The following is a 274,037-nucleotide window of genomic DNA, read 5'->3' on the forward strand; positions in this document are numbered from 1 at the left end:
GTTCGGTTTGTTTTTAGTTAGGAAGGAGGAGGAAGGAAAACAAGGGGTGGTGTGATAGAAGTTCATCAAACTTACCAGCTTTCATTAAAGCCAGGCATGATGTGGAGAAATACAGAAACATTTTAAATAACTAAGTTTGCATTTGCCTCTCACTACATTAGGAACAGGGATCATCCAATGAAGCTGAGGGGTGGGAGGTTCAAAACAGACAAAACAACGTGTCCTTATTTACACAGCTCATCACTCACCTCTGAAATTTGCTGCTATAAGATGTGGTGATGGCCACAGACTTAGAGGTGCTTTTTAAAAAAAGGAATTAGACAGATTTATAGAGGATAAAGCTCTCCATAGCAATTAGTCTTGATGATGGATGTATGCCACCTCTAGGATCGGACACATTGCTGGGAAAGATCAGCAGGAGAGGACTATTCTGCTTGTAGGCTTCCCAAGCCATCGCACTGGCCACTCTAGAAAACAGGGTGCTGGACTGGACAGGACTTTGGTCAAACCTTCTATTCTTAGGTCATCGTTTTGCATCTCTATGGGTTTTGCAGATGGCCACATACATTATGCAGATCCAGATTCTGAAACAAAAATGCAATTAAACATCTGTTAGGAATTTCCTAATCCTATTGGATACAAATTTGGGACTGGGGAAGAGGTCGGTGGCTGCTTTCTCTTGAATTCTGCTCTATGTAGCCTTGAAAATGGGGGGGGGGAGCAGTGAGTTAAAACACACCCAATTTTGGCTTCATGTGCTGTTTCACTGAGCTGAAACAACAAAGAGCAACTATAAAATAGTCTGATGTGTACCAATAGAGTAAGCACTATTGCTTCATAATGTTACTTAGCTGGCTAGATTAACACACACACACACACACAGAGAGAGAGAGAGAGAGAGAGAGAAAGTATGCCAAAAACAAAAAGTTGCTGCTATTCACAGTTCAACTCAATCCAACATGCTCTCTTCCAACATAGAATCATAGAATTGCAGAGTTGATGGAATATGCAGAGAGGGCGAAATTTACAGCAAGATCAAAAGAGAAGGACACCAAAGACTTTACAAAAGATTGGAATGTATTTATTTTATATATACAGAAATATTGTAAAGAACTAGACTCACTAGCAGGTTTTGAGTAAATCCTTACAATTAACAAAATAGAATATGGTAGATGTTGAAAAATGATGTGGAAATAAGTAAGTAGAATATGGGATTTAAATGGTTTGATATAAAAGATTTTGGAAGAAAATAGAGTTTTTAGGTAAAGAAGAATGATATTAAGATTAGATTAGAATATGCAGAATGAGAAAATATTAGAAAGAACCAGAAGGGGGGAGTTGAGGGAAGTCTATGGGTGGTTGGAAAGGGGATGTATGCTTACTTTCTTGTGTGATTTATGTTTATGGATTATGCTGATTAAATTGTAAAATTCAATTAAAAAAATCTTTTTTTAAAAAAAGGATTGCAGAATTGGAAGGGGCCAAGAGGATCATCAATAATAATAATAATAATAATAATAATAATAATAATAATAGTAAATTTTATTTATACTCTGCCCTCCCCAGCCAAGACCGGGCTCAGGGCGGCTAACACCAGATATAAAACAATTGATTGAAATACAACTTAAAAACAAGATTAAAATACAACATTAAAATGTAGCCTCATTTCAGCAGAAACTCAAAAACTTTTTGGGGGATGAAAACGTCAAGTCTTCACCAAGGCTAACTATCCAGACTGGTCCTACATGGGCCAGAAAAAAGCCAGGGAAGTCCCCAAGTAGGAGTTCCATCATAGAAGGAAAAAGGAAAAAAGAAAGAGGGGTTCTAGTCCAACCCCCTGCAATGCAGGAATCTTTTGCCCAAGATGGGGCTCAAACCCACGAACCTGAGATGAAGGGTCTCATGCTGTACAGGCTGAGCTATCCTTCCAAGATAGTGTGTTCTCCCTCCCTTCCTCCCATCCAGTTTTCCTTCCTTCCCTCTCAGCCAGCAATCCATGCCCTCTCATTCTGATCAGTCCTCATCGGGCTGTTTCTTGTGTCCCTCCCTTTTGAGGTCCCCCCCCCCCGTGAATATTTCTTTATACTTCTGCAAGCATCAGGGTTCCCCCAAGTCCACTGACGCCTCCTTCTTGGGCTGTTGGGTGGTTTTATTTATGCTACATAGGCACTCACAGCTGAACATTGGGAATAGAGTGGACATGTGGGAATTGCAACACATTTCAGTGTTCCTTTCCAGGGTTACATCCAGCCAGGCCCACTTCAGTGATACTCCACCACTTTCCCCCTTCCCTGGTTTTCTGTATTTTCCACTCTGTTTTTTTAAGGGGTTGCCCCCTGCCCCAGCCTATTTTTACAGAGGTGTGTTGTTGTTGTTTTGTAGTTCTATAAATGTTTGGATTCTCGAAGCTACCGGTACCTTGCTCTTGTTTGTGGATGGCACTGTTTTGTGATTTGGGCACTACGTAACAATCAGCACTCAAAGAACACGTTCACAATTCCTGTATTCATGTATGTGCACACACATATACATACACATATAGATGCATTGCCATAGGCACAAAATTCAGTGGATTTGTTGCGTTCGTACGCCTTGAAAATGGATAGTCCATAAATTGGTTCAACATGAAGCATTTTCCAATTTGCAATGGCCCTTTTCATTCCCATACTGGGTGGTCCCAACCAGCATCTCATGATGCAGAGGCAGTGTTTGTAAAAGAAAGACCCAGGAAGGAAGGCATTTTTCACTATAACCTTGTACATGATTTGTAATCAATGACATTTTCCTTCCAGCAAGAGCAGCAGATCCAAATTCTGAAACGGCTTTAACTGGTTAAGGGGGGAAAACAAAGAGTTCTTAATTTTTGAAGGAGAACCCTTCAAGGCGAGCCTCTGTGCTCTTGCTAAGGAAAGCCAGCCTTTTTTTTTCTATGGTTCTGTGTTTGAAATGAAGCTGAAAACTGCACTTCATAGCTGATACCGAGGTGATACTCTGCACTATTTGCTATCTGGCCATAGGTTTGGTTCACATAAGATTATTCATCATTTAGGAGCATAGGAAACAGTCTTACGCTGAAGCCAAACCACTGGTCCATGTAGCTCATTATCTACTATGATGGACAGTGGCTCTCCGGGAATTCAGGCAGAGGGGGTGTCTTTCCTCCACCCCCTGGAGATGATAATAAAATACTGTAATACATCAAACATTAAAAGCTCCCCTAAAGAGGGCTGCCTTCAGATGTCTTCTAAAAGTCTGGTAGTTGTTCTCTTTGACATTGGCTGAAAAAGCAAATAATATCTTGGAGGTGGGAACAGGCCATTGTTACAGACACCATATCACAGACAGAACTTCCATATCTGCCCTCTTTGGGGGTCCAGGCTCACATCACTGTACAGTAATTCACTTGATGCAATGCAGCAAGACAACACACATTCATTCTGCTCCCTGCATGGACCCAGCCCAGTGCTATCAGACCCTCCAAGTGTCCCTTTTTTTCCAGGGAAAGCCCAGAATTTACAGAAGCCACCCCAGTTTTTGATCTGATCCTGGAATGTCCCCCTTTCCTTAGGATGTTCCTATTTTCATTGGAGAAATATTGGAGGGTATGGAGTTATGTGGGCCCTGAGCCAAGGAGATAAAGCACTATACAACCTTTAGAAGACATTTGAAGGTAGCCCTGTATAGGGAAGTTTTTCAATGTTTAATGTTTTATTATGTTTTTATATATGTTGGAAGCCACCCAGAGTGGCTGGGGCAACCCAATAAGTTGGGCAAGGTATAAAAAATAAAATTATTATTATGGAATTGGACGTCCTTGTTTTCATTGGAGAAGTGTTGGCGGGTATGTTCGTTGAGGTCATGTCTGCAGCGCAGTAGCCTGCTAAGCACATTTAAGCTGGAATTCAGAGCTTTCATGGTTCCAGCTCACAGGGACATCGTCCAAACCTTCAGAAACTACCTACCCACAGCCATGAACCCGATGCAAGGAGAGCATTGGGGAGAGGCTTCTGCAGGGCAAAAGTCATGCACAGAGCAACCATGCACATAACCGCACACTCCAGCCTCATCTCTCTGAATTCCTCGCTGTTTCTACTGTGCAAGACAAGCAGCCGTATAACTAAAGGTGCATCAGCCTGCAGTAGGCTGTAGGAGAACTCCACTGCCGGTCTACATTTTGACGGAGCATAAGGCAATCCATTGTTAGCGGTTGGCAAATGAAGTATCAAATGCAGGCAGGACCTGCACATTTTAGAGCCCTTGTTTCATGCACCATGGGAGGTATACGTATTGAATGCCGTAAAAGCCCGAGGGCCTGTAGCAATTGATCCAGAGTTCTGTCTTTGCCCAGTTTTCCATTTCCATTTTCCGCTCACATTTTCCTTCATTCCAGCTTTTATTGCTAGTAAATCTTCAGGAGCAGGGGTCAATATGCACATCAGCATTTCAGATGCTTATTTTCTCTCTGTGTGTGCATGTCTGTGTAATCCTGTGTTTCGTTTTGCCGTGTTTCCTTCTCCAGCCATCTGGTTCCATCTTTTGCTTTATAGTTTCATTGTATTCTCTAATTTCCCTATTTATTGTATTCTTTCCATTAACACTAGCTAGCTTGCAGACTGTGGCTGCTTCAAGGTACTAACCGGCCAGTTCTTTCTAGCACTTCTCATTCATTGCCCACTCCCTCACAGCTTACTCTTTAGAAGGCAGGAAACATTGGGAAAAGTCATTCTGTGATCAAACATAATAGGGAAGTGAACATATCTAGCAGCTGGATGAGAGAATCTGAACTTGTTATGCAAAAAGAGTAATGCAAAGCGACATGGGTGGCAGAATCGAAACTGTTTATTAGGTCACATGATGGTTAGGAGTATGCAAGAAAAGCAGAGAAATAATCAGAACTTTGGAATGAATGTTAGGGTCTCTCCAAACATCATTTTCTTAGGTGATCATCTAAGATATTTTAAGGGAACATATAAAAATGTAAAATGCAATTTTTGCAAGCAAGTGTGTCAAACACATGCATGCATAAGGGAGATAAGGTCCCACCCACCATCCATTTAAAAAGGGCTTTTTTTAGCTGGAACTTGCTGGAACTCAGTTCCAGCACCTCTCAAGGTGGGAACCATGGCCATTATAAGAGAAGAAAGGAGGCATTGATGAGAGTTCCAGCACCTCTTTTTCTAAATAGCACTTCATTTAAAGCATTCTTAAACCATGGCTCTCCCTCCCCCCACAAAAACCCCTTGCAGAGCTATAGTTCCCTTAATAAACTACAGTTCCCAGGATTCTTTGGGGAAAACCATGACTGTTAAAATGGTAAAATACTGCTTTGAAAGTATGTTGTGGATGTGAGGCTATGACTTCCTGGCAAGTGTGCACTTCTGCACAGTGTTGGCCCAGGACATTTTGCTGCCTGAGGCAAAGGACAAGATGGAGCAGCTCCTCATTCCACATACAGCAGCTCACTGGACCAGCAGTTGAATCTGACTTTAACATCACAGGATAGCATATTCCACTGCACTTGGGGCAGCTGGCTAGTTTAGGCTGTGCCAGACAAACCATGCTGCACACACAGCTCTGTTTGCTCCATGCCCCTCAGCATCATCTGCCACCTGAGGCAACCACCTCACTCTACCTAATGGTAGGACCAGTCCTGATTCCATGGCAAAACCAGGTTCCTCCTATGCAATGAGTGAACTGGCCCTTAGACTATGGTGCATTAGTTATTTTAATGACTATTTATGAACTGTTTCTGCAGTCCTGTTAGGATGGCTATGGTATTTAATTTCTTGTTTAATATTAGACTCTCCTGACCACCATCATCAGCACATACAACTGAATAAAACTTCTAGGGTTCCTACTCTGCACTACCAGCCAATCCTTGGCTTTACTCCTGACTTGTTGATGTTTCGTTCCGGTTTCATCTTAACTTCAACTACTTGGCTCTGGGAAGTTAAATTCTGACTGTGCATTTCTTGGCTTCTTGCTGCCAAAAACCACGAGGTGACAGAATTCCAGCTGAAAAGGCAAAGCCATGTGGGCACAGGCAAGAACTCTTCTTTTCAAAGACAACAGTGGGGGGAGTAATTGAACCCCAGAATCTAGTCTCTTCGATCACCGCCCATATATTTTTTTGCACTTCCCATAACTGAAATCCATCAGTTCATCTGCTGCTTCCAGTTAACACCCACTCCATTCCAACATCTCACATGATTCCCTGTATATATGGTGCAATACACACACACAAAATTTGAAATCCTACTGTGTTGGAGAGGCATACACAATTAAAAGGCTTAGATCATGATCTCTAGTGATGTAAGATGTGTAAACGGAAACTGCTTTTTTTGGGGGGGGGAAGCCTTCTTCCTAAAATGTATAAATGTCAAGCACATGAACTTTTGACACACACACACACACACACCCTGCAAAAGGCCATTGTAAATCACAGAAGCAAAACTTCCAGTAAATGCCTGCAATTAGCCTAGTTTCCACTGTTTGCCTAACGCAATCTGACGTCTAAGCATTCCATCCCTTGGTTACTGGATGTGACCTTTCTTCTTCTTGCTATTTGTGTCGGGAAAGGGAAAGTAATTGTGTATATGTCTACATATCTTCAGATTTAAAATATCTTGAGGTGATACATCATCAATACCTACCTAACCTGAGGCTATGACTGGCTTAGTACAATACCCAGCCGTGGGAGGGCTTAGCCAGGCAGACTGGAAGGAATTAGTCAATTACTAAGTTGCACATTTTGCCATAAACCTGGAAGCATGGATTCTAAATGTATTCCAAAACTATTCCCTGACAGCTTTTCTAAAATGACCAGCTTCCAAGGTTACTCTTAATCATGCTGAATCTCGCCCTCCCTTTCTTTTTCTGAAAGCGAGTCCTTAGGATTAAATTTATTAACACACTACAGAAGTTTAATTTCTTAACATAAATTGGAATGATCAGAATTGCTTGTTACTGCAAGAAGTAAGATGCTAACACCAGTGTTGCTGTATTCATCTCTATAGTAAAACTGTCTTTACTAGATTTTTTTGATTTTTTTTTTTAAAAAAAACAGCAATCTGGATTCACTTGAAATATGTCACAAACCACTTCTGTGATAATCAACACTAATTAGGACTAACTCAGAGACATATTTTTTCACTGCCCATGGAAGGAAGGTCCACCCAAAATGACCAAAAACATGCCTACTGTGGGTTTCAAAAAGTTTTGGAAATGAGCCAATGCTACATTATAACCCATGGGTAGGCAAACTAAGACCCGGAGGCTGGAGCTGTCCCAATTGCCTTCTAAATCCGGCCCACGGATGGTCCAGGAATCAGCATGTTTTTACATGAGTAGAAAGTGTCCTTTTATTTAAAATGCATCTCAGAGTTATTTGTGGGACCTGCCTGGTGTTTTTACATGAGTAGAGTGTGTCCTTTTATTTAAAATGCACCTCTGAGTTATTTGTGGGGCATAGGAATTTGTTCATTTTTTTCTTCAAAATATAGTCCGTCCCCTCACAAGTTCTGAGGGACAGTGGACAGGCCCCCTGCTGAAAAAGTTTGCTGACCCCTGTAACCATATGCCTCATTATGAGTCGGAAACTGACCAATGCAGTTCCACACAGTTTTAGAGACTTCTCAGTACCCTTCTTGCCTATTTGACCACCATAGAATAGTCATGACATGCTGTCTAGTTACAGTAATGTCCCTTTGGTCATTTTGGGAGTGACCATAATTGTTGGCTGGAATAGTTTCAGCACCTACGTGACCTTGCAGGTCTATAAAGAGCAATGAGGTGGGCTCCCAAATGGAGGCTCATCACTGCACAGGAAAGAGCTCAGGACTCTAGACCAAGTCATATTCAGTATCCATGTCACAAAGTGCTTTTGTTAGGTATGACCCCCTGTTAACAGGAAAGCCCAGTGCAAATCCTAGACAAGACTGTATTTCTTTATTTTTCTAATAGAGAAATCTATGAATGCAGTTTCATTAGGTCACTAGATGCCAAGGAATAAGAGATGATAGGCATTACTGAGTTAAAATCTCAGATCACTGACCTTGCAAACCCACCCCAAAGGCCAAACTTGCAAAGCAGGTATGCATGAAGCATACACACAAATCCCATTTCTTGAAAAGGGATTTGACTACATACCTCTTGCCCACTGTTAGGAGAACTTATTCTCAGAATCTTAAACATTTCTACCCCCTTCCAAGAGACCAAAAGGAAGAAGAAGATGCCTATCTCCTCTGCCGCAGCAAAAAATCTTGGTACTTCAGCTTTACTTTGTTTACAAGTGAATACAACCGTCCCTCCCCTTTTAAAAATTCCAGAGTCGGAGTCTATGTGTTTTTAGAGCAGAATCGAGACTTTGCATCAAGTTTTATTGCTGTGCCTCTTTGAGATTGTGCAGAGAGTAGTGTGTAAAAGGAGTTCCAAGAACCATCCTGTTAAATGGGAGGCTGAATAAATGGTGAATGCAATATTTCAACTGCCCAAGCATCAGCTTGACATCATTACCTGATTAGAAAATTTAAACTGATGTGGAGCTGAACTGAATTGAATGTAAGATTGGAAAAATGAGAAACTGAAATTGGCCCGTTCGCCCCTTCCATGCCTCCACTAGCAATGACCGATGACACTTTAAAGCCTCCAAGATTGAAAAATGTAAAGTAAACTGATGTAGCAGAATGTTATAGGAACTTACTTCGCTTACTTGTGCCCATCTCTTTTACCTGTCTTATTCTACTGAGCAACTCTAGAACAGATTTCAAGCCATTGCTGAATGATCAATGGCTGTGACTGTGGCGATCACACACAGGGCCCCCAGACATTTGACGGTCTTTTGACCCTGTGCCGCCACTGTGATTGCTTTTTCCACTGCCACCACCACGTATCTCATGGGGACACACGGAGTCCAGTCAGTTGTTAACATAAACAAATAATCAAGTTTATTTTTAAATGCAGGAACAAGCTTATGGTTTCAGTTAATTTTTCCCTTGTCAGTTTCTTATTCTTAGTTCCTAACAACTCCAAACTGATTATTCCAACTATCTATCTGACTCCACCTAACAATTCCTCTCACTCTCTCACAATACAACTCTACCAACCCACACCTAAACCTCCCTCTTCCTTCTTCAACTCCCAAACTTCAACCCCCAACTCCCAAACCTCAACTTCAACTCCGAAACCTCAACTCAACTGACTTTCAAAACCTCCCACTCTAACTTTTATTCCCCTCTTGCATTCTCACCGGCCAATCACATCACGCCTATTTTAACCCTTTCCTTATGACCCATCCTAGGAGGCAAACACCACAGTGACTTATGCCTATCTTTCTCTGTTCTTTCCCCTTAGTTGTAAACATCTCCCTTTCTTCCCTGACTTTTCTTCTTGGTCCTTTTGCTTTCAAGTGCAACTATTTGGCCAAGTTTGCAGCAGATTACGTGCGCAGCTACAGTTTTGCTCATGGCAGCTGCATATAAATAGCCCTTCTCCTCGCTGGCGAAAAACAATGACAGGACTGGTATCCTGCAAGCTATAATTTGCTACTTTCTGGAAATCGTGGGACACTTGTTAATTACAAGATGATGCTCAGGCAGGCAAACACTTCAGCCAAATTTAATCCCAGCATAGTTCAGTTTGGTTGTATTATTATTGGCGAAAACTCTGATAGAAGGTGTAGATGAGTGCAGAATTATAAGAGAAGGCCAAGTACTCACTCTTTGTATATATGATGCAAGAAGAACCATCAACCTAGTGACTTTTGAAGCAAAGGTCCATGCAATATAAATGCTATAGGCAGGATGGGAGCTTATGAACTCTCCTTCCTTGGAGGTTTTTAAGCAGAGGTTGGATGGCCATCTGACATGGATGCTTCAGCTGAGATCCCTGCATTGTGGGAGGTTGGACTAGATGACACTTGGAGTCCCTTCCAACTCTACAGTGCTATGATTCTGTGACTGGACCAAAGGCATTATGCTATCTCAAGAGGCTGCAAAGCACAACCTGAGATGCACACCCCAAGATTACTTGCAACTTTGGGGTCATATTGGAGTATAAATGCATGTCCTTCTGGTAATTTCTTCAACTTGGGGCATTAGCACTTCTCTTGATTCAGGGGGTTGAATTCAAAGGTGCGTTTTAGTGTTGAGCATAGCTGCCTTCCAAAGGCGCGTTTTAAGCATTTTCACTCACTGAAGAGCTGTGTTACACCTCATGCTACAGCTTATCTACCCTTACCTTTTGTCCGATTCTTTCCAGCTGCAGGTCCACATTTAACAGCTCAACCAGAGCAAACGTCCAGTTGGGTTTTCTGCAGATTGCCATTTGTGCTGATCAAGCTGTAAAAGTATGGGTTTACACGACGAAAGCTCTGGAGCAAAACAACCCAAAAAAACCAGGCAGGGGTGCTCGCATACAGAGCTTTAAAAAGTGGGTCGTGCCTGGGGGAAGCAGAGGAAAGGTAAGGGTGGATAAGTCCAAAGTAAAACTCCTAACGTGGTCTTCTGCTTGTGGAAGCAGAAGCACGAAAACTGTTCTGTGGATCCAGCCCAGAGTCTGTGGATCCAGCCCAGGAGCTGTGTGGATTGACATGGACTATGGGCAGAAGTAGCCTCCAATATCCTCTTCCTCTAGAGGCCTTTCTACTAAGGTCCGGATTTTCTGGCTGAAAACAGAACATTTGAATTGAATGCATTCAAGACTTTGGGCACAGGAAGTATTTCTACATTGACCCAAAGAACATTTCTGTGCTCTTGAACTGCTTCTATCCATTTTTTCAATGGAGTTTGTCAAATGGAACTTTGCCATCCTGGATTGTGACCTTTATAGTTTTGTGTACATAGGCATTCAGCAGTTCAGCTGCTGCTCTCTGGCCCTGCTTTTGGGCTTCCCAGAAGAGACACCTGTTTAACCACTGTGAGAGCAGAAGGCTAGACTAGATGGTCCTTTGACCTGATCCAGAAAGGCCCATCTTACGTTCCTTTCATGCCCTGTAAATTTCCATTAAAAAGTGAAGGATTCATGCAGCGTGCATCCTCCATCTAAGAATGAAAGGATCTATACTAATCTACTAGGCCATTGCCCTCGCCTCTTAGAAAACATTAGCTGGACCAGAAACAACCTGATCACCACCGGCTCTTCACTCTGAAAAGGAGCTACTTCATCTTGTCATGGATTAGCACGCAGAGGCTTGGGCTTTTTCCTGCGACCGCAGGGGGAAATGAGGGGCAGGCAAGCATCTCTAGCTTTCCCTGAATGTTGGACCACCCAGTTGGAGGAAGGGTTTGGGATTCCAGACATTCAGAAAGGGGGCGTTGCCAAGGTTGAGCCAAAAGCAGCTGTCGAGTCAGAGCCAGGAGATGCATCAAGGGTTGAAGCCAACGGGGGCCAAGCCAGGGAACAAGGCATATGCAGGAAAGACAGCCATTGTCTTTGCAAAACCCCAGTCTAAACAGCAACCCTTTATAGCCCTTTCTGCTGGAGGTGAAAACAAGGTTCTTAATTTGCGCCAATGGATGAGAGGGTGGTGACCGAACAAGATCCAAGAGGTTGGAATCTGTTTGGAAATATGTATTTGAAAAACATCAGCAGAAGATCAAGGAATGCATTTCAGCTTAGGGGAGATTTGAGAATACTACCAAAGAGAAATCAACAGCATGTGCAAATCTTGGGGAAGGAGGAAATAAGGAACGATATCTGCAAATAATGATTATGTGAAGAAACAAAATTGAGTATGAATATGCAACTCTATTCAGAAGAACTATGTGCAGCTTAACTTTTACAGTTAATATGGGATGCAAAACTAATAACATTTTAACTATTATGCAACTCTACTTTTATTGCCCCCTAAAACTTCCACCAGTCCAAACTAGTTAAAAGCTGTGCTATATTCCAGCCTTATAGTAAGTTATCTTAAATATTAAGAAAAGGGTAAAGAAATAATACGATTGCTACCAATCTGAGCAGGAATTTTTAAAATAAAAGTTTCTGTGGATTCAGCAAGGAGCTGAGGGATGAACATTTGCATGGGATCCAGAGGAATCAAGATGAAGAGGAGAAAGGTTGGAGAAATAAAATGCTGAAGCATAAACCTCACCTAGGAACAAGCAAAAATCAAAATCTGTTCAAAGTTGTTCATTGATCAAAGCCTCAGTCCCAAATGCTTAAATGAGAATGGCTATGAAAGCAACCGCAAAACTGAAGAAGGGACATGTTCTAAGCAAAAAATAATAATCTTCTATTAAAGAGAAACCAAATGAATCCAAACGGCTCAGAACAAGCAAAAATCCATTAGAAAAACATTAAGCTAAGCGCAGGGGGGGGGGGGAGAAAGAGATCAGTTCTAACATTGAGTTCAATCTCTTTTTTAATCCCAGTGACATCCCAAATTTTCTTAATTTTCTTGTTCTCTCACTAAAAATTCAGTTCTGTATTGGTAAATGACAGGTTTCGGGACAAACACTCCAGAAACAGTTTTCTTTTCTTTTTTTAGGGGTTGATATGACATGATCCCAAGCCTTATTGGGGCAAAGGGAGACTCATGAAGGTCACACGGCTCTGCTAGTGTCATGGAGTAACACATCTTGAACATTCTTCACACAAGTGCATTGTCTTAGCTGGGCTAAAGCCTTGTCAACATTTCCAAATCTCACATATTTGTTCTCTCAAAACAGGCATTCAGGCATTCAGGCCTCCTTCAGCCATGAGCCAGAGTTTCTTGGCTTCTAAGGTGATAACCTTCACCATGTATATTTGCCTCGGGAAATGAGGTTAGTAGCAAAATGCAGCCAGAAGTTTGGTTTGGTGGGCAGAGTAACTCCACTGCCTGGGTAGAGGTGCTCCATACAATAGCCCTGGTGAATCACTACTGAGGGCAAATATGCCCAGGGTTATGAGGTCCTAGCCTTGGGTACTCCTGACAAATGGCTTCCATGTGGTCACCCAATACACTCAAGTGAAACACTGTAAGCCTGGGAGTCTTGATAAACTGAAGGTTCACGTACAAATGTTTTAAATAAAAAGAATAAACAAATGAACTGGCTCTTTGATTTACTGCAAATCAAGCCGCATTTCTGTTTTATGTCCTTTCTGGTTAAGTACTGACTTTTCAAGGAACTGATCATCCATGTCTTAGGAACATAGGAAGCTGCCTTATATTGAGTCAGACCATTGGTCCATGTAGTTCACTGTTGTCCACACTGACTGGTAAAAAGGCTATTGAGGATTTCAGGCAGGGGTTTCTCCCATCTCCACCTGGATATGCTGAGAATTGGACCTTGGACCTTCTGCATCAAAGGCTGATGGTCTACAACTGAGCTATGGCTTTCATGACCAAAGCTGGCATTTGGCATCCAAATTTTACTTGGCAACCTGACGGGCACGCCACCATTCTTATTATCCTATGTGTGCTATCCACACAAAGTCACTGAAGTGGGGTTAAAAAAAAACAACCCACTTTGCATTAGTAGGTGTCCAGTCATATATTTAAAGCTATACATTTCTGTGAAATAGCGATTCCCTGGGAAGCCAGCAAAAGTCAGAGTAGTTGCTTGCCATGAGCTAAATTGGGATTGAGCCGTCTATGTCTGACTCTGGACCCCATGACATTAATTTGTTCCACTGGCTTGATTCTGCAAAGGCTGATGAGTTCCCCATGTTGTACAAAGTAGTTTACCATCTTCCAAAGTGTTAAAATTGTTTATAGAACACATCTGCTGCCCTGTATCATGTAATCACTGAGCATTGTGTTTATAAACCGCTACACATAGAACAGGTTATAAAACTTCTCAAAACTCAGAAGAGCATGAAATTTATAATAAAAAAGCCATATTTTTCGCCACATGTTAGGTGCCCTTTCCCTCCCCCACTGTCGGTGCCTATATATAATTACGTCAAAGTCCATCACCTACCAGTGGCGAAAATTTCCCCAAACTCTTCGTTCTCCAAAGCCATGAAAATCCCAAATGCAACTTGGCAAAGGAAGTAAGAGGCCTGGGTGGGGTGTTGGTTCTTAAACAATCAGGCCCATGAGAGAGACACATGTTATCGTTAAGATCCATGTGGCACATCTCCTGAGGAAGTTCCTTTGAAATTAGCGGACGTTGACTCAAGAACATCTCAGCATGGCTCATGACAATAGCTGGAAAAGGTACGTGTGGGTGGGAAGGTTTTGGCTCGCAAAGCCAAGCATTTGATTTAATCCACTCGGCGCTCTCCAAGCCCATCATAAGACAGCTAGCCCTCACACACTGCAGAGCATCCTTTCCAACTGCTACCTCCTATTGGCACCCCCTTCCATGACCTCTCTGCGGTCTGTTCACCACCTGTTCCCCACTGCGCCAAGCACTCTGTGGAAATAACATCTTTCCATGTCCTTGGAATGAGAGGCATCCTCTGGCACGCAGTCTGGCCGTCATTCTAAAAGTCCTTTAGGAGAGCACTGATTACGACATTCTTATTATTCCCTGACATTGGTACAAAACAGTTTAGACACATTTAGGCTCCACGTGATCCCTCCTGACTCTTGTGTATCCAGTGAAAAGTCAACCACATCATGAGATTAGCCAACCAGAATCTTTCTTCTCAAATTTGGGGAGCCGGGGTGTGGTTTGTTTTCCTCCTATGACTAATCCATCCTTTGCCTATTTACTCTGATGAATCACACCGGTGCATCATTCTGTGGCTATTAGGGTAATTAACACCCCACGTTCGGGTGCACTGGACAATCTGGAATGTAAGCCAGCACAAGCTTCCACTGCTATGGAGAATCCTTGTACACTCCTTTTTTATCCTTCGATAAGGTTGCAATCCTGCACCCACTTACCTGGAAGTACGGTAACTCCACTGAACCTAGTGTTCTGCGTTGGGATGCCTAGGCTCGCTTGGTCAGTCAGAAAGCATTGCATACGCTTTCCAAAATAAGAAAGATGCCGTCTCAGGTTTGCTAAGTCCTGGCAAAGGGTGCAGAACACATTGCCCCTGCACACTCAGTGCTGGACGAGCATCTGGGCACTCGGGCCTACATACTTAGGGGTTTTCATCAGTGGTGGATGATAAGCCTGTAACAGCAGTGGACTTCTCCCAGATGACTCAGCACGATGAGAGGTCACTGTGTATCTTTTTGGAACTAGGAATTCCACCCACCAGAGATAATAATCCTGGAAGATCATTTAATGGTGCTTAATAAATTATTGTTTACATGGGCCACAATCCCATACCAAATTAGGTGCATATGGGCCAAACTACACATTAAGTTAAGTGCACAGTTTGGCCTTGAACTTTTATTTTTAAGATAGCAGCTGGAAGAGCAGCAGTGAAGGTGGGCTTTAAATTTCCCTCCCATGCCACAGTCCCAAGAAAAACTACCCCTCCCTTCCAAAGCTGCCATGTATATTGAGAAGGAAGTTGCCATTGACACCACTTTTTCCAATACTCCTCTATGCAGCCCTTCTTGATGTAGGTTTAGAAATGGAGGGAGGGAGTTGGTTTCGGTTCATTTTTCAATCAAACTCACCTAAATTGCATCTGTCAAACCAATATGTGAATCAAAAAAAGCACCAGGGTTTGGGTTTTTAATTCTCTATAGCTTTGAGTGGGTGGGGTATTTTAATTTATATATATATTTTTTAAAAAAAATAGAATAATCTTTTAGCATTTTATCGATGCTTTTGTACTGATTTTAATGTATTGGTTTGTTCGTTTATCTATTGTAAGCTGCTTTGAGCTACTTTGGTGAAAAAGCAACCAATAAATTTAACTAAATAATACTCTGACTGTTGTATCCAATAAAATTGTCCTGTTTGCACAAGGACCTCCCACTTGCACAATGGAACTTCCTCTGCCTCTCCTCTTCTCATGCACCCTCCATCCCCACCCCAATGAAAACTTGTTCCAGAGAGTTAGGAATACCCCCAGAGCAGCAGCCAGAGGAGAAACAGAGTTCTGTAGTGCGAGCAGATGTCCTTGCCCTCATGGGATGACTGGTTGAATATAACACTGGATTTTGTGATGCAGTCTACCAACCCCCCAAAAATGCATATTAAAAATGTTTATATTGAGGTTGGTGTGCACAAAAAAGTCTTTATTGTCAAAAGTAGCATGCAGAGATACATTATACTGGGGAAATGACTTGCCAGAATGTGTCTATTGGGACTGTTTCAAGACAAATTTTTAAAAAATGTAGTATAAACACCAAGAATTGGGAAACATTGGCCTGCAAGCACTCCAACTGGAGAACAGCCTTTACCGAAGCTGTCACGGGCTTTGAAGACACTCGAACTCAGGACGCAAGGGAGAAACGTACTAAGAGGAAGGCATGCTTGGCAAATCCACACCGTGATCAACTCCCACCCAGAAACCAATGTCCCCACTGTGGAAGGACATGTGGATCCAGAATTGGCCTCCACAGTCACTTACGGACTCATTGTTAAAGCCGTGTTTATGGAAGACAATCTTACTCGGCTACAAGTGATCACCAAAGGAGGAGAAGAAGAAGATTAGGAGAAAGGTGAATTCAAGTGTATACAGAGTTTTCTGAAGATTTTCACAAACTAATTTTTGTGAATTCAGAATTGGGGCAAATTGAAGCCGAGACTGAGAGGAAAAGAGAGGAACGGATAGAAACTAAAATTGATAGATTCTTCCATCCCTACTTTGGCTGCAGTCCCATACACATTTAAGGGGGTGAACGTCCCAGTTGAACTCAGTGGGACTGACTTCTGAGTAGATATGTATGGGTTGTGCTTTCAGAAAGGTTCAGGTTTCTTATTCTTGATTTATATAACAGATTTTCTTTGGTCAGTATTGCACTAGATGCTGGGATAGAGAAGAAAGACAATGGCGGTGGTCCACAAGGAGTGTAGTCTAGTGGGAATCTCACACCATTTTTCTTTGAGGATATAACTCCCGTGGTATATTAAAAACAACTTTTGAAACTCAATTGAATTTCAAAAGTCATTTGCCACATGATGTTGGAAGCTGTTGCTGCTGTTTGAGAAACTCAAGTTCAAGTTCCCTTGGGTCCATAGAACTGGTTTCACAGTTCTTTGGATCCTGGCCAATGTGGATGAATTAAAACTAGGGCTGATCCAATGCTTAAATCTTTCACAATGGACTGACCCAATTTTACATTCATGAGCAGCTGCCAGGCAATTATTCTGTCTTCCGGACTGAATTACACTTGGGATCCATAAACAGAATGTCAAAGATCTGCGTCCCAAAGGATGCAAGAAGAAAGAAAAATATTTACCCCTATCATTTACCTTTGCTTTCCTTCCGCATTCCTTATAGGAACAGCATATTTCGCAAGGCCTGTCACAGACTTGATATTTGGTATATTTGATTGTTAAAAAGAAAATAATAACCCTCTGTGTTGACTATAGCAAAGGCTTATCTTATGGATTTCCAGGTTGAAATCAATCATAATTGAAAACACACTGATGGATATACTTATTTTTATGGGTTCAGGGGTCATATATTCATATGTAGGTAAAAGAAAAAGTAAAGGACTCCTGGACTGTTAAGTCCAGTCAAAGGCGACTATGGGTTTGCAGCACTCATCTCGCTTTCAGGCTGAGCCTTTGTCCACAGACAGCTTTCTGGGTCATGTGGCCAGCATGACTAAACTGCTTCTGGCACAAAGGAACACCATGATGCAAGCCAGAGTGCACAGAAAGGCTGTTTACCTTCCCACCGCAGCAGTACCTATTTATCTACTTGCACTGGTGTGCTTTCAAACTATTAGGTTGGCAGGAGCTGGGACGAAGCAATGGGAGCTCACTCCATTGCAGGGATTTGAACCGCCAACCTTCTGATTGGCAAGCCCAAGAGGCTCAGTGTTTTAGACCACAGCACCACCCAGGTCCCACGTAGTACAGTACCTGGATCATTTGTACTCAGCTTCAGGAATCCAGCAGATGCGAGAGAACAGCAACATTTATTCCAGCTACAATGTTGCCTAGAACAGCCTCCCCCAACCTGGTGTCTTCCAGATGTTTAGGGCCACAGCTCCCATCATCTCTGACCATTTAGCCACACTGATTAGAACTGATGAAAGCTGTGGTCCAAAACATCTGGAAATAACCAAGTCGTGGAAGGCCAGTATTATGTGATATCAACAAATTATCAGAAAACAATGAAACAAAATCGTTTTGTGAAAATATTCTATGGCACACTCATTCTGAGGCAATTAAAATTTCATCTACTCAGTCACTGGGAGTTGAAAAAGACAATACAATAAAAATGGTTTTGTTGCTATCTTGCTTGTTATACGACGCAGCCACCTGGGGCACCTCTGTATTGGATATAATCCAAAATAGGTTCTTACATGAAGTCCTCAGGGTCCCACATTTTTCACATCTTAAATCCAGTTCTCCACATATCCTCCACGATTTGCAATTTATTTGTTTGCTTGCTTAAAAAAAATCCTCATGAAAATTAATCTGCATTTTAGTGAGAATGTCTCCTAATAGACACAGTTAAGGATGTCATTTTGCCTAGCATGTGCATGGATGGTGGCTAATGTTTTGAAGTTGAATCCTGACAAGACAGAAGTACTGTTTTTGGGGGACAGGAGGCGGGCTGGTGTGGAGGACTCCCTGGTCCTGAATAGGGTAACTGTGCCCCTGAAGGACCAGGTGCGCAGCCTGGAAGTCATTTTGGACTCACAGCTGTCCATGGAGGCACAGGTCAATTCTGTATCCAGGGCAGCTGTCTACCAACTCCACCTGGTACGCAGGCTGAGACCCTACCTGCCCACGGACTGTCTCGCCAGAGTGGTGCATGCTCTGGTTATCTCCCGCTTGGACTACTGCAATGCGCTCTACGTGGGGCTACCTTTGAAGGTGACTCGGAAACTACAACTAATCCAGAATGTGGCAGCTAGACTGGTGACTGGGGGCAGCCGCCAAGACCACATAACACCGGTCTTGAAAGACCTACATTGGCTCCCAGTACGTTTCCGAGCACAATTCAAAGTGTTGGTGTTGACCTTTAAAGCCCTAAACGGCCTCGGCCCAGTATACCTGAAGGAGCGTCTCCACCCCCATCGTTCTGCCCGGACACTGAGGTCCAGCTCCGAGGGCCTCCTGGCGGTTCCCTCATTGCGAGAAGCAAAGCTACAGGGAACCAGGCAGAGGGCCTTCTCGGTAGTGGCGCCCGCCCTGTGGAACGCCCTCCCAGCAGATGTCAAAGTGATAAATAACTACCTGACATTTAGAAGACATCTTAAGGCAGCCCTGTTCAGGGAAGTTTTTAATCTGTGATATTTTACTGTATTTTTTGTTTCTATGGAAGCCGCCCAGAGTGGCTGGGGAAACCCAGCCAGATGGGCGGGGTACAAATAATAAATTATTATTATTATTATTATTATTATTATTATTATTATTATTATTATTTGCAAACCAGTTTTCTCTAATATATGTTACTTTCACTAATACATGCCTTTTTGTGCACAATTTACCTTAGTATATGCATTTGCTAGGCTGGTGGAACTGCATTGCCCAGTTTAGAGAAGTGTGAATTTGGAAGGGTGCCTGTGTGTTGTTCTGCATATTGTTTCCGAAAATATGAATTTGGAAAGTTCACATTTAAGGAGCCAGTGCCATGGTGTCAACATTGCCTGCTTGTTGCCCGCCTGGCCTGGCTTGGCCTGACCGTCTGGCAAAGGGGAAAAGGACACACATGGCTTTTTCGCCGCACTTTTGCAGCATCTCTGCTGAACGAATGTATGAACTGGAGCACAGAGACATATCTGCCTCTGAGAACATTTTTAGCTCTCAGGGCTCAAAAGGAAGTTTGAGTCAGAGGCTATGAATCACAGCCCATTAAAAAGCCTCCCTTGGCTAACTGGGCACATCACTCTCTGTCCCACTAGCTAAGACACTCCATTGCTATGGAACAGATTACATCAGTATCTGGGCTGCTGGCATGGATTTTTAAGAATTGGGTTATGTTGCCTTTTACCAGCCTTGCCCCCTCTCGGCCCCTGCTCTGCTTCATTGAGGTAATGATGGATCAGTGTATTCCCAGTCCGTGTCAATTCCACATGTGCTCATTCATAAGTTTGTTCCAGACCTTTCCACATGAGTCTGCAATTTAAAAGAAAAACCATTTTTTAAATACATATGTAATTTTTTTAATCAGAAAGCATGCATTAAGATAGATATTCTTTTTCAACATGCATGTTGCAAAATGCATTTTTATCTTACCAAATCCAATTTTACAATATTTTAGTGGCGGTTGCTGCTGAGAACAAAATCTGGACAAGTGTAAAACCTGCAGGATCAGGGCCTGCCCAACCTGATCAGAGGTGCGGTTCAGTCAGGTCATGCCAGAATTCTGAGATGCTGAATTGCTCAGTGACCAGCTATCATGTTCCAGAACATAGGAAGCCCAGAGATCTTTCCTAGGCACTTCTGAAGGCTCAGAGAAGCAGTAACACAAACCTATCTGGACAGGTGCAAAGCAGTTGTTCAAAGAATCCATCCACCATGCAAGAAGCAGAATCCAGAGGCAAGCCAAAGTCAAAACCAGGAGGTCAGTCTGCAGAAGCACTAAACAACATTGTTGGCAGATTCTACCTATAAAAAGATCCTGTGCCTTTAAGAGTTGCAAAGAAGGGATCGTTATTCGGGCATCAAATTACTACGTGGTCAGAAATGGATTCTGGCAGAATTTCCCCTCTGTGCAACTCTTAGAGCAGTGGAGGGCCACATTCTCTCTTTGCCACTCCTTTTGGGGACACATTCAACAGTGGCCATGGCCACACAAACAACCCTCTTTGCCAAAGCAACAGTTAGCAATAAACAAAGCATCTGAACAGGGAACAGAGGAGGCACAAAGTGCTTTGCTACTGTGAGACTTCTTGGAAGACCTATGCAACTAATGCCACTTCTTCTTTTAAGACATGCTTCCTCCTTCTTCGGAGCATGCAGCAATCTTTACTGAGGTGCTTAGAGAGTTGGGGATAAAGATTCTTAAGCACTCTGGAAGTGCTCCAGCAAAGATTCTCATTGTGCTCCTTAGCAGAGGAAGCTGTGACCTCTATTCAGTATGCTTGGGGGTTTCCCTCCACCCCCACTCCAGTGACAATGCAACCACTGATAGACTGGGATGAGGCTGGCAGGACAATCAGGAAGGCTTGGTACATCAGTTCATGCCCATTGTCTGCCAGTTGCCCAAACCTGTTTTAGAGACACAGGACCTCTCTGAGGAGATCAACCTGGCACCCCAATGCAGAGATTTGGTGATATAAGAAATAAAGAAACACAAAACGACAATCTTGCAACAGCCTGGCATATTATTTGTAACTGGTGTCACTCTTTAACTCCGATGCTCAGCTGAAGGCACCTGTGAAGTACTTGGATTTGCAGGCCCGGCCCTACCATTAAACAGAGTGAAGCTGCTTTGACAGACAGCTGATCTGAGGTGACATGAAAGGGCAGCAAATTGCTCATTATTCTTGGTTCAAGGTAAAAATATAAATATAAAGGAGAATTCTTGGATGCCAAGATCCAAGTTTGGGGCAAATACACTTTGGTGAGAGATTAAAAATCACAAAATAGGCAGCAAAGTAAAGTGTGGAAATATAGGATGTTAGACCTTTAAAATATGCCCTTGTGAGTTCCTTAACTTCCCTCTTCCCCTAGCATAGAAAAAGACTACATGCTTGATGAGTGAAAAATGGTTTATTTACAAATTCTCCAGAGGTCAGTTTCATGTGCTTTTCCATACAGCATTCAGAAAAAGTTGCACAGGCAGTTCCTAAATTATTGGTATAGGAACTCAAGGATGGCTGATGAGAACCATGTGGTTTGAGCTGGAGCAACCATCTCAGAACCTCTTCACATGCTGAGCTTCTCAGGTAGACTGAGGTACAACAATAGGCTTGATTCCCTTCCTCTCAAGGTGAGGGTGAGGAACCTATGCTAAGCCTGGCAGGACAGCTTACTCTATGATCTTAACCCCTTCATGTGTTAATTAGACGTAAGCAAGCTGATTTTATGAGACTGGTTATCCCACAGTTGTTTTGATTTATTATTGTTGCATTTTTACTCTCAGGGAAAATGACTTGTGGGGGGGAGGGGTTGTCTCAGGTGCCAAAATAATTTAGACATTTGTTGCTCTACCTCAAGCAGAAAAAATGTTTGGGGCTGATCTGTTTGGCCTCCTGCTTACAGGGAGCACCAAAAACAAAGGACTCTGGTTTTAGCCTTGCTGGCATTGATACTGCCCCAGAGACAGGAGACAAGCTCTGAAAAACAGCACAAATAGCTACTACACTTTCCAAGCTGAGATAATTCAGATCAATCAGTTTGACGAGGCCATAGAATCAAGCCATGAATCTCACACTGTTAGATCAAAGCCTTGAGCTGACAACTCCTTTTGGTAGCAGGATCAAGCTGCTTGGGACATGATGAATCAGCCCGCCTTAAAGCAAAACAAACAAGCAAAGGAACTATTCTTCACGGCTTCTATTGGCCACATGTCCTTATTAATTTCAGTGTAATGATATTTGCATGCCACAGCATTTGGGCACAGAAGACGTTATAAACAAGAGAAACAATAAATGTATGAAACTGGCCCCCAAAAAGAGACAATTATAAACAGCCCCCTCCCTATATTACCTCAGCACATCATAGGAAAAATCCCAGTGCTGCATAATCCAACAAATATTTCACTCCAACGACATGCCTTGCATCATGCGCCAAAAGGTCGGTCAGCCTGCATTCTAGTGAGCTACCAATAGAATTTGGGTGGTCTTTGCAAGAACACAGGCCAGAGTCCTGGGCGTTCTGGTCCCCTGTGTTGCCTTCTGGAGAGATTGCCTGTGCAACCCATGAACCCCATGGTCCAAGTTCTGCCTTTGCAGGCAGGCAGACCCTTGGCTATGCACAGTTCCAGATTCAGAGACTGAGAAACCAGTGAGGCACAAAAGGGGAGCTGCTTGTGTTTACGACGTGCATCTCACAAAGCAGACTCTGCTGCCTACAAAAGTTCATGCCACGGGAAGTCGTGGAAGAAGAGAAAAGGGGTGTGGTTTTCTGAAAAACTTGATGGCAAGCTTATCCACACGGATTTTTGTCTAATTCCCATCTCACATCATCACCACAATGAGAAATGAGGTGTCCCACCCCCACCCCAATTCCAGTCCACTAAAAATAATGTGCACATCATTAAGCACATTATTATACATATAATATCTCAGAGATATTCACGCAACTTGTAGGCATGCAGGAAAGCATTCCTAGTAAATTAGTAATAGGGATGATTTGGGTTCCTAGATGTTAATGTCAGATTCTGAAACCACTTCCAGGTTTCACTTCCAAGAGAACAGAAGGCAAGAAGGCTCGCATTCTAACTCAGAATGGTTACATTTCCCTCCAAAAACTCCTGTTCCAGGACCCACACCTAATCAAAAGAAAGTGAATAATATTGGAACCATAAATGTCAGATGTTAAAGTATTTGGATCCATATTATAGAAAAGGATTCTGGTGAAAATTCCTTTCTTCCTGCAGGGCAGCAGCTCCTTTGGGAACAAGCAGACAACTGACCACCCTATAAATGAAAATAGCAGGTTGGAAATAATTCAAATATCTCACCATCATCTCCCTTCTTTCCCAAAAGCAGTGATAAGCTGGCTGAAACCCAAATATTTTCCCACTTTTAATTGTCCACTTTTAACTGCCCATGGGATCCTCATCTCTGCTTTAAATAAAAATGTTTTTAGGCATATGCTCATAGAAGCAGGTCAAATGCAAACAGGGTCAACCTGCAATAGACAGGCACCCTAGATGAGCACCTAAGAACACAAGAAGAGCCCCCTGAACCAGGCTGGTCGCCCATCTTCTCCAGATGCCCATGGAAAGCCCACAAGCAGGACCAGAGCAGAAGAGCCCTCTCCCCTCCTGTGGAGGTAGAACATATCCCTCAGGGTTAGTAGCCATTGATAATAATAATAATAATAATAATAATAATAATAATAATAATAATAATTTATTTGTACCCCGCCCATCTGGCTGGGTTTCCCCAGCCACTCTGGGTGGCTTCCACAAAGACCAAAAATACACTACTATGTCATACATTTAAAACTTCCCTGAACAGGGCTGCCTTAAGATGTCTTCTGAATGTCAGGTAGTTGTTTATCTCTTTGACATCTGATGGGAGGGCGTTCCACAGGGCGGGTGCCACTACCGAGAAGGCCCTCTGCCTGGTTCCCTGTAGCTTTGCTTCTCACAATGAGGAAACCGTCAGAAGGCCCTCAGCGCTGGACCTCATCTTCCGGGCAGAACGATGGGGGTGGAAACGCTCCTTCAGGTATACTTACTGCCTTACTGTTATGTACTGAGTTGAATAGGATCCAGAATGCAGCAGTCTGATTGGTCCATGGGAGCCACCCAATCCAACTCCAGGTGTAAGTGAATCCACAACCTGATTGGCCTACAGGAGAATCCCGGAATTAGCCAATCACGTGGGGCCCATTGTGTAAATAATGTATATAAAGCAGACATTTCGGGGGAACTGGCATTCCTCATTACTATGAGCTGAACAAAGAGCATGAAATCCACACTCGACTCCAAGTATATTTCACTTACCCTGCATGAATTTGTCTAATCCTCTTTCAAAGCCTTCCATGCTGGTTGCCATTACTGTCGCTTGTGCAAGTAAATCCCACAGTTTAATTATGTGGTGCATGGAGAAGCACTTTTTTGCATGTGTTTCAACGTTCAGTTTAATTGGATGTCTCTGAGTTCTAGTGTTACAAGAGAGGGAGAAAAAGTTATCTCTGTTCAATTTCTCCACACCTTGCATAATTGTACATACAGTGGTACCTCGGTCTACGAACTTAATCCTTTCCGTAAATCCATTCTTAAACTGAAACCATTCTTAAACCAAGGTGTGCTTTCCCTAATGAGGCTTCCCACTGCTGATGCCCTTCCACCGTTTGGCTTCCATTCTTAGACCGAGGTAAAGTTCACTAACAGGAACATTACTTCCGGTTTTGTGGAGTTCGTAACCCGAATAGTTTGTTAACAGGGCTGTTCTTAAACCGAGGTACCACTGTACTTCTATCACGTGGCCTCTGCTTTTTTTAAATAATATTTTTATTAAGATTTTCCATAACTTTCCAAAAAGAAAAAGAAAAATACAAAAAAGAATAAAGAAAAACAGTTAAAAACAATTCAATTTTTCATAACATATCTTGCATTTGCTTGTTTCCCGGACCTCCCCACACCTCCCCTCCTTGTATTCCAATTCAATTTATTTATTCAGCAAATCCTTTCCCTCTTTACTTTATCCTTATCTTGATCTTAATATATTATACCTTTAAATTTTCACCTGTTAACATTCCGTTTTTGCATATTCCTTCGTACCGTTGTTACTAAAAACCCCTTAACCTCAATCCAACATCATTCTAACATCCATTAATTTTATAATATTTCTGTAAGTAGTCTTTAAATTTCTTCCAATCTTCTTCCACTGACTCTTCTCCCTGGTTTCGGATTCTGCCGGTCATTTCCGCCAATTCCATATAGTCCATCACCTTCATCTGCCATTCTTCCAAAGTGGGTAGTTCTTGTGTCTTCCAACACTTCGCGATGAGTATTCTTGCTGCTGTTGTAGCCACGTGGCCTCTGACTTGTCTTTTCTTTGAACTAAAAAGCCCCAGATGTTGTCATAAGGGAGTTGCTCCAGCCCCTTGATCACCTTGGTTGCCCTATTCCAAACCTTTTCCAACTCTACAACATCCTTTTTTGTGGTGAAGAAACTCTGTAGCTGCTTTCCCCGGCCCCCTCTCCTATCAATCACTTCACTTCTTTGATACTATCTGTTTTGGTTTCCCACCTGCCTTCAAAGTCTGCTTCATTCTGGCCAATTTACACTGCCCCAGGTAGCAACCATTTTAGGTGAGTTCAATAGGTGTGTACCTGTGACCATGTGCATCACACTGAAAATGTCACAAAAACATCACCAAAAGGGGTGAACTGGGCAGGGGAGGGTATTTGCAGGCTTTTTCAATGGCTTTTCAAATATACGTGATTTCACTAAAATGCGCAATGCCTTGGAACATAACTATTGCATAAATGGGAGTTGCCTGTTCAACGGTTCCCAACAGCCTCAGATGTGTCCATTGACCACGCTGGCCCTGATAGTAGATGTACATTTCTCCTGGCTTTCAGAAAGGGGGCACAGTGCATTCCTTTGAGCTTATAGCATCTCAGAATACATGCGTAAATTGTTTCCCTCTCATCACTATGTTCCTGAGCATAGAAAACTGACACCAGAGATTTCTTAACCTTCTCGGTGTCATCCCATGATGCTTTCTGAATCCTGCGTTGGTTGGTTCTCATCACAGGACTGTACCACATCAAACAGAGCATGTGCAAACCAGCTCTTCGGATCTAATATTTTGCTTGTTAAATTTTGTTTACATTGTGGTCAACCGAGCTTTGGTCTCTGAGTGGATATTGGCTGGTTGTGAATATTCTGACATATGTGTTCAAATAAGCGCTCAAAACAAGAGTGCTCAAAAGCCAACTCAGTGGTCTGAAATCCATTGAAAATGTCATCGCGCTTGCTGCATTATATTAAACTGCTTGGGTAAAACAGCTATTATGACCACTAACTACGTTACTTGTCCTAATCCACACACTAAAATGTGTTGGGAAGCACTGTTGCTTTAGAAAATTCATGATGCCTTAGATACTTGCCTTAATTGGGAGTCATAGCTCAGTGGTAGAGCACATGTTTCAAACGATCAATCCCCTGGGACCTTATATCTTCAAGGTTGTGATGGAACTCTGCCTCTGTGATGGAACTCTGGAAGGCTTCTGACAGATACAGTGAAGTCTAAACTCAGGTAGATGCCTCAGCGATCTCACTCAGCTTTGTATATTCATATACGTTTGGCAAATCTGCCTGCACCCTCCAGATGTTTTCTACTACAACTCTCATCAGCCCCAGCCAGGATGGTCAATGGGATGATGGGAGTTTTAGCCCATAGCAATGTAGTCCTCTTGTACATTGTACAAATGAATGGCAGTTGTAGTCCTTTAGAAAGCACCACGTTAGCTACCCCTATGTAGGGCATTATGGGACAGGCTTTTGGGAACTGCCTCATGTGATGATCATAGAGTCCAGATGAGTTCGTATGTGGAGAAGCAGTCCATGAGATACTGCGATCCTGAGCCATTTAAGGCTTTATGGGTCAAAACTAGCACTGTGAATTGGGCCCTGAAACTAACTGGCAGCCACTGCAATCAGGCCAGGATCAGAGTAATATGCTCCAACTTGCCCCAGTGATCAGCCTGGCCACCAAATTCTGCACGAGCTGCAGTTTCTGAAACGGCTTCAGAGGCAGCCCTGCCTATAACACTTTGCAATCATCTATTGTATACAGTATATAAACAGTAGTACCATCAGCAAACATGATGCCTTACATAGTCATTCAGGCAAAAGTCAGCAGGTCTCTTCTCCCAGGAGCTCACGGTCTTAAGAAAAGACAATGGAAGGGGGTGGGGGACTAGGCAGGCAATGAGAAGCAAAGAGCAGGGAGAAATGAATGTGGGCAAATCTAGCTTTGTGAACTCAAAATCCAGTAATGTGGAAAACAGCCCTCGGTTGAAGTCTTCTGAAAACACCTGGCTTGTGGCATTGCATGCAATAATACCGAAGGCTTAGATATCCAGAACCAGTTCGCATTTTCTAGCGTGTTTCTGCATAAGCATTTCAGCACTCTCCAATCACTCTCGCTACAACATAAAACTAACCCCAGAAAGATGTAGCATGAAGGCAAGAGGAATACAAACCAAAGAATGCTAAGACCAAATAATGCTCTTTCCCTCGTGCCAGAATGTTGGTGATAAACTGATGGATGTTGTTGTTAGCCTCCGCTGTCTGTACTTTTCATGGGAAAATCCATACTTTGTTCATGCTGCGAGACGACCTTCAATATGGAAATCATTAGGCCAATTGAATTTGGAATTTAGAAATTGGAAGGAGAAGCAATAAATTGAATAGGCTATTTGACAATGAGATTAATACTTGAAACCCCCAAACAGTTTTGATTTGCTTCCCTGTCTAACGCTCATATAACAAATGAAAACAGGACTTGGAACATCTCATATCTGTGACATCCTTTTGTTTTTATTCCTTCAGTCTAGGGTGGGTTTTTTTCCAGATTTCTGGGGAGGGCAGAGGTGGACTGGATTCCACATCCAAACAGTTAACAAACATTAACCTCCTCTGTAAAAGAGTGGTTTTGAATGTCTTCAACTGGTCAGGTAGAAACACTCTCCTTTTGTATATATCATTGTATACAGTTTGCTCAGAACACGAGCATAGTTGTTGTTTTTTTAAGCACTAGCTTTTTCCAAAGCACTAGCTGCAGAAGAGGATTGCAGTAGGGGAAGGAATGTTTAAATATCCTTTACATGTCTGCTCTGATCCCATTAATTATCAGCCCACATACCCTCAGCTGATGCTATCAGGTGCGGCTTGGCCCTAAGACTAGATCCACTCCACCCATTTAAATAGCATTCAAAGACCATGGCTTCCCCCAAAGAACCCTGGGAACTATAGTTTACACTTCACAGAGCTACAATTCCCAGGAATCCTGAACAAACAGTAGTCCCCAGGATTCTTTGGAAGAGGCCGTGTGTTTTGAATGTACATTGGATTTGCTTTAAATGGATGGTGTGGGTCTGCCCTGGGGGGGGGGGTGGCAATACACTGGTCCATCTGTGGCTGTTAGTGCTAAATGGACCTGCCATATTCAAAGGCAGTATACCTCTGAAACTAGATGAAGTGGATAAACAAAACAAAGAGGCTTTGGCCTCTCTGAGCTGTTTTTGCCTTCCAAGAGGCATCTGGCTGGACCCTGGTTGGGAACACGGTGCTCAATTAGATGGATCCTTGGTTCTCTCCAGCAAAGCAATTATTATATTTTCATCCTTTCATGTGCTTTAAGAAATGCGTTGACTGGCGTGTTGCATCATACAAAACATAAGCTTTAGATGGGTGTGTGCATCTACGAGAGAATTCTGCATTCAACCCCCAAAAAGTTACAGTGTTGTTGTTGTTGTTGTTGGGCTTTGAGGGTTTTTTTTTTTAACAAAAGAAACACTTCTGCAGAGAGAAGTTTTTAACCAAGCAGTAAAGGAACTGGGGTCTGTTTGTCGTTACCGAGCTGTTGTGCTTTCTGTTTAGTAGGTCAACAAACTGTCGGCCGATTAATTTGTGTCTGGGCCTATCACGCAAAGCCTGTTGTTTCACAGACGGTTTCAATCAGCACAGCCAAACCAGTAAAACAGGACATCCTGGTCAGAATTACTTTCTCAACCTCGTCTTGAACTGTTGCTTTTCCAATCAGTCTTGGCAGGTTTCATTAGAAGCCCGTAACCAGAGCGTGCGTGTTCAACCAGACACAACTCTTTCTCAGACTAGGAAATGGCTTACCTTCTGGCACAGCGTTTGATGAAAATCCCCCCCAGTATGGAACTCAGAAAGGGACTCCAGTCATTTGCAGCCTAATCCATCCTTCCTGCCCACCTGCCTGTTGGGGTCTCTGAGTGTTTCCCAGGGGGGTCTTGGTGGTCTAGAACAGCAGAGGGCAAAAGGCAGATCTATTGGGTAGGTCTCTGGGTGATCTGAAGCAGAACCAATTGAAAGCTGGGGTGTGGAGGCGTAACTCAGAGTGTGTGCATGAGCTTAGTTGGGTTCTGGGTTATCCAACCGGCAGACTAAGCATGTGCTTAGGGCACCACCCCAAAAAAGGAGACTGTTTTTGGAATTAATTTTACATTTGATATTTTGGGGAAAAAAATGATATTTTGGTAGACTTACATGCTACATGCTCTTTCTCCATTTTTTAAAAATTTATTTTTTTGTTCTTCTATTACTGACCCCCACCTAAGCTAGGGGGCATCCTACTAACATGCTTTGTTGAGTCAGCTTTGATAAACGTATCCTGAATTTTAATTACATGTACATTTTGTATCATATATGCATGTGTGTGTGTTGTTAAGTATAATTGGTTTAATTTACACTGAAATGGGAATGGGTAAATATTTATTGGTGGAAGGTTTAACTTGGGGAGATTTCGTTGAAGTTAATGAACAGCAAGAAGGGCTCTCTCTGAGCTGTCACTAGTTGATAATTAATTGTTGTTCTCTAGCAACTAGCTAGCACGTGAGTGTTTTAACCTTAGATCAGGTGACAAAGGTATTTGGTTGCAAATCGCCATTTTGAAAGGAGCTGCCGTTCTCTCTCAAACTCTGTGGAGTAAGGATGAAAATGAAGCTTTCCAGGAAAACAGCTCCAGGCAAAATGGATGCTGAAGGAGAGAGACCTTTTCTTATAGGTCTGTTTGTATTATTTCATATTTTCTAAAATGCTGAGCCTGTGCTGGACAGCACAAGCTATTTTATGGATATCTTTGATGTACATTTGATGTTTTCTGTTTTAAAAAAAGTCCTGCAAGTAAAATTTTGAGCAATAACTTACGGATCTGGACAATGCATTATTCCAAAAGGAACAGTCTTTTGCGCATTCAGTCGCTTCAAACTGCGCAATATTAATATCTGCAATATGTGTGTGTAACGGTTTAGCATCGTTTTTTATTTTAAATTACTTGTGGGGAACACCATAGTCTTCTCATCACCAAGGTCCTGGTTGCGGCTGGTTCAGGTACTCAGAACAAATGCCAGTATAGCGCACTGGTTGGTGGCTCTTAAAGCTCCAGCACAAACAAGTTGAGTGGCAGCTGGTGTCCATAGGGGCTGGTGAGGCAGAAGACAGGGAAACCAGTAGGAAGTGGAGCCAGAGTCAATGACAAGCAGAGCCTATCCACCCCGCAGCTGAGTTCTTCAAGGGTCACACTGAGGCAAAGGAAGAAGAAGCTGGCAGACAATGTCACCCCTTGAACTGGGTGTTAAATAAGGAGGCAGACAGGTGGGGGCTGGTTGAGGGCAGCCTGAGGTTGGTAAGGCAGTAGCCCCCTGTGCACTTCTCTGGTAGAGCCTGCGAGCCTAAAGCCTGTCTACCTCTGCTCTGGACTGAATCATAGAATCATAGAATCATAGAGTTGGAAGAGACCACAAGGGCCATCGAGTCCAACCCCCTGCCAAGCAGGAAACACCATCAGAGCACTCCTGACATATGGTTGTCAAGCCTCTGCTTAAAGACCTCCAAAGAAGGAGACTCCACCACACTCCTTGGCAGCAAATTCCACTGTCAAACAGCTTTTACTGTCAGGAAGTTCTTCCTAATGTTTAGGTGGAATCTTCTTTCTTGTAGTTTGGATCCATTGCTCCGTGTCCGCTTCTCTGGAGCAGCAGAAAACAACCTTTCTCCCTCCTCTATGTGACATCCTTTTATATATTTGAACATGGCTATCATATCACCCCTTAACCTCCTCTTCTCCAGGCTAAACATGCCCAGCTCCCTTAGCCATTCCTCATAAGGCATCGTTTCCAGGCCTTTGACCATTTGGGTTGCCCTCCTCTGGACACGTTCCAGTTTGTCAGTGTCCTTCTTGAACTGTGGTGCCCAGAACTGGACACAGTACTCCAGGTGAGGTCTGACCAGAGCAGAATACAGTGGCACTATTACTTCCCTTGATCTAGATGCTATACTCCTAGTATAGCATCTGAGGCTCAACAAAGGGCAACCCAAGTCATTTGCTCCCTGAGCCAGAGCAGTGCATGCCACACACATCCCTGCCAAAGTGTGTGGGCCAGTCAAGCTTTTTCGGCACCTAAGGCAGAAAATTTCACAAGTGCCTCCCCTCCTTCCTAGCAGTGAAAGTCAAAGTAATTAAACAATAAAGTCATACAGGACACTCCAACTCATCTGCCAGAGGGTGCAGGCCTAGATTAAGGATCTTGCCAGGGATCTGTGTAAAAACCCAGTTAGTTAGCTAATTATATTACCAGCACTTGTATGAAACCTGAATTCAACAAACCAAGTTGTTTCATTAAGACAAAGCACTTGTAGGATTTAGAGATAAATATTTTTTGAGTTCTATGTGGGCTCATATACCAGTCTGCTCTATGCAAGCTGCAGGAAGAGCAACACTGTCTTTAACTGGAAGTAGCTCCCATCAAACTCAATGGGGCTTACTTCTGAATGGACATATACAGGAAAACTGATACTGCATTTTTGATGGCTCCTTCTGTATTACAGTGGTACCTCAGGTTACAAACACCTCGGGTTACAAACTCTGCTAACCCAGAAGTAGTACCTTGGGTTAAGAACTTTGCCACAGGATGAGAACAGAAATTGGGCGGTGGTGGTGCAGCAGCAGCAGCGAGAGACCCCATTAGCTAAAGTGGTACCTCAGGTTAAGAACAGTTTCAGGTTAAGAACGGACCTCTGGAACAAATTAAGTTCGTAACCAGAGGTACCACTGTAGTCTGATTCGGAGCCAAACAGAGAGGGATTGTGTAATACAAGCATTGGCAGCAAGGTAAACAGCAAGCTAGATTACATAAGCATAAGAAGTGACCAAACATCTAAATGTTGGATCTTTTATTTCTCTGAATTTTCTCTGAGAAGGACTGGTACAGTGGTACCTTGGGTTACATACGCTTCAGGTTACATATGCTTCAGGTTACAGACTCCGCTAACCCAGAAATAGTGCTTCAGGTTAAGAACTTTGCTTCAGGATGAGAACAGAAATCATGCTCCGGCGGCGCAACGGCAGCTGGAGGCCCCATTAGCTAAAGTGGTGCTTCAGGTTAAGAACAGTTTCAGGTTAAGAACGGACCTCCGGAATGAATTAAGTACTTAACCTGAGGTACCACTGTATTCCCATATGGGAACAGTCAATATCTATTTTGTCTGCTCTGTTACGTTTTGTTTCTACTTCCATTTTTGCTTCACAGAGTTGGAGTAAGAGTTTGTCTGTTATATAAATTTGTGTGGCCTATAGCGGGCCAGGGAGGCAGGCCGAGGATCTAAATTGGGATGCTGATTTCAGTCATACCTCATTGGACTGTGTTGTGTGTGTACACAGTGAAAAGCTGCTGTTTGAGAAACATGTGCCCTTTGGGCAGATGGAACCAGTTGTACATTTCTTTGGATCCTGGGCTTTATTTCTTTTTTCCCTTTTTTTCTTTCTCTTTTTTGAGTGACCTCCTTTGGCCTATCCTTCATTGCAGTAAGCACTGCCAGATGCCAATTACCTCTGTACTCCTATTGTTCATTTCACCTTTTTCTTATTTTTCCCTTACACTTCCCATTTCATAATTGAATTTGTAGCTTCACCCATTGTTGCCATTTAGTGTGACAACTGGCCTCCATCCCCTTCGCTTACTGCCTGCACTTTCCTGATAAAAGGACGGTAAGCTTTAGTTGCTCTTGTTGTTTTAATTGTTTGTTATTATTTTGTTGTAGTGGAACATGGTGAAGATTAGTAAGCCAGAAATCTGACAGACGGCATCTTAGCAAAGCCTTAGTAATCTCATCCAAGTGCAGCAGAAGTTTTAAACAACGATGATCATTGTAATAAAACGAAAGGCCAGTAAAGCTTATTTTCTGAAAATGTCTTACAAAGGCATTTTACACAGACAGAAGAGTTCAGCATGTTAAATTGCTGGTATTAGCGTACCTTCTCACATTTCTATGATAAAACAAAAGTCGCCATTTTTGTTCTGTTAGCTGAGAATGTTTTCTCTCCCACTTTCACGATACTCAGAGTTAACAACTCCCATGCATAAGTCCTGGGACTAGGTTTGGTGAATCCAACTCTTTTTTTAAGGAAAAGTTTCTATTATGGGGTACCTGCCCCTGGTAGTTCATTATCCCTCCTCTCCCCCCCCCCCTTTTCTTTGTTTTCCTTTGGGCAATGCATCATTTTTCAGTGTGTATAGCTAGAATAATAAATATTATGATGATTTATTAAACTTTTTGGTCGCCTTTTCTTTCTTTTTTTTACAAAAGTAACTCAAAGCCACTTAACAACAATAAATAAACAGCACCCACATTAAAAGCAGCATAAAACAAGACAGAGAAAAATCTAGAGCCGATTTATGTCTCTAAAAGGCAGGACTGAAAACATCCCACCCACTGAGGGAGGCCACAGATAATACGTCCTGGCAAAGGAGAGATGGTTTTGCCTGGTGCCTAAAGATAAGTAATGATGGTGCCAGGTGAGCCTCCCCAGGGAGAGCACTCCACAAGCAGGGAGACAATGCCGAAAACACCCATTATTATGTTGCCACCTTTTAGGTGCCCCGTGGTGGGGGAACATGGAGAAAGGCTTCAGATTACAACTGCAGTGTCTGGGCCTGTTCATAAACCAAGCATGCCGGGGGGGGGGGGTGAGAAGGGCCTTCCCCAAAGCTTTCAAACCCCAGATTCCTTATCTCCTTTCAGCAACAGAGCTCACTGTCTAACTGTAGCACCCTGCTTGTGGTTAACGCTTAGCTGGAATGAAATATTCAACGCAGCAATAGAGAAATTAAAATATTAATTTATTTGTCAGACAAATAAATGATTGGCACAGTGGTATATTTACCAAAAGCTCTGCACACCCCAGCCCTGGTGGCCAGCACTTATATTCCCTCAGCCCAGCCTCCTTACTCCTCCTTTGGCTGCCTCTGTCCAATCAGCCTGGTTGAAATTCCTATTGGCTGTTTGCTAGAACCAATCATAAAAGATACACCCATTTCCTATTACCTTTTATGGGAGACAAAGAGAAATATTTCCTTCTATCACATATCTTACATTTGCCTTGACAAGGCATCTTAATTATCAGATCACCCTATGCCCTTTGCTCTTCTGCTCTTTGCTCTTCTGCCCTTGACAACAGGGGCAGATGGCTAAAACAGATGGCTCATGGTTTTAAATTTTGTCATATAAACAGAGGTCTTGGGTTCACCTTCTCACACACCATCAATGAAATAAGAATCTAACATAAGAATCTAACATTTCTTACTTTCTAGATTTTGCATAATTACACTAAAGTCAATACATTTCATATATATAACACATAGATTTTTAGAAGAAAAAGAACTTAATAAAAAAAAGTTTCTAAAGCAACCCCTTCAATTTACACCCCCCCGCCAGCTGTTGTTGCTATTAGCTCTTTGCCCCTTTAACCTTCTCAGGATATCTTAAACCTTGGGAAGATATGGCTGAGTCTGAGTAATTACCAACTCTAATTAATGTTTTTGCAGCTTGGATTGTATTCTGTAATTTGTATGACCTTTGTTCCCAGCTTTTGCTCCTTTTTACAACTTTGAAGTACTGCAACAAATCAATGAGGGGCCCTGTTCAGAAAAATAAACATCTGCCAAGGCTAAACCTCTGCCAAGGCACTCAGCAGCTTTTATTGCCTAGCCTGGAGCAAGCATCTGAAGCAGGCATCTACAGATATATTTTTAAGCTTATTTAAAATACAGATCTTTGATCAGATGCCTCATAACCTCACTTGGTAACTCTCTCAGCCTAACTTAGCTAGCAAGGCTCTTGAAAAGATAAAATACATTGGTACCTCAGGTTAAGAACTTAATTTGTTCCGGAGGTCTGCTCTTAACCTGAAACTGTTCTTAACCTGAAGCACCACTTTAGCTAATGGGGCCTCCCGCTGCCGCCGTGCCGCCGGAGGACGATTTCTGTTCTCATCCTGAAGCAAAGTTCTTAACCCGAGGTACTGCTTCTGGGTTAGTGGAGTCTGTAACCTGAAGCATATGTAACCTGAAGCGTATGTAACCTGAGGTACCACTGTAAAGGGACCCATAAGATCTAAACATAGGGAAGCGTTAACCACACTGCTCTGGTAGAGATTGAGTCAATTCTGGATTCCTGATAGATCAGGCAGAAATCTCAGAGTCAGTCAAGTGGCTTATATAATCTTAATAATTTCTTGCATCTATATTGAGACACAGATGTGGCTTAATATCATTGCAACTCTGGGAGGGAGGGAATAAGTGGAGGAGCCCTCTGATTAACCTCCTGTCAGAATTGATATATGGAAGGGTGCTATTATTTTAGTTAGCTTGAACAATAAGATGACCTCCTGCATCCAGCCTAATCTTGCTTTGAAATTAATTAGCTTATCAAGTTTCTTGGTTTCAGAAGAATGAAGATTGCCTAAATCTAGCTGGCTTCCCTAATTAGTTTAATGCACATAAACAAAGAATGATGTGTGTGACCAAGTGCTCATATTTATTATCTAATTATAAATAGGAACAGAGCTTCAGAGTTTGGACTCCTTCAGCCTAAGACGTATTGGCACCCAAAAGAATCGGCCTCTGTGTTTGTTTGTTCTGGTTAAGGAATTATTTGGTGCTCGCTTCTAATAATCATAGCAGCCAACTCTTCCCTTGGCCAGGAAAGGGAGCGTAGGGAGATGGGCCAATTATTCTTCTACTCCATCAACAGGGTAGAGCAAGCCTAGAGTAAAGAAGGAGTAGGGAGAACAAGAGTAACCAAGTAGACACGCCAAGTTGTAACAAAAGAGTAGTGTTTCTTTCGCCCAAAGAGCCTATATATTCAAAGCCCCAGACATTTGGTCTATGTGGAGAGCACCCTTTCTCTCATGACTGGAATAAGCATCAGCTCTTTTAATACAACATACCGACAATGCATGAACACAGGTGGGTGAGAAAGTGGGATCCTTGCAGATGCATTCTGTGGGTTGTGTGAACTGTACAATATATAAGAACATAAGAAGAGCCTGCTAGATTAGGCCAGTAACCTATCTAGTTCTGTATCATGTTCTCTCAGTAGCCACTCAGATGTCTATATACACTCTGCCCACAAGCTTTTCATAAGGTTGCCAGTTATGCAGAACATAAAGTCTATGAGGTTTTATCTCTCTGCTCTTCCACCTTACAGCTCCTATATAGCACCACACAATAAAACTTATCTTATTTACCACTGTTAATTCATTCATCCATGTATTCATATATTAGATTTATATTCTGCTCTTCCTCCCAAAGGAGTCCAGGGCAGCCAACTCACAATTAAAAACATATAGAGTGGTACCTCAGGTTAAGTACTTAATTCATTCCAGAGGTCCGTACTTAACCTGAAACTGTTCTTAACCTGAAGCACCACTTTAGCTAATGGGGCCTCCTGCTGCCACTGCGCCGCCGGAGCACGATTTCTGTTCTCATCCTGAAGCAAAGTTCTTAACCTGAAACACTATTTCTGGGTTAGCAGAGTCTGTAACCTGAAGCGTATGTAACCCAAGGTACCACTGTATATATGTTATTTTTAAAAACTCAAATCTTTAAAGCAATTCCAATACAGATGTAGACTGGGAAAGATCCCTACTTAAAGGGCTTTTTGGAAGAAATGGTGCCTGTCTAATATTTAATGGGAGTAGGTGCCACAACACTAATATTTGCGGAGCACAGCAATCAGTTGGGTAAATAATTCATCCATCTTGATGGATTCTCGAGTACCTCGCTGGTATTGGCCTGGGATACAGATTTGCTCAAGGGTGAGAACATACGATGGTGTGTAGAAGGACAAGCCAAGCAGCAAACTGGCCTTGAGTAGAACATTTTAGAATGGGGAGGGAACCACTGCTCAGTCATAAAGCCAGAGGTTCCCAGGTTCAGTCCTTGGCATTTTCTACATGAAGTTTTTCCAGGTTTCGCTCTTGTTCTCAGGGATTTCCCCCCCCCCCTTGGTTTTCGTTTGCTGTTTTGTTTTCGTTTGATCATTGCTTGGAGAAACATTCACATCCTAAAAGAGGCCTATATGGGAAAAAGAGAAGCCAAGCCAGATCTAGACTGACTAACTGTGTTCTGGGTCCTAACGAACCACGAGAGCTAAGAGAGACAGGTTTTTAAGAATTGCTTGTAGAATTCATGATGAAGTGCCGTATTTTTCGCTCAATAAGACGCACCAGACCACAAGACGCACCTAGTTTTTGGAGGAGGAAAACAAGAAAAAAAAATATTCTGAATCTCAGAAGCCAGAACAGCAAGAGGGATCACTGCACAGTGAAAGCAGCAATCCCTCTTGCTGTTCTGGCTTCTGGGATAGCTGCACAGCCTGCATTCACTCCACAAGATGCACACACATTTCCCCTTACTTTTTAGGAGGAAAAAAGTGAGTCATAGAGCAAAAAATACGGTATTTTACATTGCCCAAACTCTTCTAAATACAAAACGCATTCTCTCTCTCTCTTTCTCTCTCTTTCTCTCTCTCTTTCTCTGTGTATGTGTTTGTGTGTTTCAAGTGATCTTTTATAAAGTGGAAAATAGTCATCCCATCTAAATTTTAGCCCCCAAAAATGAGGGAGGAGGGAATACACTGCGCCAGACCCAGAGCTTTGATGAATGCACAAGTGATGTCATATTGAGTCCCAGGACAATTAAAAGTGAGAATAGAGGAGTTGATCGGCCACAGAGATTTGGGGAAGAAGGAGAATTTATGATTATGAGCTGTTTACTCCAACAAGATGCTTGATGCCAACAGCATTCATTTTTCTCTCATAACTATTGCTAGAAGCACACAACTCTATTTATTCCAACAACTGTGTTTATGCAGAATCGTGGCTGTAGCATTTGTATTATTTTCCATTGACTATGAAATATAAAAATAGCCTCGTATTAGCCCTCTATCCTCCACCAAGCAGTGGCAAGATTCAATCAGGCTCTTAATAGTGGGGATATGGAAGAAGTCCACTATCAAAGCAAGGTTCTGAGGTCTGGTTCATAGATGATAACCCTATAACATCTCTAGATGTTAAGGAGCTGTGGCTTGTTTGGACAGAAGCAAGGCTATGGCATAAAATCAGTTCCAGGTTCCAGTCCTGCTTAGCCATTGCATGGATGTGTTGTCCCCTGTTCCAAACACCAGAAGCAAAAAAGCACCCCCAAGCTTGGATGCTACATATATTCGGAACTATCTCATATTTAGGGCTTGATAAGTTCCACACATATATTGTCTCCCTGCTTATTTAACTTATATGCAGAATTCTTCATGCGAAAGGCTGGGCTGGATGAATCCCAAGCTGGAATTAAGATCGCCGGAAGAAATATCAACAACCTCAGATATGCAGATGACACAACCTTGATGGCAGAAAGTGAGGAGGAATTAAAGAACCTTTTAATGAGGGTGAAAGAGGAGAGTGAAAAATATGATCTGAAGCTCGACATAAAAAAACGAAGATCATGGCCACTGGGCCCATCACCTCCTGGCAAATTGAAGGGGAAGAAATGGAGGCAGTGAGAAATTTTACTTTCTTGGGCTCCATGATCACTGCAGATGGTGACAGCAGTCACGAAATTAAAAGACGCCTGCTCCTTGGGAGAAAGGCGATGGCAAACCTAGACAGCATCTTAAAAAACAGAGACATCACCTTGCCAACAAAGGTCCATATAGTTAAAGCCATGGTTTTCCCAGTAGTGATGTATGGAAGTGAGAGCTGGACCATAAAGAAGGCTGATTGCCGAAGAATTGATGCTTTTGAATTATGGTGCTGGAGGAGACTCTTGAGAGTCCCATGGACTGCAAGAAGATCAAACCTCTCCATTCTTAAGGAAATCAGCCCTGAGTGCTCACTGGAAGGACAGATCGTGAAGCTGAGGCTCCAATACTTTGGCCACCTCATGAGAAAAGAAGATTCCCTGGAAAAGACCCTGATGTTGGGAAAGATGGAAGGCACAAGGAGAAGGGGACAACAAAGGACGAGATGGTTGGACAGTGTTCTCGAAGCTACAAACACGAGTCTGACCAAACTGCGGGAAGCAGTGGAAGACAGGAGTGCCTGGCGTGCTCTGGTCCATGGGGTCACGAAGAGTCAGACATGACTAAACAACTAAACAACAACAACAACAGTATGTTCCACACACAGGGTTGGATGAATCTTTCAATTTCAGGTTCTCTCCGTTTCTCATTTTTCCACAATTCCACAACAGTTTACATTAAAAAATAATAATAATAATGCCTTTGAAAATTTATCAACATTTTAGTGCATGTTTCTCATAATATACACGTTTGTTTGCAGTCTTGCCTCCATATACAAATTTTTGCAAATCAGAATATAATATGTACACTTTCCCCTATTCCCCTAATGCATGTGTTTTTATACCCATTGCTTGGCTAGAGAACCGCATTGCAAAATTCAGAAAAGTGCGAATTTCAGAGGATGGGTGACTTTGAGTTCCCATATTTTTCAGGAAGTGAATTAGGTCAGTAGGTTCTCCTTTAAGTGTGACCTAAGCTGATCAGTGCCATGAAGAGCTTGAGCCAGGGGGTAGCGAACATGTCTCATCAACCAGCATGAGTCAGAGATGGTAAGAGATTTAGTCTACAACATTTGGAGGCCACCGTGTTGGCTACCACTGGCTTAAAGGCTTGCACTGCTGGAAAGTGTAGTGATCACCATCATCAAACCTTTATTGGCATCATATAGAAACATTCAGAATACATTCAGAATAAATAGGCCAGTGTGATCTCATTGCCATTTCAACAGTACAGTCATTTGCAAAAGGGAAGAAGAGACAAGCAATCTATTTCATTTCTGTGGGTCTCCAGCAAGGGCAAGATCCTGTAGCATACTTTGGCAACAAAAAATCAAATAGAGGAACTTAGCTACTTTCTTAGTGATCAACTGGTCTCTCCCCTGTAATAAGAAGCATGCAACCTCTGTCTCTGGTTTCCATGTTGGAATACATAGATAGTCTAGAAATTGTTGGCAGAGATCATCATACATTTTACATTTAAGGGCCATGTGAGCTAGAGTTTCCACCAGGTGGGCATCGCATGGACAGGGAAAGTGTAGTGCCAAACAACTGCAGACCTGTTGGCAGACCAACTCTGCATTAAAAGATGACATAACGGCTGGCAACATTAACCCTGCCATGTAGAAATCCCTAGCAGATGACCGCAGTGCCTGGAGACGGTCAGGTTGTGTATCCATAGCTGTGACCAGAGGAGGAATGACCACTGGGAAGAAAGAAAAAATGTGCATCTGTAACAGCAAAATCATACAACTTTATCTACCCCAGCTGCAATAAAACATGTCTCTCCCATATTGATCTCTACAGCCGCAGAAGGTGCTGTAACTCTCCAATGGTGCACTGTGTGTGTGTGTGTGTGTGTGTGTGTGTGTGTGTCCTGCCTGTCACCAGAAGGTTCCAATGCAGCTAGCAATAAAAATGCCAGTGGAGCAGTAAAACAATAAAACGTTTTTATTGAAATCAAAAGCAACAGTAGAAACTGCAAAACAATGCTGACAGCAATAAAACACAAAACCCCTTAAAAGTTTCGAAGAATAATTTTCTCTCTCTCTTTTCTGAGTGAAGCACTTTGTCATACCACACAATATGGCGATGGCCACCAACTGAGACAGTTTGAAAAGGGGACTGCCAAAATTCATGGAGAAGTCTCCTATGCTGCCTTCAGGATCAGAAGCCATCTGCCACTAAACACCAGCTTCTGGGTCGCAGCATTGGAAGAGGGCTTTTGCCTTCAGTCAGATCCATACCATACATAAAAAAGCCCTGTTGTACCACTTTTCTATACCCAACAGAGGCTAAGAACATAAGAAGGGCCTGCTGGGTCGAGCCAGAGGCCCATCTAATTCAGTATCCTGTTCCCACAGTGGCCAAGCAGATAATAATAATAATAATAATAATAATAATAATAATAATAATAATAATAAATTTTGATTTATACCCCGCCCTTCCCAGTTCACAAACCAGGCTCAGGGCGGCTAACAACAAATTTAATTATAAAAGCAGCATAAAATACAGTATAAAAACATGAATAACAATAAAATTCAAAAATCAGTTTAGAGGAAATAAGCATTAGATAATCCCCAGGGCTAACTAGTTGAATTGGTCCTACTTGGGCCAGTGAGGAGGCCAGGGGAGAATTAGCTGTGGGGTTTCAGAGCGGGTAATCTTCATAAAAGGGGAGGGAAGGGAAATAAAATATCAGGCTGAATTCAAATTAAAGTCCAGGCGGAATAGCTCTGTCTTATAGGCCTGACTGAAGGAGGTTAAATCCTGAAGGGCCCTAGTCTCATGGGAGAGAGCATTCCACCAGGTCGGAGCCATCACTGAAAAGGCCCTGGCCCTGGTGGAGGACAGTCTGACTTCCTTACGGCCCAGGACCTCTAAACTATGATTGTTCATGGACCTTGAGGTCTACTGCGGGGCATACCAGGAGAGGCAGTCCCATAGGTACGAGAGCCCTAAGCCACAAAGGGCTTTAAAGGTCAAGACCAGCACCTTGAACCTGACCCTATACTCCATAGATGCCTATGGGAAGGCCACGTGCAGGGATCTGAGTGCAACACTACTCTCTTCTCCTGCAGTTTCCAGCAACTGGCATTCAGAAGCATACTGCCTCTACAGCTGGTAGAAACAAATGCATGAGGGTCCACAGCCAATGATAGCCCTCTCCTCCATGAATTAGTCCAATCCTCTTTTAAAGCCTTCCAGTTTGGTGGCCATGACTGCCTCCCGTGGGAAGGAGGGTTCCAAGGTTCCAAACTATGTGTTGTGTGAATAAGTACTTGCTTTCGTCTATCCTGAATTTTCAGCTTTATTGGATGTTCCTAAGTTCCACCATATTGCCAATGTCCGCCCCGGCACAGGGCATTTGTTCCATGCTCCTGGTTATTTTAGTTGTCCTTTTATGACCTTCTTCCAAAAACCTCCTTTCCTAATGATCCCTAGCATGGAATTTGTTGTATAAAAAAGCAACTAAAAAGGGGGGGTGGATGTGTGGGGTGCCCCACGTGCAAACATGGAGCCCACCATTGTGGCGGGGTTGGCTTTTATACCTGTACCCACATCACTGTATTGGTGCAATGCCATCCACTTGCAAGGTCATGGGGGTTTCTTTTTGAAAGACAAGTGAAGCAAACCCTCTTCTGACCTACCAGTGAAAAAGATGAAATGGTCCTGTGGCCATCACAGCCCTTGATAAAGAGGTGGGCAGTATCATCCCTGTACAAACTGGGCAGGGGTGGGGTGCCTAATAGCATTACAGTGGTACCTCGGGTTAAGTACTTAATTCATTCCGGAGGTCCGTCCTTAACCTGAAACTGTTCTTAACCTGAAGCACCACTTTAACTAATGGGGCCTCCCGCTGCTGCCGCGCCGCCAGAGCACAATTTCTGTTCTCATCCTGAAGCAAAGTTCTTAACCTGAAGCACTATTTCTGGGTTAGCGGAGTCTGTAACCTGAAGCATGTGTAACCTGAAGCGTATGTAACCTGAGGTACCACTGTATAAACTATGGCCACGCTGACAGGCATCGATCATCTCTTAACCTCTCAGTTAACCTTGCACTGGGCCCTATTGGTTTTATTGTCCGAAGAGTTTCCACATATTGATGCGAGTTCTGCAGATAATTTCGAATTGGAAAATGATTTGCATCCGTTAATTTTCAGTTAAGCATGCTCATTTTACTGGCATGTAGTAAACAAAACTCAAAACACTGACACTGCCAAGCTTGCCTAATATTTTATTTGAAGCTGGCATCCGCTCATCATTCCTAATAAATTTATGCAATGGATTATTTTTTCCCCTATGGAAAAACAGAGCAGTAGAAAATTTTCTCCCCTCACCTCACTGTTTCCACACCATCTCTCCACCAACTTTTCAGACCAGACCGTCAACAGACCTGGAACCTGCGCTTTTATGCCATTCTTTTTGTATTCAGTGGCTCAGCTCCAAACATAAAACCTTACCCAGGCAGTTTTCACCTGAGTGAATGAACAGAATGTATAGGGTGAGACCTGTGGAAGCCAAATGCCAAAACACAAAAAGAAGGCCACCCCCAGAGCACTCTGGTTTCCTACCCACTGAATGCTGGACCACTTGGAAAAATTCCAGCTGAGTGCCTGCAGCTAAAACAATTCATTCTCCTCTGGACCCAGAAGACAATGCAATGGCCACAGATGAGAATCCTGGTTGGTATCTGCAAATATCTGGGACTTAAGTCAGAACGAGAACAATCTGCACTGTGTAACTGAATGCATATTGCACAATGCAATACTATCCTAAACAGACAACCATGGTGCACACTGCTAAGTCAGCCGCGCTTGTTTCCAAATTGTAGAGTGCCATGGCCAGTTATGGATATCTGTCAACACTCATTGATCACATTAGGACTCAGATCTGCTTAAGCCATGGCAATAGCCACCCCAGTCCGGAATGAATGAAGAACCAAAACATTCAGGTAGTGATCCTTTGTTACCGTCCAGAACAAAAATTGGGTTACAGAAGACTTAATGCCTAAATAAAAAAAATCTGAACCCTTGGCTGCTGGGCATTGAAGTCTCTCAATGCTCCAACTGTGCATACCTCCCAACATGAATATGCCCTGTTTAAAATAAAAATAAACCATTCCACTGTAACCAGACCTTCCTAGAAATGAATATCCACACCTGCAAGAGCCTGATCAAACTTGTCTCGGCAAGAGTGTGCTAGCATCTCACAGATCCTGAGGGCCCCCCGCCTAAAAGACCAAGAGGAGTCCACTGTCCAAGGCAGGGCCACATCACAGGGAGAATAGCATAGCCTACTAAATTGCCCCAAGAACATAAATTAGCCGGCGTATGTTCTGCACACCATTGAGCCCTGAAATAAACCCCAAAAGCTGTACCCTCAGTCTGGGTGGCTAAATGGCAGTGAGGGCAGATCCCTTACCAATGGCACGGTACATGCTTTAACAATGTAACAACATCATATGGCACCAGACTGTTCTTTGGCCTGAATTATGTCCACTAAGTGCAGCTGCAAGTCGTGTGTGTGTGTGTGTGTGTGTGTGTGTGTAAAAATCCACATGAGGGAATGACCGGCACTCTTATCTGTTATATGAAGCAACAAACGAAGACTGGGAGCTACCAGAGGGATAAAGGAAGAGGCAGCAGAATAGAGGTGATGGACTGGAAAAAGCCAATAAGCAGCGAAAAGCATTGCCAAGGCAGGAATTAAGGCCAGGAGCAAGAGGTCGAGAATTCAGGATTTAAAGAGTGAAAGTTTCAGTCAAGGAGCTTAAGTGACTACAAGGAGGCTGATGGCTGTTGTTGCATAACAGTGACTAGGAACGTCTCTGATGATTTCAGCCAATCGGGTAGCAGGTCACTCTGGGCCAATCATGAGCCTTTTTGCATGGACCGCTGAGTTTCACCATCACAGAACTGGCACGCACCCTTTACCAGCTCCAACTATGTCCTGGTAGCTGTACTAAGTGTCCTGCCATGATTGTCATTGCAACCAGCTGTCCTTAATCGCTTGATGCCAAGAGCACTGAATTGAAATCTATTGCCTCGGTGGATCTAATCATGTAACGGTACTAATGCATGCCTTCTTAACTCTATTGTCAGCAAGACACTGCAAATCATTTGCATGGGCAGCTGGGAGTTCTGTTGAAGGCAGTGAGGTGGGACTTTTCAGCCCAAAAACCTTTGCAAATCAAAAAATGACTCTCACGTGAATGAAGAGCCAAATTTGGATGCGTCGCCTTGGCGAATTCCGCAGCTGATTCACAAGTTATTTAATTGACTCTAATGCTTTCTGCCTTCTTTTCATTTAACTTGTTTACTTCGTTGTCAGCAGAGCAAAACCAAAATATCCAGAAATTGCACCATTGTGAGTCAATCCATTTTTTAAAAAACCCCAAAAACCATGTCCTTCAGCATGTGACCCATTGACATCCAGTTACAAATTGTAAGTTTGCAAATAGTTGGAAGCCTACGTGCTTTGAGAGCAGGAACTGTGGCATTTTCCGAAGGAACACAAGGGAATTCATTTCTCTTTCTCTATCCACTTTTTAAAAAAAATTAAGAATGGAAGGAGGGCATTAATTTTGGGTTGCCAAGGGAATTGCATCACGAGATGTCTATTTTCTGTTTGATTGACTTCTGTACTGTGTGTGTACAGCCTGTGGTTTGTGGATGGATAAATGATATAAATTAAAGAAAAGGAAGATGAGTAATTGAATTTAGAGTGTGAGGAGCGTTGGAGCAGCGGAGAGCTTATTTACAAAGTTAAGTAATACAAATTATACCCAAACCCCACAATGTGTAGCTTCAAAGGTCCACAGCCCCGGCCACCAGAAATGTTAGCAACCATTGTGTCAAAGCGGTGGAGATAAAAAAATATATATAAACAAACACACAAGTCAAATGAGGAAATAAAGAAAATCCCTGAAGCTAAATAAATCAGCCTAACATTGCGCCCTAGACAGGAGGAGTCCATGGCTGTGATCCAGACCTGTGATACACGAGCTTGCAATAGCTTATATATGCTGGAGTTTTTCAAACGATTTCCCACTCAGTGGCTTAAAAAAAGAAATTGGAAGGGTTTTTTAAAAAATAAAATAACCAGATGGAGGGGCTTCAGCAGAGACTGGTGGTGAAAGTGAAAGTAGAACTCTAAAGCAGGTTTATTCCTACTGTCAACAATCCTCCTCTAGGATTAAGAATTAAGAGTTTTCTTAATTTATTTAAGAAAATTAACGAGGGTACAGATGTGCATCTGCTAATTTATATGCATAGATGCAAATTTAGAAATAGAATCCGTGCCAGTCCAACCCCCTCCAATGCAGGATTTTTTTGCCCACAGTGGGGCTCAAACCCATGACCGACTGAGCTATCCCAGCTGCTAAATAGTTACTATATTTTAAATAGAAGCCATTGTACTGTGGAAGACTGTGACCAGTGACCTATTCCTGTGTTGATGGACAACTTCATGGTCTTCCCTGCTATCCCTTATGAGGGTTCTTTATCTTCCAACTGGACTTGGACCAGACAGCTCTTGAAACAGAAGACTGCTTCCGGTACAGGAACATAGGAAACCACCTTGGACTCCAACTCCCATCAGTCCCAGCCAGCATGGGCAATGGCCAGGCAGGATGGGAATTGCAGTGCAATGACATCTGAAGAGCCACTTGCTTCCCCAGATCAAAGTACCACAGGTGGGTTTGGGAACTGGTATCACTGGACTGCGGGACGCGGGTGGTGCTGTGGGTTAAACCACAGAGCCTAGGACTTGCCGATCAGAAGGTCAGCAGTTCAAATCCCTGTGACGGGGTGAACTCCCGTTTCTTGGTCCCTGCTCCTGCCCACCTAGCAGTTCAAAAGCACGTTAAAATGCAAGTAGATAAATAGGTACTGCTCCAGCGGGAAAGTAAACGCCGTTTCCGTGTGCTGCTCTGGTTCGCCAGAAGCAACTTAGTCATGCTGGCCACATGAGGGAGCTGTACACCGGCTCCCTTGGCCAATAAAGCGAGATGAGCGCCGCAACCCCAGAGTCGGTCATGACTGGACCTAATGGTCGGGGTCGCTTTACCTTTACCTATCACTGGACTGCATCCCTGGGTTGTGACAGTCCCTTAGAAAAGGTGACTCATGAGTTGGAGGTTGGTATGGGTGCTGCCAATAAAATGGAACAGCAGCAGTGAACAAGGAAGAGATTTGGGGGGCTCAAGTGGAGGAGCTGGCAATTATTCGCGAATTTAGGCTGGGATAAACCTTTCCCCTGGGTGTTCTCCAGTGTCAGTAAGCAATGCTGGCCCCAATCCAGAGCAAATGTGGGGGAGCGAGGAGCTTGTCCACCGTTCGTTATTCCTCATTGGAAGACTGCCGTTATTTCTGTGCTTTTAAGCTGCTGCTGTTATTAATTATTTTTTGGAAGTTTTTAAAAAAAATAAATGTTTTTAATTTTTAGTTGTTTGTTGTAAATTGCATTGAGGCAGAACAGCGATTCATGCATGTAAAAAAGAAGAAAAGAAAATATTCCCTTTCTCTCTCTGTGTGTGTGTGTGTGTGTGTGTGAGAGAGAGAGAGAGAGAGAGAGAGAGAGAGAGAGAGAGAGCATTTACATCACAGCATCATCAGGAAATATGGAGGCTGAAATTTGCCTGCAAGGAGCAAATGTATGCAGCTGAACAGAGCACAAAGCAAATAGCAGGGACCAGAGGAAGAGGTTCATTAATGCAGTGGCGTAGCGTGGGGGGTGCAGGGGGGGCGGCCGCACCGGGCGCAACATCGGGGGGAGGCACTCGCACTCGCAGCTCTCTGCCCCTACCTGGCTCACTCACTCTCTCTCACTGCAGTGCTGGCTGTGCGAATCCGATCCGAGCCGCCGGGTCGCCGCCCACTGTGGAGGGGAGGGTGCCAGGCGTGCGGTGCAGTGCGGAGAGAGAGAGAGGGACTATCTGGGGAGGGACAGTGCAGCGGGGGGGGCGCAAATTACTTGCCTTGCCCCAGGTGCTGACAACCCACGCTACGCCACTGCATTAATGGGCCTCAAAGGCTGCTTTGGAGTACCCTGGTGAAAAATTCAGCCCAGTAGAGCAATGAACTAAAGAGAGCTGTTGAGTTGGTAAGCAGACTGGTTGTCAAGCTGGCCAGCAGAGAGAGGCAAGAAGAGACTGTACACAGTGACATGTTGTGAATCGTCAACACACCAAGATGGGATAGTGCCTGCCAGCCTTCCTGCTTTCAGCACCACTCATGAAAAAACCAACTTGGCGAACGGGTCCTTGATCACATCAGCCTCTGTCGCACAGTTTACACATGGATGCATATTTTTGCCTTTCCTCCAAGGAGCTGTATGTTTATAATTGAATATATAAGGCCTGTCCTACAAAAGATAATGTGCTGGTCCTGGGGGCTAACCGAGAGGTGAGGTCCAAGTCCAGTCCGAGGTCGATGGTGCAGTATGGAGGCTGTCCGTCCAAGCTGTAACTGGGTCCAGGGCAGGGAGTCGGGTAGGGTAAGGAACTCTGGCAGAAGAGCAGGACAGGGTGCAGGCAGGAACAGGCTAGCAACAACATTGCTCCCGCAACCTGGGACTGGGGCTGACTGGCTTTTATCTGCCCCGAGGCATAGGGCGGCCCTGGTCCACAGGTGACTTGCCTCGCCTGGCCTGGAGGTGAGCACTCCTCCTGCAGGAACTTACTTCCCTCCTCCTCTCTGCCCTGAGCCCCTGCAGCTCAGGAGAGGCTGGAGGGTTACCGGACCCAGAGGCAACCTCCTCTTCCCCTGATGGGGCTGAGAGTGGAGCACCTGCAGACAATCCTCCATCACCTCAGGAGCCAGAGTAGACTCAGCTGGTGCCTGCACCTGAGGATCCAGCACAGGTGAGGACCCTTCAGGCTCAGGCCCCAGCCCCGGCTCAGCTGGTTCTGGAGGCAGGGACTCCTGTGCAGGCTGGGATTCTTCAGGTTCAGCCTCTGTGTCCAAATCCCAGGCCATCACAGACAAAACCCTTTCTCTAATAATACACAATGATGCACTGGTTTCGTTCAGTTCACCCAGTAAGGAGTTATCAGGTTCCTTTTCTCTGTGAACTCCCATTGGCATAACGTAAATGACTTTGATAACATCCCTCACTTATACAATATTTGGCAGGTACACATATCGACCCAATCTGATGTTACTCGCAGCCCTGAGGGCCACTCCTTTTTGTGTGCACGTGTCAGGCATAAGTCAGCAATAAAACAACAAAGCACCCAATGCCAGTGAAGTTAATTCTTTATTCAAAGAAACCAAACAGCTCAGCCCTAGTGGTCACAGCAACCCTTCCTAGTAGGTCTTGCTCCAATGAAGGAGTTGCAAGCATTAAAGGTCCCTGCCTTCCCGGTTCCTTTCCAAGCAATCTGATGCTCCATCATCTTGTCTCTCTTTGCTCTGCCCTCTTCATTTCTCTCTGTGTTCTGGGAGTCCAGTGGGGAGGAGAGCTGGTCACAGCAGGAGGGGAAGACTCCCTGGCTTCTTCAGCAGCCTGCCTCATCTCTGTTTCCTGGCCTCCCTCCTCTTCTGCCCCTGATTCTGACATGCCCTCTGCCACAGCCTCTTCTTGCTCACTAAACACTGTTGCTTCTTCAGCTTCTAACACCTCCTCCTCAATCCACCCCCTCTTCTCATGCGCTGTTGTCCCACCACCAATCCCATAGTTCTGAGTCTTCTTCCCCTGCCCTGGGGGTTCCTTTGGGGGTTCCCCAGCTGGTGCCTCCCACCACTTCTCTTTATCCAGCCAGTTCATGACAGCATGGAAGCAGTGAAGGCTCATCTATTAGGTCAGGGAGGACACAATCTCACTAGCATCCGTCTGCTCTCAATGAACCCAATCTGCCTGTCCTCCCTGTCAGCTTTCTCTGCTTCAGTCTCAGTGTTACCCTTCTGAAAATCAGCAAGGAGGAGGATGGGGACAAAACTATATTTAGTTGGCTCTGTCTGTCACTGGCTGTAGCTCCACCTACTGTTGGCCTCTCTGCCTTCCATTCTGACAGTCCCAATGGGCGCTGCATAGAACCAGGTCTAAAGGATGCTCTGCCCATCGATGACTGCATCCCTTGCTTTTCACGGAATCGGGGCTGCAGAGGTCTATCTTCTCATCTGCAGCAGATTCCTCTTAGAATTTGTGAGGCTTCACATTTTTATGTCTCCCAAAGTTCATCAACAGTGTAGTAATAATAACGAAAACCAAACAAGAAACACATGTGATGCTGCATTTGAAGTTAATTAAGGCTGTGGTTTATTTCTGCATAAACCACATTTGTAACTTATTGAAAAACAACATAGTTTATTTTAAAATATGCATTACATCACAAGCAAAGTGATTGTAGTATTACCAAAGTAGAGGAATTCAGGTCTGTATTGGAACAGCCTTTGCTCATTAAAAAAAAGGGGGGGACAACTATGAAAATCTTATATATCTGCATTAAGTAGGAGCTGAAATACAATTAGAAAAAAACAAAGGAAGTTTATCCTCTCTAATTCACTTACGAGGGCCAAATATATTAAATATTGAAATGCAAAGTTTGTTATGTAAATGCGAGGAAGATGATTCCATGAATAAACATTAACGAAAAATACAGTGCTAATGTCTCTTGCAGTGCACAGCACTCATCTCAACAATCTGGAAAAGGAGACAGGAGGTCCATTGTGGGGACAATTTACAGAATGAAGAAATGCACATAGAAATCTCTTTGCCGAGAGAACATAGAACAAGTTTCCTGCCATTTGAAGCAGGAAGGAATTGCAACCCTAACTCTTTCAGAATGGGAGTAATTTTCATTACCTGTTGACTCACTGATGACTTCCTATTGACTCATTAATAACTTCCTAGAAGTAGCCAGCATAAAGAAAAGCTTGGGCTTTGAGGAGAGGGGAGTTACAGTCCAGGCAATGTGAGACAAAATGCCCAGAGGACTTCAGACGCACAGTAGGTTTTTCCTTTCTTTCTTTTTTTTAATTAAAAATTGAAAGCAGATTTGAGTCTGCATGAGTCACTGTTCTGAGCATATCTCCTGATTAGAAAGAGACAAGCCTGGCGGCAGTGACTCATGCATAGAGCAATGGGCAGCCTCCTCTGAGGATCACCTGTCCTTTCTGTGTCTCTCCACCAGGATCACTGAAAAGGCTCTCAGAAGACTCTGATTGGAAGGAGAGCCCCTAGAACAGCATATCATAAGAAAATGCAAAGGGAGCTCTGAGCTCACAGGAGCCTATAATTTTTTTTTGTTTTTCACTTTTTGCAGCACCCCAGAAGATTCCTGACAGCACACTAGAGGTTTCCAGCAACAGTGTGGGAATCCCTGGCTTAGATTAGCACATCTTAATACACATGCAGGGAGTGACAGGCGGAGCCATACACAGCAGCAGAGGTAGTGCTACTAGCAGGGTCCCACTGCTGCTTTCTAGTCACAGACTTCCTTTGTGCCTTACTTGCATGAAAACAAGATGAGAGGCAAGTAAATAGGCAGTGGCAGCAATGGGACATGCTCAGATAAGGGTGGAGGGGGATGCTTTGGTTTGCATTTTTACTTCAAATCTTTTTAATTCGCCCATCCTGGAACAATACGTGAACCGAAACATGGCTTTGTTGTTGTTGTCGTTTAGTCGTGTCCGACTCTTCGTGACCCCATGGACCAGAGCACGCCAGGCACTCATGTCTTCCACTGCCTCCCGCAGTTTGATCAAACTCATGCTGGTAGCTTCAAGAACACCATCCAACCATCTCATCCTCTGTCGTCCCCTTCTCCTTGTGCCCTCGATCTTTCCCAACATCAGGGTCTTTTCATAGAATCATAGAATAGAATCATAGAATCATAGAGTTGGAAGAGACCACAAGGGCCATCGAGTCCAACCCCCTGCCAAGCAGGAAACACCATCAGAGCACTCCTGACATATGGTTGTCAAGCCTCTGCTTAAAGACCTCCAAAGAAGGAGACTCCACCACACTCCTTGGCAGCAAATTCCACTGTCGAACAGCTCTTACTGTCAGGAAGTTCTTCCTAATGTTTAGGTGGAATCTTCTTTCTTGTAGTTTGGATCCATTGCTCCGTGTCCGCTTCTCTGGAGCAGCAGAAAACAACCTTTCTCCCTCTTCTATGTGACATCCTTTTATATATTTGAACATGGCTATCATATCCCCCCTTAACCTCCTCTTCTCCAGGCTAAACATGCCCAGCTCCCTTAGCCGTTCCTCATAAGGCATCGTTTCCAGGCCTTTGACCATTTTGGTTGCCCTCCTCTGGACACGTTCCAGTTTGTCAGTGTCCTTCTTGTACTGTGGTGCCCAGAACTGGACACAGTACTCCAGGTGAGGTCTGACCAGAGCAGAATACAGTGGCACTATAACTTCCCTTGATCTAGATGCTATACTCCTATTGATGCAGCCCAGAATTGCATTGGCTTTTTTAGCTGCCGCGTCACACTGTTGGCTCATGTCAAGTTTGTGGTCAACCAAGACTCCTAGATCCTTTTCACATGTACTGCTCTCAAGCCAGGTGTCACCCATCTTGTATTTGTGCCTCTCATTTTTTTTGCCCAAGTGCAATACTTTACATTTCTCCCTGTTAAAATTCATCTTGTTTGTTTTGGCCCAGTTCTCTAATCTGTCAAGGTCGTTTTGAAGTGTGATCCTGTCCTCTGGGGTGTTAGCCACCCCTCCCAGTTTGGTGTCATCTGCAAATTTGATCAGGATGCCCTTGAGTCCATCATCCAAGTCGTTGATAAAGATGTTGAATAAGACCGGGCCCAAGACAGAACCCTGTGGCACCCCACTAGTCACTCTTCTCCAGGATGAAGAGGAACCATTGATGAGCACCCTTTGGGTCCGGTCAGTCAGCCAGTTACAAATCCACTGAGTGGTAGCATAGTCAAGACCGCATTTTACCAGCTTCTTTACAAGAATATCATGGGGCACCTTGTCAAATGCCTTGCTGAAATCAAGGTAGGCTACATCCACTGCGTTCCCTTCATCTACCAGGCTTGTAATTCTGTCAAAAAACGAGATCAGGTTAGTCTGACATGACTTATTTTTCAGAAATCCATGCTGGCTATTGATGATCACAGCATTCCTTTCTAGGTGCTCACAGATTGTTTGCTTGATGATCTGCTCCAGAATCTTCCCTGGTATTGATGTCAGACTGACTGGGCGATAATTATTTGGGTCCTCTCTTTTCCTCCCTTTTTCCTCCCTTTTCCAGGGAGTCTTCTCTTCTCATGAGGTGGCCAAAGTATTGGAGCCTCAGCTTCACGATCTGTCCTTCCAGTGAGCACTCAGAGCTGATTTCCTTAAGAATGGAGAGATTTGATCTTCTTGCAGTCCATGGGACTCTCAAGAGTCTCCTCCAGCACCATAATTCAAAAGCATCAATTCTTCGGCGATCAGCCTTCTTTATGGTCTTTGAAATTTTCACTTTTCTGAATTGTGCAATGCCATTTTCCTGTCAACTACAGTTATGTGTACAAAAATGTGTCTATTAGGAGAAAGTGTGCCTAAAACCCATACATTAGTAAAACTATGCATATATTGGTGGAAATACACATATATATGTACATATATTGTTGGAAATATGCATATATTGGTGAAAATAGCACAGAAATGTGCATTATAATAGGGGAATCTGCTTGCAAAACTGTGAATGTCTGGAGAAATTTTGTACTGGTGAAGTGGAATCATGGAAAACTGAACTTAAGATTGAATAACTAAGAAACTGAGAGAAAGCAAAATAGGCAGACTTGCCTCTCCATACAACCACAGCATCACCTTGTTCAGGGGCCTCCCAAAAACGTGAACCATAGCCGCCCCTGCTCAAGCCATGGGATTCCATTGGCCCTTGGCTAGACAATGAATAAACAACCTGAAGTTGTTATTCTCGCTGTTTTGCCACCAGGATTAGCATTAGATGGATGCCATTGCGTGGCCTCAGAAATGGCCCTAACTACCTCTCCAAATATTGTGGACACTCTGTCCGCTTTCTTAATTTGGACCTGTAAGTGTTGCGTGAAATACGTCCATTAACCTTGGCTTCCCCAGCCTGGGAATCCAAGGCGATCTTCTGTCTTTGATTAGCGAGAAGTACATCTGGAAGTTCAGTTTACACTACGCAACCTTCCCTCGGCTGCATATCTGACTCTGTCATCTGGACCGTATAGTGTTAGTGTCAACAACAGCAATAAACAATACAAATGCAGTGAACATAAACATTTCAGAAACCGTAAGTACAACCATCATTCAGAGCTTTGCCCAACAAATGACTAACATTTTCAGCATTCTAGCCCCCTGGATTACTAATTCAAAAGGAGTTCCAGAAAAGAAATGGGGTGGGAAGAAGGGCAAATATGTCCAAATTCTGAACAGTGAAATGAAAGAGAATGTATGAGGAATAAAAATGGACACAGCAGCAAATGACTTCAGGAATTGGCTGAAGGTGCAGTTTTAGGGCATTGCAGTTATTTGTGATCGCACTGTCCCTCTGCTTTTCTTCACCTTAGTTGCTGTGGCTGTTATTTAAAAGAATCCCGCTTCAGATCTCTTTAGCTCTTCATCTACCTAACTTTTGAAGTCCTGGATGACCTTGCCCCCACGCTGTCATTCTACCCTTATTTCTGGTCATATCTGACCATTTCTCCCAATCTACTTTCCTGGGCTGTCTCGAAACCCCTTCCTCCTTTATTTATCTCCCTTACTGCCCCTTTGGCCTGGAATATCTGGCTCATATATTTCCATACCCTGCTTTCCTTATTCTTTCCTCGGCTGAAACAAAGCCTAATTATCTGTGGCTGAAATGAAGCCCAATAATATGTAACCCATAAGCAACAAAGCAAAGCCCTGCTGAACCGAAACAAAAGCCTATCTAGTCCAGCATTCTCTTCTCGCAGCAGCCAAGCAGATGCCCACAGGAAGCTCCCAAGCAGGACATGAGCTCAGTAACAGCCTCCTGCTTGTGTTCAGTTGCCCAGGTTCTGCCCTTTACACCCACAAGAACATAGAAGCTAACAAGTCAGACCATTGGTCTATCCATCTCAGTACAGTCTACACACAGTCTGACAGTGCTCTCCAAGGTCCCATACCTTCCTGGAGATGCCAAGGATTCAACTTGGGACCTTCTGCATGGAAAACAGATGCTCTGTCATTAAACTATGTCCCCCATTTCTTTTCCGTGCCTCACCCTTTCCTCTTTTTCCTTTGTCTCCTCTCCATCCCTGTCAAAATATATACCATAGGACCTCTCTTTTTGGTTCTCCCTTGATCTCTTCAGATCTCCACACAGCTGCACCATGTGGTGAGCTAATGACCTATGGGTTGATGCATCTGCCTGGCCAACTTAGTATTCTGGGGTCCTGAACTGTTCCCAGATACCCACACTGAGCACCAGATCCTGTTGGACAGAAGATTCTAAAGATAACGTAGACAATTTCTGAGAATTTCTTTTCCTTCACCCACACACACCAGGTGGGGGGCCAGAACACTGTGCAGACTTCCCCACCACCACCACCAAATATTCTCCATTTTTTGCTGATGGCCATCATTTTCCTGATACTAGATCTGGGGCACGGTGGAGGATTCAAAATGGTAGTCAAGCTGCCAACATACTTGACAGTTTGGCCTAGGATTGGCTTTCAGACTCATCCAACAGGGCTCTTATTGCATGTGCAAAATTAGCAAGCTGAGCAGAACATTTTCAGATAATCTTCCTGTTATCCTGGTTATGTTCATGCAGAGGAACTTGGGTCACACAAACAAACATCCAACGCATATCAAGATTTAAAATACACATCGCAAATGTTTGATCACTGCTCCTCTGACAAGGGCAAGTGTTTTGGTTCATTCCATCCTAGGCATTTACTTATAATTTAAAAATCAATCTGTTTTGATCACCAAGATGCACGCTATTAAATTATATCACATGGCTCAAAAATATGAAATGTTCTCCTTTATTTCCTTGACATCATTTTACGATAGACAGGAACCATTAAATTTTTCTTTCTTCAGATCCAAACCTCTGGCTTCAACCTCCTTATGGAAGGTCAATTAAGGTTCCTTCCATCCCATGGATGTTTGCTACACAAATAGCAGGTTTGCGCTCCTTACAACCTCAATCAGTTTTTCCTTCGTTAATGGCAGAGGAAACTTTAGCAAATGTAGTACACATTTTGCTTGCATTGGGGTTTTTTGTTTGGGCGGGTGCTTGTTAGGAGCAGTAACATATTGGATGAGATGGCAGCAGAGATAACCAAAGGCAACAGCGCTAGGAGAAGGTAAGCGAGACAGGTTAGTCCCATTTAAACGGACTTGGGTTATAAACCTGAAGGAACATTAAGAGTGTAAATATTTTGTTTACCAGAATTTTCTTTACATTCCCTGCTGAAGCTTACTACAGTAAACCTTGACTTTAGTCCAAGATGTGTTGCAAAGATTACCCCTTCTTGTTTATTCAGGACAAAATCATTAGGAAACCGCCTTAGCCACACTGACTGGAAATAGCTGTCCATTAGCATTTAAGATGACCTGAGGTTGTGTGTTGTGGGTTTCTGCCAGGAAACTGTTGTCCTATTATGGCAAGATACTTTAACAGGGATATAAAGAGCTGGCTTCTACTATGTCAGTCCATTGGCCCACCAATGCTGTCTATTCCAACCTGAGACCTTATTCTTGCCAAGCAATGTGCTCTATCACTGGGCTAGGGCCTCACTTGATGATTGGTTAAGATAGCCCATATCCAATACTCTCAGAAATATATGGTCAGCAAGCCAAGATGCCTATTGTTCCAATCCACAACTCAGCTATTCTGGGATATGTCTACTGAAGTCAACAAGCGCTGATTCTCGAACACTCCTGTTTAACATGAGCCAGAATAACAACCAGGAAACAACATACTGGAGACAAACTAAACCTACAGCTTCATTCACCAAGCCAGTGAGTGAAGAAAATCTGTGGGGCCTAGAACTTTCTCTAGGCCACACAAAAGTATCATTTTGTTGGAAAGAAATATTGCCCTATCTTCATTTAGGTTTCAGAACAGACATTTGGGGATCAATATATTTTTAGGACACAGGAGGAGGAGGAGGAGGAGAAGGAGAAGAAGAAGAAGAAGAAGAAGAAGAAGAAGAAGAAGAAGAAGAAGAAGAAGAAGAAGAAATTGATTTTGTTCAGTCTTCCCCGACCTGCTACCCTTCAGCTGTTTGGGACTACAATTCCCTTCAGCCTACAGCCAGGATGGCCATTGAAATCCAAAACATCCTGAAGGCACCAGGTTGGGGGTTGGGGAAGGCCAGTTTTGGCCATTTCGGATTTATTACAAGTTACTTTATTTGCCAAACAGCTAATACTACTTCAAACATGCAGGAGATAGAAGCAGAGAGACAGGCAGATATCTGTAAGCAGCTGACAAAACAGAAGGATAAAATTATTTTGTTAAGTATTTTGGATGTTGCCTTGGGCAGAGAGGTGACAGCCAACTAAAATTCCAGTAGAGGCAATAAGAGCCAACCAAGGTGAGAATTCTTAGAATGCTGAAGGATGGACAAAGTTCCCAGAAGAAATTGTGGGGACGATCATTGTGATAGCCTGGAAGATCCAAGTATTATATTAACACATTCCGAAGCCAAAGACTGTTTCTGTGAGAGTGTCCCTGCAAGCTGGTTGCTTTGTACGTCACCCAGAGAACTTCTGTTAATAGGAGCTGCTGAGATGTTGTAAATAAATACTGTGAAAACAACTATCATTAATTTTGCCCAATCTGAATCTGGGATTGAACAAAATTCAAATTAGTGCTGAGGAGAAGGTTTCATCAGCACAAGAGTTATGTCAGCACAACACAATGTTCTCCTCCTCTTGTCCCCTGCATCTCTTCTGGGTTTACTCCTAAACAGCAAATTTGTAGGTCCAGCTGCAAGGATCTTCTGGCAGTTCCCTCACTGCGAAAAGTGAAGTTACAGGGAACCAGACAGAGGGCCTTCTCAGCAGTGTCACCCACCCTGTAGAATGCCCTCCCATCAGATGTCAAACAGACAAACGACTATTTAACTTATAAAATTCATCTGAAGGCACCGGGAAGTTTTTTTAAAATTATTTTTGATGTTTTATTGTGTTTTTATATCTGTTGGAAGCCGCCTAGAGCAGCTGGAGCAACCCAGTCAGGTAGGTAGGGTATAAATAATAAAATAATAATTATTGATATTTCTTAAGGGCTTGAAAAGCCTGCTTGGCAGAGTGTGTGTGGAGAAATAGCAGTTTCTGCCAGGCTTGGAGAAGAAGGAACAGCCTGGGGGAAGTGCTCAGAGTTTCTGCCCGAGTTAATTTGCCTCATAGGATATCAGAGGAGCTATTCCTGGTACCTGCCAGCAAGGGAATACTGGTCTCCATCATGTTCCAACTGCTCAGCTCCACTTTCCTTGTCTCAGAGGACACCAGGGGACTCTGCTGCATAGTTCATGGAGATGGAAGGTAGCATCAAGGAAGACCAGGGATGAAGGCAGAAAATGTCATCTGAATAATTCTGGCCCAATAGGAACACCATATTATTTATGTCACCAAAGACTAGCAACTGACATTCTGAGGCATTCTGCCTCTGATACTGAAGGAACAAATGGAGAAGATGCCCCATTAGATACCTAACGTGCACTTTCCCAGACAATATTCAAACCAAAACACAGCTATCCTTTGAAATTTACACTTTCTCTGAATTTTGTGGTGTGGCTTTCCAACAGAAAAAAATAATAATGTGGAAAGTGCATATATTAGTGAAAATAGCATGAAAATGCAGTGTTTCAGAGAAAACAGCTTACAAATATATATATGGAAAAATTCACACTAAAATGCTGACCAATTTTTATGAGGTGTTTTCTTTTCAAATTGCAAACTGATACAGAATGTGGTGAACTGAATTTGTGATTGGAAGAATAAGTTTTTAAAAAGATTAAATTGACAGATTCATCCACTCCTAATGCCAACATTAGTGGGCACTGATAACCTTAACGCATTTGTCTAATCACCTTTTATTCTTTGGGCTTTTCCATTAGTGTCAAATTCCACACTCTTTGATATCAATATTCAACGGAAGAAAGTTGGTTAACTTTCCAGCGTAACACAATTTCTTGCTGTGCTGCCACCACTGAGAGGATGGTCAGATCAATGGTGATGTAAAATGTCCTTATTCTGGCCATCAAAAATGTCTAACATCATCAGCAATGCTTCAAGAGTCACCTGCTGTTTTGTCCCTCCACCCAGTGCTTCCCTCCCCCCATAAGAGCACGCCAGAATACAGATGACATCAATTTTTTTAGTCCCGGTAGGGAATTCCAGGGCTGGAGATGCCATGTAATTTAGACAAGCCTACCCAGATGTTTTGAAAGTTTGTAGGAGTTTTCATTTGTTTTAGCCTATCTATTGCAGTTATAACTTTCTGTATGTTTTAAATAACAGTTGTGGTTTTTTCCCAGTGATAATTTCATTGTTTTATCTTTTCCGTTAACAGCTTTGGGTTTATGAAATTTTTGAAATAAATAAAATAAGTAGCACTTCTTGTGGCCAGCATTCACTAGACCTCTCTCACACTCATACATGGGGAGAGCAGTTGCCATGGCAATATGCTGAGGCCTTTTGAAGGCTGGCTGGCCGTATTAGCCCTCTGAGGACCCTCTAAGGCCTTTTGAAGGCTGGCTGGCCTTATTAGCCCTCTGAGGACCCTCATTTCAAGGACCATAGGCCTATTCTGGAATTGCTGCTTCCTGCAACACTGAGGTGGTGAAGGCTGCATTGGAGCGCTGTCCTCTAAACATGAGTCAGAGAAGGTCACATCCTCTAACCAGTATAGTCCAGAAGAGGGGAGGAAGGTCATCACCTCATATGATGCTCCTTTTCTTCTTGAGGCTGCCTGTGACCCGGATGGAGGATCATGGCCAGAGAAGATGACACAACACCCTGAATAGCTTGGGTGCGGCTGTAACTTCAATGAGCACATAGCAGTCCCCTCAACCCCTTTTGCTTACTCACATTGCAGTTTTCCCTTTGCTTTCAGGACAAGTTTAGCATTATCAGAGTCATCACCTAGCAATTATTCATTATAGGCCAAAATGTTCTCATAAAATACTACTAAAACATCTGCTAGTTAATTCCTGTTAAGAAACTGCATTTTTTCCCCCCAAACCACACTCCTTGCTGCGACAGACTCAGGGGTAAAAGAAGGGAAACTGCAAGAGAAACGTCATGAAGAATGGAGCAGATTTATAAACCCCTAAATGTTTTGGCTAGGCCATCATGGGGAAATGTCTTCAGATGATCATCTCAGCACTACAGATGAGGGAATTATATTTTCAAAGCTGGATTGGGGAAAGGGTTGTTTCTCATGACACATGGGACAAAAAAAGGAAATGTAGCCCAATTTGATAGGAGCAAGAGATTAACTCTTAAGGATGCTGTGTTTAATTGAGTCGTGTTGGTGTTGTTACTATTTTTAAAAAGCAACATTTCATTGCGTAAAAAGGTAATTTCACCTGATCTCTGCAATGAACCCCACAATTTATAAATAATTCCATGTACGTAACTTTTTCACCATTCATAAAACTTGCCCGAAAGCTGCTCTGTGCTGTTGCTTCTATAGCTAGTTGGCAGATTGTGAAAGAGGAATAGCTAGAATCAAACCCATGTTTGGTGTAGCAATAATCTCTGGGAGCTACAGGACAGTGGTGGCTGGAGCCAGAGGAAAACTGTGGATGGCGACACAGGCAAAAAAGTGGGCAGAGCAACAGATGTGACCATTCCCTTTCTACAGCATGCTATATTCCACCCATCCAAATGTCAGTCTCTGTCTGTCTGTCTGTCCGTCTCTCTCTCTCCTAGACAAAGCATCAGAGGATGTGGGTGAGGGGGTAAGGACTGCATAGCATAGTGGAAGCAAACGATTCAGGCAGCTGGGAACAGGAACTGTCTTTATTTGCTGGCGGGACTTTCCTGCGGCTCTTTGTGGCTCGCGGGGCAAGCCTGTAGGGAACGCCCAGAGAGACATTTGGTGTTGCTGGTCCCATGCTATGGAACACTCTTCCCACAAAGATTTGGCATGCTGCTAACTTTCAGGCATCTGTTGAAGACCTTTCTATGCCGAGAGACATAATTTTCCTAAGACAAGCCAGTCATTTTAGCAATTATTGCATATTTTTATGGCATTTTATATTCTCTATTGTATTTGAATACATTGCTGCACACTATCCCAGTATTTTACATGAGTGGGTAGTTTATAAATATTTTTCATAAATAAATATATAAAAATAAAGGGGTATTGGAGAGACCTTGAAACCGCACAATTGTATGGTGACATGGGAGTCACGCCCAGTTAAGTTGTCCCATTAGTGCAAGGACTTCTGCCTGCACAATGGGACACCCTCTCCCTGCACCCCTCACCCAAATCTGTTCCAGAGAATTGGGGAAAGACCCAGCACCAATTAGGGGGGCATAGAGGGTACACTGGGAGAGAAGAGAGGACTCAGCTATACAGGTGCAAATAAAAAGTTGCAAGTGTGTTTTAAGTGCAATATACAATGTGACACTAGAGGGTGATGGTGAGCCTTATGGAAAATTCAGTGTTTATTTTAAAATAAATCATTTTCAAAACTTTTTTTATATGTGTGTAGATTCCACGTGTGTTGTTGTTGTTGTTGTTGTTGTTGCCCTAACAGGATGACTTTGTTGGATGCAGCCAATGAGCATTTGCCACACCCCGAGAAAGTGTTTTGTTTGGCTGCATTGATTAAATTTATTTATTCATTCATTCATAAACTGAACCTTTGGCCAAAAATGAATTTCAGGGCTGTATGCACAGAAATGTAACATCCATAACAGAATGTTAAAACAACATAAAACGTGAAACACAATACAATACAACAGAGAAGAATGAAATTATTCAACTACCTGAACTGAACTGTAATGTTCCAGTTAGTGAACTTTACCTCGGTGTCCGAATGGAAGCCGAACGGTGGAAGGGCACCGGCAGCGGGAGGCCTCATTAGGGAAAACACGCCTCAGTTTAAGAACGACTTTGGTTTAAGAACGGACTTCTGGAACAGATTAAGTTCGTAACCCGAGGTACCACTGTATTTGACTTTTAGGATACATCTGAAGGCAGCCCTGTACAGGGATATTTTTAATGTTTGATGTTTGATTATGTTTTTATATCTGTTGGAAGCTGCTCAGAGTGGCTGGGGCAACCCACTCAGATGGGCAGAGTACAAATAATAAAATTATTATTAATTATTGTTGTTGTTGTTGTTGTTGTTGTTATTACTACTACTACTACTACTACTACTACTATCATCATCTCACCAGCCATGCAGCTGACAACTGCTTGACATTCTGCCTATTTCTCAGTCCCAGACCAACAGAACAAGCAGCGGCGTTACTGATTCCCTGGTGGTCCATGTGGACGTCTGATGAGTCACAAATTGAGGAGGCCTGAGCTAGGAAGCTCCCCTACTCACAAGGCCACTGACATCTTTCACCCATCGCTGTGCCTTTGATGCCGGCGTAATCTCGTTAAAATGGAAATATATTAAGGCAGTCCAAACAATTAATTGATCCAAGAAAGATTGTTTCACGTTTTGTGTAAATCACAGCTCAAAATTCATTTGAGGAGCGCGGCCATATTGTAGACTAAACAGAGCTTGGCGTGGGCCGAGGGGCTAGGGGTGGGTGTTAAAAGTTGATCGGCACTACACATGGTCAGTAATCCTCCACAGAAATGTTAACTCAATTTGTCAGTATTATCTTTATGTCAACAGTAATGCTTAAATATTTACAATAGGCATAGTACTCCGAGGGGTTAGTAATGCAAGATAAATTGGAGAAATGCTAACAAAATGGATGGTACTAATAGAAGCCCTTGGCACTCAATGCACTACATTTCTCTTTTCTTTTCTTTTCTTTTTTTGACGCAAAGGAGATTGCCTGAAGTTGGACTTTATTCTGTTATCATATTTTGCTCGCTGACCCAAAGGTTGCTATTAATACCATGCAGGATTTCAGGGGATCCTACGGGGTTACCTTCTGTAATTGCACATCGAGTCTATTTGTGGCACATCCTGAGATTGTTTGCTGCTTTCACTTTGATGAAACGTTACACAAAAGACAGGTTGCGGTCACCTCTCCACCCCCATCCCCCTGCTCAGATTCTATCATCGTTCCTACTGGTTCTCTTATGTTACTGCTTAGAGGTACTTTAGCAAGGTATATAGAGGTAAGCACTGCAATTAGCTCCAGCACAGTGTGCAGCAGGGGTTCTCAAACGGTGGCTTGTGGACCAACAGTGGTCTGTGGGGTTCATTCAGATGTTCAATGGCCTGTTTGTGGGTTTGTGGTTGAAGATGGTAGTCTATTGCATTAAATATTTGTATTGATTTTCATTGCATTTTCATTGCTTCTTTTATTCTTGCATTGCAAGGGGGGCCTTCAAACTCTATACAGTGGTACCTCGGGTTACATACGCTTCAGGTTACAGACTCCGCTAACCCAGAAATAGTACCTCGGGTTAAGAACTTTGTTTCAGGATGAGAATAGAAATCATGCTCCGCCCGCACGGCAGCAGCAGGAGGCCCCATTAGCTAAAGTGGTGCTTCAGGTTAAGAACAGTTTCAGGTTAAGAACAGACCTCCAGAACAAATTAAGTACTTAACCCGAGGTACCACTGTAATTCTATTATTCTTGTAAATTGCATTTTATGATGCTGCAATTTGAATTCTATGGAATGAAAATTGTAATGCAATAACATGACCATTTTGTGTGGGGGTTGCATTCCTGCCCCCCCCCCTCGGTTGATGGAGCATGGTTAAGCCCACTCTGCCCTGCTTCACCACCATTCCACCCCATTCCGCCCCTGTTCCTGCCCCATTATGCCATCCTCCAGGTCCCAAAAGACCCACGCCTCATGTAACATGCCAACTGGACAAGTACAAAATTGTTGCCGCCTATATAAGAAACAAAAAAAGCAATAAAAATGTGATTAAAAACCATAAAGTATCTAGCATAGGCAGCATATTGCTACAATGGGCAAAACAAAAAAAGGAGAAATCATGAAGTAGACCACCAAGAACCTCAGCAATTTTCAAGAAGTCCACAGAAAGAAAAAAGGTTGGGAGCCACTGGCTTACAGTTGTTTAAGTATATAGTCGCATGGCAAGCTGATATATGCAAGTGCATGCGCAATAAGATCACTGCACTTATCTATATTATGCCTGATTTTGTTCCTTTGAGAAGGGCTTGACTGGAGATAACTGATTTGAATATTCTCTGTGGCTGTTCTGTTGTCCAGACCTGCCTATCCAGGGCCCAGGAATGTATTTTACCAAACAATACCCTAAAGAGTAACACACATATATATATGCCCTTATTAAGGAATATTAAAAGGCAAAGGACCCCTGACAGTTAAGTCCAGTCATTTTATATATGACTTTCCCAGTGACTGATTATGATTTTTTTGTTATTATGAATTGCGAACACATAAATACATCAAGTATACATAAATAAAACTAAAAAGAAAAATAGAGAATGTAAAAAGAAAGAAGAAACAGAAAAAAGAATTAAAAATAGAAAGATAGATAACAAATTTCAAAAAAGAAAAATATAAATATTTTCATATCATCTTCTACATAGGGAGTTCAAGCCTTTTTAAACAGCTTCGGCTTGGCTCCTTATTTCATATCTCTTGACTTCCTGCTATAGATGAACATACTTGTAAATCATTTTTTTCCAGATAACTGTATTCAAATGGTAAATCTTGGAGAGACAGTCAGACTGATTAAGATTTGGCAGCTGGGGCCACAGGAAGTGACTTCCAGGGCCGGATCCTGCACTCCCAACCTGTGTGCTTGTAGCTGCACTGAAACTTATTACAGGATCACAGATCTTGCTATGTCTGTGAACTGGGCCCAAGACTCATCTATTTGACAGGACCTTTGTTCAGTTTGAAGGATATCTCTCAGACACTGGAAGTCCGTCATGCACGTGGAGCTACCTTTCACAAGGACTTCCCCGCTCACTGCAGTGGAGAGGATAGCTCTGCGAGCGTAAGGAGACATGTCCAAGTAACTTCCATTGAAGTGAATGGGGACACCCAACAGTTGTGGGGGATCACTGGGGCAACTATCAGCACCTAAATGAGGAGGCTGCCATTTTTAATTAAAAAAAATGACTACATGAGTCTAGAGTAGGATAGAGCATAAACCCAGAGAAATACATACAGCACATAGTCTATGTATATAGACAGTACATTGGTTTCTTCTTCTTCTTGGATGTCCATAGGGCTATGCAACTGTTTGGCTTAGCGTGTGTGTGCGCGCGCGCACACACTTGTGTGTGTCCCTGAATGTTCTTTATGTGCTGAAAAGAACTCTAAACTTAGTTGGGTCTATTTCCTTCTTTTTTTGTTTGGGGGGAAAAATTAGATATGTTCCACTACCTTCATTTTCCCCCACTTTCATCTTCCAGGGAGAATGTGCTTTGTTAGTTCATTAAGGAACCCAGCTGGGATTTGAAAGTTTCTTTGAAGGAAGCACAGAAGCAATGTTTGGAAAAGGTATGAAATCCCATCTTGTCTTTGAGCTGTCACTCACGCTTTGAGTCTTTTGCCCCACATTCTATTAGTCATTCTTGCACTGGACCTGTGATATCCGATTCCTTTTTCTGTGGTTCCCATCCTTTGTCTCCCACTCTATTCTCTTTACAATAACACTATTCAGATAAGGTATGTCTTTGAATTGTCAACTACTACTTTTTCCCCTCCCCAGCCCTTGTAAGGATACCCTTAGTAGTTTGGAGCATACAAAGCCGAGGTCCTTTTTACTGAAATATTACGGATCACTTTCAAAAACGGCACAGCAGAGCATTAGCTGGGAGATTTGTGTGGGTTTCCCCACCCCCACCCCTTCTTCTTCATAGTTTACCTTGCAAATGATGGAAACCCTTCTTTGATAAACAAAAGAATGAATAGAGCACAGCAACAGATATAGTTGTTGTATGCTCCTTGTGGATTATGGCACTGAAGAGAAAAATGTAGGAGGCTTAGGCTCAGATAAGGCACCTTTCAAATGCCTTTGGTGGCTCATTGCTCATAAATTTGTTCAATGCCAGAAAGTTTAAAGATTTCTAAAGAGAAAGTATCAGAAGCAGCTTTGAACAGTGCAGAATATGAAGGGGGAAACCACATTGGAACACAGGGATGATCTGCGGTGGAGGTTTTTCCCCTGAAGGGAAACCCACTTGCATGCAGTTATGAACTCTGCTTGTTTTGTGAAAAATAAAAAAATAAAAGTGGCAGCACAAAATGGACAGCAGTGATTCAGATCTGCATGAGGAAGACTCGCTTTACAAGGATGTAAATCATAAACTTTTCCCATTCTTTTTTTAAAGTTCTTGTCTTCTTGATTTCTGAGCTTCCCAGTTAATTTTGCCGTTTCAACATAGTCCATCAACTTGGTTTGCCATTCTTCTCTAGTCGCGGTTTGTGATTTACTTAAGAGACCTCTGCAAGCAAGTTAAAACACTGGCAGGATTTTAACCACACTTGTAACAGAGAGTATGGATAATTTAGAAGGATAAAAATTTGGATAAATATTGATATGCAGTTGTAAATATTATCATTAGGACCCATAAAAGGGATGGGGGGGGAGTCAGGAGTTTCAAAGTAATCTCGATATTTGGACTTTGAATTGTTGTTAGTAATTCGTTTATATTATTTAAAATCAAATAAAAATATTATATAAACAAAAGGGAACAAGGATGCACTGTCAAACCATTTTCTGCACGTGATGTAAAATAGTGACTCACACCATGGTTTAAGAAATTGCAAGACACTAAAGAGCATTGACCAAAAATGAAAAAAGAAATTGCAGGAAATGGTATCAAAGTGAACAACAGGTATCTGCTACTCTTATTATTTGAAAATGGTAAAAGCATAATCAGGCCCTCGTTTAATATCCCATTGACCGCTTTAATACTGCTACATATCACATGCATGGACTGACACAGATTGGTGGAATTTTGGCTTTCAGCCCCATTCCCATTCTGCAGAGGTAAGGAATCTATTAGAATGGTCTGCCCTCAGAGGCTGGTGGATCCAATAGATTTCCAGGTGGCTGATATGGCTGGCGCTCATGTCATTACCCTGTCCAAACTCTGGAACATCCAAATGGCTCAGGGTCTGATTGCCCTTCCCTGCTGCATCGGGGCAGCATTATTTGCTCTTCTGTTCTTGTCCACACGGTGACAGAATGAAGGCGGAAGCATTGCCCTCACTCTGATTTGGATTCACACCTCATCCTGTATCAGAACCTCATGGTCAAGTATCATCATGATGAACACAAAGCAGAATGGCAAAATGCTTCCTTTTCTGTTTCGGAAGGGCATCTGTTAGTTGAAAGGGTTATTTAAAAGTACACATCTAATCATACCTTGCGGGCACAGGAAATTCAACATACTGCTAGTGTTCATAAGGTCTCGCCCATTCAGTTCAATGCCCTCACTCTGATTTGGCATCAGACATCATCATGTGGCCCAAATCTCATTAGCTACATAGCATGTTCATGAAACCAAATCAGAATGAGGGAAATTATCCCTTCTCCCCCCCACCCCCACCCCCATCAGCCATCATGTGGAGAGGCGGGGGGGAGAATGACAGCCTAAAGTAGCAAGCAATCCCCTAAAAAATTACTCAAAGGGTGATTCATCAAAGCTTATGAACAAAATGGTGAAAGAAGGGGGCATTTCAGGTCAGGCCTAGTTGCATATGCCAGCCATGCTTTCAACCAAGTTAATGGCCTGTTGGAAACACCATCGCACCCTAGCGCTTTGAACTCAGCCGCAACACACCTACTTGAGAGGAAGGAGAATCAAACACCTCCATTGGAAAGCTACGCTCAGAACTGTTCACTATCTCAAAAGATGTTTCACTTCATGCATGTGGGGAATGGAAGCCGCTGAGATCCTTCAATAATAGCAAGCCGCTAAAATCCATTAAAACTGTCCGTGCTTTTTGCCTAGCCAGGATCCCAGCAGGAAATCGCTTCTTGGCTTCACTTGTAGCCTATGGCAAAGTTCCCATTGACTTCTGTAGGGCAACGATTTCACCCACAGCAATGTTTACTTGCCGATAAGGAGGCCCAGCTGAAAACCTGGCGCTCGGGACACATTTTTACTCATTTGTGATCATGGGGGAGAACGAGATGGGGGAGTGAAGAATTAGTTCCCTTGGCTTGCACCGCATCATACCCCCCTGACCGCTTGCAAGATAACTGATCTCAAACCTTAGTAAACCTGAGATGCAAAAAATGGAAGAAGTTCCATTTTCTTGCCCTGGCACTTACTCCCCAGGAGGCTCCAGAAGTAGCTGTTGGCTGTGACTCAATCTTTATGTTTAGATGTGTCACATATTTGGCCGGTTATGTGATCCATCTTTGCTGCTTTGCACTCTTAAAAAGTTTTTTTTTTCCAGCCTCTATGGATTTTTAATATTTGTAAATGAGGTGCCAGTTGACTCCCCATAAACTTGCAACACAGCTCATTTTCTTATTTCAATAGCCAGCATGTGCAGCTTTGACGATCTCCCAAATGGATTGTGCATGAAAATAATCCAGTGTTCCCCTATAAGATGCTAGTTACTTATAAACAGAGACTTTGGGGGGGGGGGATCTCATTTCCATTAGTGGTGTTAGTTATAGTATATGCATTTTCTCAATATGGAATAAGAGCATAAACACTTAAGAAAAGCCTTCTGGATCAGGCCAGTGGACCACCTAGTGCAACATCTTGTTCTCACAATGGCCATCCAGATGCCTGCAAGAAGAACCTGAGAACAACAACACTTTTCCCAGGGTTCCCCAGCATACTGCCTCTAACAATGGAGGTAGGTAAAGGTAAAGGTACCCCTGCCCGTACGGGCCAGTCTTGCCAGACTCTAGGGTTGTGTGCTCATCTCACTCTATAGGCCAGGAGCCAGCGCTGTCCGCAGACACTTCCGGGTCACGTGGCCAGCGTGACAAGCTGCATCTGGCGAGCCAGCGCAGCACACAGAACGCCGTTTACCTTCCCGCTAGTAAGCGGTCCCTATTTATCTACTTGCACCCGGGGTGCTTTCGAACTGCTAGGTTGGCAGGTGCTGGGACCGAGCGACAGGAGCGCACCCCGCCGTGGGGATTCGAACCGCCGACCTTTCAATCGGCAAGTCCTAGGCACTGAGGCTTTTACCCACAGCGCCACCCGTGTCCTACAGTGGAGGTAGAACATAGTAATTCTGAAGCAATGAAGCATTTCACAGAGAAATTAGGCAGAAAGTAGCCTGCCAACTGGAGCTTTATCCAATTACACATGTAGACAAGGGATGGGGAACCTGTGTCCCACCACGTGTTGTTGGACTCCAGTGCCTATCAGCCTGAGCCAGCGTGGTCAATAGTCAGAGAAAACGGGAAAAGTAGTCCAACAACATCTGGAGAGCCACATATCTTGTAGACTTTGGGGCCTAACCACTGCATGCTTGAAAAACAACCCACAGATGCCACTTCCAGCCTGAATACAGGGCTAGATCAACATAGCGTTTAACCTGACATGAGGCAACTTAATAACGTAATGCTTTACTGGGTTCCCCCACAATGCAGCCAAGAAGTCAACTTTAAACTGCTCACGGAAACACAGATAAGCTATTCACATGAACAGTGTGATGTTGTGAAGGCCTCTGGCTCTTCAGAATGGTCTGCCTGAACAATACCTATAGCTAAAAAAAATATGACAGGAATAACCCAGAATTCGTGAAAAGGGGGTTTCAATAGGCATAGGAGCTGTGAAATCACTGAACATTTTGGGCTGTTCCTTCCGAGTCAGGGGGAAATAGTTGGGTTTCTTTTTCACGGAAGGGCTGCATTTTTGCAGGTGTTCCCAACACTTGACTTTTCACTGATTGTGTGACTTGAATAGACCATGAATTGAGGGCTGCACAATTGATTTGGGAGTTTTTAAAGGTCTCTGCTTCCTTCTTTTCAGATGACAGTACTTTGCTATGGCTGACCCAAGCTGAAAACTGCCACTCTCTCCATGTTAATAAATGTACTGGATATTCAAAAAAATATCAAAAACACACTTTTCATGTGTTGCCTCAATGTCAGACGTGTCCTCCAGATGTTGTTAGATTCCAGTGCACATCATCCCTGACTCACATCATTCCATGATGGCCATTATATGTGTAATAATATGTATTAAATTATACATGTATAAAATTCAATGTATAATAATTCTTATAATACTGTACAAAATATGTGAGAATTGTTCGTATTTTTTAGCTGAACGCCGGAGGAGGGGGCTGCTTCTCACTGGGATTAGGTGAAATGGGAATTAGAAGGGAGATGTATGAATAAAGCAGAGCATCAAGATTTCCAGAAAATCCCACCCCTACTTCCAAATGTTTTACTACATCTGTACAACAACAGCCATGCTTTTGACATCTGGGTGCAAAGGCCATTAGCATCACAGGAAAACTCTGCCCACAATAACCAGATTATCTTTTTCTTTCTTTAAAAAAAAAAAAAGGCATACCACTTCATGAGCATTATATGAAGTATAACTTTATTTAATCAGCTCTAATCAGAATAAGTTTCAGCCAAGGGGAAATGGAATTGGCTGCTAATAATGAACAGCATGAGTGATAGCACCAGAAAGTCAACTACAGATAGAGAGGGCACAGCTCATCCTCTGCCAGGAAATCAAGACGAGTATATTAATCTCAGTGGTAGATTTGGGAAACTGTTTTAAGATTAGCTCCCTAGGTAAGCTATTTATGTCTCTCTTGGATGCCTTGAGGATCTAGTTGCAGATCATTCATTTGCTCCGCTTCGGTGATAACAGAAGAGAATCAGATACGGGTGGTGTTAAGAAACAGAACTATACTATTTCATCATCAGGGGGCATGGAAGACTTAAGGCCTATACGATTCCAGTCCTAACCATAGAGAGCCTAGAAACTGTAAACATAAGAAGAGTCTACAGGACCAGAACACTGACCAGCATCTAGTCCAGCATCCTGTTCTCACAGTGGCCAATCAGATGCCATTTCCTATGGCAGGTTTTGCAACATGCCTTTACTTATTATTTCTTTATTGCAAAGAAAAAGAAATCTACACTACCAACTTTGGGGAGGGGGGAACCATGTCATTTAATATATAAAATGACTTATAAAGTCATTTTATAAGTATAAAATGACTTAAAGAAAATTAACTCTAAAAAAACTCACTCCTGAACCAAAAAGCATGGGCGTTGTAAGCTAAATGGCCTGCCAAATTGTGCTCCATGTAAGCAGTAAATATATTTCGACTAGCTGACCCTCATGGTCCCCTCCCGTCCTATGATTCTATCTCACAATTTAACCTTACAGCCATTTAAGCCAAATATTGACCCCTTAGTGGCAAGCGCTTGAGTTTTTGCAGTCAAGGACAAGGCTTCTGAATGCCTAATTGCATGAGTGCCCTTTGAAAGTCTTCCCCAAAAGTGCTGACCTTAAGAAAGCAAGTATCTCAAAATACACCCCTTTGGAAACCTGTGGCCTTCCAGATGTGGTTGAAGTCCCGTTAGACCCAGCCAACGTGATCAATGGTCAGGGCTGATGGGAGTTCTAGTCTGACAACATCTGGAAGGCCACTGATTCCCCACCCATCCTAAACAGGTAGCACTATTAGCCCTGCTCTTCCTCCGAGGGTCACAGCAGACATTCTGGAAAGGCATGTGGTATTGTCTTCCTGGGACTGTATTATTTCACAGTATCGGTGCAGAAATGCATGTTTGGATGCTTTAAGAAGAAATCTGACTGCCTGAACATAGCATCTGATGGAGAAGACTAGGCTAATGTCAGGTCCTCCTTCTACAGTTCTAGGAGGACTGTTAGCACATGCCTTTGAAGAGCTTATTGGATGGTCATCAAGATGAATAGTGTTTACCTGGGCAAAGAGCAGTCTTGTATTTTGCCCCCATTCAAGCGGTCTTTTAATAATAAAATGTAGTAGCATGTCAGCTGAGGCTCAAAAAAATATTATCTGTGGCTGCAAACTGCTCCTGTCAAGTTTCTAAAACAGAACCATCAATCAAGTCTTAAAACTTAATGTGGATTTTTAATCCATTTTTTTAAAACCCGCAGATACAACAAAGAAACTTTAAATAGTTATGAGAAAGATATAGTCATACCCAAGCAGTATCTCCATTTAACCACACATATATGCTTATAGCTGCCAATTTTATTTTATTTTTTTAAATAGAATTTTCAGTTCAAATGGAATCAGGCCTTGGCAAACATGGAGTACAACCAGGATTACATCGTAAACGAAATGTCCCACTCAGATTATCTGTTGTTTAGAAACAGACTTTTAAACTCTGCTATCTATGTGAAATAAAAGCATAAACATTTCAGCTATCAACTCATCAGAAGTGCTTAAGCAAGCATAAAATATATTCTTGGCACCAGGTAGTCATTGCATCCCCAATGGAGCCTCTTTTTCGTCAGCTGCACAATTATGGATTCATCTTAAGATAGAAAGGGGGGGGGTGCATACTCACATACTTAGAATTGCCTTCTTTTCAGTGAGGCGAGGTGGCAGGTTTCTTCTAGCCGACCAGACAGTTTCCAGAAAACACAGAATACCTATAATATCAAATGCAAGTGACAATGCATGTAAATATCAACTGAATGAAGGAAGGATGTCAGCACTACAAACACAAATGAAGCAGAAAATACAAGCTTTTGTCTAATCGCCACCTTTGGCATGTGACGAAGGATCATCAGCTGCTGTGTTGTGATGTCAAAGGGGGTCTGCAGGTTTTCTGTACTCCAAGGGAAGCAATCAGCAATAGAATGTTGACAGTGTCACTTCCGTGAGGAAAGTGAAAGGTGAATTTGGAATGGGGGGGGAGGAGAGTTCATGCAGTTTCCAGCAGGAAAACTAGACTATTGACATCCATCAGTCACAAGAGTCAGTGGAGAATCACAGCGCCGGCTGTGGCTGCAGAGACTGGTAGCTCGTAACTGTTGCCTCCTGCATTGTTTTTGCTGCAAATCATTTCCCTATGTTCTTTGTGTATCTTGAATGTAGTACAAGGCTGCCTGCACAGCAGAGAGGCTGAGAGTTGTGGAATTAAGTTGGGGAGAGATTCAGAAGGTGGAGGGGAACTCAACAAGAAGGAGCTGAAGCCAAGTGCAAGGGTAACTGGGCCAAGAGGATAAATCAGTCAGTATATATGAGGGTAAAAGGGAAGAAGGTAACAAAGGCCTTTGGGAAAGAGGATTGAGACAAAAGTTAGGAAAATAGGACATGGTGACAGTGCAAAAATAGGAGCTGAGTTGGACAAGAGTGAAACTATGATTCCCAGCATGCAAAAGAACACAAAACAAGTCGGAGCAAAATCTTGCTGGTGTTTCTTCCAGAATCAAACTACATTACATAACTCAGGCTTTGAAGATGTAATCATTTCATATAAGGTCAAATCGATAAGGATGAGGACTATAAGGGTGTCATGGTCCGGTTCACAGGCGATCAAAGTCCCGGCAGAGGACGTCAGGACCGGGGGTAAGATGGCTGGGTGGGAGCAGGAACGGGGGTCCAAAAGCCAGGAGTCAGGAAGACAAGAGTCCAAGGGTCAGGAAGCAAGGAGTCATGAAGCCAGGGGTCCAAGGATCAAGAAGCAAGGAGTCAAGAAGCCAAGGATCAGGAAGTTAAGAAGCCCAAGGCAGGAAGCGTGTTGCTGTGACAAAGAGCCAAAGGGAAATGCTGACCTTATATCCCTTCCCAGCTCTTGCCACCAGGTGCTGTGAGTTACCAATCAGCCTCATCTGTGAGGCTGCACCTTGCCTCTTCAGAACAAACTTAGGAAGGCCCCAGTCCTGCAAAGTCCTATTGGTCACAGGGCCTGGCTTCTACATGCACACCTGACAAAGGGTCTCTCAAATAGAAGCCAACTGAGGCAACTTAACTCAAAGCCCATGTAGTGTAATAGTAAAACTATGTAACTCACCTCCACAGGAGGCAGGGATGGCTACCAATGTGAATGGCTTTAAAAAAGGATTGGACATATTCACGGAGAATAAGGCTATCAGAGGATAATGGCCATAATGGCTATACTCTGCCTCCATGGAGCCGTTTCCCCACAACCACCGTTGCATCTAGCAAAGCAGCTGGTATTCAGAAGCATCAATGCCTCTAACCATAGAGGCAGAGCATCGCCATGCATGGAGAATTATAGCCTTTCAGGGAACTGCCATCGGCTCAGAGGCGAGGAATAGAAGGGCAGTTGTGTTACAGGAAGCCTCCAAAAATCTTGCGAAGCAGTTCCTCTTCCGGGGAGGAGGCAAGCCCCACCTCTAGTGGGGAGAGGTGGAAGGACTGGAGGATGCTGGTGGGAGCCTTAACACAACTCCTGGGCAAGCAGGACAGGAGGGAAACACGCCCTTGCCATCACCCATCCTGTGCGGTAGCCTAAGGCGCAAAGAGGGAAGGAGAAGGTTGGGGGTAACGAAACTCTTATGTTGGGGGACGTCCAAAAAAAGACCACTCCCGGATTCTGCTAGCAATTGAGCCAGGCAAACTGTAAATAGTTTGCACCAAAATAAAACCTGTAAAACACGGGTTTGGAGTCCTGCCTGCTTACTCTCGAGCAACTGCAACAGCCACCTGACATCGCCTAAGAGAGGAATCCTGTGGTGGTGCTGGGAGATCATTAAGACAAGGAGACACAGGACTGGGAGGCCAAGAGAAGAAGGTGTAGTCATAGGGAGAAGCAATCTCGGAAGCAAAACTTAAAAGAAAAATGGAAGGAGAAGGAGAGGTCCTGCAAGAAAGAAGACTTTGGGGAAAGCAGAGTTGAATGGGAGTCCCAGGAGAAGGAAGTGAGCATGCGGAGAAGTCTCACGCATGGCATAAACAGGGCTGTGTGCTGGAAAGGGATCAGACTAGGAAGGCAGGCTTGGATGGTGGACTCTGCAGGCCAGAAAGCCAAGAAAGAAGAAAGGCCAAAGAGGGGGGGGAGGGGGGATTTTACATATTGATTTGAACTTACCGGCCAAATGTTTGGCTGCAGGTCTCCAGCATAATATAATAAAACCCAAGTGCTTACCCAAATATTTATTAAATACACTTTAATCGGTCTCGTGCTGTCAAAAAATTGTGCTTTTCCTGGCTGCTTCCACCGGCTACATTAATCTTATATTGATTTTGGCCTCATTGTGTGATTGTTCACATTTTTTTGCTACATACATAGAATATATATATATATATATATATATATATATATATACATACACATACACAGAGAGGGTTGCCAGAGCTACAGCCTCTCCAAATTGGGCCTCAGAGTTCCTGCAGATCCTTCACTCCTGGAAAGTCTTAGGATATTTTTGTGGCAGCGTGTGCCACACATGACCATTTGTAGTGGAAGGACTCTCTTCAGGTCAATGTGGAATCAGCTCCGTGGTTATGGGCTTTCTTGGAAAACGTTTGACTTTGTTTTCCAAAGGTTGCCTCCTGGTCCAGATTGCTGGTCCATGCACTCCCTGGAAGAGTAGGGCCCAGCATAAGCCATCACACAGAGCCATTTGGAAATGCAACTGTCCCATCCCAAAAAATAAATACATCCAAGAGAGGGTATTAGACATGGAAGGAGTACATGGTGTGCTGGCCAGCCAGTGATGCCTTGCCCCACCCTAGGCGCCTTCAGAAGAGACACTGGAGAGCCAGTGTGGTGTAGTGGTTAAGAGCGGTAGTCTTGTAATCTGGGGAACTGGATTCGCGTCTCCGCTCCTCCACTTGCAGCTGCTGGGTGACCTTGGGCCAGTCACACTTCTTTGAAGTCTCTCAGCCCCACTCACCTCACAGAGTGTTTGTTGTGGGGGAGGAAGGGAAAGGAGAATGTTAGCCGCTTTGAGACTCCTGAAAGGGAGTGAAAGGCGGCATATCAAATCCAAACTCTTCTTCTTCTTCTTCTTCTTCTTCTTCTTCTTCTTCAGAAGGGAGCTGTTTCCAGAGAAAGAACTGTGAAGTGAGAGAGACTCTGTTTGCCTGCCATCAGGAGATGGCTGGTTTCACTTGGCCTGTCCCATCTGCAGCCCAAGGAACTTTCAGAAGTGAGTTGCTGCCACAGGCATCATGTGTATTTTAATGAGCTGACTGGAGTGAAAGGTGATGAGTCATGGATAGTGTGGAGAGTGTGTGTATGAACTTAGCAGTTCATTTTGGGGTTGCTGTTTGGTTAATGTTGTTAATATTGGTTTATAGGTTATAAATGCTGTATTGGTTTGTTAATCATATAATAAGACTTTTGCTTTCATTGCGATGTTTAGGGGGCTTTTTAGTTGTTGATTTGTTAACAGTTTAACAGATTCTAATTGTTTCGCTGATGATTTGCTAATTATCCTACATTTATGATGTTTCATTATGTTTTATCATGCTATCGTTTGTAAGCCACTTTGGGATTCATTGGAATGAAATATAATCAATCAAATCATGTTCTCAAGAAAGATCGAAGGGAACTGGCCTAAATACAGAGGATGCTTGTCAAATAAGATGTCTCAATGGCCAGGTCTCTGTCGCACTGGTTCTGTGTGTGCAGCTACTTTGTACAGTGAATTGCTGGACTGCAGGCATCAGGTATCTCCGTGAAGTTACCTTAAGGCCCTGCACTGGCTCTGCCAACCTTGGCAGGAAGGATATGAATCTTCCAATCTTCATTCAGTGGCCCTGAGTTTTTGTGTTATGAGAGAGGGAGCAAACTTTCCTATATCTGCTCTCTCCATGCCATTTATAAACTTCTATCAAGTCACCTCTTACTCACCTTTTAGCTAAACTAAAAAGTCCCCAATGCTACAACCTTTGTTTATCTTTATCTTGCAGGTTAAAAAATAGCAATAGTAATTTAAGATTCCCAGCTTGATCGCTGCCACCCAGACCATGAATAGGAGGCAACAAGAGGCACAATAGTGTGTTGACACACACCCACACACACCCAAAAAAGCCTTCTTTACAAGCTTGAAAAGTACACCAGTGAACATTCAATTCAATCACGCATATCTATTTCCAAAAGCAGTCCTTCGCAGCTTGCAGAGCCTTGCTTCTATAAAAACTCCTGGAAATCTAAAATGGTAGCTTGTTGTGAAAAGATATGCACAAACATCTCTAGGGGGGGTAAAAACACAGTGCGTGCATGCGCGCACACACACACACACAGGGCCAGCATTTGCAGTTAACACCAATATCCCTTCTGTGATCCAAAACAGAACTGGGCAAAATAACAAGTAGAGGTTGGAGGAGGGGGGTTGTATGGAGTGGGGGGGGGGAATGGCCAGGCACCACTTTCCTCCCAGACAGCAAAAGAATTTGGAGTGGGTGAGATGAAAGAAGGGCTGCACATTGTTCCTTGGGCATTGCAGCTGGTGGGAGAAGTGCTTAATGAATGCTTTGGCAAAATGCCCACCTTGGCCCGAACCAGCCTGAGCTTTGGAGAGAGTGCAGCACGTTTTAGTTTCAGCTCAGTCAGCACTTCCTTGGCAAGGGATCTTCGCTCATTCCAAGCCCTATTTTCACACTGTAAGGAACCATTGACTTCCTTTTTTTATTACAGTGGGGTGACATACCATGGAGGATTAGAGAGAAATACAAGAGGAATCCACTCTTATTCTCGGTTACTTTGGTGAGATAATTCCTTTGGGTTTGTATCATGTTCCATTTAATGCCCTCCATTTTCTGAGACCTATTTTCCCTTCCCTCTCCCAACCCCCCACCACTCCTCCCATAGAAGGCCTCTCAACTGACACGCCAACAAGACAGCCTTTCTCCAGTGTCCCAAAGTGCCTGGGCTAGAGTGGTATCAGATAGACACCAAGGATGAGTGACTGGGGTTAACTAATGAAATTGCTAATTAAAGCCCGGCTTTCAACACTCTCTGGGCCTTTAGAAAACAAGGGGATGTTTTACTCTCTACTCTGTGTACACTGTTTGGTAAATAAAAGGGGTGATAAATTCAAAGGAAATAATGGCAAGTAGCTTGCAAAAAAAAATATAATAGAAGGGACACTGCCCGTCCCTTTTCAAATATTGGACAAAATGGCACAATTAGCTTTGAAAGCAGGGGAGATTTGGTTCTGCCAGCTTCTTCTTTGCTATTCATACAAAATGCTGTGTATCCCAAACTGTTGTTGTTGTTGAAATTTGTATACTGCCCTATACCCATAGGTCTCAGGGCGGTTTACAACACAAAGTTACCATATAACTTTATAATTTATCTTAAAAAGCATTGTAAACAGCTAAAATCGTTAGTAGGATTGGAATAACTCTTGTAGTTTAATGGTGAATTTGGGGCATGATGGAGATGTAAAAGATGCAGGAGGAAATGATTAACAATAGGACCTGCAGAGGGGAGGAGGGAAGTCCAGGAGATTCTTGTATGTTGTATGTAGGATATGTGACTTCAAAACTTTAATCTGAAAAACCAAATAAATAAATTTAAAAAACAAAGTTGCCATATACAAAGCACAAAATATATAATAAAAATAATAAAAACATAATAAAAAACAGTCAAAACAATTAGCAATACCAATGCATACACACTAATAAACAATTCACTCCCCAGCAAAAGCCCCTGCACAATATTCCAGCTCACAAATACAAAAATCCAAATTAACATAGAACATTTAACAACAATTTAAAGCAACCCCACCCTCCAGATAAAACAGCACCCACCCAGGTTAAAACCCCATCCCTGTTAAAACAATAATTTCAACACAACACAAGAAGAGCCCTTCTGGATCTGACCAGTGACCCACCTAGTCCAGTATCCTGTTCCCACAGTGGTCAACCACATGACCTTGGGAAGCCCACAAGCAAGACCTGAGCATATGATCACACCCTACTTGAGATTTCCAGCAACTGCCATTCTGAGGCAGGCTGGGGGATGCTAAGTACATTGATCCCTCAGAACTTTTTTCATTCAAGTGGCCACTGAAACACCTTCTCCCTTTTCTCCCCAGAGCAACCATGTCACACCCGCTGATGCAGGAAGAACACACAGGGGGAAATGCAAAGTCCCCAGGAGTGTGGAAAATCGACTGCAATTGCCTGTATCGAGGAAACGCTCCGCCAAATGCAAATGAGCATGTTTTGAGTCAGTCGGTGGTTTCGCTTGTACGTGCCTTGCTGGTTTATTTATTCCTGAGCCCAGGAAATCCCCGATTCCCATGGTTGCTCTGCAGCAGACCGCAAATCTGAGAAGAGCCGTCGCCCTCGCACATGCAGATTCAGGGTCTGAAAAGAATAACAGGTCAACAGCTGTGGAGATATCCTCCGGCAGATGGTGTGTGCCATACTGCAGACTTCCTCACATTCCTAGCCTTGCCAAGTATCTCATCTCTAGCTATAAAGACCACCTGTATGGATGAGAGGCTCATCTAATCCCCATCTTGGCCTCTCTGTGGAGGCCGCCGACCACAGTGCCAATTAGTGCCAGCTGTGGCTGCTGGCCTGAGTCCACCACACTCATTTCACATACATTTCACATACAACCCTATCAGTTTGGGCAGCCTTTCAGTTGGGAGGTTGGCAGCGAGGAAGTCGATTATCATGCCTTTCCTCCTAATCCTTTCGCTATAGCTGCTGTTTCCATTTGTCGGGGAGATCAATCCCATGGTCCTAATACAGTGGCAGCTGCTACGCTGGGGCTAAACCCCAGCGTAATATAGTCACAATCCTACATGCTCCCGGCAGCACGGTAGAAAGGGCAAAGGCAGCAGTCAAAGTCAAAAAACAAAGTAGTAAGATCAACAGACAGCCCCACACAGCGTCCCCCTGCAACTTTATTCTGCTTCGTTGGCTGTGCATGATAATGTCCTTTCCCAATGTCCTTTGCTCAGGCCCTCATCCATTTTCTCTCATTTATGTTCTGCAGTCTCAGTTCCCTCACTGCGAGAAGTGAGGTTACAGGGAACCAGGCAGAGGGCCTTCTCAGTAGTGGCACCCGCCCTGTTGAACGCCCTCCCATCAGATGTCAAGGAAATAAACAACTATCTGACTTTTAAAAGCATCTGACGGCAGCTCTGTTTAGGGAAGATTTTAATGTTTGGTGTTTGATTGTGTTTTTATATCTGTTGGAAGCTGCCCAGAGTGGCTGTGGAGACCCAGCCAGATGGGTAGGGTATAAATTTATTATTATTATTATTATTATTATTATTATTATTATTATTATTATTTCAGGGAAGAAATGTCACGCTGCTTGTGCACAAGGCTTCAGGCTCAGGCTCTGGCATTGCCATGTCAAGCTGGGAATGTCCCCCATTTGAAATCCTGGAGAAGAACTGTCGGTCGGAGTAGCTAATCTAGATGGACCTACAGCCTGATTTGGTATAAGAGACCTTCCTATCTTATTAAGCTGATCTGTTTGCACAAAAAAATGTGCAGAGAAAGTTCCCAATGGTAATTGCCATTTGGGTGTGTGAATGGGGGGAATTACACAGACTGCAGCTGTGGAAGGAAGACTAAAACACACACACACACAACACACATCCTCCTGATAACAATTACTTGAGATTTAGTTTTTAAGAAAGAAATGAGCTGGTTACTCTTCATGTCATTAATGTCCCATATATGGTCCCTCCAGATGGGTGTCTGTATTGTAAGTGTAGTCTACAACATGTTACTGATGAAATGATAATGCATCAGTAGCGGTAGATTAATATCTGACCTTCCACACTTCATTCTGCTTTATTAGTTGACTCTGAGTGCTAGAAAACCCAGGGCTGGGGGGTAGTTTAAGGGGTGGGGCGGTGTTGTGCCGGGCTTACAGTTGGTTTTTTGTAGCTTTACTTTAGATTTTTATGCAATTTATGTGGAAATTGTTCTGTTTGGTTTAGTACTTTTTATGTTTTATTTATTGTTTATTACTACTTTTATTATGCTGCATTTTTTTATGTTGTAAGCCACCTTGCGCATGGAACTATGGAAAGGCAGCATGCAAGTAAAATTGGGTGGGGGAGAGGAGGGTGTAGTTGTTTGGTGATGCTTCTCCAATATTATTGAATTACAGTGGCACCTTGGGTTACAAACACCTCAGGTTACAAACACTTCGGGTTACAGACTCCACTAACCCAGAAGTAGTACCTCGGGTTAAGAACTTTACCTCAGGATGAGAACAGAAATGCGCTGGTAGCATGGCGGCAGCAGGAGGCCCCATTAGCTAAAGCGGTACCTCAGGTTAAGAACGGTTTCAGGTTAAGAACGGACCTCTGGAATGAATTAAGTTTGTAACCAGAGGTGCCACTGTATAGTGCAATGAAAGTGATTTTTAAAAAACCCAACAACTACTATGGGACTACAGTACGCTATCATGAGAGATATGTCATGATTCCTGAATATAGCAGTGAACTGGAAGGGGAGACAGAGGCTGCAGGGGCATCAAATGGAGAGCCAGGCCAGGTTCAAGGCTCAGAACTGACCACTGAAGATAGAGAGATATTATTGGACAGCAGCTCCCAAAGGAACCTCCCAGACCACCAGGGCCTATAGGGCCAGAGCCCAGACCCTCATAGACATCTTCTGCTAAAGAACCAGGTGCAGCCCAATACACACTGCCAGTCCAACAACTCAAGGAACACACCAGAAATGGAGGAGGAGCTGCCATCTTCAGGCCAGAAGGTTGACTCTTTAAGACCGAAATTCCATACAAGCTAGTGGAGCCTGGAAGAGGTAGTCTGGAGACCAGGGCTTAAAAGGCCTCAGTTTGCCCCCAACCTTGGTGAAGTTGCTCACTTGGAGCTATCCATGGTCTGGAAGCCCAAGCTCACTGCTTTGTCCCTGGGATCTGGCATTGGACCAGAGCATGACAGAACAGGCCCTTGGGTATGAATGTATTTATGCAACCATCCTAGCAAATGGCTTTATGGGACCCCCTCCTTCCATATCCAAAATAAGACCAACGGTCCATATACAGTGGTACCTTGGGTTACGAAATTTAATTCATTCCGGAGGTCCGTTCTTAATCTGAAATCGTTCTTAACCTGAGGTACCACTTTAGCTAATGGGGCCTCCTGCTGCCACCGCACGATTTCTGTTCTTACCCTGAGGTAAAGTTCTTAACCTGAGGTACTTCTTCTGGGTTAGGGTAGTCTGTAACCTGAAGTGCTTGTAACCCGAGGTGTTTGTAACCCGAGGTACCACTGTAGCTCAATATTATTTGCCACATTGACTGGTCGCAGCACCTCAAGGCCTCAGACAGGAATCCTTCCCAGACTACCCAGCGATACAGAGGACTGAACACAGAACCTTCTGCAGACTAAGCATGTGTCCCACCTCTGAGATAAGGCTCCCTCCTCATTCACAGGAGCAACTTTGCAGAAATATTTTGCAGCCACAGTCGGTTCTCTAAGCTCCAATTTGCTTTCCCACTCTGTTCTCCATTACTTATGACTTTTCCCACTTGCCTATTAATCAAAGAGCAACTTAGTGCAAGTTGGTTGGGGGCAGGGAACATCTTATTTTAATCATGCTCCATGTTTTTATGCATCGCGCTTCATGCCTTATATAGGCTCTTGGTGGAGGAGAAAACACACCCCTTCCTCTTCCCTCCCCCCCCCAAAAAAAAATTAAGGGAACCTAAACGTTTTAAAGATGTGAATGATTTATTTCTGAAATTCTTGGAGCACAGAAGCTGCACCCAGTTCCCATGCATACTGAAGTAAATAATGTGTCATAATGTGTATATCACATGACAACACAAACCGCAGAAAAATATAGAGTGGGGAAGAAAATATACATCCCCTGTCTCGAAAACTGTGGAGCATTGTAGAGCCAAAGACGAAAATGGAAACGGAGGGAAGATTTTATTAGCTTCATTCTCTTGAAAAATAGAAGTAGTGTGAAGGTTTGTGAAGGGAGAGATATAATTCAATTAACAGAGCCATCTTTAAGAGAGATTTTAAATGGAGGGGGAGATGTTCAAGGTCATGTTGTCAACATATAAAATTCTGGACAACTCAGAACAATATATTTGTAAGACTACCTGCCTCTAAATTAGGGATGTAAACAGAGATTTCCATCCTATAACATGTTTGTCACACTCAGAGCTGTTTCCGTTTGGCTACAGTTCAGCTTTTGCTAGAACCTGCATTGTCTGTCTCACTATCTGCTGTGGCGAAAGCTAACATAGCTGATTTTGACGCATTTCGATGGAAAGGAAATGTCAGGAACAATGCAGAAAACAACATAATGGTTTGCATAACTTTTGAAGACTAAAAACCCAATGATACCACCCGTATTTCCATTCCCAAACTCAGATAAATCTGAGAATTGTGGCAATTTCTGCTCCCATTTCTCTTTCTGATGGAATTATCCCCACCCAGGAGAGACCTGTAAAATAACTTAGGTAAAGGTACCCCTGCCCGAACGGGCCAGTCTTGCCAGACTCTAGGGTTGTGCGCTCATCTCACTCTATAGGCCGGGAGCCAGCGCTGTCCGCAGACACTTGCAGGTCATGTGGCCAGCGTGACAAGCTGCATCTGGCGAGCCAGCGCAGCACACGGAATGCCGTTTACCTTCCCGCTGGTAAGCGGTCCCTATTTATCTACTTGCACCTGGGGGTGCTTTCGAACTGCTAGGTTGGCAGGCGCTGGGACCAAACAACGGGAGCACACCCCGCCGCGGGGATTCGAACCGCCGACCATGCGATCGGCAAGTTCTAGGTGCTGAGGTTTTACCCACAGCGCCACCCGCGTCCCACTGTAAAATAAGTTAGATCTGGGGAAATTCTACTCATGGTGCCACCTGCTAAAGAATATCATAGGGTGGCTGCCCTAAAATGGACATTTCCCTCTGCTGATGCTCTTCCCATTTCCTCTTTCAGCTCTGGGTTCTTTTCAGGGAGCAGAAGGTAAGCACCCTCACTAACTCATGGCGATGAGGCAGTAAGCAGGGTGCAAAGGCTCAGAGGTCTAAATAGTTGATACCCAAGAATATATGGGAAGAGCCCTGCTAGAGCAGAGAAAATAATCATCTGATTCAGGACCTGGTTTCACAAAGTTGCCAACTAAACACCTCTAGGAAGCTCTCAAGCAGGAAGGCAATAGGCTTCTTCCATTGTTACTCTCCAGCAGCAGTCATCTCATGATAGAGTGCCTCCAAACCTGGAGGTTCCACAGAGCCATTATTCTCATCTCTGAATTTTTCCCAAGCCCCTTTTTAAGTCATCCAAGCTGCTGGCCATCATCCCATCCTGCAGCAACAAATTCATATATATATATATATATATATATATATATATATATATATATGGTAGCAGAGTACTTTCTTGATGCAAAATCCAAACGAGAAATGTACCACTGACATATGGAATATCCCTACATCTTATAATTTATTTATTTTTTAAAGTTATTTCCTTACAAATAAGAATTGTAGGCAAACCTTTTACCACACTTGATTAAAAAAATTGTCAGAAACTAGGGGCAGTGGGCAGTAAAATTTGCTGCAGGGACCAGACGAAATCCGTGAATTACTAGTTTAATGACTGGGGAGATGGCAGTAATAAAAAACCACTATGTGGTTTGTTTAAGAAAGCTCTGAACCTTACCAAATTTTGCAATTATAGCATCCAGTGGGCAAGTTGGGGTGGGGTGGGGGACACCAACGTTTTTAATGAACTCAGCACAAAACCAGCCAAGTATCTTAGAAGTGTTAAGAATGATAACAACACTTGGAGATTTTCATAATCAGTCCAGCAAAGAATTCACTCACTCGGAATAAATCTGATAAGAAAACTTTGGCAAGTGAGTGGGAAGAGGATACAAAGGTGTCAATGTTCTTTGCCAGGGAGTTTCTGTACAATAGATGTAGAACTGTACCACACAGTAACCCTAACCTTTAGCTTTCCACACACACACACACTTCTCTCTCTCTCTCTCTCTCTCTCTCTCTCTCTCTCTCAACTATTCTGCACACACAGAGCCACAAGTTCACACACCAGCCTGCTAACATTTCCTTCATTTTACATTTCCCTCTGGTTGATACCTTACTCCTCTTTCCTCACTTCTGCACTTCCTTCGCTCATTTTCCACAGTGACAGCCAATGTCCAAAATTTCAATTTGCTTGGGGGAAGAGAAAGGGGCACATAAAGTACAAGCTCAAATTTACACTTTTCATGGGTGGTAATTTAGGAATCTGAGCGAAGGTTTCACTTCTATGGTGCTGCCAGGAGTGGAGAAATGGAACACCAGGAAAACTTCCATAGGCTGGGATTTGAGAGTCAGGACCTGCCCAAGCAGCCACAGTAGCCCAGTATGTCTACTGCATTGCAGCAGGAACAACATTACTCTATATTGTGTATATTTGGCCAGGCACTGAAGTTGGTTTGAATCAATGGAGGCTGGCCCATGAAGGGGAGCTGGGTGCTGCCCCATCAACCTCAATCTATCCTCATACTGGCACACGGGTTGTGCTGTGCTCTAAACCACTGAGCCTCTTGGGCTTGCCAATCGGAAAGTCAGCGGTTCGAATCCCCGCGATGGGATGAGCTCCCATTTCTCTGTCCCAGCTCCTGTCAACCTAGCAGTTCGAAAGCATACCAGTGCAAGTAGATAAATAGGTACCGCTGCGGCAGGAAGGTAAACAGCGTTTCCATGCGCTCTGGCTTCCGTCATGGTGTTCCGTTGCACCAAAAGCTGTTTAGTCATGCTGGCCACATGATCCAGAAAGCTGTCTGTGGACAAACGCCAGCTCCCTTGGCCTGAATGTGAGATGAGCACCGCAACCCCATAGTCACCTTTGACAGGACTTAACCGTTCAAGGACCCCTTACCTTTACCTTTACGTATCCTCATACTGTCCATAGAGTGGCAATAGCTGTCAGCTTCCTCCTCCTCTGTTTCACAATTGTTGGCCTTGTACAACTCAACAGGGAGAACAATAGGGACAAAAACGAGAATCAGCTGGCTTTGCCTATCATTGGCTCTGGTGCCACCTGCTGTTGGTCTCCTTGCCTTCCACCACACCCATTCCAATGTGCACCATCCACTACTGGTTTTGAACACTGCAGTTCGCGAAAACATTTTATGCAAGGTGTTACAACTGTAGCCTGAGAAATCTTGGGGTTCCTGTCAACCTCAGCCAATACGGTCAACAGTCAAGGCCGAGGGGAGTTGCAGACCATTTCGCAGTTCCAATCTGAGCAGGACTGAATTACAGAATCCCTGAATTATAGAAGCCATGCCAGCTTCTGATTGGATCCCAGCATATCCCAATCCTGGTGCAAGTCAGTAGGCCTGCGCCTGAGTGCCTTGTGACAGGGCACGACCAAAAAATAAGCATCAGTGGGAGGTTGGAAGGTATGGAGCTGTAGTCCAATGATTTCTGGAAGACCCAATGGTCCCTACACCTTCCTAGACATTTGATCTGAGGGGTCTGGGTTACAGCAAGGAAATTAGATGTCTTAAGGCCCACACATTATTTTCCGGACTCCATGTTCCTCTCTATCACTGGTTAATAAGTTTTTATTGTTAAAATAGTTCATCATTAATACACATATACAAGCATACAAACATACATTTCATACAATCCTTAAAAGTGTTCAAACATACTTACACTCAGTCCCACAAATAATTCCTTTCCCCATCACCATCCACCAACCCTCACCCCACCTTTGTGTTTGACTTCCAATCTACTCAATTACAATTTCTTTCCACTTCTATTACTTTCTTTCACACACCTTTAGCCTAATTTCATACTTCTTTTTCTATTACACATTGTTATCCATCTTATTTGTTATTTCAGTATTTGAAACGGAACTTGTTTATCACTGGTTCTCAAAGGGTGTGATGAGACATAAGATACCATATCTTTCTCTACCCTCTCCCCCCATGTTTAATTCTAATATCAATACTGGGCACATGATACGGAGTAAAAAGAAGGAAACAATCCTACATATTACAAACTGGTCTCCCACAGAAAGAAAAATATGTTGTTAGTTTTTCTCATACATAAATTTTTCTCATACATAAATTTTATCCAGTCACGCATAGGTTTATATTCAGTATCCCAAAACAGCTGTATTCGTGGAGGCAATGAACTTGCCATTCTTTCTGAATTTGCAGGATAATCTTTGTAAAGTATGGGTAATTGTCCCTGAAATACAGCCATATTATGTCTACTTCATCCTCAAGTGTATTCTTAATCAGTTATTTAATATTTCCAGCCTCTCCTCCACTCCCACATTCAACTTTATCAGTTTTTGCCATGCTCCAAATTAAAGTAGCTTTTAGTGATGCCTCTCATTATTGTCAGTAAATCAGCCTTTGGGAGAATCTTCTAGAGGCCCTGCTTCTTCCTCCTGTGACCTATTATTCTTTATGAACTTGTTTGGTGGGGGTTGTGAGGAGATGTATGAACTTAATCTCACTCCATATTTATATTACTTGCCCAGATCACTTCTTTATCTTTCTTTTTCACTGTCAGCTGCATTCTGTAACCTTGCAGTTTTACATCCACATTTAAACATGTATCCCTCTAAAGTACCTCCTCCACAGCCACTATGGTTTCTTGGGCTTCTCTGAGCTTTGGACCTGTTTAGCCAGTAAAGGAAGGTGCCTCCGACCCCTATTTTCATCAGAGACATGTTAGGAGTATGGACTTATGCGACCCACAAGCCAAGGAGATAAGTAACTAAAGAACCTTTAGAAGACATCTGAAGGCAGCCCTGTATAGGGAAGTTTCTTTTAATGTTTAATGTTTCATTATGCTTTTACAGTGGTACCTCGGGTTAAGTACTTAATTCATTCCGGAGGTCCGTTCTTAACCTGAAACTGTTCTTAACCTGAAGCACCACTTTAGCTAAGGGGGCCTCCCGTTGCTGCCGCACCGCCGGAGCACGATTTCTGTTCTCATCCTGAAGCAAAGTTCTTAACCCAAGGTACTATTTCTGTATATCTGTGGTAAGCCACCCAGAGTGGGTGAGATGGGTGAGATATGAAGATGATGATGATAATGATAATGATAACGATAACGATAACAACAACAACGTCCATATTTTCAACAGAGAAATGTTGGAGGGTTTGTAGAGAAACTCAAGTATATACTAATAGCATGCATTCTTTTCTTTTCTACAAATACATACAGAACCATAAACAATGAATGCTGCCATATTGGAGCCACCAACTACCACATATTGTGTAGTCCCACATTTGAGAAAAATTGCAGGGTCTCTGGGCTGAAGGCCTAAGTTCGCCTACCAGGTCTCTGAATCTGGCTAGCAGTGGTTGGTAAGTGACAACAGAACACTGGACTGCTGGACAGATCCAGCAAGATAGGAATGGGGAATGTGTGGCCCTGCAGGTGTTGCTGGATCAGCCTAAGTCAGTATAGTCAAGGGTCAGGGATGATGGGAGGTGCTGTCCAATGATATCTGGAAGGCCACAGGTTCTCCATCCTTCTCTCATATCCTTATGTCCTTGTGTGAATGTGCCACTGTGTTAACTCACAATCCTCCTGACGTGCAACCCTCCTCCACACTTCCTTTCTTTTTCCTTGTTCAACCCTGGAATGTACAGACATTAGGAAAACAACTATTCTCCTTGTTTACTCCATCATCATCACCTTGAGCCAAACTATCCAGGGCTTTCGAATGCAATCTCAGGCTCGGAAAGAATGCAGAACCTTACACATCATTGGGGCCAGGCCATCCATACAAATACCTAAATAGGTGGATGAGACAATAGATGGATGAGGCAACACAATAGGACCACAGGAACATAAACTAATCCATATGCAAGGCAGATTTTTCTCTGCAAATCTTGGACTCTTTTGCATGATAGACAAATACAAATAGTCAGCACTGCGGAAAATAGTTCAGGTTCATAAACACCAGATACAGAGGTTTTGAAAGCCAGGACAAGGGCTCTGCACAGGCCTGCATAAAATGCTTGCTTTCATAGCCAAAAACATCAAATTTCTGGGAGCTTTGGTGCCCAGGGACCTGGCATTCTATAAAGCCTTTCAGCAAAACCATCATGTAATGATAATAATTTATCTACTACTTGGAACTGCATCTGGTCAGAAAAAGGCTGCCTTATGACTCTGTTGTAATCCTTTTGTCATTAAGGACAGCTGGGCTTCCAAACGCATGTCATCGCAGCAAAATAGGCACGCACCATCGTCAAACATGTGTGGCGCACACATTTGCTGTATATCAAGAGAATATCTTCACGTAGGGAAGAAAACACGAGGAGGCCTTTCGTTATAATGCAACGAAAGTTGCAATATTTTGTACTTGCAGGTGTGGGGGAGCCTATATGAAAAATCCAAAATCCATAATAGGACAACCCATTTATTAGGCAAACCAAAATGTCACTAAATAGAGAGCAAACTTTTAAGTTCTCCATCAGGTTGGGTATTAAACAATGGGTGACAAGAAGAAGAGACAGAAATGGCTTGGTAACCCAAGGCAGAGTGTCTGCACTGGTAGCAGTCTTAACAGAGTGTGGGAAGAGGCAAAAAGTAAAATATATTAGTGTGGTAGCCAATACCATGCCGTTCTGGTGATGCTTGATTCCAATCCCCATCAAGGATTTTGAGAATCACGGTCTTAAAGGCATAGGAAGCTGCGTTAACACGTTCTTGGTCCATCTAGCTCAGTATTGTCTACTCTGACTGGCAACGGCTCCCCAGGGTTTCACCCTCCAGCCATATCTGAAGATTCTGAACCTGAGACCTTCTGCATGCAAAGTGGAATCTCTGCCACTGTGCTATTTGCCTGACACGAGCAGTTTAAGAGATGCTGAGTGGCCACCAAGCCCTAAGGAACAGACTCTAAGGTGCAGTCAGATGCCAGAGTGCCCTCCTGAGGGAGGGAGGGAGGAAGGAAGGAAGGGAGGAAGGGAGTAAATGAATATTTGCAAGTAACATACTATTCATAAGTAAACCAAGGAAGGAATTCAATGTTGCACCAAGGCTTGCCAAGGAGAGTTGAGTATGTGAAGCAGGCAAGGGAGATTTGGGACCCGAGATGTAAATGGTAATCCCACCTTCCTGCCTTGCCCTCATGACCTTTGCTAGTCATTATAGACCAAATGTAGAAAGCATACTGGCAAGCCTTTAAGACTCACGTATATGGTCTGCCTTCTGAAGGCTTGACCTATTCACTGCCACAACCGGAAACAGCTGCAGGCAAGAGCAAGGGTCCGCTTTATCAATAAGCACAGTCAGCCAGTGGAATAGTCTAAAGTCACCAAGTGGTTCAAAGGAATTTGTGCTGCCCCACCACTGGGTCCCTTTGTGCTCTCAGGTAAGCAGGCTATGGTTGCGGCAGCTCTTAGTGGGATGGCAGAGTAACAGAGTCACATTCAGGACAAGGCAAAGTCTATCAGAACCCTGGACAGAGCACTCTGGAAGTTGTTGGCTTAAGGAGAACTCTTGCTTCAGCCAGTTGCAAAGGCCTTCCTCAGCCTTATGAGCTGTAGGCTGGCCAGACTAGCCCTGTCATTCGCCACACCCACCTTGAGGAGCTGACAGTGCCCTTCTAAGGAGCATTGGGGGGGGGGCTATTGTTGTTTTGCAATGACTGACTAGGTGACAGGGACTGCCTTAGAAGCAAGTCCAGGAGTCCAGCAAAGCTAAGCTTTGTGGTCTGGAAGACCTGATAGAGGAACAGAGGATGGGTTTTTTTGTCTAATCCAGATAGGAAGTGTCAAACATGACAGAATTTTAAAAAGAGTAATAAAGAAAGTAAGGGATTTGGAAGAAACTGTACCCTAGATGAGTTAGCCCTTGAATTCACAAAAACTTGAGAGAAATAATGTGTGTTCTGTGATCATCATTTGTTTGTGATAAAACTCTTGATCCTATCAATCATGTCAGCTTTCTAAGTTAACACACCACTTTATAATTGACAGGGACAATCTTGATCCAATAGGTGCCAGTTTCTAAGCACCATTCATGCCAGATAGATTGGTAGACAGATGAGAGAGAGAGCTTGCATACCACTGATAGCTCTTTAACAGAATTATCACCACAAAAAGTAGGTGCATGCTAGAGAAAATTTTGCTTTTACGAATGATGAAAGTTGTCTGAGACCTTTCACAGCATCATCACACATTCTATAAAAACTATATTTACCCAAGATGGCACTAGGACAAAATAAATGTGTGTACACACCTGGGATAGGTCATGTGGAACCCACCCGATATTGCATGACCACAACTTTCCCTGACTATTGAGCATGATGTCTGGGGCTGATGGGAGTTGTAGTCCAACAACATTTGAAGGGCACCATGTATGTGCTGATTTAGGGAAACTTGTTGAGCAGTTAGCTAAATTACAGCAATGTGTTACACTGCAAGAGGCTGAATTAAAAATAAATGTCACACTTTGTAGACGTTATTGGACAGAATTTGAGCCCCTGGTTTTGCAGAAGGGGGGTTCATCAGTATGGAGGTGGGTGGGATTTCATTTCTTGACAACAGGATGATGAGCCAAAGTTAAGCACTTCAATGCTGAAGTCTTTTCTTCCAGTTTAAACAGCTAGAATCGTGTTGCTTTCTCCAATAATCTCAGTGGAAGAGTTGCACACACTTACATTGTTCCCACTGAAATTGGTAAGACTTGTAGGACTAAAATAACATGTGCATGTTTATATAGATAGATAGCTGATAGATTAGTATATGATTAATTAGGGGGAAATCGAAAGAGTACATGATTATGGGGAATGGGGAATCACGAGACTCACAGCATAGCATAGCTAAAAGCAGAAGGGACTTCCACCATAAGCACAAACAAAGAAATACATGTAAAGCATGCCTGGCCAAGTGTTTTAAATAGAAAGCTGAAGAACGCAAGTTTTTGGTAAGGACCATGTGACAAATGTCTAAATTATGAATCTAAGGGCAGGACATGGTGTACTGGCGGACCAGATCTGCAGATCAGGCTGGAACAACAAGGCAAGGAACTGGGTGAGAGGCTATCATTGAGGAGTAGACAAACACCTGGGGATTTAGTTAGGAAAAGACACCCCAAATGGGTTTGGAAACAAGGAAGGAGGATGAAAGCCTATAGTCTGATAGATACAAGTGGTAGACAGACCACTAAGATCTGGCACAGAGGAGCTAAGAGCAGAAGACTCGCAGGAAGGACCTAGTCCGAGAAGCACAAGAAAACTTTGTCTGTGTTCTGTTGTCTTATGTAAGTTATTTCTTATTTTTTATTCTGTCAATTCTGTTATAGCTGTAAAGCAATAAATCTTTAAAGTCCTTTGAAGTTGTCTATCACTGCTTAGTTCGGAAAGCGAGGAGACTCCATTGCGTTCCCGGTTTTGCATCTCTGAGCAGCGCAGGAGGATACCTGCTGGAGAATGTTGGGGCCACTTCTTAAAATTCCTGCAGAGTTAAAATGCTAAAAACTCTGCATTTAATTCTCAGATGGTAGGGGTGGTCTCTTTTTCGGGTTTCATGGTGCTCTTCAGCTGCTCAGGCTCCTAGGCATGCCTAATTCTATACGACTGATGAATGAGGAAAATATTTATGGAATTTGCATGTACAGTGTACACATTTCTCTCTCATCTCTGAGTGCCTCTGAAGAATTTTTTTCCTTAAAAAAATAACAGGTCAGACAAAACCAGCAGAGCATAAGTCTGGCCATTAATGTACCAACTGTAGTCTGTTCATGACAGAAACCCGTCACGTTGAGATTTAGACCAAACACGCCATTCTCATCAAAGGCCTTAAATCCCCAGCCTGAATACTCAACTGACTTTCCCAAGATGGGACTCTCCCACTCTCAAAACAAAATGCACCATTAATGTCTATAAGCTGGAATTGACTGGCTGAAGGTCCCCCTCTCTTATAAAGCCACATCAAGTGCAATTGACTTGCCCTATATTACATACAATGGTACCAGAATCAAATCATTTTGTTAAGTCTCAGAGCAGAGATGACACTGCCGCCTTTTCATGGACTTACAAAAGAGGATAGTCCGTGTTTGAACTTACGGTGCGCTGCTGGGAGTTCCTTTGCAGATCAAGGGAAACAATTGGGTAACATCTCATAGCATTAAGCTGGCAACAGTGATTTGCGTTGTATAACATCCATGTCTCACGCAAACTAACACCTAACCAAATATTCTCTGATTTTGATATTTTGACATGTCCTTTGAAATGAGCACATTCGGAATTGCCAAAGAAATTGCTTCAAGAATGGGCAACTTGTGGAATGTTTGCATTGTGCTAATGTTGTTTGGAGCCCTTGTACATCATGCGCGCGCGCACGCACACACTGCTCCTGCTTTTGCTGGTGTTCCTTCCCTATTTTATTTCCCTCCCATTTCATGTTCCTATTTCTCAGCCTCATTTGCCCTCACTGCTTTTTAACCTGATTGGTTGTGGTGATCTGATTTTTGCTCCCCATTGTTGCTACAGAAATGTGGTCCCATCGATAAAAAATCATTGCGTGACCAGGTGGCGACAACCCCAGTGATCAGGGACCACCAGGAAGTAATAATGACTCTTGACAACGTGTTATGGATTAAAATCTGGCCACAACGTTATTAAACTTTCAAATGTAAGAAGACCTTGGCTTAGGCATTGGGTGTGTAGCCCTCCCAGCCCCCCAGCCTAGGGAACTGGGGGTCCTCAGGGTAAATGGGATATGGGGGTGCTCTGCAAGATGTATGGGTACGCAGGCAGCCCACCCCCATATCCCCACATGCAGGGTCGTTCACTGACAACCTTTCAGTGTATGGACACCCATATTGCAACCCCTTTAGGAGGGGACCCTGGAATCACCGCCGGGGGGGGTGAGTCACCACTTCACGCCCCCCCCCCCCATTTTAGGGAAGAAAAGAATGAAGGATTCCACCCAAGGCCTTAAAGCGCCAAAGTTGTGACGAATTGCTACGGGGAAGATAAAACCTGCCAATGCAGGAAAATTTCTTCCCAGTTCTTCAAGAGCAACCAGTCAAAAGACCTTAGCAGTGCCCGCTAAACAGGAAGAAAAAAGGTTAAGAAACATTAAACAAAGGGAGGGTTGGGTGGGTGAAACTCCTGAGCCAACTGCCTAGCTGCTGCTGACTCCACCCCCTATTTATGCGACTGGCTTCACCTCCCAGCCGTGTAACTTGACAACTGAGGCTGGGCGCGAGGCTCCAAAGAATAACACTGAGAGGCAGGCCAGCCCATACAAACTGGTAAGTTCCCCTGGGTCCGAAGCATCGTGTGTGATCCCGCAAAGTGCACCCACAGTGTAAGGTGTGAGTGCTCATTCCGCATCACCGCAGCCAAAATGGCAGCACCGTCACCGCTGTCTACTCTGGCTGTGGTGATTTTGTTGCAGTGCTATCTGCAACATCACACACGTCAGTCAGATAAAATGAGGCTAAAGGAAGGAAGCACAAAGTGGGAGGGAAATAATTTTCAAGGGAGTAAGTCCCTTTTGAGGGATGCAGGTGGCGCTGTGGGTTAAACCACAGAGCCTAGGACTTGCCGATCAGAAGGTCGCGGTTCGAATTCCCTTGACGGGGTGAGCTCCCGTTGCTCGGTCCCTGCTCCTGCCAACCTAGCAGTTCGAAAGCACATCAAAGTGCAAGTAGATAAATAGGTACCACTCCGGTGGGAAGGTAAACGGCATTTCCATGTGCTGCTCTGGTTCGCCAGAAGTGGCTTAGTCATGCTGGCCACATGACCCGGAAGCTGTACGCCGGCTCCCTCAGCCAATAAAGCGAGATGAGTGCCGCAACCCGAGTCGGCCACGACTGGACCTAATGGTCAGGGGTCCCTTTACCTTTACCTTTAAGTCCCTTTCAGTTGGGGCTTCCCAGGAGTTCAAATCCCCAATCAGCAGTGGAGCTCACTGACTGACCTTGGGGCAGCCCAGTTTACTTTGCAGGGTTGTTGTGAGGATAAAATAGCAAAGGGGAGAAAACTATGCAAGCCCCCTTGAGCTCCTTGGATTATAAAACTGGGTTATAAGTGTAATCAAGAATACATGGGTCATATTAAAAGCTTCTTCCATTTACTGCCTATCATCATACAACTATAGTGCTGAATGCCCACTAGGCCCTTTGCAATAAGTTAACATTTCACAACAGTGCTTAGTTGTAAGCAAACTATGAAGGCAAACAGAAGATGAATGAATGAAATGAGAGGGGGGATTTTTTGTGAAAGAAAGATCAGATAAAGAGAAGATGAAAACCAAAAAAAAAAAAAATGTTGAAAAAAAGAGTATGGGTAAGAATGAATTTTGCACCAAAGCGCTGCAGCTGCAGAGACAAAAATAGCAGAAAGATGCAGAAAGCGATGGCCAAGGAGATTGACAAAGAGGACTAAAAGAAACAGGAGTGAGAGTATCAAATGTATGAGAAAACATAGCACAAAATGAAAAAGTGGCAGAATCAACAGAACCTGATATTACAGAAATAAAGAGACGAAGTGCAAGGAGGACTCTTGAGAGTTGGTGAAAATAATGGTCACAAAATGAATGGGAAAGAGGGAGTGGAACCAAAACAAAGATGATTAAGGCTGCAGTCCTGAAGATAATTTACAAGGGAGTAAGTCCCATTAAATACAGTTGGAGCTTACCTCTGAGTAAACATGGATCTGGTTGCCCTGCATGACTACAATTCTAAACAGCAGGGATGAGGAACCTCCATTTTGTTTGTTTGGCTTATAGCTTGTTCAGATCTTGGATTTGTCACCCAAAATGTACGACGTTCCATTCCTGATTTCTCTATTTGTAACTTACAGCTCATCTCCCAGGCCTTCAAAAAACTGTGAATGCCTTGAACCAAATTTATCCTTTTGCTCTGAGACTTGAAAAGAATTGTGAACTCATTGTTTACTGGAAGTTAGCAGCTACTTGAAATTGAACTTTTCCTGTGTGTATACATTACCATCCCCTGATCCCACAGGAATGATACACAGATATCCAGCCTCGCTGGTGGAAAACATGACCAGGCGCAGTTGGCAGACATCATCCAACCAGAACTGACTGTGCTACCAGAAGGTTTGAGGCTCTTTCCAAATAAATTGGATGTTCTGCAGATGGCACTCAGTGATGCTTCTACTAGCCTTCATTGTAGAAGAGCCTCACCCACCCCTGTTGCTTCATCTTGCCATTAGTCAGACTTACATGAGAGTTATGGATGGAGAACCTGTGACTCCTCCCAGAAGTTGTCGAACTTCCAATCCCATCAGCCCCAGCCTGCATGGCCAATAGGAGTGATGAGATTTGGAGTCCAACAACATCTGGAAGGCCATTGGTTCCCCCATCTCTAGTGCACTGCTTGGAGTATCTGGCTGGGGCAACTTCAGGCTTTCCAGGAGTGATTCCTCTCCAGTGAATTTAGCTTTGTGCAATTATAGTGGGTTAAAATGCTCTGTCAAAATAAACTTACAGTTAGGAAAGTGACAGGGAAACACACTGAAAAATGTGGAATGAATGAATGAATGATTAATGATCCTAAAAGCAAATCAGAATGAATGCAGGATGGATGCTCATCATCACATAACCTCTCCACACAAAAAATCAGAACAAATGTTCAATAAAAATCAGATGGAACTTGATTTCCACATTGTTCAGGCAAATCAGGAATAATGCTCAATAAACAGGCCATCCGGGTGGAGGCCATCCCTTTTCACTAAGTCAAATTTGTTTGCTAATAAATCACTGACCATCAAAAAACTATGATCAAGTTGAGAGATACATCTGAGAGAGACCCCTGGCACAATGAATCCTATTTTGTGCAATACATTTTGTCTGATCTGTTGGACTGCAAGAGCAAACACAGAAACCTTATATGCAACTGCCAGGCATTAAATAATAGCTTTTCTCCCAGTTTTTCAAAAATGAAACTGTACAAAGAACCTATTTCAAAAAACCTGTCCTTTGGGGAATAATAAAGAAGAGCTGTGAAGAGAGGTTAATGATTAAGTGGGTGTTTAAATCACATGAAATATATAGTGTTACAAGTCTATGCACATGCTAATCTGTAGGTCTTCATCTTGGGTGGAGTCGGTCTTTATTCTGAAGCTACTGAAGAGAATGGACCTGCAAATTTCTCTTCTCTAGCAAAACAGCCTCAGGCTAAATGGAGGCTGTTTGGAAGAGAGATAGAGCTAAGATTTTTAGTTCTCATGGAAGATATTCATAATCTAATATATTTTACCTGTGCTAGAATCAGCATAATATATTATGCATCTATCTGAATGTAACTTTATTTGTTTCAAGTTGTTTTGGAGCATTTGACGCATATTTTCGGACAGGAGCATTTTTATTTCAAAGGAGCGTCAGGCTTTATTCACCCAATTTGCTTCCATATGCGCAATACTAATAACCGCAATATACTTGAGCCATTTCCAGACTGTCGATATTTTTGTGTGTAAGATTCAGTCACTTACTGGCAAATTCAGATTGCCCTGCTTAAGTGGTTTTGGCTCTCTTGTTCCATAAACGCACTTCCAAAAAAGAAATTGGACTTTTGTGGTAAGGTAAGTGATGGGAAAATGTAATGTGAACGAGAAAGCTACATTAGGCAAGCTTTGAAAAATGCCTCTGCTTGGCTTTCTCTCTGCAATTAATCCAGAATGTGGCAGCTAGACTGGTGGCTGGGAGTGACCGCTGGGACCACATAACACCGGTCCTGAGAGATCTGCATTGGCTCCTAGTACGTTTCCAAGCACAATTCAAAGTGTTGGTGCTGACCTTTAAAGCCCTCAATGGCCTCGGTCCTGTATACCTGAAGGAGTGTCTCCATCCCCATCGTTCAGCCTGGACACTGTGATCCAGTGCCGAGGGCCTTCTGGTGGTTCCCTCATTGCGAGAAGTGAGGTTACAGGGAACCAGACAGAGGGCCTTCTTGGTAGTGGCGCCCACCCTGTGGAACACCTCCCTTCAGATGTGTACGAAATAAGCAGCTATCTTATCTTTAAAAGACATCTGAAGGCAGCCCTGTTCAGGGAAGTTTTTAATATTTAATGTTTTTAACACTTGATTGGGTGCTGCCCAGAGTGGCTGGGGAAACTCAGCCAGATGGGCGGGGTATAAATAATAAATTATGATGATGATGATGATGATGCATGAACTTTAAACAAACAAACGAAAGGTTCAAAAGCAATTTGAGAGAATCTCAAATGAGGATTTCCCTCCCCAGAGGATTGGGTCTAGCGTCACCATTGTACACCTTACACAATACACTGCAGGTGCACCATTTTGCATAGGAAGCTGCCTGATATTGAATTCAGTATTGTCTACACTGACAGGTAGCCCCTTTCTAGGATTCCAGACATTCCCAGTCTACCTAGAGATGCCTATGACTAAACCTGGGGCAATTGCTGCTGACATGCTGTTCAACAGAGTTTCACACGTAATATGTTAGGATATGTAACAATATATGTAATGTGACATTTATCCAGTGTGGGGTTAACCAGTATATTTATAATGTTCCTAATTTCAGACTAATCTAGGCAACCCTGCAAAATTGCAATATTTTTAATATCCTAGCAATATCCTGTGTTTGTGGAATGCTAACCTTTGGTTGGAGCCTGTTCCTATTTTTCATCTCACCTGATCTCTTGGGTCCAACCTATGTTACAGCTGCCACCTGGTGGCGACTTTAAATTGCTCCACACGGCAGCTGTTTTCATGTGATGAACTTTCATGTGGGGCAGCTCAATACAAAGATTAAGGTCTTTTTCATGATGGAAAAAAATGGTTTGCACAGCATAAAGTTCCCACCTTGCCCCCAAGCCAAGGGGTGTAATATGGGATATCCAGACCAATCCTGTGTCTCAATTCCCCCTGCCCCGCCCCAAAAGTCAATCTCAATGGATTTCTGTTCACATTGTGGCTTTTGACATATGCATTTGAAAGAAGATCCTCTGGATTTCAGCCTAATGTATTTCCCAAAAAGCACAAGAAAAAGCCTTCATAACTCCAGAGGCTTCACTAAAACCATGCCATGGATAGGAATGTGGAAGAATTCACTTCAGTTCGCATTTAAAGGCAAACTGATCTTACCCACACTTACCTTTTGACCTATTTTATCCAGGCTCAAGTCCACACTTAAAAACTCCATGTCTGAGCTCCTTTGTTTTCCTTTTTCCTTTTTGCCCCAGAGCTTTTTGCACAAAAATCCACTCTTTACTGTTCAATCGGCACAAACATCAATGTGGCTTTTCCATGGATTGCCATTTGCTCCAATTGAGCTTTAAAGAGCAGGTTTTCACAGGAAAAGCTATGGAGGAAAGAAAAGGGTGCTCAGACACAGAGATTTAAAGTGCGGACCATACCTGGAAAGAGCAGAGGAAAGCTAAATGTGGATAAGGCCTAACTCGCATTTTCCAAAACAATGCATGAACCAAAACATTGCCATCTTCTGAAATTCAGCACATTTCTGAATTCTGCAGTACAGTTTATCATCTGAGTAATGTCTACAAAAATTCATATTCTAGGATAAAGTGTGAATAAAAATGTACATATTGCTGAAAATAACATACATAAATGCATTTTATTATAGGAAGCCGCTTTGCAAAAAATGTGCATTTTTGGCAAAACTGCTAATAAAAAATGTGTATGTTAGGAAACATTCGCACCAAAATGCTAATGGGTTTTCATGAGGACTTCAAAAGAAATCGCAAAGTGATGTGGGAATGTGGGGAACTGAACTTACAGTTGGAGGAAGAAGAATCTGAAAGAAACCAGAATTGACAGAATCACCTGTCTGTCCCATTGGCTGTATTCTTTTCTCTGCATTAGACCCTCCTTGAAGGTCTGGAAATCTACAACCCATTAAAGTTAAAAGGAGAAGTCCCACTGGTTTTGGTAGAGCTGGACAGCCCCTTGAATAATGAAACAAGACCGGACCATACATTGTCATTAAAACCACTGGTGCTTCCATCAGAAGAAACCTGCACAGATTCATGTAAAACATTATTTGAATCCTCAGGGTAAATGTTGCTCACCTGGATTAAGTATTTACTCAGAGAAACTTGTAATTCATTTCCTAACAAGCCAAGTGGGTTTTTTCACATCTGGATTTCTACACTATTTATCCAAACAGGAAATAATCAATAAGGTACCTTGGGACATAAATGGATACAATACCAATTTGTCATTTATGGTTCAGTTCAGGATGTAATAAATATACAGATTAAAAAGCACCACCATTTCCTATTTGTGGGGAGGGAGTCAAAGCCCAAATACCTAAAGACTGCTTCATGCAAATATTTGTAGTGAATCTTTGGGGATATTCTCACAGTACATCTTGAAAATGTGAGTGGTTCAGAATTGGCAAGCCTTTTTAAATAATTTTTTAAAAAATAAAAAAAAAACCATGCTCAGGTTTGATTAGGGATCCCTTTGTATGTTGATTGTTCCCTGTGACTCAGGACCAGACTAGATGTGATGTTAGTCAAATGGGGTTATGTTGAAAGCATTGCACAAATGGAAGGACTTCTGCTTGGACTTCTCCTCCATCTGGACCTCCCCTCAGATCTGCTCCAGAGGGTGGCAGTGTGGAAGTTCTTTGCTGGACACTACTCACAGTGAGTCCCAGCCTGCAGGATTTGGGGGGCATACATTGCAGGCATGGGGGTCTATTGAGATTGGGACCCCTGCATTGTGGTTAGGGGGTGTTAACCCTCTTCCACTCCCTGTGGCCCCAGTTTGGATTGGGCCTCCCACACCTGCAATTTGCTTAGGGGTGGGGAGCTCAAATTAGTGCAACTGGGAGCTTGTTTTCTCAATGCATATTGCAAGTGAGGGGGGGCACTCTGAATTGGGGCTGCCGCAAAGTGACACCATGTGTTCCCATAATATTCAGATGGGTCAATGCTTGCTGCAAAATATATGGTGGCATTGAGAAAGCTCTCTAAGCACATAAGAAGAATCCTGCTACATTAAGCCAAAGATCCATCTAGTCTAGTTCTCACAGTGGCCCACAAGGAAGACCTGAGTGCTCTCTCCCCACTTGTAATTCACAGAAGCTGTTATAATGAGGAATACTTCCTCCAACACCCCATCAATATCTGAGGTGCATTTAGCAGCTGTCTGGGAGAGGGCTTGCTCTCTGTCCATACCCGGGTTCTGAACTCTCTTCTCAGGGACACCCATCTCTTGTCTCATTCTTTGCCACAAGCAGGCAAAGACCTTTCCATTCACCAGCTGGGTTGTTTAAAGGTAAAGGAACCCCTGACCATTAGGTCCAGTCACAGACGACTCTGGGGTTGCGGCACTCATCTTGCTTTATTGGCCGAGGGAGCCAGCATACAGCTTCCGGGTCATGTGGACAGCATGACTAAGCCACTTCTGGCGAACCAGAGCAGCGCATGGAAACACCGTTTACCGTCCCTCCCATTTATCTACTTGCACTTTGACATGCTTTCAAACTGCTAGGCTGGCAGGAGCTGGGACCGAGCAACGGGAGCTCACCCTGTCACAGGGATTTGAACCACCACCCTTCTGATCGGCAAGCCCTAGGCTCTGTGGTTTAACCAACAGCGCCACCTTCCTACTAATACCTTGATTTATATCGCACCCTTCTTTCCAAAGGAGGATCCCAGTGTGTTGTCTAAAACTACATGAAGCCACCATCTTAGGTTTGGGTCTTGTCAGTGCCTGAAAGGGTGACTAGCAGGGACCCACAAGTACATCTCAGGTGGAAAAAGCCAGGCTCGGCAATAAACATAGAAAACTAGATAAATACAGACATGATTTTGCTGGTGGCTGCTTTCATCTGCCCCTCTTGTAGTGTGTTTTGATCATCATGTCAGGCTTCCTTTGGTCAGCCGCCTTGGGTGCCTAGTGCAGAAAGGCAAGCGAGAAATTTAAAGAATGAACAAAATTAAACTGCTTTCTACACCTTTGGGTTGTCAGAAATGACCGCTTTTCATCACTAGAGGCTGCCATCCGATTGATTAAATGCAAACACAAATAAGACTCCAGCGTTACACAAACTGGCAATTTGGGGGCCTCTTTGGCTTCTGCTGAGGATAATCGGCATGGTCTCATTAGCATCAATAGGAGCCTGAGGCCTTTAACACAGAAGGGAGGGTTCTGCCTATTCTTATTGTCTCTGCTCCAGGTATTTGTTGCTGTTTGTATTTCTGTTTTCCCACACTCTTTCTGGTGCCTCGGGGAGTCATTTACAGGGTCTAATAATGGCATACATTATTATAGTGCCCTTAATGAGTCCCTGTGGCACGAAAAGAGCCTGGGAAAATGTAAACAGAAACTAAACAATACTAATGCAAACACTCCATTTGGGGCGAGCAAAATTAGGGTTGTATTAATTATTGGGGAGGTATATAATTGCCTGAAATGAGGACAACGTGTTGACACTCACAACGATTTGGGGAAAACAAGGGGGTGGGGCACCTGTGCAATAAATGAAAAATAATAGGCTGCTGCCTTAGACGGAGTCAGACCACTGGTCTAGCTAGCTCAGTATCATCCATACCCCCTGGCAGAGGCTTTTCATGGTTGAGTGGGGGGCATTCCCAGCCCTATCCAGAGATCTTTCCCTAGTCTCACTGGTGGTATCAGAGCACCTTAAGCTATTGTTTGCAGTGTCATTTGCTGCAAGCCTATACAGTGGCACCTTGGTTCTCGAATGGCTTAGTTGATGAACAAATTGGTTCCCGAACGCCGAAAACCTGGAAGTAAGTGTTCCAGTTTTCGGACATTTTCCAGAAGCCGAACGTCCGATGTGGCTGTCGGCTATTGTTTCTGGGGTCCCTACACCAATCAGAAGCCGTGCCTTGGTTTTCAAACATTTTGGGAATAGAACGGACTTTCGGAGAACCAAAGTTTGAAAACCAAGATTCCACTATTTACTTACAGGACTAAGTCCTTTTTTATTCATCAGGGTTTTTTTTTAAAAAAAAAACAACAACTATAAAGTAAGTTGTTGACTTCTTTAAAAAACAAAAAACAAAAACACCTCCTCTGCTGCTGTGATTTGGCAAAGCAAAAAAACCAGAGCTCTTCATTGCTCCACGGGCAGCATTTTGGACAGCTTCACTTTCTACAAAGCCCATGGACCTAAAGTCATCTAGATATAGGTAAGCATAGGTACAGAACTTTGCAGAAACAACAGAGTGACACAAGACTTTGTAGGGGTCTTGATCCAGAAAGGAGGGTTCCCCTCTGATTTGTTTCATTCTTTTGCCAACGGGTAAGTAGCCACAGGGCGTGTCTGCAAAGGGGAAGCCTGCAGACTGCTGTCTCCTTGAGTTGGAACCCTGGGCAATTTGGGTTCTAGACCACAGGGACAGCCGACAAAACGTTGAACAGGCTTCCCCTCCTCAGACAAGCCCCCTAGCATCTTGTCACACGTGGGGGAGGGGCTGTCAGGCGACATGTTGGTGGGGGCGGGGCTGCAGTCTAGGGTTCCACTCTGTCTCCATGTGAAAGAGCTAATAGAATTGCAAGCCATTTCCCTAAGCACGGTTGGTGGCATTGGTTCAGACCTGAGTCATAGGGGACTCAGCCTTCCTCCTCCTGACGTGATAACCAGCGTCTTCATAAGGACTCCAGAAATGACATCTCTGAGCACTCAAAGTGACGCCTGCAATAAACCACATGTCTCCATGCTAATCCCAGAAGCAGCAACCAAGGGGAAAAATGCCTGTGTCAGTCGTTTCCCAGTATTTTCATAGCCGCTGGTACTGGAGGTTATGAATTTCAGATGGAATGTGTTGACTCTGGGCTATCCAAGCACTAATAGCAGGTGCTCTGGGATTTGTCTGCTCGTTCATAGTAAACTCAACAGTAGCTGGTGCAGCCGAGACACAATTTCACAACTATGAGAGTTTCAGAGAGGAACCAGGAGAGCTGCTTTGGCTAGGTTTTAGGGATAGTTATATAATATTGCACTTTCTTGAGCCTGTATAATTCCACACCTCAACACACACACACCCCGCTATCTTTCAGATTGCACAGTGGGGGGAAGAGAAATTGGCAGATTTCAGAAGCTAAGAGCCCACCTGGTTGAATACCTTGAGTTGGGGAAGACACAAGGAAACAAGTAGCAGAAGTGGCATCAATCAGGGCTAGGGAAGGTACTTGCTGCCATGGTGGCGTGCATGGTCCTGGCACTGAAATTTGTGGCTGCCTGGCCCCTTTATGGGGAATTTTGTGGGTGCTTGGCACCCAGGGAGTTGGCACTTCTGTGTGGTGGGGGCAGGTGGCAGAAAGCATCATTGTGGGTATGGGTGGGGAGGGGCAGTGCTGAAAAGAGGAGGAGCTCCAGCTACCTGGTACTTGCTTCTGCCTGGCACTGCGAAACACCAGGCAAGGTTTCATTTGCCCTCATATATCAGATGCAGGGCAACTAACTGCCTGACTTAGCAGAAAGAGAGTTAGCAGTCACCACCAGTCCAGTGATGGGTGCTTGCACAAGCACTGATGATCAGATGCCCTTCGGGTCTGGCGGTGCTGAGTGCCTAGGGCTTTGCTGATTGGCAGTGCCTGCAAACTCTCTTTCAGCTGAGTGGGATCTTCACCTGACACCCATCTGACATCAAAAATGAGGTCAAGTGTAGGGCAAGTGGGTGTTCTCAGACAAGACAATCTGGATGTACCCTGCCAGTCAGCTGATCCTTGTGGGATGCTGTGCAAAGGGCTTTTCAAAACACAAGGGTCAGCCAGTCATCAGCACTTTGTGGGGTATGCTTTCGCCCACGCAAAAGTAGGCAGGCAAGAATGGGCCACCCAATGCCATTGTACCACACACACCTGTCAAACTTGGCCCACACGGGCTGGGAGAAGATACTGATCTGGATCACAAATCAGTCCCCGTTCCCCCCGGTTTATTTTCTTGGAATGCTTCTGGGGCTGAATATAGTGTTGAAGAGAGATTCTAAGTTGGGGACAGGTCCCAGAGGCCTGACCCAGCACTTCCCTTCTCAGCCCTTAGTCTAGTATTAGTATTATATGTGCATAAGGGCCCAAGCATTTGCCCAGCCATGTCGTGTGCCTGGTCTGTTGGGAAATTTCCATTTTATGCATAGTTAATCTCTGGGATTCACTCCCATAGGAGGCAGTGGGAACCACCAACCCTGATGGCTTTCAAAGAGGATTAGACAAATTCATGGACAAGAGAGCTATCAATGGCTATTAGCTGTGATGGCTACGCTCTGCCTCCACAGTTGGAGGCTCTGGGTGCCCAAGCACCCACCAAAATTATGCTGTGGGTGTTCAACACCCACACCACAGGGCCCCCTTGGTTTCTGAGCCCTCGCCAGACCTTAGAGATGCCTCACGAGGTCTCAGAACCTGCCTTCCGGTGGCATCAGAAGTCAGGTTCTGAGGCTGGGAGGCACAGGTGACGTCATGATGTCACATTGCAACATCACATCATGTCACATGCACTGGGCACCCCTGGTTGGAGGAAACAATGCTTCTGAATACCAGTTGCCAGAAACCACTTGTTTTGCGCATGCTAGTTTTGTACATCTACTTCTGTTTCATTAACTACACAAAAGCATTTGACTGTGTCCACCACAGCAAACTATGGCAAGTTCCTAAAGAAATGGGAGTGCCTGATCATCTCATCTGTCTCCTGAGATATCTCTATGTGGGACAAGAAGCTACAGTTAGAACTGGATATGGAACAACTGATTGGTTCAAAATTGGGAAAGGAGACACGACTAAACAACAACAAAACTTTTGTACATGCGAAGAATATTTACGAGGGACAGTTGACATTTTGATCTTGCGCCAAGAGAAAGGTTATACCACCACCCAATTCTCCTGAACATGTCAATTGGCCCTTGGCCAATTTTTTGTTCTAAATATTGTATTCAGTTCTTGTACTCTGGTCTGGAGTTCAAGATTGGTCATCTTCTATGGCAATAATAAAATATACGATGCTTTTAGCAGATAGTGCTGTTTTCTGTAAGAGGCAGTGCTCTGTTATGATCTTCTCTGCAAGCTGCTTCTGCTTTATATCTAGCTGACATTTCCTCCTGGTGCGTGCTTCATTTAGAACGCCACTGAAATATACAGTAAGATGACTGCTCAGCAAGTAATATAAATTTTAGACACCTACGCTTCAATCCAAAACAGAGTCCTCTTAATTCCAGTGTGAACTGGGGCAGCATCAGAATGGCACAAAGGGGGATATTTATCTCAGTTTTACTCAGATTAAAGTAAAGGTACCCCTGCCCGTACGGGCCAGTCTTGACAGACTCTAGGGTTGTGCGCCCATCTCACTCAAGAGGCCAGGGGCCAGCACTGTCCAGAGACACTTCCGGGTCACGTGGCCAGCGTGACATTGCTGCTCTGGCGAGCCAGAGCCGCACACGGAAACGCCGTTTACCTTCCCGCTAGTAAGTGGTCCCTATTTATCTACTTGCACCCGGGAGTGCTTTCGAACTGCTAGGTTGGCAGGCGCTGGGACCGAACAACGGGAGCGCACCCCGTCGCGGGGATTCGAACCACCGACCTTTCGATAGGCAAGCCCTAGGCGCTGAGGTTTTACCCACAGCGCCACCCGCGTCCCTGTTTACTCAGATTAGACACAGTTAAAATAATGGACCTGACTTCGTCATGGTCATTGATTTCAGCAGCTTTACTCTGACCTGCTGAAATTTTTGCATGCCATCCAAAAATTATAGGCTAAAATGTGCATTGAAAATAAGAACCTAGGAATCGGGCCCATGGCTCACCTTGCCCAGCTGCCTGTTCTCACAGTGGCCAACCACATGGCTATGGGAAACCTGCAAGCAGGACCTGAGCACAAGAGCTCTCTCCCTATCCTCCTGAGGTTTCCAGCAAGTAGCATTCAGAAGCATCACTGCCTCCAACAGTGCATATCTATCATGGCTAGGAGCCTTCTCCGTGGATTTGTTCAATCCTCTTTTAAGGCTATCCAGGTTGGTGGCCATTACTGCCTCCTGTGGGACCACGTTCCAACTATGCATGAAGAAGAGCCACACACTACAGTGGTACCTTGGGTTACAGACGCTTCAGGTTACATACGCTTTAGGTTGCAGACTCCAATAACCCAGAAATAGTACCTTGGGTTAAGAACTTTGCTTCAGGATGAGAACAAAAATTGTGCAGTGGCGGCATGGTGGCAGTGGGAGGCCCCATTAGCTAAAAGTGGTACCTCAGGTTAAGAACAGTTTCAGGTTAAGAACGGACCTCCAGAACAAATTAAGTTCTTAACCCAAGGTACCACTGTACTGAATATTGGCACGCTCAGCCAGAGGCTGTCTTAGGGGAGCACGACCATTTCACCCGCACTGGGCACTGAACTGAGAGGACAGTGCAGGGGGTGCCACAGCAATGACAAAAATGGAAGGTGAGAGGCGGGGGCACCGAATTTTGGGATCACATAGGGCGCAGCTGAAATTCTAAAGCCCAAAGTCCTCCGCTGCTCTCAGCTTCCATTTCCACAACAGCAAATCCACTGCTAGCTGATGCATTGAGTGCCTTCGATTGTTGCAATGCGGGTGTGACTTTATCAAGGCAATTTGCTTTAGAGTTGTAAGCTGCCTACTTGGTCCTTGTTAAGGCCAAAAATAAGGCAGAATATACATGGTTTTAAAAATAAATGAACACCTGGCATCATAGTGACTTAGGAAATAGCATTTTATGATCAGCAAGATGGTCTCAAGGGCAGAAATGTTTACATTTCTGACCCATGTGCTCATAAACTTGCATCCCTGTTAGCATTTGGGTACATCTGTATGACTAAGCTTGCAAACCAGCTAGAGTGGTATTCAACGAACTCGCACAAGGGTTTTTTGTTGTGCAGCAAAAAATCCCACCCACCCCCTGAGTGTGCCCCACATTTTCACCAAATCTGTTCTGGAGGGCTGGGAGAACCCCCATCATAGATTTAAGAGGTGCAGAAGGGGAAAGAGGAAGGTACTTCTTGCACTGGCAGAGCAAGTTAGTTGGATACTGCCCCTCGTATTTTACTAACCATGCCCAAAAGTTGTATTCTGATATGTAACCAAGACTGGGAATGTTCACATGTTACAATCAATGAGTATACCATCTAGGTATATAAACAGCTGATCTGTACACTCACAGTTATTCACATGTACCATTCAATTAGCATACAGTCAGTGTACATAGTTGTTGAGCTGTACAAACAAATGCTTTCAAATACCTGTAGAGACAGTTTGTACCTCCTGTATTCAATATGACATGTGAACAAGCCTAATGAGACCAGTAGATCTAATACATTCTGCGTTCCAACCAGCCTGAATTCAGCCTCCACCTAGGAATGTATCTATTTGATTCCATTCTAACTACAATCCTGTAGTTCAAACTAAAAATTTGATCTGTAATCCAGATCCATCCAACTGCCACCAACACCTGTGTTCCAGCTTCTGTTCAAGTTCTGCTTGCCTTGACTTAACCCTCACCCACCCAAGTTAGCAATCCTGTGATGAATGTGTCAGTGTTTGGATATAACATTATGTGATGTGTCATTACATGCACCGTGATGTCCAAGTCTTTCTCTATTTTCATCTGTTTCACAGTATCAGATTGTTACTAAATATTATAGCTGAGTTTTATTGACTCCAGGGACAGCTGTTGAGGAGAAAATGCCTAATTTCAAGCCAAATATGGAGTTCATGTCTTAGCTCAAGAATTGGATACTACCCAAGAATTTGTTAGGGATCTCCCCCCACCCCTTTCTGCTGTGAGTTGTCCAACAAAACCCAGAACTTTGCAACAATGAAATGTAAAGTACACCCAAGTGATGTTTTAGCATTGATTGAAGAACATGGGAAGCCATATTATACTGGGTCGAACCATTGGTACAGGCCAGCTCAGTAATGTCTATACCAGACGTCACAAATGGCCTGCGGACTCATCTGCAAGCTGGGGAAACTGTTTACGGGCACCCACACACCACCACCACCACCACCACTGGCTGCAACAGATGCTTCATTCAAGCCTAATTTCAAGGCACAAGCAAACAATAGAGGTCAAGTTCAGCTAGTGGAAGAGAATTTGAAAGAATAAGGGAGAAGATGTGGGAACAAGGAGAAAGTTCTTACCAGTACAGAAGCGATAAGGAGCTTGCTTCTATCAGGATAAGAACCTAACAAGAAGTCAACTCCCTGGGATAGTTTATTGTTGCACAGTGTGTTTAAATTTATTGTTGTACATTGTTTTAATTGTCTGTTTTAACCATATTTGCACATCAGTTTCTAATACTGTGAGTATTTCAGAGGCTTCTACTCTGCAGCCTCTTACAGTTGTTTTAACTGCGAGTCTTTTAGTTCTTACGCTCTTACAGTTGTTTTAACTGAATGTTTTTAGTTTTTATCTGTTTTAATTCACAGGATTTTTTATCCACTTAATATTCTATTCTCTGACTGCTAGTCTATGACTGCAATAAACTGATTGAATTAAATTGAACCTAACAAGATCGCAGCTGGATCAGACCAAAGGCCCATTTAATAGTCCTGCATCCTGTTCCTACAGTGGCCAACTGGATGCCTGTGTTAGGTCCACGTTTTGTGGCATCTCAAATATGTTATCACAAACTTAGACTCAAGCTAAGCCATTGTGGTAGAAATTGAAAGGAAGCTCAGAACTTGCCAAAAGCAGAAGGGAAAGATACAAGGGTTACAATAGTTTTTCCATGGGGATGCAAAAGTCACACAAATGTTGCATATTTGTACTGTGAAAGGAGCCGTTTGTTTCTGTAGCTGGAATGAGTATGGTGCAAAACTCCCCCTTGGCAGAAAAACAGACCAAACACGCTGGAAAAATGTGCAAACAATGTTTTCTTCTTCTTCTGCAAAATTAGAAGTAAAACAAGCAGGCTTTTCGAAAGGTTAGAACACTCTCACTCGCTTTTTGCAGCACGCACATCCACCTCTTCCCCGGAAATCCACACTTGACACTTTCGACCTCAGCTGCCCCAGCTTTCATTGTGTAACTGATGGAGTGCGTTGAATCTCAGTGGCGAGAAAACAGGTTGGACAAAAATAACTGCCTATTCAGGTCCTTTTCTCTGCTCCAGAGTGTGGGAAAACGGCTCCTTTTCTCCAGTTTCCTGCAAAAGAATTCAATCTGCACAGAAGCAGATTTTTATTTTTATTTTTAATGTCAAATCAAATGAGCACAATCTAACCATCCTTCGTTTTATAACGGAACAGTTTCTGGGTCAGCAAAATTGCTCAACGTGGCGAAACGCCTGGTCATTTTTTAAATGCCTGCATCTGAATCCTCCCCTACTGGCTGAGCCATAGGATAACCATTTCCATTGTTTCATAGCTGCCCTAAGGATAATGCAGTACCACAATGACATCAGCTTATGAGGTATGAACCGACTGGCTAGCCAAATGCCCCTTCTCAGTCTGCTTCAGGCAGACTGTTGTGAAAGATGCCGGTTGCTTAATAAACAGCTCAGCATCAGCATTCAGCATCCTTTGGTGGCTCCCAGGGCCCCTGACATCCCAACAGGGCCCAGTTGCACTGTCCTGTGCTCAGGGCCCCTGTCAAAGCGGCCAGGTCCGAAAGCTGCTCTTTTAAAGTCCCCACAATGCCCCAGAGCTGTGATACAATGCCCACCAAATTTTAAATGGTGGGTCATAGCATCCTGCAGCTTCCCACCAGACAAACATGGGCACCAGGATGCTTGCATTTCTACCTGTGGAGTTTCGGGCCACCTACAGGTGGCGTGGGAGGTCAGGTTTTCCTTCCTTTGCAACAATAATCTCCAATGAAACACTTTAGGGTCCTGTTATCTGTGTATGAATGACATGCCGATCATGTGGGTTACTATGCAAGGGGATGGCAAAGCTGCACTTTGCTTGCTAGATCGGGCCTGCCAAGCCACCTGAAGTGGCCCGCTGTCCCTGTTGTAAAGGTGTCTCTTTCTTACCTTGCCAATGCACCCGTTGTCCTCAGGTGCCCCACCATTGCTGGCAGCGTACAGCACTCTGGCATGAGCCATGCAGACCCTCCAAGTGTCTCTATTTGCCAGGGACAGTCCCAGAATTACAGAAGCCATCCCAGTTTCTGATTTGATCCCAGAATGACCCACTTTTGTTTAGAATGTCCCTATTTTCATCAGAGAAATGTTGGAGGGTATGGAGTTTGTGACCTCTGATCCAAGGAGATAAGTAAATGTAGAATCTTTAGAAGACATCTGAAGGCAGCCCTGTATAGGGAATTTTAAAAATCTTTAATGATTTTTAAAATATGTTGGAAGTTGCCCAGAGTGGCTGGTGCAACACAGTCTAAAGGATGGGGTATAAATAATAAAAAATATTTATCTTATAATGGAACAGGCTGTCCCTAATTTTATCAGAGAAATGTTGGAGAGTATGGCCACGAGGTGCTCCTTCTGCTTTTTTGAGCACCTCATGCTGCTAGCAAGGGTGACATAGAAGGAGACAGAGATGATGAAGAAGAAGAAGAAGAAGAAGAAGAAGAAGAAGAAGAAGAAGAAGAAGAAGGAGAAGGAGAAGAAGAAGAAGCAGCAGCAGCAGCAATTTGGCAAGGAAGAGAGAGCTTTTTTTCCTCCCAACCCAGCACTATGATGGAGAGAGAAACTGCTGCCTCTGAGCTTCAGAGAAGGACCTTGTAAACAATGAATGTGTAGACATTGGTAAGCAGGGTTAGCAAAGCTGTCAACATTAAACGGGAGGTGCTCTGGATAGAACTGAGGTATGGTTCCTCAGTATGGAGATATAGCATCTGTAAATTTGGAAGATGTAGGCCAGGTGCATTCATATTAGAATGCAGTAGAATCATAGCTGTCAACCTTTCCTTTTCTTGCGGGAAATTCCCTTATTCCAGCACCGTTTCCCACTGCTTCCCGCTGCTATCCTGGATTGTTAGATATCCTGTAGACTGTTCCCGGGACAGGTGAGGCTGCTGATCCCTTATTTTCAAGGCTGCTGATCCCTTATTTTCAAATCTGAAAGTTGACAGTTATGAGACGAATCAAGTCCCTCAAAGCATCACTAGGCAAATACAGGAAGGGTATCACCATGTCTGCAGGGGGGGAATCCCAAATGGATAATATCCTAAACCACAAGTTTGTATGTCTGACTAGCATACTTTTCCTCACATGGCTCATTAAAACAGGCAGACCCAGAAAGATTTTTGGGGAGGTGGGGAAGAAACTGCTTGTAAACTTTTTGACAAATCCTGTGGGGCATTGTTTATTCAAATCTGGCCAAACACATTTGGCTATTAAAAAAAACCAACAAAATTAGCATAGGTTTGTATTTAATGCCGCACCCATTGCACATCATTAAATCTGTGGGCTCCATTTTCCCACTAAGATTGCCTCTCATTGTTAACGCAGCCAGCTGTTTCAGCCCAGCGGTCACTGATCGCAGGGCACAAATTAACGAGAAACAGAAAGGGAGAAGTGACATTGGGGAGACAAAACAAAATGGGAGAGGTGGTAGCCCAAAAAGGAAGGGGTGTTCTTTATATTAGCCAAGTGCAGAAAGGATTCATTAGGCATATTAGGACATATTAATTTATAATATTAATACTTAAATAAATGATATTAATATTTAATTATTATTAATCATGCTATTTATTTATTTATTGCCTAATACAAACAGTCTCTAGGTGACTTACATGCAAGCCATCAAGCTTAATGGTAAAACAGCAACAGCCGCTCCCAAAAAAAACACATAAGCAGTTTCATTAAATGCCTGAATGTCCTGGGTCGGGAGTCAGCTTCACCTGCTGAACAGCAGCCTGAAGGGGAAGAAGGTGGAGTGACTCCACCTGCAGCTGATCAGACTTCAAGGACATAGAGGAGACTTCAAGGCTCTGGTGAGAACTAGCTGGTTTAGCCTTCTTAAGAAGAACACATAGCACTTCTGCCTTATCAGGTTTCCATTTATTGGCCTGCCTGATGCAGCCCATCATTGCCTCCAAGCACCATTTATCACCTGAGCTGCCTCCCTTGATACAGATAGAACAACAAGATAAAGCTGGGCGTCATCTGCATGGTGGTGACACATCATTCCAAACCTCCTGATGGCATCAGCTTCAAATGGGGGGCAAGCTGTAACCCTGCGGGAAGCCATGGGGCAACTCCTTCATGGTAATGGCCTCAAATGTAGGATTGGAACCACTCTAATACAATACATCTTACAGAGCCACTCCGGAATGATATCATTGTCAATGGTGTTAAAATCCATCCCTCTCCTCACCCATGTCCTCAGCCGAGGTGACCAAGGCAGTTTCAGTGCCATGAATGTGCTTAAAACCAGACTGAGTTGGGTCCAGATAATTATCTTCCAAGGAGGTCTGAAGCTGAGCCAAATACCCCTCAAGCATTTTCATAAACACATCTGGGTCCAAGGAGGCGCTCTGAAGAAGGGGACACACCACCGCCTCTCCCTCCTCCAATTACACATGAATCACTCCCTGGGTCCACCCAGTTAATCCCCTCCAAGAAGCCAAAATGGAAAAGGGTCAAGAGCGCAGGTGGCTTGCCATGCCCATACAAGCAGCTTGCCCACAATCTCAGGCCACAACCATCAAACCCTGATCCAGCACAAATGAAGCGGGCATTTCTCTGGACACTTCCACAGAACTTGCCCTAACTGTAGCCTCCAGTGCAGATGGATCCTAAAGGTTTTATCCACTCTAGAAAGTGGTGGTTGTTGTCATCACACTTGTTTGCTTGACTTACAAAAGCTACTCAAAGCAGAATCTGCAAGGCAGTATCTCCTTTCTGCTGAGTGTGTGGACATGAGAGGTAAAGTACATGAGCATATACCGTATTTTTCGCTCTATAAGACACACTTTTTCTCTCTTAAAAAGTAAGGGGAAATGTGTGTGTGTGTTATGGAGTGAATACAGGCTGCGCAGCTATCCCAGAAGCCAGAACAGCAAGAGGGATCACTGCGCAGCGATCCCTCTTGCTGTTCTGGCTTCTGGGATTCAGAATATGTTTTTTCTTGTTTTCCTCCTCCAAAAACTAGGTGCATCTTATGGTCTGGTGCGTCTTATAGAGCGAAAAATACGGTAGTTTCACTCTCCCTTCTGCACATGTGCTATTATGTGTGGAAGAATAATAAGAGAACAACCTTCAAGTTAAAGGGGCACCTGTTCCAGCTGTCTGTGGTTAACCACTGTTCAGACACAGCTGACTGTTGTGGTATACCCCAGCCTGTACCAGTGATTTCATCCTCTATGGCTTTATACTCTTTGTTCACATGCTGTGTGTTCCTATGCTTGCTTACTCAGGGTCGATCCCACTGTGTGTGTGTGTTTTTATATCCCATCTTTCTTACATCATGGAACCCAAGACAGTATATGTGTGGTTCCCAGGCAGTTTCCCATCCAGGCACTGGCTAGACTCAGACCTGATTCAAGTGCCCTCAGGACCAGATCCTGGGTCTTCAGACCAGACCCTACAGGCAAAGTAGCATACTTCCTGGCATATTAAGGATTGCCTTAGACCTCACATAGCCCAGCAACTCTGCTCACTGCCCATGCTAGTTGGGGCTGATGGGAATTGTAGTCCAAAACACCTGGAGAGCACACGTCGGCTACCACTGCCTTAACCTTAGACTACTCAGGTCCACAGACCAGAAGCTCCCAACCACAACAAAGCCATACAGAACATTCTTAGTAAGCAGTTCTAGCAAAGAAAGAAGGCTATTCACACTTGCCTCACACTGAGCCCCATTAAACTTAAAGGGACTTGCTTCTGACTTGTATCATTCTCAATATAAGCTATTTCGGAATACTGAAGGAAGTGCCAGCCTAAAAAGCAATTAAAGCCACCGCTCTTTGTTAGAAGGAAAAGCCATATTTTATGTTGCAGTAACATTCCCGAACCAAAATAACCTGACAAAATTAACAGGTGAGCTTAACCCATACCCCAGTTAGTGGTTACCACTGATTAAGATTGGTACACCAATTGATGCATGTCTACTTGTAAGTAAGACTAACATCCTAAATATTATTTCTTTGATGCAATGCCCTTCTGAACATGCATTGTGTTTGGGGATTTCTGGCCTGTGTGCTGAATAGTTTTAGGTTTAGGGCTACTTCTAAATGCACCATTCTCTCTCATCAGCGCATAGAATTATATGTTCTGAAACATGTTACCTTCTACCTAATCATGTGAATGAACAAGTAAGTCAATCAACTGAAGGACTGAAACTATCCAATGCACAAAAGAAATCTGAACATGAATGTGTTGCATTCTAGAAGTTCATTTAGAGTGTTGTGCAGAATTGCAACAAGAAGGTGGCTAATTTTAATTGAAACTTTTGAAGTTAAATCTAATGAGAATGTTTGCAATTCTGAAACAGGCACACACACACACACACACACACACACACACACAAAGAAACCCTTGCAGACAATTCCTACTTCGTTTCTAGCACTGGGGTGCACATCTCTTGCCAGTAGTATTTCTACATTTTATCCTATCCTTTCACTTTCTAAAAGCTCAGGACACAAGACACAGACTCCTCTTTTAACCTCACACCAAACTGTGAGGAGATGACTGACCCAAAGCCAGCCATTTCATGGCTGAGTGGAGCTTGAACCCACATCTTTTCTTCCCAAGGGCAACACTCTAGCCCAGACATTCCAAACATGGTGCTGTCAAATGTTGTTGGACTTCAACTCCCACCAGCCTCAATGAGCATGCCCAATAGCCAGGGACATGGGTGTTGTAGTCCAACACATTTGGAAGGTGCCATGTTGGGGAAGACTGACCACTCAGGATCCATTAATTTTTTTACAAAATTGGTTGCCTACAGCCAGACTTACCCTTCAATTTTTCACTGTCTGCATTTTTAATTTATTTTTACATGGCTCTGAAGATGCTAAAAAAAGCAGTTTGCAGGCACCTGGCAGTAGATTTGGACTTGCAACATTTCAGCACTTTTGTCACACACACCTTAGAACACTGGGAAAGTTCAGCACCCTGCCTTAAAACACACACACACAAATATGACTAGACGTTGCTCAGGACTTTTCTACGTCTTAAATCCTAAAAACCATACAACCATTTCAGCCATTGCAACATCTGCGGCAAGCACTCCACTGCTACCAAGCTGTTAAAACCTCAGTAGATCTGTGCAGAGCAACTGACATCCAGTGGTCACTGAAGCGCATTGCTCATTCTTGAATGTTTTTACTGAACAGTCTTCAGTCCAAGCCAAAGTTGTTCAGCATTCCAAATGAAGGAAAATGCAAGGACTCTCTTTCTCTCTCTTTTTTTTAGTGAAGTGCTGGGAGCACTCTAGGAAAAGTCTACCTGTGACTCCTACAAACCTCATTTAGCCTCTTAATGCCAAGGGTAGCCAATGTCCTGTCCTCTGGATCTTGTTGGCCTTCAACTCTCATCAGCTTCGGCCAGCCTGCCCAATGGTTAGGGATGATGGGAGTTCTGCCCAACAACACACTGGGCAGTGGCAGTCTTTGGGCTCTCAAATTTCAGCAGCTCCCTATGTGATGCCAAAATTTGGTGCCACCCCCCACCTCTCACACTCCATTCTACAGCGTTGTTTTGGTGCCCCCTGTAGCCCATTGTCCAGCGTGGCCACACTGGTCATGCTACCCTAATACGGCCTCTGATGTTGGCTACTTCCGCCTTACAGTTTTTACCAAATAGTAAAATGGCCCTCCATTCATCGAACACAAATGTCCCTATAAAACACCCACTCCTTTGTGCTGCTTTTATTGTCTCTTTCTCTCTCACTCTCTTTTCCTTCCTCTTATATGTGACACTCTCTATTTCAATATTTGCTTGTCCTCCATGGTTCCATTCTAAGTCATTTTTTTTTTAGTTCTTCCCTTTTCCTCTCGCATTCCCAGGCTGGCGTTTTATTTTACTTCTTTGATCTTTCTTTCCTTGCTTCTTTTACAGTGGAATCCTATGCATGTTCACTCAGAAGCTAAACCGCGTTAAAAGGGGGTTAATGTCAAAGTATTGCTACTAAAGGTGCAAGCCAGCCCCCCAATCCCTGCTTAGTGGTGCGCAATATTCCAGAGGGTTCCCAGGGTCACATATCCATTGAGGATCAAGACACAGGAGAGACTGTAAAGGTAAAGGTAAAGGGACCTCTGACCATTAGGTCCAGTCGTGACCGACTCTAGGGTTGCGGTGCTCATCTCGCTTTATTGGCTGAGGGAGCCGGTGTACAGCTTCCAGGTCATGTGGCCAGCATGACTAAGCTGCTTCTGGCAAACCAGAGCAGTGCACGGAAATGCCATTTACCTTCCCAACCGGAGCGGTACCTATTTATCTACTTGCACTTTGACGTGATTTCGAACTGCTAGGTGAGCAGGAGCAGGGACCGAGCAGCGGGAGCTCACCCCGTCGTGGGGATTCAAACCGCCAACCTTCTGATCGGCAAGCCCAAGGCTCTGTGGTTTAACCCACAGTGCCACCCACATCCCTAGAGAGACTGTAGTGACTAAGATTTATAGTGGGGTAGGAGAGCTGAAAATAATGCCAATATATTTCACATCTTGCAACCAATGCTTCCCTTTGATTTCAGTCCATGGTTAGATGAGTCTAAAAAGCCCATGGCACAAATTTCCATGCCCCTCTTGCAGCTATGGTGGCTCATTTACAGATCCAGAAAGTGTTAGAATTTAATCAAGCCTCCTGAATGCCTGGATCTAGCAAGGGTTAAGATATAAGCCAGGCTAGCTTCTTCATGATGTAATCACCTGGGTGAGGGGCCATTAAGAGAAGAGAGGGGAGGTGATGAGCCATTAAGAAAGCAATGAAGAGGGCACTCAGCCTCCAGCTCTTAGAAAGTGAGGCGACAATGCCAGACCTTTTCAGCAGAATTGGCTGTGGTGTGACCTAGAGGGGGGAAAGGTTGCAGGATGGAAAAGGACATGGCTAGGGTCCATTTGAATTCAAGGCTGTGGGAGAAACAAGGACTATGGGGGGGGGTTAATGCTGTGAACCCCTCCGACGTAGGCTCGGGTTTGTTGTTGTTGTTTAGTCGTTTAGTCGTGTCTGATTCTTTGTGACCCCATGGACCAGAGCATGCCAGGCACTTCTGTCTTCCACTGCCTCCCGCAGTTTAGTCAAACTCATGCTGATAGTTTCGAGAACACTATCCAACCATCTTGTCCTCTGTCGTCCCCTTCTCCTTGTGCCCTCCATCTTTCCCAACATCAGGGTCTTTTCTAGGGAGTCTTCTCTTCTCAAGAGGTGGTCAAAGTACTGGAGGCTTCAGGATCTGTCCTTCCAGTGAGCACTCAGGGCTGATTTCCTTAAGAATGGATACGTTTGATCTTCTTGCAGTCCAAGAGTCTCCCCCAGCACCATAATTCAAAAGCATCAATTCTTCGGCGATCAGCCTTCTTTATGGTCCAGCTCTCACTTCCTTACATCATTACTGGGAAAACCATAGCTTTAACTATATGGACCTTTGTTGGCAAGAAGCTCAGGTTATATATATGTAAATAAACAATTATTCACGAAGACACCACAGTCTCCGCTGTGCCTCATTTCCAAAAGGAAACATGGACCCTGGGAAAAGCTCCTACACTACTCAGAGATTGGGGTGGACTACACCAATAAATTTTTGCCTCTGAATGCCAGTTACTGGAAATCACGTGTAGGGAGAGTGCTTATTGCGCTTAGGTCCTGCTTGTTGGCTTCCCACAGGCATCTGGTTGACCACTATGAGAACAGGATATGGGAATAGGTGGGGCATTGGCCTGGTCCAGCAGGCTCGTCTTATGTTCTTAGCTTCTGTTGAGTATAGAATAGATGCTACAAGGCTATGTTTTCATAGGTGTCAAGGCCCCTAAGCCAAATCTTAGCCAACTGCCCAATTTGTTACTGTGTTGATTACTGTCTTGCCCCCTCCTTTTCCTCAACAAGAAGCAATAAAACTCCCACATGGCCAGACTAAGAGCTTCAGCCTGTAGAATCAATTGTTACTTTGAATCAGGGAAAATATCTTGCAAGCCAACATGTACTCCAGTTGCAAAATTACTGCTCTGGGGAAAACTGCAATGAAAGTCTAAAGGGGGAAAGTAGACACAAACTTACTAGAAATAATTGGCCACAAGTTTTCTTTATTTTTAAAGCCTTTATCTCCCTCATTATCCATCTCACAGAGAATATATTGGTATGTGCCACTTTAGAAACATTTTGTGATCGTTGGCAAGAGAAAAAAGGCCACCCTCTAAATCTGCAGGGGGGTGTTTCTCGTTACAAGCATAAGTTTCACAATTTAATTATTTGTGGGTATATGGAGTGGTAAAATAACCTGGATGGTGATTAGCCCCATACCCAGCTGTGATGGTGCAGTCTGATCCTCTCATTTAGCAAGCATCACATGCTTGCAGGCTGAAGCCCTAATTAATAGAATTATTTGTTTCTCCTAAGTGACTTCAGGCCAGCTGGATTATACAAGTCACTGCCATGAGCGCAGAAGAATTTTGGTCCCCGGTCTACAGCTGTTGGAACAGCAGCCAGTAAAATCTAGCAGCTCTCAAGGAGCTGGATGTTTAAACAAGAGGGCAGCTCTAACATTCTCATCATTCAAATTCTCCAAAGCAGAGGTTTCCTAAGAGTCTGGAAAGTTTGCTTGTTACATGCATACATATGGCAGAAGCAGAGAGATTTCAATGTAACTCATTGAATTTGGTTGGATTTGTGGAATTGAAAGAATTTTTTTAAGCTCCTGTTGATTCTTCTAAGAAGTTTCCATCACCGAGGCAATTAGCACATAAGAAGTACAGTGAACAGACACTGTGTGTTATGATTCCATTTTTCAATGCTACCAAAATGCATGGGAGGTTAACTAGATTAAGAACAGGAGGTCTGGCATCCTTGGGGCCCATTGTCATCTCTGAGCCTTTGCAAGGCCTGTCCTCAATGGGCAGGTGTGAGCTTCCCTTTAAAAAAATAAAAACAGAAAATGCCACCATGCCCTGGGAGCACCTGACACAGTATTACTCCAAGGCACTGCAGAAAATTCAGTTGCCTGCTGCAGCCACCACCTTATAAACCCACAAGCAGCAGGAAGGAGACAGGAGAGATTCCACATAGGGCATTTTGCCAATGACCCGCTCAAACACGGGACCCATTCTGCCAAGGAAAATAGGTTGTTGTTTATAAAAAAACAAAAAAAACCAGCTTGGTTAGCATGCAATTATAAACATCCTCTGGGTATGTCCATACTCATTTGATGCCTATTTAACCATTGTGGTCCCTCCTGCAAAGAACCCTGGCGATTTTTAGTACAGTGGTACCTCAGGTTAAGTACTTAATTCGTTTCGGAGGTCCGTTCTTAACCTGAAACTGTTCTTAGCCTGAGGTACCACTTTAGCGAATGGGGCCTCCTGCTGCCGCCGCCGGAGCACGATTTCTGTTCTCATCCTGAATCAAAGTTCTTAACCCGAAGTACTATTTCTGGGTTAGCGGAGTCTGTAACCTGAAGCGTATGTAACCTGAGGTACCACTGTATAGTGAAGTTGCAGCAGATTGTGTGAAGAGGTCCTGAGCCCACCTACAACAAACACAGTTCCCAAGGATCCTAGGGTTGGGCAGTGGGTAAGGAATGGGCAAGAAAATGCTTGAAACCGACTGTTCAATTAAAGGAAGTTCTCTGAACTACACCTGGAAGCAGGTCCCATAATTGCTGGATGGGAATGAAGTGCGTTGGGGGGTAGAACTTGGAACGATTTATCGTTCATCTTTCAAGTTCGTTCTCTTACATTTGTCAGAGACTCTTTGGGCCTTTAGAGTTTAAAGATTGTAATTGTTGCCCCCCCCCCCAAAAAATTACTCTCCGCTGTGCCGATGATCATTTGGACGAACATGAATGGACTGTTCCTCTTTGAGAGGAGGGACCATAGCCCAGTGGCAGATCGTCTGCTTTGCATGCAGAAGGTCCCAAATTCAACCCCTATAATATCCGGAGAGAATCTTGCCCCAAAACCCTAGAGAGCTGTAGTAGGACAGTATTGTGCTAAAGATGAATGAACAATCTATTTCAATATAAGGCAGCTTCATGACTGTGAACTGAAATGAACTGGCGCATTTTGTAAAGGGATGAACACGAAATGCAATTAGTTCCTTTTTCCGACAGCCTGAACTAGTTTTTGAAATGAACTTCCCAAGACTCAGATGAAAAACTGTATGCTGCATACTTGGTGCTTTTGTTCTAGAAAAAAATGTGCCAGTACTCATCATGAAGTTGCCACAGTTATTCTCACACATTTAACCAGCGCTTTTCTTCTAAAAAAAATAATAGTGACGGTACTGCACTGTGCATACTTAATATACATAATTCGTGCAGATCCCATACGCTTTCCTGGTGTAGAATTTTACTTTTACGTGTGTGTGTGTGTGTGTGTGTGTGTGCATGCACACACATATTTCTGGTGGATTTAAATCCAGCACAAGATTGCTCAAATACTTTCCACCTTTAATGAATGGCTGAATCCTAGGGTACAGTCTGAATGGACACAGAGCAGTAAAATCCTGAAACTCTGGATCAGTGACTGGATGGGAAGACTGGATGAGACCCCCCCCCCTTTCTCTCACTCCTGACTTCCATGGAAGAAAGGTGGGGAATATAAATAGAATCATTAAAATAAAAGCCTATTAATAGATGACAGGTTTCTGGAATGGCTAAATTGAATTTTATGTTTCCACGAAAAAGCAGACAAATGATGGAGAGTCGCGAAAAGCAGACACTTCCTGTTACTGCCCTCTGGAAATGAGATTCACTAATTACTGCACTTGCTGTATAAGGATCATGAACACTCATGCATCAAGTTTGACATGCAATAAATAAGTAGAAGACTCCTTAGCTGGCAGTAAAAGACTGCGAAGGCAGAAGATGCTGGTGGTTTTGAAACAAAAGGGGCAATATTATTTTAAAGGCTCAAATTTATTTTTCTTTGCCACTTGCACTTCTAAGTGCATAGGTAACGGATTTTTGAAGGACTGGTTCAAGTTGTTGGCCATTAAAGAGCTATGCAAACTAGGGGACTGCTAAAATGTGAAAAATAGCGATTTTGTGCCCAGTAAATTTACACACACACAGAGAGAGAGAGAGAGAGAGAGAGAAACACACACACGCACACACACACACACACACACTTCAAAATGAAGAAAACCTGTTGTTTTTTTTCAAAATACTGCAATAAGGACGTGAGATTTGGTTCACTGTTTATTTATTTATTTTAATAATCCTCTCGCGTTCCATAATACAAACAATAGGAAGGTTAACATTGGTACTTCTGGTCCTCTTTACAAACTGCTTGTATATAATCAAATTAAAAGACAACATTTTAGGCAAGTTGGAAACGGCAGCCTTTAAAGGCAGCTCTATGCATTGCCAAACTAACTCGGATGATGCTCTTCTCTTTGACTATGTTAATGTGTAGGTTGTACAGAAATGGGAGGGCAAAAAGACAAATAGCAAGACACAGAACCTTATAAAAATGCACATTAAATCCTTGTAGCTGCAATGCAGCATTCAATAAATAACGATACCAATTAACACAATGCAAACTTGATAGAAGATTGCAGCTGTGTACACATTACCGTATTTACGCTGGCTCCAGTGCATTCCCACTGCTGGCATTGAAAGCCGAGCGCACATGATGTTAACCGCAATCTATGTGCATCTTGTAGTTTCTTGATAAATGCTCCTATTTTATGTGCTTCCCTCAAACCAGATGCCATCCGATTTGAAAACGCAAGCTGCGGTTCAGATGCGTTTTGCGCAGCTCAGCCAGCCATTGCAAAAGTGCAGGTGGGAGCTTCCTTGAATGGGAGTCCGAGGGTTGCAGGCACAGGGGAATGAATCGGGCAATGTGCGTTGGGTGAAGACACCCCCGCCCCCTCTCTGGCGTGTACAGAAAGTGCTGATGTGCCATAGCAAGGAAAAACAACCTTACTGCGTTTGAAGCCGCTAATGTGTGCATAGCCTGGAAACCAGCTGGAATGGAGTCTTACTGGTATTCTGTAGTAACTGGTACGGTTATTTATTGTTTGCATGCACCTATGAGAATATATGATTTTACATGGGACGCGGGCGTCGCTGTGGTCTAAACCAGGCACAGGCAAACTCGGCCCTCCAGATGTTTTGAGACTACAATTCCCATCATCCCTGACAACCGGTCCTGTTAGCTAGGGATGGTGGGAATTGTAGTCCCAAAACATCTGGAGGGCCCAGTTTGCCTATGCCTGGTCGAAACCACTGAGCCTCTTGGGCTTGCTGATCAGAAGGTCGGTGGTTCGAATCCCAGTGATTGTTGTTGTTTTAATTTATATGGTTTTACAAAGTTCTGGATCTTTTTGCCATTTGCATTATTGTAGGGGGCGGGGCTCTGATGGTGTACAGGTTTGTATCTTTAGAAATGTATGGCACAACTGCAACACAATCAAGGTCCCAAACAGGTCCTGCTAAAACATAGCTGCCCAAACTTTGCATTGGAATGTTGAGGCTCAAATATTCTTACGCATCAGAATGACACTGAGTAAGGAAAGATGACGAGTTTTTTTAAAAAAAGAAAAGCCCCACTGAAATGAATGGGAGCTGAGAGAAAGGATCCCTTCTACTGGTTTACTGGGCCTGGAAGATCCTAGCTGGATCCAGTCCTCTGCTATCTACTGCTGTTTAACTTATGGGAATCTCACCATTAAAAAAAAGAAACTAACCAAGAAAAGGAGGTAGCTAAACGGACATAATTTTCATCTGCTATTAAATTAGAAGGTCACCATAAGCACAATGTTAAAGATCAGGATTTATAAACAGTCAAGTTGGGCTAAGTTTAACTCACTTCATAGTAGTCTGTCTTGCCCAGATGTTAAGGCTTTCTAGCACAATTACAGCTATTTGTTTTGCCTCTGTCACCACGGACGGTTGCTACATCATTATGCAAACATGACAAATTCATTTTATTAGTCAAGCATTTGAGTTCCACTCAAGTGCACTAAATAAAATCAAGGCTGCACTGGAAGTCAAATAACCCCCGATACCACTGAATTGTAGTTTCAATAGTAATCTTAATTAAATTAAAAAGGAAGACCAGTAATCAGAATCGTTTTTTTCTCCCTGAAGCTTATTGGGTTTCTTTGCTGCCCACATGATTTTTTTTAATTAAAAATGTATTCCAGGTGGTCTAGGATTGTAACTACCCACCCCCATCGCCACCCCAGCATCTGAAGTATGTTGGACAAGAAACCACACATTTCCAGCATCTCAAACACGTCGGTTGTGAATGTATCAAAATGCATTTCAAAAGTAGCACAAAATAGATTTTAGAAGGTCGTAAGTAAGAAGCCAGCCAAAATCCAGCTAAGGGGCCTGAGATCTGGAAAATAGCCAATCAGCTGAATTCTGTGTTCACTTGGAACCAATAAACAAGAACTGAAGCCAAATGACCCATTTTAAAAATGGCAGCAGCTGCCCCGCATATATAAATGCTTCCCTTATATCTCATGTCACACTAGATGGACAGATTTACCCCCAAATTCCTGAGTGTCATTGTGTTCCTCTGAAATGCACTGCATTCAAGAATTCTAAAAATCCATGTCCCAGCCCCACAAGAGAGCTCACTTTGGGTTCCCCCCCTCCCCCTTATATACTGTTAGTTAAATTTTCACCCTTAACACTTTTTTTTCCTGAACCTCAGTTTCAAGAGCAAGCCACGACTTTTGACGTAGATAACACATTTTAGATTTTTTTGTTCATACTGGCCAAAGGATAGCTTTTTTAACAAGTGGTGCTTATTTCTGGTAGGACTCCCTCACTTTGGCCTGCAGGGCATCACACGTCTTCTTAGCGTCCCCAAGCAGCATAGCAGTGTTGGGCTTGTAAAAGATTGGATTGTCCACAGCTGCATAGCCAACACCTAGAGATCTCTTCATAACAATGACCTGAAACGAGGAACTTGTATTAGACACAAAAGAAGGTGGTTGTTTATATAGAGCAACCCCATGGGGAAAAAATTATTTCAATACACATTAACTGTTCTGTTGTCAGGTTGGGGCTAAAGGTTTCCCCCACCCGTTTCAGAAAAGTCGACCATACTCTGTTATGGGATAACTGCAACACTTTTTGTTTATTCAATACGCGTGTGGCAAACACTGTATTTTTCGCTCCATAAGTCGAACCTGACCATAAGATGCACCTAGTTTTTAGAGGAGGAAAGGGGGAAAGCCCCATTTTGGGGGGGGGGGATCAGCTCACAGTTGTGCAGCTTCTTTTGCAAAGGGGAAAAGCCCCAGTTTTTTTACGAACAGCTCAAAGTTGTTGAGCTTACTTTGCAAAGGGGAAAAATACTGTTTTTATGGGGTTCAGCTCACAGTTCTGTAGCTTCTTTAGGAAAGGAAAGGGAGCCGTTTCTACAGTTTCCAGACAGATAATCTAATCAGCCAGTCACATGTCACTGGGGAAACAAACAGCCTCCATCTGCAGAACATTCAACAATGGAGGCCTGGGCAAGGGGCCGGGCCGGAAAGGGACCCAGCGATCGACCGCACATTCGCTCCATAAGACGCACAGACATTTCCCCTTACTTTTTAGGAGGAAAAAAGTGTGTCTTATGGAGCAAAAAAATACGGTAGGTTCGAGAGGAGCTGGGGGACTAGGGTAACAGCAGTCTATATCATCAAGGCACGGATAGCTCCCTGCAGTGGAAGAAAGCAACAATATTCCACTATGTAGTTCCCAATGGGCAGAATAATTTGGAAGACACTCTTGCAGGTGAAAGGTTGCAAGTTTTCCCTACCCTCTCAACAGTGCCTTCTAGCCTGTCCATACTGGAAAATAGTTCAGGAGAAAGTAGGCAGAAAATTTGTGGTAGCTTGGGGCATAATTAGTATTATGTTTCTAAATAAGATGACAGCTTTAAAGAGTTTGAGAAAAGATGGAATTTCTGCCACAATGTTTTGCAGCCTACCTGCTTTGCTTTCCAAACTTCTAGAACAGGCATCCCAGCAATGATGGAGTTTGGATCTTCCTGGGCAGCTGAATTAACTGTGTCATTAGCTCCAATGACAAGGACTAGATCAGTTTCTGCATTAAGAATAAAGGGGGGGGGGAGAGAGACCACATACAAATACACAAAATTATGAACAGAACTCAATATTCCAGCAGCTTGCATCATAGTAGCATGAAGATGCAGAAACTTCAATTTCCACACGGAGATATAAAACCAGTACAGGTGAACTTCCCCAAACTAATTATTAGAGAGTGTTAAATTGTTTTTCCTGGAAGCTTAAAAATTAGATTAAAATGATAAGGAACAGCATGGAAATATTAACTTCCAATGCATGCATTTAGTAAGGGAACTGATAACAATGACTTTTAACAGAGTAAGCCAGACAAGAACCTGGCATAATTTAGATTGCAAATTTTCATATTGTAATCAAAGTGAAGCATTGTGAGCTAGCTTTTTAGAAACCACACAGATGAAAGCAAAAACGGATTAGGGAGTGGCTCTCTCACCTGGGAAGTCTTCATTGATCTCATCCATTTCTAGGACAATGTCATAGGGCACACCGGCTTCTGCGAGTAGCACATTCAGTTGCCCAGGCATGCGTCCGGCGACAGGATGAATACCAAACCTGAGGGTAGTGGGAGAAAGAGGCAATGAAATCATGTATGTGGTACATAATAAAATAAAGAAAAAGAAAACAGGAAGAAGCTTTAGAACATTGAGTCCATGTAGCTCAGGACTGTCTGCGGCAGGGTTTCCCAAACTTGGGCCTCCAGCTGGTTTTGGACTACAATTCCCATCATCCTGACCACCGGTCCTGCTAGCTAGGGATGATGGGAGTTGTAGTCCAAAAATAGTTCAAGACGCAGTTTTGGGAAACCCTGGTCTACAATGAGTAGCAGAGACTCTCCAGGTTTCTCAGACCAGGTTTCTCTTTCAACCCTACCTGGAGATGCTGAGGATTGAATCCTGGGTTCTGCATGCAAAGCAGATGCTCTACCACTGAACTCTTCCCCAACTCTTCTCTTATTAATTATCACAGCAAATTATTTGAGTACAACCCCACATGTTAATGATGATGATGATGATGATGATGATGATAATTTATTATTTATACCCCGCCCATCTGGCTGGATTTCCCCAGCCACTCTGGGCGGATTCCAACAAAATATTAACATACAATACTCTATTAAACATTAAAAGCTTCCCTAAACATGTTAAATATGGAAACCCAAGGCTGGGAGGGTAAGTTAAGAACACAGGAACCCTGATGGGTCAGACCAAAAGCCCATCCAATCCTGGAAGCAGATCAGCATTCTTCCAACCTGGTATTCAGAGGCCTGCCATCTCTGGCACTGGAAAACACCCATAGCCTTAATCCTGTATGTTAGGGATGATTAGGAAAGTGACAGAAAATAATATAACAGTGCAAGCACACTTGGAATAATAGGTAGAGTTCTGGTCACTCAAAAAGGATATTGTAGAGCTGGGAAAGGTTTGCAAAAACCAACAAAAAAGGGGTTGGTGTGGTTTCCTAATGACAAAGCAATTAAAGCATTCATGTAGTTTAGGGGGGGGAGAGTGAGTAAGGGAGACATAGAAGTATATGAAATTGTGAATGAAATGGGAAAGAGAAATAGAAGAAGAAGAGGAGTTTGGATTTGATATCCCGCCTTTCACTTCCCTTCAGGAGTCCCAAAGCGGCTAACATTCTCCTTTCCCTTCCTCCCCCACAACAAACACTCTGTGAGGTGAGTGGGGTTGAGAGACTGGCCCAAGTGTGACTGGCCCAAGGTCACCCAGTGGCTGCATGTGGAGGAGCGGGGAAGCAAACTTGGTTCCCCAGATTACGAGACTACCGCTCTTAACCACTACACCACACTGGCTCTTCATAGGGTGAAGGTTTTCTTCCCCCCCTCTCTTATATGTAAAATACTAGAACCTGATGTCCTCCAATGAAGCAGAATGGTGAAAGATTTGAGAAAGACAAAAGGAAGTAATTCTTCACACAGTACATAGTTGAAACTATGAATTTGCAACAAGATGTTGTGGTGGCCAACATGCATTATGTGGACAGATTTAAGGGGATTAGACAATTTTATTGAATTTCATTGAATCAGGCTATAAGATAAAGGTAAAGGGACCCCTGACCATTAGGTCCAGTCGTGGCCGACTCTGGGGTTGCAGCGCTCATCTCGCTTTATTGGCCGAGGGAGATGGCGTACAGCTTCCGGGTCATGTGGCCAGCATGACTAAGCCGCTTCTGGTGAACCAGAGCAGCGCACAGAAATGCCGTTTACCTTCCCGCCGGAGTGGTGCCTATTTATCAACTTGCACTTTGGCATGCTTTTGAACTACTAGGTTGGCAGGAGCAGGGACCGAGCAACGGGAGCTCACCCTGTCGTGGGGATTCGAACCGCTGACCTTCTGATCGGCAAATCCTAGGCTCTGTGGTTTAACCCACAGCGCCACCCACGTCCCCAAATAAGGCTATAAATGGCTACTATTCATGATGGCTCCAGAAGCAGAGGCAGACAGCGTGCCACTGAATGCCAGTAGCTAGGAGGCACTAGCAGGAAAGGGCTGAACATTACCCTCATATTCTGCCCATGGGTTTCTCATACGCCTTTGCCTGGCCACTGTGGGAAACAGGATAAAGCATGAGACTTTTCATCTCAGGGTTGTGGGTTCAAACCCCATGTTGGGTTAAAGATTCCTACATTGCAAGGTGTGGGGCTAACTGACCCTCAAAGTCCCTTCCAACTCTACAATTCTATTATTCTTCTTGTATGCTTTTGTATAAATGAGTGATTGCTTTAATCATGCAGGTTACTACTAACAGTGTCAATGTGAAGCTGTTGCCTGAACGAGTTTAGATTTGAGTTTAAAATGCTAGCTCTTTTAATTTTATTTGCATACTTTACAACAGAAGCCACAAGCCAATTCAACACTCCAAATTCCTCATGTATAAAACCAGTTCAAAGCAAGATGGGGATTTTTGCCTTTTTATTAAAAAAAAATTAAAAAAAAAATTCAGACCATGTCACAAAGCTGGTCCTGGGACTATACCAAAGAACTAAGAGCTGGGAGCCACTGATGGGCTTAAAATTTAGCTGACCTTGAAAAGCCTTTTGCAAACACCTCAAGGGTAAAAAGTCCTTGTGTGAAAAACCTCTGTCTACAACAATTCAACATGACATAGAGATTTTCTTTAGAGCCCAGATTCTGGCCCAAATAGTGAAGATTTAGCAGTTTCTGGATCAAGTCTCAAATACACAAGGACTGAACTGCTGAATTTATCAAGTTAATGGGGGTGATTGTTGCCATGAAATTATTGAAGAGATTAAATCTGTGGCAAGAAGAGGTGGGCAAGACCACCTGCTTAATTAACTCCACTTGGGAATTAAAAACATGTTTTTCAAAAGCTTTGCTTTGTATTCCTGGAACACCCTGGCCTGTATTTGAGGAACATGCAGGAGCTCTGGAGCCTGAGTGAGTAAAGTATAGAGAAGCTTCTCCCCACCTTATATAATTTGTACCACTGTATAGGAAATTTGTCAACGCAGACACACTAGATTTGATTTGCTCTGTCTAAAAGAGGGTTCAACATAAAACTAATACAATGGCAATCATGACGCTCAGTGTTTCATTATCATACCTAATCCTTAATATGAACATTTCTCCACCATTTTAGCACACCGGCCAAATACTTTCATCAAGCTTTCTACAGAAATGTTGAAAACAAAACAAAGGACACCAATCTTGTGTGAGTACAGTCAAAATAGGCCACAGAAGCATAGGTGTAATTAAGATTTTCTTTTTTCTTTAAGGAAAACTCTTCCCATGCCCAGATCACCTAATTATCTGTGACAACCTGCTTCCAATATTTGCTTTTGGTTGTTCAGAGAACTGGGTGAGTTGTGTTTAAGCACAAGTTTTGGTGGTGGTCCTGGAAAAGATGGCGGTGATGTGGAAGGCCTGGCGTAAGCATATATTATCTGACAGACGGCTACTGAAGGCTCATGTATCTCCCACTGCCCTGGTTCACGTTTCTAGAAAGAATCATTCTGCAGCGTTAAGGTGTTGCTGGAGTTAGCACTAACCAAAACTAGTTTACTTGCCGTGTTATGATTGCTCATCACCCAAATCACTTGAGCATCTAACAACTAAACAAGGCATGTTTTATAGGAGATTCATGGACAGGATCTCTTCAAGGGATAAAAATAGAGAAATCACAAGCAACTACAGGGAAACTCTAAATGAGACATTCCTTTGCCCTGTGCTGTTTTGCAACTAAAACCAGTACCTGCAGTGCTTCCTTGCCTTGAGCTATAGAAAAATCAAAGTAAAATCAGATGGCCTGTGACATGTCTCATTTGGCCCTAAAAGTATCAACACAGGAGGGATATATTCACATGTCTACAGTACTTCCAGGATAGTGTACATTTCATCAAGCTGCTTCTGGATTTGTAGCATACTTTTTCATTTTATACATCTATGTATACATACTTCCCCTTAACTGAGCATCTCATGGAAATCTTTCTGCAATTTTAAACTAACTTGGAAGCAGGAATCAGTTTCCAGCACTATATTTAAAAACCATAGGGGCTAGAAACTTGGGGGACGGAAGGGGTAAGGAAGGCTGATAGAAACAGTAGGCTTTTTCCTCACAAAGCATCTTTGCAAACGGCACACAGCCCCAAGGATACTTTAGAGGGAAAATAACTGCAGTCCTTCTAGCAAAGACCAGATGTAGAATCAGATATACAACAGCAAAACAAATAGGACAAAATATTAAGAAGCTTAAAGGTTCAGCCAGTCAGCCACTAAGTAATTCAAGCCATGTGAAACAGTTCTCCTCTTTCCAAAAAAAAAAACCCAAAAACCCTGCTGAAGCACAATAATTTTTAGAAGAACTCTAATGTGGATGTCTGTGTTAGAATTCAGGCAAGGGATGCAGTTCCCCTTTGTTTCCAATATAAGTGATATCTAAGCAGCTTTTATTACAATGCATCTTTTGGTTGCATGTTCTTACTCATCTCTCTTCTCCCCCCCTCAAGGTTTGGGAGGGACAATTGTTGTTTGTTGTTGTTGTTTAGTCATTTAGTCATGTCCAACTCTTCGTGACCCCATGGACCAGAGCACGCCAGGCACTCCTGTCTTCCACTGCCTCCCGCGGTTTGGTCAAACTCATGCTGGTAGCTTCGAGAACACTGTCCAACCATATTGTCCTCTGTCGTCTCCTTCTCCTTGTGCCCTCCATCTTTCCCAACATCAGGGTCTTTTCCAGGGAGTCTTCTCTTCTCATGTGGTGGCCAAAGTATTGTAGCCTCAGCTTCAGGATCTATCCTTCCAGTGAGCACTCAGGGCTGACTTCCATTTTTGAGTGACCAGAACTCTACCTATTATTCCAAGTGTGGTTGCACCCTTATATTATTTGGAGTTACATTTTCTGTCACTTTCCTAATCATCCCTAACATACACCCTATTTTGTCTTTCTCTCGTCTGGTGTGTTATGAACAGTAACAATTTAAATTTGAGGTCTTGTTGGCAATGTCTTCCTTGATTAAGAACCAGCAGTGGAAACCAATTTGCATTGTTGTATTGTTCCAAGGGGTAGGACCCAAACCAACAGATTCAAATTACAAGAAAGGAGATTCCGACTCAACATTAGGAAGAACTTTCTGACATTAAGAGCTGTTTGATCGTGGAACAGACTCCCTCAGGAGGTAGTGGACTCTCCTTCATTGGAGGTTTTTAAGCAGAGGTTGGGTAACCATCTGTCAGGGATGCTTTAGCTGTGGTTCCTGCATTGCAGGGGGTTGGACTGGATGACCCTTGAGATCCCTTCCAACCCTGAAATAAATAAATAAATAAATAAATAATTTATTTATTTATTTATTTATTTATACCCCACCCATCTGGGCAGCTTTCAACAGAATATTAAAATACAATAGTCTATTAAACATTAAAAGCTTCCCTAAAAGCCTTCAGATGTCTTCTAAAAGTCTGGTAGTTGTTTTTATCTTTGACATCTGGTGGGAGGGCGTTCCACAGGGTGGGTGCCACTACTGAGAAGGCCCTCTGCCTGGTTCCCTGTAACTTGGCTTCTCGCAGCGAGGGAACCACCAGAAGGCCCTTGGCGCTGGACCTCAGTCTCCAGGCTGAACGATGGGGGTGGAGATGCTCCTTCAGATATACTGGACTGAGGCCGTTTAGGGCTTTAGAGGTCACTACCAACACTTTGACTTGTGCTCGGAAACGTACTGAGAGCCAATGTAGGTCTTTCAGGACCGGTGTTATGTGGTCTCGGCGGCCGCTCCCAGTCACCAGTCTAGCTGCCGCATTATATTATATTATTCTCAGTGTTTGTGCAAAACAGCATGCGCTTGTTGATTTAAACAGCTCAGCCATTGTGTACACAGAGTGAACACTCATTGAGCACTACATGTGAACAGCTGAATGAATATACAACACCCCTGAAACTGCTTGTGGAAAACTGTGGGTGTGGAGCTCAACTACTTTTGTACAGATGGCACATGAATCGAATGCAAGGTACAAACACCCCTTATGCCTCACCACAAGCAGAGAAGCCTGGGTTGAACGCATTACAGGTTACAAAACTTTTAATCTCTCATTTCCCTTTACAGGTTCTTGTCTCTGGGGTCTGTCCTCTGTAAACCCTGATTCACATGTATTCCAAGCAAGCACAACACTCCTAAGGATGTTCGTATGTTCTCTCATTCATATCATATTTCTGACGAAAACAGAGAGTGTGTTTCTAGGAAAACTGCCAACCAAGTGGATACTGGGAACAGAGAGAGATTGCACGCACCGGGATAATCAGAGGCAGAGTGGCTAGCAGAGCATGTTACACAGCAAATTTATAACTCTTAGCAGTGCTCAGAAATGCTATTGAGCAAGCAGAGATAGGCATCGAGCAGATGTAGCTTACTAGGATCACTTATGTCTCAGAAATTTTGGCAGAAGCTGCAAGAATCGCTATTTGCACATAAGATTATTAATTAAATTACAGCAGACAAATTCTGTGACGGGTTGGACGCATGAACTTCCATTGTGTCAGTGCAGCGAAAGCCTATTATTTCCAGCTTTTTACAATAAGGACCTCTGGCTGTATTCCAGTTGGGCAGCCTCGCCGCACACCAGTGGGGCTTCTCCACTGCTGAGTTGTAAAAATAAACAAATAAATAAATAAATAACACCCCTAGGGAACGTCCTGTGCATCTGCCAAATTCGTAGCCAGCCCTGGAGCCCCATCCAATGATAAGCTAAGCAAAAGTAAGAGTCTGAACTGTGGTTAAGTTTAAGCACATTTTAGAGAAAGGCTGGAAATGGCCCCACTTTTGAGGAAGTTGTCCTTGTGAAGCTAGAGACTTTGGCTACATCCATACTATGCATTAAAAGCACAAACTACCCCAAGAAGGAGCACATCATGTTCTCTGCCAGAGGTATTACCCCTCCCCCTAACAGTCGATACACTTCAGTGCTGCTAACGCAGCAAAAACAGAGTTTGGGGAGTGTGAGGAATGCTGGAATGGAACTTGTGAGCAGAGATCTTTAGTGCATCTACTTATGGGCCAAAATGGAAGCAGGGCATGTCCGGAGGCTGCATGGTGCAACAACTTTCCAGAAGTTAAGCAAGTCCAGTCTGTGGGCCAGTCACTTCCTGAGCAGAAGGACCACCAGGGCACACTGTGCAGCCTACCATGAATTCTCTGGAGGAAAGGCAGGATTCCCAGTGTAATAATAAATTTAAAAACAAAGCGCAGTCCTTATCACAGCTGTTAGACCTAACTGCCAAGCCACCTTGGGTGCTGTGTATAGCAGAAAAGTCAGGGAGAAGTTTCCTATAAATAACTAACTGAACAACAGAGTTTTGCAACTCCTTGTATGCAACGTGTAGACACAGGAGGAGGAGAACTGTGAAAGGATTTACAGCTCTTTCCGGATGCTTCTGATACCCCTGGAGTAGAACTGCATCGCAATGTCCAAATAGTCATGTGTATTTTAGGGTACAGGGCTTGGCTATGGTGGAGTGGTACAAACAGTTGTTAATTAAGCTGTGTTCTGGAGCTGCAAGACACTAAACCTTTGACTTACAAGGTTTGTGGTGTTTATCTTATGCCTTCAGTGGGGCATATTTACATTCTGCAGTTTAAGTACTCGGGTGGGGGGGAGAGAATACTGTTTGTGATAATACTTGTTCACCTGTTCTCAACGTTACATGAATTCTAAATTTTAGAAGTGGCATTTAGTAGGCTGAATTAGTGAAACATTTCAATGTTTCAAACAAGACATATAACATATTGTGAAGAACATTAAATTGAGTGAAAATAGTTTACACAGACTATTTAAAAGAATCCAAAAGAGTACTGTAAACTAAAAAAAGGAGGCTTCCGGGCCCTAATATATTAATGGTGCAGAGCCAACAAAAGTCAGCATGGTTCCATAGAGACTTGGGTTCAAATCCCAACTCCCATGCATGCAGTGGAACGGATGAATGATGGTGTTGCTCACACCAGAATTCCCAGTCTGCAAAAATGGAAACAGTGACCTGCCTTATAGAACCGGGGATTGCATGAAATATGAGCCTGAGATCAGATCCAGAATCTGGTTTTGAAGAACGACATAGGCCCTGGGAATGAACAACTTGGAGCAGATACAGAGCCAGTGGCGTAGCGTGGGTTGTCAGCACCCGGGGCAAGGCAAGTAATTTGCGTCCCCTAACCCGTGGATTTGCGCCCCCTAACCCGTGGATTTGCGCCGCCTAACCCTAACCCCCAGATGTTGCGCCCGGTGCGGCCGGGCCCCCCTGCACCCCCCACACTACGCCACTGTACAGAGCACACTTTCCTTTGTAAAAATGCCAGAGCTGCCCTGTTGAATCAGGTCAAAAAGCCAATCTAGTTGGGCAACTTGTTTACCCCAGTAGTCAACATACATTAGAAGAGTCCTGCTGAATTGGGTCAAAAGCTCATCTAGTCCAGCCGATGCCTGTGTGAAGCCTGCAAATGGGACATGACCACAACAGTGCTCTCCCTACTTGGGATCCACAGTATAATGCCTTCAACAGTTCACCTCTAAGAACTCACAAATAAACCTATGCAGAATTAGCTAAACTAACAGGAAGGATTCGAAACCGACGAGACCAAAAATTCACAGAAGACTGGAGTAAATTTACGGACTATTTGAAAAGGAATTGTGAAGAACAGACGACATTTGTAGGGTTGCAAGAAGTTTTGTGAGAAGTATTATTAGAAGTATTGTAAAAATGGACAAGGTGGAGGATGATTTGTTAAGAGATGTAAAGGCAATATAAAGTTAAGAAATGCATAAGAAGTGGTTAAAACGGTGGATCATCAGAGGTGCTGATGGAAGTCTAAAAAGATTGTATGAGTTTTGTGGTATATTTTATAATTTATATGTTAAAATCAATAAAAAATATTATAAAAAAGAACTCTCAAATAGACCTGAAAACCCCCTTTTCTGTTGTTGGAGACATGCTATGACCCCCTTTCCCATCCTTGTTCAGTGTGATTCTTGTCCCTAGCCCATGGGTGGCGATGGCAGTAGTGGGTGTTTGTTTGTTTGTTTGTTGCTGCCTTGACTGATGATGCTGGAAGTCAGTGTGCCTGCTCTCTATTTGTCACATACCATTTGCTTCCCTTTCATGGTGGAATCTCCTTCTTTGGAGGTCTTTAAGCAGAGGCTTGACAACCATATGTCAGGAGTGCTCTGGTGGTGTTTCCTGCTTGGCAGGGGGTTGGACTCGATGGCCTTTGTGGTCTATTCCAACTCTATGATTCTATGATTCTAGGAAAGCGAGGCTGGAAATGATGCCTCCCCAACTAGAGGGTAGTTTTCTGATACTTCAATTCCAATTCCACTTTTCCTTTGTTAAAAACTTCCGTGACTTCAATGGGACTTGGTTGCAAGCAACTGTGCTCTTAAGATCACAGCCTTGGTGGATGGTGGCTGCTTTCTGCTTTCATCGTTCAATTAATACCAGCATCTAATGCAACAACCATCTCAAAATAAAAGAACAGTGCAGGCAGGTTTGCTACCACCTCACTTTGAACCCAGTGCTTATCGAAAGAGCCTGCTCCTGTTTCTCCCTGCAAGTTATTTAGCCATTAGGCTTCCGGCAAAAATCAACCCAAGGGGGGAAATGTCTTTGGAAACGCTTCCTTGAGAAACACAGCACATCCATCACCAAGATACTTACTGTATTACGCAGTAAGATACAGACAGGGAGAAAACAGCAGGAACTTATGTTACAGGCACATATTTTTTTTCTGCCTGGTTTTAGTAATACGTTAAAGATGCAACCCGGCTGCAAAGGAAAACCTTATGTCAAATGGTGATGTTAGGAAATGCTGTTTCCCTCCCAAAATCTCTCCTACGCTTCTGAGTCGCAAGTCTCAGTATTAACATTACATGTTACACAATCTCTGAGGGTTGTTGTTTTTTTTCTTTTCTGGAACATGTTATGGCTATGCGCAAGGCTCACCAAAATCACAGCGTCTCTGAATCACAGACATCAGGCGTGCCATCGGGATGACAGATGCAATTTTTTCTTGGCGCAGCACAGGTATTATGCATTGATGACCATCGCATGACTGTGCTGGCATTTATTTGTCACAGATGTGCAGGCAATGCCACAGCATCTGGGACGCGGCACTGTCCTGAGGCTCTGTGGGGCTGGCAGGAAGCGCGGGGCAAGCAGCTGCACTCAATGAACGCCATGGGGGCACCAGAACGTGATGAAAGACCCAACATGCCGCAAACAGTAAATACAGACTTCTTTCATATAAATCCCTTCAGGTAACCGCTGTGGCAAACGCTTGCCAAAATGGGCTCTAGCATCTACTCCATTCACATTTATTCTGTACAGAGCTGATGCAGAAAGGAAAGTCTTTAGTGCTTTGAGTTTTTAAAAAGAAAGAAAATGGGGTGGGAGTGGGGACTGAAACACTAGCTCACACAGGAGCCAAAGGGAAAGAAAAGGTGGGTGGAGGAGAGAGAGAGAGAGAGAGAGAGAGAGAGAGAGAGAGAGAAAGAATAGCAAGCACTCTGTTTTGTTAAAAGTTGGTGGGCCACACTCCTGGGGTTATAAAGAAGTGATTGTGGCTTAGAACACAGTAGCAAGCATGGTCATGCTACACCTGAAATGTCAGAATTATCCCTAAACGATAGCATCATTTACACTTCTCTGGAAGTGGCAAAACCCATTTTGTATTAATTGTTGGAAGATCCAACAGCAGCTCCATATTTCAAAGGAATTCAATGGGCAGCACGAGCAGTTCTGGCATTTTAAGCATCAACCCACGTTCACCCAAATGAAAAAGTGGTCAACAATAATGCCATCATGCCCCCCACTCCAAATGATTATCTATGGAAGGCAGTGTCCATGCGGTATTAATACACACACCACAAACAAGCAGAGGATGACAAAAACCATCGTGTTGTTCCTGAAATTAAGAACCACAGAATCAACTTTAATAATAGAAGACCTAATCAAACCAAGATCAAGCCAGCTAAGCCTTAGACTTCAAATACGCCAATTTAAAACTCTTTAGGGCCACATAATCATTTGTGAGAAAACCATCTAGCATAGATGAGAAAGGCCAGCAGAGAAGGAGAAATTTGCATCCTACCCTAGAGAAAGTTCCATAGTTGTGGAGCTACCACCAGAAAGTTCCTCTCACATCTGCCTATATATTTTATCTCACTTGGGAGCAGGCATACAAGGAGCTGCAAGGCTGAATGGTGAAGTTAGATAACTTGGTCCCAAGTTGTTTCTGGTTCTACACAGTGCTTTTCTTCTAGAAAAAAATGTGCCGGTACTCACCATGAAGTTGTTACAGTTAAGCGCCACACTTTTAACCAGTGCTTTGGCGTGCCTGTACTGTGTACCCTTGAGTACCCCCAGGGAAAATGCACTGGTTCTACAGGTGAATACCAGCACCTCAAATTGGGCTTAGAACCCCAATTTACAACATAGGATGCACATGTTCATATTATAAACAAACAAACATTGGGTAGAAGAAAATAGCCTTAATCCCTTCAGGATTTAACCTCCTTCCATCGGGCCTGTAAGACAGAGCTATTCCACCTGGCCTTTAATTTGAATTCAGCCTGATCTTTTATTTCACTTCTCTTCCCTCCCCCTCCTCTTTTATGAAGATTACCCGCTCTGAGACCCCACAGCTAATTCTCCCCTGGCCTCCTTGCTGGCCCAAGTAGGACCAATTCAGCCAGCTAGCCCTGGTGACTATCTAATGCTTATTAGATGGATTTCCCCCAAATTGATTTCTGAATTTTGAATTTTATTGTTATTCATGTTTTTATACTGTATTTTATGCTGTTTTACAATTAAGTGTTTTAAATTTGTTGTTAGCTGCCCTGAGCCCGGTTTTCTGAACCGGGAAGGGTGGGTATGTATGTATGTATGTATGTATAAATAAATAAATATTATTAACTGACTTTCTTTAAACTCTTGACTTACTTCAAAAGAGTGGGCTCTAGAATATATTTATTTCATAAAATTTCCATGCCACTTGCTTGTAAACAACAAAACAAAATGTCAAAGCAGATGCTACCACTAAAAAAAAACTCGTGTGTGTGTGTTTATGTATAGATAAGATACTGAAGGAGAGAGATGTTCCCCTAACACAGTATCTACATTTGGATGGTTACATCTTGGCTTAATAAGCCAAAATATGAACAAGACTCATGGCCCCACGCGCAGCTGCTTTGATGCTACCCTGCATGAATGGGAAACAAGCCAGGGAGTCTTCAACAAACTATGAACAGCTCCCAAACAGGGTAGAGTATGAAACCATGGTGTAAATTCGGCTTCATGCCTTCACTTGTCAGGAAGCCACTGACCGCAGTTCCCTGGTTCCGATATTAACAGGAAACTATGGTTAACTGAATATTGCGTCATTTCCTGGCTTCTGTGAGGAAGAAGTGAAGGAACTGCACGCAGAACGGCAAGGGTTCTTCAGCTGGAAATACAATCGTCTCAATGAGGCTGCTTAATCATCAAAACCTCTTTGTGGTTTTCAAAACAATAAAACCACCTGATCCTCTGTGCATTATTTCCCTTCCCAGCCAAAAAATACTCACCTGACATGCTTGCCTTGTTCCTTCAGCATTTTCACTAAGTCAGCAATTGGATATTGAGCCTTTGCTGCACAAAGACCATAACCTGTGGAGAAGCAGAAAAGTCCAGATGATGTGAAGTGCTTTACCAATGCCTCACATGTTTGCCGGGTTAACTGATGGACAGGGAGAGAAACACACAAACTAAATTAACCATGCTGGTTGTCTTTACTTTCCCATGTATCCAATCTTCAACCAGAGAAACTTCTATTATGTGATGGTTAGGGTTTTTGTTTTAGTACAGGTGATAATGAAATGATCGGCCCCAATAACAGTGGATACTGCTGCTAACCGGGAAGTATAATTTAGGACACCCAGGCTAAAATCCCCATCACTTTTGACAAACTACAGTTCCCTGGGTTCTTTGAGGGAAGCCATGTGCTTGAAATGTATGGTGTGGGTATTGCCTGACTGCAGCAAGTAATACAAGGAATGACAGGGAGAGAAGCCAAACACTTAAGATTATTTATTCATGGAAATGCAACTATCTGACCTTTAGAAGGCATCTGAAGGCAGCCCTGTTTAGGGAAGTTTTAAAGGATTGGTGTTTTAGCACGTTTTTAATATTCTGTTGGAAGCAGCCCAAAGTGGGCGGGGTATAAATAATAAATTACAGTGGTACCTCGGGTTAAGTACTTAATTCATTCCGGAGGTCTGTTCTTAACCTGAAACTGTTCTTAACCTGAAGCACCACTTTAGTAATGGGGCCTCCTGCTGCCGCTGTGCCGCTGCTGCATGATTTCTGTTCTCATCCTGAAGCAAAGTTCTTAACCGGAGGTACTATTTCTGGGTTAGTGGAGTCTGGTAACCTGAAGCGTATGTAACCTGAAGCGTATGTAACCCGAGGTACCACTGTATATGTTGTTGTTGTTTCATTTTAATAAGGCACTAGGCACTAGGTGTGGATATGAAGTTAGGTTGGTAACAACAGTATTGGCTTGGCCATTGTCTTCCACAATTTGTATTACTGTAGCAGAGCAAATGTTCTTAATTTATGGATACTGTTCATCACACAGAATCTGGGTCTCATGGCACAGGCTACAAAAGCAGTAGTCTTGAGCAGCAGCGTCAGTTTTACCAGGAGTGATGATGATGTTGTTGGCTTCCTTTATCATGTCAACGGCGCTGTCCACATTCACTTCTGTATGCGTGCCGGTTATTTCCATGGGTTTCCCACCAGCTGTCGAAGTAGTGCCATATCCACCAAGGATCACGTTAGCAAGAGAGCGATTCATGGCCTAGGGGAGGTGAAAACAAAAACCCTGAATGCTTTAAACAAGTTGTCTTTTAAAAATCAAATGCAACAAACATAGTTTTGTGAAGAAAAACTTCAGCATTTTTAAATTATTTTTTTTAAGTTCTCCCTCTGTGGCTTTCTCCAAGTTTTTATTCCCGATAGTTGTCCAAGCCTCAAGGTGACACCATTATGCAATATCAAACATGAGTCTTTCCCAAAGGCACAGACGGTAACAAAGTTCAGGTCGTTGGAAGATACAAGGAGACAAATCACATCATGGACTAGGAAAGATGAAAAAGTTCGAGATGAACTGGAAACAATGCTAACCTCCTATTAATTTAAAAAAATAAAACAAAACAGGAAGGGGGTGAGAAAGAGCTAACAGTCTTGCAGTACAGTATAAGCCACCAGTACGATTTAATGTCTACAAGAAGTTCCAGATACATTAGTGATTCATTCATGCAGATTTGCTGCCACGCAGTGGCCATCCAAGTTATACCCTTAATGTTACTTAAAATAAAATAAAAAACCTGCAGGTTGCAAGCAGAGTCATTTTAGTTCTCTCCCTAAGCGAAACAGAATATGTTGGGAGTTTCTGTGAACAGTACATCAATGTGTAACATTTTAAGTAACGAAAAGTTAGCCAAGCAAAAATAAATAAGGAGAAATCACCCTGGCTGAATGCCTAGCAACTAAGGAACAGATTCAAATGCATGGCATACTACATCAGTATAAATGCCATGTTCATGAGTCCTGGCTTCAGAGCTTTAAGGATATAATGTGCTTTAAGGATTTAAAAGACAGAATCAGTACTCTGCATTGGGCAAACAGTTACAAAAGAAAAAGAGCCATGGGGAGAAACCAGGGTGGGTGGAAAATGACATGAATGAACAAGTTAAAAACACAAAGACTGAAGTTACAACACAAAACTTTTCCACATACACACACACAAAGAATTATTCAGTCTTCTCAGTGGGTTGACAGGAGAAAGCACATGTCTACATTTTCCTTACCACACACATGATATAAGACAGGATGGCACCAGAAGAGCCAATAAGTGCGCCCACAATTGTTAGCAAGTTGTTGTTGAGCAGGAATCCTTCAGCACAGAGTGCCCAGCCAGAATAGCTGTTCAGTACAGTAATGACGACGGGCATGTCAGCCCCGCCTATGGCTGCTGTTAAAGTGACGCCCTGTGGAATGGAAATGAAACCAATAAATGAAAAGCAGACTGGTGTATCAATTCTGCTCAAAACAATTCTGAATGATCTCCACAGCCCTCTCCTTTTCAAGCGTATCTAAATTATTCACGAAGGTCACTGAAACACCATGCCAAGACCAAACCATTCTTTTAATAACTGTTATACAATTCTACTTATTATTTGCTGACTATCCATCAACTTCACTTTTACTAGTCACGTGTAAACTTTGTGTACTCTTTAAGCCAGGGGTCAGCAAACTTTTTCAGCAGGGGGCTGGTCCACCGGCCCTCAGACCTTGTGGGGGGGGCAGGACTATATGGGGGGGGATATGAATGAATTTCTATGCCCCACAAATAATCCAGAGATGCATTTTAAAGAAAAGGACACATTCTACTCATGTAAAAACACACTGATTCCCGGACCATCTGCAGGCCGGATTTCCGGCCCCTGGGCCTTAGTTTGCCCACCCATGCTTTAAGCCAACAAATGTTGTTCCAAAATAACAAAAGAATGGGTGGACAGCCCTTTTTTTCGTCAAGGTCTGCATTCCCTCAGAGGTAATCTTCTGGGGGTCACACATCACAGTGGGTGGGGGTCAAAGCCCAAAAAGAGTGGGTCCACTCCCTCCCTTCCCTATTTCATTTCTCCCACCTTCACATCAAATTAGGTCAAGGAGCACAGGTGGCTAAACTGTGGAATAAAAAGATACCACACTGATTTCTTTGCATTGCTCTGTCTGGAAACTTTAGGGTTCTCCATACCCATACAACTAGCTGGCTTATAACCGCTACCTTACTTCAGCTTTGTAGGAGTTTAGCATGCCTAGTGACAAATGTGATTTTTCTGCATCCCAGTTTACAGTTTGGCATTTTCACTAGCACGGCATTCCAAATCACCCCCTTCAAATCCCATGCTTACCATAACAGCAGACAGAGCAGACACTGACCCTAGACAGGTCAGTCCAGTTGTGTAACTAGGATCGATCATGTAGGGAATCATTCCTCCCACACTTGCAGTGAGTAAGCCAGCATTCAGTAAGTGCCGGCCTGGTAAGAGGAGGGGGGCAGAATTCAGGATACCTGCAGTAAGTAAATAAGGAAGGAAAGAAGATCTTTCAATTCCTAGAATTGGCAGCTTTAGAAAATCAGCAGCTTTAGGAGGAGGCAGAAGCCCACAGACCCAATATCAAGTTCCTTTTCTATTTCCATCTGCTCTACACAACTGTTGGCCCAATATCAACCCCATCTTCCACGGGCAACATCAACAGGAAGCTGGTATAGATGCTGTTTTCTTCAATAGGATTCCAGAAGCAATAAAATACTAGGCCTGAAATGGGTATGGGTAACATTGCTGAACTACAACTCCCATCAGCCCCAGCAAGCATGGCCAATGGCCAGTTCAGCAACACCTGGAGGCTCAATGGTTCTCCACACCTGGTCCATAACATCTTCCAATTATATACTTCAAACAATGAGCATAAGAATTGCTTTGATTGATCAGACCTATGGTCCATCAAGTACGACATTCTGCTTCCAAGTATGGACAGCTATATGTCATGGAAAGTTCATAGGCGGGACATGAAGTAATAGCCACAGCCCATTGTACATCTCCCAGAAAACAAGATACACCGCAGGTAACCCTCATGTTAATTGCATGAAGGGGCCAAGAATGTGCCAATTTTTAGACCCATCCCCCCCAAATCTAAGGCTGCTCTCACCCCCTCCATTGCAATGTTGGGGCATAATGTCTGAAGCAGGGTGCATCCCCTAAACACACAAGCTCTCTGCAAAACTTAAAACCCAGATCACCGAGAAAATGTATTGTGTAGGGAGACTCTGTGTATAAAGTAGGCTTTCCACTTTAGATGTTATGTCCCAGCAGTTTATTATTCCAGGCTCCCATGAGAAATGCGCCTCAGGCACCTCAAGCAAAGAATCAGAAGCTGCTGTGTGGGTCAAACAAGAATTGCTGGACTGGCAACAAGCCCCACCCCCAGGCCCTGATTCAGCAGCTGTTAAATCTCTACAAGGGTTGGGGAACCTGTGCCCACCCCAAGATGTTGCCAGGTGTCAACTCCTATCTGTTCCAGAAAGCACGAACAATGGTCAGAAATGATGTGAGTTATTGTCCAACAACATCTGGAAGGCTGCAGGTTCCCCATCCCTGCCCCAGATGTCAGGAAGAATGGCTCTATCACAGCTGTACATGTTAGCTTTCTATTTGCAAGTGAATCTCTTATATGTGAAAATGTATTCGATCAACTTGAGTCTACACCTGCAGTCTGATATGGATACAGGACACAGGCTTATCACCTGGGCCAAAACCAAACCAAAGAGGAATGGCATGCACACATGCATACCAAAGAGTATGCAATCATGTGTACAAAGATGGGTAGAATATGCCAAGGGACAGGAAGGGAAAGGAAGAGAAGCAAATTTACCTTGGAGCTTTCCATAAGCGACGAGAGAGCCGCTGAAGGTTACACCTCCAATATATGTGCCAAGGTAGGCCACAATCTTGGTGAGGTTTGCAGCCGCATCAGTATCAAAGTGAGGATACTCAATCATGTACTCAGCAACGCAGGTAAGGACAGCAGCCAGGCCGACCAAGCTGTGGAAAGCAGCCACTAACTGAGGTAAATCTGAAATCTGGATACGTTTGGCAATTGTCAGACCTGTCAAGACAAAAGTAGTAAAACACCAGATGTTGTGGTGCATCCCTCAATGTGTGGAATGTCTAAGCTAGAGACAGCAAGCACTACAATACAAAAGCTTATTCAGCATTAGCACAAACATGTAGTCTCTGGTTTACATTTCAAGCCTAATAATAATAATAATAATAATAATAATAATATAGGAAGTGCTGGACACAAGAAGGCCAGCAACAGACAACTTAGTCCCATCCAGATGTTGGGCTGCTAGTCCCATCAGCCTTAGCCAGTGTGGCCAATCGTCAAGGATGATGGGAGCTGTAGTCCAACAACATCTGGAAGGCATCACACCTGATCTAAGCACCTATTAGCCAAGAAACTAAGGAGCTTTTACTTCCCAATTATTTTCTACTCCTGACTTCAAACACCTCTATGATTTCATAGACTGTGTCCTTTAACTCTGATGATGACAGAGCATATAAAGCATGTTGTTGGTTTGATCTGCATACCACCCTTCATCCAAATATCACTGCACATTTCACGACATAAAAATACAAAATGAAAACATAATAAAATGGTAAAAACAAATCAATAACCCCCTCCCATTTCAAAGACTACACAACATTTCAAAGGCCTAGTTATAGAGAAATGCTTTCCCCTGGTGTCTAAAAAATACTTAATGAAGACACCAGGCAAGCCTCCCTAGGGAGTGTGTTCCACAAATGGGGAGCCACCACAGAAAAGGCCTGTTCCCATGTTGCTGCCCTCCGGACCTCTTGTGGAAGAGGTACATGAAGAAGGGCCTCAGATGATGACCACAGGGTCCAAGTCAGTTCATATGGGGAAAGAAGGTTCTTGAGGTATTGTGGCCCTGAGCCATTTAAGGCTTTATAGGTCAAAACCAGCACTTTGAACTGGCTCCAAAAACTAGCTGACAGCTGGTGAACTCAGGCCAGGATTAGTTCAATATGCTCAAAATAAGCTGAAGAAGTATAAAGAAATATAAGGAACACATCTCAAAGTATTGTGAAGGTTGGGGCCAGCTCAAAGCATGAGGGGGTTCTAGTAGGCCCCATATCCTCTGCTGGTGGGCCCTGCTGGACAACCAGAAACAGCCGCTGCCTAATGTGTACAGTGGTACCTCAGGTTAAGAACTTAATTCGTTCCGGAGGTCCGTTCTTAACCTGAAACTGTTCTTAACCTGAGGTACCACTTTAGCTAATGGGGCTTCCCGCTGCAGCTGCCGCCATGCCATTTCTGTTCTCATCCTGAAGCAAAGTTCTTAACCTGAGGTACTACTTCTGGGTTAGCAGAGTCTGTAACCTGAAGCATCTGTAACCTGAGGTACCACTGTCATCACAAAATTTACATCTCTTTCCCCCACCCCCCCCAGTCTTTTGCCCATGGCCCCCACTCACCACTGTGGGCTGAAAACAGTTTTCCACCCTGCATTATCTGCTAAAAAGAAAACAAGTTTCCCCATGTCTCTAAAGCATGAAGACACCTGACAGGAAAAAAATGGCATCACCTACAGTAGGCTCAACTGCAAAAAAGGCACTGTCCTGTGTTCAGAGTTTTTTCTAAAACCAGGTGGTGTTTTAGCTCTGCACTCACCTATGGTGCCACCAAGAGCCATTGCACCCGACATCTGAGCCAGCAGCTCAGGGGATGGTTTTAGGCCTCCGAGAGTAGCTGCCATGCCCCCGGCAACACCTATCATGCCCAAAGCATTGCCAAGCCGAGCTGTTCCTTGGGTGGAGAGGCCAGCCAGGGCACCGACACAGCACAAGCCTGAACCCAGGTAGATCATCTTAAGAAGTGAAAATAATAATAATAATAAGAGTTATCGAAAAAACATATAAAGCACCTGCAATATAAAGACACTGTACCAAAAAAAAAAAAATAGAGGGTGAGAGGGTAATATAGGCCTCATCCACAGACTTCAAATCCAAAGACATACTTGGAAGGAGAGTAAAAGGAGAGTAAACCAGGACTGTTTGTGTATACCAAACAGAACCAGGATGCTGAATGCCAAAGCACATAATTTGCTGCAAAGAATGATATATTGCACTCACTGCAATTATATGGAACAACTGCAGGATTACTAAATACGTTGGCACAACTGGGGCATTCTGGCACGAGCTGCAATGAATTTGGTTGGGGAACGGCATTCTTCACCGTGCCAAGTATAAAAACAGATCTTATCTCCCTTGAAGTCCTCCGGCTCTTGCTTTGGGCTGGGAGCCTCAGAGAAGGCAGAAGAAATGCACGTTTTCCCTGCTTGTTTCTGCCTCTCTCTGAAGCCAAGTGACAAATATCCACTTTGCCCTTCCACTGTACAAGCTAAAGGACTCTTAGGAGGACTTGGTGGAGACAGCAAGCCATGGCTGCCTACTAAGCCAAACCAAAATACGTGGGTCCTATTCTTTACTTAGAATGGGGGTTTAAAAACCCTCATCTTCTCTGCATTAGCAATTTGTTTGTATTATCATGTGCCATTCCCAGTGGCGTAGCGTGGGGGGTGCAGGGGGGGCCGGCTGCACCGGGCGCAACATCTGGGGGTTAGGATTAGGGGGCGCAAATCCACGGGTTAGGGGGAGCAAATTACTTGCCTTGCCCCGGGTGCTGACAACCCACGCTACGCCGCTGGCCATTCCCAAAGGTTCTGCAGTGTTTTCACCACAGAAGAATTGGGGCAAGCTGCAGCAAAAAATAAATAAATGGGGGGGGGAGGAATGACTCTCTTAGGTAGATAGAATTCAGCCTCACACAGCATGCATTTAAAGCACACACATGCAGAAATAATACAATTCTCAGCACCATTTAAAAACTACAGTCCCTAGATGTTGATTGGGGGGGGTGCGTGCAGTCTGTAATATGCCCCCGAAAACTGCCAATTTACATTTTCTGTATGCAACAAAAGAAAATGGTACCCTGGGTCCCTGAGAGATCTTCTTACCTGTTCAATGTTATACCCGCTATGGAGAGCTGCTGCATATCCTCCGATAAAAGTGCCAGCAGGCAACAGGTACAAGTAATTGTATTCGGGGGGATCAGTGGGGCGCTTGAACATATCCAGCATCCTCTGCGTGACTAGGAAACCACCTAGAAAAGAAAAGAATATTTAGATTTCGAAACCAGCATAATGGTATTATTGAATGCTAGGAACATGGGCAATTGTTCTGAAGTTTAAGCCTCCGTTTAACAATAGACTCTCAGCCTCTCCTAGGGTGCTGGCATGGACTGGCTGGATGCCGAGGAGTGGGGAGAGGCAACAGCTGGGGAACCCCCCCCCCAAGGGAAGATGGCTCAGAGCCCAGGGATTGGTGGTGGGATGATGATGAGTGATCAGAGAGGGAAGAAGGGGCAGACAGGAGGGGGGAGGTGTCGGAAGGTGGAGGCAACAGGGTTGAGTGAGCAGGAAGAGTCTGCAGCAGAGGGCAAACCAGACTCAGAGGCAGGAGCGGGGACAGGAGACAGAGGCCGGCTGCTGAAGAATCCAGGGAGTCTCCCCTCTTGCTGTGACCAGATTCCCTCAACCCCTGTTCACCCAGAACACAGAAAGAAATGAAAAGGGCAGAGGAGGGCAGAGGAAAGATTGGTTGTCCGCAGACGCAGTCTACGACTGCTTGGGGAAAACCCTGGAGAGGAGGGGTCAGGCATCTGTGGGAAGGCGAGGACCTTCAGTCCCCATAACTGCTGCATTGGGGCAAGACATACTGGGAAGAGTTGCTGGGATCACGAGGCCTGAGATGTTTTGGTCTCTTGAGTAAAGAGCTAACTTCACTGGCACTGTGTTTTTTATTGCTGACCTAAGCTTGACTCCAGCTCCTGACAGGTTCGTCCTCATGCAATTGTGAATTATATGATGCATGCAAGAGTGGGAGGCTGAAACCAGAACAGATGTTTAGCTATCACTGACTGGGGCATGGTCCATGTGAGTGGCATGGTATCAACACATACCAAACCAGAGGTCCAAGAGGACCTCAGTGCATATCTGTTGGAGCAGGAGAAAAATACAGTGCTGCTGATAGCTTGCGTATAAATAGCAGAGCAAGCCAAGCCTGGAATGGAAAGGCAATAGCTCAGTGGCAGAGCATCTGCTTTGCATTCAGAAGGTCCTAGGTTCAATCCCCACCAGGTATGGCTGGGAGAAACTCCTACCTGAAACCTTAGAGATCTGCTGGCAGTCAGTGTAGACAATGCTGAGCTACATGGACCAATGGTCTGGCTCAGTCTAAGGCAGTTCATGGAAAAGCTCTCCAACACTGGCAATGTCATCCTCATCAGGGCCTCAGCTCACTGAGGAAGTTGCTTATACCGTACCGAGCTATACCCATTGGTCCATTTAGCTCAGTATTGTCTACATGGACGGTCAGTGGCTCTCCAGAGTTTCAGAGAGGAAGCCTCTCCCAGCCCTACCTGGAGATATCAGTGATTGAACCTGAGACCTCCATGCAAGGCAAACATGTAAGGCAAACATTCTGCCCCTGAGCAGAATGTTTGCCTGAGCTATACGGTCCTTCCTCTATAGCATGGTGACATTAGGACCAGTGATGGATCTTGTTGCCACTGCACAAGCTTAAGGACTCGGGTTTCTCGTGAACAAATAACTAGAAGATCACAGCAATTGGTCAGAAACGTATTTCACTGGTTTCTCTCAATTTGGATACACAAGCATACCATACCTCTTGGCCATTGCCATTTGTGACATCACTGTTTTGGTTCAACATTCCTAAAGGCAATAAGCAAGAAAGCCAAAAGATAGTCCATACCTGCAATGTTGATAGAGGACACAAAAGCAGCAAGAACAGCAAGGCTTTGAGGCACATTATCAGGGAGATATTGTCCCCCCATCAGTGCCAATCCACCAACAGCTGTCAACCCTGTGGGGTGGAAAACAGCAGTTACGTTCCTGTACAACAGGGGAAACTGATGCCAGTTGTTATATATGCCTCCTATTCAAGAATTGACAAACACCAACAGAGATTGTTGTGTTAGTGATCCTGTTTACAATGCTCTTGTTCTGGTTTTCTAACATTCCTTCTACTGTGCATTAACTGTTGCCTTATGGAACTGTGAGTTTTTGACTGATAGATTGCACTAAATTTCATTCACACCAGCAGGTTTGGTGTGACACAACAGCAAATATCATTGAACATTTCACCACCACCCAGACACAAACCCTTTAGTGTTTATGTGTACTTCTTTGCATCCATGAGTCACCCATGAAAATGGTGGGAAAGGACTGTATGCCATAATTTTCCAGGTTAGCGGGGTTGCAAATGGGTCTTTTTCCTGGAAGCAGTTAACACAGAAATGAGAGCTAAATTTTCACTAGATTTCCACAAGTGTATTTCATATTATGTGAAAGATCACACAGAACACAAAAATTATCAGGGAAAATGGAATAAGGTGCTGTCTGAATGCGTCTTAACTAGATAATACAGTACTTTCAAATCTGCATTGGACTACCCTGCCAAATGTACACTTAATGTCACCAGCAATACAGCTAGAAACTACCTACCAAATTATGACAGTGGTAAGTATCTAGATAAGGGCAGGAAACTGGATTTGGCCAGATAGTTATCTCATCAATCACCTGATGCAGAGCACTTTGCAAAAGTGTTCAGCACTTTGAAGGGGACACTGCAAGACCCTTTTGGCTAAGCCAGGGTTTTATATGGCTGATGTTGCAAACGTTAGCCCATTCTTGGGTGACAAGGGAACTAAAACATAATTAATTCCATTTGATTATCTTGCATTTTGTTAATCACTGTGCAAAACCTGGCTCCACTGTGCATAAACCTACCGATTTCCAGGCAGAATGTACATGACTGTAGGACTCTAGTCTGTAATACCTTGTGTCCCAACAATACTTTTAGTTGGCTTTACTTATTTTTTGGTAACCATACCTAAAACCCACATTTTAGGCTTTGTGGACACATTATGTGACAGCAACGTTTACCCCACAAAGAGGGAGCTGCAACCCATCCTCTGGCTGTGGGTTGAAGGCACCTATATGACACACATTTCCAGATACAGGTATGTTTGGTGTCATTTAGAATCATAGAATCATAGAGTTGGAAGAGACCACAAGGGCCATCGAATCCAACCCCCTGCCAAGCAGGAAACACCATCAGAGCACTCCTGACATATGGTTGTCAAGCCTCTGCTTAAAGACCTCCAAAGAAGCACTCCTGCCAAGGAGTGCTGCCACACTCCTTGGCAGCAAATTCCACTGTCGAACAGCTCTTACTGTCAGGAAGTTCTTCCTAATGTTTAGGTGGAATCTTCTTTCTTGTAGTTTGGATCCACTTTTTTGCTCTTGTAGTTTGGATTTACACTTTTAAGTGACAAATCACCCCTCAGAGAAATGTCAGGGTCAAAACCAAAAAAAGCGGTCATTTGTTTTACCTGAGATGGCGTTTGTCACAGACATGAGTGGCGAGTGGAGTGCAGGAGTCACACCCCACACCGTGTGGTACCCAACAATCCCAGCCAAGCCAAATGTTGTCACCATCTGAGTGAAAGCTGAATTTGGAGCGGCAACACCCAATCCGAGCAAGGTACTGAGTCCTGCAAGACAAGAGAGCATTAAGTCCTGCAATGAATGAGAACATATGGTAGATTTCATGCTAAGTTTTAAACACTGACAAAATACAGCCTCCCTTTGTTTCTACAGTTGTGTTCATTTATTAAATTTGTACCCCACACATTCCTCCAAAGGAGTCCAAGGTGGCTAAGACAGCTAGTCCTACAAAGATGGCAAAGTCATTCATTTTTCTCAAAGTAATTTTTCTAGCATTTTCAGGCTGCCTAAATAGCACAGGATCCATGGGAAGTACTAGCAAAGCTAGACCTTGCTTCTGATATTTTCTGGCAATGTACATTTCATCTCTCTCCTTCTCCCGCTTAAAGGCCCAGAATGGATTAAATAGCATGATGGTTCGGAAAGCTCTATATGTATGCACATACACACACACACACACACACACACACACACACAGTGAGTTATTCTACCTCCACCAATTTTGGCAGTGACAAAAAAAATAAGAGTGCTGGGCTGAGCAGAGCCCAATTATCCGATAGGGATGTAAATCATTCACACACGCCAAGTCACAGAATTGATCATTTGAATGGAGTGGGGACAATAATGCCTCCCCTTCTCAGCTCACTGTATGGATCAACTGAGGATGGGGGCTGCAGGAATGCAAGCCACAGTTGATATGCACATGCACATGCACATGCACATGCGCGCGCACACACACACACACACACACACCCCTGAGAGGATTCGTCAAGGGTGAATGACCTGAGAGGAAGAGGGAAGATTAGCTACCTGGCTCCCTATAATTTGACAGCAAGATCCATCTTTACTTCTAGACATTATTAGGCCCTGGAACATCTTTGGATGCAGGTTCCACAGAGTGGCCAGAGTACGGCAGCTGCTTTCTCACCTGCTGTGTACGCAGAGGCAGTCGTCATTGTTTTCCTGAAGGGTGTAATGGTGGCTGCTTTTTCTGCTTCCAGCTCTGCCACAGTCTTCTGCTTCACAGGCGCTGCCTGAGGAATGTTCTTGGGAGGTGGTGCTGGAAAAATCACTTTTCCGTCCTGAGAAAAAGCAGTTGTGGTTTTATCCAACGGATCAGAGAATTTGCAATCTCCTGGGCTAAATTGGAACCCCCCCCCCCCCACTGCCCAGAGACATGATTTAGCCTGCCAGTTCTTAAATCCAGAGGCAAAAGGAGTAAGAGGTGTCTGTGACTATGGGATTTGCAGCACTCTTCCGGGAAGTGTCAACAAAGGTATGGACCTACGATCCTCTCCTGCCTTGACAAAGTGGCTCTCAAGCAAATCTTATCTGCTGATTGATGTGTGTGTATATTACACTGGCATGGAGCTATGCACAAGCATTTTTAACAAACAACAATTAACAAAGGAATAACCAGATATCATATCTGGATAACATTGTGTGCATCTGAATGCACTGTTTAGTTCCATTCAACATGCTTGGTTCATTTGAAGCCAAAAAAGGCTAAACTGATGGATGTAACCCCAGGATTAAGTAATGCATGTATAGTGCAGTTGAACACAAATAATACTACCCTCCTTGCACATTGATGACAGATTATCCAGGGGAATTTCAAAACATACAGGTGCTTCAATTCAGGTTGTAGAAAAGACAAAAGAAAAACAGGCTGAGGCTTGGACTCCTAATTTAAAAAATAACATAGATTAGTTTACCTTCATTACCACTGTTCCTCTTACAACATGGTCCAGGGTACCATAGTCAAATTCATCCTTTATGTCAAGGAAGAACTTCTCCTTGTCCGGGCTGATGGCCTTCAGGAGCTTGGTGATGTTATTGGAATACAACGTGCTGGCTTGGGTGGCCATTCTGCTGGGAAGGTCCGTATAACCTATGTGTGTAATTCCCTGGAGGTACCAAAAATATGGCTTCATGAATAAGCAAGCTGAGACACAACTCCTGAAGTCAAAGTTAGGGGGGGGGGGCGGACCATTCCTAGACATCAGCATCTAAGAACATGGTACTAAATGTTGATTTTGCCAAACGAATGGGAAGGGTCACAGCTCAATGGTATACCATTTACTTTGCATACAATAGGTCCTAGGGGTCATCTCCAGGTACGGCTGGGAATGTCCCATCAGAAACCCTGGAGAGCTGCTGCCAGTCAGTGTAGACAGGACTGGCATGTGTGGGTGGGGCCCTGACTTACTCCACTTGCAAAGGCTGCTGCTGAAAGCGGCTACTAAGAATATCTGGTGGCTATTAAGAAACCAGTACCTTGTGAATATAGAGTTCTCCTGGCTTTGTAGTTTCAATGTTTCCCCCAGCTTCAGCAGCTAGGTCTACAACAACGGAGCCTTCCTTCATCAATTCAATCATATCTTTCCGAAAGAGGATTGGAGCTTTTTTACCTGGGGGGGAAAGTAGGAAAGCACTGTATCAAGTACACCAAATAAGGAAGAACCAGTGATCACATTTTCCTCTAAAGCAGCAGTTCTCAACCTGTGGGTCCCCAGATGTTGTTGGACTACAACTTCCATCATTCCTGAGCTCTGGCCTTGCTAGCTAGGGGTGATGGGGGTTGTAGTTCAACAACATCTGGGGACCCATAGGTTGAGAAAGGGTGCTCTAAAGGAAGAAATGATTTCTCTTAATTTTCCGCTTGATTTGCATGTAATTCAGTAAACATAGTATTTTAGTTGCATGCATGCATTTCCATACGCAACAATCTGATTCACTTCCAGATTATCCCAGATTCAATGGGAGCAAGATACATCCCTAGATAGGAAGAAGCCCTCTCCTCCACTAAGACGCTACCGAAAACATCATGGGAAGTTGAAGAGTGGCCAACCTGATGGGAGGCTTCGTGCTGAGTATTCCAAATTGTATCCCAACCGAGACAGCAGTAAAGTGTTATGGGCAGAAATGTACTGTACAGTGGTACCTCGGGTTACAGATGCTTCAGGTTACATACGCTTCAGGTTACAGACTCCGCTAACCCAGAAATAGTACCTCAGGTTAAGAACTTTGCTTCAGGACGAGAACAGAAATCGTGCTCTTGCGGCGCGGCGGCAGCAGGAGACTCCATTAGCTAAAGTGGTGCTTCAGGTTAAGAACAGTTTCAGGTTAAGAACAGACCTCCGGAACGAATTAAGTACTTAACGCGAGGTACCACTGTAATGGGAAGAAACCTAGCAGTCTTGCACAGAAACTCAGCTCTGAGGTGGTGACTACTTTCAGCCGGAAGGTCAGCAGAAGTTAGTATCAATGGCAGATTTATTCATGTCTTTTGCAGGGCTAACATCTTGGGCTCCAAATGGCACGAAGCAAAAGCAAGAACAATGCCAACTAACCGACAGCTTGCATTTGGACCACAGTGTGCAGAGAGAGAGCGAGAAGGAGAGGTTGAAAACTTCCCTCGCAGTCATGATCCTGACGAAAATCACTCTCTCCTGCACTGCTAATAGCCTTCAGAAAAGACCACCCAATATTGAATGAACCTTAACACCTTCACCATGAGCTAAATACCAACACAATGAAGGACCAATTTTGGCAAGATCATGGCTGGGGAGGGAAGGATTCAATCTCCCCTCTCTATGCATTGTGGTCCCAGTAAAAATCATTGTGTGCACATGTGCCTATTATCAAAGTTTTTAAAAACATGATGTACTAGCCAGTGACGAATTTCGAGTCATGTGCTGTTTTGTCAGAACAAATATCTTTGCAAATCTGCTTAAGTAAACACATTCTTTTCATTTCAACAGGAAAAGGGCTGCCTGCTCCACAGGACACCTACCAGGAATGAGAGCCGTCGTGATGATAATGTCAACATCTTGGCACTGCTTTGCAAAGAGTTTCATCTCGGCTTCAATGAACTCTTTAGACATCTCTTTTGCATAGCCTCCCTGCCCTTCCCCAGATTCTTTTAGGTCAACCTCCAAAGGCTCCGCACCTAGTGATTTGAACTGCTCCAATGCTGCAGCTCTGTGAATTTGAAGAGAAAAATAAGCTATTAACAGGAAGGGTGTTGGGGAGAAACGAAAGGACAGCGTTAGCGAAGGCTCCACCCAGGAAGGGCTTTTTACTGGGTCAAATAGGACCACAGGGGTGGTCTAGATGGACCAAAGCCCAGCTTTTTAAGGGAATTTCCTATGTTTCTCTGGGACCCCACATATGACATGCTGGCCCAAACTCCTTGGCAGAATAAAGGTAAAGGGACCCCTGACCATTAGGTCCAGTCATGACTGACTCTGGGGTTGCGGCGCTCATCTCACTTTATTGGCTGAGGGAGCCGGCGCACAGCTTCCGGGTCATGTGGCTAGCATGACTAAGCCGCTTCTGGCGAACCAGAGCAGTGCACAGAAATGCCGTTTACCTTCCCGCCAGAGCGGTACCTATTTATCTACTTGCACTTTGACGTCCTTTTGAACTGCTAGGTTGGCAGGAGCAGGGACCAAGCAACGGGAGCTCACTCCGTCGTGGGGATTCGAACCACTGACCTTCTGATTGGCAAGTCCTAGGCTCTGTCGTTTAACTCACAGCGCCACCCACGTCCCCTCCTTGGCAGAATAGATGGATACAAATGAAATAGTAAGGCCGCTAGCAATAATTTACAATGGGTATGCACATACCTGGTATCAAACCCACGAACCACAGCTCCCATTGATTTAGCTGCTCCTGCAGATGCTAAGCCTGCGACTCCACCACCAATGATCAGAACCTGCGTCCGCAAAACACAGTGCAGTTAAGTCACAAATCAACTGGCATTGGTTCAGTGTCAATGAATATGGAATGAAAATGGTTTCCTGAGCCTGAATATTTTACAAGCAAGTTCAAGCAGAACCCAGCTTCTTCAGTGCCTTACCAAAAAAAAAAAAGCAGTCAGCCAGTCAACGGAATAATATTTCAATCAAAAGGACCCTTTGCAACTTCCCAGCCATCAGGTAGCTATTTTGTAAACAAGAGGAACTACTCCTAGGCACAATTGTGAGTTTTCCCTCTGATGGGATATCTGGACACCTGTGCACATTCAGGAAGCTGGGAAAAGAGCAAACATGGGAGTATTCCAAATATCCACACTAAATGTGACTGTGCACATATCTCAGTTCTTTGGTCTCATTCTCACAATCCCTATTTCAGGTCTTAAAACCCAGTTCAGACATAGCCATATTCTGAAAGTGTTAAGAAGCCTCATTAGGTTAAGAGTACAAAACTCAGTTTGGCTGTTCTGTTGACAGTCCAAACAGAAAAAGCATTTTATCCATCTGGTTTACTGCACAGGAATGATTTTCTGCTTGTCGAGGACACCAAGCTGACCCCTTCCTTCCCATGGGGCCTCCTAGTCTTTGCTCTCTCACTCTGGGACATTCTTCTTGTCCTCTGCAGGAATGAACACATTGCTCCCATTTCAGGGTGACTTCTCTGACCTTTACACGTCCTTGGGACCAAGAGGATTAACCTCTTCTACATCTGGTTAAGACTCCACACTCCCAAACTTTTGTTCTGGCCTTCCCACAATCCCCCAATGCCAAGATATAGCTAAACTAGCTCGGCACTAATCTAATCTATATTATCCCTTGGATCTTTCTGAACAGTGCAACAGTATTTGGGAAAAGAGCAGCCAGGGCTTCTTTTGGGGTAGATTTCGAAAACCAAAAGCTGCACAGTAACCATGCACCATCTGTAAGCAGCTGGAGGAAGACAATAGCTAAATCCAGTGCAGCTTCTCCTTGGGAATGTGAGGGAGCAGCAGGGTGATAGCATAAGCTTAAATCAGGGACTACCACCTTTCCATTAAGTAAATAAGCAGCACAGTAAGCAGAATTGCATGCATATCCCACAGTTCCTTGGAACCAGGCATTACTTGCATTCAACATCTGGCAAATCTGAAGGCCTAACTACAGTGGTGCTAAATGCATCACCCAATCACGTCAGGCAATTACCATTATTATTAATTATAATTAATTATTAATAGCAAACTAAAGTGAAGTTTTTAGCAGGACCACAGCTCACAAGGAAGGAAAATTCTAGCCTTCTCTCCCCAGCCACAATTTCCACAGAAATCACACACACACTGCAATTAGTAACAGGGGATAAAGATTCCACTGACATTCTACTGATTCCCTGTCACTAATTGTCGTGCAGGAGGGTGAATCTTCTTCTATGCATGCAGAAGCAGGACAAATTATGCAGACTAATGAAAATATATGCAAGAATACTTAATTTGCATAAATTAAAGAGACCATGGAGCTTTCCCCACTAAAAAAAAATCTGATTTGGTTAGTGCAGAATAAACGCAATCTGGTCAGTAAGCTTCCAAGCGATTACTACATTGCTCCTGGAGAGCCAAATTTAATCCTCTTGCAAAACCAGTATCTGGTGCAGTATTTTGTACAGAAATACTCCAGGAACAAAATAAAGCACATATTACTTGCCCTTTAATATACTCTAATGCATGGGCCCAATATTTTCTCCACCCTTATATTGTTTTATTTATCAAAACTTATATAGTCCTTGATTCTAATGAAACCTAGAATTAATATTAAAATTATATTTAAAAAGTTTAATTATTTAAACCATCTAAATGATAATTAAAATGAACAGCAGATAAAAAAGTTATTAAAACACACCAACATGTCAGGTTTGGGGCTTTCCCCCTTTTAAGGGGGAACGTGGCAAATCACACACAGAAATATCTGTGTGTTGAACTATGGGTATATTTTGTACTTTAGGATCTGCACACAACACTTTGTACTGTACTTGTTACAACAGCACTAGTCTCAGTACAGATCTTTGGACTTTATTTTACAAGCCTGTAACAAAAAGGGGGCCCGTAAAAACAAAAATTAAACCTAGAATTCTAGACATCAGCAAAGTATTGTTCTTTAGGTTGTAGTCTAGATAAAAAGCACAGCATCTCTTTAACCAAAAATGCAATTCATAAGACACATCACGCTGTGTATGAAGACCTTGTATTCCAGCAACAGCAAGCCAATTTTTATATTAAATGTCTACAATTTGAACATCTTAAACTTTGAAGGATGCCAATTCATAAGCCATTCAGCCTCAGCTGCATCCAAACAAATGCCTACTAACAGCAAAAGAAGCTATATTTGAGAGAGGCTAAATAAAGGGGGGGGGGAGGTAATCATCCTGTGAAACAAAATTCCAACCAGTATCTATTGCAGTTGAAATGCAAAGTCACATCACATTTCTATCACCTGATGATTGTGCCTGCAAATAACAGCACTTGCACTTATTTCATTGCTTACCTTTGCTGGAGGGACTTTGCCTGCTGCCGTGATCTGACCCGTAAAAAAACGACCAAAGTGATTGGCTGCCAACACAACTGCCTTATAGCTGTCAGAAATAAAAGAGAACACAAGCATCCATATCATTTCCCAACCTTACATTTATTTTATTTATTTAGAAGAGGGTGTTGTTGTTTATTTTAACATGGTAGAAATAGCAGAGGTATTCGCTGGACAAATTTGCTTGACCAAAACATAGCCTTCTCATTTCCTCATTCCTAAGGAGATGCACAAGCTGTTGATGGCAACCTCCCTCTGATCTGGCCCATGCTCTTTGGGCATTACAAGGTTTGGGTCAAATTTGCAGGAGCTTAAAAACTCCTTTCTATGTGCAAGTATTCACCCCCGGTATTCAGATTCTTCACCTGCAAGTAATTCCTTCCTAATTCCTTTCCCAACTAATGGATCCTCACCCTCAATAATACAGTGGTACCTCGGGTTACATACGCTTCGGGTTACATACGCTTCAGGTTACAGACTCTGCTAACCAGGAAATACTACTTCACGTTAAGAACTTTGCTTCAGGATAAGAACAGAAATTGTGCTCTGGTGGTGCGGCGGCAGCAGGAGGCAGCAGGAGGCCCCATTAGCTAAAGTAGTGCTTCAGGTTAAGAACAGTTTCAGGTTAAGAACAGACCTCCGGAACGAATTAAGTACTTAACCCGAGGTACCACTGTAGAGAGAACCTAGTGCGCTTCAGATTCCCATACATTATTTGAACCCAAATAGATACCGATTCTTAAATATTTTCCAAACCAGATAGCTTGGCTATCTGCCTTGACTACACCTCCAGGTATATCTCCACAACTGGGCATAATCGCTTATCCAAGGGATAGACAACATGGTGCCCTCACCATATTGCAGACCACAACTTCCATCAGCCACAGCCAGCATGCCAGTGTCGGGGATGGTAGAAGCTATGGCCCACAATGTGTGGAGAGCACCACACTGGCTGCCCTGGTTCACAAACGAAAACGAACCTTTGTCTGAGATATGAATCCCAACCAAAACCCAACTGTTCATTGATGTAATCACACAGCTGGCTAAAACATTGTGTTTTCATACCCAGCGATGTTGGCCATGGAGCTGAGAGCATCATATCCTTGAGCAATCGTCACGCGAGGGACCTGATCCATAGCCAAGACAGTGGTTCTTCTTTCTGACAGTTTGTTCAGGAGGTCTGGGTTTTGAGCTGGGTAGATAAAACTGATTAGGGTACCAGATGGCTTAAAGAGATCCGCCTCATGCATGCCAAGAGCTGGATTCAACATAGGAGCTCTCACCTGAAATTGAGAATGCGCAAAAATTAATAAAGCATCACTTAGCATTTTCATAGTGCTAAAGACTGTTCAATATGCTTCTCGGGAATCATCCTAATAATCCTAAACACCTGCATATAAAGAAGGGCAGTTTTCATTCCAATGTTGCAGAGGGACTGGTGCTAAAATAGGTAAGTTCAAACCATTTACAGGTACATTGACATTGCTTTTAAGTGCAAAAAGCAGGTGTAAGAGACCGATGTAGCTTGGCAGTGGCATAAGTGATCTTCAACACTTTGGCCCCTCCAGCTGAAGTCTCAGTCCAGATGAGGGATCCAACAACTGCTATTTGCATTAGGGAAACAGTAACAGGAAGCTTTCCTTCCCATTCCAGATTGGGACTGTGGCGGAAGGCAAATTGTTAACACCCTCAATTGCCAAGGAGTGTGGTGGAGTCTCCTTCTTTGGAGGTCTTTAAGCAGAGGCTTGACAACCATATGTCAGGAGCGGTCTGATGGTGGTTCCTGCTTGGCAGGGGGTTGGACTCGATGGCCCTTGTGGTCTCTTCCAACTCTATGATTCTATGATTCAATTGCACCTGCCAGGGTCCAAATCTACACCAGAATTTCATCCCTGGGAGCACGTGGGTTGCCTCACAATACCTTCTGAGTTAATAGCCCTGGCAAGATTTTGAAACAGGGCGTCATGGTTCCAAGCTCAGCCTAACAGCCACTGCAGCACTACAGCTCTCAAATCTCAGCAATCCTCAAATAGCTCTGTGGTGCACGCTATTATTTTTATTTTTTAATTATCATCATTATTATGGTGACAAGGGAAGAATGCATTGAGGGTGAGATATAGTAAGGGCAATTCTGCGTTCCTGAGAAACAGTTTCTACCCAAATGCGATTTTGGTTTTAAACACATTGTATGGAGTCTGTAGAGGGCTAACCAGGTTAGGATAGTTGAGATAGCAGGCTTCTTGGTTTTATGTAGATTTTTCAATTTCATTGTTCTGTATGGGACAATGACAATAAAGATTATCGTGTCGTATCAAGTCTGAAACAAGATTTAAACCAAGGACATCTTAACTGCCAGCTAATGTACTTTCATTACTGCAACATGAGCTGAATAAGCTACTGTGGACAAAATTTATAATTCCGTATGTTTCTAGCCAGACCATGGCTCAGCAGTGAAGCACATGCTTTGGATGCAAAAGGTTCCCCTTTTCAAACTCTGAAATCCCCAGAATGGCAAAGAAACAATCTTGCCTGAAATGTTAGAAAGCCACTCCCACGTCAGTGTAGATAATGTTGACCTATGGTCTGATTTTGTATAGGGCAGCTCCTAATGCATTTCGAAATGTTTAGACTACAGGAGCCAAGACTTAGCACATCATTGCCATTCAAGAGCAGCTGCAGGAATGGACTTTGCTCAGTCGGTAACGTGCCTTGTGATAAGTGCATTTGGGCTGCAAGGACTGAGGTTTCCTTTCTGTTTGAGGATTTGCTCACACATGTTTTAGAAATATCATGGCAGGGAAATCCCATTCCTCACATTTATAGTGTTTAAAAAAAAAAAAACACTGTCCCTGCAAACTGATTAAAGATCACCGATGCAGCCAGCAGAGGTGGCTCATGATCACAATCGTGGCTCATGATCACAATATATCGAAGCACATACAAAATAAAAAATATGCAATCAATATTTTGAGAAAGCTCTCACCCACGCACCATCTGTTGAATACATCTGGAGAGTTAGGATAGATACATGAGCTGTGGTTGCCAAATGGAGGAAGGAATTAACTTATCTTCCTAGCAGCTAGTTGCATGGAAATTCTACAGGCAGTGCAAGTGACTTATGCAATGAGCTACTGTACTTAACAATCCTTATAATATATAGCAGCTACTACACTGAGGCTACTTATTGAGGTCTTCTTGCAGCAACTGCAATGAGCCAATGGAGGACTGTGGACAACACAAATCGCACACTCATGAATATGTGGGACTGGCTTCCTTTATATGTGAACAGCCCTGATGCACAGATCACCATGGGCCAGTTCCATAGACCTAGCTCGGCATTTCTGGAATTCCCCCATCACTCGCTCCTGCAAGCAAATACTCATATCTGTTCACAAATTGCCTTCAAATCTTTCCTAGCACAGGAAGAGCTCCCCAGTAGTAAATGGTCTGCTACACACATTCATTTACACCGCACCAGTGAATCCAAGGATTCTCGCCATTCTCACATGGCAAGGGAACCTGGGAAAGCATGTGAGGCCTTGCTAGATTGCCTGCAGAAACCTGCAGAACTTGGCATCAGCAAACGTAAAGGTAAAGGGACCCCTGACCATTAGGTCCAGCGGTGACCGACTCTGGGGTTGCGGCGCTCATCTCGCTTTATTGGCCGAGGGAGCTTCCGGGTCATGTGGCCAGCATGACTAAGCCACTTCTGGTGAACCAGAACAGCGCACAGAAACGCCGTTTACCTTCCTGCTGGAGCGGTACCTATTTATCTACTTGCACTTTGACTTGCTTTTGAACTGCTAGGTTGGCAGGAGCTAGGACCAAAAAACAGCAGCTCACCCCGTCACAGGGATTCGAACCACCAACCTTCTGATCGGCAAGTCCTAGGCTCTGTGGTTTAACCCACAGTGCCACCTGCATCCCTGGCATCAGTAAGCTTCCCGGAAACACCAGGATCCTCTGGAACACAAAAGTTGGAAAGCCACCACTGCACAGGCTAAAATGTAGCTCCGTGGCCTCCAAAACATAAAGTACTGCGAGTCTATACTTGGTGGGGGAACAAAGAAGACTCCATAGGCAAGTGCAAACTCAACACCTCCAGATCGTAGCCTGCATCAAAGCTGCCATTTGGCAGTGAATCTGCAACACTCTGTGCCTTTGCTGCAGTCTGACTCCACCCTACAAGGTTAACTCAGCATTATTTCTCTACTCAGCAGCAACCATATAAATAGTACGACAGGATGAATGGAGCAGGGGTAGGGAACCTCCGGCCAGGGGCCCAAATGCAGCCCCACAGGCCTCTCTATCCAACCCTTGGGACTGTCATAGGAAGCTGCCTATATCGAGCCCATCTAGCTCAGTATTATCTACCCTGACTGGAAGCCATTCCTCAAGATTTCAGACAGGGAACCATCCCCGGCCATACCAGGAGATTGAACCTGGGACCTTTACCACTGAGCCACATACCTATTTTCTATGTCCCTTAGCTCAATGTTTTTGCCTGGCTGGATTAAGTCCCTGGAACTATGATGATGGCTCTTACCTGTCTAGATGGAATGATGTGGGTGGGTGGGTGGGGATTTTTACCTGGCTGTAACGTAGCCTCTGGTACAAAGGCAGGGCCCCACCCACCTCTGGCTTGTGGGCCCCAGAAGCTGAAAAGGTTTCGCCACACCTGCGATAGGGAAGTATTGGGGGGGGGGATTCAGAATTACCTTGACGACTAAATCAGATGCCAAGACTTCCTTCGTCCCTTGGATTTGTGCCCCTGCCTCTCTGTAATGGTCATCAGAGAATTTGGAAGCTTCTCCTGCAGTCGACTCCACAACGACATTAAACCCTTGTTTAACCAGGGCTTGAACTCCTGCCGGCGACAAGGCAACTCTCTTCTCATTCTGAAATATTTCCTTGGGAACACCCACAGTCAGCTGCTTATATGGGATACCTGTAAATGGAAGAGAAGCAAACAGCAAATCCTTTGGTAATTTGCAAGGCGGGGGGGGGGGGGGGGAGAGAGAGGGAGAGAAGACAACTTCCAATGAAAATAGTCGTTTGTATGTACAATGCTTCAGGCTGAAAATATGATGGACAACCATCATCCCTTGAGATACCAATCTATAACAACTCACCAGTGCACATATGGCAGGAGTAATTCAATAAAAAACATTAACTATTCATTGTAATGGAAAAGATAAACACATTCAAATGATTAAGCCCAATCACTCAGAAAGCAAATCCCACGGAGCTCCATGAGCCTTGCTCCTACATAAGTGTGCAGGATTGTGGCCCAAGTCCAATTTAAATAAAACAGTAAGCACTTGAGTTCTATGAAAAGTGGTTGTGTGAACTTAGTGGTAGAAGTCTCAGAATATCTTCCTCTCTCAGGTGTAAAACTTATTAGCATGCATAACGTTTGGGTTTTTAAAAAAATTCTACAGTCATTTGCACTTTGGGTACAATGTTTTTTATAGTCTTCTTTAGCTGCAAAGGTGACGACCTTGGGATAGAGTTCTTTCATTTTACATGTGAAAAACTCCAGCTAAGAGTCAGTAGCAAGTCTATGGCTGAACTGGTCCTGCAGCCATTTCTCACAAGGTCATGTTCCACATGCCACTTGGCCAGGCTGCAGTGTTTCTGTTCCTCCAAAACATGTGACAAACATTCCTTCAAATGCTGTAACACCAGAAACACCAATAGCCATAAAACAGGAGTGGAGAAACTGTTGTTCCAGTCTTGGAAAACTAAAAAGGCACTTGCAGCTTTTTAGTTTAGAGGAAAAAGTGACATGATAAAAAGGGTAAAGGGACCCCTGACCATTATTAGGTCCAGTCGTGACCAACTCTGGGGTTGCACGCTCATCTCGCTCTACAGGCCGAGGGAGCCGGCGTTTGTCCGCAGACAGCTTCCAAGTCATGTGGCCAGCATGACTAAGCCGCTTCTGGCGAACCAGAGCAGCATACGGAAACGCTGTTTACCTTCCCGCCAGAGCGGTACCTATTTATCTACTTGCACTTTGACATGCTTTCAAACTGCTAGAAATAGAAATTTATAAAATTATGCACGGCATGGAGAAAGTGGATAGAGAAAGGTTTGGCTCCCTCTCTCACAATCCTAGGACATGTGTTGAAAGCTGAATGGTGGAGGATTCAAGGCAGACCAAAATAAAATAAAATAAGGGTCCTTGTTGGTGTATAGTTAAAACTATGGCATTCGCTACCACATGAGGAAGTGAAGCTCATCAACATGGATGGCTTTAGAAGAGGCTTACACAGATTCACTGAGGTAAAGGCTATCTGTGGCTCTTATTCCTGATGGCAATAAGCTTCTGAATACCAGTTGCTGGAAACCGCAGGAGAGGAGAGGGCTCTTGTGCTCAGCTACTGCTTATGGGCTTCCCACAGGCATCTGGTTGGACGCTTGTGAGAACAGGAAGCTGGACTAGATAGGCCATTGGCCTGACCCAGTAGGGACTTACTTTGTTCTCAGGGCCAGAGGCACCACCTTCTCAAGATGATTGAGGGGACCTCATGTGGCATCCGGATGTCACACACACACAACGTCGTGAGGAGCCAGGGGGGCAGAGCCAAAGGCCCTCTGAATATTGAGGGAGCCTGGGACCCTCAAAAACAACAACACTGGGGTGGTAGTGGAAGTGCCTTGGCCCCTAGGAGCTGGTGTGTATGCTTGCAGCACATATCTGGCATGGGTGGTGCTATTCCCCCCTCTCTCTGACTCTCCCCCCTCCCCGTCCACCAAACTCATTCTCTCTCCTTTACACTTCTCTACCCCCTCAGCTATCATCCCATGGAAAATAACCCCCCCACACACAACACACAGGTGGCAATTAGGATTGGGGGAAAAGCTCCTGAAGAAGAAGAGTTTGGATTTGATATCCCACTTTATCACTACCCTAAAGAGTCTCAAAGTGGCTAACAATCTCCTTTCCCTTCCTCCCCCACAACAAACACTCTGTGAGGTGAGTGGGGCTGAGAGACACAAAGAAGTGTGACTAGCGCAAGGTCACCCAGCAGCTGCATGTGGAGGAGCGGAGACGTGAACCCAGTTCCCCAGATTACAAGTCTACCAATCTTAACTACTACACCACACTGTCAGCAGTAATGGAAACTCCCCCACCACCCAAGTCCTAACTGGTGCACCATGGGAGATTTTCATTGGCATCCTAGTGCACAGGGGAGGTAGATGTTTGCTGCTTTACTCCTCAGCTGCCATCCCAATGAAAATCACCCCTCCTAATAAATTGGCTCCCACTGGTATGAGCGCAAGTCTTCTCCAAAACTGAAGTGCCAGCCCAAAGGTCAACCCTTTATTATAATACTAAAAATAATGTTACTTATTATTTATGAGTTAACAATATACCATGGTTGCTCACCCCTTCTTTAAGGTATCACCCCTTTCCCCCGTGAAGAAAAGGTAGCTTTGGGAAGCGCTGATAAAATGCCCAGTCATTGCCTCCCATTCACCAGGTCACAGCAATGCCTTCTGCAAAGATGAAGCATGGAATAAGCATCGCTGGGACATAAAAGGCCAGCCACAGGACCCAACATCATCCCTGGTAAGCTACCATCATTTACAGAGGATCACTTCAATTTTGCTTAAATCTCACAATAAGGAAATCTACAGGGAACTACAGAGAGGGAGCACTGTGTTGGTCGCCTTCATGGACTCCTCAGTGACCTCCACAGAGACAAAAACCCAAGACTAGACACCCAAAGTGCAATCTAAGCACAGCCATTCAGAAGCAAATCCCAATGAGCACAATGGGGCTTACTATCTAGTAAGTGTGCTTAGGACTGCAGCCTCTTTAGACAAGAGGCTATTTTGAAAGACTACTGCTAAGATGGGGAAGAGGGAAAAACAAAACTTGTACCTATTTACCAACTCACTATTACCAACAGCTTCCGAAGAAGCTGCTCACCTTTTTTCAGAGCTCTGCAGGAAGACAAGGAGACAGCCTGAAGGGAGTGAGGTGGAATGAAGACAGAAAAAAAAGATACAATGAATAGCGTGGAGGAAGCAGACCAAGACGTTTCCATTTACATTGACTCAGTAAAATTGCACACCTACGTTGACATCTTCCAGTGAAACTAGAAAGGCAGCAAATCAGCTGCTTTCAGTTGGGCATCCTTCACACCTCACATGATAAGTCACATGACTATCACTGCAAACCAAGGAAGTACTGCACCAATCACTCACCATCAATCATGCTAGCTGGAAAAGGGCAACCCAGTGACTTCTTTTACTACTACATTTATATCCTACCCTCTAGGAACTCAGAGCAGCGTGCCAAAAAAACATAAACTCATTTTATCCTATTTAAGGCAGGAACTTGTCTATTGTGGACCCATCCCTCTGCAATGCATTTCCTGAGGTCCCTCCTTTAAAAAGGCTTAAAAAACAATCCTAAAGAGACCTGGATCAGCTTTAAACTGTTGCTGGAGAAATAGTTACAGCTATGGCTGTTGCTGATGATTTTGCTTTGCAATGTAGTTATTTTAACGTTGCATGTGTGAATATATAAATAGTTTCAGTTTTTGTTCTGTAAATCACATTGAAAAGGGTGTTAACCTTTTAAACCAGAGGTGGGAACCTTTGACCTTCCAGACGATGCTGGAATACAACACCCATCATCCTTGACTATTGGCCATGCTGGCTAAGGTGGGTGGCAGTTGTGGCTCAGCAACATTGGGTGGACCAAAGTTCGCTCAGCCCTGCTTTAAAAGGTGGCATAAACCAATAAATAAGACCATGAGGCACTGACTGGCTCTGTTACACTCAGCTAAGTCCATAGCCAAGCAGGGAAGTGAACTAAGGTCGCCCAGCTTCAAGTCCCATACTATATCTACTATACTGCATTAAGAAACTGTGGAGGCTGGGAGCAGATATGAAATACAGGAAAGGAGCGAAGGAAGGATATGAATGGTAGGATCCACCTGCAGCCGGCAATCAGACACAGGATGGGATGGCAACAAGGTTAAGCAAATTCCTAGGATAATCACAACCACCACTCATCTTGATTGCTATGTAAAAAGCACCCTGTTACTTTGTTCTGACCAGCAAAAGAAGTGCTAAAGTTAACAGAAAGTTCTATGTACCCTCCAATGAAGAGGCTAACATGTTAATGGTCTTAAAAATGAGTTAAACTGATCTTAACCTAATACTGGGAGGAAACACTTGCAGGTCACAGTAAACCAGAATTTGAGCAAAGAAATTAAAACTGGGAGGTTTGAGTTTGCATGCCCTGTGTTCCCCTCTCCTCTTTCCACATGGCTAGGAGGATCTCAGCAGAGTTTTAGCTTCTATTTTCTATAATCTCTTGTCATCCTGACCAGGGATTCTGGTTTAGAACACCTGACCAAGCCAGCTACAGAATTTCCAGTTTGAAATTAGCTAGCTTTGAAACTGATTAGGTTTTGCGTTTTGTTTTGTTTTTTAAGAAAAATGAAAGATCCCTGATCCAGACAAGGATAAGCAAAGATTTTGGGAATATGAAGCTAAGAGCTACCACAGTCCTGCTCCTGGCTCTACAGAAGGAGAGGAAAGTGTGCAAGCCTGGGGTCTTGTGACAGCTCCTGTTCTTTGTCCTAAACCGTGGTTTAGCATGACATGCAAACATGCCCTATTTAATGGCTGAGCAGAGGCTGGTCATTCAAAAAGCAAAACAGGCTGTTTCCATTGGCACTCACTTCATAATAGCATCGCATAATAGCTACTGCCAAAGTCAGACTAAAAGTGCTTGCTACACCAGTGAACTGCAGAATTCCCCCCCCCCCCGCAGCAGGAAGCAAAAGAGCAACTCAAGACATTAACATGACATCCATTTTCAGTTTCAGTTTATTCCTTAAAGACGTTTTTAGCTACTCTTAGTCATGCAGAGCCACCGCTCTGCCTCCTGCCTGTGTGCCAAGCTACATGAAAGACTGTAAACATAAGAGGCACAAGTGTAAACATGCCTTTCACTGACTTAATAGGAGAAAAACCATTCCATTTTTGCTCAGACCTTAGATAGTCAACACTCTTCAATGAAAGCTGAACTTCCTTCTACAGAGCAAGAACCCTCCTATGATGCAAACTACTATTTTACCTACAGAATTTTGGACTGAGCATGAAAAGTAGATTTCATGCTTTGCTAAAATTCCACAATCATCTTCTGATGCTCTATTCTCATCCACTGTTGATTACTTGCACTGCTCTGTGAACTAGAATTTGCCCATCCAAGAAGTATATGATTAAAAACCAGATGAGATGTCAGGTGACAAAATAGACATCGGGAGGCTTAGTTTGGTCAGAATCGAGTATACACTTCCAGAGTTAACGATAAATACCGTATTTTTCGCCCCATAGGGCGCACCGGCCCATAGGGCACACCTAGTTTTTTGGGGGGGAAATAAAGAAAAAAAATTATTTGACCCCCAGGTGCGGAGCTGGGGCGGGGGAAGCCTGAGCTTCCCCTGACCCCAGCCCCCAGAACAGGCTGCTATCCGCAAGCCGTGGGAGAGCTGCGCGACTTCGCGCAGCTCTCCTACGGCTTGTGGAGAGCCGCGTGAAGCCCGAAGCCTGGGGGGCACTGAGCTCAGCACCCCCCAGGCTTCAGGGTGCAGGCAGCTCTCCGCAAGCCATTGGAGAGCTGCACAAAGTCCCACGGCTTGCGGATAACTTCCTGAAGCCTGGAGAGCAAGAGGGGTCAGTGCACACCGACCCCTCTCGCTCTCCAGGCTTCAGCGAAAGCCTGCATTCGCCCCATAGGACGCACACACACTTCCCCTTCATTTTTGGAGGGGGAAAAGTGCGTCCTACAGGGCGAAAAATACGGTACATTCTGTAAATTAGCCACCAAAGCCACTAGAGGGCTGTGAATAATTGTGACCTAGGATTTCTAGACTCATCTACCCATGTACTATCTGAAACCAAAAGGGCACGTTGGTTGCCGGATGTGAAATATATTGGTGTTATTTTCAGCTCTCCTACCCCACTAATTAGGACAAAAGAGGAGTGGGGAAAGAAGACAGAGACTGACAAGAAGTACAGTGATACCTTGGTTCTCAAATTTAATCTGTTCCAGGAGTCCGTTCGACTCTCGAAACGGTTCAAAAACCAAGGCACAGCTTCCGATTGGCTGCACGAGCTTCCTGCACTCAATCAGAAGCAGTGTCGGACGTTTGGCTCCTGAAAAACATTCACAAACCGGAACAATCACTTCTGGGTTTGCAGCATTCGGGAGCCAATTTGTTCAGGAGCCAAGCCATTTGACTACCAAGATACCACTGTAATAGGGAAGGGTTTGGGGAAGGAAGAGGGTTGGTTAACAAATTCCTAAGCTTCACCAAATATGTATGGTCCAGTAAGAAAGAAAAAAAGAAGAGTCTCACAGAATATGTTTTGTGAAAGCAACCACTGCAGATTAAGCTTTAACCTGAAGACAAAAAGTATCTAGATATATTGATATATTTAATTAGCTGAGTTCCACAAATATTTGCTAGCTGTGGAAGTATTATCTTGCACTTCATCATGGACTTTCCTTGCCCTTGGCAGGTTTGTAGGCAAACTTAACATACACACATTTCCAAGGCACAATTGTGTCCCTTCCAAATATAACACATGTCTTCACCAGCAAATTACTAATCATTATAATGGGCAGGGAGCATACAGAAGGAGCGATAACCTTACACAAACCCTGGGGGGGGGGGTGTTTTGACCTCCTGCAGGATGTCTTGTCAGTGAAGGCTGGGCGACCTAGTTTCAATGTGGAGGGAAGGCTTTGCCCTCACAAATTAACCCAGGAGCTTAGACCTTTCTTTTTCCCCTGAAAGGGAGCTTAGCAACCGTTCACTTATAATGGGAGAAAGAGGAACAGAATCAACATTAAAATCGAAACTTAACTTGCTGCCTGCCCCTGGTAAACCATCCCAGGTTCCTTTTATGGATTACATTAGGAGGGTGACAGAATGTTGGAAGAGGGGATGGAAAGTTGGGAACTGGCTTCTACAAGTGTCAAGAATCAGACCTGTTAGTTTGAAATCATGAATGCCTATCTGAGCTCACATACCTGGTTTGACAGGAGCCTGGCACCAGAGCACCCGGTGCACGCGGAAGGCTCGTAGGCATGGTGTCTTCACAGTCTTCGCCTTGTGAGACAGCGCACTGTTGAAAAGGGGACTGGAGCAGCTTGTCGAAACTGTGCGTAGAATAAAACTTGCCATGATGTCCAAGATTCAGCAGGCAGGATCACCCCGTTAGGAAGCCACACAGATGCCCTGCCATATACAAAAGCATTAGCCCTTTAGCAAATAATAGCAGCGGAGACTTGCAAAGCAGTCTATTCAAAACATGTGTCACTTCAGATCGCGATTTGCATCCATCAGGACTTGGGGAGGGGAGGCGGGAAGGTTAACAAGGTCCACAATTCTTTCTCTGTGTTGTATCCAATGTTGGTACCATCTCACAGTGTTTTAATACCTTCAGCATCTTAATAATTTAAACAAAGTATAATACACAGATTTCATTTCGCCGCAGTACAGGTGCAACAATTATCTCTCTTCCAGCTTAGACATAACTACTTATTTCAATACAGTGGCCGTAGCTCAGGGACAGAGACAGACAGGCTTTGCATGTGGAAGGTCCAAGATCTGATCCCTACCATCTCCAGATAGAGCAGGGGAAACACACTTGTCTAAAATCCCAGAGAGCCACTGCAGGCAATATAGGGCTGGAGTAACCAACATGGTGCGATTGGACACTGATGCCTATCAGTCCCAGTCAGCATGGCCGATTGGCAAAATGATGGAGTCCAACAGCACTGGTGAGGATCACACTGGCTACCCCTAATGTATGCAATACCAAGCTGGAATGACTGTGCATGCAGCCATGTAGCTTGAGCTCCTGGATCCTAGGGCAGGTGCATGCATGCACCGAGGGCAGGGCACACAGTGCAGAGGGTGAAGGATCCCAACACAGCACCCCAGCCCTCGCCGCAGACGCTGCTGGAGTGACCCCGTACTGGGTCTGCCCAGCCAAGCAACACGGCACTTGGTGGGCACGAACCAGGCACTGGCGCCTCCAGCATGACCTGGTTCGATACTCTTATCCATAAGTGCTGGTTCCTCCGACACTGGGAGAGGAGTGCCAGGCCAGGCCACGCTGGGGCCCCTGCTTTGCACCCCCTCAAAAATCTATGCCCAGGGCCCGGGCCCTGCTGGCATCCTCCATGTTACACCCCGGGTGCATGGAAGCTTCCCAAGTTCCTATGTTAGTTCCAAGACAGTCTTCCTCAGCACCTTGAGCCTTCATGTAGAAGAATCTCAAATGCAAAAATAAGCTGAACAGCAATTTATATAAAATTATGTCACCATCGCAACAATACTAACTGTAAACCTTTCAAGGGTATCATTACTATCACCACTGATTATACTTCAAAAAAAAGTACCGGGTACAATCTAACAGCCTTGAAAATTAATGAGGGTTTTACTATTGTTGTCACTAGGATCTAGGCGTCATTACCAGCAAGCTGGTTAAATCTAGCTACGTATGTTTTACAATGTTCTGCATTCAAAACAAAGCCGGTAAGACTAAGTGTATTGTTTTCAAGGATGAAGACTACAAAGGATGTCAAGCTGTAAGAAGCCCAAATTATACACAGGTGATAACCTACAGAATAGATTTGCTAGCCTACACAGCGTGCTGAAGTGAGATTACGTACCAGCAGATATCAGGCATTTCATAATGCTGGTGCCAGCCAATAATGCATAGCCCAGGAATTCTCTTTTTTCTGCTGGAAGTCTATTTTTAGTGCAACCTTAACAACATGTAAAAGACTGAAAATAGCAGCAACACTTTGGGGCACTCAATCTGAAGACTGTGCAACTTGAAAGTCCTCATATTATCATTCCAGCATAAATTGATCTAGTAAAAAATCTACTTTAAGGGAGGATTAATACGTCAACACCTACACCATGTAACAAAAAGCGTGCAGAGGTATATAAAAAAAAATGCTGTTTAATAGCTTTAACTGAAAACGTTTATTTCAGCACGGAAGAAACAAAGCACACAGTCGCTCTCCATTCATAGATCAAGTTAAACTGTAGGCAACATTTTTGCTACTCTCTTGGAAAAAGAAACAAAAGACATTGAAAATTGATACCCACTATACAGCTGCCCAATAAGCACACAGTTAAAGTATTTCAAGAAAAACTCTTACTTCCTCAGCTTGATGTACGTGTTTAAAAAGTTTCCAACAAGCGTAGTTACGAAGCAAATGCCACAAATAGAAAACACAGGAACACTATGAGAATGGATGCCACGTACCCAAGATAATTCAAAATGCGTAAGAAATATACTCACTCCAAGAGAAGTACAGTTAGCCCTTTGCCAAAGGAAGCGAACAGCTGTCAGATAAAAGTGACCCCCTTAAATGAATAGCCCACATTAATAATGCCTCGACTACCCCGGGCATTTACCACGTCTGCAGGAAATGCATGCAGCTGGAATCCTCATTCATTAACAAGTTCCAATTGGCTGCTCTCTGAAAGCAATGCAGTGTATAATTTGCACCAGAGGCACATGATTGGATACAACTCCTTATCAGTCTCTGAGAGGAGTCAAGTTCATTCATTGAGGGAAGGACTTGTGAAAGCCTTCTCAGAGTCACGGCCTTTTTAATTTATGCAGCCTGCTGCCAGTGTCCAATCATCTACCCAGGCATGCAAGTTAACCACAAGTCTTAATTCATTGGTGCCTGAAACTGTAGGTCAGAACTGTTCTTTATAGATAACCCTGACAGTTTATTTATTTATTTTTAAATATGTACGGTATTCGACTACGTCACAGCTTTAGGTTTTTATTTTTTTTGCCTTTATTTCTCAGGTCTAATATGCTGTTATAGAAATTGGGGGGGGGGTCCCCCTACAATTTCCATTTACTAACTTCAGCAATCCTTCAACAGTGCTACTCAGCAATTTAGTTTACCAAGGACAAAAAGGACTAATTTCCAAGAGGAGTACTGGAAAAAAGATAGCTAGGTAAACAAATCCCACCCTGCAAAAAAATTAAGAATTAAAAAATGCTTCTGTATTTTTCAAATACACATGGCATCAAAGCATGCATCGTCTCATCTCACACCTGTAAGGTATTCCAGTTTTCTGGTTTTGAATACATGACCATGTTCTCCTGAGAATCCAGGGTCTGTAACTAAAACACACGTACTCAAATTATAACTGGATATTTAATATAAAGTAATATTAGCAGTAGGGACGCGGGTGGCACTGTGGGTTAAACCACAGAGCCTAGGACTTGCCAATCAGAAGGTCAGCGGTTCGAATCCCCACGATGGGGTGAGCTCCCGTTGCTCGGTCCCAGCTCCTGCCAACCTAGCAGTTCGAAAGCATGTCAAAGTGCTAGTAGATTAATAGGTACCACTCCGGCGGGAAGGTAAAGGGCGTTTCCGTGTGCTGCTCTGGTTTGCCAGAAGCGGCTTAGTCATGCTGGCCACATGACCTGGAAGCTGTCTGCAGACAAACGCCGGCTCCCTCAGCCAATAAAACAAGATGAGCGCTGCAACCCCAGAGTCGGCCACGACTGGACCTAATGGTCAGGGGTCCCTTTACATTTACCTTTTTAATATTAGCAGTAATATTAGCAGCACAATCACATGCACCACAGCCAAAATCCCACTGACTATGGGACCTCAAACTCAAAAAATAAGGTCTTGTGGCATTTTTATGGAAATATTATCCTACTGTTCAGAAGAATTGAGTTTTATGGTTGTAGAAGAGAAACTATTTCTCTCCCTTTTTCATGCCCTTGCTATACACTCCAGGAAAATGGCTGGCACCTTCAAACGGGGCTCTTAACCATTTCTGAAGATGAAAGCAAGACAGGATTTGCCAACCTGTTGCCTTCCAGATGTTTGAACTAGAACTTTCACCAGTGCAAGTCAGCATGTCTGAGGTTGCTGGGGAGATGCAGCCCAAAACAACTGGAGAGCAACAGCTTGACAAATATGAAATAGGGACGGAGACAATCTATAAGGTCCAATGTGCAATGTTGGTAATTTGCATATCCAAATGTCTGGGAAGCAGTCCATGGGAAAGTGCCAGAATGCCGCAGGCCAACTGCAATTCCCTGGCGTGTGCGCCCTCCTTTCATGTTTTATTGAAGTACACAATGGAAAAACGATAAACTCTGAAGTGTGTTTGACTCAGACAATTTCTAGAATTATGCCTGGAAGGCCACAGCAAGACAAGGCAGAGTGCTTTGTCTCCCACTACCTACCATACTCAACAAGGCATAGGTAAAGGGACCCCTGACCATTAGGTCCAGTCGTGCTTGACTCTGGGGTTGAGGCATTCATCTCGCTTTACTGGCCCAGGGAGCCGGCGTACAGCTTCCGGGTCATGTGTCCAGCATGACTAAGCCACTTATGGCGAACCACAGCAGCACATGGAAACGCCGTTTACCTTCCTGCCGGAGCGGTACCTATTTATCTACTTGCACTTTGAGGTGCTTTTGAACTGCTAGGTTGGCTGGAGCTGGGACCGAACAACGGGAACTCACCCCGTTGCGGGGATTTGAACCACCAACCTTCTGATCAGCAAGTCCTAGGCTCTGTGGTTTAACCCACAGCGCCTACTTCCAGATAAATATGGATGTGAGACCTGCAGGTCAACAGTATTGCCAGAGACTTGAGAGAGTCATACCTCCACTAGTAGAGGCAGCTGACCTGCAGCCCTCCAGAGGTTGCTGATATCTGGCTCCCATCAGGCCCAGCCAACCTGTCCAACAGGCAGGGATGATGGGAGTCATATTCTGACAACATCTGAAAGGCCACAGGTTAGCTACCCTTGCCTTAAAAGGGCAACCCAGTTGCAAAGATATGGCAACCTAAATGTGTAGCTGTACCTTTGAAGCAGGTCCCAGAACAGAGTTTTAATTTTTAAAAAGGGGAGTATAATGAAGCATTGCCCTCCGGCCCTGGCTCTCACATCTTAAAAGATAAGGCGTGACTCCTAGGAACAGACTTGTGGCTTCTGAAGTCATGTGAAAGCAGCCATAATTACTTAAACCACTTCTTCCCAGATCCTTCCCCCTCACACAGCCTCTCTCCTGCCCTTTATATGAAAGGAGCTTCCTCAAATCCCAAACGGTGCCCATTTCAAGGCTCAAACAAGGTCACGTCCTCCATTCCCACCTTACATTTGACCTCCACGTAACAGGCAAACCGCGATGTTGACTTTGGCAACTGTTGCTGTTCCCTTCTGACAGTTAGGGGAAAAAGCTCTCGGAGGCCCGCATGCACATGCCTTTATACCAACTTATTTTTGCTGCATAACAATAAAGACTCTTTGGCTAAGCTGGAAGATGCCAAAAAAGCACATTCCTTTTAAATCTCTTTCCCCAGCCCAAAAGAAAAAGCTTAGGAGACATGTGGTTTCTACATGCCTTACCTGCATGTTCTTTCTCAATCATTTTGTTGCAGGACAAACAGGCCAGGGACGGCCTGTCACAGTCAAACCAACAGATTGCTCACTCAGTGGTTTGGGGGTTTTTTGGGGTGAGGAACGTACCAAAGGTGACCTTCCCTCCTGTGCTAAACCCATTGAAACTCGGCCCCAGAGGCGCCTCCTCGCGAGTAGCAGCCCCCTCCCCCCCAAAAACCAGCCTTATTCTGCTCCTGTCTGTGCCACTCTGAACCATAACGGGCAAAATGGGAAGCAGCTGCTGCTGCTGCTACTGCTGCTTTCATCCCCCTCGCCTCCCTCTTTTCTCCTTAACTTCAGCGGGCCTAGAATAGCAACAGTTCTGCTACTCCTCGTTGCCAAAGTTGCGCTTTGTGCGTGGAGGGAAAGCGGCGGGTTTAACCCTTTGCGGGGAAGCCTGCTCTCATTTCATTTTAAAGCACATCAATATAGATCAGTCATGCCCACCTCCTCGCAGTCTCCGCTTTTCTTTCTCCCCCAACCACGATGGATGACGAGGAGGGCAGATGCCAGAAGCGCAAAAAGCGTGGCACAACAAGCCGCGCGGGAGATGCGATCGGGGGCAGGGGTGGGCAGGGGGCAGAAAGTGTTTCCAAGCCTCAGCCCCCGCCCCAAAAGCAATCGCGGCGAGCGACGGCCGTGAATGAACCGACACCGCCCCCCCCCAAAAAAACCCACACAGACACCGAGCAAGCCCTAGGGCGCGCCGAGAAGAAAGGAAGAAGAAGCGCCGAGCGGAGGAAGAGAAGGAAGAAGAGGAGACAACAGCTTGCTACCTACCTCCCGCCCTTTGCGCCCTGCTGCCCGCTCCGGCCCCGCTTGCACTGCTTTTTTTTATTTTTTTGCAAATCTATGCAATATTGCGCTTGACCTTCCCGGCTCGCCGGAGCCGCCGGCGCGAGACGGGAAGCCGAGGAGAGAGCAGCAGAGCCGGCGCGAGGCCCCAGCCAAGTGGGCGGGGCTCGAGCCTCCCGCAGCCCAGAAACTGGACGGGGATGGGAACAGAAAAGAGAGAGACCCCGTCTGGGCAGAGGCGAGGTCACGTGGCGGGGAGCCGCGCTCACCTCTTGCGAAAGAGAGGGGGCGGCAGAGGGTCTCTCGCCAACGCGTCACGCCGCCGCCGCCAAGCTCCCCGAGTGCGCATGGGCGCGCGCCCTTGGAGCTTATTTCATTTTATTTTTGCAGCGCGCGGAGAGGGGCTTGCTTTCAATTGAGGGTTTAACTGCGCCGGCGGCTTGTCGTTTCCTGCAGCAGGACATCTTGGGGAGACGGAAAGGCTGAGGAGTAAAGCCTACGCAAAAATCCTCCCCAGTGGAGTCCCTAAGACAGTTGGATGGCGCCTTGTGTTGTACTCCTCCTTCTGGCAGCTCCTGTAGGCTCCATAGGAGCCAACTCCTAGGAGTTGAGTCCCTTCAACGCCCCAATAAAATATTTGAGGGGACTAGACTCCCCCAAAAAGTTGGTGGGCATTGCCATTCTAATAGGGTGCGTAAGCCATGTCTTGTGATCGATTATGTGGGTTGGGGGCTTACCTACACCCCCCCCACACACTTGAATAAAATATACCATATTTTTTGCTCTATAAGACTCACTTTTTCCCTCCTAGAAAGTAAGGGGAAATGTGTGTGCGTCTTATGGAGCGAATGCAGGCTGCGCAGCTATCCCAGAAGCCAGAACAGCCAGAGGGATCGCTGCTTTCACTGTGCAGCGATCCCTCTTGTTGTTCTGGCTTTTGAGATTCAGAATATTTTTTTTTCTTGTTTTCCTCCTCCAAAAACTAGGTAGGTCTTATGGTCTGGTGCGTCTTATAGAGCGAAAAATACGGTACCTCTCCCCGCTATATTTTATTCAAGTTGGCAGGGGGGATAGGTATGCCCTTACACACATAATAGACACTTGCCAAAAGAATCTTTCTCATTAAGGAAATAAAAATGTAGAAGCACCAGTCCCAATACAGATCCTTGGGGAAAGCAATTTCTTAGATCCCTCTGTTCTGGCAATTGTCAAATCATTATTGCTACTCTTTAACCAGTTTCCTACTCTTTAACCAGTTACTAATCTGCACAAAACTCATCTGGAAACAGTGGCCTAATTGCTTCCATAGTTTACCCCAGAACATAGCTTCAGTCCAGAAATAAACGTTTGAGAAATAAAAATGTGAAGTTACCAAGCTGCTAGTTCTAGCATTCGTAAATTACAGTGATTAATAAAATACTGAAAGAGTTTGGACCTTCCTTAGGCTGCTTTTGTAAATAATGTCTTATTATTCTGGAATCTTACAATGGCCAGCTCTGAAAGGGTGAGCCAAGGGCTACTGTTGAATCTCCTGCTTGTGCCAGATGAGCAAGCAATCCCAAGTTGCCACATTTTCGAAGCACACATTCTTCCTAATGAGTCTTGTCAACGCCAGGGGGTCATCATCCCAAACAAGCATGCACTGGAATGAAGCCTTCTCTTCCTAATTATTTTTATATGAGAACTTTGAAACTTTAAGAACTGGTACCTAGGCTTGTTTCTTTCCATCCTCCCTTCTCACTTTTTGTGGCATGTATTTTAGATTGTAAGCCTGTGACCCTACACAAGTTGTCCATCAGCCAGTCCTGACTTTTGCAATATGAATACATGTTGACACCATTCTCAAACCATTGTACATGCTTACTACAAGATGACAGGGAGTGCAGTCCTGTGGACACTTTCTGGGAGAAAGCCCCATTTAGCATAGTGTGACTTGACATAAGGGAACATAATAATACAATCATGCTGACTCGCCGCAATCCTATGCACGCTTTTCAGGGAGTAAGGCCCATTGAACCAAGTGGGATTCAGTCCCAAGGTGGTGCCATTTCCTTTTACATAGTTAAGAGCAGTGCTATTTCTCTAGAAAAAAGGATGCCGGAACTCGCCATGAACCCCTCTATCATTCTTTTAGAATAGCAAGGGTGCCCACCTGAGAGGTGCCACAACTGAGTTCCAGTGAATTCTGGCTGGGGGAAAAAGCATGGTGCACTCATCATTCTTACTGCATAGGGTTGCCATATTTCAAAAAGTAAAATAGTGATTTTTTTTTTGATTTTTTTTAGCTTTTGGAGCTGTTTCTGCTGCTTTTTCCATCACGTTGCCGTACACCCGGGTTTTCCCTGACCTTTTGCCAATTTGGCAAAATCCCCGCCCGCCTCCCCCACGCCATTTCTACACCTGAAAAGCAGGACATGTCAGGAATTTTTCTGACATATGGCAATCCTATTGCTGCATTTGGTGTGTGCTTGTGTCCATTCTGTATAAAAAACGACAATACAAAAAATAATAAAAAAAAGAGTGGCCTGGTTTAGCCAGGTATAGTCAATTAAATACGGCCGTTTGAAGGGATTAGTTTCATTCTACATTGAATTTGTGTGAGTGAGAGCACACCTATTTGTGTGTGAGAGAGAAGGCCCAAATCAAGGATGTGAAACCTAGGAGGGAGCTTTCCCCAGATATTGGACTACAACTCCCATCAGCCTCAGCCAGCATGGCCAATGCTTATGCCTTATGGGCGTTGCAGTCCAACATCTAGGGAGTGGGAACATCCCCAATAAGGTTCCCGGCTTTATATCCACTAGCAAAGCACATAAAGAGATTTCGCTCTCTGGGGTGGAAGCCTGTCTGGGAGGTAACAACACTACGTGCATTTGACAGGGGCGGACTGCACCCCACAACAGCTTTATGCCACCACAATAGGAAGGCGATTTAGGGGCCCTGGAGGCTCTCTCTGTCTCTCCACAAGTGGGGTCCCGTTAGGCCCCGCGCGTTGCCATGGCGACGCGGGAGCGAGGGGAGGCCTCCGGGGCGCTGCGAGGCGCTGTGAGCCGAACCGGGGAAACGCAACAAGCGTCCCTGACTGAGCGCGAGAGGGGGGCGTGTGTGTCTCGTTCGTCTTTGGTGGCTGGCGGTGTGTGGGGATTTCACCCCCACCCCGCTCCGCCTGACGAGGAAGAGCGAGCGGCGGCGGCAGCAGCAGGAGGAGGAACCGAAAGTGAAGCGGCTTCGGAGCAAGGGGAGGAAGCGGGTGTCGGGGCGGGCGCCGGCCGCTCGCGGGCCGAGGAGGACTCGGGTGGTTTCCCCCATGAGGAAGAGGCGGGCCTGAGGAGGCCGACATGTCCGACAACGGCTTCGACCGGGCTCCCGGTGCGGGTCGAGGCCGAGGGGGTGGGGCTCCTACGGCTCCAGAGAGCGGAGCCCGCTTGGGGATGAGCGGAGGCGGAGGAGGCACCAGCAGCGGCGGCGGCGGAAGAGGCTTCGGGGCTCCGTCGCAGCAGCTCCTCAAGCAGGGCTTCGCGCACCACCAGGAACCCCTCCGGCCGCCCAAGACGGCGCCCCCGGGGGCCGGCGCCGCCGCAGGTATTTGGCCCGCCGCCGCTTCCTGCGCAGTCCCTTCACGCCCTCCTCTCCCACTTTCGTGTTTATATTATTATTATTATTAATTATTATTTATTGGAAATGGGGTGGCCGACCTCCCCGCATAGCCTTGGCCCATCGTCGGGAACCTCCTTCTTCGCAGTCGTAGCTGAGCAAGAGAACATAGGAGCCAACTCCTATGGGTCTTTTTTGCCCTCCCCCCCCAAACAATAAAATATTTGAGGGGTTTCCCCCCAAGTTTATGGGCTTTGCCATTCCAAGGGTGTGCGTGCACTGCGTAATGTCATCGATTATGCGGGGCGGGGCTTACCTGCCCCCCCCCCCCCCATATTTATTTCAAGTTGGCACCCGTGGCAGAAAGTGTGCAAACCTGGCTGGGGTAGGGGAAATGTGTGGTTTCCCCCTCTCCCTCTCTTCCATCTCTACGGCCCTCGGCCCTTCCATCTCTACGACCCATTCAGTCTCCCTCGGGTGAATTTGGGGCTATGCAGGGGGGCCTTTGGAGGGGGATTGTGGTTTTTTTTGGGGGGGGGGGAGACGAGAAATCGCCGCTCCTCCCGCTTCAACCCTGTATCTTGGTGTCTAGCGTCATGCACCGCTATTCCTCAAGAGCACCTCTATTTCTGGCTGGCTCCGCATACTGGGTGACTATATTTATTTGCGTCGGCGGCCCTGCTGTAGTAATTATATCACTGGGCTGTGTTGAAATGCACCCTGCTGGTGTTTCTATCTCTCCCATCCACTCCTCCACCAATGTTTTTGCCATTTCATCCTGAATAGATGCAGAGACGGCCCTTTGAACTTCGGGAATTTAAGCCTGCAGTCCTTTGCAGGTTTTCTTTGGGAATAAACCCCCACTGGCCATGATGAAGTTAGGTCCCTCATAGGGTAGAGCCATTATTTTACTTCCTGAAGTCTCTTTGGATATTGGAATGGCACCTCTGTTGTCCTGATTTAAATTCTCTGGGCAGGGACGAAGAATGGGATTAGGATTTTTGCGGTACCAAGGGCTAGGTGAACTTTTAAAAAAAGATTGGGATGGTGTGTCATCTTCCCTGCATGCCCCACCCTCTCTGTAGACTGCCCTTAAATGCAGTCTGAAATAGATATGTATGGTTACAAACAATGTGTCGATTTATATTTGTGCAAGTTTGCTAGTGTGTAGTGCAGTATATATAATTTGACCTTCCCATTCCATTAATTAGAAATCTGGTCCATATATGTTTCTCACTGGGTAGTAAGATGGTACTGCTGATTAGAGAGGAATAAAAAGGTAAAGGACCCCTGACAGTTAAGTCCAGTCGCAAGTGACTCTGGGGTTGCAGCGCTCATCTTGCTTTACTGGCCGAGGGAGCCAACATTTGTCTGCAGACAGTTTTTCCAGGTCATGTGGCCAGCATGACTAAGCTGCTTCTGGCAAAGCAAGAGCAGTGCGCGGAAACGCCATTTACCTTCCTGCTGTAACTGTACCTATTTATCTACTTGCACATTTGACATGCTTTCAAACTGCTAGGTTGGCAGGAGCTGGGACCGAGCAATGGGAGCTCACCCCATCGTGGGAATTCGAACCACCGACCACAGCTCCACCCGCGTCCCATAGTGGGGAATAGGGCAGGGTAAAATAAGAGCTTGTGTGTGGTTGTTTTTCTTAAGGTCATTTTCCTATCTGAAGTCTAGCCTCACTAATTCGAAAGCAAGTTCTTGTGAATTAATACAAATTCTTTTTAAGTATATACACTCAGGATTGGGATAGATAGCAGCCCAGTCCTAAACATGATCATTTAGAGTAAATTCTGCATAGTTCAGTTTAGTTGTGCATAGGGTTGCATTGAACCCAGTGAAACTTGCACTAAAGTACCGTATTTTTTGCCCTATAAGACTCACTTTTTCTCTCCTAAAAAGTAAGGGGAAATGTGTGTGCGTCTTATGGAGTGAATGCAGGCTGCACAGCTATCCCAGAAGCCAGAACAGCAAGAGGGATTACTGCTTTCACTGGGATTCAGAATATTTTTTTCTTGTTTTCCTCCTCCAAAAACTAGGTGTGTCTTGTAGTCTGATGCGTCTTATAGAGTGAAAAATACGGTAGGCATGTTTAGGAGATTATGGTAAAAATGTCTTTGAACTCTTCATGGAGCTTTTGTGCCCATGTGGAAAAGGGCTGTCATGAAACTCAACCAACATTTTAGCCAGTGTTAATTTTGATTATTGATTAAAAATGTAAAAAGCAACTAGTCATATGGGAAGATGCAAGAAGGCTGACATCCTGAAATATGAGGATTCAGCAGTAAATTTGACTGAAATCTGTAGTTGCTTCTAAGGAAGTTTCTTGTGTATTTTTACCACTCTTCAATTTAAACTGTTCAGGGCGATTATATAGGGCTTGGACTTTAAAACTGAGCAAGGTGGCAAGATTCCCACATCTTGTGTACTGCATTTAAAAGAAGTTGTTGCCTTTGAGGAAGCAGCTACACAGTAAATTAGGAAAGCAGAATATGTCATCAGCTGTAAATAAGTGCGTCGCCTGCCTTAACCCTAAAATTTAGGACAGACGACATATTCATTAAAAAGCTTAGTTTGTAAACTTCTTGAGACAGAGTTGCTTATGCCTGCCATCCATAACATAGAATATACATTGATGATACGATAAACTTAATTACCTGTATGGGTTTAATCCAATTGGTGCCCTTGATTCAGCAGGAGTTATCTGGTAACAGAGAGGAGGTGATATTTGCTGATCTGTCATATCCTTTTGAGTCTCTGGCACCCTTAAAATATGCTGCCGGGGGGGGGGGGGGAGTTTAGGGGACACTCCAGAACATGTTTCTGGAGATTGCAGGGGACAGGGAAATGAGCTGAAATCTCCTCTCCTCTGTTTGCTGACACCTTTGCTGGAGCAACTGCAACAGGAGGACCAATTGGATTCTACCCTATGAATTAAAATGCCGCCTTAAATACAATTAAATACATTTCTCCACCAACAGAAAGACTGACACATGTCTGCTATTTTGTCTGAAATGTGGCAAAAAGGCTTTATACTTAATAAATACCTTAAATTTTGAATATGTTTCCTCTTATTCATGTCTAGGAAAAAGGTTTATGTTTTGGTAATGCAAAACTTTGCTTTATTCTGTGTAATCTTCAGTGCATAGGAATTATTTGTAATTTGTAAGGGGTGCACAAGAAGCTGTCATGGTAAGACCTGTTGACTTAAGGAGTGTGAGATACATAAATATATACACACACACAAACAAGAGTCTTTATTTACGTTCTGAGGCAAAGCTATGTGTAAGATTCCAGATTCAAGCTCTGTTTGAATTGAAAGAACGGGGACAGCCTAATGTCTTCGATATCTAATGCCAATTAATTCAGGTTTTTTAAACAGTTACATTCCCCAATTATACCTTTTAAAAAATATATGTGATTATTTTATATTCAGTTTTTATTTTAAAAAAATGCATCCCAGAACTTCTTTGAAATGCATCCTAGTGGCTAGGGAATACATAGGTTATAGTAAAATCTTCTGTGTGATCCAAGAGAGCTATGGTGGGTTACCAGATAATGACACTCCAGTCTTAATAACTAGCTAAAATCTAGGCAATATCAGATTGACTGAGTGGGGGACTTGTTCAGATCCCCATTTCAGTACCACTTAATAGACAATCAATCATCAGTAGTGTAGACTCAAATGTTCATTGATTTTGTTTCTCTGTTCACAAACTTCCTACACTAGGGGGTTTCCTGACTGGTCTGTGGACCACCAGTGATTCACAAGCTTCATTCAGGTGGTCTGCACTATGTCAGCATTAAATATTCATATTGATTTGTAATTGTATTTTATTGCTTCTTTTATTTCTTATGGTGTAGTATTGTATTACAGTTTGAAGTTGTTCAAACTGTAATACAATAAAATCCAATATAAGAAATAAAAGCAATTAAGAAAGCAATTAAAAATAATGCAGTTATCTAGCACAGCGTATTGCAATAGCTATAACAGGCAGGAAATATTTAGTGGTCAGCCAAGATGCTCAGCAGTTTTCAAATGCTCTGTGCAATAAAATATTCGGGAACCACTCTTTTTGATTCTTAGTGTACAATCCAGTGGTTCCTGGGAATGCATCCCAGCGGCCATAGGATGAATTGGATCCCTCCTGCTTAAGTCAGAAAGGGAGATCTGAGGTTAAGGGTTTAGTTCTCCAGTGCTAGACACTCCTCTGAAGTCCTGGCCCAACTGATAATGGAGCTTCAACCCAACATTGCTAGCATCAAACAGGTGTGTGCCAGGTGATTCTAAGAAATTGCTTCAATCCAATGACCTCTTGGCCCCACAACTTGGCCCCAAATTGGAACTGAGGGTGTCCAGATCTCTCCCTCACCTTATCCTCTTGTTATTACTAATGAGGGAGGGGGGGAAAGTTTTTTAAAAGGCATTTCCCACTGACCTGTGCTGGAAATGAGTGGAAGGGCACTCCCTCTGTTCTGCCCTGCAACTTGAGCCCAGAAGGGCATAGGATGAGATGATAGAACTGCCTTTGAATTTAGCTCTCTGTCTCTCACACACCATTTAGGATTGCGGGCTTCAACTATTAATGATTGATTGGACTTTGAGTGGGTTCTTTTTCTTTCTTTTTTCTCTTTGTGATTAAATCTTCTCTGAATTTCACTCTCCCCCCTCCCCTGCATTTTTCCTCATGTCATGTCTTTTTAGATGATGAGCCAGTAGGCAGGGACATTTTTCTGCTAAAGGGCAGGGTATAAATTTTATTCTCACATTTGGAGTTTTCCTGATGTGGTATGATGCAGCTCTTTATAACTTTATGAACACCATGTATATTAACAGCCACCTATACACCTGTGGCAAGAACTGTGTCTAAATTGCATATCTTCTCTAGTAAAGGAATAAAGCCATCTCTCAGCTGTCATAGAACTGCCTTGTGTTTAAGAGACTGCACTACAATGATAGCAAAGTCTTTTAATTCTTCCTGTCTTTAAAACTGAGCTTAGTTTCCTTTTTCCATGGTTGACCCTGACAAAAGTGATTTATTTAAGTGCTAGTGGTTGCATAATGTCAATAGTGAGAAAGAGAAACAATGAGCAGAAGAGCAGGGATGCCAACAAGATTTTGGGAGCCCAGTACACTGTTGGGGGGCGTATTTAAAATGACTTCTGGTTGAAACATGCAAACTCAGTTTCTTCATATTTTAAATTTTCAGAACAGGCAAGAGCTACATCTTTACCAGAAAAAAATAGTTCTAAATCAGGAATGGCTAAACCTCAGGTGGTTGTGGCTCCAGTGGTAATATCAAAGCTTTCTGTGAATGCACCTGAATTTTACCCCTCAGGATATACCCCTAATCTTACAGTAAGTATTTAGCCTCCTCTCTCTTCCATTTCCAAGCAAGTGAGGCCAATGTGAACATTCTGCTAGACTTGTTAATCTTCTTTGTAAGAAATGACTTTGATCTTGGAAGCTGAAACATTCCATCCCATAATTTCTCTTGGTGTTTTAGAGATCCTTAAACACCAAATGGTTTAAAATGAAGAAATCTCCCGCCCATAGACACTTCAGTGCTGCTGTTTGTTTGCAACTTTTGATTTGTCTAATAGTAGGTCAGCTAGACAATCTGTAAGCAACATTCAATTTGCTGAAATTTTGAGAATGCCGTAGGGACTCCTTGAAAAAGTTTGCTCTTGAATGACATGGGGTTTTGTGGATAAAGCCTTCTAATAGGCCTTTGCTATTTAAAAATATATGTATTAGTAGTGTGTATATGTAAAAGTATACACTTCACTATATCTAGCTGACTGATCTGAGAGGACAGCCTCTCCCTCTTTTTTGATTATGTGCCAGTACTGCACACAGCACATTATTAATATTAATAAGAGTGCTAGTATACTTGACTTCAAATACCCTTCCGTAAAACTAAGTATCTTTTGCTATCATGTAACACATGGGTTGCCATTGAGGATTTGGGGAGAGCTATAAGTTGGAAGGGGAGGCAGAAAGTCCATTTATATACTGTGTCTGATCTGTATGAAAAAAAATCAGCTTGCTTGCTTTTTTGCAGTAGCATCTCTGAACAGCAACAATGTTTACATTTTATATATGCACATAATAATTACAAAATGAATAAATGTAGAAGATTTTAGTTGAGGAAAAAATTAGCTAATTAGAGTGTGCGTGTACACACAAATAAATTCCAATGCCATTGCAACTGCCTAGCTGAAACAGCTCCTGTTGAGTGAATTGGGCATCCTGTGCCTGTGACACACCACCCAGTCTTGTTGTTATATATTATTTTACAGTAGCTATAATTTAGCTGTAATTCACCAACAGCAAGTATTCATGGTGTGTGGACAGGACAGCATGGCTCACCACAACAAGATTGTTAACAAGGCCCCCTAGAAGAACTTTATGCCCAGTTTAAGACTGTTCCAGGGTTGTGTGTTTTTTAAACTTCAGATTGCTTTATTTATTTATTTATTTTGCCTTCCTTCCGCTATTGTTGGTAAATATAAGTTGTTGAAGCCATTTGAATGAGAACTGATAATAAGTTTAATTCCAAAGCTGACTATAATCGCTTTTAGGAATCTTCTTTGGAAGATGGTTGTGATGGATTTCCAACTCTAACAGAATATGTGCAGGACTTTCTCAACCACCTTGCAGAACAGCCGGCTTGTTTTGAAACTGAAAGAGCACATTTTTCAGAAACTGTAAATGCTTGTGTCACTACAGATGAAGCATTACAAGAACTTGTTGAGCTCATATACCAACAGGTAGAGTGTGTGTATATATATGTCATGTTTGATGGACAGGTTGCATAATATATATATAAAATATCTACATGAATTTCTAATCTCACAGAAACATGGGATACATCATGTTTGCTTTTATTAAAATAAAAGATTGAGCCATTAGGAGCTTTTGAAGATCTGGGTGTTAATTGTTTACACTAGAGATGAAGCTTTTCATACAATTGTAGATTTAGAAGGGACCTCAAAGGTCAGCTACTCCAACCCCCTACAATGCAGGAATCTCAACTAAAGCATCCATGACAGATGATTATCCAACCTCTACTTAAAAACCTCAGAGGAAGTAAAGTTCACCACCTCCAGAGTGAGACTGTTCCACAGAGCCTCTGATAGACTCAGTTCGAGAGGAGGAGGGGCTGGCTGCACCCAAATCCCCTCGGAGCAGGAGGAAGAGCCGGGTACTGGGGCAACATCATCCCAGCAGGAGGTGGAGCAAAAAGTGGAGGGTGTCCTGCTGGTGCAGACAGTGTCATCCATTGGGACCAACTGGTTCATCCAGTGAAGACTGAGCTAGGAGAGCTCGGACTGCAGCTTCTGTGTAATTACTAAATAAATCTAAATGTGTGGGAGAGACATTGTAAAACCCGACAGAATCTTCTTTCTTGCAACTTGAAGCCATTGGTTCAAGTCCTGCCCTCCAGAGCAGGAGAAAACAATCTTGCTCCATCTTCTGTTTGACATCCCTTTAGATACTTGAAGATGCCTGTCATATCTCCTCTCTGTCTCCTCCTGTTCAGGCTAAACATAACCAGTTTTCTCAACCGTTCCTCATAGGGCTTCGTTTCCAGACCCTTGATCATTTGGGTTGCCCTCTTCTGCACACTTTCCAGCTTGTCAGTAACCTTAAATTGTGGTGTCTAGAACTGAGGACAGTATTCCAGGTGTGGACTGACAGGGGCAGAATAGAGCAGGACTATGACTTATGTTGATTGCGACACTATACTTCTTTTGATGCAGCCTAGAAGAGTGTTTGCTTTTTTGCAGCTGCATCACACTGTTGACTCATGTTAAGCTTGTGGTAAACTAAGACCTCTATATCCTTTTCACGTTTACTACTGGCAATCCAGGTGTCCTCCATCTTATGTTTGTGCACCTGATTATTCCTGCCTTAGTGTACATTTGTCCCTATAAAAATTCATTTTGTAAGTTTGGGCCCAATTCTCCAATCTGTTAAAGTCATTCTGAATTCTGATTCTATCTTCTGCAGCAGTAGCTAACCCTCCCAGTTTGGTTTCATCTGCAAATTTGATGAGCATCCCTTCGATTCCTTCCCTCAAATCATTTATAAAGACGTTGAACAATTGTGGGCCCTGAGGTACACCACTTGTCACTTTTTTCCAGGATGGTGAGAAACCATCACTTGTGGTTCGGTCGGTCAACCAGCTACAAATCCACCTAAGAGTTACCTTGTCCGGCACACATTTTACCACAAGAAGATAATGGGGGACTTTGTGAAAAGCCTTTCTGAAATGAAGATAAGACTACATCCACAGCATTCCCCTGATCCACCAAGCTTGAAACTCCTATCAGAAAAAGAAATGAGATTCATCAGGCATGGCTTAATACTGAGAAACCCATGCCGGGTCTTAGTTATCACAGCATCCTCTTCTTAGTGCTCACAGACTGACTGTTTAATTATCTGTTCTAGGACCTTTCTTGCTATCAGTGTCAAGCTGACAGGTTGGTAGTTGTCTGGACCTCACCTATTCTCCAAGTATTCTCAAAGATTAAAGACAAAGGCTCAGAGATTACTGTATTTTTTTGCTCTATAAGACTCACTTTTTCCCTCCTAAAAAGTACAGGGAAATGCATGTGCGTCTTATGGAGCGAATGCAGGCTGCACAGCTATCGCTGGAGCCAGAACAGCAAGAGGGATTGCTGCTTTCACTGTGCAGCAATCCCTCTTGCTGTTCTGGCTTCTGAGATTCAGATTATTATTTTTTTGTTTTCCTCCTCCAAAAACTAGGTGCGTCTTGTGATCTGGTGCGTCTTATAGAGCAAAAAATACGGTACACCTGCAAGTTCCTTTAGTATCCTTCAGTGCAGCTCATCAGGCCCTGGAGATTTCAAGTAGCTGGGTATTCCCTCCCCACTTTTTTCTATATTGGGCTGCAGCTCTCTCCTTGCATCATTTATTCTGTTATTGCCAGGCTGGACACTGCTTTCATTTTGGGAAAGACAGAGGCAAAGTAGGTGTTGAGCAGTTCCATCTTTTCTCTGTCACCCAATAGCATTTGTCAATCATCTCCATGCAAAGGAACTACTACTTGCTTGTTCTTCTTCTTGCTGAATAAACCTCTTTTGCAAGCCTGAGTTCATTCTGAGCTTTGACCCTCCTAACTTCCCTGCAACTGTTGCCTATTCATGTATACCCTTCCTTTGTGATTTCCCCTTTCTTCCATTTCTTATACATGCCCTTCTTACACCTCAGCTCATCTGTGAGCTCCTTATGCTACCCCACTGGTTTCTTTAGACACTTCCCACTTGTTGGAATTGTCTGCGTTTTGTGCCTTCAATATTTCACCTTTAAGAAACTGCCATTCGTCTTTGAATCTTTCTGACCATGGAATTTCACCCAGCAGTTCCTTAAGGCTTTTTTAAATCAAGCTTCTTAAAGTCCAGAGTGCATGTCTAACTACATTCAGCTTTCCCATGCCTCTGTACAATGAAACCCAAGAGACCATGATCACTTCCTTCCATGGTTCCTAGTACTTTCACTTCATCGATCAGCTCTTCCTTGATAGTGAGGACCAACTCCTTGCAATTTTGCCATGCAGGTTTACAGAAAGGTGTGTGCCTTTGAATAATAGGCTGCAGAATGAGGATTCTCTCCCTGTTTTTTAAAGTCTGGTATGAAGGAAACCTACATTCTGTGATATAGCTTAGAAATATTTGTTTAATCTTCACTGGATGTATTTTAGTACACAAAGCAAATGGAAAAGGGTAACTAACTCTTATATCCAAAGTATTATTTTTTTCCTTTTGGGGGGCAGTTCATTTGCCTTATGAAACCTTACTGTAACCTACTTAAAATTCCAGGAAATGTTTTAAAAATAGAATATTAGTTCCAGTTTCAATGCTCTTAGTGTCATATTTCACTGAATAATAAGCTAAGGTCAGGGCACGTGTAAATGCCAATTCAGAAATCAAAGTTTAAGTAGGACTTCTTAGATACGAAATAGGAAAATACCTCATTGATCCCTTTTTTCACTTGCAACCTTCTCCAGTTTTTGTTTACTGAGATGTAAGGCCTTCTATGTTCAATATGGCCTACTCCAAAGGAAATACGTATTGCTTTCTGAGGCTACTTAATGTTATTTTTGCAATATCATTCCTTCCTTCTGTTAGTTGGCATTTCTTTTAGCGTTGAAAAATGCAGTTCAAGCCAAGGGCATTAGGTACTTTTGTCTTACTAGCCGTACATCCAAACCGGAAGATGACCCAATTAATTTTAAAGGCTGAATCTTTAAAGCAGAGCTTTCCAAACTTTTCATGTTGGTGACACACTTTTTAGACATGCATCATTTTGCAACACAGTAATTCAGTATTACTAGCAAAACAGAGGTTAAACTAACCCCTTTCCAGCCCCGGGACAAGCGCAGGGAGCGTTTGCATGACACCTACACACTGCAGCCCACACACTAACATGTCACGATACAGTTTGGAAAGCTCTGCTTTAAAGAGTGTCCACAACTTGAGATAGATATCTGCCACTTTGCTAACATTACAATGTATCCTGTAGTTGTTTTTATATTTCAAAATGCACTGGTTTTTGCATCTTTTTCTGCTCCTGGTATTGTATAAATTCAGCTAGATAATATTTACTATCAAATGTTGAGGATGTAGAAGATGTCTTTCTGCCAAAAACAAATTTGAAACCTCATGGAAGTTTTGAAAATGAGGACAGAGACCTTGAATTGAACTCTTTATCAATTAGAGGACTCAGTACAAAGATAACTCACAACTACTTTCTGAAATGGCTGTGAGTGGGGGGGGGGGGTAGCAGGGTTGCAGCTGTGGGACTTAAGGGAAAAGCAAGGAACTAAGTATTTCAAAGGCCAAAATTATACCAAGGGGGCACATGAGTATAAGAAAGGATGCATTATAATAAATAAGAACTGAGTTAACTGACACTTAGAGGAGGCCTAGCTACTGGTGGTTGTTGGAGCCTTTAAAAAACAATCAGTGATTTCTGGTTAGCTGAATATTGTTCTTTTCATGTTCTTGTGGAGGGGTCAAGGAAAATATTTTAAGTACAAGAAATCCACAGCATTTTGTAATTTTAATTCCAATTATTCTTTTGTTTGAAAGGCTACATCTGTTCCAAATTTTTCTTATATGGGAGCAAGGCTGTGCAATTATCTTTCTCATAATCTCACCATTAATCCACAAAGTGGCAACTTTAGGCAATTACTGCTTCACAGGTCAGTATCTGTATTTTTATGACATTAAACAGTCATGTTCAAAATTGGCTTGATTTTCTTGTGTTTCTTCACTGCTTAAACATCTGATTCAAAAGCTTGCCCAGTAGACTACCAGAACAATTTTATGTGTTGCATAATTATATTCTGCCCCAATAAATCAGAGGCATTTTGGGATTTTTGCTTCATTTTGCTTCATTTCTTATCTCCACCTCTCTTCAAATGTTTTGGCTGGCATGTTTTAGTAAGTAAAACGTACAGAGTTTATAGTAATGAAGGAGAAGCTGCTGACAGTCAACCAGCCTTAATTTAGTCTGTGTATATTGTATATTCTCTCCATGTTTCCAAGAGTCCCAGCTTTCATTTTTAATCCAAATTTCTAGCCTGCATAATTGCAGAAAGCAAACCACCTGAAATTTTTTTTAGATAAACAATCCATTGTTTTCCTCCCCCACCCAACCAAGAATACATTTGTGTGTGTATCTCTAAGCCTTCCCATGCTTATAAAAATACCATATATATAAACTTAACTGCAACTTGTATAACTTAGTGGGTAAAGAAGCTGGGTGCCTATAGTGCTGAAGTTCAGCTTTTTTATTCTAACAAATGAAAAGTGATGAATATGCTTGGACATTCAGCTGGTATATTTTCTCTGGGTGGAATTCAATGTTGCCCTATTACAAACGTTCCATCTGTGTAAGCGTTTCAGCATGCATTCACGGACACAGTTGGGATGGGTCTCTAGTAATCTGGGGAAGTTTTGCCTCTTCACAAATTTCTCTTCGACAACATCTCATTTTATATTGCATTATAGATCTCGGTGGAAGCTATTGACAATTGAGTCATTCCTAGCTGCATATCCCTTTCTTAATTACACCGGAGTGTAACTGAACCCAGAAATATATAGCTAAATATATGAAGGGTGCATTTAAGTTAATGGCAGCGATCTATTTGAGTAGTGAACAACCATACTGACGAAATGAAGCCTTGGATACGCAGTTGTTTCAATTATATGCCATCCCATTTTAATCTATCCTTTGCCTATTATTCCCCATTAATACTGGCTTTTAACTGCAGGTTTTAAATGTTTTTGTATGACTAGAACTGACTGACGTTGAGAATATTGCTGATTAAAACATGTCTTTTCTAGGTGTCGAAAAGAGTATGAAAATAGAGATGAAGCTGCCAAAGGAGATGAAGCTGCACGGAAAAGATTTCATGCATTTGTGCTATTTTTAGCTGAGCTTTATCTAAATCTAGAGGTAAAGGGATTTGGTTTTAAAAAAATCAGACTAGCGGTGAGAAAAGGATCTAAGCGTACATTTTGACTATAAGTCAAAAGTAGTAAAAATCTAAAAATAAGTATCATACCTTTAGCTTAGAATTCTCTTATTTATTGCATAATTTCAGTAAAATTATTATTTCTGTTAAAGTGTCCAAATCCTTGTTGAAACATCCAAGTGCCTTTTTGCTTACTTGCCAAAACATTGGATGGTGTGAACTATATATTCCTTAATGAGCAGTTGAGTAGGATTCTGCTACTATCCTTTATCACTTCATTTCCCTAAACAAAACTGCTATACACTCGTTTATTCTTAACATGAAGCATTTTATCCTGGTTAGAAAGAGCTCCCATAACCAAGTCACCATTGGTAAGATGGTCCCTGCTCTGAGGCTTACAGTATAAAATACATGAAGGAAAAAGGATCGGAAGGGCAGGGGCTTCAAGCAATATTTCCTAGTTAGTTCTTCTAATGACCATCTAGAATGGAAAGCGTTTGAGGCCAAGAGGAGTCAAAAGTTGTTGGGTCCTTCAGCAGAACTGATGGAGAGACCTATATTCCCAGCTCTTTCCCTCTCATGTAGCCTGATGGAATGGCTGCTGTAGATGACAAGGTTTCATCTAGTTTGATTGTAGACTGAAGTATTTTCTTTCTTTTCTAACCAAAACTGAGTGTTTAAGGGAATGGCCCAGAATATTCTTGAGGATTATTCAGACAGTAAAGTTAATCCAAAATTATTAGGTGATTAGGAATGCTAGCATGAATGTATCAATTTCTAAATACTTTATCTGCCAGCCAGCTTCCTAGAATTAGGCTTCTTAAGCCTAAGTAATGTAGTGCAATTGGCAAATAAAGTATTTAGTGTAGTTAAGTAGCATTGATTTCAACAAGCTATTATAAAAGGTGGCTTTAAATTTCCTCTTAGCTATTCAAGTGTAAAAAATCATTATTCCTGATTTAGCAAGCAGGCAGAATATATATATTTGCAGAACAAAGTAGTCTTGCTGATTTTTAAAAGGGGGAGAAGACTTACTGATGCCGAAAAGAAACATAAAGAAATGGCTCCCCAAAGCCAGAAAAGAAAGGGGAGGGAGTGTGTTATTTAGCCACATTCTTAACAGGGAGGAAGGTGCAATGCTAAATTTTCAGAAAGAGACCCTCAGGTGGTTTAGCATAGTGCCTTCTCTGCTATTGGCCTTTCTTTGGTCTATGGGAGGAGCAGAGTGGTTTGTTGAAAAAGCAAAGGCAGTCTGCATCTACTCAGGGCATTTTTACTGTGTTCTTCTGGGCTAGTAAAAGTATTTTTTACTTGCTATCCCAGATATAATGTATAGACCCCTGATCATGGGCTTTGGGTTTATGGTTCTGTAAGCCGCTAGTTTTGTATAGGAAAATACAATTCCAGACACTTGGGTTTAAATGACTTGCAATATTTTTAATTTTGAAGTCATCAAACCAGTGGTTCCAAACTACACTAATTTTAATGGCATATAAACATTCATATGTGCATTTTTATAGGTAAAAGGAACTAAAGGTCAGCTAACCCGAGCAGAGATTCTTCAGACTGGACTTCATGAATTACTGAACACCCTTTTCTCTAATCCTGTGGACAACAATTTAACCTGTGCGGTGAAACTACTGAAAGTATGATTTTTTCATTATTAAGAGTTGTTTTCTACATCATACTTGATCTAATCAGGGTGCCCAAACTTCTTTCAAAGAGAGCCAGATTTGATGATGATGATGATGATTATACCCCGCCCATCTGGCTGGGTTTCCACAGCTTTCAACAAATTATTATTATACAGTGGTCTGTTAAACATTAAAGGCTTCCCTAAACAGGGCTGCCTTCAGATGTCTTCTAAAAGTCTGGTGGTTGTTCTTCTCTTTGACATCTGGTGGGAGGGCGTTCTACAGGGCGGGTACCACTACCGAGAAGGCCCTCTGCCTGGTTCCCTGTAACTTGGCTTCTTGCAGTGAAGGAACTGCCAGAAGGCCCTCAGCACTGGACCTCAGTGTGTGGGCAGAACGATGGGGGTGGAGACACTCCTTCAGGTATACTGGAATTCAGAATGTGATTAATCATAAAAATAGGTTTTAAGAGCATTTAACCAGTGGTGTGCAAAGCTTGGTGGTTTTATTATCTCCCCTACTATGGCGACTCTAACAGAAGAATAAAGAGATCTATGCATTAGGCTGTTACATATGTGTGGCATAATAAATACTGGAAGAACATCCAAGCAGTTTCTTGTTTCCATAGAAGGATATCCAAGTAGCTTAGATTTGCAGGGTGAGGGGTTTCGATGCTGCTTTTTAATTTTTATGCTGCTTTAAGAGTTTTAAATATTAAGCTTTTTAAATGCATTTAATCAATTAAATAATTAAAAAGTATTATGAAGGCCTTCATCATAGACCCAGTGCTTGCAGAAATGTCATTAACCTTAAAGTCACATTTTGAAAATGTCTTCTAATAGTATGTATTCTTTAGTTGACAGGCTCAGTACTAGAAGATGCATGGAAAGAAAAAGGAAAGACTTATATGAATGAAATGATACAGAAAATTGAAAATGTTGTCTTGGATGCAAATTGCAGCAGGTAGTGAGAAAATCATTGCTTCCTAGCTTTCCATTTGGGATGATTACTGTTCTTTGCCATCTCTTAAGGTGGAACAGCTTTTAAAGCTTTCTGATCATTACTGTAGTTAAGAATTGTTGTTGTGGTATCTTTAATACAACTTGTGCTGACATTTCTGACATGGTTTAAGTCATACTGCTTTCACATAGATCAGTCTTTGGTAATCAATGGGTGGAATCCAAAAATAGCCTTCCCTTCTCTTCAGGGGTGTGGTTGTGCTCACCAATGTCATGTTTGTGTTGACTGAATGAGAGTATTGACTTCAAATTCAAAGTTGAGATCTTCAGATGAAGAGTGGTATAAAATTTAATAAATATATAAATGTAAATTATTACTTTCCAAATTAAATTGTCTTTGGCAATTAGTTAAAACATTGTTTTAAACTGAGTTCATGAGCAGCTGTGAATGAATGAGCAACAGGTATCAGTTTTGTTTTGTTTCTCCCTTATGTTCTGATTGCAAGCAGTGAGTAAACTACTCCCTCGTGTTGGAAATGCAGTGAGTTTTATTATGTACTTTCTTTTTACAGAGATGTAAAGCATATGCTTCTGAAACTTGTAGAACTACGGTCAAGTAATTGGGGAAGGGTGCAAATAACTTCAACATACAGGGAAGCAACTCCAGAAAACGACCCTAATTACTTTATGGTAATGAATAGTTGTGTTTCCTCTTGCTTCAGATGCATCTATCAGACTATGTATAAAGTACTGATAAAATGTGGAAGTAGTTCCTGATAAAAACAATCATATTTTGATTTCAGAATGAACCAACATTTTACACATCTGAAGGTGTGCCTTTCACTGCAGCAGATCCAGGTATGTCAACAACTTGATGCGGGGGGGGGGGGCAGTTAGTTAGAAATTATCTGAGGAGCTCATGAAGTCTGATATTAAGGAAAACCTCTGTAAAAATGTGCAGGCAACTCCCGTTTTAGGCGCGACCAGTATATGCACCATCCTGCACACATGCGCAGCACTGAACCCAGAAGTGACTTCACTGAAACATCATTAAAGGTGTGGGGCAGAATGGGGTTTTAACAGGCTTTTTGAGTGGGTTTGCAATTTCATGCAAGCGCACAATGACCCCGAAAGAAACCTCTGCACAAATGGGAAGTTTCCTGTATTAACATTAGGTGGAATTCAACATTAAACAAGCTTGCCACTTGACAGATGGAACAATCACCCCTTTCCTCTTCCCACATACTGTTCTGGGTGTTCTACACACACACACACACACACACACACACACACACCTGAGCCAGTTTAAGAAGGCCGGGGGGGGGGGAGTCCCATTGCTCAGGCAGAAGCCCTTGCACAGGGTTTCCACTAAAGGGGCTCTCTTAGTGAATCCCACCCATAGCTTGAATGTTAGTTATGGAAGGATTAGAGGGCACACCAGTCAGGAAGCTAAACAAGAGCTTTGTTATCACTCCCTCTCCAACAAGAACAGAACAGCAACAGGAAACCCTTGACTCTGGCCAGGTACCTAAACAGTAGCCCTGTTCAGGTGTTAACACCTGACTAGGGAATGGCAACATGAGTAGCAGTAGTGCACTCTACCCTCAACCATGTAAGTGCCACCGCTAGCCTTCCCATGTTGAACAGGAAAATCTGAAAGTGGTCAACTAAGTGTTCAACTGGACTTGCTTAGAAGCCCCCTGCAGATCTTCCTGCTCAACATGGGAAGGCTGGGAGTGAAACTGGAATGCAGAACCATTACAGCTTTTCTCATTTGTTAGTGAATTATTGGCAACAAATTATAGGATTGAAATAAAGTTTTTCCTCTCTGATTGCTGTGAATCGAAGCCTTGTGGTATTCTACCCCTTTCTTGGTTCTTGCACCATTTTTCTTTCATGAGAGTGTAAATTTGTATCATTGCATCTGCTTGCTGAAGCAGTTTGTTAATTTCACCTAATCTTCTTAACCTTATGTTGATGGAATGGAGTGCAACAAAGTGATGTGCCTAAAATCTTGTAAGTGGTTCTCAAAACAGCATCAAATTTACACTGATCATACTTTGCACATTTGTTGCTTAGATACATCCAAACATTTATTTGTGTATTACTGTACAATTTTAATTATGGGTATAGTAAATGAACTAAACTTTGAAATGCAGCTTAATTTTTTAAATAAAAAAATTCTATCATAGATTATCAAGAGAAATACCAAGAACTCCTTGATAGACAAGATTTGTTTCATGAGTATGAGGAAAATGGAACAGACTTATCAGGAGCTGGAGATCCGTAAGTTCTTGTTTCAGTCTGACATTTTAATCTAGGCCTATCCTGTCTTCAGTTTGTTGTTTGAAATCCTGAATTAGGGCACCACTTTTCAAGAGTGCTTTCATCAAAACTTGACCTTTTAAAAAAAAAATCTTATAAACAATGAAGTTTCTAATGGGTATGCCTCACCTCTTGCAATTTTGCTTCATTAGCATTCTCTGGTGCACCAATCAAATTATATCTGTTTCTACTAAAACAGTGTTGCTTTTGAAAATTAAATTTCTGTACATTCAGGAAAAAACAGCTTGGCTCTGAGCAGAAAGCCTCTTCTGCTTACAGAATTCCTATCTCAAACTTCACAGAAGAGCACTGCACAAGAAAAATGGAATTGTTGTGATAGGGTTTCTTCCTTTTGCACAAGATCATTTTCCTTTTTCTTATGAGGACTCCATATATTTAACTGTTTATAGCTTGAGTCTTCCACACATGTGTAGAGCAAGCCCTAGTGACTGGAGCACAGACAGTTGCTCACAGGAAAGCAAGACTTGCTTTGCACTTGAGTATTAAGGTATTATTATTATTAATAATAATAATAATAATAATAATACCAATGTTAAATCATATGCAATCTGACCATTAGGGCTTACTTTGCAGTGGGAAACGGAATGCACCCTGTGTATATACAAGTTGCAGGTGCACTGTGCCACAGCTGCAGAAACTTTATTGTGCAAAGTCTTCCACTAGCACTTGCGCAGCATTTTGCAAAATCACACTAATGAGTAAACTCATTGCTTTCACACTTCTTTGAATCCAGTGCTGTGTAAGTTTCTTTTCTGAAATATTGCACAACCTTATTCCAAACACTTGAGCATTTTGTAATTATAATGCGATTGGACAGATGAACTTAGCTTGTGCAAAATACTTCCATGTCAAATCGGCGCAATCTGTTCTGTTCATTGTCAAGGGTACATATAGGTATAAAAATGGGGCTTTGATCCTGGTGTTTATCTTGCTCTCAAAGATGGTGTCTTCTGTGACTGGAAAAGATAGTCATCTAACATATGGATTATTTTGTAGGTATTTTGATGATGATGATGACGACGATGAGATGGACCCAGAAATTGAAGAAGCATATGAAAAGTTTTGCTTAGAATCAGAACGCAAAAGGAAACAGTGAAATGCTACACGTGAATAATAGTGTTGTGTTTTTTTAAAAGAAGAAAAACAAAAACCAGCATAGGTATGAATAGCAAATAGAAGGGATGGAAAATCTTTAATATCCATACCAAACAAAGGAAATTAAGTTTCTCCTAGCAGTTAAGTTATGCAATTTCCATTTTATTAAACAGAATCTGCCAAAAAAATGTAAACTTAAATCCTGTAACTTAAACAAGTGTATATATATATCATAGTTTATTTTATGTACAGTTAAATAAACAATGTTTTGACTGGAACAAATTTTATTTCAAACATTTCACATTAATCTGCAAATCTAAGGGTTGTCGTGGTACATTATCACTTTTTTAAGAAAGGAAAATTCCTAGAATCATAAAATACACTATGACTTTGCAATTGTACTTCCTCGCCTTTGTATAGGATATGGCTGTCATCCTATATTTTTTAGGCTCATGAACTGTCAAATGTTTCACAATCATGAAAACTCCTACTACTCATCCACCATGGGGGAAAATTGAAAATCTGCACATAGATTATTGCTCTCAAACAGCTAAATATGGTAGGCATTTTAGTTCATAAAGGTTTTCAAACAAATTCACTTGGTTAAAATGTCAGGTTGATGATCTCCCAAAATGCTGGTTCAATTTAGATGTCAGGTTAGCGTAAATGAGTTTGGAGGAACAGGCATGTCTTCCGCATTTATACCTCTTCAGCCCAACCTCACATTTGATTCCTTCCTTCTGCCTTTCCTGATTTACCTTAGCCATAGTTTGTCATGATGCATAAATTGAGCAAACTATGATTAGTGCTAATCAGGATTGCTTACAAATCATGGTTTGCAATCCTACTTCACAGTGACGGAGGGAAATTGAAGTCTCACACCATCTCATCATTTACTTTCGAGAGAGAGTGATGTCTCTATTGAGGAATTCTATTTGTTTCCCTCCCCATTTTCTTCAAAAAAAATATTGACATGATTCTGTTTTTAGTTCAGTGTTGCACAATAATGCGTGTTGCTTTGAACTGTAATGCTCAGAAATTGGCATTTCTGTTACTTCTCAATTTGGTAATTTAGGTACCATATACAATCACTTGTATAGAGCTAAACAGTTTTTATTACAGAAAATAAGCCCTAAATGTTTGCTGGTTATTGTCCCTTCCCTTTTTAAGCATCTATTTTTGTCTTTACGAAATGTTGCCCAGGAACATGTCTGGCTTTTTTTTTGGGTTCCTCGTTTTATATTGAATAGATTAAGTAGAGTCTATTTCCTAACACAAGATGTGTGTGTGAAATTTCCCAAGAAGTAGGTAAAATAACTTATGTAAAGACAACAGAGGTTGTAAATATGCATGTAAATAGTGCTGTTTAATATTGCACTGTTATAACTTGGTACAGTTTGTGTCTGTTAACAAAGTTAGCATCACCTACATCTTTCGGCTGTTAATTTGTTTAGCTTATGAACATCCCATTTTGGAAAATAAACTCCTTTGTTTTGTTGGGGTATGGTTTTGGTCTTCCTTTTATGTCGCTTATTTTCATAGCATGAGATCTTACTCGATATTCCTTGCTTTTCGTCTGCAAAGCAGCATCTCTGGAGCTGCTGGCCATCATTTATCATTGTCCTTTAAGAAAGTATATTCCAGGTAATAATACTATTCATATGCAGCAACATCAGGCCCACTGGCTTGACCCCAGGACCATGGATACCCAGAGTGTGTGGGCGTCTGACATCAGATGCACACACTAGCGGGCATGCAGGCCCCCATGGTGCAAAAAAATGTGGATGCCCAGCCCTTTCATGGGGAATGTTGTGGGGGCTTGAGCAACATAGTTTCAGCTGTGATTACTGATACATAATGTCATGTTGCCAGTTTCTTTTGTGTGCTTCCAGTTGGACCCGTGCCCAAAATACTTGAGTAATTAAATTTGTTAAGCACCACCTGCAAGATGAGACTAGCAAATACAGTGGATTGATTTTAAATTAAGGCAGTTTAAAAACCCACAAAAATTGGTGGTGATATCCAGCGTTAGCCATACTCAGGAGACCCACTGAAATAAACGGATTTAAGTAAGAAGTATTTCAATGGGTCGATGAATATGGCTCATGTTATACCACCCTTTAAATCTGCTGATTTAAATAAAGAGTCACATCTTGAAATTCATATTTCTTAAAACGGGTATGAATGTTGTTAACTGGTTGTTACATAAAAACATACTGGTTTGCAACTCGGTGCAGCAAATGAGCATGGTCCAAAAGCTTTGGTCATTTAGCTCAGATACCTTTTGCACTGTGGAATTATACCTGTTGACATGGTAGTGCATTTTCCCTTGCTAGGGCAAGAAGCAGAAGGGGTAGACATAATTTAAAAATACACTAAAGGTCACCCACAAAGATCAGGCAATAAACAAGACTCCTTCCCCACCAGCACCAGGGTACAAACCAACTGCTATTACTTCTCTAGCACCAGATAGGTGACAATGTTGGCTTGGGGGATTTTTCAGTGGACCTGGCTGGGTACTTTGGAAAAGTCCTGTTCTTGTCGCCACCTTCAAAATGTCTCTTAAAGGGCCTCAATTTATGGTAAATGTTCCAATTTACTTTTTAAAAAATCTCTCTAAATTACTGGGTTTCTTAAAATAACAGCATATTATTTTAATGATTTCTTACCTTAAACCTTTAAAAAATCCTTTATTACATTTATCTCTCAAGGTAGTCTTATTACCTACCCTACCGATTCCGGCGGGGGGGGGGTAGTAAAACAAAACAATGAAAATTGTTATATGCTAGTAAAGTAACAAATAATGAAACAACAGTGCAATAAAGGTATGTACTCTCTTTTGAAAAATAGGTTTTGAATTCTGAAATTTGAGGGCTATAGTTATTCACAATTTGACATTTCCAGATAAAATTGTGAATGCCCTATGACTGGTAACACTAGTGTCATGTCAGCAGTGCTTTTTTTTCTTAAAACAAGTTTAGAGGTACAGGTACTCTCATTTTGACGCAAGAAAATAACCATTTTATAGTTCAAATCAGGAAAAATAAATAAATGGACAAAAGTACAAAGATTCACAAAATGTTTAGGGGTATGCATCCCCCCAGAAAAAAGCACTGAATGTCACTACGCCAAATGTTGGGGGATTGTATCCAATGTCAGTGCTACCCAGGGGCAGCTCTTCAGATTCATCAGTTTCAGTAGGTAAACTTGTGAGTAGGACTAGCACTGGAGGCAGCCTTAGAAAGTCCCTTTCACAATTACAGATGGAAGTAAAACAAATATGCATGCTTCACATATGTGACATTCCGTTTAGATATTTGAAGATGCCTATCACATAGCCTCCCTGTCTCCTCTTGTCCAGGCTAAACATCGCCAACTCCCTCAACCGTTCCTCATAAGGATTGGTTTCCAGATCATCTTGATCACTTCTCCTTGTGCACACATACGAGTTTGTCAATAGCCTTCTAAACCTGTGATCTATCAAAGACGTATTGTCGCTGTTTTTTGTGTTGAATATATGCTATATGGTAATTTATGGACCGAATAGGTATCTAAAGCCATTTGCGCATAACAAAATATGTATTTTACCAAAGTAATTGATATAGAAATGAGCAAACCAGTGACATTTTAGGGAGCAGGCTGGCAGGCGGGGCCCATTACTTACATCATTGGAGCCTACACAACACAAAACACTGTAGCTGTATGTAGGTTTTACAGTGGTACCTCTGGTTGCGAACGGGATCCGTTCCGGAGGGCCATTCGCAACATGAAAACCCCGCGACCTGAATCGCCATATCTGCACAGGTGTGCTGTGCGATATGGTGCATGTGTGCATGCGCAAAGTGCGATTTAGCGCTTCTGTGCTTGCACAAGCAATGAAATCCAGAAGTAACCCTTTCCGGTACTTCTGGGTCACGGAAGGACACAACCTGAAGAAAGGTAACATGAGGTATGACTGTATTTTATTTTATTTTTATCTTATATTTTGGAAATGTACATCCAGTTTTTTCCCCTTTAAATTTTTTGAGGGCCAAGAGAGTGTGGCCCCTAAACTGTAGCTTGTTTAGCTTATACGTAAATCCGGCACTGTTAAGAACTATGCAAGCCCACAGCACGCCCTTCCGAGGGCTCGTGCGCTAAATCGCCAGCGACGCGAGCCTTGCAAGCTCATATTCAACCGGGAAACCCGAGCTCCGCCTCCTCCTCCCCGGCGCCGCTAGTCCGTATGATCCGCCCAATATTCCTTTCGAGCTCCTCCTGCTGCTGCTGCTGCGCTTCCTGGTTGGTTTCCCCGCCTTTCGGCGCGCCGTCTGGAAAAGAAAAGGAGCCGAGTTGCTGCTGCTGCTGCTGTTGCGCTTTCGGGTAGGCTGAGCTTTCTTTTACAACTCTCTTGGTGCATCTTTGCGTCTTTTCGCGTCGTGGCCGTGCAGAAGTGGAAGGCTCTCTAAGCTCGGCCCTCTAAGGTAGTGGGGTGGCGAGGGGGCAGAAGGGGGGTGGTCACAGTGCCGGATACACGTATAACCTAAACAAGCTACAGCTTAGGGCCCCACTCTTTTGGGGGGGGGGGGCACAAAAAATTTAAAGGAAAAAAACTGGATGTACATTTCCAAAATATAAGATTAAAAAACAAATAAAATAAAACCTACATACAGCAACAGTGTTTTGTGTTGTGTAGGCTCCTATGATGTACAGTGGTAAGTACAGTGGTACCTCTGGTTAAAAACTTAATTCGTTCTGGAGGTGCATTCTTAACCTTAAACTGTTCTTAACCTGAAGCACCACTTTAGCTAATGGGGCCTCCTGCTCCCACCGCGCCGCCGGAGCATGATTTCTGTTCTCATCCTGAAGCAAAGTTCTTAATCCGAGGTACTATTTCTAGCCAGCTCCCTAAAATATCACTGGTTTGCTCATTTCTATATATAGGGTGCCCACATTCTGCATGGACTGGTTGCAATACTTTGATAAAATACATATTTTGCTATGTGCAAATGGCTTTAGATACCTATTAGGTCCATAAACTACCAAATAGCATATATTCAACAACAAAAAAACAGCGACAATTTGTTGTGGAGAAAGGACAGCTGGACATAGAAAGGGCCCCATTACCTTCAGTAGCTTATGGGCTCATCAAACCTAAATCCGGCCCTGGAGGTAGAAAAGGTATGTACAAGTGAGAGAAAATGTACCTTAGCAGGAGTTCTTCTATTTGGGGTTCCTTCCAGACACAAGCCATGTGCTGTTCCTCAAGGAGCTTCAGCAGGCCATTCCTAAGGGCTGGCCCATTTTTGGGGAGGGGAATATCCAGAATATTAGGGCCATGCTTTCCCCAGGCCAAGCAAAAACAACGCAACATGGTGTGCAAGTGTTTGGGCTTCGGAGGGAGAGGGAAGTTGGCTAGTGATCACTGTCACAGCAAGTGTGGCTCATCTCACTTTATCCTTACAAGAACCCTGCGAAGTAGACTACACTCAGGCAGTGGCTGCCCCCAGGCCAATCAGGGATGTGAACACAGAATGAGAGAATTTTAGAGTTGGAAGGGGACACAAGGGTCATCTAGCACAACCCTCTGCAATGCAGGAAAGTTCTTGCCCAACGTGGAGCTCGAACCCACAACCCAGCGATTAAGAATCTGATGCTCTAGCGACTGAGCAAAATCCAACATACGTACTCTTTGCCAGCTCACTATTCTATATGTGTCTTCTGAGCTTAACAAATTGGGTTGTTATGTTAGATACTGTTGCTCTATGGGTGTATGTATAGGGACCACCGCAGCTGCTTGCATTTTTGGACCCACTTTGGGGTATTGGCTATGGGGGCTGTCATGGTGAGCTCCTCCACTGCAAAATTTGCCTCTGCCTTGATGCTTCTTAAGGGACGTGGGTGGTGCTGTGGGTTAAAGCACAGAGCCTAGGACTTGCCGATCAGAAGGTCGGCGGTTCGAATCCCCGCAACGGGGTGAGCTCCCGTTGCTCAGTCCCTGCTCCTGCCAACCATCAAAGTGCAAGTAGATAAATAGGTACCGCTCCGGCGGGAGGGTGAATGCTGTTTCCATGCACTGCTCTGGTTCACCAGAAGCGGCTTAGTCATGCTGGCCACATGACCCGGAAGCTGTACGCCGGCTCCCTCAGCCAATAAAGCGAGATGAGCACCACAACCCCAGAGTCAGCCACGACTGGACCTAATGGTCAGGGGTCCCTTTACCTTTACCTTGACACTTCTTAGCCAGAGCAGGTTGCAGAACTGCATGTGTGTAGACTTTAAAGTGGGGATTTCTGACAAAATCTTCCTTCCCTGCGCAGATTCCTGGCCAGTGGTAGTCAACATAGCACCCTCCATGTGTTATTACTTTTATATCTCACTTCTCCTCCAATAAGCTCAAGGCAGTGTACAGGACTTCTCCCATGTTTTGTCCTCATAACAACCCTGAAAGGTAGGTTAAGCTCAAATATAGCAACTGACCCAGCTCTTCCAGATCCTTGGAGAGAGAGGCTGCTTCTCTCTATCGGGTACAGTGGCAGTTGAGGTAGTTTAGATTCACAGTCCAGACATTGGCCCTCTTGTCTACCTTGTGGCAATAAAAGGACAGAAAGAAAAGGTTAAAAAGAGCACATCCCTTGACACTCCGTCTAAAACAAGCACAGGCAAACTCAGCCCTCCAGATATTTTGGGACTACAACTCCCATCATCCCTCAAAACACCTGGAGGGCCAGGTTTGCCTGTGCCTGCTCTAAAACTTATGTGCCCTGCTTTGTTTTCAGGAGGGGAAACTAGAAAAATTAATGCTGTGGCCTACCTGTGTCCATTTTACTTAGTATAGTGGTACCTTGGTTCTCAAGCTTAATCTGTTCCGGAAGTCCATTCCAAAACAAAGGCACACTTTCCCATAGAAAGTAATGCAAAATGGATTAATCTGTTCCAGACTTTTAAAAACAACCCCTAAAACAGCAATTTGACATGAATTTTACTATCTAACAAGACCATTGATCCATAAAATGAAAGCAATAATCAATGTTCTGTACTTTAAAATAAATAGGACAGCATTGTAGATGATAAAAATTAAAATTAATTTCTTTTCTTACTTGCACTGATGATATTCATTGTTTGGATGGGGAGATTTTATCCATTTCTGCAGTCACACAATCAATCAATCAATCATATAACGAAAAACAAGCCACAGTCACAAAAATGAAAAAGCCACACAAACAAAAATGCAAAAAAATAGCAAAAACAAAAGCATCAAATATCACTTCAGAACACTGCAATCAGAAATGGAAGGCTTTAATTACGATGGGGGGGGGGACTCAAATGAGCAGTGCAAGGGCAGAAGCGAGAGGAAAAAAGGCTTGATTACGATGCGGGGGACTCAAACAGTGAAAATGGAAGCTCAGGAGCACGTTCGGCTTCCGAGGCAAAGTTCGAAAACCGGAACACCTACTTCCAGATTTGCAGCATTCGAGTTTCGAGTTGTTTGGGAACTAAGCTGTTTGAAAACCGAGGTACCACTGTACTGATTTCAAAAGCCAGTAACTGCCAACTGCCAGGTCACAGGGCCTGTGAATGTGTGTTCGTGAGCCTAAAACTGAATTGCACGTGGACCACTCTTAACTCTGTGGAACTAGACAAATATTCTTGTTTCCCCAGAAAGTATTTATCCCACCATTCTGTGGAGTGCTGTGCACTGCTCAGAGGTCTGGAAAGATGTGTATAATGCTCTGATTGGCTGCGTAGTTCTGAGGGAGCTTTCTCTCTGTATGTTTGGCTGAATGTATTCCTGCTCTGTGGAAGGCTTGAGGTGAGCGAGACAAAGTCTTCTCAAATTATACGCTGTTTTTGCTCTGTAAAGTGTTAATCAGAACTATTTGCTCTGGATTTGGGGTGTGGTATTTAAGTGACTTTGCCAAAGGTCCACAGTCCCTTAAGTTGTGATCTTCTTTATAGATTGTCTTTGAATGAACATCTTTCATCTGCCGCCATGGAGTCAGAGAGCATCATGATCTTTTATGAGGACAATTCTGTAGAAGTGCACTATGTGGACGGATCCAGGTTGCTGCTTTCTCCTTGTGGGTCTGAGTTTTTATTTGAGAAAGCCATCCCTGCCTCTGCCCATCCCATACAGCCAGCAGAACGGATTCGCCAGAGGACACAATTTGCTATCAGCGTCTACAGGGTAAACTAGAACATTTTTCTGAATAAGCAGAGTTCCAAGAGAGAGAGAAGGGGTTATTGTGGGATAATAAATATCCGACATCTTTCAGCCCATGCGTTAAGACACAAATGGGCAACCATTTTCAGCATGTAGGTTGCATTCTCTTCTGGGCAACTTTTTAGGGACTAAAAAGGTTTTTTTAAAAAAACAGCAACTGTATTTTATATTTGGTGTTAACCGCCCTGAGCCCGGTCTTGACCGGGGAAGGTGGGGTATAAATTAAAAATTATTATTATTATTATTATTATTATTAGCCCGTGCTGAGTGAGACCAGACTGAAAAGTGGCTTTCACTTTTGTACCGTAGCCTAGTTTCTAAATATACACAGACGATAAGGATGTTGGAACTAAACATGGGTTCTTAATTGCCATTCCTCTCCTTTAAGAAAGGGGGAATTAAATTTATGCTTTTGTTAATCTACAAATTCTGTGATATATATTGTTGTTTTTGTGTGTGTTTTTAGGAGAAGCTTTTGCAGGCAACTGATTTCCGGAATCAATATTCTGATCGTCCCTATTTACCTTCAAGTATTATACCTCCTGAAAGGAAAAATGTAAGTGCTTTTTGTAGGCTTACTATTCTTATTTATTAAACTTCCTAGTCAGCCGCAGGTCTCCAAGCGACTTACTTGTAAAGGAAAATATGCAATACATACACGATACCGTAGGAGAAAGGGGAAGGCCTTATAATACATTAACGTTTCCTATAATGTAACATTTATGGAAAAACAAAAAACCAACATATCAGCCGTATAAATAATAGCAAACAATGTTAACAACACTCAAATAATAAACGAAGCAACATCCCCACTCACTAATTAGCAAATAAAGAAGACCTCAGCCCCTTTCCTAGTCCAAAAGCTATTCACATCGAACCAACCATTTCCCTGCTTTAACCACCCTGCCTCACCCAGAAGTCTGGTTTCAAAGCCAGCTGTTGCAAAAATCAGAGCTGGATGGGTCCCGTGTCTTCCAGGGATGGTCTGGTGTCTCTCTTCTCCCTTTGGGAGGGAGCAGTAGCAAAGCAGGAAGATGGTAGCAAAAGTTTTACCTGCTAAGCAGTTGTCCTGGCTACTGCTCCTCTCTTGTTGCAGAGCAGAGACTTGCCTGCCTGCCTCCTGGGGATTCAGCATTCTGCCTAGTGTCAAGGCCAGCTGTTGCAGATCTGTGGTGGTGTGGGGATTTGACAGATCAAAGTGGGTCCAAACTAAATTGCTGGGTGGTAGCTCATGGGAGTTGTAGTCCAAAACATCTGGAGAAGGACCAGGTTGGAGAAGACCAATTAATCACAGAATCATAAAATTGTAGAGTTGGAAGGAACCCTGAAATTCATCTAGTCATCAGGGACCATATAACACTGGTCTTGAAAGACCTACATTGACTCCCAGTACATTTCCAAGCACAATTCAAAGTGTTGGTGCTGATCTTTAAATAATAATAATAATAATAATAATAATAATAATAATAATTTATTATTTGTACCCCGCCCATCTGGCTGGGTTTCCCCATTGTTGGGCAGCTTCCAACAAAGATTAAAATTACATTAAAATGTCACACATTAAGAACTTCCCTAAACAGGGCTGCCTTCAGATGTCTTCTAAATACTAATAATTTATTATTTAAAGCCCTAAACAGCCTCAGGCCAGATTACTTGAAGGAGCGTCTCCACCTCCACTGTTCAGCCGGACACTGAGGTCCAGCTTCGAGGGCCTTCTGGCAGTTCCCTCCCTGTGAGCTTACAGGGAACCAGGCAGAGGGCCTTCTCGGTAGTGGCGCCCTGTGGAACACTCTCCCGTCAGATGTCAAGGAAATAAACAACTACCTGACTTTTAGATGACATCTCAAGGCAGCCCTGTTTAGGGAGGTTTTTAATGTCTGGTGGTTTAGCGTGTTTTTAATATTCTGTTGAGAGCTGCCCAGAGTGTTTGGGGAAACCCAGCCAGGTGGGCGTGGTATAAATAAAAATTATTATTATTATTATTATTATTATTATTATTATTATTATTAGTCCAACCCCCTGCAATGCAGGAATATGCAGCTGTCCCATACAGGGATTGAACCTGCAACCTTTGCTCTCACCAACAGAGCTATCAGGCTAATATGTAGCAGCTAAATACAGTGGTGCCCCGCAAGACGAATGCCTCGCAAGACGGAAAACCCGCTAGACGAAAGGGTTTTCCGTTTTGGAGGTGCTTCGCAGGACGAATTTGCTATGGGCTTGCTTCGCAAGACGAAAATGTCTTGCAATTCCTGGGGGTTTTTTTCCGCTCCCTACCCCCTTTTTCTAAGGCACTAAGCTGTTAATAGCCTTTTAGCAGCTAATCCGCTAATCCCTTAAGCCTTTAATAGCCGCTAAACCGCTAATAGCGCTAATCCGCTAATGGGCTTGCTTCGCAAGACAAAAAAACCGCTAGACAAAGAGACTCACGGAACGGATTCTTTTCGTCTTGCAAGGCACCACTGTAATAAATAGCGTCAGTGGCATTGCGCTTGAGATTTGAGTAGTTTTCCTTCCCCTCTTAACAGATTCTTTTCGCAGATATCTCTAAAGCCCAATGGCCCACTTCTTGTGCCGAGAATGGAACAGCCCGTTTTCACCATGGCGCTGTGACCATCTCTTCTCTAGCTGGCCATGCTAGTCTGACCTTGCCTGTCCTTCAGCAAGAATTCACAGTGGAGTTTTTGTGCAAAGTCAGCCAGAAGTTATCGGCACCACCATTAGATAAAAAGTGTGGCGAATCGATCCGGGATCGGTGTGGAAGATCCGGCCAGAGTTCTGCCGGGAAGCCGTCTTCTCAGCAGCTGAGATCAGAAGGAGGAGAGGGTGACTTTGGCAGGTCTGTGGCACAGAATACGCAGGACAGCAACTCAGGATCTGTGCAAAACTTAGAGGAGAGCCCCTGGTCTTTCCAGAACAGCTCATCAGAATATTGTTGGGTTACTCAACGTCTGTCTGTGTCCTCCTGCTCCGAAGAATGGAGGTACCCTTTATCATTGGCACTTAGGTTTTATCAGTTACACGCTGGCAAAGAAACTGAACCGGATGAAGGAAACACAGATGTTGGGATTGCAGAGCTTAATATATCACACTCTTCCAAGGCAGTCACTTGTTTGCCTTGGGCTTTACCACTCAGCTGTCATGCTCCTTATTTGCACAGGTGAAATGTTTTTTTATTTATTTACTAAAGTATTTCTGTTTCTGTTTTCTTTTATTAAGTCCCTTCCCCTAACTAAGGTGGCTAAAAATCTGCTTAAAAACAGCAGTGAATTTTCCATTGTCGCTCTGTGAGGGGAATAGGGGCTTCAACATGCTTAACAAACTACGATCCAGACATGGGGTTTTTTTTTGGGGGGGAGGGCTGTTTAAAACGGTATGATACTGCTTCAAATGTGTAGTGCAGATGGGACTTCCCACTGAACATGGTGGAATTTCATCTGGAGAAACAGATATAAGATCAGATTGCTTTTAGACTTGAAAGCAATATCTACAGAAGGGGTGGTTTACTTCTCGCCCTACTGGGCTCCCAACTCCTATGAGCCTCAGCCAGTGGCTAGGATCCCCAGCATAGCTGTCAACTTTTCCCTTTTCTTGCGAGGAATCCTATTCGGAATAGGGGAATTTCCCTTTAAAAAAGGGAAACGTTGACAGCTATGATCCCCAGTCTTGCCCTACAGTACACTTGTTCTAGATTGTTTCAGTTGTTAGCAAGCCGAGTGGATTTAAATCACTATCAGTAAGACTTGATTTAAATCACTAGTCAGTAAGACTTGATTTAAATCATTTTTTTTACGGAAAAACTCATTCTTGCTGGTATAATCTTAATATTTACAACCAGATGAAGGTTTCGTTTTTTGAATAATAAATTTTCAGAGTAGTTTTTACAGTTATATAAAAAATTACTGATTTGGTTGTACTATTAGAAATACATAGACAGATAATTATGAAATTATTGTGAGGTTTAATTAAGTTAACTGTTTATATTTGGACAACTTTTCTGCTGTACTTTATTGGAAGGAGAAAAATAATCATTTCCTTAATAACAATTTAAACAATTTATTTAACTAAAGCAATAACATTATAGCATATGTATCCATGTTTGTTAACTGATGTGGTTAAACAGTTCGTTTGTTTCTTTTTAAAAAATAAACTTAGACTGAATTTTAGCACACATGAAAAACTTAAAAAAATCCTTATTTCCTGATGAATAGCCGTGGGACTATAATGTAACTTAAATAGAAAACTATCTTTAGAAAGATTTTTCCTCCAAAAGCATTTTTATTTTAAAAATCCAATTTAAATTAAAAAATCTGATTTTTTTTTTTAAATCATTGATTTTTATCCAGCCTGTTAGCAAGGGTTCCAGCAGGATTTTGCTAAGTTCAGTGTCTGCTGATTTGTTTCACAGGTGGGATTTCTCTGATTTCTTGCAACTGAGGAAAGAGGACAGCTGTCAGTATTTGTACTCCCAGCCAGTCAAAATAGTATGGAGTAAGGGCATCATTTACAGGTGTGTAAAACAAAAAACAAAACACAAAATTTAATGGATAACAAATTAATATTGCTTATCTAACATCCGGAAAGTTGGGGTTTTTAAAAATATACTAAGTTTTCAGAAGAAGTCTCCACATGATTTAAGTGAAGAAGAGAGGCTTGAAAACAGTGCCACAATCTTGGACTCCTATGCACACTTACCTGGGAGTATGTGTCTGCCTCTGAGTACAGTATTGTACAGAGCTACTACTTCTACAGTTGATGCACTTAAGTCTTGTTGACCCCAATGTATCTGAAGTACAGATGATGATGATAATGATATTTTTTTATTATACATCAAACATTAAAAACTTCCCTAAACAGAGCTGCCTTTAGATGTCTTCTAAAAGTTGGATAGTTGTTTATTTCCTTGACATCTGCTGGGCGGGCGTTCCACAGGGCGGGAGCCACCACCAAGAAGGCCCTCTGCCCGGTTCCCTGTAACCTCACTTCTCGCAGTGAGGGAACTGCCAGAAGGCCCTTGGAGCTGGACCTCAGGGTCCGGGCTGAATGATGTGGGTAGAGATGCTCCTTCAGGTATACTGGGCCGGCTGCAGTCCTGTACACGATGTGATTTCAGCCAACACCACTATTTTATCTGTAATTAATCCACACAGTCTCATAAGGTAGTAAAACGCTCAGCAGGACTAACCAGTACTTTCTCTTAGGTTTCTTCTTGGAGCTAGACAGATAGAAATCTACCCTGGTGATGGCTCAGTTTTCAAATCGGAAGGTTCCTTTTTGGGGAAATATTTCACTCGCTATTATATCCAGGAAGGAACGAGGGAGGTAAATGATGCCATTTTATCTTTCAGACCCGTTCTAGAATATTTGAGGAACGTTGCTGTAGGTCTTCTATTATGCTATGTTTATAAATTACAGTTTCCATTATGTTTTCCTTGACACTTAATGACAGGGAACACCCAGGCATTTTTAGAGCTAACAGTGATATGTCCAACAAAAGGTGGAGATGTTTGAAATTGGCAGGCATGGCCTAGTTTTTCAGTTTGAGCTCAACGTTTTTATACTCTATTTCCCTCACAGAGCTACAGTTCTCAGAGTGGCTTAACAATCAATCCCTCTTCACAGGGAACTCTGAGAATTATAAATCTGTGAGGGGAATAGAGGCCTCCTGACAACTCTCAGTACCCTTAAGAAACGGCAGCTCCCAGAATTCTTTGGGGGAAGCCATGACTGTTTAAAGTACTAACATAGTGCTTTAAAATGTATGGTGTGAATGTGCCTGAGATTCTTGGTTTGCTTGTTAGAAAGCAATTTCTTTTTGTTTTTTTGCATCTTTAAGAGAGAAGAAACAATGTATTCTGCAAGCAGTCTACCACCTGATGTACCTGGAAGTCTCTACTCTGTGTCGACCATTATCACTCAAGCTGTAAGGTGAAATATTTTGGCTCTACATTTTTGTTAGTCCACACACCAAGGGCATGTATAGCTGAGCTGAAGGAACATTTACTGCTTTTCCTGTGTCTTATAAAGTGCCTCTTGAGTAACTGACTCAGTTTACATCATGACATGAAATGGGTTTAGGAAATGCTGTTTTATTGGTAGGCTAAGGTGCTAACAATAAATATACAAGTAAATATAAACTGACTTATTTTTGTAAAGCCAGTATGTCCTTATGAAACATCTTTTATCTTTTTCTTTTTTTAAACTACCTAGAGTTCTTCAACATAATCTTGAGCGCATGCTTTCGTTAACCCATAATTACTCTGTCTGCTGCTGGAAGATGGTGGTAAGTAAGAATGAAGTTGAGATCTTGTAAAATATCATGCTGGTCTCTGTGCTCACAGCACTTCTCAATTTTCAGGGTGAAAAAAATCTAGGCACATGGAAATTTTAGATTTCCATTCCCAACCAATTTGAAGAGTTTAGGGCAGGTAATTTTGTTTATAAAGATGTATATTTTAAATGAGAGAAAATAAACCTTATTGACCTATTGAGCAAATGCTACAAATTATATATAGGCTCTTTAGGTCCTATTCTCCCCTAAACTAGAGAGTATGAAAATAAATGAAACTAGAAAAGGATCAGAAACAGCAAAAGGGCTTTCCAGTAGATATTTTTGTCATTGAAATCCTACTCAATATTGATCCAGAGCAGATTCTAATGCATAGTTAGTTAGCAGAGTAAGAAACTTGTTGCAGGATTCCCAAAAATAGACCAGAGGCAATTGTATTTCACCCAGCAGAGCTTTACTGCTACTGAAGGCAAATGAGCATAATGGTCACAAATCCAATACATTCAGGATTGGCACTGTTCATAAGAAATCCAGTTGCAGCAGACTTAAACTTACACTAAGCATATTATGTGCAAAACACCATACCAGAAGGAAAATAGGGAGTGAAACCCATGCTCCTTCTGGCCTTACTTTTATAGTCAGCATGACCTTGACAGAAAGAGATAACAGGACCAGTTTAAGAAAGCTGTACTCAGCTTCTCTGAAGGTATAACCAAAACATCATGAACCTTCTGCTTGTTTCCTTTCACACACAGGAGTTTCCAGAACCCTCTTAAATTAAACAGAATAGGAAAGATCTCTACACATCAGTTCAATACTTTCTGCACTAAGAAATGCAAACGTGACAATTTTCCCTATGTTATAAATTAATACTTATTTTTGTCCCACATTGTTTGTTTCAGTGTCCTGAGAAGGGTAGAGGACAAATATTGCCAGTCCCCCTGGCTGAAACAATTGTTCCCAATGTAGGAAGGCTCTTTGCATATTCAGATAATAAAGTGCATGCCATTTTTTATGATGGAATGATCCTGAACATGGTGTGGGATTTCACTTCTCAAGATGGAAAATCACAGGTGAGCCTTACAGGGTGTTGGTTTAATTTGTCCCATGCTTGGGAGCATTTACCTCCTGGTAAAAGGTAAAGGACCCCTGGACAGTTAAGTCCAGTCAAAGGTGACTATGGGGTTGCAGCGCTCACCTCGCCTTCAGGCTGAGGAAGCCGGCGTTTGTCCACAGACAGCTTTCCGAGTCATGTGGCCAGCATGCCTAAACCACTTCTGGTGCATGGAGGACCGTGACAAGTGTGAGAGCGCACAGACATGCTGTTTACCTTCCCGCTGCAGCGGTGCCTATTTATCTACTTGCATTGGCATGCTTTTGAACTGCTAGGTTGGCAGGAGCTGAGACAGAGCAACGGGAGCTCACCCCGTTGTGGGGATTCGAACCGCCAACCAAGAGGCTCAGTGGTTTAAACCACAGCGCCACCCGTGTCCCATTACCTTCTGGTACTTGTGCAACTGAAGACATCATGACTATTTCCCGTTTCAGCCTTTCCAGTTTCATCATGGCCTTTTACAAAATAACTCCACAAACATTTAAATAGAGACATTATTTTGTGGCAACTCTTTCCCTTCAAAAATGGCTACCACTTGCTAATTGTTAGTCACATCCCTGAGAAACTCTGGAGAATTTGTCTGCTCCCCAACCCCGCCCTTGCTGCAGTTGAAATTTGGTGAAGTGTGCATCTTAAAATTTCTCTGCCCCAAACAGCGCAGTTGAGAAGCCATTTGCACACAGCTCTGGTTGTTGATTGTATGGTTGTCCAGCAGGCAGCAGTCAAAAACCTATTTAGAGTGGCTCTGCTATAAACAACAGTAAAAGTGAATGAGATTTATTATGAGAGTATGGGATTTGGGGGTTCGGCCGGTTTGCTTCTGGGGCTGAAGAACTAGGGATATATTAGTATCCAGAATTATACTGACCCACTTGGCTACAAGGAGTGCTCAGAAATGGAAGCGTGCAGGGAACCAACCGGGGGCGGGGGGGACTAGAAAACTAAGCCCCTACCTGAAAAAAAATGACAGCAGACAGGCAGAGGTTACTTGGAAGAAGGGATGAAGTAGGGTACTTCTACTGATTATCTAATTTTCTTCTAAGAGACCTCAAGATGCTAACACGGGTTGGTGCAAACTCACTTCGCCTGCAGGAGCACAGCAGCTTATCCATGTAGATCATCCTGGGCTCTATGAAAGGTATTTGTAGGTTTTTTGGATAAATTTAGGAATTTCAGTATGATTTAATTTGCCCCAAAGAGAAAAATGCAGGTGAAATATTTTTCCTTCCTCCTCTTGCTGTAGATTTTGGTAGAAGTCATCAATCCTTTGACTACGGCAGCAAACATTTTAATAAACATTTGGGGAGATAGTATTAGACACTGTGTTCGAAACTCCCATTGTTCTAGGTACGTTTTACGACAGGGAATGTCATTCGTGCGAGCAGCTTCTGAGCTCCAGGCGCAGTATTGCGCTTAAGATTAAAAGTGCAGAATGGAAGAAAAGGAGGACCTTTTTCTTCCTCCCCGCTTCCAGCTACTCTCTGAAGACTGGAGAAGAGACCCTCTTAAGAATATTACGGGGGTGGGCAGGTGAAGGAATAGACCATGGGTTGGCAAACTAACGCCCGGGGGCCAGATCCAGCCCAAACACCTTCTAAATCTGGCCCACAGACAGTCCAGGAATGAGCGTGTTTTACATGAGTAGAATGTGTCCTTTTATTTAAAATGCATCTCTGGGTTATTTGTGGGGCATAGGAATTTGTTCTTCCCCACCAAAAAATATAGTCTGCCCCCCCACAAGTTCTGAGGGACAGTGGACCAGCCCCCTGCTGCAAAGGTTTTCTAACCCCTGGACTAGACCATGTGAAAAACGAACATAATATTTTAGCTGCAGTTCATTCCTTTTCAGCTTTGCATCCTTGTTATTTAAAAAAGCGCACCTAGATACTAAGTTGTTGTGCCCATAACCTAGGTTTAAGGTGCCATTTGGCTCCTAGCTTTCATATCTCTCTTTCTGATTAGGCAGCTGTTTTCCTAGAGCTATTTTCCTGCACTACTTCTGTGTGCTGTTGGCAGAACATCATGTAGGATCAGATGCTGAAGTCTTGTCCCCCAACTCCCTCGTGTTCATTTTTTGCAATCCAACACTATCAGAGGCAGGCGGGTCTGTTTTCCTTATTAGGGACCTGATGCCCCAGCTGCCATTGGTTCTTTAGTTGGTGTTGCCCATTCATGGTGGATGTAACACAACTTATTTTTCTCCAACACAGATACGTAGCAACCGTGGTCAAATGGTGCAGAAGCTTAAACAAGGATGGAGAGGTGTGTGCAGACACACCACAGCCGATTCCTGAAGAGACCTGGTATGCATCTTAACTGGCTCTCAGGGGCCATCTGTATTTATTTTTAAACACAAGTTTATTCAATTTTATTTATTACCTCTCTTTGGGAACCATTTGGATCCATTAAGAGGCAGGCGGTGGACCATTCAAATTGGTCTCTCCTACCTGCGGAGGGGAAGGGTTAGGGAAGTCTAGTTGCACCAGGAAGTGATCTGACCATGACACTGCTTTTGTTCCACTGGAACTTAAGTGTCAGATCACTCCTGGTAAACACCAGATCTAAGGCATGTTGTTGTGGTAATAAGCAAAATGGTATTTTGAGAAATGTGTTCTCAGTTTTATATTGGTATTTTATAGGTCCGTTGCTGCTGAACTTGAAAAAATAAAAAGATTCAACTGTATCCTTCTCGAGCACATTTTGAATCCACAGAGACGTTCTTAGCAGGATTGGATCGTTCTTTTCTTGAGGCAAGCAATAATAAACCTTTTCTATACTTTGGTTCAGTTTGTTAGCCAAAGTACTAGTAAGGTGTCTGCGAATAGTATTAAAATGCTAAAGGTCCTTCACATTACTTTGTCATGTGGCAATTTAGTTTTATTTAAGAGAAAGGTTTTTTATTACTTGGGGTGGGGGTGGGATATGCATTATGTACTTATTTAATGACATATTGAAATAGCCTCTAGAACTTCTTTTAAATCTTGCAGTGCAATCTTAGACATCTTCAGTGGGACTTACTCCCACTAAGTGTTATAAGTTTGCGGACTTACACTGCAATTGAAACCCCAGCCGGGAAGGAATGGGGCCACAGTCTAACGGCAGGGATGACTAATAACCACTTGCTTGTTTTGAGGCTTTCTGAGGGCTGTTCTGCACATTCGGCAGGCAGAGTTTCACACCAGCAGAGTGACTCTAGCAGGACTCTGCCCAAACTACCCCCACCCCTTTCAAACCCAACACAAAGCAGGTTTGCATTGCAGCATGTATTGAACTCTGTGATGCCATCACAAATATAGCACAAGACAGCTTATGAATTTCCCCAGTTCCCCTGAGAGAAGAGATTTGGGTTTTGTCTCGCTGTTTTCCCTCCTTAACTCTACAACTACAGTTTTAGTGGAGAACAGCAATATTCCAAGTACGGTTTCAGCTGCAAAAAGAAATCCATCCTGCAGCACCGACTGGCAGAACAGACCAGAGGAAATCTTTTTAGTTGAGAATGTTAGTAAAAAGAACATAGCTGAGACTCTGGAAAAAACTTCAAAGGTTATCAGTGATATTGACTCTCTTTTAGCTTCCTCTGTAAAGAGAAATGAGGTCAAAAGTAATTCCGGTAATTCTGCCCCTCATTAATCTGATTGAAGTAGAAAATGAAATTCAACCGTCCAAGGTCAGGCCACAGAGTTGTTCTGAGTCACTGACTTTATAGATAATTAAAGGCAGGATTATAAGTTAATGATATTGTTAATTTATTAATTTGAGTGTATGTTGTGGGGTTGTTCGTTTATATTTTATAGCTTCCTTGTTTCTCTTTGGAGATAGGGGGGATAGAAAATTTTAATATAAATGTTTGTATATATATGTGTGTGTGTACACAAACTATGGGTTGTTATAAAAGGCCAGAGATGAGAGGATTTTGTTATAATGCCAAATGTAATTGCACTATATAATCCTGTACCGAATTAACAGTTAAGAATTAGTTATTTCCTACATGTTTGAAAATCACTGGCTTTGAAATTTCAGCTGTCATATTTTATAACATTTTATTCTGATATTTAAAGTTTTTTGGTAGAGGCGGGAGAAGATCTATACCACTGTTTCTGTTTATGGATGTTTGAATAAAGCCATACAGGTTAATTAAGGTGTAATATTTAAGTCTTCTAGTACGTTGGCTGTTTTTCAAATAAAGTTACAATGAAATTTCATCGTCACCTTTTGGGGGAAAAAATACTTTCTACAGCAAAGAAAAATTTCATCCTTTTATTGTTCCTGTATATGCATAGTCTCAAAATTGGACCGATTCAGTTTTTATAGCTGTAAAAGTACCCCCCCCCCCACGCCCTCAAAAAGGTGGTCCCAATAAAACCTTGGAAAATTAAATTAAATTGCTGAACACCGTGTACCCTGCCCAGTAGAACAAGCAGGTTCCCATGTCTCCCCTTTTAATTTGCTTACAGGAGCAGGTACACAGGAGATTTGGAGCATCTGTTCTACCACTCATATGGAAACCCCTGCATGCCACTCAGCACCCCCCCCCCATTCTACATAAACACATTTGCGTTCAGGAAGAGGAAGAGCCGCTCTCGTTAATTGCCGTGCTTGTAGCATAGACGACATTTTAACCCTATCTCTAGAGCGCCCCGCTTGACTGCGAAGCCAGAGGAAGGAACGCGCCGTCGCTAAGGCGGGTGGGCGGCGCTCCTATCGCTCTCCCAGGATGCCGAGAGAGAGAGAGAGAGAGAGGCGTCGGTGGGCGGGGCGGCGCATGCGCAGCCACGCATTCCTCTGGTGCTGCTGAGGGAGGTGAGCAGGGCGAGAGGGTCGCTGGGCGGCGCTGAGGGGGCGGTTGGAGGCCGGCGGGGGTTGGCTGTGGGGAGGAAGGGAGCGGGGGCAGTTCTCGAGGGCGGCGGAGGGAAGGGATGGAGCGGGTCGCCCGGGGTGCGCCTAGCCGGTTCCTCGCCGTCGCCACTCGGTGCGGCGTCCCGAGGGAGAGCTTTCAGCCCCGGCGCGGTGGGCAGAAGCTCGACAGGAGCAGCTTCGCTTGCCCTTGGAAAGTACGGGGAAGGCGACAGGGGCAGACAGAACCGCAGAACTGGAAGGGGTCTCGAGGGTCATCTAGTCCAGCCCAGGAGTCTTTCGCCCACAGTGGGGCTCGAACCCACGACCCAGATATTAAGAGTCTCATGCTGTACCAACTGAGCTATCCCAAGCTATCGGCACTCTATTGAACCGCTCTGAGACCTCTAGGTATAGGGCGGTATATAAATTCAATAAATAATAATATGGTAATTTGATATATATCCTCTTCTTTTCCTCGCAGCCCCAAACGACTGCTTTTCCATGCGAGGGTACAGCTTCCCCCGTTGAGTTTCTGCCTGCTGCTTAGGGGAACAGGTACCCAATGGAGATGGGGAAAGGGTATCTATATATAGATATAGATAGATATAAAATACACGCACAGCCCCTCAGGGCAAAGGCCTGCCCTCTTGTGCTCTGCAAAGCAGAGTGCTGCTGTATACAAGTCTATTATTATTATTATTCTTATTATTATAAGGTGTAAGGGTGATGATTAGATTAGAAGGGAGTAGAGTGACTCAGACTCACAGTGGTGCCTATGAGAGGTTAACATCCCGGCTGAGGGGGAGAAGATGAGGGAAGGAAGTGCCTGAGGATGCTCCATGGAGGTATAAGACCTGAGACTAGGCCTTGAAGCAGCCATGGTGAAGGTTAGGAGGGTATTGATAGGCACTAGGATAAAGGGCTGTCCAGGTTTGAGCTGAACTGAAGGGTAGAAATGGAGGCAATAGAAAGTGGAGGTGGAATTTTGAATGTGTTGTCGAAGCAAGGGCAGGAACAAAGCTGGGCTTTGTTGTGTTAGGATTAAAATAGGTCAGAAATCATACACAGCTGGAACGTTCATCCGGTCCCTTTGAGAAGAAAGGTAGGGGGCAGGAGTGGAAAGGAGCTCAAATTGCCCTGCAAAGAATGCCACAAAGTCATTACTGATAATTGGCCTGCACATTCCTATATTAGTCATTATAACATAAAATAAAGCAAGAGCCAGATTTTGTAGTACTTTTCTACCTTGTTGCCTGATTTATGATTCTTGCATGCATTGGATGAGTGGGTAGTTCTTTACAAGCCTGAGCTAGGAAGGGGAGTTGCAGGATCTTGGGTTGGGTCAGTGTTTATTGCTAGTTAATGCACAACTGACCAATCTTGCTGAAAACAGTGGATTGATAACATAGGCAAGATGAGACAACTTGAAAAATGGGCAGTAGTTCATACTGGATTATTACTGGCTAACATATGTCTGGACAATATATAAATATGATTCTGATCATCTCTTAGTCGCTAAAATGTATACTAAGGGTGACTTTACATGCAACATTTTAGATGTATGGATGTGAAGGTTAAAACAGTACATATATTTAGGTCATGTAGTATAAAGTACTCTTCTTAGAATAATGCAGATTTGGCTGCCCTCTTCTCCCCAGCCCATATCCCTTGCTAAATTGTGTGCATAGTGGCAAGCCTGTATTTGGTATTATGTATAGTGTGATAGTTCCTTCCTTCCACTCTTAATGTAAGATTTAGGGCAGGAGTGGGCAACCTTTGGCCTACTCTCAGACATTGCTGGACTCTGGTTCCCTTCATCCCCAGCCTATATGGCCCAATGAATACTGGGAGTTGCAGTGTACCTGGAGGGCCATGTGTTGCCAACCCCTGATTTTATGCATGCAACATTGTGATACTAACCTCTGTATAGTTCCACTTTCCTGTTCCCTATTGCTACTGCCTGCAAAGTTTAAGCACAGGTGTAACTTAGTCTCCTAACTAACATGGGTAAGTTTGTTTTTCCAGCTTGGGCTTCAAACATCTCTCCTACGGGTATTGCAGTGCTTGGTCTGGTGAAACACTAATTTATTTTGCTTCCACCACATTCTCCAGCTTTACCCTTTTGTAACTGCTGCAGCTTGAACTCTCTCATGGTGGCTGAGAAAAGGGCATGCCAAAAAGTTCTCCATTACAGAGCTGTGATTATGGAGTTTGTCCATAGTCTCATCCAGTGTTCAGGTATTATTTTGAATAAATTCTGTACCCAGTTTCACAACCACTGCAGTACACTTTGGATGTAACATTCAGAAAGTATCTTCCCTGTTTGTGACAAGAACTGGGCAAAGTGAATGTGTTTGGCAAGAAGTAGTAAACTAATTAGAAATCACTAGTTATTTAACAGGCAACATTAATTATGACTCATACGTTTATTGCCTTTGTTGCTAGTGCTGCAAAACTAGCCTGGAACGCCATGTGCTGATTTCACCTTTCCCAGAACAGCAAGGGCTGCAAAGTTATATTTGTCTTTTTGAAGATATTTTTATGAAAAACAAAAAAGAACACACAGCCGCATGCATTGAGGTGTTTCTTCTGGACCCAGGGCAGGCTTCAGGGTGCAAGGAAGAAGCAAGAATGAAGAAAGCCTATATCAAAGCAGATGTGGCAGATGAGATGGAATAATTGCTAGAACAGATACTAGCTGTGAGCTTTGAAAATGTAGGCAAGCAGAAGGGCAGAGGAGAGGTACTGTGCATAAAAATGAGTGCTATAAGAAATGCAGGTTTCAACTAGGACACTGGTTGACGTAATATGCACAGATTTAGCTTTGTATGGAACAGTGAACCAGAAAGATGTGTTTACAGAGATTCTTATTTGGCTCTTAGATTTCTGTGCTGCTCTGTGATCTTTCTGCTCATTTAAGGAAACACATTTTTAGTACTGATAAGTCCTCTCATTAAGCTTTCTCTGATAATTACAGAATGACTGAAGATTTAACAGACAATGGACCGAATGTATCCTGATGGCATTTTGTGCATGGAGACATGTTGCTTGCTATGGCATCTGAGACTGAAAAGGCCCATGCTCTTCTCCAGTCATTCAGCACAGCTTCTGTAATTTCAAGCCTAGGATTGGGGTTTTTCTGCTTTGTAGCAGATAGACTTCTGCAGTTTGCTGTCATTCAGCAGAATGACTGGCTGCGAGCACTCTCCGATAACACTGTGCATGGCGTTGTGGGATTTTGGTCTTGGGCAATAGTGATAGGACTCAAGAAGAAAAGTGACTTTACAGAAGTCATTTTAGCTGGCTTTCTTTCATCAGTCATTGATGTGGACCACTTTGTTCTAGCTGGATCTCTTTCATTACAGGTAAGCAAAACCACAGTTTAATTACCTGGATTTAAACAAAAAACATATATGCATAATTTGAACCAAAACCATTGGAACTATTTTTAATGTTAATTTCATGTTAAAATTTTCCATTTGATTACTTGGTTGTGCTCAGGTTTGAAGGGCAGACTTCAGTGCAAGCCATCTTGATGTGTCACCCCTCTTCTCTTATATGTTTTGGATTTGATGGGGGTGGGAGTTGGATAGCTTTTTATGCTGATTAGTGTCCAGAGCTAGGAGACAATTTGCATTTAATTTAGGGCGAAACTGTTGGCGGTAAGGAAAAATAGTATAAAGGAAGAATTCCCTGGATGCCAAGGTCCAGGTTTGGTTAAAATACTCTTTGGTGAGATAACCCTAGCAGAGATTTAAAATATGCATCAAAGTAAAGCATGGAAATAATAGGCTGTTAGACCTTTAAGATTTGCCCTTCTAAACTCCTTCCCCCAGCATAGGGAAAGACCACACATTTAGTAAGTTAAAAATTGTTTACTTACAAACTCTCCAAATGTCAGGTTCAGGGGCCTTTCTGTACAGCATTCAGTAAAAGTTGCACAGGCTGTAAGACTCGGGCCTAGTGGTGAACGTTCCTAAACTGCTTTGCCACAGTGACTTGGATTCACTATGCAGGTGTAAATTATCCACCAGGATAAAGAGGTTTGGTTGTGATGCTAGCCTTGTCCAACCAGTGTATCTGTAATTTGGAACTGCTTCTGATCAGAAATATTAAGCATAACATATTTGAGTGTGCCAGTTTAATATTTATAGAATGCATTGGAGGACCACACTGAAACTGCTTTTCTATACCTTTTCCCAGTAGGTGGCACACTTCACAAGAAGTTCATGTGCCATGTGCATGTAGGATTCTTATTTTCAAACTTTTTAATTTGCTTCCCTCCCCAACTGGCATTTGTCTTAACTAATATGATAGAATTGTTTTATTTTTAATTGGTTTTCACTTTTATTGTTTATTTAAAGCATTTTACTCCTGCTCTTCAGCAGAAAAACACTCCCAGTATGGCTTACAAATGTCTGATAACATTTACTTTTACTGTATTATGACATTTACCTTTACTATAATATGCCATGTATATTAGTTCCATGCACTAAGTGCTTGAGCATCCTCAAGACCGTATCTGAATGTTTTTGTTTGGTTTGGATGAATTAATCAAATGACTGAAAAGTAAAATGTAGCATAAAAAGTAAACTATTCTCATACATTTTCAAACAGTTTTATCATTTATATTCCATTTTTCCGACTCACATATGAGTTGCCCATGGCAGCTTACAACTGCCATCAACTAAGAACACAATAGTTTTAAAAAGATAATAAGCAACATAGCTTCATTAGTTCCTTTAACCTTAAGAACTGCTTTGCTGAACAGAGGCAAATATCCACATAGTTTAGACTCCAGTCTCTATTGGTGGTCGGAAAACATTCCATGGCTCACAGTGAGAAGGCAACAAACGGAATGGAATATATTACACCAACACATAGAATAACAGAGGACACACAAAGCATGAAATATACAGTATCTGATCATGGAGTCCTTTCTGGGCTATGTGTTGATTTCTCTCAAAATGGAGATAAATGAAGAAGATTATAGCTGTCAAGATTCACATAAACTGTTCCTTGTAATTCTGGCTGCCACTGTACACTGTGCTTTTCTTTCCCATAGGCTGCCCTGACTCTCCCACGAAGACCATTCCTTCACTGTTCTACTGTGATCCCTCTTGTGTGTTTGACATTAAAGTTTATTATGCACCTTTTCAAGCTGAAGGATTCCTGGTGCTTTCTTCCCTGGATGCTGTTTATCTCTTGGACTTCGCATCACGTTCGAGATGGAATTCGTCATGGCTTGTGGATCTGCCCATTTGGAAAGACTGCGCCCTTGCCTTACTGGCTTTATGTGGCAATCACGGCATCGTTACCTCATCTCTGTTCTTTTATTATGTATTTAACAGGAACAAGAGAACTGATGGCAACCAAACATGGGATGCGCATTGATGTCTAATGATAATCTAGAATGGTAGTGTTTGCATCACTGAAGTAATTGCCTCATGTTTTCTGAGTTAGGTCTTTTTGTTGATTCTCTGAAACCACTGCTGCACAAGGTAATGAACATGCCCAAGCAATCTCATTAGCGTCTCCTGCACATTTTTCTTATTCCAAAATCACTTAAGTATTTTGTAAAGTATCAGTAATAGCAGCTATTCACTTCCATGTCCCTCCCTTTGCCAGTCTCACATTTTGAGGGGATATATTGCTTAAAGAAATCTTATCTGTGTACATTTTTAGGTGTTCACTTAAAAAATGGTAATGTGTGAGTTGGCCAGCACAAGTGTAAGCAGGGCAATTGTGTTGAACAGACAGGTTTGTGGGGAATGTTGTGATTTCCTGAGTCTGCCAGCAAATTCCTTTATGCCTTAATGTGAACAGCATGCCATAATATATTTTTTTGTGGGGGGAGTATGGTTTTGCATGCAGCTTTTTTGGTTAGTGCTACCCTGAAAGAAACAAAATGCTGCTAAGACACAGTTTGTATATATTTTATATCACCACAATCCATTTGGGTGAGTTAAATCATAGCCTCTTCAAGTCTAATTTTATATGTGTTTTATAAACATAGGACACCAAACGTTATCAGTTGAAATCCTCTACCTTAAAATGGTCTGGGCTCTTGTCCTAGGTTCCAGGATAAGTTCAACTTTAGCTAGATTCCTGAAGGTCAGTGTTTCTGAAATGCTTTAATTTGTTGTCTTATTTTATTATATTTATTTTAGTGAATGACAGCACCTCTTTGCTTTGTTAACTTGTACTGTAATAGCATTGTGTTTTGTTTACTACATACCCGTTCATTGTAAGTTGAGAGACTTTAAGCAGCTGGCTTAGGTTGCAATCCTAGGCCTGGAGAGAGACTCAGTGAGCTAGGTGGGACTTACTACTAAGTATAAATTCATAGGATTGCACTGAAGTAGCCCTTGTGGGGGCCTTTTTCTTAATGAGTTTAGGGACTACTGGTAAATGTGTAGTGTAGAACACTCTTGCAAACTTTGCATGTATGAAAGTGCAGGTTTGATTTCAAAGAAGTTCTCCATATTAATAGCACCACAAATAAAACTGAGCAGTGTACAAAACAAAATAAAGATTGAATTGAGAGTCCAGGAAAACTTGGGTAAACATACAAATTTGTAAGAGACATTTTTAAGTGGGTGGATGTTATCACCAAGTAACAATGAGCGCAACCAGCAGGGTTTGCTCGGAAGATCATAAATCATGACTTGGTCTGTACTGGGGCAAGGAGTAATTTTTGTTTTAGATCTTTAAACGTCAACAACAGAAACTTGGAACTAGTTAACACACTTTTGGTTCATTGCAAAACATCTTACACCTGGTGTGAACAAATGTATTTAGCAATAGGACAAATGAACACAGATAAGAATTGTTAAGATTTTCTTATCCTTTGGGAATCTCTTATATAGATTTTTAAAAACTCCATATACAAACTTATACCAGGGGACCAGACTTGCCAATTAACCGTCATCCTAAAATTTCATTGTTTCTTAAAAGTTCTTGAAGAAAGGGCCAGGTTATTGAAATTTAACATATACTCAGCAATCAACTCCTCTTATGACTGATATATCAGCCATGGTTTCAGGCGTACTCCCTGCAAATGTTTTCCTGGCGGTCATTTTCTTACCACTGTTCCCAGTTATTTGGAGCAAGCTCTGTACTGGTGCACCCTGACTTAAACGGACTGCTATGTCACTTGCCTCTGTGATCTCTACAATCATCTACGCAGACAATCAAGCCTGGGTTAGTACTTTGATTCCCTGCATTGGTCAGAGAATCATATTATAGGGTAAAATTTAACACAGTTTTAATCAGAGTAGACCCATTGAAATGACTAAACATGACTAAGGTCCTTTAATTTCATTAGGTCTGCTGTGAGTATAATTTAGTTGGAATACTGCACACAGATAATAGTGCAGATAATGCAAGGGAACTTACTCTAATGCTTTAAGCCATTTTTTTCTGTGTGGAGCAGGAGCCTTATTTGAAGTTGTTTAGCACAGTGCCAAAAATCCTAGTTCAATATTTTTGTTTTAATAAAGAGGTATATATATATATATATATTTCCTAAATGAAGTATTTTGGGAATGTGCTGCTTTTCCCAGTAAGGTTAATTGTCGCTGTGTCAAATAGAACAGTGTTCAATTTAGTGACTGAGGTTTTAGAAAGCAATTAGCCACAAAACACTAATTACATGAAAATTATTATATTTCTCTGATGGCCTTAATAAGAAGATAATCAGCAACCCCACACAAAAATCATACTGTTTTTGTGAGTGTCTTTTTTTTAAAAAAAATGCAGTTGTTCTAAAGATGGATACAATTTTCACATATAAATAAATTACTATCTACTCATGTTTGGGTGCCTTAAGGGTTTTTAGTGCACGTCAGACAACTTACTGGCAAGCATTTTGTTCAAGCTTTAGAGCTAAATTGCTATAGGATTCGGTCCTGCAAACAGTGGCACACAATTCTAGGAGGATTTATCTGTTGATAAATTGTGTGATTGCAACCTTATGGGGAACTTGTGTGTGTGTGTGATTACGTCTGTGGTTGGCTTCCTGCCTTTGGGATACATCTTTGGTTTTTACAATTCTTCGCATGTTTTTCTGGATGGGAGCACATGGGTTCAATTGCATCAGCCCGTGTTTTGTTTGTTTTGCTGTGCATCATTTTTAGACATTGTGTATTGCTATGCAGTGGTTGTGTTATGGAAGCACAGGCATTCATCTTCATAGAAGAAATATATCTGTTTTATAGAATTGTGGAGTTGGAAGGGGCCACCAGGGTCATCTAGTCCAATCCCCAGCAATGTGGGAATCTTTTTGCCCAATGTGGAGCTCAGACCCACAGCCCTGAGATCATGAGTCTCGTGTTCTACTGGCTGAGCTCTCTGGGACCTCCTCATCCCCCCACTATCTATAGTAGGGTTAGGCAAGCCATTTCAATTTTATGGAAGGAGAAGGAAGATGCTGTACACAACTATGGGGAGAAAATTAACAAAAGCAAAACTATATGGAAAGACTTTCCCAGATATAATCATTGTGATAAGGGAAATTCTCACCTATGTGACTTCTGTTTCAAATTATGCAGTAACCATGTAAGTTGCAGATAAAAGAATAAAATCTATGCGGATTTGTAGGGAAAATTAGCCTTGTAGAACTCAACTTGCTATGAATGATTCTTCTCTCCCCTGAAGAGGCATGTCTTAAGGGAGCTGGTGAGTAAAGCAGTGTAAAAATGTAACATGTTACAATGTAACATTTAAATTGCTTTTGTTTTGAAGTAAGAGTGAGACTGCAAAAAAGTGGCCAATTTTAGGCCAATACAGTAGTTAAGTGATTAATGGAAAAAAGAAAAGTCGACCAGTATGGTTATCCCACAGCACAGTTTATCTACATTTCCTGCTTGCATTAGCATTTTTACAAAACTGTAATAGTACTATCTGCATTTTATGTTAAAATAACCTGCTTTTCAACCAAACTTAACTTCCAAAAGCAGCTTACAACAATTAAAACCAGTCATAAAGTATGACCTGAAGCATAAGGATCTATTGGGTGTGTATAGCAGTCTCTGTGGGGCCAAGTAGAAGAACTAAGTTGGCTAGTTATGCAAGAAGCACTGTAAGGTTATCACTTTCTGGTCGCTTAGGGACCAGGCTTATCATTTGCAAGACAGATAGAAAATATTCACTTGAAAATTGCCACTTAACTTGCTTTTATGACCCGTGCAATATATCAACAGCTCGTATCATATTAATGAAGGACCATTCCATGGAATTAGTCTAGTATACAGCAAGCATGTCACACAATAACCCTGTGAAGCAGTTACTTGAATTTCCCCTAAGTATCTAAAAGTTCAGCTGCTTAAATGGAGTACTACTATGAACTTGGTATGTTCTAAAGGCCAAATTTGGAACTCTAAATCCAGTGATTGTGTTCAAAACTCGTATTAAGAACAACAGAAGTCCTAAAAAGCTTTACCTGACTGGGTATGTGTTTGTTTTTTAACGTGGTACACAGTCCTTTTCACTCCAGCTTCTTGTCACCCATAGAATTATTACCTAGCTGATTTTCATTCCTTAAAGCTGCAGGGGGGAGGGAGCTAGAGTGATTTAATACACTGGTATTGTGTTATCTTAAAAGTATTTTGTGTTGTTTCTGGACCACAACTGTGACTACTACTGTCTGACTGTATCGTTTTCCTAGTTAACACTACTGTGGCATTAAAAATATTTGACAAAAGGATTCCCATTGCAATTTTTTATCATAACGTGTCTTTCCACCTCCCGCAAGATAGCAGTGATTTTTCTTTTTATTTGTTAAATGCTTGCATAAGTAAACACCGGGATGTGATACTTCCTTCCACAAGGACCATTGGCATGTTCATACAATTTAGCTTGCCAGATGCTTTACTAGATTTGCATAATTTAAAGTAATGTTTTATCAAAATACCGGTGGCTGTGAAGCATGTGTGAAGAATATATGACTCACTTTGATGGTTGCACCAAACTTCCATCTGTTCCCAAAATTAACAAGCCGTTGCCATAAGTAACACTCGCTTAAGTGAGACATGGTGGAGATAGTGGCGCTGTGGTCTAAACCACTGAGCCTAGGCTTGCTGATCGGAAGGTCAGTGGTTCGAATCCCCATGACGGGGTGAGCTCCTGTTGCTCGATCCCAGCTCCTGCCAACCTAGCAGTTTGAAAACATGTCAAAGTGCAAGTAGATAAATAGGTACCGCTCCGGCGGGAAGGTAAACAGCGTTTCCGTGCGCTGCTCTGGTTTCACCAGAAGCGGCTTAATCATGCTGGCCACATGACCCAGAAAAACTCTGCGGACAAACATCTGTTCCCTTGGCCAGTAAAGCGAGATGAGCACCGCAACCCCAGAGTCGTTCACAACTGGATTTAACTGTCAGGGGTCCTTTACCTTTTTTACTATTTTTTATAAGAGAATGTTTAAAATGGGTGGGCAACTGCAGGCCAAATCTGGCATGCCGCAAGTCTCAATTTGGTCCAGAAGGCCATTTCCCCCCCAAACCACACCCTGTCAAGCCATTGGGTGTAGGGGTAGGTAGAGATACTGCTGAATTTGCTATGGGACAGTTGCCTATGGGTAACTTGATCACACAGCCAATCCCTGCAGGAAGGCTGGCTGTTGGATGCTGTCTGCCAGCCTGCTGATCAGCTGCACTCTGAAGCACCATTCAGGACTCTGCAAGCCCTGTGTGGTGCTTTGAAGTCCTGGCAATCCTCACCAGACATCACTGTGATGCCCCCATAGGGTCAGGGAGACAAAAAACTGACCCATCCACTCTGTGTTATCATATTGTAAATATTAGCACAACTTGTAAATTGCACATTTGGAGATTGAGAGTGCACTCCTATATTCACCTGGATCCTTATCAGTAGAACTGTGCAAGGTTGCACATGTCAGCTGCAAAAGCAAAAATGAGTACATAGAAGGTAGACTGCTTTGTTAATGCCTCTTTTTGTTACAATCCAAAAGTTAGCAAAAATGCTTACTAGTCCTCAGGGTTGCAGAGATGTTTGCAAGTGTGTTTGGGAAGAGCTTGCTAAAGCACTGGGGAAAGAGAAAGTGGTGGGGGAGTCCTCTTTTCACAGACGGGATAACAGTAGCAAACTTGTGTTTAAGTTGTGTGCTTAATTGAAACAACTGTTCAATGGCCACAGGGCTAGATAAACTTTTTCAGGCTTGAGGGGCACATTCCCTTCTGAGGGTCTTGAGCCAGTTTTGGGCAGGGATGGAGGCAAAAGTCGGCAGAGCAACAAATATGAATTTGTGCACACAGGAAAGAGAGAAGCATTGTCAGACTTCAAGGAGGGCGCTGAGCAGGCCAGTAAGTAGCGAGTGGGTGGGAAATAAGGGATGGCTGAGGTTCCTCATCCCTGACTTACCTGTTTTGACACCAACTCCCTTGCCTGAAAAAAAATAAGCTAATTGCATGGACTGTTAATATGACCACTTGGCACAACTTTCTTGCACGCAGTGAATTTCTCAAATGGCCTTTAGCACCCGACACAATCTAATTGATGTTTGCCTCTGTTCTAAGTGTTTAATCACCCTCAACCTTAGAACACTTGGAAGCCTAAAACAATTTGGTGCTACCTGCACTGCAGCACATACACCATATCACCTCTTTGTGTTTTGCTTTGTGAACTTTGGCTTCACTTTCCTGTCAGGTGTCAAATGACTTGAGCAATGATAAACTCCAAGAACCTGCTACTTGTCATTAGCTTATGGCAGGTGCAGGTGTATCAGTCAGTGGAATGCTGCATAAACTTGCATATGAAAGCAATATCCTTTATAGCACTTAATGTATTTTTAAATGAGAGGAGAGAGGCTGGCCTAGGTTTGGGAGAATCTTGGTTGGCTGCATGGAGAGGCCAAAGGGGCCACATTTGGCCCATAGCTCTGAGGTTCCCCACTCTTTGACAGTTACTTGCAACTGAATATCTAAGATGCACCTTGTTGGATACGACCAAGTCCATCTAGTCCAGCATCCCATTCTCCCACAAGCAAGACCTGAGTGGACTCTCCTCACTTGTCCTTCCCAGGAACTGGTTTTCAGAGGCAAACTGCCTCTAACAGCAGACACAGAGCATAGCCATTGCAATGAGTAGCCAAGCCCTCCCATTTTTGTTTCCATTAAGCTATCTGCCCTTAACCTTTCTTATTTTGTAGAATTATTGGCCCTCCAGATGTTGCTGAGCAGCAACTCCCATCTCTGGCCATTGCTCATGCTAATAGGAGTTGTCAGCAACTTTTGGTGAGCCAAAGGTTCTTCCTCACACCTGCTGTTTAGAATTTTAAATATATTCATATGAGCTACTTAATTTTTTTCATATAGGTGTAAAGGTTTAAGTTGTTTTATATATGCATATATTTTATAAATGGTTTTGTTGTATATTGAATTGAAGAAGTGATTCATAAATAACTTTGATGATGATGATGATGATGATGATGATTACTAATGATAATGGCTGATGATGGGCTCCCAGTTCTTCATCCTAACTGCCTCTAACAGTGCATCCTCCCATAAGTACCATTGCCAGCAATGATGGTAAACAGGATAAGGAACAACCCTGATTGGTTCACCTGTGCAGTTCTGCTGGTTCTTAAATCCATTTCAGTGGTGCAAATTAGTGCTTGTGGTGGTGAGTATAACTGATAGCTGCTCTGTGCTCCCAATGGGAGGAAGTGCAAGATAATAAAAGGAGATAAATAACCTGCAGGTAAGGAGGGCATCTCCAGAGCATCAGTATTTGGGGGGAAGGATTCAAGTGCACAGCAGGGAAATTCAGGTTGGCACATTTGAAGCAAATTATAGCACTTTGTCACCCTAATACAGTACTACAAATGCACATAAAAAAAGAAACAGGCTTCTTGCAGTTAGGAAAGTGATGGGGAAATGCATGGGAAACTTTGGGAGGAATAAATAACAGGAAGACAAAGAAATGCCCTGCAAGCAAAGCAGGACAATAACTAAGTCATTTGGAGTAGCCTGTGATTTTTTTATCGGGTCCTTGTTTCTTTTTTTACTTTCTCCCAAGCCATTTTCTGTCCTCTTTTGGTTTAAGACTGAGGAAGAATTCTAGAGAACATAACATTTTGCTCTCTACTTTGTGGCACTTCAGTTGGTCCTAATACAAATATTGCCAGACTGTAGGTTTTGGATTCCCGCCCCCCCAGGCCCCCCCAATGGATGAACATGAGCCTACAATTTTTATTGCATCACTGTTTATCCTTCAGGACCATTCAAACACAACCCAAGAGCTCTACTGTGTAAATACTGTGTTGAAAGGTTGAAGACAATTTCTTCCTGATAATTTCTCTAGGGCCAAAATGGCTGATGGATCCAGAGAGGACCTAGTCTGGATTATCTAGCAGATCCAGTCCTACTGGTTTAGCAACTACCCTGCTTGTCAAATACTTCACACTTTATTGATGATCATTTATTTAGGCTGCCAGCTGCTTTATAACCATCAACGCTGCCTCCTGTTGACATTTTGTTCCCTCTGAGGATGAACGCCAAGTCAAAGGGTTTGTTTGTTTTTTAAAGTAGCATTTCTTTTTTTGCAGGCTGAAATGTACAGAGGCTATTTTCTGGGAAGTGTGGTCTTGAAATAAAACACAGAGGCTGATCTGGAGGAAATTAGTTCATGCCCAAATCCCATTGAACTGAATAGGAATTGAATGCCAAAGTTATCAAGGGACTATCAAATAAACTTCACAGTAGATGGCTGGGGCTCCCACCCAAAACTGCAGCCGAGTCCAAAAAACTCTAGAAGGGACCAGATTGTCATGCAAAAGGTGTGATGTCATCACACTCTTGAGATTTCTGCACCCCACAAGTGGTAGCCAATAATGGGTGGGGAAACTTGAAGTACAAGGATACTGCGTTCCATGTTCAGATGTTAACCCTCCATGAATGTGCAAAGGTGAAAGCAGGGCTTTGCCCACGAGCCAGGCCACCTACCGCCCCATGTAGCCTACCAGTTTTCACCCACCCAAACTCTACATGCTCAGACTAACTTTTGAAAGGGGCTTCCTTGCATATACAGTCTGTTCTACATGCCTGGGAATGCTGAACAATTAAAGTGGTTTTGGTGCTCTTGCACGACAAACCCGCTTCCACATATATATGTATGGGATAACAATTACTAGACATGTTGAATAACCATCACACAGATACAAATTGAATGCTCAATGAGCAGCTGGTGTCATCTAACCTCCCTGCAAACTTAGTGCAAACATTTCAGGATGAATGCTCAAGAAACAGGCCGTGCCAAAGTGACCTTTGTTGTCCATTGATCTAATTTCACCAATGAAATGGCAAAGAATGTAGCATTTTCTAAACAGTGAAATAATGTATATTGCCACTAAATTTATATTTAATAATGATTATGCTTATCTACTATATTTTTTTGGAAAGATGTTCGCTATGCATTTGGACACCTGGTAACCAAATTTTGCATAAGGGTTCCTGAGTTAAAGGAAGCAAGTTTTTGCACTCCAGATATAATTGGATGCCATTTGGAATCTAGATTATGGACGGCACTGATTTCAAAATTGCTCTTTCTGTTATTTGGGTTTCTTAGAATTCTTGAGGAATGCTGAGTATAAGGCTGTTAGTTGATTACATTTGTAAAACAAAATAGAAAAAAAAATGGCAAAGTGATCCAAGTCACTGCTTCAATATTATTTTGTGTAATTTCAGTTAGTGAGAATCAGGCTTGGTTTTTTTACATGCCAGCCGTGGGGCAAATAAGTTGAACAAGAAAGGGGGAGAGTTAGTTATTTCCCCTGCTGTGGTCCTGTTTCCTCGTTCTGGGTGCTGCGGGCATTTGTTTGCCTGTACTAAGTACAGTATTTTGAAATAGTTGGTTGCTGGGATTTTTAGGGGGCTTGTTCCTGCCAGGTTACAACAAATGGCTGGAATGACTTTAGTTGCTGCATTTCAATCTCAATAAGTGAGCCTGTCCACTGAAAGCTTCGTTTTATGACCCTTTAGGGGTCCCCCACAAAATGAAGCCAGGAACACATTCACATATCCATCTTGAAGGCTAAGAAGCCAGTTAGAGCAAAGGGACCAACTCAGAGACTGCAAATCTCCCTTCTCTGGTTCATTGATTCTTCCGTTGATCTTGAACCAGGCAGCCCCTCTTGCAAAGGACTGCTTCCCCCATTCCAGAGCTGATTGCATAGGACCTGCACGCCAAGAGTCTGGGCCCGATCCAAATCCTTCAGATTTCCCTGTTTCCTCAGAAACCCAATAATAATTACAGGTAGGAAGAGCCAGAGGTCTGGTAAAAAAGCACCAGGTTTAAGGTAAAAAAGGTAAAGGACCCCGGAGGGTTAAGTCCAGTGAAAGGCGACTATGGGGTTGTGGCGCTCATCTCACTTTCAGGCCAAGGGAGCCGGCATTTGTCCACAGACAGCTTTCTGGGTCATGTGGCCAGCAGGACTAAACCGTTTCTGGCGCAATGGAACACCGTGACGGAAACCAGAGAACACAGAAACAACGTTTACCTTCCCGCCACAGTGGTACCTATTTATCTACTTGCACTGGTGTGCTTTCGAACTGCTAGGTTTACAGGAGCTGGGACAGCAACGGGAGATCACCCTGTTGCAGGGATTCGAACCGCTGACCTTCTGATCGGCAAGCCCAAGAGGCTCAGCGGTTTAGACCACAGCGGCACCCGCGTCCCTACCACACCAAGTTTAAAGAAATCACCTGCCTACCATGTTAATGCTGCCACCGCTGTGTCAACAACGGTGACCTGTGACACACCTCCACATCCTCCCACAACGAAGCTCTTTGTGAGGTACAAACATTGATTTTGATCTTTGGATTTCAGCATAGCAAAGGTTGCCATAGTTGTCATCTACCAAATGTTGACTCATCTCTGAGTGTGTGTGTGTGTCCCTGTCCCCAAGTTTCTTCCCTATGTTGCAACCATACGTATCATAATACGGGCTTTTGTAAGGGGGGGAGGCGTTGGTCAAAAGTGCACACCACTTGCAACATTTTCATCTTTAGGCAAATAGAAGGATCCTCCCGTTGCTGGAAATGTCATGCATTATGTCACCGAGTGCTACTGCTTTATACGAGGCTGTCAGGAAAGCCCTTCTCCACAAACACTATGCAATAGAAGGAAAGATCATTATTCCTCCCCATCACTCTCTCCCCTCTTCCCCCCCCCCCCACAACTGCACAAGGTATATGGCAATAGGGTCTCATTCTGAATGTAAACAAACTGCAAAAAAGAAAGTGGAGGTGCTATATGTACTTTCCCTTTTTTATTTGTAACACAAGAAAATCTTCAATAAAAAATATTTTTTTAAAAAATGCATAGTGTTTTTTGGAAGCCAAACATTCAACGGGGCTTCCACAGCTTCCGACTGAGTGCAAGGTACCACTGAGAACAAGGTACCACTGTATTGGGAACAGGAAAGAGCTGGTCTGAAAAGGTGCTGTTGGGCTCATACTTCAAATAGGTGTTATGTACTGAAGTTCTCATCCTGGGCCAGCAGGGGGATACTGTAGATAGTTATGCAAATGAATGATCGAAAAGTGACGTTCAGTGATTGGATAGTTTTAGAAAATGGCAACAGTTACATTGTTCTGGAGCTCTATATAAGCAGGCTGACTGAGCTCCTCAGCTTAGTTCTGTTCCAGCTTACAAATAAAGAGCTGCTTTGGAAGAATCGCTGTGTCGTCTGATATGTTCGCCCACAACTTAACACATAGCGCAGCTAGGGAGTTGTTAAACGAGACTTGTCAACCTTTTTGGTCCTGTGGGTGCATTGTGTATTTGCAAGCTGAAGAAACTGCTGTGGGCATCACACCCACACACCCGCTTCTTTTAAGCATAGTAGGGAAACGGCGTTTCCGTGTGCTGCTGTGGTTCTCCAGAAGCGGCTTAGTCATGCTGGCCACATGACCTGGAAACTGTATGCCGGCTTCCTCGGCCAATAAAGCGACATGAGCGCCGCATCCCCAGAGTCGTCCACAACTGGACTTAACTGTCAGGGGTCCCTTTACCTTTACCCTTTACCTAGGGAGATGAGAACTTGTGGATGCCGTGTTGGCAGCCCCTGGATTGAAAATATGAGCTGGTAATCCCCCATTTCATTTAAAATATTATTATTACTATTTTATTTATTAAATTTGTATACCACCCTTCATCCGTAGATCTCAGGGCAGTTCACAGTATAAAAATACAAGATCAAAATACATAATAAAAACTATAACAAAAACAAAGAACAATCACTCTCCTCTGCCACAAACACATTTACAAGGATATAGGATGTTAGCAGGGGCGTGTGTGTGTATATATATATATATATATATATATATATATATATATCTGTATTGGATGTGAAATTGTTTTTATATGTGGCATTGCTTTGTTTCATATATGTCTTTATTGTTTGGTGTTTTTATTTTTATTGTTAAGTAGCTTTGAGAGGTTTCTGAGGAACCCATTCAGAAAGGCAAAAAAATTTATTTATTACAGGGCTCCGTGGGGGTCCCTGGAAGGGTAATTTAATGTGGAAAGGAGGAATCTTTCTCTGACAACCCATCCACTGCCTGCTGATTTATTTCTAGTTGGGATTTGAAACCAGAAGCTGGGGGAAAGCCATTTCCATGGAAAAGGAGAGGCAGAGAAAGGAGTCCACACCTTTTCCCCATCCATCATGCAGTCCCGCCCACATTCTAACACACAGGTGTGCCTCCATCACATCTGGTTAGTATCTTTGGCAACTCGGTATTCCCCATCTTCTCATCTGCACACAGGAATAATAATAATAGCGACAATAATAATAGATGGGTGTATCAAAGAAAGTTATTGTAAAAATGACTGAGATAATAGATGGCAAGCAATTTCAACCCTTGAAACCTTGCGTGTATGCATTTGTGGGTGTTTGTGTGAATGGATTATATTAGATCCTTAAGATGATATATGTGTATGTGCATATGTGTGTGTGTGTGTGTGTGTATACACACACCCTAAAATATCCTTATATACCTGCAGATTCCATCTCATCAGATCTGTTTTGTGCAATGTAAAAATTGGGTCTTAAGTGTAGAAGTGCCTACTCTTTTTTTACAATTTTTTAAAAAATAATTTTCATTTATGTACATTACAACAATTATTCAACCATAATTTTAACATTTCCAACTTTGACTCCCTTCCCCCTCTTTCTGTGGTTCTTTACATTTATTTTCATCCTTTCATGCATACTCCAAATTAACTTACTCTTATATTCATCTATTCTCATATATATATATCTCATATATTTTTGAAACTGCAGGTTTTTACAACAATCCTGCCAATGTCATGATCCGTTTACAGTTTATTTGTAAATACTCAATAAACCATTTCCATTTCTTTCTTAAAAGTTTGATATCTTGATTTCTTATTCTTCCGGTAAGTTTCACCATTTCTTCATACTCCATTAATTTCTGTAACCATTCTTCTCTCGTCCAATTTATCCTTCCACTTTGGGGCAATAACATTCTTGAAGCTGTGGTTGCATACATAAATAAATTTCTATACTGTTTAGGTAGTCCTGATCCCATAATTCCCAAGTGAAATGCTGCTGCTGCTTCTTCTTCTTCTTCTTCTTCTTCTTCTTCTTCTTCTTCTTCTTCTTCTTTACGAATGTTATCTTAAACATCTTTTTCAAGTAATTATATATCTTTTCCAGTAGGCTTTAACCTTATTGCAAGACCAATACATATGGAAAAAGGTACCTTAGATTTCCAACACTTATTCAATTTTGATTTACAGTGGTACCTCAGGTTACATACGCTTCAGGTTACACAATCCGCTAACCCAGAAATAGTGCTTCAGGTTAAGAACTTTGCTTCAGGATAAGAGCAGAAATCGGGCTTTGGCGGCACGGCAGCAGCAGGAGGCCCCATTAGCTAAAGTGGTGCTTCAGGTTAAGAACAGTTTCAGGTTAAGAACGGACCTCCGGAACGAATTAAGTACTTAACCCGAGGTACCACTGTATACATTTTTGCCAATCTACTAGGTGTTAGGTACCGTCTATATAACATTTTCATATAATTTTCTCTTAAACCATAACATGCTGTAAATTTTATATCTGTGTTCCATAATCGTTCCCATGCTTCCATTTCTATGTTATGACTAATATCTGTTGCCCAATGTGGTACCTACACTTTGGAACTGCTTCCTGTTAAGAATCAGCTAAGCACTGTCTACTCCCTTTTCAGTGCCTCTTGAAAATCTTCCCTTTTTAACAAGGCGCTAAGTGGAGGGTTGCTTTTTAAATAGTAATAATCTCAATCAGTATTTGTACTGGGTGTAAATCGCTTTAATTATTTTTCTCTATGTAATTGCTTTATACATGCTTTATTGTTCTTGCTCATTTGACCCGATTCTTTATTGTGAAATCACTTCAAGATGTTTCATAGGGAGGAATTCATAATGAGCAAATATCCTTGAGGTGCTGTAAAACGCCTTGGAGTTTCAGCTGGGTTTGACGCAGGCAGGTGTAACTCCTGAGATGGGCGAGTCAGATTTCCCTCCAGCTTTCTTACAATGGTGAAGCTTAAAAATGGTTTCTGAGTGCTTTCTTTCTTATATATTTTAACTCGCTTTCAGGCAGTTATTGAGTTGTGTCCGATGTTGGTTCTACTCAGAGAAGACCCACTGAAATTAATGAACATTATTTATTTCTTACATTCATATACCATCTTTCTCCATGGCTACTGTAGGTCCATTAATTCCAATTGGCTTACTCTGAGTAGAAGTTTGTTGATTGTAACTCAGTGCCTCCCAAAATGGCTCACATCAATTAGAGAGAGAGAGAGAGAGAGAGAGAGATGGGCCATCAGCCTTACAAAGACAACATACACAAGGGAAGAGAAAGGGAGAAGACAGAGGCCAGAATGAAGCGGCAAACTTTACACTTGTTTACATTTCGTTGCATTTTCCATTTTACTTCCCATTCCCCCAATTTGGAGAGGTCTTTTTGGAGCTCTTTACAATCCTTTTTAACAAGCCTGAACAATTTAGTATCATCAGGAGCAGCATACATTCATATCCTACATTTGTCCTTTTATATTGGTCTTCTTTTTTCTCTCAGTACACGTATTGGCGATTTTATCTTAGCTAGGCAATTGGATTTAAATAATAATAAAAGGGCACGTGTGTTTCCTCCAAGAGAGGCCCAGAGGGTGACAACATGAGAACAGGCCTTTTCTGCGGTGGCTCCTCATTTGTAGAATGCTCTCCACTCCGAGGCTCGCCTGGTACCATCATTACAGATCTTTAGGCATAAGACGAAAACCTTTCTCAATAGAAGAGTTTGGATTTGATATCCCGCTTTATCACTGCCCGAAGGAGTCTCAAAGCGGCTAACATTCTCCTTTCCCTTCCTCCCTCACAACAAACACTCTGTGAGGTGAGTGGGGCTGAGAGACTTCAGAGAAGTGTGACTGGCCCAAGGTCACCCAGCAGCTGCATGTGGAGGAGTGGGGACGCGAACCCAGTTCACCAGATTATGAATCTACCGCTCTTAACCACTACACCACACTGGCTCTAACCAGGCTTTAGGCAGATTAAGCATTTTATGGCCCTTTAAATGCGTTTGTGGGAGAAGGTGAATTAGTGGTTTGTATCGGTTTTCATTTTATTGTGTATTCTGTGTTCTCGTTGTGTATGTTTGTGTTTTGAACCACCCTGTGATCTTTGGATGAATTGGATGCAAATTTTTTTTTTAATCACCTAACTTCTCACCCCTAACTCTAGAATGTTAAAAAATACAGGTCCCTGAGAGACTCCACTTTTTGCATTTCTCCATTCAGAGATCTGTCCATTGATTCTACTCTCTGCTTCCTGCTCCTTAACCAATTCCTGAGCCACAAGAAGACCTGTCCGCTTATTCCACAACTCCTAAGCTTACTTGGGGGGACTTTGGTGAGGGATGTTGTTGAAAGCAGCAAAAAATAAAGACAGGCTAAGCTGATCATCCATTGCTGGTGCTTCTGTTTGAACGACAGTTGTTCGCTCGTTTTTCTTTGGCCTACAGTTGGCGACAGAGTGTCCTTTCCCTTTGGTTCTGCTGCACCAGGGCAACTTGCAGAGAGAATAAGAAGTTCTTTCTAGCAGGCAAGGACATAGGAAACTCCCTGCACCGGCTCATTGGCAGCTGGTGGGGAGAAATTTGATTCGATTCACATTTAAAGGTGAACTTACATAATTCATACTTTCCAAAACAATATGAGAATACGAGACGCAGCCAGCCTTTGAAATTGGCAGTTCTCTGAATTTTGCAATGCAGTTCTCCAGCCAGGATAAAATGTGCACATAAATATTTTCATGAGCATTTTTAAAAGTAACAATATGGTAATTGTAAACTGATGTGGAAAGTGTCGGGAACAGAGTTTAAGATTATTTTTATTTATGTAATAAAATTGATGTAGCAGCTGATTGTGAGAAAACCATTATTGATAAAAAGTACCACTAATGGCTAGGGACGCGGGTGGCACTATGGGCTAAACCACAGAGCCTAGGACTTGCCGATCAGAAGGTCGGCAGTTCGAATCCCCGCGAGCTCCTGTTGCTTGTTCCCTGCTCCTGCCAACCTAGCAGTTTGAAAGCACATCAAAGTGCAAGTAGATAAATAGGTACCGCTCTGCCGGGAAGGTAAACGGCATTTCCATGCGCTGCTCTGGTTCGCCAGAAGCGGCTTAGTCATGCTGGCCACATGACCCAGAAGCTGTACGCCGGCTTCCTCGGCCAATAAAGCAAGATGAGCGCCACAACCCCAGAGTTGGCCACAACTGGACCTAATGGTCAGGAGTCCCTTTACCTTTACCTTTACCGGTAATGGACGGGTGTTTAAAAATATTCCAAAAGTGATTAAAATCAACAGTGGCTAAAATGAAACACACGTAGCTTCTTCATGTCTGGGTAGGCTTGCCTAAGCAAAAAATGTGTGTGTCCCTTCTCCTCTGTGGCTGCTTAATGCATTTTGTGGAGCTGGTTTTATCGTAGGACTATTTTGTTATTTTATCCAGCTTTGCGTTTCTTTCTGAGGAGGAAAATGGCATATCAGTTTTTAAATAAATGAATTAATAATTCCTTCCCCATTTTGCCACCACCATTTCAGATTCTTCTCTGTTCTCTTCGAGGCCCAGCAGCTTTGTTTCCTCCCTAAAGAGCTAAACCTTAACCCATATTGCTTTAGGTCCAGGCCCCTGGCTTGCCATCTCGAAGGAATTCGCTTATCTCAAATCTTTTGTCAAACCTTTAATCATCTGAAAACTGTCTTCATTCCAGCAAGAACTGGAAAAAGATCTTCCACAGCCAACCTTTCTAGACAGTCGTTAGAAGCGGGTACCCACAATGCAACAGTGCAACACGTTAAGGTTGTGCACTTGGGAGCAGACAAGCATTTTGACATTGACTTGGGCCTCCAAAGCAGAAAAACAGAAGACAAAGAAAGCTATTCCAAGATGTTGGTTGGCACCCAAGATGATTGTGACTACTTCTAGATAGGAATGGGGCAGGGGTGATAATGGGATGGGTCAGGGATGGCCCAATACATTTTCGGACCTGAGGCGAACCACAAAATAGCATCCCCCCCCCTCGCCACCAGGGAAGAAGGTGTAAACAGAGATCTACATCACAAACAAGGGTGGACTAAAGAGCTACATTGGGATCTGCTGCCCCTGTGAATCCTGCCGCCTGAGGCAGTTGCCACTCATTGCCTCATGGGTGGGCTGGCCCCAGGATGGGTCATAGAAGTACCACTAGTTGGGATGTGTGATTGTGCCATTAGATGTGTCTCGTGGAATTCACTGCTCAAGTCTTTTTGATGGACACTGGCTTTAAGGGCTTTAAAAGAAGCATAAGTAAACTCTGATGGGTGCACCTGACAATGTTCCTTGAGCATTCATCTTGATTTGTTGACGTAGTTGTTTATATAACTTCCCATTTGTTCACCTCACACTTTCCCAACTGCCAAAAAAAAGCCTATTAAAAGAGTGGGTATGTTGCACAATGGCGGCACAGCACTTTAATCCACTCTGATTGTGTAAACCTACATTTCCAGTACGCATTTGAATTCCTCCCACAAAATGGTGAAAGTCTAGAGGCAACCTGAGTTCAGAGGCAGTACGCCACTGAATGTTAACAAGGAAGAAGCTAATCATTACCCGCTTGCGGATGTGCAGAGGGATGCTGTCATGTACTGAGCTGAATCCTAGAACAATAGGATCCAGAATGCAGCAGTCTGATTGGTCCACAGGAGCCACCCAATCCAGCTCCAGGTGGAAGTGAATCAGTAACCTGATTGGCCTGCAGGAGCAGCCAATCAGGCTTCTGGAGGAAGTGAATCAGCAACCTGATTGGCCTACAGGAGCAGCCCGGAATTAGCCAATCACACGGGGCCCATTGTGTAAATAATGTATATATAGCTAGACGTTTTGAGAAAAGTTTCATTCATTGCTACTACGAGCTGAATAAAGAGCATGAAATTCACACTCAACTCCGAGTATATTTCACATGTCATTGGCTGTGGGGCGAAATAGGATGGATGCCGTTCTAGGTTGACCTCAGTTCTGGTCCACGGGACTCTTCTTACATTCACAAGGAAATGAGAACAAAGGCTCATTGTCACATAATCTCCCTGCAAACAAATCGGAACAAATGCTCAACAGAGACTGGACAGAGTCTAACCTCCACATAAACTTTGTGCAAGGCAATAAAGATGAATAGTCAAGAAGCTTTTGGTGTGTATACTCTTGTGGGCTAAAACAAACTGCTCTTCAAATTCCAAATGCTGTGTCAAAATCAGCTGAATTCTACAACATCCAAATCTTACATGTTGACAAATGTGCATGATTCCTATTATACTGAGGCATTTATTCGGCATTTTTATTTTTTGCTAGTTTGCACAGTCTCTTCTGGCTTTGTTGCAAACAACAAGGACAATCTTTGTTTCAACCACTGGATATTTTGTTCAGCCCCCTCTCTAGCGTCTGAGATTTCAGCAGGCCTTATTCACACACATTCATAAGCTTCACTTCATAGCCACAAAGCTAGAAATTTGAGGTGGCTTGTTTTTTCTTTAAATGAAAGCTAGGGTTCTCTGGCAGTTTAATCCCATTTCTACATTCTGTGCAATCACAACGTACAATCAGCTCTGTCTGAAGTACTTGCTTGCATAAGAAGCCACAGTGGTAGTCTATCGTGTGAAAAGGCAAAATTAGAAAATCTGAATTTGGTACAAAATCCTACACCTAATGTAGTTTGCCAACTCCGCTCAAGAAGGACTCCAGACTTTAGCAGATCTTGGTGCTAGGAAACAAACATCCTTTGTAATAGTTTGCTGGCTAGCACACGTAAGTGTCTACCAATATGTTAAAAAACTTCATTGAAGCTCAACTTAAAGAGGGAGTGTCCTTTGATCCTTCCTCCTCTTTAGAAACACACACTGACTTCAATGTCCTTCAGTTTGCTTTTAGAGTTTTGGCGATACGTGGACAAGAGTAGACCAGGCATGAGATGTATTCTATATAAAAAAACAAGGCTTGGGACTGTGGTTGTCTTTATAACATTGTTCAGCTGTTTTGTGGGTGCTCTTGGATGGAACGACAGGGTAAAAACACAAGAGCTCTCCTGGATCAGGCCAAAGGCCCATATAGTCAAAGGGTATAACTATATTAAATACAAGGGATAAACCAGACTTGAATTGGGTTGTGTTTTAGCAAGATTACAGCAGATGCGGAAAACCTTTGATCCTCCAGACGTTGGTGAACTACAAGTCCCATTAACCCTTGCCATTGGATGCCAAGTTGAGGAGCCACAAAACAGAGAAGATCCAGAACTGCGAAGATCCATTTGGGGACACCAAACTTTGGCCTCACACAGGGCACCATATTATACCAAAGACCGCCCCTGGCTGAGGAAGAGGAACTTCAGCTGGGCTCCCCTGCCATCAGAATGTGGCAGTCAGCCACAAAGACCTGAAAATAGGTTACCAGTGCTTAACTTAATTTAAGAGACCCTCCCCAAGCCAGAATCCCTTATGCTCCACTTTCACAGTGACTGTGTTTGTTGTCCACAACTTTGGGCTGCAGGTTGCTTATTGCCATCAAGTGATCAAAGCCATCTATCTGGTGGTTCCCTCACTGCGAGAAGCCAAGTTACAGGGAACCAGGCAGAGGGCCTTCTCGGTAGTGGCGCCCACCCTGTGGAACACCCTCCCACCAGATGTCAAAGAGAACAACAACTACTAGACTTTTAGAAGACATCTGAAGGCAGCCCTGTTTAGGGAAGCTTTTAATGTTTAATAGACTATTGTATTTTAATATTCTGTTGGAAGCCGCCCAGAGTGGCTGGGGAAACCCAGCCAGATGGGCAGGGTATTAATAATAATAATAATAATAATAATAATAATAATAATAATAATAATAATAATATAATAAAATAATAATATCTCCAGGATTTGAAAATGTGGACTTGTAATTCTTGGGTGGGTTTGAGACCAGCTGCCTTTGCTTTTACAACATAAGCACAGGTATGGTATTTTTTATGAATTGTGCCACGATGGCAGTTATTCGAAATGTGTCTTTCAATACTCTTTGAACCTGCAAAAGTTTCATGGCAGATATGCTGCTTCACATTCGATCTGCATACGTCTCTTAATCTCCTGCAGAAAACCTGTAACTTTTTAGACCACAAATGTTACAGTTTATATTATTATTATTATTATTATTATTATTATTATTATTATTATTCCTGCTTCTGTTGCTCTAGAGTGCAAGAGTGCCTCTCCAGACAGTAAACATGAGAATATTGGGGAACAACTAATAAAGCAGAATGTTGTGTGGACGGCCCAGTATAAATCCATCACTAATGCATTATCATTGCGTCAATGTTGCAGAATACACAGGGTAAGAAAGAGGCCACTCTGGAGGGGCTCTGAGTATAAAGCAAAGGTCTGTACTCCTGTTCTAAAGTAAGAGAGAGATTCTTATCCCACAGGAGAGGTGAGTACTGAGAGTCCACAAATCCTTAATGGGTCTTGTGTTTGCACTTTGCTAGGGGTGGGGCTCTGAACTTCTTTTGTCCGTCTACAGCAAGAGGTGGCAATAGCCTTGGCAGCCAGATCCCTATCACTTTCAGTCTGTGCTCAAGCCTCCAGCACAGAGGAAGCATGAACCTGGAAGCATGAACCTGCTCATCGTCCTTGCCACATTTGGAATTGTGATAGTTCACCCTATATCAGACGGTAAGTCAGGTCTAACCTTAATGCGTACTTCTTGCACGTGAGGAAGGGAGCTAATTCAGAGCAGTCTTCTCTGCTCTAGTTGCACAGTGTGAAAACCAAGGAATCCTCGTTTTGCTTTGCTTTGCAGTCATTTGGTGGAGAGATCCTGTTGCACAAACAGGCTGCGAGACAGCCACACTGAGAAAACCTCCGCATTTTAGAGGTGGAGGGCAGAGTGGAAAACGGACAGTTTCAATAAGGAAATATGATCTGGGCAAAGGTCATTTCTGTAAGTGATCTCAATCATTTTTTTAAAAAATCCGGTAAATATGCCTTCTCTGATTATCCTTTGGCATGCAAACCTTGGGTGAGCTGGCCTTGTGAAGGAGAGCTTGGGGACACAGTGTGCAACTTTAGGAAAAAAGAAAGCAACCGTCAACAGCTGCAAAATGGGGGAGGACATCTGCTTTGCATGCAGAAGGTTCAATCCCAGATAGGGCAGGGAGAGAGGAAGAGAGTTCTACCTGAAACCCTGGAGAGCAGCTGTTCAGTGTAGAGAATACTGAGCTAGAGGGACCATTGGTCTGACTCAATATAAGGCTGTTTCCTATGTTTCCGAGTTGTCTCAGAGGAGGTGCAGAAGGCAAGGATGGAGGAGTTTCCATTTAAAGGAAAACTTTCCTAACTCGCACTTTCAGAAACACTACACTAGCCAAGGGACAGCTATCCTGCAAAATCTGTGCTTCTCTGAATTTCACAATGCAGTTCTCCCGTCAAGAAAACTGTACAAGAATGCATCTGCTTTGGGAAAGTTGTGCATAAAAATGCATATATCAGCAAAAAATAACATACAAAATTTGCAGGGAGGGGATTGCTTTGCAAAAAAATGTGTATATGTGGCAAGGCTGCATTAAAGCATCCATATGATGAGAAATTTGCACTAAAATGCTAATGGATTTTCATGATTTACCAAAAAAAACCCCAAAAAACACCACCTCAAAGTGATGGTGGAAGACTGAATGTGACCTGGGGAAAATGAGAAACAGAGAGAAAATGAAATTGACAGGTTTGTCCATCTCCAGCAAAGGGGTGGGTGGGTTGATCTATCCCATCTGAAGCAGTTTTCCCAGTTCAGCCCATCTAACCAGGATCTTCAGGCTCTTCCCTCCACCTGTTCTTCGTTTCCATCATCATCATCATCATCACCACCACCAAGTTATTTTAAACCTTGGATCTTGTAAGCAGAGTGTGTTTGCATGGGTGGGATGGAAGCAGCATTGCCTGAATTATGTATTTCGTTTTTTCATACTTTTAACCACAGGTCTAAGTCAGGCAGTGCTGCTGTGTCAAACAAAACTAATTTTACCTTTCAACGTCAAAAGTGGGCACGGCTCAGGGTACATCCCAAATGCTTGGATTACAGTGTTTCCTTCTGCAAACGCCAGTCCATTGGTGCTCCTTATGTACCCCTTTAGTAGCCAGGCCATATTGAAGCTTTCAATATGTGTGGCCATATGGGTCAAGACAGCTTACAGGAACAGCTTTTAGGTCTTACCTCATTTGTAAACATTAGAGCCCCCCTCCAGACACACTTTTATTGCCTTTACAGTGGTACCTCATGTTAAAAACCTAATTCGTTCTGGAGGTCCGTTCTTAATATGAAACTGTTCTTAACCTGAAGCACCACTTTAGCTAATGGGGCCTCCTGCTGCTGCCATGCCGCCACGGCGTGATTTCTGTTCTCATCCTGAAGCAAAGTTCTTAACCCGAGGTACTATTTCTGGGTTAGCGGAGTCTGTAACCTGAAGCGTCTGTTACCCGAGGTACCACTGTATTCATTATGTTTTGCACTCAAGGTGCTATGTGGGTGGTCATTTGGGACCCCACTTTCAATGCTATTTGTTCCTGTGTAAGTTTTGGGGTTGCAGGTGGCGCTGTGGTGTAAACCACTGAGCCTTGGGCTTGCCGATCAGAATGTCGGCGGTTCAAATCCCCACGACGGGGTGAAGTCCCGTTGCTCGGTCCCAACTCCTGCCAACCTAGCAGTTTGAAAGCACATCAAAGTGCAAGTAGATAAATAGGTACCACTCTGGCAGGAAGGTAAACGGCGTTTCCGTGCCCTGCTCTGGTTTCGCCAGAAGCGGCTTAGTCATGCTGGCCACATGATGCAGAAAAACTAACTGCAGACAAACGTCAGCTCCCTCAGCCAGTAAAGCGAGATGAGCACCGCAACCCCAGAGTCATTCGCTACTGGACTTACCTTTTTTACAGTTTTGGGGTGGTCATAGTGTTCTATATCCAATCAGCACATAGCTTCCTGCTAAAACCCCCTAACTTTTCATACTGCACATATTTTGGGGCTTTTTTTGTCTTGTTTTTGTTGCACTGTAGCCCCTCCGGAAGGGGTAGCATTGGGGATGCAAAGCAGAGCACGGCTACTTGCCATGATGGCTATCCACGGTCAAAGGCACAATGGGGCTTCCTCTCCTCTTGCATTTTCCTCCAACTCTCTGGAGCAGATTTTGAGGACACCTTCAAGAAGGTGGCTGAGGATGTCAGCCCTTGAAAAGCACCAGCAGAGCTGCACACATTTCTGGATGTAAATATGAACAGGATTGCTGATCAACAATACACAGAGTTTAAAGAACACAGAGGGTAAAGTCTTTGGGCACTGCAGAGTATTACCTTCAGCGAGCTGCTATAATAGTAGGATAAGGATATGGAGCACTTAGTATGCAAATTTTGTGGTTTCTCTTCCAGGAAATCTTCTTTTGTTTCTTCCCCACAAGGAAGCTCAGTGAAGTATGCAATACCTCCTGGGTGCATGAACATACTTCCCTGAGGTTTGCAGTCCTGAATGCTCCAACTTGGGAGCAAGCCTCCTTGAACACAGTGTGGCTTATTTTCTGAATAAACATGCATAGGTTCTGCTTGAAACTTGTCATTAATAGGAAGAGTTTTAACAAAGCTTAACAATGAAATTCAGATCTAATCTGCTGAATGGATTGTCGAGGTGGATTCACATTTCAGAATAAAGGAACACAGAAAACTATTATGAACAACCCAATTCTATGTACAGTGGTACCTCGGGTTAAGTACTTAATTCGTTCAAGAGGTCCGTTCTTAACCTGAAACTGTTCTTAACCTGAAGCACCACTTTAGCTAATGGAGCCTCCTGCTGCCGCCACGTCGCCAGAGCCCGATTTCTGTTTTTATCCTGAAGCAAAGTTCTTAACCTGAAGCACTATTTCTGGGGTAGTGGAGTCTGTAACCTGAAGCGTATGTAACCTGAGGTACTACTGTATGTTTTAAACTGAATGCAAGTTTCAATGCAACATATACCCAAGTATGTGTGGTGGTTCAGCCCCTCAGCCATGATGGTCAAATCCACACTCAGCCTTTATGCTCACTGGGTGACCTTGGGCCAGGCATTATCTCTCAGCCTAACCTACCTCACAGGGTTGTTGTGAGCATAAAATGGGCAGGGGAGAACCATGCACACCACCTTGAGATCCCTGGAGGAAAAAGGAGGTATATATAAATGTAATGTATAAATAACTAAATCCGAGAAAGGCCAGAGCTGCCTCTGCAGTTGGCCTTCAGTCGACTTCCGAAGGGAGCTCTTTCAACAGCCCGCCACGTTGATTAGCTGTAAGCCACTGCTGCAGGGTTTGTAAAGATCAACTAATCCTTTCTGGGAAGTGTTCACTTCCTTGTTTTCATAGATATGGGTGCAGGAAGGATGAAACCTTTCTTTCGAAAACACAGATATGTGTGCATAGAGCAATACTCTGCAGAGATGTGTGCATGGGCCTGGTGGCTTGAACAATGCTGGGAGTGGCTATTATATAGCATATTCAAAGTGTGTCTGGTAGTGGCGTTTTCAAAGGAGACTTCCAAGAATGCTGCAAAGTAGGTCAGTGTCATTATTCTCATATTGCATGGGGAGGATGATGAGGCAGTGACAGAGCGGTTTGCGTAATGCCACCTGGTGAATTCAAGGCGGAACCAGGAAAGTCTTGATTTGCGGCTCAGCCTCTTCTTAGCCGTTACATGTTGTTCTGATTTCACTCTCTCAGAAACCCAAATGTGTCCTTGGTATGGTTTTATTGAGTGCCCCATAGCAGTGGTGGGGAGAAGAAGACAATGTAGGAAGCAGCCTTCTACCAGAAGAGGCTGGGCAGGGTGGTCCTGCCAGAGAAGGAGAGACACTTGGATGACAAAGGCATGGTGCGTGGCACATTTAGGGGGGTTCAAAGCAAGGATGGAGGAGCAGCAGTGTTATGTACTAACCTTGGATCCTAGAACAATAGGCAAGTAGGATCCTAGAATGCAGCAACTGATTGGCTTGCAGGAGAAGACAAATCAGGCTCCAGGAAGAAGTTAATCAGCCTATTAGGCTGGTAGGATCGTAGAATGCAACAACTGATTGGCCTGCAGGAAAAGACCAATCAGGCTCCAGGAGGGAAGCAGAATCAGCCAATCAGACAGGACTCATTGTATAAATAAAGTATATAAAAGCCTGAGGTTTGGGGGCAATTCAATCACTGTTTTACAAGCTGCAATAAAGAGCATGAAATCACTACAGGACTCCGAGTATATTTCAAGCAGAAAAAGGGGAAAAAGTTGGGTGATACGCAAACCTTGCCACAGCCATTTAGAGCGCAGCATGGGAGGAAGGAAAAGGCATCAATACTGGGGCTAGCCACCTTTGTGGCAAGTCAAGGAGGGAGAGGCTTAATTGAAAGGAGAACCTTATGCACCTGATGATAGAGAGATGGACAGGGAAGTGAGGCTGTGTCAATGACAGAAGAAGAGCCCTGAAGATGAGAAGGGTTCTAAATGCAATGAAGACTTCACCAGGAGCTTTCTGGGGCTCTGATCCATAGTTGGGACAATGAAAGTTCCCACATGGGGCTACCTGGAGATGCTGGGGTTTGAATTTGGGACCTTCTGCATGGAAAACAGGTGCTCTCTCGCTGAGCTTTGGCCCTTCCCTGAAAATATAACGTGTTGTTTTCCACAATACCTGCACTTTCAGGTAGGTAGGCGAAAAGTAGTTCAGCGATATGAAGAGGCAAGATCTGAAGGGAAAGAAACACTCCTTATGAAGAGATTGCTTCTCAGTGAAGAGGTCAACGGTCAGATAAAATGAGTTTTAGTTCCTGTTTCTCTTCTTTTCTTTCCTAGAGGCTATAACCGATACAGGTGCCAAAAGCTCAAAGAAGGGCATGTTTCACCCTTACCATTTAAGCCTACCCCTCGACCCTTCTTTCTAAATATCTCCTGCCTTAAACCAGTCCCTCACCTTGAAACAGTGGTCCAGCTGGAGGGCTTTGGTAGTAAAGGACAAGTGAGGCTGACAAGTGAGTCAGTCCCCTGTTCCACACAAAAACCCGCTTGTATTTTTATTTTTGCTAAAAAGGAAATGGCACTCAATTCTGAACACTGGAAATAGAAGGAATGGAGTGCGGCTTCTACCTCCTATGAAAAGCCAACGCAACAGCACAAGCAAGCCTAGTGGTCATCAAAGTGAGAGGTGCACTCTGGGAATCCCTATAAGGTTGTAGAGGGTGTTAGGGTACAACTGTTTGCGCTGGTGTGTGCTAACCCAAGAACTGAACTCTGGCACCCTCTCTGCTGTTGCGATAGATTCTTAGCGATCTCTCAGTGCTACAACACAGCCATCTTGATGGGATCAGCAAAATGGTTTAGCCCAGCCGTGTTCATTTCATTGAATCACAAACTTATAGAGTGGGAAGGTACCGTGAAGGGTCATTTAATCCAGTCCCCTGCAATACATCACACCTAGGGATTGTCCTGCATGTTATTTTATAACCTGATCAGAAAATTAGAGCAAGTGAAAACTCTTAGGCATCAGCAACCAAAGTTTGCCCTCAATGCTGTATTCTAGCATACACAACAGCAAGGGAGAGAAAGTTGTTTAATAAGGACTTCAGACTGTAATAACTCTGGGGACTTTTTTTCTTTTAAGCAACGAATGGGGAGAGGACAATGAGACAATGAGGGCCAATTTCTTTTTAGTGTTAGGACACTGGGTGGAGGAGCTAAGGCAGGGGTAGGCATCCTAAGGCCCATGGGCCGGATGTGGCCCAATCACCTTCTCAATCCCGGACGCTCCGGGGACCAGCGTGTTTTTACATGAGTAGAATGTGTGCTTTCATTTAAAATGCTTTTCTGGGTTATTTGTGGGGCATAGGAATTTGTTCATTTCCCCCCTAAAAAATGGTCTGAGGGATGGTGGACCCACAGCTGAAAAAGGTTGCTGACCCCTGAGCTAAGGCATGCACAACATGTTGCGAAAGTGGAAAGATTCTTACTTTTTCCCTGTTCCTACAGAATTCTGATTAGGTGCAAAAGTGTGTCAGATTCCCCCTCATCATATGGTAGGGCATAAGCAGCTTCCTTATACTGATTCAGATCTTCTAGCTCAGGGTTTGCCAATGCAATGACCTCCAGATGTTGCTGAACTACAACTCCCATCATCCCTGGCCTTTGGGCATGCTGGCTTGGGATGATGGGAGCTGCAGTCCATAAAATCTAGAGGGCACTATGTTGACTACCCCTGCTCTGTGCAGTGGTCTAGTTTCCAAATCAGCTGCAAATCTATATAGTTCTAGGCATCCTGGAAGTTTAAGTACAGTGCCACGTGCCAGTTCAGAAGTATGTCTCATTAAATTCCATGAGGTTTATTTACTCCTATCTAAGTGGATACACACTAGGACTGCTGCCTAAAAGCTATTTTCTTTCTGTTTCTTTCAGCTGTGTTTCCTGTACTTTTTGACTGCTGCACAGAAGTAGCCCATCATATTCCCAGAAGATGGCTAAGAACAGTGGCAGCGTTTGACATTCAGAATGGTGGCGATTTATGCAAAATATCCGCTGTGATGTAAGCGGTGGGAAAGGGGGGGGGGAGTGTGTGTGTGTGTGTGTGTGTGTGTGTGTGTTTTCTGTGTGCAACTTTGGAATGGTGAGAATGGTCTGTAAATGATAAAGACAGTTTTATTTTAATTGGAATTCAAAGAGGAAGGTTAAGCTAGCAAGGAGCTGGAGTTCAAGGCTGAATTCCTGTTCCAAGAAACTTGGCATAAGTTCTTCTGAACTCAGTGGGAGTCACTTTTGAGTAAACACAATCATGATTGTGCTATGAGGCTGCAATCCAGCAATGTGATGTGTGCACGCTAGCACACACAACTGATGATACCATATTTGCTTGATTAATCACCTGTTTTAAATCAGATTAATTGAAATCCATTTGCACATTGCAAATCCTTCCATTTAGAAGCTTTTTATTTCGATGTTGTAGGCAGTGTGTGGCTGTAATCATAAGCATACTTTCCTGTAAGCAAGGTCCACTGGACATTGCATGATTTAATTCTGAGTAAACATGGATAGGATTTCCTGGGTGTTAGCTGTGTTAAATCTCTTGCGGCAGAAGCAACGAAGAGTCTTGCAGCCTCTTAGAAACCAATAATAATAATAATAATCATGCCATAAGCTTCCATGGGACATGGAAAATTGGAGGGGGGCTGCAATATCACTTTTTTTCTCAGTAGGAAAGGAAACTCATTTATTTCCAGGGAGTTAAAGGTAAAGGGACCCCTGACCATTAGGTCCAGTCACGGATGACTCTGGGGTTGTGGCGCTCATCTTGCTTTACTGGCCGAGGGAGCCAGCGTACAGCTTCCGGGTCATGTGGCCAGCATGACTAAGCCACTTCTGGCGAAACCAGAGCAGTGCACAGAAACGCTGTTTACCTTCCTGCCGGAGCGGTACCTATTTATCTACTTGTACTTTGACGTGTTTTCGAACTGCTAGGTTGGCAGGAGCAGGGACCGAGCAACGGGCACTCACCCCATTGCGGGGATTCAAACCGCCGACCTTCTGATCGGCAAGCCCTAGGTTCTGTTACTTCTCAAGAAACCATATTAAACCTAAGATTGAAGAACACCCTATCACAACACTCAGAAGCCTCTATCTGAGGCCCCTGTGTCCCTCTCCAGTATGGTAGGGATGGACTCAAAAATGCTTAAATATGGCTGGATTAAGTCTTCTGTTCATACATACTGGTTGCTTCAAAGTATAAGCTTTTAAGGTTACTTTTTCTAACAACAACAACAATAAAACTGGCCTTTATTTTCTTCTCCCAATAGCATTCACACAAAGCACAAAAAGCTGTGTGTGAGCCCAGAGAACAGACATGTGAAGAGGTGGATGAAGCAGGTGGCCAAGGGTCGCTGGAGAACTGGCCATCACCCCAGGAAGAGAAAGAAAGCCAAAATGAGAAGGAAAAGTGGGAGGAAAGAGCCCTGTCTCAGCTGCTGAAGCAACCATAGAGATGCAACCATCTTTACTGCAGACTTTGTCACCTTGCTGCCCTCCAGATGTTTTGGACTACAGTTCCCATCAGCCAAAGGCCACATGGAGAAACATCTGGAGGGCACCAGGTTGGCGAAGGCCCTGTGGAATAAATTCAGGAAGCATCTCATGACGATCTGTGCTGATGTTCAGAAAACACCTGACCACAACTTGGGTTTTCCAAACCTTTTGAATTTCCGCTTCCTTCTAAAACCAGAGATGGGGAAACCTGTCACCCCTCCAGTTGCTATTGGACTACAACTCTCATCATGCTGGCAGGGCCTGATGGGAACTGTAGTGCCAACACGCATTGAAAATCACAAACAATCAGAGGTAAGCTTTGAGCTGGTACTGGATTGGAAGTTGCAAAATAAAAATCATGAAAGCCCTAAAATGTGGTTGAAGATATTTCTCAAGGTACTCTAGTCTCTTTATTTTGTTGTTTTAACATGTCTTGGTTCTGCTTTTATTTTTCAACCTGCTATTCTTTGGTCTTCTGTGGTTAACACCTGCCCAGTTGCCATGAAATATCCCTGCTTCCAGAAGGAATTCTGCTACTTGTTGTGGCCTCCGTTACTCCACCACTTGGTTCTCTTTGGCTTAGTCTGGAGATGGCACAAACCATCACTAAGCATGAACAAGCAAACATGAGGAATCGAGGGGACTGAGCCCAGTCATCTGAACCTGGTCTCGTGCTTTAGCTTTTTGTGACCAAACTGCAAGCCATAAACTGCAGGACGAAGATTGGTTACATGTCATGGTATGTCTAGAGCCAAACCATGAACCCGTGACAAACCATGGTTTAGTTTATCACAGCACAGCATCAAAATGACCAGCAAGGAGGGAAGTGGATGTACCATACTCGCTCCTCCAGGAGGTTGACTTAACACGACATGTGAACCGGGCCATTGTGCAAAAGATTTATTTCTCCCTCCTGTTGCTTCATTGCTTAATTCAGTTTCTCCTAGCATTAAAGGTAAAGGTAAAGGTACCCCTGCCCGTACGGGCCAGTCTTGACAGACTCGAGGGTTGTGCACCCATCTCACTCAAGAGGCCGGGGGCCAGCGCTGTCCGGAGACACTTCCGGGTCACGTGGCCAGCGTGACATCGCTGCTCTGGCGAGCCAGAGCCGCACACGGAAACGCCGTTTACCTTCCCGCTAGTAAGCGGTCCCTATTTATCTACTTGCACCCGGGAGTGCTTTCGAACTGCTAGGTTGGCAGGCGCTGGGACCGAACAACGGGAGCGCACCCCGCCGCGGGGATTCAAACTGCCGACCTTTCGATCGGCAAGCCCTAGGCGCTGAGGCTTTTACCCACAGCGCCACCCGCGTCCCTTTTCCTAGCATTACTTCATGTCTTAATCCATGTTGCGGCAAATCGTATTTGTAATCGATATCTATGTGTGTTCTTCTGAGGATCACATCCCAGTGGAGAGCGAGGCCTGAGGCAAAAGTGCACAGGCAGTAAATGTGGATTGGATGTTTACACCCACTTGCTCACCCTTCTCTATCCTTCATCCAGGCAACCAAGAGATGCTAGCAGAGTTCAAGGACAAATTCCAGCCAGGGTAAACACATTCAGGGTGAGAAGTAGAGGCAATGAGGAAGGGAGCCTGGGGAGCATTCTGAAGGCTGCATTAGATCCTCAAACCTGAAGACCCCAGTTAGAAAGGGAGCACCACAGAGATTTTGTACCATGTTCTAGTGTGTTTGAGTTGGACTGTGGTGGGATGGCCATCTGTCATGGATGCTCTAGCTGAGATTCCTGCATTGCAAGGGGTTGGGCCTTGCGGTTCCTTCCAACTCTACAATTCTATGATTCCACAAGGAGAAGACATTCAAATTAATGAAGAAGAAAAGAAGGGCAATGAAGATGGATTATGAGTGCAGCCCCCAACAAAATGGATTAAGACATGAGACAAATCGGAGGAAAATAAAAACAATAAATATAAATAAATAAAAAACTGAGGTAATACAAATGTAATAAATCTAAACAACAAATCTTAATTTCACATATACAGTGGTACCTCTGGTTAAGAACTTAATTCGGTCCGGAGGTCCATTCTTAACCTGAAACCGTTCTTAACCTGAAGCACCACTTTAGCTAATGGGGTTTCCAGCTGCGGCCGCACGATTTCTGTTCCCATCCTGAAGCAAAGTTCTTAACCCGAGGTACTATTTCTGGGTTAGCGGAGTCTGTAACCTGAAGCATCTGTTACCTGAAGCGTCTGTAACCCTAGGTACCACTGTACAGATGTGGAGTCTGAACTGGCAATGACTAACCAGGAATGAGGCTGTTGTGGATCTGTAGCACTTCAACAAGATATCTGCTCATCCCTGATGAGCAGCAATGTAAATATGGGTAGCCCGGCCTTGCCTGAATTCTTAGAATGGAGTCTGATGGATTGGGGTGGGGTCAGGAGAGCCTTCTTACGACTTGTGTGTGTGGAGGAGGAGGGGTGGCTTTGCCTGCCATTGGCTCTGGCGCTACCTGCTGTTGATCGCCCGGCCTTCCACCTTACCAGTCCTCAATTGGAAACCGTCACCACTGAGACCCCACTGAGGTGATGAGCAGGAGCATTCCTGCTGCACCCTATCCTGGTGGTCAAAATTCTGCACCTTCCTTGTGCAAATGCCATGTGGCTGTAAGACAGGCTTCCTTAAACTCGGCCCTCCAGATGTTTTTGGCCTACAGCTCCCATGATCCCTAGTGAGCAGGACCAGTGGTCAGGTGTAGTGAAGTTAGGACATTTCAATAGACAAAACTTTGGTCAAGTAAGAAGCAAAGCATTGTGGGAAGACCAAAAGGGCCAAAGGATTTATGAGGAATGCGTTCTTGTTGCTTTAAGTGGAGACTTGCTGTCTATGGGAGTGAGAATCCTTATCGCAGGCATCTGAAAAAAGAAACTCTCCAAGTGATTAGTGGGATTCTAGCACCTGGTACTTAACAAAGCTATCTGTGTGTGAATGAGTTATCCACCCTAATCACGCTTGAGAATGTGGATCTGGTGAGTCTCTGAAACTAAGGAGGAACTCTTTGATCCAAGTTCCTGAAAATTAACAAGCTCAGCTGTCCCAAGTTAAATTATTAGTCAACTAACTGATCATTGGTGAATTTAAACATAATCAAGAATTTTGATTGGATCTGAGTTCCGTTTCCACGTGAGTTTTAGAAATAAAGATCCTGAGAAAGTAGCCATGGGTGCGCTCTGCAATCCGCCGTCTGTCAGCTTACCACCTTGCTGATAGTCGTCCTGTTTGTGGGTCTTTGTAATGAAGATCTTTTCTGTCTTTGAGATGCAGATTTCATTGAGGACTTTGAAACCATACTAACTTTGCCTTTGTTCTCATTTGTAAGTATGTTAGCTAGCTATACTATACCATGTTATTGTTTTCTGTGTGAAATGTGTTAAGTTGTGGGCGACCATATCAGACGACACAACGATTCTTCCAAAGCAGCTCTTTATTTGTAAGCTGGAACAGAACTGAACTGAGGAGCTCAGTCAGCCTGCTTATATAGAACTCCACTAGAATGCAACAGTAACCATTTTCTGTAACTAGCCAATCACTGAACGTCACTTTTGATCCTTCATTTGCATACAAATTATCCCATCACTGAACGTCACTTTCGATCCTTCATTCATCGTTCTGCCCGGACACTGAGGTCCAGCTTCGAGGGCCATCTGGCGGTTCCCTCACTGCGAGAGGCCAAGTTACAGGGAACCAGGCAGAGGGCCTTCTCGGTAGTGGCGCCTGCCCTGTGGAACGCCCTCCCATCAGATGTCAAAGCGATAAACAACTACCTGACATTCAGAAGACATCTGAAGGCAGCCCTGTTCAGGGAATTTTTTAATATGTGACATTTTAGTGTATTTTTCATCTTTGTTGGAAGCCGCCCAGAGTGGCTGGGGAAACCCAGCCAGATGGGTGGGGTACAAATAATAAATTATTATTATTATTATTTGCATAACTATCTACAGTATCCCCCTGCTGGCCCAGGGTGAGAACTTCAGTACATAACAAAATGTATAAGAGAGGTGCCTACTTTTTAAAGTATGTTTAACCCTGTTTTTTAAATAAATTTTAAAAAGAGAACTTTTCTTGTCCTGTGTGCTATTCTGGGGGGATGTCTGAGTCCAGAAGCCTGACCAATCAGTTACGCACTACCTGTTGAATTTCTGCCTGCACTTTTGTGAAAGTAACTTGCAGGACAGGGCAGCCGGTAATTAGGAAGCATAACTTTCTCCCTTGAGTTACGTTTCCTGGTGCCCTGGTACAGGGGAGTGGTGGCAGCAACTACCCTTTTGATGCGTTTTGTCCTGTAAAAAATATATACTTCTGGCCGCTGTTCCTTGAAACCTGATCCAGCTGGATGGTAGGACAGGTGAGGGGGGGCGAGTGATCGGAGCATTACTACATCAGGGATGATGGGAATTGTAGTCTCAAAACATCTGGAGGGCCGAGTTTGAGAAAGCCTGCTCTAAGGGGAGGGGAAAGGAACAACATAGATGTAAGCAATGTGCAGAAACACAGGATAAGGAGAGCCCATCAAACACAGCACTATAGGATTGCCTAGCTACTTTACCTCCAGTTACAGAATTGGAAGTGCTTGTCCCCTCTCAAGTTTGGCCACCTTATAACAGGGTAGGTGTATCTGTGGACTCAGCTACATGAGTAAAGAAACAGCATTTTGAAAGTGCTCTAAACATGCAGCACCAGACAGCACAATTTTTTTATACACGTTTTTCCATAGGGTTTTTTCATTATTTTGTTAAAACGATATAATTTCTGACTTATTTATAGCGTATTTTCCCTTGTGTGTAGATCCACCCTGTGTCTACCAAAACTGTCCCAAGGCATGATTAATCCTCTGTTGCCTAATTAAAACTACTATACTGAATATGTATATATATATTCTTAAACTACCAGGATAGAACAAAAGAAATAAGCAACTAGACTAAAGGAGCTCTATGAAAAGTATTTGCAAACCATTAGTTACAAGTTTAAAGCCACAGGAACATGTAACGAACCATTTATTGACAATAACTGCTTCATTATAAAAGCATTTATAATTTGGCGAATTTCCAGCAGGAGTAGTTAAGAAAAAACAACAACAATGCGAAGCTTCTTAAGAGTTTAATTTTATTCGAAGCCTGGGAAAAAGCATGGTGTCTCTTAAGGCAGAATGTGACAGGAAATAGCCACAAATGAGGCCTTTTTATGTATCAGTTTGCATTGTAGAATCATAACAAGGGTTGATTTCCTTATCTCTGGGTTTTTTATTTTTAAGCTTACACAGGTCTGTCTCCTCCTTTAGGTGAAAAACACTGGTTCCTTGATGGGTACAAAATGGGGGCGGAAATTATATAGCCTCCCCAAAGCAGAAGTTTTCTGGTTGACTCACAGATATATAGATATGTGTATATATTTTCAAATACAGCAAAAAAAATATAAAGCCACAAGCAATTAATTTGTTAAAAGCTGAAACACAGTGCAAAATCCAATCTCGAACAAACAGCTCAATACATGAGAATACGGGAACAAATTCACCTTTGTACAAATATGTTACAGAGCTCTGCTGGATCAAATCAATAACTTTATCAATTATTTTAGTATTTATTATAATATAATAATGTTACCAAATGCACTATTAAAATATTGTAATAACTATTACTGGGTTTTAAAAAATATTTCTCCCCTGACCTTCACCATGAGGTGAGTTAGAACAATTTACCCATAAAATATTCAAATTAGTTAAAACAAGCCATAGTGAAGAGGTGGGTCCTAAAATATAATATATCTCTCAGTTGTCAGAGGCCATGATAAAAAGGTACAGTATGTATTTCTAAAACTACATAATGGAGGGACCAGTTGCACCTCTGTGGGGATAGAATTCTACAACTTGCAGACTACTACAGAGAATGTCTTCTACTAAGCCACCACACCCTGAACCTCTGAGGATGAGGGAACTACCAAAGTCCGAACACCCAAGAGGGTCTGTAGGGAAGGAGGCAAGTCTTCTGAATAGTTGAGGCCTTAGACTTGCCGATCAGAAGGTTGGTGGTTCGAATCCCCGCGACAGGGTGAGCTCCCGTTGCTCGGTCCCTGCTCCTGCCAACCTAGCACTTAGAAAGCATGCCATTGCAAGTAGATAAGTAGGTACTGCTGCAACAGGAAGGTAAACAGCGTTTCCGTGCGCTGCTCTAGTTCACCAGAAGTGGCTTAGTTATGCTGGCCACATGACCCAGAAGCTGTACGCCGGCTCCCTCAGCCAATAAAGTGAGATGAGCGCCGCAACCCCAGAGTCAGCCACGACTAGACCTAATGGTCAGGGGTCCCTTTACCTTTAAAAACATTTGGAGGGGCACAGGTTTCCCATCTCAGATCTAGAGCTTTCCTTTCTGGGAGATGATCTATAATGAAATGAAAAAGGTATTTAAATATACCTTCCAGAAGAAACCAGAGGCCTTTCTCCTGGGCATGGTTGGCAAATTGGTGTTAAAGAAAGACAGAACTTTTTTTATGTATGCAACAACAGCAGCAAGAATACGCATTGCGAAGTATTGGAAGACACAAGAACTACCCACTCTGGAAGAATGGCAGATGAAGGTGATGGACTATATGGAACTTGCAGAAATGACCGGCAGAATCCGAGACCAGGGAGAAGAGCTGGTGGAAGAAGATTGGAAGAAATTTAAAGATTATTTACAGAAACAATGTAAAATTAATGAATGATGGAATGATGTTGGGTTGAAGTTAAGGGGTTTATAGCAACAAGGTTTGAAATATTAGGGGAAAATGGAATGTTAAAACAGAGGGAAAAGTAAAGTTAAAATATTAAGATAAAAATTAAGATAAAGGTAAAGAGGGAAAGGATTTGCTGAACAAACAATTGCATTGGAATAGAAAGGAGGGAGGTGTGGGGAAGTCCAAGAAACAAGCTAAGGCAAGATATGCTTTGAAAGATGGAATTGTTTTTAATTGTTGTTATTTTTTGTATTTTTTCTTTGGTATTGTTTTTTCTTTTTTCTTTTTCTGTTTGTATCACATTGTGAAAATCTTAATAAAATATTATATAAAAAAAAATCAGATCTAGAGCTTTCCACAAAGAATCACTTCTGATGAACTGATGGGCGTTTTGTGTGCTTTGAGGTCTCTTGAAGTCAATTAAGTTTGCTTTTCCATCAGTGTATTTAGGACACCAGCCAAAGTCTGTCCAAATCCCAGCTGTCCCTTCTCCACCCTCAGTATCTAATGACTTTTCCCTTTGAAATCACTGGCTCGGAATCGGATTTTGACGTAATACGTACAGAAACAACAGCATGCAACTTCTTGACGTAAATTCCTAGAAGAAGCAAGCACACGGGGAACTCTCTGTGATGAACTAAGTTAACCTTGGGCAATCCAACCTGGCTAAACCTTCAGCTAATCAGTTTTCCAGAGCAAATATCAGGTTTCCCTTTTCTCCCCATATGCATTGCACAAAGTGACTAAGTATTAGAGGGTTATATTCATCCCTTTTTCACCCACTGTCTTTGGGTTGTATCAATGCTCCATGAATGGAACTCTGCTCACACAACAGAACTTCCCCTTCCTCTCCTCCCCCATTCCTGTGCACCCCATAATCTGATCTGTAAAATCCCCCCCAAAGAGAACAGGGGAAATATATATAATTTTCCATTTAGTAATATGCAATCACATCATTATTAACCACTTTACCTCTCTGGCACTTCAGAGCCCATTGACTTCCTTGCCTCCCACCACATGGCTTTCAAAATTATCGTATTTTTTGCTCTGTAAGACTCACTTTTTCCCTCCTAAAAAGTAAGGGGAAATGTGTGTGCATCTTATGGAGTGAATGCAGGCTGCGCAGCTATCCCAGAAGCCAGAACAGCAAGAGGGATTGCTGCTTTCACTGTGCAGTGATCCCTCTTGCTGTTCTGGCTTCTGAGATTCAGAATTATTATTTTTTTGTTTTCCTCCTCCAAAAACTAGGTGCGTCTTGTGGTCTGGTGCGTCTTATAGAGCGAAAAATACGGTAACCTCTATATCATTGCATTTTCTGCATTTTCCAATTCTTAATTACATTCCTTACAAAACACCTGAAAATTTAAATCAAGATAGAAAGGGAGAAAATTTCTCATTACAAGTTTTCAGACAACTCTGCTAGTGATGTTAATTGCTTACAGTAATCTTTCAAATATCGTATAAATTTACTCCAGTCCTTTTGGAATACTTGATCACGCTGGCTTCGGATTTTTCCTGTCAGCTTCACCAATTCCGCAAAGTCCATCATTTTCATCTGCCACTCTTCTTTCGTTGGCACTTCTTGTTGTTTCCATTTTTGGGGAAATTCCAGTTTAGCAAGGAGATGTTTCTTCAGCTAGTGGAACGAGAATGTCGGCTACTGCTCCTTGAGTCAACTAAATTGGTCATTCAGAAGGAAATACAACTATCTCTCTACTGTATAAAATAAAAACGCATGACTGTAGTCACACATCCCTCTTTTGAGGATTTGGAGTGGCACTTCTCAGTCCTGGATTTGCATGAAGCCAGGGTGGGGTAGGGAAGCAAAAGAGATAGCAGCTTGCACAACAGCAGTGACCATGGCATGGGAGCGAGAAGGGAAAGACATTGAGAAGGGAAGGGCACTCAGAAGGGAAAAGAGGTAGTTCAAAACAATGGCAGAAGTTTGAGTAAAGAAAGGATGGAGGAAACTGAGAGGGAAATGGCTGCTTCCAAGAGCAGCAATGGACGGACACTGAAAGGTTGTTTTTAAAACATACAAACCTAGATACCTCACATTGCTTGTGGGGCTGTGCATCTCCTTTCCTACCCCCTATCCCACTGTAATTAAATTCAAGAATCAATCTGCTAAGTGGCAAAGTTATAAATCATTTAAAAATGTAGAGCTTAGAAAAAACAGAGGGAGAGTGCTATGCCAGTGTTATCATAAAGCCTTCAATTTTCTTACCCCTTGCTGGGAAGTAAGCCCCCACTGAACTCCTTGGAAGTTACCGTATTTTTCGCTCTATAAGACGCACAAGACCACAAGATGCACCTAATTTTTGGAGGAGGAAAACAAGAAAAAAAAAAATATTCTGAATCTCAGAAGCCAGAAGAGCAAGAGGGATCGCTGCACAGTGAAAGCAGCAATCCCTCTTGCTGTATTGGCTTTTGGGATAGCTGCGCAGCTTGCATTCGCTCCATAAGACGCACACACATTTCCCCTTACTTTTTAGGAGGGAAAAAGTGAGTCTTAGAGAGCAAAAAATACGGTAGGTAAAGGTAAAGGTAAAGGTAAAGGGACCCCTGACCATTAGGTCCAGTCATGGATGACTCTGGGGTTGCAGCGCTCATCTCATTTGTCCGCAGACAGCTTCCGGGTCATGTGGCCAGCATGACTAAGCCGCTTCTGGCTAGCTAGAGCAGCGCACGGAAACACCGTTTACCTTCCCGCCGGAGTGGTACCTATTTATCTACTTGCACTTTGATGTGCTTTTGAACTGCTAGGTTGGCAGGAGGTGGGACTGAGCAATGGGAGCTCACCCCGTTGTGGGGATTCGAACGGCCTACCTTCTGATCGGCAAGCCCTAGGCTTAGTGGTTTAGACCACAGTGCCACCCGCATCACTAAGTATCCCTAAGCATCCCTAAGGATATTTAAGTATCCTTGTCCTAATCCATAGGAACAAAGGAAGCTGCCTTATACTGGGTCAGACTACTGGTCCATCTGACTCAATGTTGTCTGTGCTGACCGGCATTGACACTCGAGGATATCAGACAGTGGTCTCCCTCAGTCCTACCAGGAGATGCCCTGGCCTTCTGCATGCAGGGCAGATTCGTGGTCCTCCTCCAAAGTAAGAGCCAATGTTGCTGAATGGGTTTTCAGACCCAAGGCCAATTCCAGGTTTGAGGGACACAGCGTACTCTGGCAGTGCCCCCCTTCTGTCAATGGGCCCTGGTGGGCTTAGTAGGCGGCACTGCACTGCTGTGGGCAGCAGCATCCAATATTCTAAGGATTGTCAGATGACCAGATCGAGTTTTAATTTCCCACAATGCCCTGGGAAATAATGCTATGTTGAGGGCATTTCATGGAAAAATTTAAATGGCTAAACCATGGGTAGGCAAACTAAGGCCCGGGAGCTGGATCCGGCCCAATCGCCTTCTAAATCTGGCCCACGGACAGTCCGGGAAGCAGTGTGTTTTTATATGAGTAGAATGTGTCCTTTTATGTAAAATGCATCTCTGGGTTATTTGTGGGGCCTGCCTGGTGTTTTTACATGAGTAGAATGTGTGTTTTTATTTAAAATGCATCTCTGGGTTATTTGTGGGGCATAGGAATTCATTGGTTCCCCCCAAAAAAACATAGTCTGGCCCCCCACAAGGTCTGAGGGACAGTGGACCGGCCCATAGCTGAAAAAGTTTCCTGACCCCTGGGTTTCCTGACCCATCTTAAAGCACTGGGGCAGGGGTTTGTTTTAATTTGTTAAGGGAGCACCTGTCTTGCCCCCCACATTCGAGACACAGAACTTTGACTTGGTTTGAGTATTCCCGAAGGCTTTCCTCCAAAAGTCAGCACATGATTTAAACATAGATCGAGATGCAGGTTACAAAGTCAGCATTTCAGAAGCCCTGAACTGCCCTGACAGAAACGCCTGGCTTGGATCTCCTGTTGAAGAGCAGGTCGAGCACAATCGTTTTCACAGTTCTCATCACATGCAATGGGACAGAGTAAGCAAATGGCAGAAGAGGATTTAGGTAGGACAGCATAATTGGTTCCACTGGACACAGAGCCCCAGGGGCATTGCAGGGCATCACAACTACGACATAGTGAATTGAGCAGAACAGAAGGCGGGGGAGGGGTGTCACCAAATTTTGCCCTTGCATAGGGCCCTGCTGAAATTTGATGGACCAACATCCATCCCTGCAAGTGGACGCTCCTGTCCATCACTGTTCTGCTGTTCTTCCTTCTGACTCCCCCCTTTATCTGCCCCCTCTGCTCCCTCGTGCCACAGCATAGCTGTGCACACCCTCATTTTCTGTTGCTCTTTCTTGGGGGGGGGGTCCTGCGGTCCACTGTGTCCCTGCATACATGTGCACAATACTTGTGTGCAACAGTGCATTATCTGTGCAAGCTTGCAAGAGAGGCATGCCAACCAGTGGGGCCTGATTTAGTGTTGGTGGGGATTTGTGCAAGGACTTATGGAGGTCTACTAGCCTGTTTCTTGGAAGGAAAGCAATGACAAACCTAGACAGCATCTTAAAAAGCAGAGACATCATCTTGCCAACAAAGGCCTGTATAGTCAAAGCTATGGTTTTCCCAGTAGTGATGTATGGAAGTGAGAGCTGGACCATAAAGAAGGCTGATCGCCGAAGAATTGATGCTTTTGAATTATGGTGCTGGAGGAGACTTTAGAGAGTCCCATGGACTGCAAGAAGATCAAACCTATCCATTCTGAAGGAAATCAGCCCTGAGTGCTCACTGGAACGACAGGTCGTGAAGCTGAGGCTCCAGTACTTTGGCCACCTAATGAGAAGAGAAGACTCCCTGGAAAAGACCCTGATGTTGGGAAAGATTGAGGGCACAAGGAGAAGGAGACGACAGAGGACGAGATGGTTGGACAGTGTTCTCGAAGCTACTATCGTGAGTTTGACCAAACCACGGGAGGCAGTGGAAGACAGGAGTGCCTGGCGTGCTCTGGTCCACAGGGTCACAAAGAGTCGGACACGACTAAACGACTAAACAACCACCACCACCACCTCTGATTCTTCCTGCCAGAAGGATATAAATTTAATAAATAAATGGAAAAGGGGCTCTACACACGAGCATTTCTCTCCCTCCAGAAACAGCAGATGCATGATGGAGAAGAAGAGGGTCACGCTCACAGCTTCTCCCTTTGATACTGGCCTTGGTGTTTCAGCATCAAAAAAATGTGCAACCCCTGAGGTCATAAAACCTGGACAGCTATATGCATGGAGGGTGTAAATGCAGCCATAGGGGGCCCTGAGTCAGATCAGGATCATGGCGCTGGGGGAGGAATTTTAACATTTCCTATCGTTTCCCCCCCCCCCCAATCCAAATCTCCACCACCACCCCCCTTACACATTTATCCCACCCTTTCCCGAAGTGCTCAGGACAGCGGTGGGGGCTGGAGAACTTCTCAGTGAATCGGAATGCAAACTGCAGGAGGAGGCAGAAAGCAAATGGAGAGGGAATGGAGGATGCAATGGAACATCCAGAAAGAGGAATGTTGCTGGTTGGCTGGAATCCTGAACAGGAGAACTCCATGCTGCAGCACTGTACTTTCCATACGTTTTTGTTATTCCATTCAGTTTGTGACGGGCACCTGCAGCACTTTCCCCAAATTCGAAATGTGCCTCCTTATCCAACCATCTAAGTTCTAACCAACATCTAGCAGCAAATCATATAAATAAGCACGCCAGCCAAGGAAACCAACACAGTGATGCAATAATCAGACTAATAACACAGAGCGTACCCTGTCATTAGACAAATTGGCCTCCAATCTTTCATTAGATTTGTGCCCACAGATACATTGCACCACCAGTATTGGATGAGGACTTTTATAACCCCTTTGTGGGAGGCAAATTTATAGCGTCTCAACTGCGGAGCACATTTCTAATGGGAAGAAGAGAACACCCAGGGAGGTTTTATGGATGATTTATCACTATCAAATCTACGAAATAAAGCAGAGACTGCACAGAAAGGCAGAATCCAGCTCTGCAGCCATCTAGGATTCTGACCTTTATTTCTGAAACTGGCCAGTTGGTACTAGGAATTCTTTTGTCTTCATGGAGAATGCTAGAGCAGCTATTTTGTTTACCCTTAAAAGTCCAGCTGTGGAATATGATGTGAGGAGCGGAGAGGTAACAGCCACAGCTCCAGTGACTTGCCAGTTAGAGACAACTACATATTGTGGAGAAGCATTTATATTGGGACCAGTGCTATTGAACTTGTTCATAACTTATCAGTATTTGAGGAGAGCAGCGAAAGAGTTAAGTTTGCAGATGATCAGGATGGTAAACCCCCAAACAGACTGCAAAGAGCTCCAAAGAAGATCTCTTCAAATTGGGTGAAGGGGCAACAAAATGGAAAAATGAGATTAATTGTTCTTAATTTTTATTATTATTTATTAAATTTATATACTACCCTTCATCTGAATATCTTTGGGCAGTTCACAGTATAAAAATACAGGATGAAAGCGCAAAATAAAAAAAAAACAATTAAACAAAAACCAAACAAACACATATAAAATGCCATAGATATTATTATTATTATTATTATTTATTAAATTTATTGTAACTAAGCGAAAAATTGATGCACAGTGGGGCAAAAAAGGTAAATAAATAAAAGAGCATATGCACTGAGATGGTCTAAGTTTACAGAGACTTCTCCAGAAAGAGATTGTGGGGTGGGGTGGGGTGGATAGCTCAAAGCAAATGCTAAAACAAGAATGAGCCAGCTATGAAAAGGAGCCGCTTGTTCTTTATAGGTTCAGGCACCTCTTGCAATATCATCACCAAAACCATCAGCTGAAGCAATTAACTCCAACTGCAACTTTGCCAAATGGCACAGTGGTAATAAACATAAATTAGACACCTACTCCACAAATGCTTTCATCTTGCAGCTTGTAAAATTACCAGGCTTACTGGTCTTTTATCATACTGGAAAGGGCCTAGCCCAGCAATGTTCAGTGTTGATCACAAGTTGATCAGGCAAGTATGAAGCAAACTTGGAGAAAACCTGAAGTTTCCAGTGTGCTCCCACCACTGGTTTGAGAAGTGGTGTACACACACAACGTAGGCCGCAATCCAAATTTATCTTGTATTTTCTTGTGAAATACTGCATTTTTATGCATTTTCTTCTAAACTGGCTTCAACTTGAATTGAGAAAAAAGGATGGCCTAGCTGGATTTCAAGGTGGTAAGGTGAACACTAACTAAAAGAGAAATAAATGAAGACTTAGAGAAATGTCCAAGAGAAGGTGGCCAATGGCCCTGTCTCAACAAACCTCTATCAAGTTCAATCTGAGATGGACTTATCTCTACGGAAAATGGGCCATAGGCAAATCTCTTGCCTGTGCAGGAGTTTTATGCATGTCCATGATATTTAAATGCACATGAGCAGGCCTATTTGGGTGCAATGTTTGCATGTCAATGGTATATCCTATCCTATTCCAGTACTAGAGGTAAGTGTGTTTAAACACTTACACTAGTAAGGGCTTCACTAAGGACCAGTCCTGTATAAATTAGTCCTAATGGTAACAGAAATTCCTACCCCAGGTCTGTTACACACTTCCGTTTCCCCCATTGCTTTCCCCTGGGGAAGCCTGCTCTTTGCTTCTGAATTGGAAAAAAAGAGCAACTGGGTTTTCCACATATTGCTGTTGGTTCTGATTGAGTGGTAAAGAGCAGGTTTTCCTGGGGGCAAACGAGAAACTGCTCAGACCCATGCTTCCTAGGCACAGCACAAGTGGAATTGTGGATTAGCCCTATTTTTTTGTGTGTGAAAGGACCTTAAAACCGGCTCCTTTTTTTGTCTGCTTCAAAACAGGAATTTTTAGAAGAGCCTTGGGTATGTTTTTAGGCTGCTGCAGTTCATACGGTTTGTTATGATACCGCTTTACAGGTGAGCTAATCAAGTCAACTTTAAATACATGCATATGTAATCTCCTTCTTTCCAGGTGAACGATCAGCCTGCACCCCACTACTGGCCACACACAGAGGGCACAGAAGAGGGAGGATGACAGCAAAGGCAGTGGAGATGGAGGACATTGGCAGTGACGACAAGGATCCCCCAGAAGTGGCTCACTCAGGGGAAAGTGACAGCGAGGGTGAAGAGCGTCCTACGCTGAGTTGTCAGGATGACGCGGAAGAGAAGAAGAAGAGTTTGGATTTTATATCCTGCTTTATCACTACCCTAAGGAGTCTCAAAGCGGCTAACAATCTCCTTTTCCCTTCCTCCTACACAACAAACACTCTGTGAGGCGAGTGAGGCTGAGAGACTTCAAAGAAGTGTGACTGGCCCAAGGTCACCCAGCAGCTGCATGTGGAGGAGCAGGGAAGTGAACCCGGTTCACCAGATTACGAGTCCACTGCTCTTAACCACTACACCATGCTGGCTCTCAGGGGAGTGAGCATGGAATAAGTGGAAGAATTGCCAGTGGGGCCTGCTCAAAGCAAGAAGGGAGCCCAAGTGCCCCGCTTCCCACTGCCATCGTCACCTTGAGCCCGTAAGCGGGCAAGGAGAGAAGAACAACATTGTTTGCCCAGGAGTGCACATTATCATGGACCTGGAGGGAATGACAGCTACGCTCACAGCTGTGCCTCACCAGGCTAAGATGGGGCTGGGAGCACAGAGCATATGATCCCTGCACCTGTAGCTGACTCAGATTGCAACCAGCCCTAATTAAGGAGAGAAGAGTCAAGCTGCAAGCGTTGGCACAACTACCCAAGGCAGGGGTGAGGAGGAGGAGGAGTATTGTGAAGACCAAGAGGGTGATGTTGGAGTGCAGAGGGTAGAATGACCTTTTCTGGGCAAAGGTACAGCAGAGACAGCAGGAGCAAGGTGTGCTGAGGGACCATCGCACACCTCTGTCGTCCCCTTCTCCTTGTGCCCTCCATCTTTCCCAGCATCAGGGAAGAATCAGAGGTGGTGGTGGTGGTTGTTTAGTCGTTTAGTCGTGTCCGACTCTTTGTGACCCCGTGGACCAGAGCACGCCAGGCACTCCTGTCTTCCACTGCCTCCCGCGGTTTGGTCAAACTCACGGTAGTAGCTTCGAGAACACTGTCCAACCATCTCGTCCTCTGTTGTCTCCTTCTCCTTGTACCCTCAATCTTTCCCAACATCAGGGTCTTTTCCAGGGAGTCTTCTCTTCTCATAAGGTGGCCAAAGTACTGGAGCCTCAGCTTCACGATCTGTCCTTCCAGTGAGCACTCAGGGCTGATTTCTTTAAGAATGGATAGGTTTGATCTTCTTGCAGTCCATGGGACTCTCAAGAGTCTCCTCCAGCACCATAATTCAAAAGCATCAATTCTTCGGCGATCAGCCTTCTTTATGGTCCAGCTCTCACTTCCATACATCACTACTGGGAAAACCATGGCTTTAACTATACGGACCTTTGTTGGCAAGGTGCCTTCCATAAAAAGGCACTAACTGAGAAAAAACAGAGGTGAGCAAAGGTCTCAATGTATGTATTCACTTGACTTTGTCTTACATATGTTATGGATTCTTGTATGGACCAGTCTGAAAGTTCTTTTGTCTACTTCTATCCCATCTCTTGACTGCTAAAGTAACTTTAGTCTTTATGGTGCCACAAGGCTGTTTTCTTCTCCTACATGAACAGTTAAATCTCCAATTTATTGGTAGATGGATGGTAGCACTGTCATCCTCTACACTGACTGGACACTGCTCATTTATCATCTTGGAATAATAATAATAATAATAATAATAATAATAATAATAATAATAATTTATTTGTACCCTGCCCATCTGGCTGGGTCTCCCAGCCACCCTGGGCGGCCTCCAACAAAGATTAAAAATACATTAAAATGTCACACATTAAAAACTTCCCTGAACAGGGCTGCCTTCAGATGTCTTCTAAATGTCAGGGAGGTGTTTATCTCTTTGACATCTGATGGGAGGAGGTTCCACAGGGCAGGCACCACTACTGAGAAGGCAGGAATGAGCATGAATATGGGTACCCACTCTTGCAATGCCCTGCATAACTACCTACTAGTAACAGAAACAGGTCAGAGTTGTTTGTTCCTAGAACTATTGGATAATCTGATGGCAGGCAGCCTCCTGAACCCAATAGGCCTTGTTGTGGAACTCAACAAAAGTCTCTGGCTGAAAGCTGCAGCACTCATGCCACATATTCCAGGGGCCAGAATGAGCACCATAGTTTGGGGCAGTTATGACTACTTTCCTAACCAGTCACACACACTGTCTACCTGATATTGGGGTCTCACGTTCACATGTGTCTGCAATGTGCTTCCTGGTGCTTTTTTGATGTCATGCAGGCACAACACCTTCTTTATATGTATGGCATTGACAAAGCTGTGCCTATGTCATTCTGTGTCGACAACTTCAATTGACGACTTAGTCAGTAGAGCATGAGACTCTTAATTAATTGAGCTAGATGTTGTTGGATTCCAAATCTTGTCAGACCCAGAAGCCATGGCCAATATAAGGGCGGCGGGGGGGGGGGGGGAATCATAGTCTAGCAATGTCTGAAGGGCACCATGTTGGCTATCTGTAGACTAGACTATAAAATGAACTAACATGTTCATTACCGAGGCGGAAAGAAAAGGACACACTTTCACAATGTCAAGGAAAATGTGACATTACTTGTTGACAAGATTGATTACTGAAAGGCGAGTTTAAGTCATGTATGAGGAACCAGATTTAAATACCACCTGCATCCTGCTGTTCTTGTTCTGGAGTGTCAGTTTTCATCATTGGTGTGACTGAATATTGATTAAGAAACACAACATTTTCAAATGACAACATACAAGCACTGAGCTGCTAAATAAAAGTGGAACTTTCACCTTCTCTATAGGCTAAGGTAAGTGAGAGAAGGTTTGCCAGGGCTGAACTGCCAGGTCAAATTGCAGATCCCCTTTAGGAAGTTGGGTCTTTTGCTTTCAGATAACGCAAAGCCTCCAGTAAGTTGAGGTTTGAATTTAAAAAGCAGAAGAGAATTAAGAAAAACAGCAGCAGCAACAAAAGACTCTTAAAACTTATTTACTGTATTTTTCCATCTATAAGACGCCGCCATGTATAAGACGCCCCCTATTTTGGGGGACTGATTTAAGAAAATAGGGGGGAGATCTATCCATGTATAAGACACCCCCAAATTTTGGACATTATTTTTTAGGGAAAAAATCTAGTCTTATAGATGGAAAAATATGGTATTTATTTATTTTATTTATTAAATTTATATACCACCCTTCATCAAAAGATCTCAGGGCAGTTTGCAGAATAATATACAAGAAAACGTACACTTAAAGATAAATGCAGCTTTGCAAATAAGTTCATAAAAGGAACTAGCAAATGTCTGGCTCTGTAGCACATAAATCGCCTGGCGCACAAAGGGCTCATCTACACTTATCCACTCATAGACTTATACACTCATCCACACTTTCTAGGCACAGGTCTGAGCTTTCCAGGTCTTTATCTGAGTGGTTTTGTGGGGGGCTTTGTCCTGGAACTTTCCTTGGGAAAACTCATGTTTTTCTGCTGAATTGGAACAAACAGCGATCCACAGAAAACCCAATTGCCATTTGCTCTGATTCAGTGATAATACAGCTTTTCAGGGAAAGTGCTGGGGGGGGGACCCCACTTGGACGTGGACCTGGGAAGCCTTAACCTGTGCCAAGAAACGCAACACAAAAGGAAGTGTAGATGAATCCAAATTGAAACAATTTTCTTCCAGTTAAAAATACTTCTTTGCCCGGTCTCCTTACCAGTGCTTTTTTTCAGGGGTTCTCAATAGTACAAAGTACTGGCACCTCTTTTTTGACGTTAAAAAGTGTGGCATTTACTGCAACAACTTCATGGTGAGTACTGACACCCACCTATTTATCTAGGGAAAAAGCATTTATTATTACTCATCTCTGGTGGACACACAAGCAAATACTATTAAATAAGGGGATAGTAACACTGATCTACTTTACAGGGCTATTATTGAGAACAGGTATGCAAAGGATTTTGATCACTCTAAACCTCACTATGTACATGCTAATTATTGTTACTTCCTAGTTGGAAACTTAGGTTAAAAATATATAGGAGACCCACTTGATCTAATCAAGGATCATCTAGTCTAGGTGAGTGGAGGGCATTTTTGTTGTTGCTGCTGCTGCTGGCATTGATGGCTCATCCAGACTTCCATTTGTACTGTTGCTTTCCCCAATGGAAAACCTGCTCTTTACTGTTGAATCGGAGCAAATTGTCAAGTGGATTTTCTGCCAACTGCTCTAATTAGTGTTGTTGTAGAAAAATTTGGGGTTGGCTTTTGGTGCCCAACTCCCCAAGGGACTCTGAGTCCCCTAAGTCCATGACTGGTCAAAGAAGAATGGATGGAGGCAGGATCCAGTGAAAGCTAGGCTGATTTTTATTTTTCTGTTGCAACAGAGCCCCGCCCCCACCACAAGGAAGTGAGAGACCAAAAGCACAAAGTGTGCAGGAACCTTTAAAGACTTTAGACATTGCCCAACCCCTTAGCCAAAGACCACCCTAAAATCATCATACATACATCACAGAGGTGGTCTCCCAAATAAATTTGAGTGTGTGGCTTCTCTCCTGTCTGCCAGTGTACCTGGGCAGTGTAGTCATTCTTTTGAGATGGTAAATACTTTAGTTCTTGAATCCAGGTCACAGGCCCACCCTATTCATACACAAAATATTACCTTAAGCAAGGATTTGTAAGTGAAAAGAACTACGGTACTGGGAAAGGTTTCTCCAAGATATCTCCTTCCGTAGAGGAAATATTTTGAGTAATTAGGAGAGCCAAGATGGCTTTTGGGGGGATTGTTCTGTGTGCTAAAATAATGTGTAATTTTCTTAGGGAATAGTTCATATATTTTGTAGGGTGGAGGATTGGTTTTCTGTGGAGTGTGTGTCTGCTATGTGTGTGTACCCTAATATTTTATAATATTTTATATCAGCCCTAAAGAGCAGCTTTTCCAGGGGAAAGCGGTAGGGCAGATGGGGAAGAGCATTCCACAAGCAGAAAGCCACTGCAGAAAAAGTCTTTTCTCATGTTACCGCCCTCCAGACCTCTCACGGAAGGGGCCCCAAGAAGAAAGGCCTCAGATGATGATCACAGGTTTATAAAGAAAAAGAAAGACATAAAGAAAAACGTTAAAAGAAACTTGTACAAAACAGACAATATTAGCAGCATTACAAGCCATAAAGGTTATATCAGAAGCCTCATTTAACCAATGACAGCACCATACAACATTGTATTTGGATAGCATTTGTAATCCGTGTGTGTTGTTAAATAAAGTATGAAAAACCACCAGACTCTTTCCCTGAGAACCTGGAGCTGGTGGGCCATTGATGTGGCTATCAATAAGGCTTAAAAAAACCCCAAACAGTTCATAATATAATATGCAAGAGCCTCCTTCCAGCCTATATGGAGCCAGCCAGCGCAGACACCAGGGCTCTCCTTCGCTCCCTTCTTCGGGTAACACGATGCTGCCTCGCTGAGATGCGCGCCTTCCTCCCGTTGCTAAGCGACCATCTCC

At 43.3% G+C, this 274,037-nt stretch overlaps 4 protein-coding genes across 20 annotated transcripts; 3 read left to right on the forward strand and 1 right to left on the reverse strand.

Annotated features, from left to right (window-relative positions):
• The first annotated feature begins 25,550 nt into the window (after positions 1-25,550).
• Positions 25,551-218,463, forward strand: LOC310659406 (uncharacterized protein C5orf34 homolog). 9 transcript variants are annotated; one of them, XM_083402830.1, is made up of 14 exons: positions 25,551-25,567; positions 206,346-206,496; positions 206,643-206,871; positions 207,374-207,463; positions 209,436-210,067; positions 211,316-211,417; positions 212,109-212,229; positions 212,744-212,835; positions 213,118-213,190; positions 214,099-214,269; positions 215,354-215,448; positions 216,521-216,613; positions 216,950-216,990; positions 217,699-218,463. In XM_083402830.1, exons 2-14 carry the CDS (start codon positions 206,468-206,470, stop codon positions 217,938-217,940), a joined length of 2,010 nt encoding a protein of 669 aa, XP_083258956.1. In that variant the 5' UTR covers positions 25,551-25,567; positions 206,346-206,467; the 3' UTR covers positions 217,941-218,463. The 9 variants fall into 9 exon arrangements, with proteins under 9 accessions (XP_083258956.1, XP_083258952.1, XP_083258953.1 ...); XM_083402827.1 differs by lacking the exon at positions 25,551-25,567 and adding an exon at positions 202,982-203,167; XM_083402828.1 differs by lacking the exon at positions 25,551-25,567 and adding an exon at positions 202,982-203,167 and having other exon boundaries at positions 206,350-206,496.
• NNT (nicotinamide nucleotide transhydrogenase) lies at positions 122,369-176,885 on the reverse strand. Of its 5 annotated transcripts, XR_014502781.1 has the most exons (23): positions 176,544-176,807; positions 170,339-170,546; positions 162,990-163,219; positions 159,337-159,554; positions 158,233-158,320; positions 155,593-155,681; positions 154,758-154,945; positions 153,239-153,372; positions 152,677-152,868; positions 151,890-152,043; positions 150,847-151,008; positions 149,205-149,315; positions 147,389-147,534; positions 146,044-146,239; positions 144,220-144,453; positions 142,698-142,858; positions 141,591-141,770; positions 140,419-140,578; positions 139,305-139,386; positions 126,662-126,780; positions 126,114-126,229; positions 123,388-125,088; positions 122,369-123,281 (listed from the first exon to the last, which is right to left on the reverse strand). XR_014502781.1 is itself a non-coding variant. In XM_083402725.1 (22 exons), exons 2-22 carry the CDS (start codon positions 170,490-170,492, stop codon positions 124,939-124,941), a joined length of 3,264 nt encoding a protein of 1,087 aa, XP_083258851.1. In that variant the 5' UTR covers positions 170,493-170,546; positions 176,828-176,885; the 3' UTR covers positions 122,369-124,938. The 5 variants fall into 5 exon arrangements, 4 of the variants coding, with proteins under 4 accessions (XP_083258851.1, XP_083258849.1, XP_083258850.1 ...); XM_083402725.1 differs by lacking the exon at positions 176,544-176,807 and adding an exon at positions 176,828-176,885 and having other exon boundaries at positions 122,369-125,088; XM_083402723.1 differs by having other exon boundaries at positions 122,369-125,088.
• Positions 179,580-200,206, forward strand: PAIP1 (poly(A) binding protein interacting protein 1). Its single transcript, XM_083403003.1, has 11 exons — positions 179,580-180,140; positions 185,369-185,517; positions 186,744-186,932; positions 191,280-191,392; positions 192,540-192,651; positions 194,191-194,316; positions 195,161-195,267; positions 195,836-195,953; positions 196,067-196,121; positions 197,456-197,549; positions 198,606-200,206. The coding sequence occupies exons 1-11, from the start codon at positions 179,897-179,899 to the stop codon at positions 198,703-198,705; spliced, it is 1,407 nt and encodes a 468-aa protein (XP_083259129.1). The 5' UTR covers positions 179,580-179,896; the 3' UTR covers positions 198,706-200,206.
• Positions 218,464-219,008: 545 nt separating the features above from the next.
• On the forward strand, positions 219,009-228,852 carry TMEM267 (transmembrane protein 267). Of its 5 annotated transcripts, none has more exons than XM_083403220.1 (4): positions 219,093-219,110; positions 221,259-221,384; positions 222,124-222,511; positions 224,212-228,852. In XM_083403220.1, exons 3-4 carry the CDS (start codon positions 222,188-222,190, stop codon positions 224,545-224,547), a joined length of 660 nt encoding a protein of 219 aa, XP_083259346.1. In that variant the 5' UTR covers positions 219,093-219,110; positions 221,259-221,384; positions 222,124-222,187; the 3' UTR covers positions 224,548-228,852. The 5 variants fall into 5 exon arrangements, with proteins under 5 accessions (XP_083259348.1, XP_083259346.1, XP_083259345.1 ...); XM_083403219.1 differs by lacking the exon at positions 219,093-219,110 and adding an exon at positions 219,611-219,701; XM_083403221.1 differs by lacking the exon at positions 219,093-219,110 and adding an exon at positions 219,618-219,701 and having other exon boundaries at positions 221,284-221,384.
• The last annotated feature ends 45,185 nt before the right edge of the window (positions 228,853-274,037 follow it).

Source organism: Podarcis tiliguerta (genome assembly GCF_965153285.1).
Source record: "Podarcis tiliguerta genome assembly, chromosome: 11".
NCBI classification, from domain to species: domain Eukaryota; kingdom Metazoa; phylum Chordata; class Lepidosauria; order Squamata; family Lacertidae; genus Podarcis; species Podarcis tiliguerta.

Coding starts and splice junctions, on each gene's coding strand:
- TMEM267 (XM_083403222.1), top strand. CDS start 222,188: ATGTTGCTTGCTATGGCATCTGAGACTGAAAAGGCCCATGCTCTTCTC. Junction 222,512..224,211: donor CTGGATCTCTTTCATTACAG/GTAAGCAAAACC, acceptor TCTTTCCCATAG/GCTGCCCTGACTCTCCCACG.
- PAIP1 (XM_083403003.1), top strand. CDS start 179,897: ATGTCCGACAACGGCTTCGACCGGGCTCCCGGTGCGGGTCGAGGCCGA. Junction 194,317..195,160: donor GTGCGGTGAAACTACTGAAA/GTATGATTTTTT, acceptor TGTATTCTTTAG/TTGACAGGCTCAGTACTAGA. Junction 195,268..195,835: donor TTGGATGCAAATTGCAGCAG/GTAGTGAGAAAA, acceptor TTCTTTTTACAG/AGATGTAAAGCATATGCTTC.
- LOC310659406 (XM_083402826.1), top strand. CDS start 202,930: ATGATCCGCCCAATATTCCTTTCGAGCTCCTCCTGCTGCTGCTGCTGC. Junction 203,067..206,642: donor TGCTGCTGTTGCGCTTTCGG/GTAGGCTGAGCT, acceptor TCTTCTTTATAG/ATTGTCTTTGAATGAACATC. Junction 212,836..213,117: donor ATTATCACTCAAGCTGTAAG/GTGAAATATTTT, acceptor TAAACTACCTAG/AGTTCTTCAACATAATCTTG.
- NNT (XM_083402725.1), bottom strand. CDS start 170,492: ATGGCAAGTTTTATTCTACGCACAGTTTCGACAAGCTGCTCCAGTCCC. Junction 163,220..170,338: donor CCAGGCTCCTGTCAAACCAG/GTATGTGAGCTC, acceptor TTCCATTTACAG/GTATCCCATATAAGCAGCTG. Junction 126,230..126,661: donor GATCAATGAAGACTTCCCAG/GTGAGAGAGCCA, acceptor TTCTTAATGCAG/AAACTGATCTAGTCCTTGTC.